Below are 208,154 nucleotides of genomic sequence, written 5' to 3'. Positions count from 1 at the left end.
TTTTTTTTTTTTTTTTTTTGAGGCGGAGTTTATTCTGTCACCCAAGCTGGAGTGCAGTGGCGCGATCTCAGCTCACTGCAACCTCTGCCTCCCGGGTTCAAGCGATTCTCCTTCCTCAGTCTCCCAAGCACCTAGGACTAGGGACTACAGGCCTGTGCCACCACACTCAGCTAATTTTTGTATTTTTAGTAGAGACGGGGTTTCACCATATTGGCCAGGCTGGTGTCGAACTCCTGACCTTGTGATCCACCCGCCTCGGTCTCCCAAAATGCTGGGATTAGGGGCGTCAGCCACCACGCCCTGCCTGAGACTCCCTATTATATGGTGTCACTGTATCAGCTATACCATAGAAATGTGCAACACGGAACACAGCATCTCAAAAATACAAACAACATTGTTACTACTTGCCAATTAAAAGAACAGACTTTCAATCAAGTTTCATGGTTGATAAGGCAATTGGATATTGGGTTGACATTAACTTTGACAATTTTAACATACTTGTTTTTTTTTAGATCTGCAAGAAATACATCTACCAGCTGGGTGCAGTTGAACAAAATCATTACAGGATTAGCAGTTTTCTGACCCACTTACTAAAAAGAAGCTGAATTGCTGAATCGAGACCCCAGGGAAATGCAGATTTATACCTTTGATGTATTTCTTGATTTTTCTTAAATTAAATTATATAATCAGTTTTTGAGTCTTTGCCATCTTTCTTTTAATTGGGTGATTTCATATGTCTTCTTGAATATAAGCCTTTTCAAAGTTTTGATTTTCTGTAAATGCAAATGCATAATAAAACATGCATATAGCTTTGTTCTATGCAATTATTTTCTAAACCCATCAGGAAGGCCTGCTTCTTTCCATAATCCCTTCCTTTATTAGATAGGGAGTAGGTGGGAGAAGTTGGCTGTCAGGAAGAGGAATCCCATGCACTTTGCTGTAGATGGGAGTTGAGGAAAATGGGGAAATGGTCACTTGACCCCTAGGCACAGAACCCTGTTTAGTTCCCTGTTCCACTGCCAGATCTACCCCAGTGGGTTTCCAAACACAGGGGACGATCTTCCTCCTCCTGTCAAGTATTCTCATTTCTTCTCCTGCATCAATTGTAGTTTTCTCTAGGATGCTTTCTGCTGGATGAGGAAGAAGTTTGCATTTTCAATCCCACTGATACATTTGTCATCAACTCACTCTTTTTTTGTTTGTTTTGTTTTGTTTTGTTGAGACAGGGTCTCATTCTGTCACCCAGGCAGGAGTGCAGTGCTTACTGCAGCCTCAACCTCCTGGGCTCAAATGATCTTCCCACCTCAGCTTCTCAAAGTACTGGGATTACAGGCATGAGCCACCGTGTCTGTCCAAACAACTCACTCTTATCATTGCTGTGTATATTGATTTCACGCTTGCTTTTTTTCCCTATATAGGTGAGAGGTCCTTGGCCATAGCCAAATCAAAGGGCCTAATTATCTAATTCTTGCTATTTTTCCGGTTTTCCTGTTTCTGGCAAGACACCATCATTCTGTTTGTTGTCCACATTGGTAACCTCAGAGGCATCTCTGAATCCTCCTTTTTCTTCACTTTCACTCTCTAATAGCTGATCAGACTCCAAATTTAGCAATTATTTCTCTTGTTTATAACATCTCTGACCTCTGTTTTCAATTTCCATCAGAACTTCCATATAGATTCTTCTAGCAGTGTTGTAATTGTTCTCCCCGACTCCTGACTCTCACCTTGAATCTATCTTTCACACCAGTGCCAGGTTAGTCTTCCTGAAGTACAGATTTATTCAGATTTCCTCACAGTTTCAACATGTCCAGTTGCTCCCCATTGTATCTAGCACTATCTCCCTTCTCTGAATTTATTATTATTTATTTATTAATTTATTTTGAGAAAGGGTCTCACTCTGTCTTCCAGGCTGGATTGCAGTGGCACAATCTCAGCCTGTATATATATATATACACACACACACACACATTACTTAATGGGAAAATTAACTATTAAGATAGTTGCATTACACCAACTATCTTCCCAGAACACTTAATATGCATATATATCCCACACCTACACATGTGCCCCCCACACAAACATAGCTACATTTTCTAGGACGTGATTAAATTTTGACCCTTTAGAAGATGACAATTCCTCTGATCATAGGCAGGCACCAAGAAACCCATAAAGCCTTTTTACATAAAGTGAGAAGTGTAGCAGTAGCAATGCTCACACAAACCATGGAAAACTGATTCACGGGACATTTTACCTACCCACCAGCAAAAGTTTTTAGTTATCCTGGAAACTGGATGATATACAATTTCCATAATCAGTATACTCTGAAATTGACAAAGAACACTAATGGGAGGAAATTCACTTAAGAAACAGTGTTAGTATGAGCAGTATCAATAGGTATAAATAACTTGCCTGCCAACAGATTACACCAGAATGTAATGCGGAAGGAACAAGATATAACAAATGTTTGGCAAATTCTTGAGATGAAATAAAACTAGGAAATGTTTTAAAATAGCTCAAGATGAATGATATATGTAGCAAAACACATCAACAATGTGTTTAGAGCCAAGCTCATTGAAAAGAAGCAGGAAAATATGAGCACATAGGAAATGAAACCACAAATCTTTCTAGATGTGGGCATTGGAAGAACCAAAAATAACCAACCAGAGCATAAAGCAGTCATTTTCTGATGAATTTGAGCAACATTGACAGCCAAATCATTATAAGAGGGTAGGGGAGAGTAGAAAGCAATTTAGTCAATGTTGGGAGCAATTGCCTCAAAGCAGAGGAGCTTTTTGGTTATTTATTTGCCTAAGTGGTATGGCTGTGTTACGGGCTGGTTTTCCAGAAGAGAATCCCTAAAAGAAGCCAAAGCACCCTTGGGCTCACATCACAGCCCATCATGCCTGTAACCCATTTATATCTTTCTCAGGCAACAAACCTCATGGTTAAGTTGTAGAAGCCTGTTACTATTCTATTTTATTTTATTTTATTTTTATTTTATTTATTTTATTTTATTTTGTTTGAGACAGGGTCTTGCTCTGTCATCCAGGCTAAAGTGCAGTAGCGTGATCACAGCTCACTTCAGCATCGACCTCCCCATACTCATGTGATCCTCCCACCTCAGCCTCCCTAGTAGCTAAGACTATAGGCGTGAGCCACTGTGCTTGACTAATTTTTGGATTTTCTGTAGAGGCGGGGTTTCGCCATGTTGCCCAGGCTGGTCTTGTACTCCTGGGCTTAAGTGATCCACCCACCTCGACCTCCCAAAGTGCTAGGATTACAGGTGTGAGCCACCGCGCCCGGCCAAAGCCTGTCATTCTGTCTTTTTTTTTTTTTTTTTTGAGACAGAGTCTTTGTCACCGAAGCTGGAGTGCGGTGGCCCAATCTCACTGCCAACTTCCGCCTACCGGGTTCAGATGATTCTCCTGCCTCAGCCACGTAGCTAAGACTGCAGGTGCATACCACCACGCCAGCTAATTTCTGTATTTTTAGTAGATATGGGGTTTCTTCATGTTGGCCAGGCTGGTCTCAAACTCCCGACCTTAAGTGATCTGCCCACCTCAGCCTCCCAAAGTGCTGGGATTACAAGCATAAGCCACTGCGCCTGTCCCAAAGCCTGTCATTTTAAACTAGGGTTTCTAAACTCAGCACTATTGACATTTGGGGCCAGATAGGCTGTCCTGGACATTAAAAGATGTTTGGCAGCATCTCTAGTCTCCATCCATTAGATGCCAACAACACTTCCTTCCTCCCAGTTATGACAACGCAAAATGTCTCCAGACATTGCCCAATATCCCTAGGGTACGAGGAGGAAGTCAGAATCACCCCCAGACCAACCACGGTGGCTCATGTATGTAATCCTAGCACTTTGGGAAGTCGAGGCAGGCGGATCATGTGAGGTCAGTGGTTTGAGACCAGCCTAGCCAACGTGGTGAAACCCCATCTCTAATAAAAATACAAAAATGAGCTGGGCATGGTGGCATGTACCTGTAATTCCAGCTACTCGAGAGGCTGAGGCAGGAGAATTGCTTGAACCCAGGAGCTGGAGGTTGCAGTGAGCCGAGATCATGCCACTGCACTCCAGCCTAGGTGACAGAGTGAGACACTGTCTTAAAAAAAAAATCACCCCCAGTTGAGAACTACTGGTTTAGAGCATAAAGGGGTGATTACCAGGCCAACTTCATAACATACAGATAAGGAAGCCAAAGGCTGGGCACATTAAATGCCTTGTTCAATTGTACATAGCTGCACAGCTGGTTAATGAGAGATCTAATTCAGAAAGCCCAGATTGTTTGTTTGTTGGTTGGTTTTTAGAGACAGGGTCTCGCTCTGTGACCCAGGCTGGAATGCAGTGACACGATCGCAGCTCACTGCCTCGCTGCATCCTCAAACTCCATGCCTCAGCCTCAGGAGTAGCTAAGACTATAGATGGGAGACAGAGGATGTCTCTCTGTTGCTCAGGATGGTCTCAAACTCCTGGCCTCAAGCGATCTTCCAGCCTCGGCCTCCCAAAGTGCTGAAATTACAGGAGTGAGCCACTGCACCTGGCCTGCCAGGCTCCATTTTAAAAGCTTTACATATCTGAAATATTCTTGTCTTAAGACTGACCTTATTAAGTAAGTATTACTTCTTCTTCTTATTATTATTATTGGAGACACGGTCTTGCTCTGTCACCCAGGCTGGAGTGCAGTGACGCACAGCTCACTAAAGCCTTGACCTCCTGGGCTCAGATGATCCTCCCACCTCAGCCTCTCCAGTAGCTGAGATGAAAGGCACACACCACCATGCCTGGCTAATTTATTTTTTATTTTTTTGTAGGGACAGGGTTTTGTTATGTTACCCAGGCTCTTCTTGAACTCCCGGGCTCAAGCAATTCGCTCACCTTGGCCTCTGAAAGTGTTGGGATTACAGGTGTGAGTCACCACACGTGGCCTGTCAGGCTTCATTTTTAAGAGCTGTACGTATCTGAAATCTTTCTGTCTTAAGACCAACCTTATCAGGTAAGTACTACCATTATCCCCATTTTATAAATGAAGAAACTGAGGCATAGAGGTCCCAAGTCATCCAACTCCTAAGTGGCAGAACTAGATGCAGCCCAAGAAGTCTGGTTCATGATCATTAAGGGGAAAGACTGAAGATGCCTAATCAGAAGGGAGGAAAAATGGGTAAGAAGCTGGAAATGACAGCGGTCAGAAAATAACTGGCAGAGGTAACAGGGCAGCTAGACCTGGGGTATTAGGCAAATCCCTGGGAGAGGGCAGTTCTCACCTGGAAGGGAAAAGTTGGGCAGGGATGTTGGGTAGGAAAGGATAGAAGCTGGAGGAGAGGAAGTTGGGAACTCACACTGTGTATCCATGTAGGGACAAGATGAAGCTTCTATTTACCTTCTGAGTAGCAGAGAAGGAACTTCCCGACATCAGGCAGGGCAGGGTCTCTGCTGAAGACTGACACCGGTGAGCACCAGCCACTGATGTTAATATTTTTCCCCTAAAAACCAACTTGAGAACCACCAGGGGTATACACACCACATTCTGCAAAATGTTGAGATCACTCCTCTCTAAAAAATATAAAGTGCTTTGGGTAACATTTGATGAATTTCCAAGACTTGTATGTTTCCACAACTATTTCATGGACAAAATATACAACTTAAAACATGCATGATCTGCTCGTGCACACACACACACACACACACGTCATAGCTAAATGAAAATATCAAGCATAGAACTGCTTTATCACACATTTTGCCAGTTCCTCATGTTTCTTCAACACTTGGCTTTTCAAAAACAAATTTTCGGGACATGTTTTGTCTTTTACACTTTCCAGTTTTCACGGACCAAGATGTTAATAAAAGTAAACAAGTTGGGGAAATCGGATGAGTGTTGTCATATTTGTAGATATCAGGATCTCTAAGAAGGAAAAATGTCATGTTTTGCCCTTAGTGATGTAATAGCACTTATGTGGAAATTCACCCATAGTATGTTAAGTATGTAAACTGTGGTCGTACTCAAGTTTACCAGACTGTCCAGGTACTAAAACTAACACTAATGCAAATATATTTTAAAGGAATACATAAGTGATAAAAAGTGAAGTATGGCAGAGTAACTAAGAGCAAGTCCGTTAGAGACAGACAGTCTAAAACACTAGCATCATAATATCATATACTAGTATATATTGGTGTAACACACTACCATTATAGGGTTATTGTGAGGATTAAATGAGATAGTGTTACATAAAGGATTTAAGGAGCACAGTGCTAAATGTATTTTAGCTGCTATTGTTCTAGCATGAAGAAGAATAAATTTAATAAGCTTCTTAGAAGTCTGATGGTTTTCATAACTTGGCTTTAATGAGTTTTAAATCCTGGCACTAATTTCCATGTAGGCAGGTATATATTCATTCTGCTACCTCAAGGCTGACCTAATGGACTTGAATCAGCAGTTCCCAGAGTGTGGTGCACCAGCTCCTAAAGGTCCTAGAGTCTTTCAGAGGGCTACCAAGAAAAGAACTATTTTCATAATAAGTGTAAGGATTATCATTCTAATGTTATTAACAATAGCAAACTAATTTCATAATAATGCTAATTGTCTAATACTATTTTTGTTTGTAATTATGTTGACATTTGCACTGATAGTGCAAAAGCAATGGTAGGTAACACCACTGATACCTTAGCATAAGTCAAGGCAGTGTTACCCAGCTGTGCTGGTACACATGGCAGTCTTCACTTTCATGTGCTCATAGAAAAAACAGAAGCTGGTTTCATTAACCAATGTCCCTGACGAAGCAGTACTTCTATTAAGTCCAGACCCTTGAGTGCACATCTTTTTAATATTTCATGTGATGAAATGGGAAATACCCATAAAGCACTTCTGCTGTGTACTGAAGTATGATGGTTATCTTGAGGTGAAGCACTTGTACCTCCGTTTGAGTTGGGAACTAACTAGCCACATTTTTCACAGAACACTGTTTTTACTTGAATGAATGACACAAACTGTGGTATTCAGATTTGGGTATTTGGCAGATATTTTCTCAAGAATTAATGAAGTAAGTCTGTTACTTCAAGGAAAACAACTGAAAATATTTGTTACTAATGATAAAACTCAAGCTTAATAGCTTCTCAATACTTAAAGACTTTTTTTTTTTTTTTGAGATGGAGTCTCGCTCTGTCACCCAGGCAGGAGTGCAGTGGCGCAATCTCGGCTCACTGCAAGCTCCGCCTCCCGGGTTCACGCCATTCTCCTGCCTCAGCCTCTCCCAGTAGCTGGGACTACAGGCGCCCGCCACCATGCCCGGCTAATTTTTTGTATTTTTGGTAGAGACGGGGTTTCACCGTGGTCTCGATCTCCTGACCTCGTGATCCGCCTGCCTCGGCCTCCCAAAGTGCTGGGATTACAAGCGTGAGCCACCGTGCCCGGCCCAGCCAAGACTTTTATGATGAGATCAATGGTGGTGATATTAATGAATGTGATTAGGCTGATATTGTGTAATGACATGTGACAATATTTGTAAGATCTGCATAACTCAGACATTTTCCAAATGAAAATACATGCTGTTATACAATCAATCACACATATGTAAAAAATCCATTCAAAGTGAAAAATAGCTCAATGGGATTTCCTTGACATGGTTTTAGATTTCACATTGCAACTAACCTTTAAGAAACTACAACTTGTCATCTGGGCACAGTGGCTCACGCCTGTAATCCCAGCACTTTGGGAGGCTGAGCTGGGCGGATCACCTGAGGCCAGGAGTTCGAGACCAGCCTGGCCAACATAGTGAAACCCCATCTCTACTAAAAATACAAAAATTAGCCAAGTGTGGAGGCACATGCCTGTAGTCCCAGCTACTTGGGAGGCTGAGACAGGAGAATCACTTGAACCTGGGAGGTGGAGGTTGCAGTGAGCCAAGATTGCGCCACTGCACTCACTCCAGCCTGGGCAACAGAGTGAGACTCCGTCTCAAGAAAGAAAGAAAGAGAGAGAGAGAGAGAGAAAGAAAGAAACTATAACTTGTCAAGTTTGGGTGTAATATCAAAGAAAAATATCCAAAATGAAAAGGCTACTAAAATATTCCTCCTTTTCCCAACCACATATCTTTGTGAGTCCAAATTTTCTTCATATATTTCAAAATATCATACATTATAGATATATCCAAATACAAGAATTCACTTTTCTACTGTTAAGCCATACATTACAGAGGTTTAAAAAATGAAAAATAATGCCATTCTTCTCACTAGTTTTTTTTTACATTTAGGACCATATAGTTACTGTTCATAAAAATTCATTATAGTTACATATAATAGGTTTATCATAAATATTTAAAATGAATTAATTACTTAAAAACATTTTTTTGGGAGATGGAGTCACTCTGTCACCCAGGCTGGAGTGCAGTGGTGTGATCTTGGCTCACTGCAACTTCCACCTCCCAGGTTCAAACGATTCTCCCGCCTCAGCCTCCTGAGTAGCTGGGACTACAGGCACATGCCACCATGCACAGCTAATTTTTGTATTTTTAGTAGAGACAGGGTTTTGCCATGTTGGCCAGGCTGGTCTTGAACTCCTGACCTCAAGTGATCTTCCTGCCTCGGCCTCCCAAAGTGCTGGGATTACAAGCACGAGCCACCGTACCCGGCCCAAGAGTGTAATGAGATTCTGAGACCAAAAAGTTTAAGAACCACTATTTTAAATAGTTCTGCAAAGTTGGGCTGGTTCTCCTAGGAAGACAGTGCTTAGAGCCAAACCTACTGTAAGAAGTGAACATTTCCTAGTAAGGTTCAGCAGTGGAACATTGTTAGGCAGGAAATTCAGAAGCTGGAGTTAGTATTCTAACAGTTCATTTTCACAGTAACAGATAAGTGGAACAGATTAGGACCATTGGGCTCAAGGAAGGCAAACAAAGTCATTTTTTGAAAGATAGGCTGCATAAGGCCGGGCGCGGTGGCTCACGCTTGTAATCCCAGCACTTTGGGAGGCCGAGGCGGGTGAAGACCACATGAAACCCCTTTACTATAAAAAAAAAAAAATTACCTGGCTGGTGGCGGCCGTATCCCACTATGGAGAGGCTGAGGCAAAAAAAAAAAAAAAAAAAATAGGCTGCATGTCTGCATTAAGGAAAAAGAGCTGAAACTCTTTTTTTTGTTTTTGACAAGTTCTTGCTCTGTCACCCAGGCTGGAGTGCAATAGTATGATCAGGGCTCACTGCAGCCCTGATCTTCCAGGCTCAACCGATCCTCCCATCTCAGCCTCCTGAGTAGCTGGGACTATAGGCATGCACCACCATGCCTGGCTAATTTTTTTATAGTTTTTGTAGAGATGGGGCTTTGGCCATGTTGTCCAGGCTAGTCTCAAACTCCTGAGCTTATAAGATCCTCCCACTTTGGCCTCCCAAAGTGCTGGGGTTATAGGCATGAGCCACCCAGCTGGTGGACAGACAGGATCATGCCATGTTGCCTATTATAAGTAAGATGTTTATTTAGAAATAGAATGCTTGTTCCTTGGTACCACAAGGAAAAATCAGCATTTAGACAAAAAGTTTTCCCAGCAAGGCAATTTTACTTTCTGCAGAAAGGGTGCTCCTCGCAGCTGGAACAATGGCGAGAGCACACCTGAATAAAGGAAAGAAGCAATTTTTATCCCTTACGCAGTTTGTCCCTGTTACTGTGTCTTGTCTCCATTGGCTGGAGCCAGACCTTACAATTTAAACTGAACCTGATAGGCTAACAACTTAAAACTTTTCTAAATAGGTAAAAGCAATGGAGAACAAAGGAAAAGAGGAAGTTATTTATGAAAAGACTTAGAAAAGTAGTAACATTCCCAGATAAGGAAGGGGCATAGGCTGCGAGCTGGGACATGCCAGTGAGCATGTCCAGCACAGATACCTTGGTTAAAGTACATGGACATAGAATGTACTCATTCCCTTAGATCTAACAGCTACATAGGAAAGGGCTTAACAGACAGTTATTAGCATAAAGTAAGGTGGTTTGAAGGAAGTTAGTCTTTAAAAGAAACCATTATTTCTAACACTTATTATTCATTCTTTAACAAGAAGGGAAGCTTTGAAGAGGAAACTTTTTACTTTCTACATTGCCCAAGCTGGTCTTGAACTCCTGGGCTCAAGCAATCCCCCTGCCTCAGCCTCCCAAAGTGCTGAGATTATAGGCAGGAGCCACAGAGCCTGGCCCTGTTTGTTCTTGATGTGTCTCCAGACAGATTAGGGAGAAATTTGTCCTTCTGTGATTCAAATAAAACAAAAGGGAGTGGCAATTGGATCTCACCTCTGGCCCACAATTCCAGCTCAAGGTGGGAGGTCATAATAAAAAGAACATTTCCTTGCTGGAATGGTAACAGGGTCAACTGCAGAAATTTAGCTCTAAGATTGATGTGGGAACCCCTCAAATGTCTGTCTCCTTTCCAGTCAACAAGTGAACAATGCCAGCCCTGAGGCCCAGGAGCTTTTCAGATTCTGGCCTTCAGTCTAAGGGTAACGATGTTAAAACTTGAATATTGTTTAGGCTCTGAATTTAATAGGCAATAAAAACCATGAGAAACTATTTGACCCATTTCAGCCTCTTGATGTTCTGAAATTTCCATCTCACTGGGACGAAAAGAAGAAAGACATGATCCAAGTAAAAAATGGGTTGTCTGTCCAAGAGGAAAAGGAAGCCATAGGGACAAATTCTAGCTTTAGATGGTATTGTTTCTGGAAATAGGAGACACGTAGCACCACCAACGAGGTCAACGCCAAGGAATGACTGGAAGTCACCCAGTAGGCTCTCCAAACCTTCCTTTAATCATTGAGGAAGTGTTCCTTCCATACCCACTCAATCCATCTTGGTCACAAAGGACCATTTATCTTCCTCAAGACTGCTTCTACGTGAAGAAAATAAAGAATAATGATTCACGTGATCCCTGGCATCGGCCTGGCTAGATCTCAATCCTGACTCTACCAGTTGTAATGAACTGGGCAGACGATGCCATCTCTCAGGCTTTAATTTCCTTCTCTGTTAAAATGACAAGCGGCAGTACTGATTTTATAAGGTTCTTGTGAGGATTATCTAAAATAATGACTATCAAGCACTTAATATAGGACATGGCACACACTGAGTCCCGAATAAACGGTAGTTATTATGAGGGAGGTTGCTTCGTATTCCCATCTGTGAGCAGTTTTTTTCCGTTATTTCTCCGCAGAAACCCTTTCTCTCCAGGCTGCTGATCTGCGAAGCATCTGGTCCTTCATATCCCTGAGTCATCAGCATGAAGATGTCTGGTTTCCGAAGTCCTCCCTCCTCCTACTGCTCTCTAGGGCTCCCTCTCCTGACTGCTTAGTTCTCCTGGGGGCCCAGACCTAAATTTCGTGATGGTATGTCTTTCTCCGGGCCGGGCCACCAGTCTTGAAGGAATGTCCTCAGTCCCCCTTGCCCCAGAGACCACCAGAGATGCGCCCATAGAACTCTGCGGCGCGCCCCGGCTTCCTAGTAGTTGGGGGCGGGGCCGCGCCCGGAGGTGAGCGGCAGGCGGTGGGCGGGGCCGCGCTCCGTCCGAGGTGAGAGCTAGGCCGGGTGCGAGGCCACACCCCGAGGTACGCGAGCTGGGGGCGTGGCCACACCCGAGCTGTGAGCGAGGCTGAGGGCGGAACCGCACCCTCAGCCTCAGTGGGTGCAAGGCTGGGGGCGTGGCCGCGCGGTGAGGCAGCCAGGACCGTTAGGGATGCGCCAGCGCGGCGCGCGCAGCCGCCCGCAGGGCGTGAGGCAGCGCAGAGGTTAAGGCCGCTGGCGCCACCTGGGCGTCGCTGAGGAGACCCGCGAGCCGGCGAATCCCGCGCGGGCGGGGCGAACAGGTGCCCGCGCGCGTCAGGCGCCGGCAAGGGGCGGGGCGAGGGGACGCGGCCGGAAGCCCGGGGCGGGGCGCTGCCGGCCCGGTGAGCCGGGAGGAGCCGGGGAAGGCAGGAAGGAGCTCGCCGGGTTGCGCGGCGCGCGATGTGGAGCCGCCGCCTCGGCCCCTGCAGCAGCAGCCGCCGTCGCCGCCGCTGCTGCTGGGGCTGCCGCCGAGCCGGGGGTCATGGAGTGCGGCTGCAGAGAGCGGCCGCCGGCAGCAGCAGCAGCAGCAGCAGCGAGCGTCGCGGCGACAGCGGAGCGCAGCCCGCCCCGTGAGGCGCTGCCCGGCCGGCGGCGGCAGCAGCAGCGGCAGCGGCAACAGGGCGGCTGAGAACCCGGCGGCGGCGTTCCTCCTCGCTTCCTCCCCTCCCGCTTCGCCGCCCCTCAGTCTCCGTTCCTGAGTCCTCCCTTCCACCTCTCCCGCCTACCCCACCCTCCCCCCGAGTGGCCGGGGGGCGGGGCGGGGGGCCCCGGCCGAGAGGGGCCGGGTGGCCCCCCCCAGGCTCCGGGGGAACGGGAGTGCCCCGGCCGAGGCAGGGAGGGGGGGGCGGGCGGCGGGGCCCCCCCCCGACCTGCCGGGGGCGGGGCCACCGCGGGGTCACCCCTGGGCTTGGCCGGCCGCGCTTCAGCACCCGCCGAGCCGGACAGCGCCTGCTGCATGGAGCTGCCCGCCGCGGCCGGGGAGGCAGTCCGGAGTCCCGCCGCCGCCGCCCTCATCTCCTTCCCCGGGGGCTCCGGGGAGCTAGAACTGGCGTTAGAGGAGGAGCTGGCGCTGCTGGCGGCCGGGGAGCGGCCGTCCGACCCCGGGGAACACCCTCAGGCGGAGCCTGGGTCTCTGGCCGAGGGGGCCGGACCGCAGCCGCCGCCCTCCCAGGACCCCGAGCTGCTGTCGGTGATCCGGCAGAAGGAGAAGGATCTGGTGTTGGCGGCCCGGCTGGGCAAGGCGCTGCTCGAGAGGAACCAGGACATGAGCCGGCAGTACGAGCAGATGCATAAGGAGCTGACAGACAAGCTCGAGGTGAGGACCTCCCGCCCGGGATGGGTGGGGAGCAGGGGCCGCCCAGGCACGCGCCCGGCCCTGGGCAGTTTGGGGAACCACTTACCCCCACTTCGTTGCTCACCCTACCTCGCAGAAAATCTGGAATGAAGGGAGGAGGTAGGATGGAGGATGCAGGATTATCAGATTTCGTTGAACCCATTTGACTTCCCCACCCCGCTCACAGCAAATGGGTCCATGCGTGGCTGCAGCCGCTGTGGGCCGTTCTATATACGTACTGTACCCAGCATCTAAAATAGAGCTTACAGTATGACTATACAGCACTGAGGTGATGTCTGCATACAGAGAAATGAGAAAGTCAGGAAGCATTTAAAATATGTCCCAGGTTTTCAGAGTAGTTAATCTCTAATCAGGGTGTTAGCCTAAAGCCTTCCAGTTTGGGCGTTAAGGCCTTTAGATGCCCTTGTCTTAACTTCCTGGCAGCTCAGAGTTGTGGGAAACAAGTGCCCCTAAAGGAGCTTTATATAGCCTTCAAATGCTCAGGGATTAGGAAATGTGGTTCCATTGCAGAAATCAGGCGAGCCAGGGCTCAACATGTGACCGCTGGTAGTGGATTTAATTTGGGCCTCAGTGTTTATATGTATTTAAACAGTACTTTTCTGTGTTCTGGGTCTCAGGCTTGCAATTGAATGACCAAATGCAACGTATGAGAACCATATTACTTTAACTTCTGTTATAAAATACCTCTTAAGCTATCTGTAATATTTCTGCCAATTCTCTAGGCAGTCTTTCAGAGTTGTTTGTTTTCTTGCCCTTAACTAGAAAAGGGCCTTGAATGCAGTACAGAATGCCAGCATTTCTAAAAATTAGATTGCAAAAAAAGGGGCAGGGGGGTGGGGAGAAGGAGTCACCTGTGACTTACCTTTCCTGCCCGTGCATTTACTATTATTGTTATCTAGTTTGGTTGCAACCAGCTCTTTTAATTCTTAGTTACAGCAAGAGAATAGCACAGATCTGAATGAGGTTTGAAATTGACCCTAATCAGGTTCCATATCACTGCTACTGGTTGAACAGTCAGAATGGAAATTCAGAAATATTCTGTAATAAGATTTAAGTATGCCTGTAGTCCAGCGACGTAAAAGTAAATCCGGGAGAAAAAAAGGAAACCTGTGAGTGCCCTGTAGTTCGGTTGGCCTATTAACTAGGTCTGCCAGTTGATGAACTCCTGAGATACCTCTCTGAAAAGTCGTTTGTGAAACCTATAGGTAGACTGCCAAAAAGCAGCCTAATGAATTGAATTGTTTAATTTTCACTTGAAGTAGAGGTCTAGAAATAAAAAGCCTTCTTTTTTTTTATATAAAGAGATTCAATTATACGACTTTGTAAAGAAGTACAACTACAGAGATTTATACTTGTGATTTGAAATTTCTTCAGTGAAGGACTTGATTGAAGAGACAGCTAACTTGAAAGGAGCACCGTATCAGTTTGATTAGTGCCAGATTTCATAGTAATCCTGAGTGTGCAATTACATACATTCTGGGTCCCATGTGGAGCCTTTATACATTTCTTCAACAAAGGGCAAAGATTTCAGAATTGTAACAAAAAAAGGTTGTATTGTAAAAGAATAAATCATCTTTGATATTTTGTTATTTTCTTAATGGACAACAATAGTTTAAAACTCTTTAAACTATTTTTTAAAATCTTCGTTCCTCTGCAGGTCAGCATATGAACTCTAGTTTTAAAAGTTCAATTTTAAGTTCTGCAGATAGTCGCACAACAATGTGAATATAACTTAACATATACTTAACATATACTTACAGGCTAAATATTGATCATTGTTGAAACTCGATGAGGGGAGTCAGTTACATTATTTCTTCTAGGTAGGTTTGAAAATTATAAAAAATTTTAAAGTTTTAAAAATGTACATTAAAGATACTAAGAGAGTACCATTAGTTGCTTGTTAATCCTTCTAGTGTTAATGCGAGAGTGACAAACCTGGTTTACAGAGTACTCTTTTATTTGACACCTCTTGTTTAGTTTTCCCCACAGTACATTTTTTGAACAACCTAGGTTTTAGAATGTCTGTTTAGGCAAAGTACTTTCTAACATTCGGTACAAACTACTGTACTTTGTACTTTTTTCTTTCTTCTCTTTTTTTTTTTTTTTCCAGACAAGATCTCACTCTATCCCCCAGGCTGCAGTGGAGTGGCTGATCATGGCTTACTGCACCCTCACGTGACCCTCCCACTCAGCCTCCTGAGTAGCTGGGACTACAGGCGCCTACTACACACCTGGCTAATTTTGTAAAAATGTTTTGTAGAGATGGGGTCTCACTATGTTGCCCAGGCTGGTCTCAAATTACGGGGCTCAAGCAGTCCTCCTGCCCTGGCCTTCCAAAATGGTGGGACTACAGGAGTGAACCATTGAGCCTGGCCTGTATTTTCAATTAAATCAAACACTTGGGAGTATAAAACCAATACTTTAAGACGCATTTATTCATGAGAGAACTTGACCAGAAAAAAAAATTTATAATCTTCCACAAACTGTCAGACATTTGGAGTCAAACACATTTTCTTACAGGGTGGTTTGAAAGAGAAACATATGAGTGGACTGAGGGAATGCCACTTTCACTATTGAATAATGAGACTGGTTTTATTTTAATCCCATCTTCTCTACTACTTCAAAATTGGCACCTTTCTTCCCCCCCCCCCCCCCCCCCCACCCCCCAGATGGAGTCTCGCTCCGTCGCCCAGGCTGGAGTGCAGTGGCACAGTCTCGGCTCACTGCAAGCTCCACCTCCCAGGTTCACGACATTCTCCTTCCTCAGCCTCCTGAGCAGCTGGGACTGCAGGCACCTGCCGCCACGCCTGGCTAATTTTTTTTGTGTGTGTGTTTTTAGTAGAGACGGGGTTTCACCGTGTTAGCCAAGATGGTCTCAATCTCCTGACCTCGTGATCCGCCTGCCTCGGCCTCCCAAAGTGCTGGGATTACAGGCATGAGCCACCGCGCCCGGCCTGCACCTTTCTGATTGCAGGACAAACAAGGCATTTTCAAGATCTTTTCTTTTCTTTTTTTTTTTTTGAGACGGAGTCTTGCTCTGTCACCTAGGCTGGAGTGCAGTGGCGTGACCTCGGCTCACTGCAAGCTCCGCCTCCCGGGTTGACGCCATTCTCCTGTCTCAGCCTCCTCTGTATCTGGGACTACAGGCACTCGCCACCACGCCCGGCTAATTTTTTTTGTATTTTTGGTAGAGACGAGGTTTCACTGTGTTAGCCAGGATGGTCTCGATCTCCTGACCTTGTGATTCGCCCATCTAGGCCTCCCAAAGTGCTGGGATTACAGGCGTGAGCCACCGCGCCTGGCCAAGATCTTTTCTACCTATTCATTAGTTAATACTAAATACCTCTCTGGTTCTGTGTGCCAAGCCCAAGATTTTGTTGTTTTCATTTCAAACATTAAAGTACTTGATGCTACACTATTGTGTCATTAAAGGCATACTATTAATATTTAAAGTCTTCAGTGGTTTAAAGGTTAACATAGAAGTTTTTTAGTTATATGTCTCTTGGGGTTAAAATGAAAATTCAGGTTAATTGGAAAAACTAAGGTTTGGGCCATTTTTTCCGCTCTTGAATTGACTGTATTTTATCACTCCTTCACTGAATCAGATGCTTAAAGTTCTTTTTTTTTTTTTTTTTTGAGGCAGAGTCTTGCTCTGTTGCCCAGGCTGGAGTGCAATGGTGTGATATCAGCTCACTGCAACCTCTGCCTCCTGGATTCAAGCCATTCTCCTGCCTCAGCCTTCCAAGTAGCTAGGATTACACACACCCACCATCATGCCTGGCTAATTTTTGTATTTTTTAGAGATAGGGTTTCACCATGGTGGCCAGGCTGGTCTTGAACTCCTGACCTCAGGTGATCCTCCCGCCTCAGCCTCCCAAAGTGCTGGGATTACAGGCGTGAGCCACTGCACCCAGCCCAGATGCTTAAAGTTCCGAAGGCATTTTTAAAAATTTCTTTTCATCTACAATTAGCCGTTTTGCTTTAAAACTTCTATCTAGTCATGTCCTTAGCTTTTTCCCCAGAATATGAAGTAAGACAGTAACTTGTATTTATACGCTTTTTTTCTTCAGGAATTAAATATTTGTTGTTAATGTACAAGATCTCCCTTTTTTCCATCATGGCTGAGTGGATTATCTCTTTACTGCAGAGATTGTTCTCTTCCCTCAGTTGTATTTTCCTCCTCCTTCCCCAGGCCAGGCCAATTCTCATTAGTCCGGTACTATTTTTTTAAGAGGAAGAACAAAAGATGAAAATGAATACATAATGGGAGTCACTAGTGGATTTAAGGAAGAAAACCCAGGGGTTCTGATTTGCATTTAGTTCTTGGACCTTTTAAAGAACAGTAGTTTTTCCAGAACCATGCACTGGACTTCTGAGCATATTGTCAGTTTTTTGGTCCTTTTTTTTTTTTTTTTTTTTGGCAGAAATCCATTTCTGTAAAGACCTGTTTTATGTAAGCTAATGATCTTAATTTTGGGTGGTGAGGTTTTTTTAGTTTTAAATAGATTTTTTTTTTTTATTATTTTTTGAGACGGAGTCTCACTCTGTTACCCAGGCTGGAGTGCAGTGGCGCCATCTTGGCTCACTGCAACCTCTGCCTCCTGGGTTCAAGCAATTCTCCTATCTCAGCCTCCTGAGTAGCTGGGACTACGGGTGTACACCACCATGCCCGGCTAATTTTTGTATTTTTAGTAGAGACGGGGTTTCACCATCTTGGTCAAGCTGGTCTTAAACTCCTGACCTCGTGATCCACCCACCTGGGCCTCCCAAAGTGCTGGGATTACAGGCATGAGCCACTGCGCCAAGCCACAGACTCTATTTTTTAAAATGGTTTTAGATTTCCAGAAGAGCTGGAAAGATAGTACAAGAGAGTTTGCATATACCCTGCACCCAGCTTCCTCTTATTAACATCTTACAATAGTGTGGTGCATCTGCCATAATTATTGAACCAGTACTTATATGTGATTACTAACTAAAGTCTTCAGTTTATTCAGATTATCTTAGCATTTATCTAATACCTTTTTCTGTTCCAGGATACCATATTACATTTAGTTTTTGTGTCACTTTAGGCTCCTCTTAGCTGTGACTGGCAGTTTCTTAACCTTATTTTTGATGACCTTGACAATTTTGACATTAACTTTCTGAAATACTATATAACCCTGAGAGTCGAAGGAGAGCATAAGCAGAACTTGACCTTCACGCTTCCTGACAGTCTCCCTAGAGTTTTCCGGTTAATTTAGCACTTAATTAAAAATATAATTCTAGGAGAAACTTTTCGCAGAGCAGATGCTAAATTCTGTACAAAATGGTAAATTCTGTATGTTTATTAATAGGAAAGCCTGGAATTTGTCAAAGGATTGGGCAACATGAAATAGAAAGTTTGTCTCATGTCCAAAGAAATACAAGGACTGAATAGACTGATCAGCACCACCTGTCCTCAGCCCTGCCCCCAAGTGGATTGGATTGTTTCAGTTGCTTGGTTGGGCTCTTCACTAACAGCTGTTTGCTGAATATTTTTAAGTCACTCTGTTCTTTTAGAACACAAGCCTAATTTATCTGGCCTCTCAGTAACACTGTGATTACTGAGTTCTTGCCATTGCCTTCTGCTCAATCTTTTTCATTTTGAAAAAATTGAATAAAAGCAAGTATCACAATTTTAGGATTGCAATTAGCATTTGTTTCTGCATTCCATCTTGCTGAAGTTTCTACAGTGACTAAAACATTCTCTGGCCGGGCACGGTGGCTCACGCTCCCAGCACTTTGGGAGGCCGAGGCGGGCGGATCACGAGGTCAGGAGATCGAGACCATCCTGGCTAACACAGTGAAACCCCGTCTCTACTAAAAATACAAAAAATTAGCCGGGCGTGGTGGTGGGCGCCTGTAGTCCCAGCTACTCGGGAGGCTGAGGCAGGAGAATGGCGTGAACCCGGGAGGCGGAGGTTGCAGTGAGCCGAGATCGTGCCACTGCACTCCAGCCTGGGCAACAGAGCAAGATTCCGTCTCAAAAAAAAAAAAATAATTCTCATTTTTGGAAGTTAAGCAATACAAGGGATACATAGAGCAAAAAATTCTCATACTGATGAGAAGGCCCTCCCTTGTCATTTTCCCACATTGCCCCAAACAGACTGTATAAAATATGTGTCTTTTTCAACAGAGACACTTGATTGGCTATCTCCAAATGAGTTGTCTCCTTAAAGTTGTCAACTTGAGAGTTTTCAGTGAAAACTGCCTTTGCCAGTGTGCTCAGAATGTTAATTTTCTATTGCTGTTTTTATCTTTTGGCACATTCTTTTCACTGCTCTCAGTCATGGTAAATTTTCATCTTTTTGGGGTTAATGACTTTCAGAAACATTCAAAAGTCACTCAACAAAGTAAGGAGAATAAGATGGCAGGATGAAGGAGGCTAATCTCATTTTTTAGACACACCCCAGATGTGAAGTAATGGAACTTATTTTCTTGCATGACTGTAAGCTGTCCCTTAAGGCTTTTCAAAAGAAGCATTCTGAAAGATATTTTGAATGGTGAGAACTTCAGGAGAGTAAGAATATAGCCTCTCAAGATAAGGAGATGACTGAGTAGTCTGAAAGAGAAGATTCATATGTGCATTTTAGCTCATTCAAACAATCTCAGTGCTTGATGTCAACCTTCAGTGTGTCAGAATTTCCTGTAGAACCCAGTATATATACATATACAGATATACACACACACAGACACGCATAGATGTCTTAGACTTCAGTCTATTCTTAACTGAATCACAATCTCAGGAATTGGGGTCCAGGGTGTATTTTGAATAGTTACAGCAGAATGTTTCTGAGAGCACCAAAAGTTCAGGACCATTACTTTCACTTAGATTTCCTAGAGTCCTTGAAGTATAGATTTGGCTGTTGTACGTACTGTGCTTGTTAAATAGGAGAACATACTCTTTTCAGAGGCATGCATATTTATCTCAGAAACAAAAAGATTTTTTTTTTGAGACGGAGTCTCGCTCTGTCGCCTGGGCTAGAGTGCAGTGGCGCGATCTCGGCTCACTGCAAGCTCCACCTCCCGGGTTCATGCCATTCTCCTGCCTCAGCCTCCTGGGTAGCTGGGACTACAGGCCCTTGCCACCTCGCCCAGCTAATTTTGTATTTTTAGTAGAGATGAGGTTTCACCATGTTAACCAGGATGGTCTCAATCTCCTGACCTCGTGATCTGCCCTCCTCAGCCTCCCAAAGTGCTGGGATTACAGGCATGAGCCACTGCGCCTGGCCACAAAAAGATGTTTTTATTTCCCTCAATCCAAAGGAATCTTGTTTTATTGAGCTGCTACGTTAAACCATATGTACTTTTCCTGCATACCATCTTTCATATGCAATTTGTTTTATCAGTCTCTCCCACTAGAATGAAAACTCCATACAGGCAAGGACCATGTCTGTTTTGTTCATTAGAATGTCCCTAGGACTGTGCTTGCCTCATAGTAGGTGCTCAAGAATGAATGAATGTATCAAATAAATATGCAAGGCTTAATGGGCCATGATTTAAAGTGGCCCTGAACCTGAACTTGCCCTAATGATGAATTACATTGCTATATATAGCAACAAATATTTATTGAGCTGTGACTTAGAGAACCAGAGTCAACTGACTTAGACAATCCACGCTTTGCCGTTTACTAGTAGTGACCTTGAGATTGTCACTTAACCTCTTCTGTTGCTTCATTTGTAAGAAGAGATGGTTAATTGAAAAGATCTCTGGAGTTCTTTTCACCTCTGAAAAATTCTGTGATAGTAAGAATCTGGTATTATGCCATGGATAATAGGTGACTCCAAAGGAAGCCTCCTTAAAAACAGTAAGGAGGGGGCGGGGCACGGTGGCTCACACCTGTAATCCCAGCAGTTTCGGAGGCCGAGCCGGGGGGATCACGAGGTCAAGAAATCGAGACCAATCTGGGCAACATCGTAAAACCCCATCTCTACTAAAAATACAAAAATTAGCCCGATGTCATGGCGCATTCCTGTAATTCCAGCTGCTTGAGAGGCTGAGGCATGAGAATTGCTTGAACCTGAGAGGCGGAGGTTGCAGTGAGCCGATACCGCACCACTGCACTCCAGCCTGGGCGACAGAGCAAGACTCCATCTCAAAAAAAAAAAAGGATTTCAGTTATGGGACTCATTTTTAGTTGTTTAAATGTACAGTTCACCAATTGATTAGATGATTGGCAAATTTCAAGTGAACTCCCTAGTCTAGAACCTCATGCCTAAGGATAAGAATAAACATAATAACTTTAAGTATTTTCAGTAAGAATGGCGTTCTCTTTGTGTAACCAACTTCTTCCCTGCTCTGGAAGAAGGAATATTTTTGTAGCTGTGAATTGGGCAACTTGTCGTACGTGGTAGGGTGTTTTATTGTGTCTACTGACTAGGGAAAAGAAAAGTTAGGAGAGCGCAGAGAGAAAAAATAAAAGGCTGTGGAATTTTTATCAGTGTTTAAATCCTCTTCACTTTTCACCCAGCACTTAGAGCAAGAGAAACATGAATTGAGAAGACGATTTGAGAACCGAGAAGGGGAGTGGGAAGGCCGAGTGTCAGAGCTGGAGAGTGATGTGAAGCAGCTACAGGATGAGTTGGAGAGGCAGCAGGTTCATCTGCGGGAAGCAGATCGAGAAAAAACACGGGCTGTCCAGGAACTGTCAGAACAGAACCAAAGGCTATTGGATCAGCTCAGCAGGGTGAGTCACAAATTAAGAATTTAAGATGTAAAATACTAGAAGTTGAAATAGGCTGGGCATGGAGGCTCATGCCTGTGACCCCAGCACTTTGGGAGGCCGAGGCGGGAGAAGCACTTCAGACCAATCTAAGCAACATAGGGAGACCTCATCTCTACAAAAGTTTTTTAAACATTAGCCAGGCATGGTGGCACCTGCCTGTGGTCCCAGCTACTTGGGAGGCTGAGGTGGGGGGATCGCTTGAGCCCAGGAGGTCAAGGCTGCAGTGAGCTGTCTGCACTCCAGCCTGGGCGACAGAGTGAGAGCCTGTCTCGAAAAAAAAAAAAAAAAGTTGAAATAGAGCTTCTGTGTAATGTCAGTCATATAGATGACAAGAGCAATTCTGATTTTGTATGCCTTCGTTTTTAACAAAGTTCAGTATTTCTATCTACAAGAACTTTGGTATTACTGAACTAGGGGTCAGGAGCCAAGATGCATGCTTGTGATTAACAAGCCACTGACTTTGACAATGACTTAACTTGGGCGTTTTCTCTTTTTTTTTTTTTTTTTTTTTTTTGAGTTGGAGTCTCGCTCTGTTGCCCAGGCTGGAGTGCAGTGGTGCAATCTGCGCTCACTGCAAGCTCCGCCTCCTGGGCTCATGCCATTCTCCTGCCTCAGGCTCTGGAGTAGCTGGGACTATAGGCACCCGCCACCACGCCCGGAGAATTTTTTTTTTTGCATTTTTAGTGGAGACGGGGTTTCACCGTGTTGGCCAGGATGGTCTCGATCTCCTGACCTCGTGATCCGCTCACCTCGGCCTCCCAAAGTGCTGGGATTACAGGCGTGAGCCACCGCGCCCGGCCGAGTTTTCTCATTTTTAAAATGAAGGGGTTGTGCTGAATGACATCTGACGTTTTTATAGCTCTAAAAGTACGTGATTACCTACAAAAAGTCTATCACTGGCAAAATTATGTTAATTCATTTAGTTCAAATATTAAAAGGTACTGTCTTTAAACTTTTTAAGCTTAGGGAAAATTTCTAGAGCAATTGATTTTTATTGATGTTGCATTTGTGAATGTACATTTTTTGTATTGTTTAAATATGAAAAGAAATGTGTATCTGTATTGAAAATTTGTTTTATTTCCACATTTAGTAAACATTCTTTATCTGTACCTTTCTAAGGTGGTGTCATGGAAGTATTAACCAAAGTCAAGGCTGTAAAATCATTTCAAGGAAGGAGGTTGAGGCTAAATAGATGGAAATCTAATTTAAATACAGAACATACCTTTTAAATAAATGCAGGAATGTTATTAATGCCCTGGTCTATACATCCACCTATTTTAGAAAATTAAGGCTTAGATTTACTGTTGTACCTCAGCGCTTTTTGTATATTGAAAATAAAACTACCAACTCTTCAGTTGCCGGAGGAAAAAGAACTTCTCTGATATCATCCCTCAGCACTGACGTTCTCACGGGAGCAGTGCCGTGTCTGCATGGTTAGTGTTTGGTGCTTTGGTCTTAGGGAAAAGTGTAAATAGGGCAATATTTCATAAATTCCTGGATCTTCCACTAATTTGATGGGTGATGCTATGTGAAGTTATTTCACTAGTTTGTGTTGTAGTTGCTTCCTGTGGTTATTCTGAGACCAATGAAAAAACGTGTTTCACAAGAATATGGGAAGTAAATGTCACCAGTGGGGAAGGGAGGAGAAGAAGGAAAGGTAGAGGAGAGGGAGGAAGAAAGAAGGAAAATGATGCTTAGTAACTTGGAAAATAGTTGCAGGAAATACCAGAATGTTTGTAAGAGGTGAAGATTCAGGCAATAGGTAGAGCTAAAGATCTTGCCTGCAGGTTTCCCATCTGGAGAATACAGTCGCCATTTGATTGTCTGGGAAGTAGAAGTTGGACAGTTCAGGAAGTCACTTCACAGAGCCAGCTCAGTAACAGGATTTCTGATTCAGTTCTAAAACCTTTTTTCAGCAACTGGGAATGGAATCTCTATCCTTGTATAAATTTTTATGTTTTTGACTATTTTCATTCATTATTCATGAAAGATTCAACCAGAGAGGCCTGGCTAGATTGATTTATTTGTTCAAAAACATTTAATACATACTTTGAGCAAGTGTTTCTTATGGAGACTTATAGAATGAATGCAACAAACCAGAAAAATTAAAGGGGAAATTAAGATTTCTTGGGGCTAAGTTCATGTTACAAAATAATATGAGCTAAAGCAGACTCTGCCCCGTGAAAGATAGGTGACCAAGGGAGATGAAGGGAAAAAGCAGATCTCAACATGACATAGCAAAAGCTCACAGAGCTTGGAATCTGACTCTGTTACTCATTAACTGGGGGACCTTGTTTGTGCCTCAGTTTCCTTTTCTTTAAAATGGGTGTAAAAATTATGCCTCATACAAGTAGTAGTAAAATTATAAATGAGATAATGTGTTTATGTTAAACAGTGTATGAAGGTAAGGATTTGTTTCAGTGTTGACGGTTATTTTACTAAACCAGTGTCTTTATAATTTGTTCACTTTGCCTAATTTCTTATAGAAAATCCTGATAAGCTGCTCCTAAAAGAATGTAGGAAGATAACATTTCTACTAGATCTAGATTTTTGTTATCTTCTCTGGCCTTGAATATAGGCCCTTGGTGAGTTTTATAGCTTTTCCCCTTTTTTCAAGCAGGACCAGCCCCTGGGGTTTCCATCAGCAGCAAGTTTAGATAGCGTTCTATTAACTGAGTATCCAGGAACTAGAGGAGTTAAATATTTTAAAGTGAAGTAAGATTCTCCTAGGACAAGATAATCAACAGAGGTAGTAGAAGGCCATACTTTTCTTTTTCTTTTTGTTTTTTGAGACGGAGTCTCGCTCTGTCGCCCAGGCTGGAGTGCAGTGGCGCAATCTCTGCTCACTGCAAGCTCCGCCTCCCGGGTTCACACCATTCTCCTGCCTCAGCCTCTCCGAGTAGCTGGGACTACAGGCACCCGCCACCACGCCCGGCTAATTTTTTGTATTTTTAGTAGAGACGGGGTTTCACCCTGGTCTCGATCTCCTGACCTCGTGATCTGCCCGCCTCGGCCTCCCAAAGTGCTGGTATTACAAAGCTCCGTCTCCCAGGTTCATGACATTCTCCTGCCTCAGCCTCCCGAGTAGCTGGGACTATAGGCGCCCACCACCACACCTGGCTAATTTTTTGTATTTTTAGTAGAGACAGGGTTTCACCGTGTTAGCCAGGATGGTCTTGATCTCCTGACCTTGTGATCCGCCCGCCTCGGCCTCCCAAAGTGCTGAGATTACAGGCATGAGCCACCACGCCCGGCCAAAGGCCATACTTTTCTTAGAGTGTTTATAATGTGTTTTTATAAGTATGAAATGTATAATATCTAAAATGTACAATATTTCTTTGATACCTTCGTCCAGAGTTTACATACATCTCATTGGCTTCCTTGGCCTCCAGGGCTGCTCTTCTCTTTATTAATAACAGCTTTATTGAGATATAATTCACATACCATAGAGTTTACCCTTTAAAAGGGTACAATTTGGGGCTTAGCACGGTGGCTCATATCTGTAATCCCAGCACTTTAGGAGGTTGAGGCAGGAGGATCACTTGAGGCCAGGAGCTTGAGACTAGCCTGAACTATACATTAAGACCCTGTCTTTACAAAAAAAATGTTTTTTAATTCTCCATGTGTAGTGGTGCATGCCTGTAGTCCTAGCTGATTGCTTGAGCCCAGGAATTTGAAGCTGCAATGAGCTATGATCACACCACTGCACTGCAGTCTGAGTGACAGAGTGAGACTTTGTCTCTTAAAAAAAAATTTTTTTAAGTGTATAATTGGGTAGTTTTTAGTTATTTACAGAGCTGTGCCACCATCACCATTATCTAATTAGAGAACATGTCACCCTCCCCAAAAGAAACTCTATACCCATAGCAATCACTCGTTTCTCCTAACCTTATAAGGACGCCAGCCATATTGGATTAGACCCACCCTAATGACCTCATTTTAATTTGATTACCTGTGTAAAGACCCTGTCTCTAAATAAGGTCACATTCTGAGGTACTGGGTTTTGAACTTCAATATATGGATAGGGGAAGGGGAACATAATTCAACCCATAAGAAACGTGTTAGGGTTTTCTTACCAACAGATACAACTCTTGGATCTTAATCAGTGCTGTCTGTGGGAGGTGTTCACAGTAGTGTCACTTTTCTTGGGGGTTCCATATACTTAATAACATATTTGCATACCAAAGATACATAAGCCTTTGGCCATATGACTAAGAGCTGCCATGGTTCATGAGAAGATACTTAGAACCCTTAATTTTATTCTTTGAAAAGGTCCCAGTCCACCTCTCTCATTACCCTCCTCTAATGACTAACCTGCATGCTATTCCTTGGAGTAAAGTATGAAAGCCTTTATTATTTTGTTAGATCTTCTTTAATTCAACATTCAGCAAATATTTATTGATCAAGGCACTGGGAATACAGTGGAGAACACAAGTCCTCTGTTTTATGAAGCTAGTAGGAGAAGATGTATAAATATTGAACAATCCACAAGATACAGATCGCAGTAGGTACTATGAAGGGTGATTTGATGGAGACTGACTAGAAAGCAGGGAGCTTTTCTACCTTAGAAAGACTCGGTAGGGGGCCGGGGCATGGTGGCTCATGCCTGTAATCCCAGCACTTTGAGAGGCCAAGGCGGGCAGATCACCTGAGGTCAGGTGTTCAAGACCAGCCTGGCCAACATGGTGAAACCCCGTCTCTACTAAAAATACATAAATTAGCTGGGCATGGTATCGTGAGCCTGTAACCCCTAGCTACCCGGGAGTCTGATGTAGGAGAATCGCTGGAACCTGGGAGGCAAAGGCTGCAGTGAGCCGAGATTGTGCCACTGCACTCCAGCCTGGGCAACAGAGCAAGACCCCATCTTTAAAAAAAAAAAAAAGTCAGTAGGGAAGGCTTCTGTGGGGAGACAATATCTGAGATGAGACCCCAAGGGTGAGGAGCCAGCTGTGGAAGAGCCAAGGGAACAGCATTCTTTGATGAATACTGTTAGACTGTAAACTCTATGAGAGCAGGGACTCCATCTGTCTTGTTTATTGTTGTAAACAGGTATCTAGCAGAGTGGGCATTCAATAAAAGATGGTTGGGTTTTGTTGTTGTTGTTAAATGATTATCTAAAATACCCAATAAGGAGATTATTAGAACTATAACTGTCAAGAATACACTACCCCTCCATGTACTCTGTAGTCAGTGTGCACTCCTGACTTTCACACTCACTCTTATGCTGCATGTGTGCTGTTTGAAAACCAGTTGTCAAAGGTGCCATGGATGTCAGTGCTTTGATAGGCAACCTATAGCTAATGGTGACTCAGTTGCCTAGACACCTAATATTATTATCATAGATACTCCTGGAATTGCATAAAAAGCCAGTCTTCAATGAATTGAGAAGAGTGACTACATATGAGAATGGACAGAGCTTTTGTGCATTGATTTAAAGTCTGCAGGTCCTTTTGCATCGCACTGTGCTTCTGCATGGTCTGCAGGTTGGTCAGTTACAGAGCGACTGGTTCTGTAGTTCTCTGACTCTGCTGATGGGTATGGAAATGAGCCTTTTAGCTTTTACAAAAAATTCTCGTCTCATGGGACAATTGGCCATTATTTGGGTTTAGGTATCATTATGGCTTTCCTGTCCTTCCTGGGCGTGTACACTGGACAAAAGGACTCCCTGTCTGCAACTGTGTGTCGTCTCATCTGTTCTCATGCTCCGAATGGTCTGTAGTATGGAGAAGGAGGCAGCCAGAGGTTCTCATTTGGAAAGCTGAATGGTGATTGCCTCTGAGCAGAGCCTCATGTAGGATATATAATTGCTCACTGTGCAGCCCTGATGGCTTCTTCAAAAGTAAAACTCTCGAGAATTCACCTTACAATAATTATTTTTTCTTTTGTTATTTACTTAGGTATTGTGCTATATTCTTTTTGCATTTGTTTTCCCAGAGCCCCCTCCATTTATCCCTTTCCCCCCATCACAGTGCTACAAGTGTCTCTAACAAACCTCTCCCCAATTTCTCACATCCAGAATTGGGGTCATGTGCCTTCTCACTGTGGCTTTGGGTATTACTCCCTAATACCCAAAGGGAGAAGCTGTATTGGGAACATTGTATAAAAAGGGCTGTTTCAAAGGCTAAATGAAGCGAAGATGGGTTTCTACTATAGAAACACTGAGATAGGGAGGGTGATAATAAAGAGCATTCAACAGGAAGTTAGGCCTAGGTCCAAGGCCAGGAGAATCCAAAGCCTGTACTTTAAACTAGAAAGGATTAGGCCAAGAGATACCTGGAGGAATGGTCTAAAGATTGGTGAAGGAGAGACTGAAATAAAGAAACAAAGATCCATTATAGTTCAGGTGAAGCCAGGAAGTTTGAAATCTATGTCTATGAAAGATTGGCTCCCAATGGGGTGTTCTTTTTATGAACTTTGATTTATCTGGCTAGGATAGGGTCGGCTTCTTAAGGGAGTTAGCTTTACTGAATATTCCTTAGTAGATATTCAGAAATTCTAGTTTTGCCTCTATCCTAAGTTTAAGTTTTATAGATTTGTTTGTTTGTTTGTTTTTGAGACAGAGTTTCGCTCTTGTTGCCCAGGCTGGAGTGCAATGACACGATCTCAGCTCACTGCAGCCTCCGCCTCCCGGGTTCAAGGGATTCTCCTGTCTCAGCCTCCTGAGTAGCTGGGATTACAGGCACCCGCCAGTATACCTGGCTAATTTTTGGTATTTTTAGTAGAAACGGGATTTCACCATGTTGGCCAGGCTAGTCTCAAACTCCTGACCTCGGGTGATCCACCCACCTCGGCCTCAAAAAGTGCTGGGATTACAGGCATGAGCCACCATACCTGGCCTACAGATTTTTAAATTTAAAAAATGTTTATTGTGTTTCCTGATGGCAAAAAGAATTCGTGTTCACTGTGAAATAATATTGAAACAGTAGAGAAATATTCAATGTAAACAGTGAAAATCTCCCATGATCCTCTTCCAAAGAAAATACTAGCCACGGTTTGGTGTTAATTTTTTTTGTATTTTTTCATATGTGATACACGCACACATGTTGTACATAACTTTTCTACTTATTTTGCTTTCTTTTTGTTTGTTTTTTGAGACAGAGTCTTGCTCTGTCTCCCAGAGTGCGGTGACTGGAGTGTAGTGGCACAATCTCGGCTCACTGCAACCTCCGCCTCCTAGGTTTAAATGATTCTTGTGTCTCAGCCTCCCAAGTGGCTGGGATTACAGGTGAGTGCCACCATGCCTGGCTAATTTCTGTATTTTTAATAGAGATGCGGTTTTGCCATGTTGGCAGGCTGGTCTCAAACTCCTGGCTTCAGGTGATCTGCCTTGGCCTCCCAAAGTACTGGAATTACAGGTGTGAGACACCACGCTGAGCCGTTTTTGCTTTCATTTTAAACAAAATTTTTTTAAAAATGTTTTTTCACTTACTATATCTCGGACTTTTTTTTAAAAGTATTTTAAATGGTTGTATATAGTATTCCATATAGCACATATGGAGGTACCATGGCTAATGTAACAGCTATGCCATTGAAGGGCATATGTGTTGGTTATAATGATTTAGTGTTACAAACACTGCTGCAGTGAACATCCTTGTTCATATATTTTTGCACTCAACATTTTTCTAGGATAGATTCCTACAAACAGGATAGCTAGGTCAAAAGGTATGTACATTTAAATTTTTAATACATACTATCATATTGCTCCGAGAATGTTTTAATAGTCTATCCTCTCCTCATATCTACCTTCATCAAGAGTGCAAAACCTATCATTCTGTGTGCATACATAGAACAACTATAAAGAAAACAGGTAATTATCATCACAAAAGTCAAGATAATGGTTACCTGGGGAATGTGTGTGGTTGGGGGGGAGGATGCCTGTCATCATGGAATGGTTCCTGGAGAGGAGGCTTCTGGAAAGCTGGCAGTGTTCTGTTTCTTGACCTTGGTGGGAATTATGTGGGTGTTTTCTCTGCAATTATTAAGCAAGACATATTTGTTTTATGTATTTATCTTTATGTATGTTATATTTCACAATTTGAAAAAATCATTCATTCAGATACTTATAATGTGCACCTACTATGTATGACGTCACTGTTCTGAGTAACAGTGATACTGCAGTGAACAAGGTGAATTCCCTGTCTGAAAATAATGCAGGAGGTTGACAGTAAAGAAGGAAATACATAAACAGACAAATCAGCTAGTGATAGTACTATGAATAAAATAAAACCAGGTAAGGAGGAGAAAGTGGTAGCTGTAGAGACAACTCAATTTTTGATAGGATTCTCAGGAAGGAGGCTTTGGGGAGGTGAAGTTTGAGCAGGATAAAAAGGAGCAAAAGAGTATTCCTGGCAAAGAAAACAACATGTAAAAGCCTAGGAACAGTGGAAAGAAGGCTGCTATGACTGGGGTGTGGTTAGCTTGGGAAGGGTTAGGAGATGAGATCAGAGAGGTAATCAGCAGCCAGATCTCACAGGGCCTTGCCAGCAACCAGGGGTTTTATTCAGTGTGCTGGGAAGCCAGTGGTATGTTTTTGGCAGGGGATCATCATGACCTGATTGATAAGAACTTTTAAAAGATTACTCTAGTTACTCTAGGAGGTTGGATTATCGGGCTGAGGGTGGAGGGATAGAGATGGATGAAGAAGCAACTCCCCAGGTAGAGTTGATGGTAGCTTTGATTATGGAAGTGTTGAAACGGGTTAGGTTGGATATATGTTTTGAAGGTGGAACTAACAAGACTTACTAATGGAATAAATGGTTGTGGGAAGGAAGGTTAAAGAAAAAAATAATCAAAAATGACTCCTAGGTTTTTGTCTTGAGCTACTAGAGGAATAGTGGCATCATTAACTTGAGAGACCAAAAGCTAGAGGAAGGAAAGAGGGATAGGTTGGAATATAAAGTCAAATAGTTCATCTTAGACTGTGTGGATAATTAAGGTTGAGATGTCCTTTACATATCCATGTTAGTTTCACATAAGTGGAACAAATGATAATTCTGTTGTATTGAGGTGAAATACTGAATTAAATTTCCGCAGCCATCTGAGCTCTCTCAGGACCTGAGACTCTATTCTAGTACCTTTTGTGAGGTTGTCACCAAGAATTTCCTCATTCACAGTGATGGAAGCTGAATTTAGACAAGAGTGTCCCCCACCCCCCACGTACACACTCTCAGCTCCTAGAAGAACCACCTTCTGAGTTCATGTCTGTGAGGTGAGATGTGTAGGAGGACGTTAATGCAAACAGGTGCTTTGTCTGTTTCCTGCCTGTTTGGAGCTGTTTTCCTCAGTCAGCCCCTAATGCCTTATCCACACACAAAGAATACACTTTGCATACTAGCTAAAACTAATCTTCTCTGAAAAGACTAATTTTCCTCTGAAGGGTAAACAGATCCTTGTTCTTTAAACAGCTCATTTTGGATTAGCAACTCTGCATCTGGTACACTTCTTGAAGCAAATTTCTCCTAGGTTGCTTTCTTGGAGTTAAAGACATTAATACAGTGTCCATAAGTGTCACCACCACTCTCTGCCTCTGTTGAGTGATGCAGAACCATTTTTGTTTCTAGAACACTTTACAGTGAGCAACAGCTGATCATCAGAAGTAGTTTTAATTGCTGAATGGGCTTTTGTTCCTTTTGAGGCGGGGGCTGTATTATTTGTTTTTTTCTTAAAAATCTGCTTCGTTTACAGAGGCTGGCAGTTTTTAGTCATCCTATTCTTGAAAGAAGTTATGAAAACCAGATAATTTCTCAACCAAATAACAGCAATTTAAATTTCCAAAGGACATTCTCATATGTGACCTCTTCTGATCCCATTCCTGCCTATGATGAAAGTCATGATAATTACTCTTACTTTTTTTTTTTTTTTTGAGACAGGATCTCACTCTGTTGCCCAGGCTGGAGTGCAGCAGCGCCATCATGGCTCACTATAGCCTTGACCTCCTGAGCTCAGGCGATCCTCCCACCTCAGCCTCCCATGTGGCTGGGACTACAGCTGTGCACCACCATGCTTGGCTAATTTTTTATACTTTTTATAGAGATGAGTTTCACCATGCTGCCTGGGCTGGTCTTGAACTCCTGGGTTCAAGCGATCTGCCTGCCTTGGCCTCCCAAAATGCTGGGATTACAGGTGTGAGCCACTGTGCCCGGCCAGTAATTACTCTTTATTTGGCAGATAAGGAAACTGAGGGTCAGACAGAAGTTTGGTGACACTTGCTCAAGGCCTTGCGAAGTTTACATGTTAACCACTGGCTTGAGGATTGGCTTTTTGTAAATTTTCCAGGATGGGTAGTCAATCGGAAATAAAAACCACTTCATATGTATTTCTATCTCATTGATTTGGTTGATTTTTTGGTTGATATTTGCTGGGTGGTATTGTTTTGGATGCCTTTTACATCACTAGGTAAAATGAATCCAAAAGTTTGGAATTCATTCTTAGCAATGTTTGTTATATTAAGGATGTACTAGAAGGATTAAAAATGGTATGTTGAGAGGACCACTTCAGCTAAAACAGAAAAGGGCCTTTTACATAGGAGCTCTCTTCTGTGAAGACAGATTTTCTAGCATTTCCAGATTGTACTGTTGCTAATTAGTAGGTTAAACACATTAGGGTGGTAATTGCTTATTCTTCCGGCATAGGGGTGTTTTTTTTTTTTTGGTAGATTCTTGTATTGATTAGTTGAGCCTGTTCTTTTTTTTTGAGATGGAGTCTTGCTCTGTCGCCAGGGTGGAGTGCAGTGGCGCAATCTTGGCTCACTGCAACCTCCGCCTCCTGGGTTCAAGTGATTCTCGTGCCTCAGCCTCCCGAGTAGCTGGGATTACAGGCACACACCACCACACCCAGGTAATTTTTGTATTTTTAGTAGAAATGGGGTTTCACTATGTTGGCCAGGATGGTCTCGATCTTCTAACTTCGTGATCCACCCACCTCGGCCTCCCAAAGTGCTGGGATTACAGGCATGAGCCACCGCGCCCGGCTGAGCCTATTCTTAATTATTTACCGAGAGAGCCATGCCTGATTCAAGAGTCTTCAGGTTGGTTGTGTGGGCTACAGGTATCTAGTTCTGGTTTCTTTTTCAAAAGAGGAACGCCTAAAGTTCTAGTATATTGGGCCTAAATTTTGGAGGTTTTAAGGCCCAAGATTCAGATTAATTACTGTAGGGGTAGATCTTTTTAATGCTTCTAGATTTGGCTTAATGTGGCAGTCAGTCTTCCATTTTACCTTGAAATCTGGATTCACTCAATCCCTGTAGACAGCTTGGTATATTGTGTAGGAGAGATAAAAATAGAGTTTAAATGAGCTGCCCTTGCAAGCTGATGTGAGGTGGGGCCCCCAAATTTTGTACTTGGCAAATGGTAGGAAGGTTGCAGATGGTAGGAAGGTTGGAGTTGACAGGCAGACAAAAAGTTGGCAGCATACTATATATTCTTTTGTTGCTTGTGCTGGTTAGCCCATAGTTCTGGTTCCTAAGTATTGTTGCTTTGAAAAACAAAATATCTGTATCCAGTGAATGAACCATCAACAGAAAAGCAAGTAATGTTTTGACACTGGTAGCATCTTCTCCATTTCTCTTCATTGGCATCTGGGCCAATAGTCCAGTGCTACTGTAAGTGTTTTAGAGCTAAAAGAATTTCTGGTCTATCTGGACCAGTGGTTTGTGAAATGTTTGCTCTTCAGGGATTCTGCAAACTTGAATGTGTTTTTAAAATTTGTAACACTCCAAAGAACCATTACCAAAATAGTCATGATGAACCCTCTTGAGATAGATGTCATATAGAACACAGGCAAGACCACTAGTGCCTCAGCCTGTGCTGCCAGCTTTGCCTGAATGTGTGGAGACACCAGCCTGCAGCCTCCATGCCACTTCTATTAACTAAAGAGTATTAGCAGTTGTAAGGTGGACTGAATAAAACTGGTTGCATTTGTAACTGCTTCACTGGGTGAATAAAACAATTTGTTTTCAATATTTAAAATCAACTAAATTCACAAATACATGAATACTGAGTAAGATTGCCACCATCATCCTTATCCTCCAATTTCAAATTATTTTGAAAAGGTCTAATTGTTCTTAATTGAGTTTATAAATTTTATACATTTACATTATAAAATACTTAATAAAAGATTACTTTATCTGTTCTGTTTATCTGTTCTGTTTATTGAGGCTTCACATAAGATTTCATATGGAAAAGGGCTGTGGGTGCCAACAAAAAAATCCCATATAATTTGGAAAACCATTGGTTTAAATCAGCGGTTCTCAAACTATGTTCTGAGGAGCCATAGATCTCTAAGAGGTGCCTCAGGGAATAGCTGTAAGGAAGAGCTGAAGGGATTGTTAATTTGGTGGATTCCTGTCCCCTTCCCCATTTTCACTTCAACCTGACCATTTTAATGTTTTATGTATTGAAGTTCTGTTTAATATTTTATTTGAGGGAAAAAGTGTTTTTTTTTTATCTGAGTTTAAAGAAAAATGATTTGCAGTCACTAATCTATGACTAGTTAAGGAAGCTGAGCCCCAAGGAAGTTAAGTGATTTGCCCAAGTCTGCAGTCCCAGTCCTCTGCTGCTTCCACTGGGGCTCTTACTGGCTCAACAAGTAAAACAAGCCATCTCTTTGGTAATAAATGATATTATACTGATTAAGAAAAAAAGGGGTGTTATTCATTATTTGTAGAAGAGTAACCCTAGTTACAGTTTTATTCATTAATACTGAAGTTGTTGTGATGGATCAGTCACCAAATTTTAGTAGCCTAACAGGAATTAAAAGCTGGTATTCCTGAGTGGTCAGTGACTCTCAATTCAGGCAGTGATTCAGTTCTCCTCCAGCCATCTTCCATCTTGTGACTTGGCTGTTTTCAACAGGTGACTTCAAAGGTCGCAGCAGAAGGAAAAGAACCTGAAAGATTTCTGTGGGCCATGCCTGGAAATGGTGCCTGTTGCTTCTGCTCATTTGCTGGTCAGAGCTCAGTCACATGGCCACATGCAGTTACAAGAAAACCTGAGAAATGTAGACCAGCTTTGTGCCCAGGGAGGAGAAGAAATGGGTTGGTGAACAACTAGCCAGTGTCAGCCATAACGGAGTCAGTAGAAAGAGTCCTGGACTCTCCTTTTCTGGGCTTCAATTTTCTGAAGAGATTAGAGTGGCTGATTGCTAAGATCCTTCCAATTCTAACTAGGTAGGATTCCAAGGGAGATATAGTTGTAATAGTATCACCTTTTTTGGTACACATTTACCATTCTATCCCAGATAGAGAAGCTGTTTGGTCTTTTTGTACTCAAGTAATATCTTCGATAATCACAGAGTTGGGTAAATTCCTTTGAAGTTATAACTTGATCCAGAATCCCCAAAATAAAAAAAAGTTGGTATCTTTTTCAGGGATTGCCTTAGGGTGGGATAGACCCTTTCATGGTTATATTTGGTAGAATAACATTAACTGAGGAAAAATAGCATTGTGCTTTAATGGAACGAATTGACCTGGAAAACAGAAGACATAGGTTCTAGCCCATGTTCTGTCACTAACTTTCTGACTTTGAATAAATCCTCACTCTGGGTTTCAATTTCTGTCAGTAAAACACGGAGATTGAACGAGATGATTCCTTCGCTCTCTAAATGTCCACATGTACATATGCGATCTCTGTTGGGAAAATAAATTATTAGAGAGATGTTCTCACATGATGTGGTATATCATGTCTGGTAACTTTGTAATGCTGCCTTCTTTGCATGCAGAACATATTCATCCTTCTCTGGGACCGGGGGCGGCTTCTCCTCTCACCCAAATTTACTCCTTTGTGTAATGAGAAATAGAGAGAGGTTGAGATGATTGGTGCCACAACAAAATTTATTTTCCATTCCAGTCATGACACATAAGGTACTTTCCCTGCACACGACTGACGGTGTGGGGAATGAGGAGGTGTTTATGTGCTTTTCCTGTTTAAAATTATGCATCATAGTACCAAGGTTTTATGAGGTTGACATTCTGTAATTCTCCACGAATAAGTCAGATTTTCCGCATTGCCTGGTATGATTAGTTGCATTCAATGCTGTATGTTTGTCATTTGCAGAACTGTAAGACTTCCCCCATACACACCTCTCGTCATCAGTTGCTAGGTTACAGCTTTTCACATTGTCCCAGTCTGGTGATGTTGCCATGGATACCAGTTATACCTCCTCCTGTGACACTGTCCTGGTCAGGCTCAGAGGGCGGGCAAGACGTAACTATGATGTCAGAGGTGTTTTAGCATATGTCTTTCCCTTTACATTAATGATAAGATCTAAGTAATAGATATTAATTCTATGTGTTCTCATATATGAATTAAGGAGGTATTAGCTGGATCCCTCAAACAGTCCACCACTTAGAACCTTTATTCCATTATGTATTTTTTTTTCTTTTTTAAAGGAAAGGGAAGGGAAAGGAAAGGAAGTGGAAAGCCTTTATTCCATTATAATTCTGCAGAAATGGAACTAACAGATAAAATATGAATATAAGACCTGCTACACTGTGTCCAGCTCATTCGCTACACAGACCAGTACCCCACCTCCTATAGGATGGGCTATACATGGAATATTATCCTTTACATTGTCTTCAATGGTAGGGACATTTGGGAATGCTTTTTGTCAAACTCTTAATTTATCTAAATTACAAAGCCTGTGGGCTGGTAACGGTGGCTCACGCCTGTAATCCCAGCACTTTGGGAGGCCAAGGCGGGTGGATCACCTAAGGTCAGGAGTTCAGAACCAGCCTGGCCAACATGGCGAAACCCCGTCTCTACTAAAAATACAAAAAAAATTAGCCGGGTCTGGTGGCACATGCCTGTAGTCCCAGCTACTCAGGAGGCTGAGGCAGGAGAATCGTTTGAACCAGGGAGGCGGAGGTTGCAGTGAGCCAAGATCACACCACTGCACTCCAGCCTGAGGGACAGAGCAAGACTCCATCTCAAAAAAAAAAAAAAAAAAAAAAAAAATTACAAAGCCTGTGGTCCAAATTTTATTGTCATTTAATGTCACATGATTATATTTCTTCTCCTGCTAGATTTTAGACACCATGAATTGCAGGAACTGTGCCTTTAACCTGTGTGTGTGTATGTGTGTGTGTGTGTGTGTGTGTTTGAGACAGAGTCTCACTCTATCACCCAGGCTGGAGTGCAGTGGCGTGATCTCGGCTCACTGCAACCACCACCTCCTGGGTTCAAGTGATTCTCCTGCCTCAGCCTCCTGAGTAGCTGGGATTACAGGCGCCTGCCATGTATGATGTGTGTGTGTGTGTGTGTGTGTGTGTGTGCGCGCGCGCGTGCGCGCATGCGTGTGTGTGAGACAGAGTCTCACTCTATCACCCAGGCTGGAGTGCAGTGGCGTGATCTCGGCTCACTGCAACCTCCACCTCCTGGGTTCAAGTGATTCTCCTGCCTCAGCCTCCTGAGTAGCTGGGATTACAGGTGCCCGCCACCACGCCCTGCTAATTTTTGTATTTTTAGTAGAGACAGGGTTTTTCCCATGTTGATTAGGCTGGTCTTGAAGTCCTGGCCTCAAGTGATCCGCCTGCCTCAGCCTCCCAAAGTGCTGGGATTACAGGCATGAGCCACTGTGTCCAGCCTTTAACCAGTTTTTATCTCCAACAACACTTAGTGCCATGCATATTATGGCAGAGATCCAGAAAAGTCTCATTGATTTGTTCTGAAGACTGAAATGTAGGTAATAACTAATTTGACTTTAGATTTCTAGCATAGTGTTTTAAGATGGTGCAAACCCCCGCATATTACAGTTGTTGAAGGGCAAGGTTAACCCATGTTATTTAGCTCTTGTCTAGTCTGACCCTTTGATCTCACAGTTGAAGAAAGCACTAAGGCCGTAGGAGGATGTGACTCATCTAAGGTCACAGCCAGTAAACCTGTGGTTTAGGTAAATGTGTGTTATAAAAAATCTTTGAAAAACAAGGTGTAAAAATCTTTGCAAAGTAATTCTGTTTACTTAAACGATCATGTTTTGTTTTATGCAGTCTGTTTACTTAAAAACCTAGCAGACAGAAAGCTATTATTAAAGAAGAACTTCAATATTCAAAAGGAGCCCTACATAGAACCTACCTACCAGTTACTTCAAGTCAACTCGAAGCCTTGCATTCTGCTTAGTATTTGAATTATTCCTCAAAAACCAAAAAAAAATTTCATGTAGCATTGGATTGAGGCATCTTTCAAAAGTAACATCTATTTTGAAAACAGCAGAATTTGAATTAAAAAAGCATTCTTGCACCAGCGCAGTGGCTCACACCTGTAATCCCAGCACTTTGGGAGGCTGAGCCGGGCAGATCACGAAGTCAAGAGATCGAGACCATCCTGGCGAACATGGTGAAACCCTGTCTCTACTAAAAATACAAAAATTAGCCAAGTGTGGTGGCCTGTGCCTTTCATCCCAGCTACTCGGGAGGCTGAGGCAAGAGAATCGCTTGAACCCAGGAGGCAGAGGTTGCAGTGAGCCGAGATCACGTCACTGCACTACAGCCTGCGACAGAGCGAGACTCCATCTCAAAAAACAAAAACAAAAAAAAACCATTCTTGGCTGGGTGTGGTGGCTTACACCTGTAATCTCAACACTTGGGAGGCCAAGGTGGGAGGATTGGTCCCAGAAGTTCGAGACCACCCTGGGCAACATGGTGAGACCCCCATCTCTAAAAAATAATTAAAAAATAAAAAAAATTCTTTGTATGTCATGTAACTTCCCTAAAATGAAAGGAATTTATTTACCAAATAGAATCCTTTGTTTGAAAAAAAAATGAGTGAAAACATGTCTTCTGAAAATACAGCCTGCTAAAGTTACAGGTTATGGACTTTTAACTGTCAGTGGGAGAGACAGACAAATCTCATGAGAGTCAGGGAAAGTGACAAAGTTGAAGCCCTCAAGAGAGGACACATAATTCAAGATGCATCTTCCCTCCCTTGCCCCAAGACCAGAGAATTGAAGAGTCTGCCCCTTCCCACTTGCAGTGGGAAGGGAAAGCTTGTTGAAGCTTTCTTAACTTTATGCAGTAACCTGAAACATCTCCTTGCCTTTAAGCCCTGCTCCTCCATTTTTTCCCATTGTCAGATACCTTCCTCCTTGGAAGCTCTAAACAACTCTTACTGCCTTTAGGGGACCCCCCTGGCATAACAAATAGTTAAGAAAGGGCATGGCATTCAAAGCCCTGTACCTTCTGGACCTAGCACACATTTCCAGCCCTGTCTCTCTTGCTTTCTACTTGTACCACCGTTGGAATTTCCCCCAGTCCTGAAGACCAGGCTCAGTTGCCACTTCCTTCGTGAGAACTTTGCTGTTCTTCTCCCACCAGCTTTGATCTCTCCTACTTACCAACTAGAGTGCTTTAGTACCTTTCTTTTGTCATTTACATTCTGTCATCTCTTACGGTTAATTCATGTATTTGACTCCGTTGAGTCAAGGACTGTGCACTCAGGACACCTCCCCCACAGGGCTGAGCACTTTATCTGGAAACTTCGTATGTGTTAGAACTAGATTCACAAGCCAGCTAAGCATATGTTACTTAGTTATGTGGTTCAAATGTATAGCAAACTTGACCATTTACTGAAAGGTTTAACCCACCCAGAGAATTATTTCACTTCTCTTAATATAGACTCACTCTTGCTGAATTCCTTTTCTGTTGTCCAGATCACTGGTTCCCAGTCTTTCAGTGTAAGGAACCCCCTTTTTAAAACCTAATCCAATGACCTACAATGTTTTGAAACAGCCTTATTGAAGTATAATTTACAGTTTATAAATTCACCCACTGTAAATGTATAATTCAGTTTTTAGCATATGTATAGAGTTGTGCAACCATCACCATAATCCAGTTTTAGAGCATTTCTGCTACCCCAAAAAGTTCCCTCGTATCTTTCTGCATTCAGTCTTCACTCCAGTCCCCACCCGCAGCCCCAGGAAAACACTGATCTGCTTTCTGTCTGTATTGATTTTCCTTTTCTAGATATTTCATATAAATGGAATCAGGCAATGTATAGTTTTTGTGTCTGGCTTCTTTCACTTAGCATCACATTTGTGAGGTTCACTCATGTTATAGCACATAATAGTCCCTTTTTTAGTATTCCATTGTGTGAATATTCTGCATTTTGTTTATCCATAACCAGTTAATGGAGATTTGGATTGTTTCCAATTTTCAACTATTAAGAATAGTGCTGTTAGGAACATTCATGTACAAGTCTTTGGACTTATACTTTCATTTCTTTTGGGTAGATATTTAGGAGTGGAATTGCTATATGGTATGTCTGTAACTTTTTTTTTTTTTTTTTGAGACAGGGTCTCACTGTCGCCCATGCTAGAGTACAGTGGCGTGATCATGGCTCACTGCTCTGGTGATTCTCCCACCTCAACCTCCCAAGTAGCTGGGACTACAGGCATGTGCCACCATGCCCAGCTAATTTTTGTATTTTTTGTAGAGACAGTTTTGCCATGTTTCCCAGGCTGGTCTTGAACTCTTGGGCTCAAGCAGTTTGTCCATCTTAGCCTCCCAAAGTGCTGGGATTACAGGTATGAACCACCACACCTGTCCTGTCTGTAACTTTTTAAGAAACTGCCAAACTGATTTTCAGAGAAGCTTGTACCAGTTTATATTCCTACCAACAATGCATGAGAGTTCCAGTTTCTCCATCTCCTTTATGGTATGTAAAAAAAAAAAAAAAAAAAAAAATCTGTAGACCTTCACATGATAATAGATTTATTTTATTTTTATTTTTATTTTTATTTTTATTTTTATTTTTTGAGATGGAGTCTCACTTTCTCTCCCAATCTGGAGTGCAGTGGCGTGATCTCGGCTCACTGCAAGCTCTGCCTCTCGGGTTCACGCCATGCTCCTGCCACAGCCTCCGGAGTAGCTGGGACTACAGGTGCCCGCCACCACGCCTGGCTAATTTTTTGTATTTTTAGTAGAGACGGGGTTTCACTGTGTTAGCCAGGATGGTCTAGATCTCCTGATCTTGTGATCCGCCTGCCCTGGCCTCTCAAAGTGCTGGGATTACAGGCGTGAGCCACTGCGCCCAGCCTAGATGTTGTTTTATATCAGCAGATTGATAAAACGATACAGGGATTGAGTAATACTTCTAGAAGGATTTATATTCTAGAATCACAACAGCATGTATTAACATGATGTGTTCAGTATATAGGCAGTGCTCTTAAAGCAACTCAGTGTCCCCAAAGGATTCATGGTTTATAAGTTGGGAGCCACTGGTCCAGATGACTTGTTTAGAAATAAATGTAAGTTATTTTGTGTCTTTTTATGCATCATCTGTAAAATGGAGACCTGCCTCATAAAGTTGTTTGAAGACTAAATGAAAATATATCCCAAGGCAGGAAGATTGCTTGAACCCAGGAGTTGGAGAACAGCCTGGGAAACATAGCAAGACCCGTCTCTACAAAAATTTTTTAAAAAATAAGCTGGGCATGGTGGCACAGGCCTATAGTTGTAGCTACTTGGGTGACTGAGGCAAGAGGATCACTTGAGCCCAGGAGTTTAAGGTTGCAGTAGGCTATGATTACACCATTGTACTCCAGCTTGGGTGACAGAGTGAGACCCTGCCTGAAAAAAAAAAAAGAAAATGTGTCAAGATTTGGCCCCAGAATAGTTGCTCAATTAGTGGCAGCTAGTATTAGTAGAAAGCAGTATGATTTAACAGAGTATAGGCTGTGGAGCCAACAGCTGAGAATTCTAACTTAACCTGAATTAGGTGAGATTAATAGTAGTCTGCTTTTCACAAACTTTTTTGAAATGGGGGCTGCGTGGATACTTGCAAACACCTGTTTCCGTGCTTGATTCTTGCTGACTTCAGATTGCTGTTTATATCTACCCGTTTCCTTCGGTTTCATCTTTTTGGATAGGAACCTTCTCCCCCCCACCAGCAATCTGTCAAAGTCATTTAGTAAATGCTATTCCTGTATTCTAAAGCTGTAATTCTCATCCCTGATTGCATATTAGAATCACCTGGGCAGCTTTTGCGCTGGATACTGATGTCTTGGTCCCACCCTCAGAGATTTGACTTAACTGCTCTGGGATGTGATCTGGGCATCTAGATTTTTAAAAGCAGGTGATTATAATGTGTAGGCAACGGTGAGAATTACCATTCTAATGTGAAACCAGGATTGGAGACAGCTGTTCTTGCCTAATTTAGTATCAGTAGCCAATGTTACAAGTTAATTCCTTCATCGGTAAGGAAATTGAACAAAATGGACTCTCTCAGATTCCCTGTTAGAATCTGAGAGTTCCAAGGCACTGGAGGAACCTTTCAAGTAAGCCTTCCTTCCACCTAAGTAGCACAGTCAGTGTATGAGAAAGAGATTGTGTGGAATGAAAGCAAAACTTTAAATCTTGAAGTCAGGGTATATTTCATCCATCACTCTTTATAGGAGGCTGTATGTTATAGTGAAATGAATGCGGGTTTTGGCACTAGATGAACTTGGGTTTATTTTGGCTCTGTTGATTACCGGTTGTGTTGGTTGAGGTTCAGAAAGTTTGCAGTTGCACATTTTCCTCATCTGGAAAATAGGAATTGTTAAAAAAAATCATACTATATACCTTACAGGGTTGTTAGGGTTGTAGACTACATATAAAGTCTTGTGTTGGCCAGGTGCGGTGGCTCACACATGTAATCCCAGCACTTTGGGAGGCTGAGGCGGGCGGATCACAAGGTCAGGAGATCAAGACCTTCTTGGCCAATGTGGTGAAACCCCGTCTCTACTAAAATACAAAAAATTAGCTGGGCGTGGTGGCACGTGCCTGTAATCCCAGCTACCTCGGAGGCTGAGGCAGGGGAATCGCTTGAACCCGGGAGGCAGAGGTTGCGGTGAGCTGAGATCGCACCACTGCACTCCAGCCTGGCGACCAGAGTAAGACTTCATCTCAAAAAAAAAAAAAGAGTCTTGTGTCTTGTGTCCATGGCCTTAATATGGTGACGTCTCGGGAATGGGGGACCGCCAGCTTGCTTAAAGTGAAGTGAACCAGCCCAGGTTAGAAACAGAGCAGGTCAAAACTTGCGTGCTGATTAGTAGTGTGATTGTGCCTGTGAAAAGCCACTGCACTCCAGCCTGGGCAACATAGTGAGACTCTGTCTCTTAAAAAAAAGTCTATCTGGCTTAGTGAATTGTAACTGCATTTGTACTGTTACTCATTTATTTATATTTCTTTTTATCCTCTGACTCTACTGTAACTCATATTGTGTCTCATCACCTGGGCATTAAAGCTGAAAGGACTATGAAGTTAGAGATTGTATTTTAGAGTCATTTATATCTCCAATGCCTATAATAGTGCCCTGTGTGCAGAAGGTTATAAAGTTTGATGATTCAGAAAACAGAAAACTTAATTTTTTTTAAAATTTTGCTGATTTCATAGGTAAATAACAGAGATGTGGCATTATATCATTAGTGCTCAGCAAGTAAATCTTGCTACACATCGTTTTTTGTTAGCTTTTTTTTTTTTTTTGAGACGGAGTCTGGGAGTCTCTCTGTGTTGCCCAGGCTGGCTTGGAACTCCTGGGCTCAACAGATCCCCCTGCCTCAGCCTCCCAAGTAGCTGGGACTACAGGTGTCCACCACTGCAACTGGCAGACACATTATTTTGATGGCGATATCCCTTCATTTTTGTCTACTGAGATTCATGGTCAAAGTCATGCAATATCATACAACCCAAGAACAAAAATAGTAGCACCTTAGTATTTAGCAAGAGAGGCTTCAGTAATTACAGCAAGTATGATGTAAGCAAGGGAATGGGTTTGAGGAGCAGCTGTGATGAAGAACCAGGCAAGCAATGAGAGGTCAAAAGAGGTTAGGATGTATAGGAAAACCAGAATCAGAATATAGAAGTGCTGTTCATATATCTTTTTTTTCTTAGTTCTGTCCTCAAAGGGCTTAGAAGCAATGAAATAGTAGTAGTAATGAGCACCCCCAGTGCCCATATTTTAATTTCTGAATAACAAGGGCTCTCTAGAGAAACGACTAATTCCAGGTCTGAAACAGGAACTTGATAGGGCGAGCCTGACACATTATCTTGTGCCAGAAATAAGAACACTATTAAAATCTAATGGAATAATTATACCGCAGTTTAAAACAGATGAACTAATGGAGTTGTGTCAAAAGGACAGAGAAGCCAGTTGGAAGGGACTCTTAATTGGCCAAAGGCGGGACAGCTGGAGAGTTGGCTGCAATTGATTTAAACACATGAATATATAAAACTCCAGTCTGTTATATTGTAATAATACTCAGAGAAAGCTTCCCCAACAGTTGTCAGAACTAAAAATTACTTAAACATTAACTCCTTACTCTAAATATTGATAAAAAGAAAAAATTAAGCATTTTTCTAGGAGCAACCTTTTTTTTAAGGTAACCAAATAACTCCAGGTGATGAGGGTATGATCTTTACATAAGAATGCCTGCTCATATTTATAGAAGTAATGATATAATTGGGGAGTAACCATTCCAACTCCTAATAAAATAACTGATTCAGGCAAAAATCATCTACAGATGATAAAACTATTAGGTGAACAGTAGATGGAGAACTGGACATATCATCCCACAGGTTATTTGATGATTACAAGGAGAAAGACACAGCTTTACAATGGGAGGGGTTTACCTTAACATAGCGCTCCATCTTGGCATCATGAATGGTGGGGACAACCAGGCAGTATGAAGTAAACAGCTCACCTATGCTATGTTCTTGTGAAAATTATTTCACCTGAATCTATTCAAGGCTTTAGATGGGCCTTGTGCTGGATTTGGCCATCTTTGTATGGCCCTTGAGCCAAGAATGGTTTTTACATTTCTAAAGGACTTTTACAAAAAAAACACTGGTCTCATGGTGTCTCACACCTGTAATCCCAACACTTTGGGAGGCCAAAGCAGGCAGATCACCTGAGGCCAGGAGTTTGAAACCAGCCAGGCCAACATGGCAAAACTCTGTCTCTACTAAAAACAAAAAATTAGCCAGATGTGGTGGCGTGCCTGTAGTCCCAGCTACTTGGGAGGGCGAAGCATAAGAATTGCTTGAACCCAGAAGGCAGAGGTTGCAGTGAGCAGAGATGGTACCAGAGCACTCCAGCCTGGGCGACAGAGTAAGACTCCATCTCAAAAAAAAAAAAAAAAGAATAGGCAGGGCACGGTGGCTAACATCTGTAATCCCAGCACTTTGGGAGGCCAAGGTGGGCGGATCACCTGAGGTCAGGAGTTGGAGACCAGCCTGGCTAACATGGTGAAACCCCATCTCTACTAAAAATACAAAAATCAGCTGGGCGTGGTGGCACGCTCCTGTAGTCCCAGCTGCTAGGGAGGCTGAGGCAGGAGAATCGCTTGAACCCAGAAGGCAGAGGTTGCGGTGAGCCAAGATTGCGCCACTGCACTCCAGCCTGGGCGACAGAATGAGACTCCGTCTCAAAAAAAAAAAAAAAAAAGGCCGGGCGCGGTGGCTCACGCTTGTAATCCCAGCACTTTGGGAGGCCGAGGCGGGCGGATCACGAGGTCAGGAGATCGAGACCACGGTGAAACCCCGTCTCTACTAAAAATACAAAAAATTAGCCAGGCGTGGTGGCAGGCGCCTGTAGTCCCAGCTACTTGGAGAGGCTGAGGCAGGAGAATGGCGTGAACCCAGGAGGCGGAGCTTGCAGTGAGCCGAGATCGCGCCACTGCACTCCAGCATGGGTGACAGAGTGAGACTCCGTCTCAAAAAAAAAAGAGAGAGAGAATCGGCCAGGTATGGTGGCTCATGCCTGTAAAGCACTTTGGGAGGCTGAATTGGGCAGATCACCTGAGGTCAGGTCTCCAGTTGGAGATCAACCTGGCTAACATGGTAAAACACTGTCCCCACTAAAAATACTAAAATTAGCTGGGCATGGTGGCGCATGCCTGTAATCCCAGCTACTCGGGAGGCTGAGGCAGGAGATTTGCTTGAACCCCGGAGGTGGATGTTGCAGTGAACCGAGATTGCACCACTGCACTCCAGCCTGGGTGACAGAGCGAGGCTCTGTCTCAAAAAAATAAATAAATAAAATAAAATAAAATAAAGGACTTTTACCAAAAAAAAACAAAAAGACAACCAAAAACCAAAGAAGAGTATATGACAGAGGTAGTATGTGGCTCACAAAAACCACAGTTTTGCTTTCTGGCTCTTTACAGAAAGTTTGTCAGCCTCTGGGTTGGAGAAACAAGTTAATTGACTTAATGAGGAAGCCATATCAGATAAATCCAGAAAGTGGACAACCTGTAGGAAAACTAGGTCTATTCAGCTTCACAGAAAAGCAGAAATATATGGGATGGAAATTTGTTAAAAATTAAAAGAGCCTGGGCACAGTGGCTCATGCCTGTAATCTCTGCACTTTGGGATGCTGAAGCAGGAGCATTGCTTGAGCTCAGGAGTTCGAGACCACCCTAGGCAACAGAATGAGACCCTGTCTCTTAAAAATATATATTTATATATATATATATATTTTATATAACATATATATGTATTTTATATATTATATATGTATTTTATATATTATATATTTTATATATTATATATAATAAATTTATATATTATATATAATATATTTATTTTATATATTTGTGTGTATATATATATATTAAAGGAGACTTAAGAGGCATGAAAAACAAATGCAATGTTTGGATCTTTGTTTGAACAAATTAGCTTTATAAGGCATATCGGGGACTTCTGCTTCCAGTGAAGCTGGCATAACAGAGACCAGGTTTACTTTCCCACTTATAAAAACATACACAAACTATATGAAACAATGTTTTCAAGACACTAGATATCAGGTAATGCAGGACAGTGATCCCTGAGAAATGGGGAAACAAAAGAGGTGAGGCCTACAATTGCCCCCAGACTGCCATGACTTTCAAAGCTGTAGCACCAGAAGCAGACAATGAAGCAGAGCCCAGTGAACTCTCTAAGTTGACATAGTACTGTGAATCCAGTGAGACCAGTGCAGCTACCATTCATAGGAGGGAGTAGCAGAAAGAAGAGAGATATACAGACAGAACCCCAGAGATCTGCAGGTCTCTTGAGTATTCATCAGAGACCAATCAGCATAAACATGTGAGCAAACTATTCAGGACTGGCGATTTGAAAGAATGGGTCCCATGCTCAGACAGTAGTTGCAACAGTGCTTGTTGCAACCGGCCAGTACTTGGGAAGGTGTTGCCTTAGTAGTAGTGAATAATTAGCTCAGGACCAGGGGTATCCAATCTTTTGACTTCCCTGGGCCACATCAAAAGAAGAATTATCTAGGACCACATATGAAATACACTAACGATAGCTAATGAGCTAAAAATAAAAAATAAAAAAAATTGCAAAAAAATCTCAATGTTTTAAGAAAGTTTATGAATTTGTGTTGGGCCACTTTCAAAGCCATCCTGGGCTGCACACAGCCTGTGGGCCACGGGTTGGACAAGCTTGCATCTAAACAGTATTTCTCTGGGCCTACCTAACAAATTTAAAAGCAAGATTCAAAAGGATCAAACTATATCCAAGTAATTTAACTCTATCCATAATAAAGATCAAAAAAGGCAATGGGAACAGAAAAATACTGAACACCTAATGAGGTAAAATTCACAATATCTGACAACCAATCAAAGATTCTCAAGTATGGGCCCAACACAGTGGCTCATGCCTGTAATCCCAGCACTTTGGGAGGCCGACCTGGGTGGATAACTTGAGGTCAGGAGTTCAAGACCAGCCTGGCCAACAGTGGTGAACCCTGTCTCTACTAAAAATACAAAAAATTAGCTGAGCGTGCTGGCAGGCACCTGTAATCCCAGCTACTCGGGAGGCTGAGGTAGGAGAATCGCTTGAGCCTGGGAGGCAGAGGTTGCAATGAGCTGAGATCGTACCACTGCACTCCAGCCTGGGTGACAGAGTATAATTCCATCTTGAAAAAAAAAAAAGGAAAAAAAAAAGATTCCCAGGTATGCAAAGAGGCAGGAAAATATGGTCTGTAATAAAGAGAATAATCAATCTGTTGAAATTGATGCAGAGCTGATACACATGTTATACTTAGGATAGAAGAACATCAGGAGAGTTCTTATAACTGTACTTTGTATGTTTAAAACTTAAGTAGAAACATGGAAGATATAAAACACAGACCTAAGGCCAGGCGCGATGGCTCACACCTGTAATCCCAGCACTTTGGGAGGCCAAGGCGGGCATATCACCTGAGGTCAGGTGTTCGAGACTAGCCTGGACAACATGGTGAAACCCTGTCTCTACTTAAAAATGCAAAAATTAGCTGGGCATGGTTGGTGCACACCTGTAATCACAGCTACTCAGAAGACTGAGACAGGAGAATCACTTGAACCTGGGATGGAGAGGTTGCAGTGAGCTGAGATCGCACCACTGCACTCCAGCCGGGGCAGCAGAGCAAGACTCCATCTCAAAACAAAACAAAAAACACAGACCTAAATTTCTAGAAATGAAAATGACAATGTCTGAGATGAAAAATGCACTAAATGTCATTAATAGCAGATTAGACATTACAAGAGAAAAGATTTCATGAATTTGAGGACATAGTGGTAGAAATTATCCACAATGAAACACAGAAAAGAAAAAACATCTAGCAGTGAGCTATGGAACAACTTTTGAACAAATAATGGCTGAAAATTATCCAAAGATAAATATAAACCCACAGATCCAAGAAGTTCATTGAATGCCAAACACAAGAAACATGAAGAAAACTACACTGTGTCATTTATCTAAGTTTATTGCTTCTCACCGTCCAGTGTACTCTTCAGTATGTACTCTCAAATATAATAATTTCTTTAAGTCCTGTTTCTTTCTTTCTTTTTTTTTTTTTTTTTAACAGAATCTCACTCCATTGGCCAGGGTGGAATGCAGTGGCACAATCACGGCTCACTGCAACCTCTGCCTCCCAGGTTCAAGCAATTGACAGGCATGTACCACCACACCTGGCTTTTATTTTTTTGTATTTTTAGTAAAGACGGGTTTTCACCATGTTGGCCAGACTGGTCTCGAACTCCTGACCTCAAATGATCTTCCCGCCTCGGCCTCCCAAAATACTGGGATTACAGGCATGAGCCACTGCACCCAGCCAAGTCCTTCTTCTTTAAAGTGTGTGTGATATTATACTTTCTTAGTATAGGGAACTGGAGGGACAGTGTAGGAGACAGAAGCTCTTGTTTCTGGTATAGACCAGGGGTCAAAGTTGTGGGTATGAGGACATGCCATGGAGCCTGCCCCAGAACATGGTCCCTATGTGGTGTTTGCATCTGTGTTCTCTCTTCAGCTCGCTCAACCTGTCCTGCGCGGCTTCCACATGGCCCTACACTCTGAAGGCTTCCTTTTCCCACTGGCACTCAGACTCCCTACTGCATAGCATTGGCTGCTGATCACCTTCACTCCATACTGTATGCTTTAAATATGTACCGGTTACCATATATCAATTATACATCAGTAAAGCCATTTTCAAAATAAGGTGTAGTATAGTTGGAATTTTAGTCTTCACTGGGTATCAGGTATTAAGGAATTATTTTTCATTTTTGTATGTGAAATATTAATAGTATTGTATATATTTCTATATATACCACATCCCTTTTACCACTTTTTTTTTTTTTTTTTTTTTTTTTGAGACAGAGTTTCGCTCTGTCACCTAGGCTGGAGTGCAGTGGCTCAGCCTCAGTTCACTGCAACCTCCACCTCCAGGGTTCAAGCAATTCTCCTGCCTCAGCCTCCTGAGTAGCTGGGGTTACAGGTGTGCACCAGTATGCCCAGCTAATTTTTGGATTTTTATTAGAGATGGAGTTTCGCCATGTTGACCAGGCTGGTCTCAAACTCCTGGCCTCAAGTAATCCACCCACCTCGGCCTCCCAAAGTGCTGGGATTACAGGCGTGAACCACTGTGCCCGGCCCACATTTATTTATTTAGAGTTTCATATTGAAGTATTTTTTGTAGAAATCAACAAATGCAGTTCATCAATTTGTTCTGAAATTTACATGGAAATGGATATAAATATGCATTTATAGAGAAGATTATCCCAATGTCTGTGATTTATTTTTAAATACTTTAGAAAAAATTTACAAAGCAAATGGAGGAAAATGTTAACATTAACACTTTTAGGTGAGGGACATATGGTCATTTTTATAGTATAATATTTACTTTCCTGTAGGCTTAAGTTTTCTTCCTAACAAACGTTTTTAAGTGAAGTTCTAAAAAAAAATAATATTGTCAAGTAGAGCAGTGGATGAGAAGCTAGGTAGATAAGAACATGGAAGATAAAATGGAACAGAAGGCTTTGCCAAGTCTAGACCAACAGGAGCTAATCACTCTTGAGGGAAAAGGACAAAAACTACGGAAGATTTATTTAAAGTACCTATAACAAGGAAATACACTAATAACGGAGGCAAAGGGCTGCTTCAGCTCAGAGGGTTCTATGGGTTTCTGTGGCAGGAAGAACCATTGCCTGATGCAGCTTCCCAGCACTTGTTGGCATGGATTGTGAGCAGGAGTTTTCTGCTGCAGTGTCATAGGCTTTAGCTTGTCAGCCATCTTTTTTGCTCTCTTTACTGCCTCTGTGGATGTGTTCCGCTAACCTCCCCAGCATTACTGTGAGGTCTCGGTGCTGTGGCATGACAAAGACTTGGCAGTATAGGAAGTTGGTTCACCCTACCACCACATCCAACTGAATTGGAGTTGGTATTAAACTGAGATGGGAATTCCATGGGAAAACTGGGATCATAGAAAGAATATGAATTATTGGCTATTCCAGTACCTGAAATGAGAACGAGAATAATGATGTAATTTCTTTTTTTTTTTTTTTGAGACGGGTTCTTGCACTGTCGCCTGGGCCGGAGTGCAATGGCACAATCTCGGCTCACTGCAACCTCTGCCTCCTGGGTTCATGTGATTCTCCTGCCTCAGCCTCCCGAGTAGCTGGGATTACAGGCGCATACCACCACACCTGGCTAATTTTTTGTATTTTTAGTTGAGGTGGCGTTTCACTATGTTGGCAAGGCTGGTCTCAAACTCCTGACCTCGTGATCCGCCTGCCTTGGCCTCCCAAAGTGCTGGGATTACAGGTGTGAGCCACCACACCCAGCCGGGGAATAATGGTGTAAATTTCACATCCTTTTGTGAAATAAAGTTGAATCTCACCCTGTTTCTCTTGAGGCACCACTTTACCTTGAAAATGCTTAGTAATAATAACATTTTTGTTTTCATATATTAAATCTCATTTGAGACTGAAAATGGTGGTATTAGATATTACCCTTTTCTACAGGTAAGGAGATTGAATTAGGTGCTGTTATCCCAGTTTTACAGGTTGGGAAACCGAGACCCAGAGAGGCTGTGATTTGCCCAAAGTTGATCATCCGGGTCCTGTGCAAACTCATACTGTTGTCACTTTCTTGTATTCTATCATGGCTGTTTTTCCTCAGATTTCTTTGAGATCTTTAAAAATCCAATTTGCACTCTACAGGTGATGATGAAAATATGACTTTTCTTGTAGAACAATTTATGTCCTAGAATTTTCTCTTGGGTATAGTGTAGTAAGCGTCCAAAATACGTTTGGTTCCCACAGAACTAGGTTAGCTATTTTCATCTTAAGACAGAGGCTAACATCACTTAACACCATCATTCCTAATTAACAGCTCTGTTTACTCTTAATTTGCAATTATAGTGTAGTACAAGATAGGCCAACAGCAAGAAGATTCAGTCCAGAGGCACCACAATGTTGATTGTCGTGTTCCTAAATGGGTGTTTTTAAGGCAGAGTTTTAATTGAGGTAATGGTGGGTATTAATGTCACTCTGCATTACCATACCCTTATGCTGTTAATGATTCAGAATTCATTGGGAAATTGGCTGTTTTGAAGGCTAGCTGTTAAATGGCTTTGTTTTTCTCTCAATGTCTGATCATCAGGGTCATGACTGTCGATTTAATCAAGGATCTAGAATTGGAATGTAGCTCTGTCATTATCTGGGACTACACGCTTTATTAGAAATACTAGTTTGGTAGATCTTCTCCAAGTTTCATTTTCACTCAAGTTTTAATTAATATATCTAATTTTGTTTTGTTCTCTACTTCTTAGGCTCTTCTGTTTCATTGGCCTTTACAAAGGCCCATTGTCAATCACATATCCAAGAACTGGTTTCCAAAAAAATAATACATATTGGCTGGGCGTGGTGGCTCACACCTGTAATCTCAGCACCTTGGGAGGCCGAGGCAGGCAGATCACTTGAGGTCAGGAGTGTGCGACCAGCCTGGCCAACATGCTGAAACCTTGTATCTACTGAAAATACAAAACATTAGCCGGGTGTGGTGGCAGGCGCCTGTAATCCTAGCCACTCTGGAAGCTGAGGCAGGAGAATCACTTGTACCCAGGAGGTGGAGGTTGCAGTGAGACGAGATCGCCCACTGCACACTCCAGCCTGGACAACAGAGTAAGACTCAGACTCAACAATAATAATAATAAAATAAAAAAGAGATATTGAAAATTAGCGAGAAAATAGCTGAGTGTGATGTTGTACACTTGTAGCCCAGCTACTTGGAAGGCTTAGGCTAGAGGAGCTTCTGGCTTGATTGAGCCCAGGAGTTCAAGTCTAGCCTGGACAACATAGTGAGACCCTGTCTCTAAACAAAAAGAAAAAACCAAGAAAATGTATTATTTTATGAAATAGGCCACAGAGAGTTAAGACTGGCCAGAAGCCTAGCTATTTAGGCAGAATCAACAGATCCCTTAAGTTATAGGTAAGCAAGGAGTCAAATGGGAGGGCAGCTAACTTAGGAAAAAGCAGGCAGGTAACAATGATCATTGAGGTGGTGGTGATCCGAGAAGTCAGTGAGGAGCCTCTAATGTTGCCTGCTGAGCAAAAGCAGGCCCTGAGCTGAGGGTGCAGGGCCTTTAGACCCATGGCTCCTAATGCATGTGGTTAGAGGCCCAAAGTGTACCCTGTTCTAAGTCATACAATGGAAGACATGTTGAGATCTCCACAGGTATGAACAGAATGTACTATGCAACCCCAGGGCAGTATTCTGCTCTGTGCCCTGAATTGTAGGGCTATAATTTTACCTAAAGGTTAGGACCATTTTTTCCCCCTCAATAGGACAAAGACCCTTCAGCTTCATTCTATAGAACACAGTCTATGACTTCTTGATTATTATAACTTAGTGTTCTTTTTTATTTTTAACTTGGTTGCCATTCATGGACCCTGAATTGAAATGTAGATCTATTTAGAATTTTCAAAAGTATTTACAGCAGCTTTCTTTAATAGCATCAATTTCAAGCAGTGTATCTCAGAATTAAAAATGTCTTATGGTCAAATAAATTGATCTCTTAAAGATTTGCAGTATATATTAGTACACTAAAAGCTTTTGTAAGTCTTAGTAGTAAAGAAATCTGTTTAATCCAGTGTTTCCCACATTTTTTTGACACCAGAATTATTATTATTATTATTTTTGAGACAGAGTCTTGCTTTGTTGCCCAGGCTGGAGTGCAGTGTCACGATCTCACTGCAGCCTCCACCTGCCGGTTCAAGTGATTATCCTGCCTCAGCCTCCCAAGTAGCTGGGATTGCAGGCACCCGTCACCTGTAATCTTTGTATTTTTAGTACAGATGGGGTTTCGCCACATTGGCCAGGCAGGCCTCAAACTCCTGACCTCAGGTGATCGCCTTCCTTGGCCTCCCAAAGTGCTGGGATTACAGGAGTGAGCTAGTATGCCCGGCCCAGAGTTTTGTTTTTTGTTGCTAATACCCATCAACCTTCTTTTAAAGTAATATTTTTTCTTCCAGTTTTATTGAAGGATAACTGGCAAAAATTGTATATATTCAGTGTACAACGTGATGAGTTGGTAGATGTATACATTGCAAAATGATTACCACAACCTAATTAACACATCTGTCACCACACTTAGTTACCATTTGTGTGAGTGAGTGGTGAGGACACTTAAAATTGTCTCTAAGAAAATTTCAAGTAAACAATACTGTATTAGTAACTATATTTAGTAAACAACTGTTGGGGCAGAACATACTCTGGAAATAATAGCTATATGACAAGTAGATTGATCTGGAAATGAGGTGAGATGTAGATTATTAATGTAGCCCCATGATTTAGAGGAAAGGTCAACCCTTCATTAAACCCAAGAAAGAGCCTAATAATGACTATCTGCGCTATTTTCCTGAAGAGATGGGTGTATTTTGGAAAATGAGACAGGCTTGGGTCACTTGGAGCTAACAGGTTGATGAAGATACCTCACATTTGTATTGTGCTTTAAGATTTACAAAAAATGTGCATTTCCGTGATCAGAACCCCAGGAGGTAGAAAGGCTTATATTGTCTCCTGGTTTACAAAAGAGGAACCTCAAACTAAATGACTTGCCCAAGGTCACATGACATGATTGATGAGTAGCAAGACTGATGTTGTCTGGAACCCTGGGCTTCAGGTTGCAAGTGCAGGATGACCCACATCACTAAAGTAGTTGCCTAGAACTATATGCTAGTAAGTGTTTCTTTTATAGAAATATACACATCTCGTATTCACTTTATTTTTCTTCCTTACAATACTTCAAGTTGCTTTTCTATCCCTGGGCTATTTTTTGTCTTTGCTACTTTCAGCGGTAACTGAGTAAAGAGCACAGCCTGGGCATGACAAATAACCAGTTTGCCTCAAGGCATGAGTTTTGGCCTCAGAGGATCAAAAACCTTGGACTTGACCAAATTTCAAATTTCTCTTATAGAACATGTTTCTAGATATGAGTTTAGAACCTACTGTGTTTAACCTGTTTTGGTTTTCATAAATTCAACCAACATTTATTGAGAACTGACCACCAGCTACAGGCAAGGCACCAAGGTATACGTATTTTTCTCCAACACTTTATTAAAAAAATTTTCAAGCATATGGAAAAGTTGAAGGAATCATTCAGTGAGCACTATATACCTATCACCTGTATTTTATAATTAACATGTTCCTTTTTTTTTTTTTTTTTGAGACAGAGTCCTGCTCTGTCGCCCAGGCTGGAGTGCAGTGGCGCAATCTGAGCTCACTGCAAGCTCCGCCTCCTGGGTTCACGCCATTCTCCTGCCTCAGCCTCCTCAGTAGCTGGGATGACAGGTGCCCACCACCATGCCCGGCTAATTTTTTTGTATTTTTTAGTAGAGATGGGGTTTCACCGTGTTAGCCAGGATGGTCTCTATCTCCTGACCTCGTGATCCGCTCACCTCAGCCTCCCAAAGTGCTGGGATTACAGGCTACTTTATTATTTTTTATCACACATCTATCCATTTGTATTCATCAATCACTTCATTTTATTTTTTTTTATCTATTTCAGAGTAAGTTGAAGATATCAGTATACTTTATTCCTGCATACTTCAGTTTCCTTTTTGTGTGTGTAGCTCTTTGTGCACCAAGCACTTGATGGGTACTTATCAAATGTCTGTTGAATGCATAAATGGCTTAATCAGATCAAAAAACAAAATCAAGACTACAGTCTGCACAGTCATGAAAGTGGTAGATCCCTGTGTAATTCGAAAAGGCCATTTTATGTCTGCTGTCTTGACAGTCTCAAAAGAAAATTACTGTCTGGGTGCATTGGCTCATACCTGTAAACCCAACCTTCAGAAGGTCGAGGCAGGAGGATCGCTTGAGCCCAGGAGTTTGAGACCAGCTTGGGCAATATAATGAGACTCTGTCTCTACAAATAAAAAAAATTAGCCGGGCATGGTGTTGTGCACCTGTAGTCCCAGCTACTTGGGAGGCTTAGGTGTGGGAGGATTGCTTGAGCCCAGGAGTTTGAGGCTGCAGTGAGCTATGATCACAATACTGCACTCCAGCCTGGGCAATAGAGTGAGACCCTATTTCAAAAAGAAAATACTTCCCACTGTGTCTTCCCTTCACCCCATTATGTGTATATAGGACCTCACACCTACCTGTGTTAGAACATTCCATTTTTAGAAGTCAGGGAGAAATCTTTTTGAGAAAATGAGTCCAGAATAAGTTGGTGCTCCTCTTCCTGGTGGTGATGAATTGGGTAGCTTTGGGGTCCTGAAGAATGTCAGAAACAAGGAGCAGCTAGCTAGGATTTAAAGGGAGATTTTTAAAAATTTTTCATTTTTTGGCCTAAGTATCTTATGGCCTAGCCAAGTTGTCACAGCCCTGTCACTTTTAGGCTGACTGGTGGGTTAAAGAATTGACAGTTTCTGCATGTCCCATTTTCTAAGACCAGATGATAAATTAATTCCATGAAGGCTTTCCTCACCATTGTAGCCCACAGTGATTCTTTCACTTTCTGAAGTCACTACCATTTATATGGCACTGCCTTGGGAATTTTGTTTTATTTAACTTATTTTTAACCTTTTATTACAAAAGCAGTACGTGTGCACTGAAGAAAAATTAAAAATAGAGGCAAGCCAAATAATTTAAAAACATCATATTTCCACCTTCCAGAGATCGCTACTGAAAACAGCTTAGTACAAATCTTTAGGGACCTTCTTCTAGGTATACCTAAATACATCTATAATTTTTTTTTTTTTTTTTTTTTTTGAGATGGAGTCTTGCTCTGTCGCCCAGGCTGGAGTCAGTGGCGCAATCTTGGCTCACTGCAACCTCTGCCTCCCGGGTTCAAGTGATTCTCCTGCCTCAGCCCCCCAAGTAGCTGGGACTATAGGAAGGCACCACTATGCTGGCTAATTTTTTGTATTTTTAGTAGAGATAGGGTTTCACCATGTTAGCCAGGATGGTCTCGATCTTCTGACCTTGTGATTCGCTGGCCTCAGCCTCCCAAAGTGCTGGGATTACAGGTGTGAGCCACCATGCCTGGCCTATAATTTTTTTAAGCCAAAATCATATAATATGCTGCATGTATTACTTTGTATCACTGCTTTTTAAGTCAGTGATTTCCACATTTCCGCTTCAGTAATTTTTCATTATTGTAATTCCAAGTCAAATTGAAATTTCCACAGTGGACCTCAAAAGATGTCCTTTACAGCTGGTTCACATATCAAGACCCAAACCAGAACTGTTCTATGTCTGGTGCATTATGCTTGGTCTTTTAAGTGTTATTTATTTTATTATAATCCTTTTCCTTTTTTATGCCAATGACATGTTGAAGAAACTGGGCCAGTTTTCCTGTGGAGAGTTCTTGCTTTTTTTTTTTTTTTTTTTTTTTTTTTGAGAGATGGAGTCTCACTCTGTCGCCCAGGCTGGAGTGCACTGGCACAATCTCGGCTCACTGCAAACTCCGCCTCCCGGGTTCACGCCATTCTCCCGCCTCAGCCTCCCTAGTAGCTGGGACTACAGGCACCTGCCTCCACACCCGGCTAATTTTGTTTTTTGTATTTTTAGTAGAGATGGGGTTTCACCGTGTTAGCCAGGATGGTCTCCATCTCCTGCTCCTGACCTTGTGATCCGCCCGCCTCGGCCTTCCAAAGTGCTGGGATTACAGGCACGAGCCACTGCGGCCGGCCAAGAGTTCTTGCTTTTAAATTTACCTGGTTGCTTCCTCATAATGACATTTAGTTCCTTCTTCTATTACCTGATATTTTGTATTAACTGGAGAGTGTATATATATATATGCTTGATAGATTTAGGTCAAACATTTTTGGCTAGAAGATGTGCACTTCTGATGTATTACATCAGATGACACATAGCTGGCATCCCTCTGTCACCAGTGCTGAGACCCCTGGACTCAGTGGTGGTGATGTGAGATCCTCCTTATTCAGTTTTTTCTCCCCATTGACAAGAAAAGTAATCTATGGAGTGTTCAGGCATTGGCTTTTGAAAGATACTTATTTCAACACAGCCAGATACAGGCATCCTTTCTCATCTTTTGTAGTCGAGCATTTTGATGAAAGTTTTCACAAGTAACTTTAATACATGGTTTTTGGTTCATAAACTTGCTGTTCTCATTTTGGAAAATGAATTAGTATTAGTTATAGACTAATAGAAATGATACTTTATCCCTATGAATGAAATTAGGAAGGCTGCAAATATGGATGAGATCTGCCATCTGTAGAAATAACAAACTAAGAATTGTCTTTTAATGAGTACAGATTTAGGAACATGCAAAATACAATCAAGGTTGCTTGAATGTAACTCAAGAAGGCGTGACTGGACTATTTTTATAACTAAAATTATGATACTAAAATTAACACAGAGGGGTTTGAGAGCGGCTGTCTAGCATGTGGGTCTCCTTCCTTGGAGTGGGGCACTGAGCTTGAACAGAGGCATCTGGTCTTGGGCAGTTAATCCCTGGAGAGAGCAGGACATGTGACTTTATGACCCAGTTTGGGATGTAAGATCATCCCAGAAATTCCCTTATTGGGATTTGGCTTCACAGACCAGTTTCTTTCGAGGGATGCAGGAGTCAGCTAACTATTATCTCACCATTGCCAAGAATCAGGAGTTAGCATGGCTTAACTGGGTTCTCTGCTCAGGGTCTCACAATTCTGCATTCAAGGTGTTGGCCAGGCCAGGTTCTCATCTGGAGCTCCATGTCCTCTTCTAAGCTCATTCAAGGTGTTGGCCAAATCCCATTTCTTGTTGCTATAGGACTGAGGCCTGTGGCTCCTAGACGTTGACCCTGTCCATAGGCAGTTCACAACACAGCTGATTGCCTCCTCAAGGCCAGCGGCAGTGCAGGCCTGCCACTTCCAGTCTCTGTTTTATGTAACCTTTAAATTTTTATTTTTTATGATTGTCTGTCTTAGCTCCACTTGCTGTGTGTTTTTCCCCCATAGCTCTTAGTATAATTGTGTTATGCACAAAGAAGATACTTAGAGTTAGGTTGTTTCTGTAATTGTTGCTCCAGAGTAAGAATAAAAGGAGAGGCTGGGCATGGTGGCTGAGGCCTCTAATCCCAGCACTTTGGGAGGCCAAGGTGGGTGGATCACTTGAGGTAAGGAGTTCAAGACCAGCCTGGCCAACATGGCAAAACCCCATCTCTACTAAAAATACAAAAATTAGCCAGGTGTGGTGGTGCGTGCCTGTAATTCCAGCTACTCGGGAGGCTGAGGCAGGAGAATTGCTGGAACCCAGGAGGTGGAGGTGGCAGTGAGCCAAGATCACACCACCGCATTCCAGCCTGGGTAACAGAGTGAGACTCCATCTCAATAAATAAATAAATAGAGAAAAAGTATTGACTGCTGATTGTGTACCAAGCATTATGTAAGATACCACTTTCTCTCATTTGATCCCATGTTAATTAACCCTATGTGATATGTAGCCTTGTCTTATTTCTTTGAAATGAGAAAAATGAAGCTCGGAGATGCTAAATTTATCACCTAAGGTCACCACATATAGTGAACAGTGGCTGAACTGGGATTCACATCAAAGGCAGCTGACTCTAAAACCCTGCTCTTAAACCCCCGCTAAACTACTTACTGTAAATAGAGCTCTGAGAAATGCCCTTGTGTCAAAATCTTTTTTTAAGAAATTTTTTTCGAAAAACCATGCTGTATACAGAGGAGTATAAAACATAAACATACATATTAATGAAATGTCATAATAAAAGAAAAACCTATGTAACCACCACACAGGTTAATAAATAGTGTTGCCAGCACAACTCTATTTCCCCTCCATAAGCATGACCTCTTCTTCCCCCAAGAGGAACCACTAACCTGACTTTTATAATAATCATTCCTTTCCTTTGCTTCATAGTGAGTTTTACCTGCTAAGTATATGTTCATAAATAATACCATTTTGTTTTGCCTTTCTGGAATTTTATATAAATGGAATCATACATTGTGAATTATTTTCTGTCTTCTTTCACTTAACATTTAGTTTTTACAATTTATGTTTATGTATGTAGCTTAGTAAATTCTTTTGCTTTGGTGTATTATATTTCATTGTATGAATATTAACAGATCTGTTTCAATGGTGATGGTTTATAGGTTTTATCTATTAACAAATAATGCTGCTATAAACAGTCTTGGACATACAGTCTGGTGCACATAAGCACACATTACTATGGGATATACACCTAGGGAATTACTGGGTACATATATCTTTGACAGCTTCTCCAATTATTTTCTAAGGATAGATTCCTAGCAGTAAAATTAATGGATCGGAAGGTGTAACCATGGAAGGTGATTTCAAGACTTTTATGAATTTACTCAGTTATCCATGGGATAGCCTTTATTCTAGTTTAATTCTTTCTGCTGCAGTGTAAACCAGCTATACTTTGTTCAGTCTGTGGAAACAAGCTATAGAATCAGTAAGCCATTTCCTTGTGCTGGGAGTGTTAGACTTGTTTAGACTTCTCTAAATTTTATCTGGAATTGTATTTCTTTCATCTGGTCTAAAGCCTGTTCTTTCGGGTTTAGATAGTGATTATGGCTGATTGGCTGGAAAGCTTAGAACTATTGGTGAATCTTAGGCCAGGCACAGTGGCTCATGCCTGTAATCCCAGCACTCTGGAAGGCTGAGGTGGGAGGATCACCTGAGGTCAGGAGTTCAAGACCAGCCTGGCCAACATGGTGAAACCCCATCTCTACTAAAAATACAAAAATTAGCCAGGCATGGTGGCGTGCGCCTGTAGTCCCAGCTACTCGGGAGGCTGAGACAGAAGAATCACTTGAACCCAGAAGGCAGAGGTTGCAGTGAGCCGAGATCATGCAGCCCGGGAGACAGAGCGAGACTTTGTCTCAAAAAACAAAACAAACAAACAACTATTGGTGAATCTTATTGCACAGACATATATGAAAGTTTACCAAAATCAAGTCTATAATGAAGGAATTAATTCAGTATGCTTTGAGGATTCACTTTCCAGAACTTAAGTTCTATCAGTTGAGTGTTTTAATATATGTGTTTCTGTGTTGTTGCTTTTACATTAGCAAGTGTGACGCCTAATTTGTTTCACTTGGGTTTCATGTCCTGCTTGAATGCAGTACTACAAGTTGCTCAGCGCCTAACATGTTGTCTTGCCTGTGGTAGGTGTTCAGTAATCGTATGTTGAATGAAATAGGTACAGCATTATTTGGAATTATTGCCTTTGTTGTATTTGTGCTCTTCTCTGGTATGTTAGTTTTATTAATAAATGTTCATTTTGATTTCTAAAGCACCTTCTCTCTCACCTAGAGATCTGAGGAGACAGGTTATTTGGAACTGGTTCTTTTTTGCTTGAAATAATTTTTCTAGCCTTTAAATAAGCCTTGGTCTGGAGGTTTCACATATTCATTTCTGTCTTTTTAAGCTTCCCTGCTCCCGAGAATTTTCAGGCTTGTAAGACCGTGTGCAGTTCATTAATATTCTCCATCCCAGCATCCCAGATAGACATAAGAAGTTGACTGACAGTAAGGAAGCAGAGAGGAGTTTAAATAGAATAGTGCTCAACAGTGAGAGAGAACTTTATACCTGAAAGCTTCCACAGACATTAATCAATTTCCAACACCTTGGAGAAGTAGGAAATTGATTTTTATTATGTATTTAATAGCTGAGCAAATGAGATATGCTTTTAATCTCCTAACTCTTCCTGAGACGGTGATGTTCACTTAGAAGCAACTATATTTGTTTAAAATCATAAAGGCATTCTTTGTAGCCTGGTCTACATAATACATTCCTACTTTTTTAAAATATGAGTTTGTTTTAACAGACTCATCCTTTGACCTTCCATCCTTCTCAGAAGTAGGCAACTGAGTTAATCAACTTCACAGTCTACTGGTTTCATTTCCACAAGCCAATTCACTTGGCAGGGAGCAAACTACTCTTGCTCCCTCACTATCCTAGAGAAACAAGAAAACAGATGCCTGCTCAGAACATTAAGCAGTGTCTAATTGCCCCGGAAGGTGACCTGAAAGTGGGTAGTTTGTCCCATGCTTTTGAAGCCCTGGGTAGACAGAAGCCAGATTCTTCATGCATTGCTCATATCCATCCAATGAGCCAGCAGCAGTTGGGAATGGAGTCCAAAAATAGCTGATCCCTGTCCCAATACTTATTCCTAAAGCAGTGGTTCCTAACCTGTTTTCCACCAAGACACATGCTCAAATGCTTCTGTTACCTTCAGTTTGCCCAAAGGGCTAGCCGTAACTACACCTTTTCCCTCCCACCTGAGAAAACATAGTGAGCATTTTGAATTTGCTCTTAGTGATATTTTTTGAAGTAAAGGATTTATTAATCAGTAATAAGAAATGACTTATAACACGTCTTACAGTTGATTATGACCAAACATCAATGCGTTCATAGTTAGAGCTTTATATAAGTGTTTGTATTTTTTTTTTTTCAAAATAGTATGTGGACATTGTTAGAAGTCTCTTGATAGATTTGATTTCTTTTTTAAAAAGTCTCTCCCATCCCACCTGCTCACATTAAATGTAGTGAATTTTTTTCATTGTTGGTTTTCTTTAAATCATTATGTTGATTTTTTTCTTTAAATCATGTTTTGATTGATTGACTGTTGTGAGCCAAGACTTTTCTGAATGCTGGAGAGGTTGCAGAAGTTGAGCAACCCTTTTCTTTGAGGAGTCTAATGCTAGCAATAAGGCCAATTTTAGGGAGATAACTTACTGTATTGGGAAAGTCATAACCTCTTTGAAGTTGTTTCCTCATCTAAAGAGTAGGTTAATAATACCTGTCTAACAGGGATTATTTTGAGGATTTAATGAAATAGTTCATGTGACACCAGTTGGCACTGGTGCCTGATTCAGGGTGGGTACTCAGTACAGTTGTTAATTCCACTTGCATCTAGAGAACCATGCAAGAGACTGTCATTAGATTCTTAAAATATATGAAGGCTACTTTTAAAAATATGAATTAGAAGACAAAAACAAGGCCGGGCGCGGTGACTAACACATGTAAACCCAGCACTTTGGGAGGCAGAGGCGGGCAGATCACCTGAGGTCAGGAGTTTGAGACCAGCCTGGCCAACACGGTGAAACCCCATCTGTACTAAAAATACAAAAATTAGCCAGGCATGGTGGCACACGCCTATAGTCCCAGCTACTCATGAGGCTAAGGCAGGGGAATCGCTTGAACCTGGGAGGTGGAGGTTGCAGTGAGCCAAGATAGTGCCACTGCACTTCAGCCTGGGCGACAGAGTGAGACTCTGTCTCCAAAAAAAAAAAAGAAAAGAAAACAAGAACTGACAGCTGGAGTTTATTAGAAAAGGCTTCATGGGCCAAGTGCGGTGGTTCATGCCTGTAATCCCAGCACTTTGGGAGGCCAAGGTGGGCAGATTATGAGGTCAGGAGTTCGAGTCCAGCCTAACCAACATGGTGAAACCCTATCTCTACTAAAAATACAAAAATTAGCTGAGCGTGGTGGTGCATGCCGGCAATCCCAGCTGCTCGGGAGGCTGAGGCAGAGGAATTGCTTGAACCCGGGAGGCGGAGGTTGCAGTAAGCTAAGATCATGCCACTGCACTCCAGCCTGGGTGACAGAGTGAGACTCCATCTCAAAAAACAAAAACAAAAAAACAAAAAAAAAAAAAAAAAAAAAGAAAAGGCTTCATGGAGGATGTAGGATTTAAAGAGGCTCTAGAACTTAGATTATCAAACTGTAGGTATTATAAGGATAAGGAATGGACAGATTCTGGCCTGGAGGAGGAGTTCGGGCTCTTCTACCCTCCCCCACTTTCAGGGAGTGTCACCAATTTCTTAGCCCCACATACCGTATTACCTTTTCAGTGACTTCACAGAAAATAATTCTGTAACCAGTGTGGTAAAACCCTATGGGGCTAATCCATATTAGCATTACTCCTCTTTCCATGGCAACCGTCAGTCAATCCAGAACCTTATAGTAAGGCAAAATGTAAGAAGCATTTTCATCAACAAATACCCAGTTTTACTGGTAGAATGTCCCACTGGGATGTTACCAGACTACCTAGCCGCTATATCCAAAATCAAAACTCTGTTATTCCATATTTCTTTTTCTTTTCTTTTCTTTTTTTTTCTTCTGAGAGTCTCGTTCTGTCACCCACGTTAGACTGCAGTGGTGCAATTTCTGCTCACTGCAGCTTCTGCCTCCTGGGTTCAAGCCATTCTCCTGCCTCAGCCTGTCGAGTAGCTAGGATCACAGGCACCACCACGCCTGGCTAATTTTTGTATTTTTAGTAGAGAATCGCTGTTGGTCAGGCTGGTCTTGAACTCCTGACCTCAGGTGATCCGCCCATCTTGGCTTCCCAAATAGCTGGGATTAACAAGCGTGAGCCACCGAGCCCAGCCTTCTTTTTCTTTTCTTTCTTTTTTTTTTTTTTTTTTGAGACAAGGTCTGGCTCTATCATCCAGGCTGCGCCATCTTGGCTCACTGCAACCTTCACCTCCCAGGCTCAAGCCATCCTCCTACCTCAGCCTCCTGAGTAGCTGAGACTACAGGCATACACTACCACACCCGGCTAATTTTTTTTTATTTCTCGTAGAGACAGAGTTTTACCATGTTGCCCAGGCTAGTCTTAAACTCCTGAGCTCAAGCCATCTGCATACCTGAGCCTCGCAAAGTGCTGGGATTACAGGTGTGAGCCACCGCACCTGGCCCTATATTTCCATGTTGGAACATTTAATAGGAAATACTTTTTTTTTTTTTTTTTTGGAGACAGTCTCACTCTGTTGGTCAGGCTGGAGTGCAATGGCATGATCCCAGCTCACTGCAACCTCTGTCTCCCAGTTTCAAGCAATTCTTGTGCCTCAGCCTCACGAGTAGCTTAGATTACTGGCATGTGCACCACACTTGGCTAATTTTTGTATTTTTAGTAGAGGAGGGGTTTCGCCATGTTGGCCAGGATGGTCTCAAACTCCTGACCTCAAGTCATCCACCTGTCTCACCCTCCCAAAGTGCTCAGATTACAGGTGTGAGCCACTGCTCCCAGCCAGCAGGAAATACTTTTAAGAACAAATCTTGCTATGAATTTTTTTCTGTAAGGAAATAGCATTGTGTTTGAATTCTTGTTGAATAGTTTGTATAAAGTGTATATAACAAATAAGGTAAAACTGAGAGGGAGAAGAAAGATTTTATATCTAATTATGTAGAATTTGTGACTATTGATAATAGTTAGGGGCAAGGGCCAAAAATCAACATGATTCCTCTTCTATCAGTTTTACTCTAAAGGGAAGATTGAAATATAAAATTCTTAATATTTAAATTTTACCGCTGAAACCTGAACTCGTTATGTAATATGGGGGTTTTACAGACTGTTTCGTTCCCCGTTACAGACAACCTTAAGCCAAAAATGAGTTAATATAGACATGTTTTCCCTGTACTCAAATTCGTCTGCTATGTGCCTGGCCCACTTCCGAGTGCTGGGGTTATGGCAACAAACAAAACAAAGGCCCAGACCTTTTGGAACTTACATCAAGGGCAGAGGGGGGGTGCAATAGCTCGATTAACAAAGAACTATCTGTCAGGTGTAATAAGCGCTACAGAGAAAAATTAAACAGAGGAGAGGAATGGAGGTCGGCACAGGTAGGGTTAGAGTGAACAAAGGAGGCCTCTCTGATAAGATGATATTTGAGAACAGACCCGAGTGGAGTGCAGGAACAGGCCTCGTGAATGTCTGAGGAAAGCATGTTCCAGGCAGAGGGGAATCATATGCACAGATTTTGAAATAAGAGTCTGCTCAGCAGGTCTGAGGGCAGCAAGTAGGCCAGTATGAGTGGAACAAAGAGAATGCAGCGGAGAAAAGAGGAGATCTGAGATAAGATTGGGATGCAGGGAGGAATCCTGTAGAATCTTAGAAGTCACATGGTAAGGACTTTATTATATTTTATTCTGAGTAAGAAAGCTTCTAGAAGGTTTTGAGCAGTGACATAGTCTGACCTGAGTTTCTGAGAATTGCTCTGCTGTAGAGAGTAGGCTGTAGGAGGGCAAGGGTAGGAGCAGGGAGACCAAGTAAGTGGCTCCGCAGTCAGTAGTCTTGGTGGGTGGCGATGCTGGCTGGGACTAGGATGGGAGAGTGGAGGCGGGGAGAAGTGATAGCATCCTGGATATTAATTTTACTCAATAAATCTCATATAGCACCTATTATATGCCAGGCACTGTTCCAATGGCTTTGTAAATATCAGCTCATCTCATACTCATAATAGTCCTCTGAGGTATATTTCAACAGTAGAGTCCACAGGATATGTGGATGGGTTGGATGTGGGGTGTGAGGGGAAAATCAGAGATGATTCCTGTTTGGGGCCCAAAACTCCTAAGAATGAAGTTGTCATCTCCTGAGAAGGGAAGAGTCAAGGAGGAGCATGTTTGGGTGGAGGCCCTCAAGTCAGGAGTTCAGGTTTGGACATGTTGAGTGTGACACACATTAGTGTTCCAAGTGGATGTGGTAAGTAGGCAGTTAGATATAAGAACCTAAGTCAGGCTGGGCGCGGTGGCTCATGTCTGTAATCCCAGGACTTTGGGAGGCCAAGGTGGGGTGGGTCACCTGAGGTCAGGAGTTTGAGACCAGCCTGGCCAACATGATGAAACCCTGTCTCTACTAAAAATACAAAAATTAGATGTGTTTGGTGGTGGGTGCCTGTAATCCCAGCTACTCAGGAGACTGAGGCAGGAGAATCGTTTGAACCCGGGAGGCGAAGGTTGCAGTGAGCCGAGATCATGCCACTGCACTCCAGTCTGGGCGACAGAGCGAGACTCCACCTCAAAAAAAAAAAAACAAAAAACCAAGAACCTAAGTCAGAGAAGAGGTCAGGGAGGTCAGGGCTGAGGGCTGGAGATAAATTACAAACGAGATCTCAAAGCATTCAGGAAGAAGTGCCAGTCTGGTGTCTATTTTTTTGCTAAACCTAACCAGAAGTGGACACAAGGGCTGTGTTTTCCCTTGGGTGTGGTGGTGTAGTAGCACTCTCATTGGCTTTGGGGTCAGACCTACATTTGAATCCTAGCTCCATCATTTACTAGCTAAGTGACCTCAATTATGTGACCTAATCTCGGCTAGCTTCAGTTTCTTTATCAATGAAATGGGGTTAACAATACTCATCCTGTAGCATTGTTAAAATAAAATGAAGTAGCCTAGGTATGTTACCTAGAGCAGTGCTTGCACCTAGAAAATACTAAATAATATTCATCTTCCTTTTCCTTGGATTTAGTTTGTTGAATTCAACCCAGACTAACAGAAGAAGAGCTTCTCTTCCAGGATGAAGGAAGTCTGAATTTACAGCCTATTCCCGTGTACACATATTTTGGGGCGTGCCTATTTAATGACAAGCTCCAAAAAAAAAGGATTTGAAATCCATCTCTTATCAAATGAGAATGACTTTATAAAAGAAAAGACTTTCGTGAGATTTATAAAGGGAACAGAGAAAATAGTCGTGAGTTCTGAGTATTAAAAGATTGCACATGCAAAAGCAGGGTGAGGGTATAGGTAGAAACACCGAGCAGCAAATCCATGGATCAGTCATGTGTAATTTACATCAAAGGCTAAGTAAATCTACTTGAGCCATGGAGATGACCTATAGGAGGAAATAGTGCCCTTTCCTGGGGTTGAGCTATGTAAATCAAAGGGAATTATCTCATTAATTCTCTGGTGATCCTGGTGGAACCTTGCGAAAGGGGCACTTGTGGGCTTAAAGTTAATCCCACTTCTGTTTTCTACAGTCATAGCTTGACTTTTGCAAGAAGCCTTCACTTCAGGTGTTCAGATTTTATCTCATACAGTACACATTTGAAGACTTGCCATGTGCCATATACTTTATTAGGGAAGCAAAGATAAATAGGAGATATAATTTCTGCCCTTAAGTCCTTTCCAGTCTAAGAGAAAACAGACATGTAAACAGTGTGTGCTAAGTTCTCTAATAAGAGTATTGCAGCACTGCAAATAATGTAGTCATTTTACCCGGGGATCTTACAATGGCGATATGGAAGTTATGTCTGAACTGGGCTGTTAAGGTTAAGAATTTATCAGGTGAAAATTTGAAGAAAGACATTCCAAAAGGGGCTATATCGTGAACAAAGTCAAAGAGGCATGTTCAGGGAAGAAAAAGCCATACTGTGATTAATAGTCTTGTTTTTATGGTGGTGGGAAGAAGAAATTGACCACCAGTTTGGAAAGCAGTTTTTCCCTAACCCTTCTCCAGTTCCAAACAAGAACATTTTAACTTTGTAACCTTCTTTTTGGGTCTAAGAAGTCTCCTGGTGAGCCATATGACCAAAACGGGTCACCACCCGCGGGGTTGGGGGGTGGGGGAAGTATTAAAAAGTATTAAAAACACTAGAGAGTTTTCTTTCTGTATTAGGATTAGACATGACTGCTCTTTCCTGAGAGAATCCTGAATGTGTCCCTGTGTCATCACTTGTCTCCAGTGAAAGGTTCCTCAGGGTACACCCCAGCCCGTTTCCATCCCTGTTCTAAGTTAAAGTTTGCTGGGTAGAATGTCATTTCAACTGCCTGTCTTTCCCTAGCCTTCCTGTTTATTACAAAAAGGTTCTCAATTTCTTTTCCAAGCATTTTCATGAAGTCTCCTTTTGAAAGATGTGAATAAACATTTCACATTCCAGGAAGCCCAGGACAGTCATAGTATTTCCACCCTTGAAGAAACAGAAGCCTGTTCCAAGGTGGACATGTTCTTAGGAACTATGCAGTGCCTCAGTTGAGCTGGGTGGCAATTATTTTAGCTTGGCTGCATTTTCATATCCACTCTCCCCCTTTAGCTGCAAGACCTTTCAAGTCCTCTCTGTTACTACTACCTACCATTCGTGGATGAAAGCAGGTGCCTAAACTCCCTACAACTCTGCCTCTGTTAGGGATGTCCTTCTCTCCATCCTCCATCAGTCCCTGTGCCAGATTTTCTTAAGCTGTGTCTTCAGGCTCTTTAAGGTCTGCTCTTATTTACATTTAATCTGTTAGACTTTTCTGTGCCAGTGACTTAAACATCAGCTCTAAAGTCAGAGTTGATCTTTCAGGTTATTAGAGCTGGCTTATAATAATGATGAAGGTGAATACAGTAATGGCAACAGCTAACACATGTACTGCCTACTGTGTACTAGACACTGTTCCAAACACTTTACATATATTTATTTCAGTCATACAACCTTATGAGATAGGTACTACTTTCTCCTAAATGTAAGGGAAGAACCTGAGACACAGAGAATTAAGCAGTTTGCCTGTGGTCACACAGTACAGTAACTGATAGAGAAGAGACTATATTATTTTTAGACCTTGAGTTTTCCACAAGAACTATGTCTTATTTATTTCTGTATCCCCAGTTCAAAGCATAGTAGTGTTCATCCATGTTGGAATTAGTGCAAAGTGCCAGGCCATCAGGTTAACATAGGAGATAGTGTCATTTTGGTTAAGAAAAAGAGACTGAATCAAAAGCTCCAATTACGAGTACAGTGTAGTGTATTGGGAGTATCTGGGACCTGTTTTATTATGAGTCCTCATAGAACATTTAAAAATAAAATTAAAAGATCTATTCTGACTTCTGAAATGTTTTATTAACCAGCAGTAGGGATCTGACATTGAATAATAGTCCTCTTCCAGAAACAAAAGCAGTATTAATATTTGTCCTTTTTTTCTTTTTCAATTAAAGCTGATGCTGCTGGAGTTGCTGGTCTTTGATGCTGCGGGATTACATTTCTGATAGTGAGCGAAAGGATAATAACAAAACTTTTATTGTGCTCTAATTTAGACATTAGTTCAAATGAAACAAAATTAAACATGCCCCTATCTAGTGGATGTATACCTTCTAAATGGCACGTAGTGGCTTTTATACATGCCTCCTATAAACAGTATGACCAGGAAAGCATTGACTTTATCAGGCATTCCCTCACAATTGTTAGGGGCATCAGACCATCCTCATTCCAGGGGATGAGTTTTTGTCATCCCTGGAAACCATCCAATATCTGACTATTTGTTTTTGACTTAAAAGGGGTAATGAAATGGAAAGAAACTGAAATGGGAGTCAGAAGCTAACAAGTTCTGTGATCTTGGGCAGGAACCTTCATGCAGATTGTATCTTTATGGGCCTAACTTTGTTGACCCGTGCCTCAGTTTCATCACCTGCAAAATTAGGGTTTTGAACCAGATTATCTCTGAAGTTTCAACTCTCAAGTTGCATGTTTTCCTTTGAGCTAAAGCCAATATTCTATTTGGAATTTTTGCTTTATCATAAATAATTATAGCTATAGTGTATTACATATAGCTACAGTGTATTACATATTTAACCTGTGCTAAACATTTCATATATATTATTGCATTTTAATGCTAGCATAATTTAATCACCATCTTTCAGATGAGGAAACTGAGGTATAGAGTGGTTAGATAATTTTTGAAGGTCATACAGCTATGTACTTTGTTTATTCTTCCCTTAAGATAATTACTATATTTTTGCCTTATTTGTGTACTTCTCAAATCACCTGCCAGTTTATACAAATATTTATTCTGTGTTTTATATTGGCTGCTTCATAAGGGCTCATCTCATCTTCAGCTACTTAAGAATGAAGATTGTGTCTTATACTTTATATCTCTCACAGGGACATGAAACTGTACATTTCCAAAATGGAAGGTCTTTTAAAAATAAAAAAAAAAAAAAAAGCAAATGACTCCTTTCCTCCCTCAATCTTTCTAAGCTTACACTTTCTGAAATTTGTTATGATTATTATATCACTCTCCCCAGCCTCATTATTACTGAAATTCCTGATCTTTGTTTGATGTTACCAACACAATTTTTTTTCTTTCACCTTTCTCCCTAGATGTTGATGTCTTACAAATTTACCTTTTTTTTTTTTTTTTTTTTTTTTTTTTTTTTTTTTTTTTTTTTTTTTGAGACGGAGTCTCGCTCTGTCGCCCAGGCTGGAGTACAGTGGCGCAATCTCGGCTCACTGCAAGCTCCGCCTCCTGGGTTCACGCCATTCTCCTGCCTCAGCCTCTCCTAGTAGCTGGGACTACAGGCGCCCAGCTAATTTTTTGTATTTTTAGTAGAGACGGGGTTTCACTGTGGTCTCGATCTCCTGACCTCGTGATCCGCCCGCCTCGGCCTCCCAAAGTGCTGGGATTACAAGCGTGAGCCACCGCGCCCGGCACCTTTTTTTTTTTTTTTAAAGAGGGAGAGGTCTCACTGTGTTACCCAGGCTGGAGTACAGTAGCTATTTGCAGGCACGATCATAGCTTGCCGTAGCCTTGAACTCTTAGGCTTTATTTCTCCTGATTATTAAGATAATACAACCTCCATATTTGCAAACATCTGGATTCTGCTAAGCCTAAGTTTTGTTTTAGTTTCTTCTCCTTTAGCCTTTCACTGTCAAGTGTGTTGTTGTTAAAATTACAGGTCCTTGATCTTTTCGTAGTTCATAAACATGATGATTGGGCTTTCACACTTGTTTGAGGTGTGTCGTCCTCAAACCTTATTATAATGTCAGCACATTACCTGTCTGATGTGGGAAAAAAAAATTACAGGTTCTTGTTTCCTGTGATTTGCTTTTCCATTTTTTCCCTATCGCATTTGGTTACCTATCCCTCACTCACTCTGTGACCAAGGCAGCTCCTCTGGGCCTCAGTTTCCTCATCTGTGTAATGAAGGAGTTCACATAACTGATTTTCTTTTATTTTGGTAAGGCCCAGCTCTGACATCCTTGAAATCTAAGATGGTACCAGATCTGTCTTTTCTGTTTCATACCCAGTACCTAGGATAAATCTAGCCACACAGAAAGGCTTATTAAACTTTTATTGACATTTATTTTAAATTTGGGGTCTGTGTGTCTACTCTAGTTTCTTGGAGATTTTTTTCTTATTTTCATTCTGTAGTTACCTACTGTATATTTAAACTTTTATTTCTCAAGGACAGTTTGTTTCAGCCTTGAAAGATGCTTCATTCAGTTCAGTTCAGGCATTTCTTGGCCAGGCACTGGACTAGCTACTGGGAATGCAAAAATGAATTAGACGCTGTCACTGTCCTTAAAAAGCTTCAGATGAGGTGAAGGACTCATAAGAAGATAACTCATAAAATGTAATATGTCCTTTGCTAGAGTTTGTGCCTGGGGTGCTATGAGAAGAACGCAAAGGAGGGTCCCTCTGGAATGCCAAGGAGCACAGAAAGCTTCTGGGAAGAGATGATGCTATAGCTAAGTCTAGAAGGACAGAGTTAGTCCTGTGAAAAATAGGGAAGAAGCATGCCTAGGGAAAGAACAAGGATAAAGGGGACAGAGTTACAGGAGATAGAAGGTTGGCAGGGGACTGGCCTTGGAAGGCTTTTTGTGCCTGTTTGTAATAGGGAACTACTAAAAGATTTCAGCAAGAAAATGTCTTTTCATATTACATTTTTATATGTGTCTTTATTTTAAAGAGATCTGCTAACATGGGCCCTATTCGTGGTCGATAGGGGAACCAAGTGTTTTCTCTGGAAAGGTCATCTTTTATCTTCTTTTTAAGATTATCTTACTTAGTCTTTGGCATTCTGCAGTTTCTTTATGATATATCTAGGTGTGGATTTCTTTTTGTTTCTTCTGCTTTGGTTTCATTGGGCATCTTGAGTTTGTGAATTGGTGTCTTTCATTGTTAGGAGATTATCAGCCATTATCTCATCAAGTATTGCCTCAGTCCTATTCACTCTGTCCTTTCTGGAACTGCAGTTTAAACTTATGGGGACTATACTAACATAGCGCTTCTATTTTCCATCTTTATCTCTGTATTGTAGTGTAGATAATTCCTTCTGACTAGTCTTCCAATTTGGTAATTTTCTCTTCAGTTGTCACATGTGTTCTTAAACTCTGTCCATTAGGTTAAGAAGAAACTGGAAAGCTTTTTATTCCTCCAAAGTAGGTTATGCCATTTTACACTCCCACCAACAGTGTGTGGGAATTCCAGTTGTTGACATTCCCAGTATTTTGTGTTGTTGTTCCTTTTAATTGTAGCCTTCTTATGAGTGTGTAGTGGTATCTCATTGTGGTTTTAATTTACATTTCCCTGGTCACTAATGATGTGGAGCACTTCTTCATGTGCCTATTGGCCATTCATTTATTTTTGTCTTTGAAGTATCTGTTCAAATGTTTTGCTCATTTAAAAAATTACATGTCTTTTTATTGAGTTAGAGGTTTTTATATATTCTGAATACAAGTCAGATATATGTGTTATGAACATTTTCTCCCTGTCTGAGCTTTATAGATCTATTCTATTTTTTTTTTTTTTTTTTGAGATGGAGTCTTGCTCTGTCGCCCAGGCTGGAGTGCAGTGGCGTGATCTCGGCTCACTGCAAGCTCCACCTCCCGGGTTCACACCATTCTCCTGCCTCAGCCTCCCAAGTAGTTGGGACTACAGGTGCCCGTCACCACGCCCGGCTAATTTTTTTGTGTTTTTAGTAGAGACAGGGTTTCACCGTGTTAGCCAGGATGGTCTTGATCTCCTGACCTCGTGATCCACCTGCCTCAGCCTCCCAAAGTGCTGAGATTACAGGCGTGAGCCACCGCAGCTGGCCTAGATCTATTTTCTTAATGATGTCTTCTAATGCTTAGAAGTCTTTAATTTTGATACTACCCATTGGGTTTTGTGACATTTTTTGTTTTTGTTTTTGCTTGAGACAGAGTCTTACTCTGTTGCCCAGGCTGGAATGCAGTAGCACGATCTTGGCTCACTGCAACCTCTGCCTCCCAGGTTCAAACAATTCTCATGCCTCAGCCTCCCAAGTAGCTGGGATTAACAGTTGTGTGCTACCACGCACAGCTAATTTTTATTAGAGACAGAGTTTTTCAATGTTGCCTAGGCTAGTCTTGAACTCCTGGCCTCAAGTGATCTTCCCACCTTGGCCTCCCAAAGTGCTGGGATTACAGGCGTGAGCCACTGCACCTGGCCTGGGTGTTTAATTTTAAGTTATTATTTTGTATTTCTAGATATCTTGGATCTTTTCCAAATCTGAGAAGGTTGTACTTTACATTTTCCTCTTCCCTGGAGATTTTTTTTCTTTTCCCCCGAGACAGAGTCTTGCTCTGTCGCCCAGAGCTGGAGTGCAATGGCGCGATCTCGGCTCACTGCAACCTTCACCACCCGGGTTCAAGCAATTCTCCTGCCTCAGCCTCCCAAGTAGTTGGGATTACAGGCATGCACCACCACACCTGGCTAATTTTTGTATTTTTAGTAGAGATGGGATTTCACCATGTTGGCCAGGCTGGTCTCAAAATCCTGACTTCGTGATCTGCCTGCCTCAGCCTCCCAAAGTGCTGGGATTACAGGCGTGAGCCACTGAGCCTAGCCCCCTGGAGATATTTTTAATCTTTTATTTCTCTAAACATAGTAGCATTGTCTTATAATCTATATCTGATAATATCAGGATGTGAAGTTTTTATGAATCTGTTTCTACCAGTACTTCCTAATGAGTCCTTGTTTCCACGGATACATGTTTGTTTTTAATTTTTTTACTATAATATTGTTTTTATTAGAAAACTATTTATGGAGATTATTTGATCTTTGGATTGAAGGTACCATCCTCCAAAGAGGATTTGCGTTTTCTTCTGTTAAGTGTCTTGGGGGCACAACTAGTCTAGGATTTTAAAAAGTTAGACTTAAAAAAGAAGCTACACCTCTGCCCGGCCGCCCATCGTCTGGGAAGTGAGGAGCGCCTCTCTCCGGCCGCCCCGTTTGGGAAGAAGTGAGGAGCGCCTCTGCCTGGCCGCCCCGTCTGGGAAGTGAGGAGCGCCTCTGCCCGGCCGCCCCGTCTGGGAAGTGAGGAACGCCTCTGCCTGGCCACCTATTGTCTGGGAAGTGAGGAGCGCCTCTGCCCGGCCGCCCCGTCTGGGAAGTGAGGAGCGCCTCTGCCTGGCCGCCCCGTCTGGGAAGAAGTGAGGAGCGCCTCTGCCTGGCCGCCCCGTCTGGGAAGAAGTGAGGAGCACCTCTGCCCAGCCGCCCATTGTCTGGGATGTGAGGAGCACCTCTGCCCAGCCTCCCCTTCTGGGAAGTGAGGAGCCCCTCTGCCCGGCCACCACCCCGTCTAGGAAGTGAGGAGCGTCTCTGCCCGGCCGCCCTGTCTGGGAGGTCTACCACGGAGGCCAGAAGCAATGTGGGGGCTGGACGTGGTGGCTCACACCTGTAGTCCCAGCACTCTGGGAGGCCGAGGCGGGTTGATCACTTAGGGCTAGGAGTTCGAGACCAGCCTGGCCAACATGGCGAAACATATGAAAAATACAACAGACAAACCAACCAACCAACCCAGCAACAACAAAACAGGTCTACCCTGGAGTCATACTCTAATTTTTTCTGTTTTCCTCCCTTTCTGATCCTTTATCCCACTTTCTTTTTCTCCCTCTTCCTTCTCCTTCTTCTTTGTCAAATAGAGGATTGAGTTATTATCATTGATGCATACAAAGTTCCTCTCTCATTTATTTTCTTTAATTCCCACTCCCCATTTCTATTCCCCATCTTCCCATGTGCAACCTTCCTAATATGTTTGATATGCATCTTTTTATTTGTATGTACTTTTAGAAAATGTTTATTGTTTTGTGTGCAAAAAAAATTAATAAAAAAATAAAAATAAGGCCGGGCGCGGTGGCTCACGCTTGTAATCCCAGCACTTTGGGAGGCCGAGGCGGGCGGATCACGAGGTCAGGAGATCGAGACCACGGTGAAACCCCGTCTCTACTAAAAATACAAAAAAAATTAGCCGGGCGTGGTGGCGGGCGCCTGTAGTCCCAGCTACTAGGAGAGGCTGAGGCAGGAGAATGGCGTGAACCCGGGAGGCGGAGCTTGCAGTGAGCCGAGATTGCGCCACTGCACTCCAGCCTGGGTGACAAAGCGAGACTCCGTCTCAAAAAAAAATAAAAAAATAAAAATAAAAATAAAAGAAGCTACAAAAGCAATATAGATTCTCAAATACTCTTCATCTAGCTCTCCCTAATGTTAACATCTTTTGTAATCATAGTGCAGTTATCAAAACCAGGAAATTAATATTGGACACTACTGGCCGGGCGCGGTGGCTCACGCCTGTAATCCCAGCACTTTGGGAGGCTGAGGCGGGTGGATCACGAGGTCAGGAGATCGAGACCATCCTGGCTAACACAGTGAAACCCCGTCTCTACTAAAAATACAAAAAATTAGCCAGGCGAGGTGGCGGGCGCCTGTAGTCCCAGCTACTCGGGAGGCTGAGGCAGGAGAATGACGTGAACCCCGGAGGGCGGAGCCTGCAGTGAGCCGAGATCACGCCACTGCACTCCAGCCTCAGTGACAGCGAGACTCTGTCTCAAAAAAAAAAAAAAAAATTGGACACTACTATTAACTAATCTACATATCTAATGGAATTTTGTCAGTTTTCCCAAAAATATTCTTTTTCTGCTCCAGAATCCAATTCAGGCTTCCATGTTGCACTTAGTTGTCATGTTTCTTTTCTCTTCTCCAATCTCTGCCAGTTTCTCAGTCTTTGTTATTGTTGTTGTTGTTGTTGTTGTTTTGAGACACAGTCTCACTGTGTTGCCCAGGCTGGAGTGCAGTGGCACGATCTCGGCTCACTGCAACCTCTACCTCCCGGGTTCATGTGATTCTCCTGCCTCAGCCTCCCAAGTAGCTGGGACTACAGTTGCCTGCCACCACACCCAGCTAATTTTTTGTGTGTTTTTAGTAGAGACGAGATTTCACTATGTTGGCCAGGCTGGTCTTGAACTCCTAACCTTGTGATCTGCCCACCTTGGCCTCCCAAAGTGCTGGGATTACAGGCATGCCTTGTTTTTCTATCCCCTCCCCTCCCCTTCTCTCTCTCTCTTTCTCACTTTTTCTTTCACCTTCCTTCCTTTCTCTCTTTCTCTCTTTTTCTTTCATTTTAATTGATGACAGTTCATTCTGAATAGTCTTTGTTTCTCTTGAACTTGATACTTTTGAAGACTATTGATCAATTATTTGGTACAAAGTCACTCATTTGGGTTTGTCTAATGTTTTGTCATAATTAGATTGAGGTTATTCAGTCTTGCCGAGAATAGCACAAAAGTACAGTTGGGCCGTTCTCAGTACGTCATATGGAGGACATGTGATGTTGACTGCTTGGTTAAGGTAGTGTTTGCCAGGCTCCCCACTATAAATGATTTTTCCCTTTGTAATTAATAAATCAGTAAATCTTATGAAGAGATACTTTGAGGATATGAAAATATCCTGTTTCTCATGAAACTTTTGCCACAAATTTTAGCATTCATTCTCTAGTCTTGCCTGCACAGTTACTGTGATGCTTGCCTAATGATGATTTTCTTTTTTCTTCCTTTTGAGACAGAGTCTCACTCTGTCACCCAGGCTGGAGTGCAGGGCACAATCTCGGCTCAGTGCAAACTCTGCCTCCTAGGTTCAAGCAATTCTCCTGCCTCAGCCTCCTGAGTAGCTGGGCACTACAGACTACAGGCACCTGCTACCACACCTGGCTAATTTTTGTATTTTTAGTAGAGGTAGGGTTTCACCATGTTGGCCAGGCTGGTCTCAAACTCCTGACCTCAAATGATCCACCTACCTTGGCCTCCCAAAGTGTTGGGATTACAGGCGTGAGCTACCGCAGCCAGCCTGATTTTCATTTCTTTTATTTGAGATGGAGTTTTGCTCTTGTTGCCCAGGCTAGAGTGCAATGGCGCAATCTCGGCTCACCACAACCTCTGCCTCCTGGGTTCAAGTGAAGCGATTCTCCTGCCTCAGCCTCCCGAGTAGCTGGGATTAGAGGCATGCGCCACCACGCCTGGCTAATCTTGTATTTTTAGTGGAGACAGGGTTTCTCCATATTGGTCAGGCTGGTCTCGAACTCCTGACCTCAGGTGATCCACCTGCCTCGGCCTCCCAAAGTGCTGGGATTAGAGCATGAGCTACTGCGCCTTCTATTTTCATCATTTCTTCTACATTTATTCTGTAAGGGAGAAGAGCCCTTTTCCCCCTGTTTGTTGATTGAATTGTTTATCAGTGTAGACTCATGAATATTTATCCTATGTGTTATAATCCATTACTGTCATTATTTGTTTATTGATTAAATGGTCCTTGCCTTAGCCATTAGGAGCTCCTTCAGGTTGACTCCTGTATCAACCATCATTTTTTCATGTGCCACCATCATTTTTTGAGCACTTTCTTACTTTCCAGTACCATGAGATATTCCAGGCTCATCCTGTATTTTTCCTGCCCCAACCCTGAAACTAGCCTTTTCTCCAAGGAGCCTTCATTCATTTATTAGAGAATGGTATTTGGAAAGCAAGATTTGAGCACTATGTGTGTATTGCTACTAGAGTGTCATTGTATGTAGGTCCTCTCAGAGGACAGAGCTAGGGAATAAGTATATGTATGCTCATAAACACATGTATGTTTATCAGACTCCTCATTTGTGTAATAAAAAAATTATAAGGCCAGGCGCGGTGGCTTGCCCCTGTAATCCCAGCACTTTGGGGGGCCAAGGTGGGCAGATCACCTGAGGTCAGGAGTTTGAAACCAGCCTGACCAACATGGTGAAACCCTGTCTCTACTAAAAATACAAAAAAAAATTAGCCAGGTGGGGTGGTGGGCGCCTATAATCCCAAAAAAATCGTAACTTTTTTTTTTTTTTTTTTTTTTTGAGACAGAGTCTCCCTCTGTCGCCCAGGCTGGAGTGCAGTTGTGTGATCTCAGTTCACTGCAACCTCCACCTCCCAGGTTCAAGCGATTCTCCTGCCTCAGCCTGCCGAGTAGCTGGGACCGCAGGTGTGCACCACCACCCCTGGCTAATTTTAGTGCATTTTTAGTAGAGATAGAGTTTCACCATGTTGGCCAGGGTGGTCTGGAACTCCTGACCTCAAGTGATCCGCCTGCCTCAGCCTCCCAAATTGGTGCTGGATTACAGGCATGAGCCACCTGGCCAGGTTTTCTTTTCTGAAGAGTATTACTCTACCTTGCTGATACAGTAAGCTTGTCCAGTCTACTTCTACTCAGGTAAGTTTTTCTACCACTATGCCAGTGACATGTCTTCATCAATGCATTATAATTGCAAAATATGGGGAAATCCCACGTGCCTAATAATAAGGGAATGGTAAAGGAAATACTTGATGGAATATTACAGTCCTATAAAATGAGAATTAATAATAATAGGCCGGGCGTGGTGGCTCACGCCTAGTCTCAACACTTTGGGAGGCTGAGGTGGGCGGATACTTAAGATAAGGAGTTTGAGACCAGCCTGGTCAACATGACGAAACTCCATCTCTACTAAAAATGCAAAAAAAAATTAGCTGGGCATGGTGGCACACACCTGTGGTCCCAGCTACTCGGAAGGCTGAGGCAGGAGAATCATTTGAACCCGGGAGGTGGAGGTTGTAGTGAGTCGAGATCGCATGACCGCACTCCAGTCTTGGCAGCAGAGCAAGACTTCATCTCAAATAATAATAATAATGTAGAAATGCTATTGATATAATGCTAAGTAAAAAATTATAACAGTAGGATTGTAAATCATTGTACACACACATATATGTAGAAAGATTGGGGAAAAAATAAAATGCTAGCAGCATTTTTAAAATACCCATATTCTGCAGTGGGATTTTGTTACATTTAAATTTTTTTTTTATCTTGTGTAAAATGTGATTGTGATATGATTATAGTAACTATAATTATCATCACTATAGTATTACCTATATCACAGGATTGAGAGAATAAAGTTACATAATACTTATCACTTGGGCATGATGTGTAACTCTTGGAAGAGATTAAGTGACTGTAAAATATTGATATTATTATTCCTGTACATATTCTTAAAGGAAAGCTACATCTAAAAATCTCATAACACATTTTTTGAAGATATAAAATACATTTTAATAATTATCTTACAGTTTTATTAATACTTCAAACACCACACCTTCACAGTTGCAGACATTTTCACACAAATGTATTAATTCATGTTATTCTTCCAAAAATGTCATGAGTCAAACCAGTTAGGTTTGAGTGACTTTCTTATGACCATTCAGTTTTTACAGATTCCACATTTCTGTTACTCCATGCTCTATCATCTAAGATTCTCAAGGTTTACATTTTTTTCTGAAATGGAAAAACAAGCTTTTAAAGAAATTCATCATAATTGCCCATGAATCCAATAAGATTGCATTATATAATAACATAAAGCCTCTCTTCTTCAATTTTTTATGATGTGTTATATGCAATATTAGAGTTTCCTTGTATATTTATGCTAGTCTTGCCAGATCTAACGTGAAAATATTTTTACCCCAATGTTATCCATACTACTTATGTGTAAGTGTTAGACTATGTTAACATTTATCTCTAACTTCTAAACTTCTTTTGGGAGACAGTTTGTAATGTCAATTTTCTTTTTTTTTTTTTTTTTTTTGAGACGGAGTCTCGCTCTGTTGCCCAGGCTGGAGTGCAGTGGCGCGATCTCGGCTCACTGCAAGCTCCGTCTCCCGGGTTCACGCCATTCTCCTGCCTCAGCCTCTCCGAGTAGCTGGGACTACAGGCGCCCGCCACCACGCCCGGCTAATTTTTTATATTTTTAGTAGAGACGGGGTTTCACCGTGGTCTCGATCTCCTGACCTCGTGATCCGCCCGCCTCGGCCTCCCAAAGTGCTGGGATTACAAGCGTGAGCCACCGCGCCCGGCCTGTAATGTCAATTTTCAGCAGGAAACCTCAACCTTTTAAAACAAAGTAGAACAACGAAATATTACTAAATAACTTTCTCTATGTGAATGAATTTATACATCTGTCCTAATCATATATCTCCTTTCAGTGACAGTTTCATTTAAATTTTAAAATAAATGTCATCATCCTCATTGTCACTGTCACTGCCACCCCAAAAGGTGCCTATTATCCATCATGCCCTGGCAAAAGAAAGTTTAAGAATTTTATCTCTTAAGGTAAAACTCAATTATTCAGGCAGAATATTAAAATAGTAGATCTTTCCTATGATAATTTCTAAGTTTATTAGTTCATTTGTTTTCTTTCAACAAATAAGTAAAATGGATGATACTCATGTGTAACTAATGCAATTTCCTTCCCTCCATTTAACAAGAAAGTGTGTAGTGAACAGTTCTGCTTTGGCAAGTTTAAACAAGCTTAATCTAAAGGTTTTAGTTTGGGGAAATGTTCGTATGTTATTAATCATGTCCATAAGCAAAGTAATGATGGAACAGCTTTGTTCAGTGGGGAGGAAGTAATCTGTCCTAGATGGTACTCTGACCAACAGGGAAAGGAACACACTGTTACTTTGTTTTGCCAACTTGAGGATTCATTAAATAATAGTAGCCCAAACAAATTATAAAAAGAGTTTATTTCAGATAGTTGGGAGTGTGCGTTAAAATTTTTAGCATTCTGTAACAGAACTAGAGATTTTTCAAATGTTTTTTGTTTCGTCATGCAATCTGTATTCAGTGAAAGTAAAAGAGACTTAAGTTTTGAAGATATTAGAAATAAGTATCTACAAACAAACAAAAAATAAGTATCTAAAGATTAAGGCCGGGCGCAGTAGCTCAAGCCTGTAATCCCAGCACTTTGGGAGGCCGAGGCGGGCGGATCACGAAGTCAGGAGATGGAGACCATCCTGGCTAATACAGTGAAACTCCTCCTCTACTAAAAATACAAAAATTTAGCCGGGCATAGTGGTGGGCGCCTGTAGTCCCAGCAACTCAGGAGGCTGAGGCAGGAGAATGGCGTGAACCCAGGAGGCGGACCTTGCAGTGAGCCGAGATTGCGCCACTGCATTCCAGCCTGGGTGACAGAGCAAGACTCCGTCTCGGAAAAAAAAAAAAAAAGATTAAAACATTTCATAATACCCAATGGTGGCAGAGTATTGAGAAACAGGCATCAGGTGTATTTGTACTGTTGATAGGGATATAAATTGATGCAACCTTTTTAGAGGACTGTTTTGCAATACCTTGTTCAGAGAATGTGCATATTCTTTTACCCAGTGATTCCACTTATGGAAAATTACCCACAAGCACAAAGATGGGTGAACAAAGATATTTTTGGGAGCAATGTTTATAATAGCAAAAAAAATTGGAACACTCGAAATGCTCATCAGTAGGGACTAGTTATGATATAAATACTAGATAACCATTAACAAGAATAAGGTAGATCTACATAGATATATATGAATAGAAAATTTCTTGAAGGACTCCCAAGAAAGATCTAATAGTGATTACCTGTGGTGGGTGGCACTAATACTAGGAGTAAGTAGAGATTTTAGCTTTCATTTTAATTCTTCAATTTTCTTTTTTTTTTTTTTTTACTCTGAACATTTGTAACTTTTATCATAGAAAAAAACCTGAGTTTAAAATGGAAAGAAAAATGCTTTAACTAAAGTCTTGCTATCTATTTTATATTCACCTATGATTTCAAATGTTTTTTGCCACAACTAATTACTGGCTGCTTAGTTAGGCATGGTAGCCAAAACTCATCATTTTGATAAGTAAACTGTAAGACTTGTGTCTGCCATTTTCTGCTATAAGAATGAATTGAGGCCGGGTGCAGTGGCTCATGCCTGTAATCCTAGCACTTTGGGAGGCCAAGGTGGGCAGATCATGAGGTCAGAAGTTCAAGACCAGCCTGACCAACATGGTGAAACCCCGTCTCTTCCAAAAATACAAAAATTAGCTGAGCGTGGTAGTGCGCCTGTAATCCCAGCTACTCAGGAGACTGAGGCAGGAAAATTGCTTGAACCTGGGAGGCGGAGGTTGCAGTTAGCCGAGATCGCGCTACTGCACTCCAGCCTGGGTGACAGAGCAAGCGAGACTCCGTCTCAAAAAAAAAAAAAAATGAAAGAGTGAAAGAGACATTTGGGCAGAGTGTCATAGATGGATGTGGAGACCTGGCAGGAGAGTGGCTGCAGCTGGGGAGCCTGAGGCCAGGCCTCGAGCATAAGCACTGACCCTGCTGGGCAGTGAATGAGCGGTCTGTGGCCTGGGCAGCAATGCCTCCTCCCAGCTGACCGCCTGCCCTTGATGCAGGTTAGGGCTCTACAGAGCAGAGGGGAGGCTGGGCCCTGCGCCAAGCCCTGGGTTGGATAGGAGCCCAGTGGTCCTCTTACTCGCGCAGGTGGGAACGGTTAACAGCAATGGATGCCTTAGAGGAAGAGAGCTGCAGGCTGTCCTCCTTCACCTCTAATGCAGAATTTGATGCTGTGGTTGTATATTTAGAGGACATTATCATGGATGACAGGTTCCCAATTATTACAGAGAAATTTCATGGACAAGTGTGGCCGGAATTGGTGGGTTCTTGGTCTCACTGACTTCAAGAATGAAGCCGCGGACCCTCGCGGTGAGTGTTACAGCTCTTAAGGTGGCGCGTCTGGAGTTTGTTCCTTCTGATGTTCAGATGTGTTCGGAGTTTCTTCCTTCTGGTGGGTTCGTGGTCTCGCTGGCTCAGGAGTGAAGCTGCAGACCTTCGCGGTGAGTGTTACAGCTCATAAAAGCAATGTGGACCCAAAGAGTGAGCAGTAGCAAGATTTATTGCAAAGAGCAAAAGAACAAAGCTTCCACAGTGTGGAAGGGGACTGGAGCGGGTTGCCATTGCTGGCTCGGGTAGCCTGCTTTTATTCTCTTATCTGGCTCCACCCACATCCTGCTGATTGGTAGAGCCGAGTGGTCTGTTTTGACAGGGCGTTGATTGGTGCGTTTACAATCCCTGAGCTAGACTAGACGCAAAGGTTCTCCACATCCCCACTAGATTAGCTAGATACAGAGTGTGGACACAGGTTCTCGAAGTCCCCACCAGAGTAGCTAGATACAGAGTGTCGATTGGTGCATTCACAAACCCTGAGCTAGACACAGGGTACTGATTGGTGTGTTTACAAACCTTGAGCTAGACATAAAGGTTCTCCATGTCCCCACCAGACTCAGGAGCCCAGCTGGCTTCACCCAGTGGATCCTGCACTGGGGCTGCAGGTGGAGCTGCCTGCCAGTCCTGCGCCGTGCACTGGCACTCCTCAGCCCTTGGGTGGTCAATGGGACTAGGTGCCGTGGAGCAGGGGACAGCGCTTATCAGGGAGGCTCAGGCAGCACAGGAGCCCACGGAGGGGGTGGGAGGCTCAGGCATGGCGGGCTGCAGGTCCCGAGCCCTGCGCCGCGGGAAGGCAGCTAAGGCCCGGCAAGAAATCGAGCGCAGCGCCAGTGGGCTGGCTCTGCTGGGGGACCCAGTACACCCTCCGCAGCCGCTGGTCCGGGTGCTAAGCCCCTCATTGCCCGGGGCCGGCAGGGCCGGCCGGCTGCTCTGAGTGCGGGGCCACCAAGCCCACAACCACCCGGAACTCCAGCTGGCCCGCAAGCGCGACACGCAGCCCCGGTTCCCGCTGGTGCCTCTCCCTCCACACCTCCCTGCAAGCTGAGGGAGCCGGCTCCCGCCTTGGCCAGCCTGGAAAGGGGCTCCCACAGTGCAGCGGTGGGCTGAAGGGCTCCTTAAGTGCCACCAAAGTGGGAGCCCAGGCAGAGTAGGCACGGAGAGCGTGCGAGGGCTGTGAGGACTACCAGCATGCTGTCACCTCTCACAAGTACTACTAGGAGTTTTAAGTTTGTAGAGACAGGGTTTCACCATATTGTCCAGGCTGGTCTCGAACTCCTGAGCTCAAGCGATCCTCCCACCTTGGCCTCCCAAAGTGCTGGGATTACACTGCACCTGTCCCATTTGACTCAATTTTTTGTCTTTCCACGATATCCCTCCTCTCAGGAGCACAATGTATCCCTTCAGAGAGACTGCTGTTACCCTGGCTAACTCTCCCACTTCTTCAAAGGTTCTTCAAAGAACCTCTGAAATTCATTTCAGAGCTAAGGCTTCCTTATTTAGCATTTAACTTCCAGAAAGCATTTAGAACATAAGAGTTATATGTAAACTCAAGAGGTTATTATTTAATTTATGTGCAGAAATAGCTAATATTCATTGTGTTAGTCAAGTCCAAGGTGTGAACCAGATTCTATCTCTGAAAAAGAAGGAAATAATTTACTTTGGAAGGTGCATTAGCTCCTTGCAAAGGGTAAGTTTATAACTCAGATTGATCTATCCCCTCCATCACCATCACAGGCAATTGATTGGCCCCCCCTGGCTGGAAGGTGGCTGTGGTGTGGTGGCCAAAGGCCAGTGCGGTACACACCCTTGGAGCCTCTATCTCCCTGCCTGCAAAAGGAGGCCAGTGATTCTTGCTTCTTAAGGCTATTGTAAATTCAGATGAGAAATGGCGGTTAAAAGCTTTTGCTGTGTGCATATCCCTGGGCATAGTTGAAGAGTCAGACATTTAAAGGGAGCATTATAGCTTAGTGCTTAACAGCTCAGGCTCTAGAGTTTAACTTTCTGGTAGGAAGAGACAAATTTCTATTTCTAAGAAGATCGCTTTGAGAGGAGGTAGTCTGCAGGAGCATTTCATACCAGCTAGACTAGATTTGCAGCCCTCAGTGCATCTCTGCGGCTTCGTTGTTGAGTGATTCATGTCAAAGTGGTGATGGCAGGAATAAGATCAGCTACCTGAATTACCCAGTGCTCTGCAAATCTAAGTATGTTTGAAATCTCAACAGTCAACTGAATTCAGTATATGCACTCAAACTACAGCATATGATTTCCTGATGGGCCCTACCTTCTGTTAGAAGATTTTTTTTTTTTTTTTTTTTTGAGACAGAGTCTTGCCCTGTGGCCCAGGCTGGAGTGCAGTGGCACGATCTCGGCTCACTGCAACCTCCCTCTCCTGGGTTTAAGTGATTCTCCTGCCTCAGCCTCCTGAGTAGCTGGGACTACAGGCACTCGCCACCACGCCCACCTAATTTTTGTATTTTTAGTAGAGACGGGGTTTCACCATGTTGGCCAGGCTGGTCTCAAACTCCTTACCTCAGGTGATCCACCCACCTCGGCCTCCCAAAGTGCTGGGATTAGAGGCGTGAGCCACTGCAGCTGGCCTTAGAAGAAATTTTAATAGTCTCAAATAAAATGCCTAGCATTAAAAAAAAGAAAGAAGAAAAGCCTTGCTAAATTGGACTCGTGTAAAGTTTGGTTTTAGTAGTGAGCAATAGAAATATGAAAAACTATTTCAAAATACAAGAAGATAGTATTACAGTACTAATTTGAGGGTAAGACAGCCAAAGTTGGTTTTTTATTTATTTTTTTTTTTTTTAATTTTTTCTTTTTGAGATGTAGTCTCGCTCTGTTGCCCAGGCTGGAGTGCAGTGGCATGATCTTGGCTCACTGCAACTTCTGCCTCCCAGGTTCAAGCGATTCTTCTGCCTCAGCCTCCCAATAGCTGGTACTATAGGCACGTACCACCATGCCCGGTTAATTTGTTTGTTGGTTTGGTTTTTGAGACCGAGTCTCGCTCTGTAGCCCAGGCTGGAGTGCAGTGGCGCAATCTCAACTCACTGCAACCTCCACCTCCCGTGTCCTGGTTCAAGCAATTCTCCTGCCTCAGCCTCCCGAGTAGCTGGGATTACAGGCACATGCCACCATGCCCAGCTAATTTTTGTATTTTTAGTAGACATGGGGTTTCACCATTGTGGCCAAGCTGGTCTTGAACTCCTGACCTTGTGATCCGCCCACCTCGGCCTCCCAAAGTGTTGGGATTACAGGTGTGAGCCACCATGCCTGGCCTAATTTTTGTATTTTTAGTAGAGATGGGGTTTCGCCATGTTGGCCAGGCTGGTCTCGAACTCCTGACCTCAGGTGATCCAGCCACCTCAGGCTCCCAAAGTGCTAGGAGTACAGACGTAAGCCACCCTGTCCAGCCTATTTATTTATTTTTGAGGCAGGCTTTCACACTCTGTTGCCCAGGCTGTAGTGCAGTGGCAGCACGATCATGGCTCACTGTAGCCTCGACCTCCCCAGGCTCAGGTGATCCTTCCACTTCAGCCTCCCGAGTAGCTGGGACTACAGGCACATACCACCATGCCTAGCTAATTTTTGTATTTTTTCTAGAGACTGGGTTTTACCATGTTGGCCAGGCTGGTCTCAAGCTCCTGGGCTCAAGCAGTCCACCCACCTCAGCCTCCCAAAGTGCTGGGATTACAGGCATGAGCCAGCGTACCCAACCCAGCCCAAAGTTTTTACCATCCTGATTCTGTCACTAAGATGTTGGGCAAGTTCCTTCACTTTCCTGAGCCAATTTCCTTGTTAATTGGGGGTAACAATCAAGATAATGCATTGAAAGCATTTAGCACAGTTCTTGACACATAGTATGTACTCAGGAAATATTACTAATATGATTCTTAGGCAAAAGTGAATAACTAATGTGTTTTTAAGTGATTGAGAAGTCTAAAACAGCCTAGTGGGTATCTGAAATTAAATTTAGAATACGAAGGAGAAATAATATAGGGGAAATATTCCCAGGAATGTTTATTGCCAGAATTGTTCACAGGTTTCAGGGTGTGTAGGGTGGGGTGAGGGAATTGGCAGCCTAATGCTGATTCCTTGCATCATAAAACCAAGCTATGAAATTGTTCATTTCAAATAAGTTACTTCATGTAGCTCTGAACTTCTAAGTTTTTTAAGGAGTCAGTTGTATATCAGAATCTTATTAGCTCATTACTTCACTGACTGAAACTTGGGAAGCAAAGATGATTCATAGGAAGGAAAATTTAAAGGTCAGAGGGTATTTAAATGAAAATCAACTAGAGTATGGTTTGATTTTATTTTGTTTTGTGTGTTGTAATTGTTTTTAAAATAGATTCTGTAGATTAAGAATCTTCTGTGGCTCTGTAGTCCAGTGAGGTAACATTTGTTGAATATGTGGAACCAAAAATAGAAAAGATGGACAATTGATTATATAGTACTTGAAGATAAGAAGAACTACTGAATATGTAACCATTACTGTGAGAGCCCCACTGAACAGCTAGCCTACCATTTCAGCATCATCACCAACCCACCTCCTCAGAAAGCCTTTCCTGGCCGTTCCAGCACACGGTGATCTCTCCCGAGAACCCATAAAGCTTACTGACCCCATTTGGCCTCAAAAAAGCATTGAGGCAGTTACTTAATTTGTCCCGTGGCTCTCCTTTCCACAGGACAGTGAGCAGGGCTCCCTCAGTAGGGTCTGGTCTGGGACCCTCAGGAGGAGGGCTGGAGTTTGTGTTACCAAGTGAGCCTCCTACAACACCAAATGGTATTTGGTGTTTGCTGTATTTTGGCATTAGATCATAAATGGATTGAGGTGGGAAACAGGCACCTCTGCTGGCACTCCCCAAAGAATTAAAAGTTGCAAAAATGCCCTATGTCCTTGAGGAATGAGTGGCAAAAATCTTAACAGGTATGACAAGAAATTTCAAATAGTGTTCATGTTAAGTAGAGGAGAGAAATGCAGGTGCACGTGATTTGACTGAGCCCACTTGAGGAAATTGATGGGAGAAATAAAGGAATTTCTAAGGCAGTAGGTATAACCATCTTATTCTTTTACGTAAAATATTCAGACTTTCAATTTATTAGATATTTGCTGAGTTTCTGCTATATGTAGAGTAATAATGATAACTAACATTTGAGAGCATACTATTTCCTAGGGCTGTTTCCTCTGATCAGTAAAGTGGTCTTGGACCTAGACAGAGTCATTAATGATAGAGATAGGGGTGGGAGTTTGTCCTGTTTTGGCACTAGAGAACAAATGGATGGTGCATGGGAAACCAGCATCTCATCTAGTGCTCCTTATAGAATAGAAAGTGCAAAGAGATGCTTGATAAATGAAAGGCAGAAATCTTAACAGACTTCCTTTGCATAACCTCTGAATCAGCTCTGCAGGTCTCCTCTGTTTCAGGCATCAGAAGTTGAGAGACAACTCTCCATGCAGGTCCACGCCCTCAGAGAAGACTTTCGGGAGAAAAACTCGTCAACCAACCAGCACATCATCCGGCTGGAGAGCCTTCAGGCCGAGGTGAGCCTCCCGACACAGCAGTGCTGGAAGGTGGAGTGCTTTTCTCATTGGGAGACAAAAAACTGCTCTATGTAAAAGGGCCTAAAATCTCTACAGAAAGACATTTCTGTGCGAAACTAAATGGGGAACATTTGATCTGTTTCTCTGGGTAGCCTGTTGTCTGGAAAAATGAAGTTGCTCAGAGTTACTGCCGGGTGTGTTGAAGTCACGAATGACCTACATTTTATTGAATATGTTGATCTCTCCAAAAATATCCTTGCCAATCCCAAATAGGAGGTGGGAAAGGGCATCTCGCCTTTCTCTATTCCATTTAGGCCCAGTTCAGTCCATCTTAGTAAGGTCTACTGTTATTCTCATCTGCAAAATGAGAGAAATAGAAGTTTCTACTTCATAGGTTTTTGCAAGGATATTATGGGTTAATGCATACAAGGCACTTTATGTGATACCTGGAACACAGTGATGTTATTGAAACCATAGGAGAGGCCAGAATGTGAAGGCCAGGATGAGGGGAAAAAGAAAGTATCGGCAGGGGAACAATACTGTGAGAATCTGGTTGTGGAAGGTGAAGAGAGGGTAAGGATCTTATCACCAGCCGAAACCAGGCCTCCCCCCAGGGGAGGCTTCCACCTGATCTGCTTTTGAGGACCCTTTAGCCAAGTATCTGGACAGCAGCCCCTTTGCTAAGTCCGAGTTTGGAGGACAGTCTAGAGCCAGGTTGAACAAGTAACCTTCCACTGCGACGAAGCGATCTGCCATCATGGTCAGGCCGGAGAAACCCAGATAGCCTGTTCCCCTGCTCGGTAAATGACCTGAGGATGTTTTTCTTAAAGTCTGTCAATATCTTCTCTTTTCTCCTGCCTCCTATTCCCTTCCTTCCCCCTTTCCCTTGGAATGCCTACTGGTATTGAGCAGCAGGTCCTTGAAGTAAGTAGAGTTTGTTCCAGTGGGGTTTGGCATGCCTGTGTGTGACCATTTGTGTGCATGACTTGCCATTCACCTGCCTCTGCCAGCCTCTGACTCCTTCAAGTTTCCTGTCTTCATCTTTCCTCACCCATTCACTTTTTCTAGACCCTCATGAACCGGGTCATCCCCAGGAATGTTTATTGCCAGATTTTTTCACAAGTTTCAGGGTGTATAGGGCTGGGTGAGGGAGTTGGCGGCCTAACACTGATTCCCTGCTTTGTCCATGAACACTGCTACCTTTAAAAGGCAAGCTATGAAATTGTTTGTTTCAAGTAAGTTACTTCATGTAGCTCTGAACTAAGTTTTTTTAGGGTCAGTTGTGTATCAGAATTTTATTACCCCATCACTTCACTGACTGAAACTTGGGAAACAAAGATGATTCATGGGAAGGAAAATTTAAAGGTCAGAGGGTATTTAAATGGAAATCAACTAGAGTAAGAATTCTCTTCACATGGGTAACTTTGCTTCAGTGTAGAAAATAGTGGACCCATTCACAAAAGGGGCTTGCTCCTTTTGGTCCCCTACCCAGGTGCACACTTGAGAGACAATATTTCATTGTTTGGCCAGATACCTGATCTCTCTGGACAAAGGCCACATACTTCGTTTCCCCAGGACAACATCCTATCTGATTGAATTGGTGGCCAGAGAAGATCTGTGCCCTGTGAGCAGAATTCTAGTTCAGAGAGTGAGAACAGCTAAAAAGTAAAGGGAAAAGTGTATCTCATAGGACTTGAAACAAGCTAGACATTCATTTCAGGATTTCTCCTGGAGAAGTTCTAAGGTTGGTCCCCAAAACTTGCCCAAGTAAAAGCCTTAAGGAATTGTTATCAAAGCTGGACTAAAGAGCCTGGAGAATATTTCAACCATGTCAAGAAAATATTTACAAGCAAGAAACTGGTTGAGAATCAGTACAGCAGGGCACTGTAAATAAATGGGAGGATCCACGAGGACCTCCAGGATTCCAGAAGGTCCCCTAAGAGTCAGATCCAATTGGCAAGGCTTTCTGGAGCCCCTGAGCCAGGGTGGTGATCTTTTGAGTGAAGCATCCCTGGCCTTGGGGAGCACTGGCTCAGCTTCTCACCCTGCAAACCTTGAGGCCAGAGGATACTTGGCATCTCTTTCCTCTTTGCCTCTGTTTTCTCACCGACACTGAAGAGATTAGACAGACCTTCCTAAAAGAAGATTTAGTTATGTAGAGACTGACTAGGTATTCAGTGTATACGAACATATATCAACCTGTTTCATAAAAAGAATTTGCGCCTCTTCACGAATGACTCGCTTAGGTAAAAGTTACTGTGAGTAAAGTCAGCATTCGCTTGTATCTGTGTCCTGCTCCGTCCCAGGACACAGGCTGATGCAGGCACTACTTTGCTTTCTATACCCTGGGAGCTCTTCCCTTAACTCAAGGCACTGGATCTGAGCTGTGACCTCTAGTGCCAGAGGGGCCAGGAGCGGGGAAAGGAAGACGGAGGGGAATCCTGGGGTGTGAAAACATGGCGCTCCAGAGGATTTCCCGGGCATTTTCTTTTGCTCATGACTTGAGGAGGAGTAGTAGTGCAGCAGGTTAGGTTCCACTCCTCCTGCCAATTGTAAGGATGGGGTAAAGTTGAGGGCAGGCAAGGTGGAGACTTTTTTTTATCTTATCTCTGGAATTTCCAGAGCACTAGCCTTCCCTTCCTCTGCCTGGCATTCCACATTCCAGCTTCCCCAGAGCTCAACTCCTACTCCTTCCCAGACAGGTTTCTAGAGGGGAGGGGTTTTCTCTTCAGCTTAGGGTTTCATAGCTATTCTCTCAGAGATGGGGGTACCGTGACATTGGGCAGAATACTGAAAGATACTTGCCTTCATGTTTTGGGGCTAGTCCCTAGTTCCTACTTGTCAGCCCGGCTGTAACTCCACACCACCCCTGTGGCTCTCCACCCTTTCAGATCAAGATGCTGTCAGATCGGAAACGGGAGCTGGAGCATCGTCTCAGCGCTACTTTAGAGGAAAATGACCTGCTCCAAGGGACCGTGGAGGAGCTACAGGACCGGGTGCTAATCCTGGAGAGGCAGGGCCATGACAAGGACCTACAGGTACTGGGGTAGAGAAGCTGTCCTGCAGGACTAGAGCCAGATAAAAGGAGCACTTAGCCAAAAAGAAAAGGCTGGGAGGCCAGCATCACTGCTGGGGTAAGCCGGGAGTGGATGATGCTGAGGTCTCACTGTGGGGCCTGGGGCATTCACTAACTTGGCTCTTCCGACTCTGCCTAAAGGAAGTGCACCGCTACCCACAGATCATTTCTCCATGTGTTCTGAGCCACTGGCCCATGGAGCAGTTTGACAGAGTTCTCTCTGGGTTCTTAACATGGCTGGAACACCAGGAGTGCTATTCTGGCCTCCTAGCATTTGCAAAATCTGCTAGAAGGTTTCAGAGGGAGCCTGTGACTCTAACTCAGCTCATAATGCTCTCTGCTGCTGTCTTCCCAAGCTCATGGATTTGGTTGGCTGGCATGGAGCAGAAACCTGAAGCTGCCCACTGAACACAGCAAGATTTATATGCTGCTTCTGCCAGTTGCCAGAAAAGGCATAGACTGACCCCTTTGTGAGCCTAATCAGTCTCTTTTTTTTCTTCCTGAAGGAAATTGCTTCATGGCCATATTTGTTCTTATTTGGGAACTGCTACCGGGCCTCAGCTTAATCCCCAAGCTCACACTTGACAGGAAACAACTCCCAAAACAAAAAGATATCATCACTCCAGTCTTCCCAGAAATAGAGTACAGCATCTGCTATCAAGATGCTTTGCTGGGCTGGCCTAGGAGGACCTGGGGTCAGAAACTAGGAGTGCATTGCTTCCCTTTGGCATTCTCTGTGCATGCCAGGGAGCGCACTAGATTGCAACAGTGATGTTTGTGCAGAGGTGGTCAGCCAGGTGTACTCAAGCACCAGGTGGGTCTCTGCCCAAAGGCTAGGCCACAGAAGGTCCCACTGGGCTCATAGGTAGGCTGTTTGAAAGCCTTGGGGTATGGGATAAGGAAATACAATGTCTTGGACTAAGTTTACTTGTCCCTGGCACCATCAGCTAAGCTGACACCTGAGTGATGAACCTCTTTGAGGGAAAATGAATGGCTTTTATCTCTCCATGTTTTTAGTACCTTCAGCTAGTAACTTTCCATATATTAATAGCAGTGCCTCAGTAAATGTTGAGTAGAAAATGGTGCTGGCTAAAGCCTTACAGCAGTTTTCAAGATGGAAAAGAATTTGCTCATTTTTCAAGGTTGATGATAATAATAGCAGTGAACATTTGTGTTGCTCTTTGGCATACGGGGTGCTTTTAGCATACATCATAAAGCTGAAATTGAGAAAAACTGAATTGTTTATCCACAGTCACATAGTGAGTCTTTGGTAGAATCGAGACTGGAACCCTCTCACCTGCTTTACCCATAGCTCAGTGATAACTTCTTGGTATCACTTGCCTCCGAAAGTCAGTTCCTGACCAGCATTTATTACCCTATCAAGCTGCTCTCCTGAGGGTTGCTGACATACAGTACGGGAGGGGAAGGAAAATAAGTATGGAGAAAGAGAAGAATGGCCCTTGCCTAAAAGAAACTTTCAGTTCAGCATGAATTTACAGTGAAAAGTCCTTATTTCAAATCAAGAATTGGGACCTGGGTTGGGGGAAAGAGGCAGGACTAGTAGGCCTTCAGGGGCCTGACCAGCACTGTGGGCTGTACATTCTTTAGCAGCGAGAATCCCGTCATGCCACATGCACTTGCTCACCGTGTGCACATCCACTGTCTTCCTGTTGAACTTCAAGACTGAGAAGGTGTCATTCACCTAAGGACCTGCAGTAAGTCAGGCAGTACTCAACTGATTTGGAAAATCTGCATTTATAGGCTGAATTCTCATCTTCCCTAACAATTTATCATTATAGGCCTTCAGTTCATGTGAAACTCTCAAGTTGCCACTAATTACCAGTGTCCTCCAGAAAGTCCTTTCTGTTGCTAAAATGGCCTGTACTGATACAGAAATAAAAAATCCAGCTTACTCAGCAGCTGAATGATCCTAAACCATACTTGTAAAATGTAAAGCTAGTGGCCTTGGAATGTACTTAATCCCTTGATGTTAAATCCTCAGACAAGGGTGAGGGATGGCTGAGCAGGCACGGCAACAGGCCTGTCACAGCCAGGGGAGCCCCCTTTTGATCTCTGTCACTATATAATTGGGGTCCTGCTGTCAAAAACAGATTTTCAAACAACTGATAAAATCCAACTCTGAATTTTTTCAGACCTGAGAATAAGCAAAAAAATTATTATTCATTGAGCACCCAGTATATATCAAGTATTTTGCCAAACTCTTAGTATCCAGTAAAGGAAATCTATTTGTCCCTCTAAGGGCCAGTTAACTGCCCTGTCTCATACTCAGTTGGGCATTTACAGATGTGTGCAGGGCCTAGTCCCAGCGACTGGGTGGATTCCATCAGCAGAGCACAGGCCCTGCTCACTGTGGGGCAACCCAGGAAGCAGGTGACCTGGAGCCTAGACCTTGCTCTAATGCTGATTGTGTACCATTAGGCAAACCACGTAACATCACACCATCCCAGTTCCCTCAGATGAGCGTAAATGTACTATACAAACACAAAGCACTTGGTGTCATTCTTACCCATACATATAAGTATACTTAGTGTCATCTTTGTCATATAAAGGATGATGTTTCTTATTTTAAAGGGCTCTTAAATGTAATAGACTCATCTTGTTTGGTTTGGTTTTTCTGCCTGTGTCTGTCCATTTGGTGAATCAATTGTTGACTGGAGAGTGCAGACCTCTCCTGGTCTTTTGTTCCCTTGCTGTTATCATTAATTAAGCACCTTTGAGTGTGCATGAGTAATTGAACTAATTTTGTCCAGTACATAAGAACTTGTACTTGTCTGTGCCGAACTTCCTCCTGCTGAGATGTGTGTGGAGTTGTCTAAAAAATAATTGTGAAGCATTTTGCCAGTTTAATATGCCATTTGTAATTGTGCCAAATGCTTCCTAGGAATGTCTCCTTTTTTCCTGTAACCCTGATGTTTTTCTTTCTGAGTCTCCTCAAAACTGGAGTTGGAGAAGTTCCCACTGGACCAGCAGGTATTGCTGATCCACCATAACTACGCAGAGCAGGCTTGCCAATCCTGTCTTCATTCTTTGGGCAGCCAGGCTCCAAACCTTTCCTCGTTAGGGCTATTCCAGATCACTGGTGCCGTTAGCCAATCATTTCCAAGTACTGACGGTGAAGGTGAGGCTCCCAGGGCACCTAAGTGATTGGCCAAAGGCTCTGCAAGGCAGCTTTCTCCCTTCATGAGAACTATAGAGCTCTAAGTGGCTGCCAGCCACCCCAGTCTGCACTTCTGCAGGAGCCACAAGCCAGCTCGGCCACAGGTCTGAAAAAGACCAGTGCAGTGTCTACTTTCTTTTTAATGGAACAGAGATGACCCCAGAAATGCTGTTTTATAAAAGAATAATGTAGCTTAGTTTAAATCCCAGGAAGTTCTCCCCACCACCACCACCACTTCCTGAAAGTCTTCTAAGGACCTGGAGTGGGACGTTGCAGTCCACAGATATGAAGAGTGGGAAACATTGCTTCTGGGCAGACGTGGCATGTGGCATGTGGTCATGTGTCTAGCTGCTAGCAAACTGATGACAATTCTGCAACTAGAGTCTGCTGTATTAAAAGCAAGTTAGTGATGGAGTGCACAGATAAGAAGATAGCATTTAGGCCAGGCGTGGTGGCTTACGCCTGTAATCCTAGCACTTTGGGAAGCTGAGATGGGCAGATAACTTGAGGTCAGGAGTTCAAGACCAGCCTGGCCAATATGGTGAAACCCCATCTCTACTAAAAATACAAAATTTAGCTGGACATGGTGGCGCATGCCTGTGGTCCCGGCTACTAAGGAGGCTGAGGCAGGAGAATTGCTTGAACCCAGGGGGCAGAGGTTGCAGTGAGCCAAGATCGTGCCACTGCACTCCAGCCTGGGTGACAGAGACTCAAAAAAAATAGCATTTAGCAGTTGTGGTTGGGTTGTCCCCTTATATTCAGCAGTAGTAACCTCCCCAGGGAGTTGTACCCTGTTGTGAGCTCCACACAGAAGGGGCCATGGAGAATGCAGTGGGGTGGAGGGGCTGAAGTAGCAGCATGGAGAGAGAAAGAAAGAGCACTGCCCACAATTCCTGACCCCTGCACTGCTGTCCCCTCTCTACCACTGGCGTCATTCCCCTTTTCTAAGCTTCAGTTTTATCTGGACATAGTTGGACTCGTTGATCTCTGTAGCTCTGCTAGCTCTAAAAACGTAGGCTTATGTGAAAATCTCTGAGATCACTTAAAAATCAAGAGAGAGGCTGGGAAAAGTCTAAAGGGCATATAATATATATATTTGGCTTGCAGAATAGAGCTATTTGGAAGGCTATTGAAAAGGAATGTCTCCAAGTAATTAGCTCTTTTCAGTCTTCAGAAAAGGACTGAGAGAGAACAAACAGGTGAACGTACAGGATGAAGGACTGATGTTAGACATGGCAAAACTGTGGACATTTCTGCCCATGAGAGTTAGAACTGAAGCTGTGGACTTCCTCCCTCAAAGATCTTCAAAATAAGTTACTATCTCATCTGTTAATATCTCTCTGGGACAAATGAGGTATGTGGAAACTGGAAAGAACCCTGGACTGGAGGTCATGAGCCCAGTTCTGCTTCACAAGGGTTTTAGGAAAGTCACTTTTCATCTGTGACTCAACTACCTGATGTGGAAGCGAGGGGCCAGCCTAGGGCCTTGCCTCTAATGGTTGGGTGGGGGTAGAAACTCTTGGTATTACTATCCAGATGCTACTGCCATTTCCACCTCTGGCTCCTTTCCAAGCTACTGTTTTTCCCCTTGATTTTTTTTTTTCATGAAAATGTATATATAGTAAAGCATACAAATCTTAAGGGGACAGCCCAATTAATTTTTACAAATACATACCTGTGTAACCACCATGGAGATCAAGATACAGACCACAATCAGCACCCTAAAAAGAATACTTGCCGCTTCCTCAAAAGCAAATCTCTACTCCAACGTTTTTCTACCTCAGTGAAGTTTGGGAACTTTTTATAGACTCATGTATACTTTTCATGTCTGGCTTTTGTTCAACATTGTGTCTATGAAATTTAACCATGTTGTGGCATATAGTAGCAGTATATTCTTTCATTGCTGTATAGTATTCCAACACGTGAACATACCACAATGTATTTATTTTATTTTTATTAGCATTTGGATTGTTTCCCATTTGTGGTTATTTGAACATCCTGTGTATGTCTGTTGTACACATTTCATTTTTGTTGGGTCTACAGCTAAAAGTGGAATTGCTGGATCATAGAATATAGATTATATTTAACTTTATTAGAAACGGCCAATTTTCCAAAGTATTTGTACATTTTCTACTCCCACCAGCATTGCCCCACATCTTCATCAACACTTGATATTATTTGTATTATTTATGTTAGCCATCTTGGTGAGACTTTAATGGTATCTCACTTTGTGTGCCTGTGTGTGTTTGATTTTTTATTGCAAAAGATTTCAAACATTCCACAGTGGCACAGTGTAATGAAGCCCAGCTGTGAAAACCACCAATCCCTGCCCAGTGCTGCCCCATCTTCATAACATCCATTTCCTTTTCTCTCATGTTATTGTGAAGCAAATCTCAGATTTTAATAAGTTCATCTGTAAATAAAAAGTACTAACTCTAAAAGATAAGAACTTTAAAAAATGTAACTAGAGTACTATTATACCAAAAAATTAGCATATTTTCTTAATATCATAGAATGCCCAGTGAGTGTTCAGATTTTCACTTATAAATGTCATAATTTTTTCACATTTTTGTTTGAATCAAGATACAGATTAAAATGGGCCTACATAGTGCGATTGGTTGATATAACTCTTTTTTTTTTTTTTTTTTTTTTTGAGACGGAGTTTCATTCTTGTTGCCCAGGCTGGAGTGCAATGGCGCAATCTCAGCTCACTGTAACCTCCGCCTCCTGGGTTCAAGCGATTCTCCTGCCTCAGCCTCCCGAGTAGCTGGGATTACAGGCACCCGCCACCATGGCCAGCTAATTTTTGTATTTTAGTAGAGACAGATTTCACCATGTTGGCCAAGCTGGTCTTGAACTCCTGATTTCAGATGATCCGCCCTCTTTGGCCTTCCAAAATGCTGGTGTTACAGGCGTGAGCCACCACGCCCAGCCTGGTTGGTATAACTCAAGTCTTTTTTTTATTTCTGTGTTCCTCCTTTATCTGTTTTTTCCCTTGCAATGTTTTTGTTAAGGAAATGGAGTTGTTTGTCCTATAGAATTTTCTTTTTTCTTTTTTTTTTTTTTTGAGATGGAGTCTCGCACTGTCACCCAGGCTGGAGTGCAATGGCGTGATCTCAGCTCATTGCAACCTCCGCCTCCTGGGTTCAAGCGATTCTCCTGCCTCATTCCCCAAGTAGCTGGGATTTCAGGTGCCCGCCACCACGCCCAGCTAATTTTTGTATTTTTAGTAGAGGTGGGGTTTCATCTTGTTGGCCAGGCTGGTCTCATACTCCTGACCTTAGGTGATCTGCCCGCCTCGGCCTCCCAAAGTGCTGGGATTACAGGCATGAGCCACTGCGCCCAGTCAGAATTTTCTAGATCTGGATTTTGCTGAGTGCATCTCCTGATGTAGTTTAACATGTTCCTCTCTCCTATTTATTTTTCTGTAAATTGGTGGTTGGATCCAGAAGCATGATCAGGTTGAGGGTCAATTTGTCTTGGTTTTTGTGTTTGGTAAACCTCAAACCATTTGCTTTTTCTTTGAAAGCTGCACCAAAGCCAGCTGGAGCTTCAGGAGGTGCGTCTCTCCTGCCGACAGCTGCAGGTGAAGGTGGAAGAACTCACTGAGGAGAGGAGTCTGCAGAGCTCTGCCGCCACCAGCACATCCCTCCTGTCAGAGATCGAGCAGAGCATGGAGGCTGAGGAGCTGGAACAAGAGCGAGAGCAGGTGCTGACCTGCCTGTCACCCCACAGGCGAGACTACCTGGGTTGCTTAGGGCTCATCCTCCTCCCTAGTGCTCAGCTGCCATCCTGGCAAGGCTGTGCCCCTGTGCCTATGTCAGCCCCTTGGCCTGCTGGCTAGAGTGTCGTGAAGCAGGCCCTGATGGAGCATGTCCCTGGCCCTCCATTTTCCACCCACCTTACCCATTAAGACATTGAGCAGAATTGCTAGAGGACAGAGTGTCATAGGCACAGCCAATTCCCACTCATTGTCACCCCAGTTCCTCTTAGGAAATGCTTGTGCCATCAGCTCCATGCCTGTTATACTGACAGAGTTCCAGAGCAGTCATGATCCGTCTTCTCCATCTAACTGGTTTCTCTTCACACTTTTCATAATACCCAGAACCATTCATTCCCCTGATTGGTTTCTGACTCCCACCAAAGTAACTGATTACATAAAGAAGTACTTTATATTGCAAATGGAAGAAGCTAGAGAACAGGGAGAATAAGAATTTGGAGTCTGTATAAATGTACTTGGTTCAGAATAAGTATTATTTCTTGGGACCAATGAGTTTTAAAAAAAAACAAAACACAGAACAAAAAACCCTTTCTTCTAGGACTGCTGTCTTGGGTATCAGTATTTTGGGTTCAGATGCTAGAAAAAGATGGCCAGGTAGCAGTCTTCTCTAGAGTCTGTAATGAATGGTAATTCTCTGTGGAACAGCTGAGACTGCAGCTCTGGGAAGCCTACTGCCAGGTTCGCTATCTGTGCTCACACCTTCGAGGCAATGACAGTGCTGACTCAGCCGTCTCCACGGACTCCTCCATGGACGAATCTTCAGAAACCTCGTCCGCCAAGGATGTGCCAGCCGGCAGCTTGCGCACTGCCCTCAATGAGCTCAAGAGACTGATACAGAGCATTGTGGATGGCATGGAGCCCACGGTAAGAGGCCAGTCTGAGATGGTCCTTACCCCACAGGAGCTGGCCGTTGGGAGGTTAGAACCCAGTGCATAGGGTGAGGTCAGCCCTGGAACTGGAACCCTATAAAATATCTGCAATAATTCTCCTGAGCCCTTATTGGTTGTTTTGGATTTTGTTTTTGAGACACTCTCGCTCTGTTACCCCGGCTGGAGTGAGGTGGCACAATCTTGGGCACTGCAACCTCTGCCTCTCAGGTTCAAGTGATTCTCATGCCTCAGCTTCCTGAGTAGCTGGGATTACAGGCGTGCACCACCAACCACACCCAGCTAGTTTTTGCATTTTTAGTAGAGACAGGGTTTTACCATGTTGGCCAGGCTAGTTTTGACTCGACCTCAAGTGATATACCCATCTCAACCTCCTAAAGTGCTGGGATTGCAGGCGTGAGCCACCACGCCCACCGTGAGCCCTGATTTGAGAACACCAACTACTGCTGTGATGAGGCAGAGGGGCCAAGTGCCAGGGCTCCAAAGGCAGCTTCCTGCACACACCAGGTACACATAGACCCTTTTTCTCCAGGTAGTGATGTACAGACAATGGCGGCTTCCAGTTTAAGGGCTTTCCTTGGAAACTTTGCATATAGAAGTTTGTATCCAAGTAAAAACTGCAAGTTGCTATTTTATAGCCCTTTGGTCCTAGTGGTAGAGTTAGCTGTGAATTGGCAAAAGTAAAAGATCTGAAGCTTCCGCCAAAAGAATGTAAGTGAGCACAGGAAGTTGGGAATATCAGCTCTAAGGGCCTTTTAGAATCCTAGATGTGGCCACCTGTGGAGGAGAGGACTGTTCCCATGGGCATCCTGGGCAGTCTGGCATTTCTTCCAGCTTCATGACACATTTCTCCCTGACTTACCCTCCACTCATGCGCCCAGCTTTTTGGCTATTATTTCTCCTCACGTTTCATCCTCCTACAGAAAACTTGTGTCTTTCTGCCTGTATTGGGTAAAGTAATATGAAGGGCAGCTGTTCTGTCTGACCACGCCGTACTGATTTGTGGGAGGTATTGTACTATGAGGCCAGGTCATTGTGGGAGAAGAGAGCTGTCAGAATGTCGTGTGCTATTCCCACCACACGGCTTCCTTTCTCCCAAGCCTGAAACAAAAGTGAACATCTGTTTGTAAGTTGAAATTGAGCAATCTTTTTTTTTTTTTTTTTTTTGAGACGGAGTCTTACTCTGTTGCCCAGGCTGGAGTGCAGTGGCGCCATCTTTGCTCACTGCAACCTCTGCCTCCCGGGTTCACGCCATTCTCCTGCCTCCCAAGTAGCTGGGACTACTGGCGCCCACCACCACGCCCGGCTAATTTTTTGTATTTTTAGTAGAGACAGGGTTTCACTGTGTTAGCCAGGATGGTCTTGATCTCCTGACCTTGTGATCCGCTGCCTCAGCCTCCCAAAGTGCTGGGATTACAGGCGTGAGCCACTGCCCCGGCCACAGTCTCTCTTCTTGACCCCTTCTTCCTTCCACCTTTTGTCTCTTCCCTCCTCCTTTTCTCCTTCCCTTCATCTTCCCTACTATCTTTCCCCACATCATTCCTCCACTCTCACCCATTTCTCCTCTCCTCTCCCCTGACTAACCATCTCTCTCCCCCTTCCCTATCTCTCCTGTACCCTTACCATATCTGTCTGGCTGTCTTTGTTTTGCTGTCAGAGCTCCCGGAGACTTGATGATGACTCCTTAGAAGAACAGATAAGGCAGACCAGCGAGGACTCGAGAGCCCTAAGGGAGCTCATGGAGGGAGAGAGGGGTAAACTGAGGCAAAGCCTAGAAGAGCTGCAGCGACTCCACAGTCAGGTGAGCACCCCGACCTTCAGTCCAGTGCAGGGCATGTGCACCTGCCCCTGGCTCTCTTGGGACCCTTTTGAGTTTCTCTCTCCCATTTCTGTGTGAGAAGTGGCTCTCCATCAAATCAACAGGGAATGGTGACCTGAAGTTGAGGTAAACTGAATGTCTTCAAGAGAAGGACCCAGTCCTTTAGCCCAAAGTAAAATTGGCAGGGATGAGAATAGCTGGTCCTCCATTTCCTCCAGTGACACTCTGCCTTATACAGAGCCAAAGTTAATCTGACTGGTAGATGCTGACAGCCCTCTGGCTACTTATGGGTGCTTTTCCAGCAGCTGCTGGGCAAGGAAGTTTGCAAACCAAGGGACAATTGATCTTTACAGCACAGTTCCCTTTTGTAAGTGCCATCACTTCTCTCAGCCTGTTCTTCTGCTTTAGAAGAACTTACTGCTACTCTTGCTGTTCCTTTCTCATTTGATCATGATTTCATCTCTCTAGAGAATGCTGAAGAAAGACATTTATATTCTGATCTGAGAAACTTTAAAGGACTTATAGGCAGCCCCACCCAAAAAGGAGCTTCTAAAACCTATCCTAGGAGATAGATAAAGGCTCTTCCTGTTGACTGTGGTCATGTGTAGAGGTTCTGTGCTGCTTAGGAGTAGGGGCTGGGGTGGCACCAAGCAAGTAGCATCTAAACCTTGCTCCTGCCTCTCTCCTTTCCTGGCTCAAAGCTGTTCATGCCTTGCTGCTGCATGAGGTTTCTTTGAGATGGAATTTAAGCCTGCCTTTCACTTCAGTCAGTATTTCCTCTTTTTTTTTTTTTTTTTTTTTTTCTTTTTGAGACAGGGTTTCACTCTGTTGCCCAGGCTGGAGTACAGTGGCGCAGTCACAGCTCATTGCAGCCTTGACTTCTAGGCTCAAGCAATCCTTCCACCTCAGCTGCCCAAGTAGCTGGGACTACAGGCGTATGCCACCATGCCCAAGTAATTTTTTGTAGAGATGAGGGTTCGCCATGTTGCCTAGGCTGGTCTCGAACTCCTGGGCTCAAGAGAACCACTCACCTCAGACTCTCAAAGTGCTGGGATTACAGGTGTGACCCACCACATGAGGCCCCAGTCAGTACTTCCTACATTTGAAGTATCTTTATAGAAAGAAACTCCCCTTTTTTGGGGGTCATCTCGTTAGTCTTCCTGATATTTTCTTGGAAAATATTGGGAGACCCACCTCCAGCCATCTACTGTCCTCTTCCTTCTGTGAGTGACCAGATAACAAGGACACAAAGATGCCATTTCAATCTGTGGCTTGGCCAGGCACGGTGGCTCACGCCTGTAATCCCAGCACTTTGAGAGTCTGAGGTGAGTGGTTCTCTTGAGCCCAGGAGGCCAAGGCAGGTGGATCACTTGAGATCGGCAGTTCGAGACCAGCCTGGCCAACATGGCGAAACCCCATCTCTACTAAAAATAGAAAAATTAGCCCAGTGTGATGGCACACGCCTATAATCCCATCTACTCGGGAGGCTGAGGCAGGAGAATTGCTTGAAACCAGGAGGCGGAGGTTGCAATGAGCCGAGATCATGCCACTACACTCGAGCCTGGATGACAGAGTGAGACTCTGTCTCAAAAAACTGTAGCTTGCTCACAGCCAAACGCTAGAGACTTGGGTTAGGCAGCCACAGGCATTCACCCGCCTGAAACCTAAGTTCTTCAGTGGGTAATTTGGCCAGAGAGTGATTCAGACTCAGAGGCAGATCTTCTAAAGTGGAAAATAAAAATGCAGGAGAAAGTTGAATCTGTAAGGTCTTTGGATTAATAAAAGTTTTGTTTATTTTAAAGCCTATTTAAATTTCCATAGAGTGCTTCTGTTTATGAGTTCTTTAATATTAACTGGTTTTGTTGTTTTGTTTCTCAGAATTATAAAACTAGAACTCCACAGTGGATGCAGGGGGCATTGTTTTATTCAGAAACATAAGCAAATTGTAGGTTGCCAAGATTCTATTGTGAATATTTAGGAACCCATTTCCATTTCCACCTGGAAATTTTTCTTAGAAGTTCAGCTGATAATGGTTTAGGCCAATTCCTGTAGATTCTCTTTCAAATGGTTCACCAAGTGGAAGGTTGTACTCATGTCCCACACCGGGTATAGAATTGGACTTCTGTAGGCCATCTCTTCCCAGATGCTCAGTCAAAGCAGAAAACGTCTCAGCCACACTGCACGTAGCAAAGCCACCTCATGGGGAGTAACACTGGCCTCCCAAGGCAGGGGTAGGGTGCAGATTGAGTCCCAGAATGACTGCAGAAATTGCTGTGTCTGCATGCAAGGTTGGTTCAGCATCCACTGACACCCACTGCGTGCCTAGTGCTGCACTAGGCCCTGAGAGGCACCAGATGGATGTGCAGGGCCCCTGCTCTCTAGGACCCCACAGTGCCAAGAGGACAGTCAGAGCCATCTCTGAGCCCTTTTGGGGGCAAGGCCCAGACATGGTTAGGTGGGACTGAGGTTCTAGCACACAGCACCTGGACTGGGCTCAAACCTCATCTGATGGCTGACCCAGCCTCTGAGCCTGTTACCTGAGAGTGTTCTTTTCTCTCTTGAAAACTAGGCCAGAGGTCAAAGGTGTGGGGGCTGGAAGCCTACCCAGACTTTTAAATAAAGGAAAGCGTAGGTTTAATTTGACTGGTAATTATTTTTTAGAAGCAAAATCCATAGCCAGACCTGAAGACTTGCCGGCACCTGTTACTGTGCTTAAGGAACAAAGTCCTTCATGTGGTGGTGTGCTGCCTCCTACCCCACTCCCATCAGTGGCAAGGAACTGCCTCCTCCTCTGTTCCCCAAGTGGCCCACCCCTCAGCTCTGGTGTGTGTGGAGCAGCTGCTAGGACGCAGGGGGGTATTCTGCGATTAGTCTGTAGAATATGAACACGTTATCAGTGAGGCCCTCAGCCAGTTCTCAGGCCTGTCACCCAGGTGGCAGGAGGCTCAGTTAGAAGCATCCCATTTCTGTTGTTTGGATCCTTCATGCTTGACTCAAGTGCACACTTGTTACTCCAGAAGGGGCATGAACATGCAGAGAGTGCTGGGATCCTCTGGGCTTCACTCGCCAAATCTGGGCGCCTCTCCTCTGAAATCTCAGCATGGCCCTGTCCTCCATCCTCCATCCTCCTAGTTCCTGCCCTATTTCAAGACCTGCATCCTTTCACACCCTGGCTATGGTCACCACTTCCCAATTTATCTGCCTTCCCCCAGCCCGCCCACCCTCACATGCTTTGGATTGATCTTCCTGAAGCGTGACTTGAAACTGGGACGCCCCTTACAAGTTCTGGGTGGGTTCCCATTATCAAATGGCAGGAAGCCTTGAGCCCTTGTGGCTGTGCAGTCTGGCTGCATTCCAGCCGCATAGGTCCCTCTGGTTTCCCTCTTGCCCCCTTTGCTTTAGCAGAACTGAACATAGGATATAAAGGGCAGTGGCACACGCACCCCATGCTACCCACATCTGGGCCTTCTCCCCAGCTTTCTCTGTGCCCAGAAGGCCTTGCCTCCCACCTGCTCATATCTCCATGCTAATCAGCCTTCAAGTTCCCAATCTAGCGTCACTTCCTCCTGAAACCCTCTTGATTCCCTTCCTCGTGGAGCACCCCTGGCTCTGTCTTGTCACAGTTACCCTGCTCACATCTCATCTTCTCAGTCAAACCCTAGACCCCATGAGGATGAGCTCAAGGTCTGATCTAGCTGTGTCCTCTCCTAAAGCATCTAGCACAGTACCTTGCTGAGAATAAGCATTCAAATGTTGTTGAACAAAAGAGCAAATTAAGCCTTCAATATGTTTTCTTTGCTATTTAATTGCGGGGACACCCACCATATTTTGGAAAAGTGGATTTGGGGGTGGATGTAACCTAAGTCTTTGTATAAACAAGCCAGATCGGTTATCATGACAGCAGTGATTAGGTCCCACCTTGCAGGAGGGAGGAGAGAGTAGAGCTTACAACCATATGCCAGGCACTGCATTGAGCCCTTGATATCATTTATCTCGTAATCCTCAACGACAACTTAGTGGTGAGAAATAGTTATTTTTATTCCTGCTTTTTATGAAAAGTATGTATAGCTCAAAGAGGGCAAGTGCCTTGTCACCTCTCCTAAGGCACATGTCTGGTAGGCTGTAACTGGACCAGGTTTTTTAGGCCAAAGTAAAAAGTTCTTCTGAAGTTTTATCTGGAGCATGTTAAATGTTGGCTTTTCCTGCCTAGCATGTAGTTTTACCTGTCCCTTACTCTGCTGGCAGAACGTCTAACTGGCCCACAGCTGGCCCAAGGCCACGGCAGGGCTCGTTTGGCCTAAGAGGAGGTCTGGCTGTCTCTTCCAGGCACTTTGTGGGTCTTGAGTCCTGGCCTACCAGGCTGCAGAGTCTGCTGCTAAATAGGGAGAGGCTGGGCTCTGCCCTGGTGCCTTGTCTGCCTCAGGGCTAGATGCATGTGTGTGCTGGGTAGCCGCAGGTGCTCCAGCCTGTTCCTCCCCGAGGCTTCCGCCCTCCTCACCCAGCTGTCCCTACCAGGAAAGCTGCTACCAGTACAGAGCACCTGGCCCTGATGTTTCCTGCCAGACTCTGCAGAGTATAAAACCCATTGCTTATGGTGGCAACAGATTGTCCTTCTGTCCCTCTTCACTGTTGGGTGTCCTCTGAATTCCTCCAGAGTGGCTGCTACCCCAGGGGCTGGCAGCTCTGCCGTCTCATTCTGGGGAATGTCTGAAGTGTATTGATTTTCAGACACTTCAAGATCAAGGGAAGCTTGATCTTCAGCCTTACACCTGGGGTCTTTGCTCAGTTTCATTCTAGCTGAAGAAGATTAGACCTGGGACTTGAAGAACAGAGGAGTATACTGAAAGGTGGCATCTGTCCCCTTGTGGGAGGGAGGCAGACCTGTATGGATGGATCCTCCCTTGGAAAAATGTCAAAGTATGTGTAATATTTAACATGAAGGCAGGGTTAGGCATCGTGACTCACGTCTGATCTTATCAACTGAGAAGAAGGGGCTCCCACCCTTTCATTATTCAATAAATATTTATTGAAAGCTCTACCAGGCAGGGTTTCTGGTTGCAAACAGCAAAACATGTACTCTGCTTAATGTAAGCAGAAAGAGAATGTATCAGACCTGAAAGCTTACAGAATCAACAGGAAAGTGGGAGAACTCAGCTCCAAAACTAGAAAGGGCCATGGGAAAAGGGACAACAGAAACAAACTGCTGCCCGTGTCACTAATTCCTCCCTTGCCTGAGGCTTTGCTGTGCTCAGAGCTGCAGTCCCTGGAAGGGGTTGTAACTGGCAAGTTTGGTCATAGGCCCATGCCCAGACTGCCTGGGAAAGGAAATGTCTATTCCTTGTTGGCTTCTTTAGTTGGAGGTCGAGCCTTGTGTCACACCAAGTCTCACACAACCAGGAGTGCCCCCAAAATGGGAAGAGATTTTGGATGATGACTAGCCAAAAAATGACAATTGTCTACTGCTTTGAGATTAAGCACCCTACACAGCCAGGCTCTGGGATGCACAGATGGATGTGACATGCTTCCTGCCATCACACAGATCATGGTGTACACAGGGTTACCGTACTGTGGGGCAGGGTAAGCTGTGGTCCCTGACGGAGCCCCTGGAGGGGTGCCTCACTGCCAAAGGTTGACTCCCAGCTGGGGCACAAGGACCTGAGAAGGCGGTGGTGCCCTTTGCTGAAGCCTGGGCCACAAAAAAGGTAACAGGTTTGAGGTGGAAGATGATAACGTCACTTAGGTGTCTAAGTTCCCTGTGGCTTTCACCTGGGGAGCTGAATGAGGAACGAAAGAGAGCTGGGCTGTGCCAAGGGCTGTCACTGGGGAGCAGGGTCTCCAGCTTTAGAACCATCCAGGGCTCTGTTGATAGCAGCATCCATGTTGAGTGGGAGATGGTGGGAAAGGAAACGGGATTCCCTACCCTAAAAACTGTGTGTCATGATGACTTATGGTCGTCATTCACTTGTTACCTGGAGTGCCTGGAGATGGAGGAGGTAATTATGCTGTGCTGAGTGCAAAGGGGATCTGGCCTACGGCTGCAGGTCCGGAGCTAAACTCCCTCCAGCTCCCTTGATGCCAAGCTCAAGCCTAGCATGTGATGTGGTACCCTTTCTTCAAGAGAGACAGGCCCTCCCTTGAAGCAGGATGGCAGTGGAATGCTACCAGCCTGCACCCCCACACACGTACCCTGGGCCTGCCTGGGGTCTCTGTTCCTTTTTCCCTCTTGGAGGGAAAACCACCCAGGACAGCAGCAGTGATACCATATTCATTCTCCTGTTAGGTGACATTGCTGAGTGTGGAGATGACTGCCCTAAAAGAGGAGAGAGACCGACTCAGAGTCACATCTGAGGACAAGGAGCCAAAGGAGCAGCTTCAGAAGGCCATCAGGGACCGCGATGAGGCCATTGCAAAGTGAGTAGGGATGGCTTCACTTTATTCTTAAGATAAAGTTGAGTATATAGAATTGAGCATATGCTCAATTTTTTAAATTAAATCATACAAAAGAATACAAAGGTAAAAGTTAGTTTCACTGCTACCCACCCCCATTCCCGTTCTCCTCCCCAGACACATGCTGATATTGAAAGTTAGCTGTGCGTTTTTTGCAGCTCTTTTTCTTACGCATATGTAGGTGTGTAGGCAATGTAGTTATTATGTGTTTTTAGACATCAATAGGATGATACTCTACATGTCTTGCCCTTTTGCACTTGTATCTTAAAGAGCTTTCCTTTTTTTTTTTTTTTTTTTTTGAGACTGAGTTTCACTCTTGTTGCCCAGACTGGAGTGCAATGGCGTGATCTTGGCTCCCTGCAACCTCTGCCTCCAGGTTCAAGCGATTCTCCTGTCAGCCTCCCAAGTAGCTGGGATTACAGGTGCCTGCCACCATGCCCAGCTAATTTTTGTATTTTTAGTAGAGACAGGGTTTCACCATATTGGCCAGGCTGGTCTCCAACTCCTGACCTCAGGTGATCCGCCCGCCTTGGCCTCCCAAAGTGCTGGGATTACAGGCGTAAGCCACCACTCCCAGCCTCCAATTTTATCATATGTATATCATATGTATATATCTACCTTTTTTTTTTAGTTTTTTTGTTTTTTGTTTCTATTTTTTATTATGGACATTTTCAAGCAAACACAAAAATAGAAGATATAAGATGACTTCATTTCTCAGCCTCAATACTAATCAGCATATGGTCAGTGTTATTTCATCTATATCCTCACCCACTTCCTCCACCTGCCTGTTGGATTATGTTAAAACAAATCTCAAGACATAGTGTCATCTCCTCCATAAACACTTCAGTATACATCTCTACCAGAAAGAATTAAAAGAAAAAAAAAACACAATACAATGTTCACACTTGAAAAAAGTAATAATTTCTTAATAATATCAGAATCCAGTTGATGTTAGAATTTCCCCAATTGGCCCATAAATATCTTTTTATAACTGATTTAGAATCAGACTCCAAAGCCTACATATTCCATTTAACTGATGTGTCCCAAAAGTCTGTAACATCTCCTCTTTCTTCTTTTTCATATTATATTTATTTGTTGAAGAAAGTGGATCATTTGTCTCAGAGATTTGCTGCATTCTGGGTTTGATTGCATCCCATAGCGCCACTTAGCATTTTCCTATGTCCCATATATTTCCAATAAACTAGGTCTTTTTTTTTGGAGACAGAGTCTCACTCTGTCACCCAGGCTGGAGTGCAGTGGCATGATCTTGGCTCACTGCAACCTCCCCATCCTGGTCTCGAGCGATCCTCCCACCTCAGCCTCCCGAGTAGCTGGGACCTCAGGTACACACTACCACGCCTGGCTAATTTTTTGTATTTTTGTTAGAGACCAGGTCTTGCCATGTTGCTAGGGCTGGTCTTAAACCCCTGGGCTCAAGCGATCCTCCTACTTCAGCCTCCGAAAGTCCTGGGATTACAGGCATGAGCCACTGTGCCCAGCAAACTAGGTCTTTTTAAAAATGTTTTGTGTTTTTTTGTTTGTTTGTTTGAGACAGGGTCTCTCTTTGTCACCCAGGCTGGAGTGCAGTGACACAATCATAGCTCACTGCAGCTTCCACCTCCTGGGCTCAAGTGATCTTCCCTCCTCAGCCTCCCAAGTAGCTGTGCCACCATGCTGGGCAGATTTTTGTATTTTTCGTAGATACGAGTTTTCACCATGTTACCCAGGCTGGTCTTGAACTCCTGGGCTCAAGTGATCCACCCACCTTAGCCTCCCAAAGTGCTGAGATTATAGGCGTGAGCTACTGCACCCAGCCGTGTTTCTTTTATTTTACTTTTTTTTTTTTTTGAGAGAAAGTCTCACTCTGTCACCCATGCTCACAGCTCACTGCAACCTCCACCTCTTAGGTTCAAGCTGTTCTCATGCCTCAGTCTCCTGAATAGCTGGGATTACAGGCACACGCCACCACGCCTGGCTAATTTTTGTATTTTTAGTAGAGATGGGGTTTCACCATGTTGGCCAGGCTACTCTCGAACTCCTGGCCTCAAGTGATCTGCCCACCTCGGCCTCCCAAAGTGTTAGGATTACAGGCATGAGCCACCACGTCCAGCCTGGCCACATTTTCTTCATAAACACATTCTCTTACATTCAGAGACTTTGGAAACAAACATATTTACATATCCCTATTCCTCTGTGAATTACTTTTTATGTATTTATTTTTTTGAGACAGGGTCTTACTCTGCCACCCAGGCTGGAGTATAGTGGCCCAGTCACAGCTAACTGCATCTTTGACCTCCTGGGCTGGAGCAATCCTCTCACCTCTCAGCCTCCCAAGTAGCTGGGACTACAGGTGCACGCCACCACACCTGGCTAGTTTTTGTTTTTGTTTTTTGTAGAGACGAGGTTTTGCTCTGTTGCTCAGGCTGGTCTTGAACTCCTGGGCTCCAGGGATCTGCCCAAAGTGCTGAGATTATAAGCATGAGCCACCGTGCCCCGCCCCACCCTGTTCAAGGAGTGTGAGGAGATAGTTACCAAAAATGTGTCTACTTTGGGGTCATTTACAAAATATTAATAGTAATATTTATTTATTTATTTATTGAGATGGAGTCTTGCTCTGTCACCTAGGCTGGAGAGCAATGGCACGACCTCGGCTCACTGCAACCTCCACCTCCCAGGTTCTAGCGATTCTCCTGCCTCAGCCAAGTAGCTGGAATTACAGGCATGTGCCCCCATGCTTGGCTAATTTTTGTATTAGTAGAGACGGGGTTTCACCGTGTTGGTCAGGCTGGTCTCGAACTCCTGACCTCAAGTGATCCACGTGCCTCAGCCTCCCAAAGTGCTGGGATTACAGGCGTGAGCCACTGTGCCCAGCCAATAGTAATATTTATACATCACTTTATAGTTTACAAAGCACTTTTATTCTTTTTTTTTTTCTTTTCATTGAGACGGAGTCTCACTCAGTTGCCCAGGTGGAATACAGTGGCGTGATCTTGGCTCACTGCAAACTCCGCCTCCCAGGTTCAAGCGATTCTCGTGCCTCAGCCTCCCAAGTAGCTGGGACTACAGGCATGTGCCACCATGCCCTGCTAATTTTTTGTATTTTTAGTAGAGATGGGGTTTCACCGTGTTAGTCAGGATGGGCTCGATCTCCTGACCTTGTGAACCACCCGCCCTGGCCTCCCAAAGTGCTGGGATTACAGGTGTGAGCCACCGCACCTGGCCAACACTTTTATTCTTTAATCCTCCCAGCCACAGTAAGAAGTAAAAATTTTTAATCCCAATTTTACAGATGAGGAAACTAAGAAATACTTTGCCAGGGCCACAGCCAGCAGTGACTCATGAGCCTCCACCTCGTCTTCTGATTCCCGTCTTTCTGACACCCTTTTCCCTCTGCTACACTGCTACTTGTTGGGAAGCTAAAATGAGCTACCTGGAAACAATTTGTAAATAAGATACTGTATGCCTTTGTAAAAAAAATAATATGACACACATTTTAACTTCTGACTTTAAAATTCCTCATACTCAGGCCAGTTGCGGTGGCTCACACCTGTAATCCCAGCACTATGAGAGGCCGAGGCAGGCAGATCACCTAAGGTCAGGAGTTTGAGGCCAGCCTGGCCAACATGGTGAAACCCCATCTCTACTAAAAATACAACAATTAGCCGAACATGGTGGTAGGCGCCTGTAATCCCAGCTACTCGGGAGGCTGAGGCAGGAGAATCACTTGAACCCGGGAGGCAGAGGCTGTAGTGAGCTGAGATCGTGCCATTGCACTCCAGCCTGGGCAACAGAACGGGGACTCTGTCTCAAAAAAAAAAAAAATTACTCATACTCTAACTTCACTTCCACGCACACTTTCCCCCTCCCTTCTGTTCTCTTTCATCATTTTCATTACCTCCATTTCCGTTTTAACTTTGGGTCCCCTTTTCTTTCTGGTCAGAACCTCATGTCATGGTGTCTGTCAGTTTCTAGTTCATTTTAGAAATTATTCCTGGTGAATCCCACATAACGATGTATCTTTGCTGCTTGGATTTCCACTATATTTAGTTCATGGATACCTATGTAACAGTGTGATAAGGCTGGGGTGCGGCGGCTCAGGCCTGCAATCCCAGCACTTTGGGAGGTTGAGGCAGGTGGATCACTTGAGGTCAGGTGTTCGAGACCAACCTGGCCAACATGGTGAAACCCCATCTCTACCCAGAAAAAAAAAAAAAAAAAAGTAGCCAGGTTGGAGGATCACAAATTCAGGAGGTGGAGGTTGCAGTGAGCCAAGATTGCACCACTGCCCTCCAGCTTGGGTGACAGAGTGAGGCCCTGTCTCAAAAAAAAGTAAGTGTGATAGAGGAGGCAGCATACCTTTATGAATAACAGTGAAATTGTGTGATGGAATAAAATGGTAAAATGAAGATGCTTATCGTGGAAGTCCATTAGAAATCAAAAGCAGGAGGAGGCCAGGCAAGGGCGTCTGTAATCCTAGCACTTTGGGAGGCCAAGATGGGAGGATTGCTTGAGCCTAGGGGTTCAAGACCAGCCTGGGCAACATAGTGAGACCCTGTCTCTACCAAAAATACAAATAAAAAATTAGCTGAGTGTGGTGGTACACTCTTGGAGTCGCAGAGGTGGGAGGATCACTTGAGCCCAGAAGGTTGAGGCTGCAGTGAGCTGTGATCATGCCACTGCACTCCAGCCTGGATGACAGAGCAAGATCCTGCCTCAAAAAAAAAAAAAGGCGAATGAAGATAGAAGTACACATGGGTTGGTTACCTTCTCTCAGACAAGAAGCTGAACATTAAGATCATATTCTGTCATCATATGGAAGGTGGGATGGAAGGTGGGGGATACAAACAGAGAAAGTGTCAGGGTGCAGGAGAGAAGAAGCAAGTTGTCCAGTCTTTCTCCCTTAAAAAAAAAAAAAAAAAAAATTAAAACCTAGCTCTGCCACCTGGGTGAGCAAATCTACATGAAACCTTGTAATGCATGCTCTTGCCTGCTTTCAAAGGAGGCCCAGTTACTATCCAGGAGTCTGATTAGACTTGCAAATTCTCCCCTCTGGAAGGATGCCCCCAGTAGGGAGAACTCTGGAGCAAGGGTCCTGTCCTTCCTGGACTCCTATGGAACAGGGCTGGCTGGGCAGTTAGGTTACTCTGGGAGGATAGTTCTTTTCCCATACCTTAGAAATGAATTTTTGTTATACAAGAATTGAGACGACAAGCCTAAGGAATCATTTAAAGAGGAAACCACCCCCCCCCCCCCCCCCATTTGTATAGGAACTTAGTTTTACCATATGCTTCTTCCATATCCGTTCTCTCTGGTTCTCCATCCTGGCCGCACATTACAATCATCTGGGGAGCTCTCAGACACCAGGAAGCTCACCAGAACAATACAGTTGAAATCACTGGGTGGGGTCAGTTGGGGCCCACTTCTTTCCCCCTTGATTTTAATGTGTAGTCAGGGGTGAGAATCCTTAAGAATCCCACCACTTCCTTCTCGTCACTGGGCTGCAGAAACCTTAAGGTGCACCTTCTCCTATACAATAAATGAGTTTCAGGAAAATTAAGTAGCAATTTTTTATCTCCTTGCAGGTGAAAGGCCTTCACTAAAACCAAAAATAAATCTTGGGCTAGCAATCTGCCTTACAAAAACAAGTCAGTTACTAGTGGTTTCATTTGGAAAAAGGAATTATTCGAGCCCTTGGAATATTCTTATTTTTAAAATGTGATTAATGTGTTGATCCTGGTCTGGGGTTTCCCATGAATGACGAGCACTTATTCCTTGGTGAGCAAATGTCCCAAGGGTGCAGCGCGTAGCCAGGATTGGAGGTCGTCCAGGCAGCCCCTGCCTCAGGGCGTTTTTGGGAAGGAAGGGAACCCCACTATGCCCGGCGCTGCGCCGCCGCTGTAGCCCTGGGCCCATCTGCCCCTCGGCGGCAACGTTAGTCAGCACATTCCTGGGGCTCCCGCTGCTCTCGGCGCCACCTGCCGGGGGACGCCGGAAGCTCAGGAGGCTGTGGCTGTCGTGGGGCACCACGGGTTCTGACGCTACTGGAGGGGTGTCCATGGCAACCGATGCCGCGTGAGGATTTCCGCTGTTTGCTGCCAGCCAATAGCAGTGGGTGTGACGGAGGCAGCCTTCTGCATCTGAGCCCTCAGCATCCATTGGACGGGCTCGGGTCCTGTCGCTGCCGCAGTGGGCGGGGCTGACGCGGTGGCTGAGCTGTCTGGAGCGGTTTCTCTAGGGAAGGCAGGTGGGCCGGCGGGCGGGGCACACTTGCCGTGTCGGCACAGGTGACTAATTGTTCGGTAGACCTGAAGCCAAAGAAGTGCTGGTCGCAGCAGTGGCCTGAGCAGTTTGCAAGTGGGATCAATCAACCTGTTCCTTTTTCCGGCCGCACTTCGGTTAGTGCAGTCGGTGTTGTGAAGCTCGAGCTAGGCAGCCTCTGCAGGCGGATCCTCTAGCTGCCCTTGAGCCCTGCACATTAGTCGCTGGCCCTGTACAAGGAGCACGCTTTTGTTAGCTTTGCTGTTTCGAGTGCTTAAGGGAGCGATTAGTGAAGGCAAGGACTAAATAATACAGGTTTCTGCAGTTGGGCAACCAGGGCTGCCTCTGCAGAGGTCCTTCCACCTTTATTCCCGTTCCCCTGCCCTCGAAAAAAATTAATTTTCTTTTGCATTGAACAGCCGTGATTTAGGAATGTTGGGAAAGGTGAACAAAGTAATACGTGAAACACAAATGTGAAAATAAAAAATGCAAAATTATGTCGGAGGAGTTACCCATCAGTAATCATCACCCAGAGATAACCACCTAGACATTTTTGTGCATCTCCTTGAACACACAGGCAGTTTTTTGTTTTGTTTTGTTTTGTTTTGAGACAGGGTTTTGCTCTTGTTGCCCAGGCTGGAGTGCAGTGGCGCGATCTCGGCTCACTGCAACCTCCGCCTCCCGGATTCAAGTGATTCTCCTGCCTCAGCCTCCCGAGTAGCTGGGATTACAGGCATGCGCCACCACGCCCGACAAATTTTTGTATCTTTAGTAGAGGCGGGGTTTCTCCATGTTGGTCAGGCTGGTCTCGAACTCCCAACCTCAGGTGATCCGCCCACCTTGGCCTCCCAGAGTGCTGGGGATTAGAGGCGTGAGCCACCGCACCCTGCGGACACAGGCAGTTTTTGTTTTACAAAACTAGTATTATACTAGACCTTGTTTTCTGGTGCTTTTTCCACTCAGCAATATGTTATGAACCGTCAATAAACATTCTACCTCATGGTTTTTTGTGGGGTTTTGTTGTTTTTATATCTTTGAGACGGAGTCTTGCTCTATTGCCCAGGCTGAAGTGCAGTGACACAATCTGGGCTCACTGCAAGCTCCGCCTCCCGGGTTCACGCCATTCTCCTGCCTCAGCCTCCCCAGTAGCTGGGACTACAGGCACCTGCCACCACACCCAGCTAATTTTTGTATTTTTAGCAGAGATGGGGTTTTGCCATGTTGGCCAGGCTGGTCTCGAACTCCTGACCTCAGGTGATCCTTCCACCTTGGCCTCCCAAAGTGCTGGGATTACAGGCACGAGCCACTGTGCCTGGCCACACTTTATGGTTTTTGGGGTTTTTTTTGTTTTGTTTTTTTGAGACGGAGTCTTGTTCTGTTGCCCAGGCTGGAGTGCAGTGGCGCAATCTGGGCTCACTGCAAGCTCTGCCTCCCGGGTTCACGCCATTCTCCTGCCTCAGCCTCCCCAGTAGCTGGGACTACAGGCGCCTGCCACCATGACTGGCTAATTTTTTGTATTTTTAGTAGAGACAGGGTTTCACCGTGTTAGCCAGGATGGTCTCGATCTCCTGACCTCGTGATCCGCCCGCCTCGGCCTCCCAAAGTGCTGGAATTACAGGCGTGAGCCACCGCACCCAGCCTATTTTATGGTTTTTACTGGTGACTGTATTCCATCCTATCATTCATGACCATTTGGCTACTCTGATTAGCTAAGCTGTAATGATCACCACTGTGTGGCTACCTTCGCACACCTCTATATCTTCAGAACAGTTCCCCTAAGGGGGGTTGCTAACTACAAGGAATCCCTTCTATACCAGCAGGACAAGGTCCCTGCCTTCCAGTGGGGAATGGGCCATTTTGGGGAAGGATGAGTAGCTCCTTTATGCTGTGTGAAGCTTTTGATCCCCTCTGGGTTCCAGTCCTTATTTTAGTATTGTCCTTTTTCAACTTGTGTGTGTGTGTGTGTGTGTGTGTGTGTGTGTGTGTGTGTGTGTGTTGTGTGTGTGTGTGTGTGTGTGTGTGTGTGTGTGTGTGTGTGTGTGTGTGGTGTGTGTGTGTGTGACGGAGTTTTGCTCTTTTTGCCCAGGCTAGAGTGCAATGGCGCGATCTCGGCTCACTGCAACCTCCTCCTCCCGGGTTCAAGCGATTCTCCTGCCTCAGCCCGAGTAGCTGGGATTACAGGCATGTGCCACCACGCCTGGCTAATTTTGTATTTTTAGTAGAGATGGGGTTTCTCCATGTTGGTCAGGCTGGTGTCGAACGCTGGACCTCAGGTGATCCACCCGCCTCAGCCTCCCAAAGTGCTGGGATTACAGGCATGAGCCACCATGCCCGGCCTCAACTTCTGTTCCTTTATCCGTGAGGTGGGGATGACTGAGAGAATATATGTGAAAACATGTTGCAAACTAACCCTCTGCAGGCAACATCATAGTTATTGTTACAGCTGCTATTGTGAGTTCAGGGTCAGAGCCTGTTTCCTCATCCTGGGACTCCAGGTGCCCCAAGTAAAGACCAAGATGCCTCCGGCACAAGGTGTCCATGTTCACCCCGGCTTGTCTGTTCCAGGAAGAACGCTGTGGAGCTGGAACTTGCCAAGTGCAGGATGGATATGATGTCTCTCAACAGCCAGTTGCTGGATGCCATTCAGCAGAAACTGAACCTCTCACAGCAGCTGGAAGCTTGGCAGGTAAACCGGAGCCTGAGATCCAGGGCGAGAGGAGACTCCAGGAGGAATCTCTGAACCCAGGCAGAGTGTAAGGAGAGTTTGCCACTGGAGGGTCCCATGTGACTGGGTGAACAGCACATCCCAGTCTTCACCTGGCAAGATCCAGAGCTCATGTCCCCTAGTCCTTGGGGAAGAATGCTTAAGGATGCTTTTGAGCAACAGTGCCCAGGCTGCTGCTGCCTGGAGATATAGTGATCTCCAGACTTGGCATGGGGCCCCCTTTCAGCTGGTTGTCTGGGCTTTAAGCTGGAAAGAAACAACTGGTTAACATGGAGGCCCAGGAAGCTCAGTATAATTGCATGAAAATTCACAGCTGGATGCGGCTCAGCAACCCTCCTGCAGCCAGCAGCTGCTGCCCTTCCCCTTCTCAAGGGCCAGCCTCCTTTTTCCAAAGAGCACTGTGCTGGCGCAGGCCCTGGGGAAGAGGAGTCAGTGGGTCCCTCTCTAGGCCCACTGTTTTCAGGGTCCAGCATGGCTCCCCACTGGACTGGGCTGTGGCTGGCTGGGTTTTGTTGGTGAGGTTGAGGTAGCACAGTTTTAGGATATGGGTATGAACATTAATATTTCTCCCCAAGAATTCTCATCCAGACAGATGAAAAGCCGTCTGTGGCTTTACAAGGTAAGCCCCCTGTGGAGGGCAGGTTGTTGGTGACCATTACTCCCAGGGCCCCATGGGGCTGGCAGCCAGAGCACTGGCCCCACCGCAGGGTGCCCGTCCCTGGCTCCTCGGCTCCTGCATGGCAGCCAGCTGGCCGCGCCCTGGCTGACCGCTGCTCTCTCTCTTCTCTCCCGGCTACAGTTTGCTTCCTCAGGGCTTTTTACTATCTGGCTCCTTTGGTTTCTGATCTAGTGGCCTTTCTCAGTTCCCGTATCAACAGCTTTAGTTGTACACCCCTCCTGCCTTTGAGGTGAGACTGAGCCCTACATCCCATCCACCCTCTCGCCCTGCCATTGCTGTGCTGCCCCGCTGCCTCCCCTCATGGCCCACTGTGTTCTGTGTGCTGGAGCCTGGCGTCATCTCTGTGCAGTGTGACATGCCCTCGAGTCCCAGCTCCCTCCTCCATCACAGTCGCGTCCAGTGAGCTCTTCGGCAGCGTGTGGCCCAGTGCTAACAGCTGGTGCCGTCTTCTCATAGATGGCTGTTCCGTCCACTGAGGGACCAGCAGGCCTGGAATGATGAGCAGCATGTGTCTGGGAAACTCTAAAGGGCAACCTGGACAGACCTGATTGCTTAAAGTTAAAAAATGCAGTTTTCAGTGTGCCAAACAAAACATTGGCAGCTTTGAAAGGTTGGTTTTTGAAAGGCCCTTTAGCATTCCTACACTGGATTTAGCGTAGATTTTACTGAGCACATCGTAAGTGCAGGGCACTGTGTCAAGGATCATATACTGGAACCTTATAAGGAGGGACCGTGTGTTGGCAAATAACCTGGCACAGTGTCAGCTCTGAGGGTCAAGCAGAAAAGGGGATGGAAGAGAAGGGAAGAAGACAAGGGCAAGGAGAAGACCAGGAATGAGCTGAGTCTGAAAGACAGGGTTGAGAGGATGGGGAAGCTGGAGAGCAGGCCCTGAGTCAGAGCACATGAGGGGTCCACACTCACTGCGACCCCACGATGACTCAGGAAGGCCCCTTTGTTTCATGCTGAAACCTGCAGAGATTAGAACGACACCCATGGGTATGAGGGAGGAGGAGTAGACAAGCTGCTCAGGTGGAGGGGCCCGACCAGCCCAACTTCGTGCCGTCATCTCGTCAGTGGCTGCTCGGAACCAAAGAGGTCATCTGCCCTGGCCACAGGGAGCCTGCCCTGGACACAGGCCTCACCTGTCCTGTGCTTGGACACCACAGGCTGACTCACTCAGGGGTTTAGCCGGAAAAGCTTGCGGTCTTACCAGGATGCCGCAGAGCCTGCCAGGTTCAAGTAGTGAAGGAATCGAGCAGACGCATGTTACATTTACTGATGATGCTAATTACACAGGCTGCTCATACTTCTAAAGCAGGAGTTTTCAAACTTTGCTAGTGGCAGAACTTTTGTCAAATGGAGTCTTACCCAGAGTCAGAATCTAGCCACCAGAATGGGAAGGGAGTGGAGCTGCCCTGTCCGCAGGCTTCTCTATGGGAGAGGCTGCTGTTCTGTAAAACATGGTGGGGCGGGGAGTGGGGAGGAAGGCATTTTCTGGACCACATGAACGAATTCGAGTTGGGGGATGGTCCTACCCCAGTGAGGAAGCTGAAAGAAATGGGCCTGATTTGGTGCAGGACAGCCCCTAAAGACCGTGAGGCCCCTGGCCTCTGCCGCAGATGGGAGCCTTAGCAGCGGGGTCTAGGGCAGCACCCAGGGCATCCTTGCCACGTGAGGCTGCTGTTGGCGCCTGGGCATCAGCAGCTCAGGCTGGAATAATTGGAAAGGAAAAAAGGGCAGGAGGGGCCCCCGAGGCCAGGCCATTGGGCTGGGGAGCTGTTAAGCTGAGGTGGCCCTAGGGCCTGCCGGGGCTGGGGGTGGCAAGCCAAACTGGAGGCACCAGCCAGGCCCACAGGACACAGGAGGCAGAGCCGTGAGGCCTGGTCAGAGCAGGTGGAGTGCTAGTGTGGAGACTGTAGGGACAGACCACCCGAGCCATCAGCTGAGGACCGTGGCAGTCCAGCAGGGGTAACACTGTTGAGGAGAACCCAGCCCAAGCCTGAGGAGGCTGGAGGTGCCATATGGCTCCTGCGTGCGCCTGGCATCTTGCCCACGCTCACCGCTTTCTTGGTCAGGGCAGTCCCGGCTGCAGCCTCTCACTCATCACATCCTCATCCCTCATCTGTCTGACGTTGCCACTTCCCTGTCCACCCCCAGGGCTAGGTGAGAGCAGCTACTCAGTCCTGGCCACTGTCCCCTCCCCTCTGCAGGATGACATGCACAGGGTCATTGACCGGCAGCTGATGGACACGCACCTGAAAGAACGGAGCCAGCCGGCTGCCGCCCTCTGCAGGGGCCACAGCACTGGGCGGGGGGATGAGCCCAGCACCACTGAAAGCAAACGACTCTTCTCATTCTTCAGGAAAATTTAAGTTGGGAGGAGTCAGGCCACCAAAGATGGGTGGACTGGAGGCAGCTGGAAAGGCGGTGCAGGCGAGGCCTCCCCTGCAGCTTGCACTCAGCAGCTGCCCTGCCCCTCATGCTAGGGCCCCATGGGTCCAGGAGGGCCTGCTCCCTTTCGTCAGTGGGGATGGAGACCTAGAGGTGGGGGCCTGTCTTGGCCACTGAAGACTTCCCTCGGCCCACTGCCTGGCCAAGCCCACGCCTGGGCTTCTCCAGGACCCCGTGCTTGAGCAGGGTTAGGCCACCTCCCAGAGGGGCCCCTTGGTGTTGGGCTTTGCAGCTCACGCCCAACAGATCGCAGCCCACCCCCAGGCACTGCTGCCTCCTCGACTTTAGCAAATGGGGAACAGAAGGAATGGAGGCCCTTCTCTGCATGCCTCAGGAGGCCTGAGCCCCAGGGGCCTAGACCTGTGGGGGCAGCGGGCCAGGCCTAAGCCTCCATTCCTTCCCCAGCCCCTGGCCCAGGGTAGAAGGGGAGATGGCAGCCCCTCCCCCGCGTGCATGCACCTTGGCTGGCAGGAGGCCAAGCCTCTGGCCACAGGGTTTAAGAGACGGGGCTTACCCAAGCTCAGCTGAGGCCACCCGAGCCCCAGGGAGGAAGAAGGCCCTGTCCCCCGGTCGCCACTGCTCTCCCTCCCAGCCTTCAGTCTCTGCCCCTTAGCAGAGCTGGGCCAGGCAGAGTGTTGTCACCAGTCATCTGCAGGCTTTAGCCATCCAGCCCTTTCCCCTGCTCAAGGCTGGGGCTGGACGGGGTCTCCTCCTCCCACAGCTCCCTCCTCTACCCCTCACATACGTAATTTCTTGGCCCAGCCAAACAAGTCCAGGCCACAGAATGGCACCAGAGGGATCTGTGGTCAGCCACCCCACCTTGAGGGTAGCACAGGCACCACGGGGTGGAGGGGAGGGGGAGGCTGCCGGGAGCCTCTAGATGCTGCCTGCCTGCCTGCAGAAGGCTGCAGCGGCTGCTGCTCCTGCCTCTGCAGCCGCCCCACCTCCTCCACCTAGGCCCCAACTCAGAGGCTCCATGGCCCGGCCAGCCCTCAGCTGCTCACAACTGATTCAGTCTCCCTCCCTCACGTGGGGAAAGCACAGCAGGGATGCGCGGCAAGAATGTACCTGTAGATGTGTACATACCACAGTGCTGTAATTTTGTATGTAGCAATCATGTAAATACATGTATGGATTTTATAATATACATATATAAAAATCTATAAAGGCATATTTTTAGAAAAACAGCACACCACTGCTTCTTTTGAAAATAGTCTGAATAAGAATAAAATGAATTTCTACAGAGCTTCCTGCCTCAATCTCTGGGTATTTGCGGGGGTGGGTTTGGTCTGAATGCAGCTGACATGTCAGACTCACCACTGGCTGCTGCTGGAGAGGTAGCAATAGTGGTTCCCCTGCACTTGGGCCACCGCAGATGCTGGTACTTAACCAAGGGATTTGGCCAGGAAGGGCATCCTGCCCTGCCCCTCCCGCCTGGCACTGCCCCCTGCCAGTGCTGCAGCGTGCTATCCGCAAGGCAGACCTGCCAACACTGCTTCCCAGGCCAGCAGGGCCCTAAAGCTTGGCAGAAACTTCAAGCCAGAAAGAAACCATGCCAGGCAAAGGCTTCCACTGCATCCTTCCAGGCATGTGGAGGATAAACACGGAGCTTCCCCTGGCATCTTACCACATGTGCTCCCAGTCCAACTAGGGGGAAACTCAACCCTGGACCACCAGTTCATGGAGAAAATGGACCTGGCTTCTGGAAGTGTCGCAGGGCCTCGACAGGCTCCTGTGCAAGACTTAGGCCAAGAACAGGAAGAGCAGGACACGGTGGGTGGGAAGAAGCCACGCCCACTCTGCACATCTCTGGAGGGAGAGCAAACAGACCCTGGAAGAAAATTTGGCAGCTTGAACCTTTATTTTTAGTATTTTTTTAAAAAGCATAATTAGAAACTTTCAATACAGAAATACTCCTAGCAAACCATTTAAAAGTGGTGTTTGTTTGACAGGAATTTCACATCAGGTCCACTAGGATGTCGGTCCAGCCCTGAGTCCCCACCCCCACCCCATAACCCCCATTCATGCGTGTTAACAGTGGGACAGGCACACTGTCATGACCAAAATCACCCCAATACCTGGGCTGATGTCCAGCTGCCAGAAGCCATGGGGACTTCTAGCCTGGGCTGGAAGCTCCCAGGAACCCCCCCCCCTTATTGCTTGAATTTGCAAGCACACCCTCGCTGGCCTCACCTGATCGCTCAGAGGCCAGCATGCCCCCCACCCACCGGCACAGGAGCCCCAAGCACCGTGCATCCTCACAGGGCCCATGGCCAACCAGGACAGTCCCAAGTACGGAGACCCCGCTTCTGCTCCTGCCGCCCCCACCCCCGACCAGATGAGGCTGCCTGCTAGTCAGCCCTGCAGCCCCCCTCCACAGCACCCTCCTTACCAGGCCCATGGAGGAGCTCCCCGACCCCATCCTGTGGCTCCAAAGTGAAGGCCTGTCCCAGAACCACCGGCTTCTGGCAGTTTGGGCAAGTGGAGAATCGGTGAGAAGAAACTCTCAGTTTTTATTGATTAAAAACCCATCCACAGTGCTAACATGGAAACTGCAGTGTGATCTGTGACGTGATTGTCCAATCAGGGCTCTCCCTGGAAATCGCCTAGGAAAGGAAATCTAAGGAAACACATCCTGGTGTTGAACTCAGTTCTTCCCAGGTCACTTGATCCCTGTAGGGGGAGGGGAATGAGGTGTCCGGGCTGGGGGTGGGGGAGCAGTCATCAAGTGCAGATGACCCTGGTTTTTCTCCAGGGCACTGGAGCGTGTTAAAACTGGCCACCCCAGCCATTCCTTCCCACCCGCCAGGAAATCCTCTTGCTACCTTTGTCCTGACAAAGGTTAGGACAGTGACCAGGGCCTGTCCACGGTCCCAACCCAGAGGCCCCAGGCATGCACTCCCCACGGTGCCTGAGGCTGCAGCGTAGACTCCTGACCTCCAGTGCGAGGCAACTCAGACAAGGGTGGGAGGCCCCTTCTCCGCTCCCACCAAGAAAAGCCCAAGAGCCCAGCCCCACAATGGCAGGAAGCCATTCATTTTTTTCTAAAAACAGTGGACACAAAGTGGGGTGGCCTCAACTTTTGCTGCTGTGCCAATCAAACCTCAGGGAAAGAAAATAATTGTGAGGAATTTAATTCACTTGATTTGGCTTCATTTTCTTGATCTGTTAAAATAATGCTCCCATAGCCCCCCTGCCAGCCCCATCTCTGCACGAACCTACCCCGACCTTTCTGTTAGAACTGAAACCTGTTGGTGTAAATGAGAAGCCATGGCTCCCCTGGGTTTGGAGCTCAGAGGCATCTAGAAGGCAGGACAAGAAATCTGTTGGCCAAAGGGCAAGACTGGCCACCTCTGTGGAACTGCAGGGCCTGCCTCGAGACCGGGTTCCCCAGCTCCCAGAATGGCTGTGGTGACAGGAGAACAGGGAGGGAAGGGAGCTGGCACAGGCCCTGGAGAAGGGGCAAGACCCTGTGCGCCGGGGACAGAGGCTGACAGCCTGTCGGAGAGAATGAGCAACGTGGAGCCCACTCCACTGGCACGGGCTGGCCGAAGACGCAGCTAGAACGTGCCGCTGTCTCCTCAGGACGCTGCTTGCAGTAAGATGGGCTGGGGAGGGACGCAGGGAGGGTCCGTTGCAGCAGGCTGGCATCAAGAAGGCAAAAGCCAGAACAGGACGTGGTATGCGGCCGGGTAGAGCAATATACACTATGTACAGACTCTGCGAATCAGTCCGCTCGGTGGGCAGCGTCCTCGCCAGGTCCAGGCGCCTTGGCCGGGGAGGAGGGGGCACCAGTAGGGAAGGGCGGGCTGGTCCAACACCTTCTTGGCACTCGAGGAGGGCAGGGGAGGAAGTGCTGATGGCACCTCCCGATACAAAAACATGGAGAGAATTCTTTAAATAACGGCACGAAACTGAGACTGTCCCCCGAGGAACCTCCGCGGGCCGGGCCTCGGGCTGGGGGAGGGACCGCAGTGCAGTCTCTGCAGTGGACTGGGCGCCATTAGCAGCAGCGTTTCTTTCGTTTACTGTTCTTCGTGAGCTTCACCACATCGTTCTGTTGTTGCTGCTGCTGTTTTGCCAGGTTGTCTTTCTTTGCTCGGAGGACCAGCTCCGTGATGCAGTTGAACATCTGTGGAGAGGAAAGAGGAAGGGCCCGCCTCAGACCTGGCCAGGAGGCCCCTGCTGGCCTGCACGGCTGCCTCCCCGCCTTCCGGGGCCCAGCTCTTTCTACCTGTGCATTTTTGGTATGTATATCTTCAAAGCCTATTCTAGAAGGAGGTGGTGAATTATTTTATTTAAAGGTCAAAAAGGAACAACATTGCTAAAACCCCACCTCTACAAAACACAAAAATTAGCCGGGAGTGGTGGTGCACATCTGCAGTCCCAGCTGCTTGAGAAGCTAAGGTGGGAGGATCACTTGAGCCCAGGAGATCGAGACTACAGTGGGCTGTGAACACACCACTGCACCGCAGCCTGGGTGACAGACTTAGACCCTGACTCAACAAATAAGTAAGTTTGAAAAAAGGAACACCATCAGAGGCCCATGGGCTGTGTGGACTTGGGGAAGTCAATCCCACAGGGGTTTTCCAGTCCTTCTTTTAGAGAGACCAACCCCTTTCCTTCAACTGGAATCTTTTTTTTTTTTTTTTTTTTTTTTTTTGTGAGATAGAGTCTCGTTCTGTCGCCCAGGCTGGAGTGCAGTGGCACGATCTCGGCTCACTGCAAACTCCGCCTCCCGGGTTCACGCCATTCTCCTGCCTCAGCCTCCCGAGTAGCTGGGACTACAGGCGCCCGCCACCTCGCCCGGCTAATTTTTTGTATTTTTAGTAGAGACGGGGTTTCACCGTGTTAGCCAGGATGGTCTCGATCTCCTGACCTCGTGATCCACCTGCCTTGGCCTCTCAAAATGCTGGGATTACAGGCATGAGCCACGGCGCCCGGCCCAGCTGGAATCTTATGACATGACAGATGAAAGTGCCCCGGCTGTTCACAGACATAGGTGACCCGGGGTCTGCCTGCTCCACACCACCTCATGGCATGTGGGGCCCAGAGAGGTGAAGTCACCGCCCAAGGTCATACCAGCCTTGCCCACAGGCCCAGGTGGATAGGCCAGCATCAAGACACCAGCCTGACTTACAAAGGAGCCTGTGCTCCCTGCCGCCGTGTGGCCCATGTGCCCTGAAGCAGTGGGATCCTCGACTTCCACAGGCCTCTGGGCTCCACACACCACAAGGCGGCCAATGAGGCAGAGGACTGGAGTGGAAACTGTGCTTGGCTTTGGTGTGGGACAGAGGTTTACTCAGTCTCTTACTAGCCGGGTGGTGGTCCTTGAGTTACTTCAACACTTGGAGCCTCAGTTTCCCTATTTGAAATGTGGGAATAATTGTACCTACCTCAGAGGACTGTTGAACTATGAACCAAGATCGTTAAAGGGCCCGGCACATAGTAGGCACTCAATAAATGGCAGTTACTATGACATTTTCTGTCGGTCATTTAGATGCCTCAAGCAGGCCAGCAGCAGGGAGAAGGCGGCCACGGGTGTGTGGCAGAGCCAGCGGCCCAGGGCCTCACCTCTTCCACGTTGACGTTCTCCTTGGCGCTGGTCTCGAACAACTGGATGCCCATCTGCCCGGCGAATTTGTAGGCATCTTCTGTCTCCACCACCTTCCGCTCAGGGTCGTCATTCTTATTACCCACTTCAAACGAAGGCAGAGTCAGCGCAGCCCTGAGGGGCGCAGCCGGCTGCCTCTCTCTCCCACCCCACCCCCACCCGGCCCTGAGTGCAGCCTCACCTAATATTCGGCACACATCATCACAGTTCTGGTTGATTTCGTGAAGCCACCGCTTGACGTTGACAAAGGACTCGGCACTGGTGACGTCGTAAACTACAATGACCCCATGGGTCCCCCGATAATACCTGCAGGGCCAGAGTGTGCGGCAGCAAGTCAATCCCGACAGGAGTCACCCCCTTGCCAGGACCCGCCTGCCCACGTCAGGACAGTGACCCAGAAAAGGTGAGGGTGGCCCTGGAGCCTGGGCTCTCACCCAGCCTCGGCAGACGACCCCAATCCACGCCAGGCCAGCAGGAGAGGCTACTACGGCAGCACTGGCTCCCCCTGCCTACCCTGGGCGCCAGCAGGGCAGGAGGACCAGCCCCCAGCAGCAGAGCAGGTCTGAGGAGCCACCTCGTGCTGTTCAGAGTCTGCTGCAGGCTTGAAACATCTCTGAAGTTCTTGCTTTATTTTGGGAAATCAGGCAGTTTTTGTATTTGACATCATGTTATCACTGTCTTTGAACATTCAAAAAAATATTTTCTCCTCAAACCTGTTTTAGAGAATCTTTCCACGAAGCCACACCATCATGACACCCTGGCAAAGTCTGTGCCCCTCCCCTGGGGCAGGTAGGCACCTCCCTTCCTGCTACTCTTGGCTCATCTGTGCAGGTGGCAGGAAAAGCATGGAAGCCACACAAGCATCCAGGGACGGCTGGGGAGAGGGCGCCCAGCAAAGCCATCACCCAAACATGCAGAGCCCAGGGCCAGCCAGGAGGGCCGGAAGGAAGGGGAGGCCCAACTCTCCTCTCCAGACCCCATGTCCCCATTCATCCCAGTGGCGCAGGAGGACATCAATCCCCGGAGGAGGAGGGGGACCACAGCCTCCGCTTCCCCGAGAGCTGTCGAAGAGCCGGAGGCCAGGCAGCAGCCCCGCCCCACACTGTGCAATCAGCCAGAGCTGTCCCTCTGTCCCCTCTCCCCAAAGTTGCAGGGACCTCCACCCCAGGGCTCCTCAGGACACCACACAGACAAACCATGAGTGGATAGGCTGCTTCCTCCTGGCTTTCTGGCTGCCACCTGCCCCAGCCCTAATTACCTCCACCCCCGTGAGGTTCATGGGGACAGCCCAAGCCCCAGTTCAGGAACAGCCCAAGTCAGCGCAGGCTGAGCAAGAATGGGGCAGCCAGGCTGGTGGCTGCAGCTCCATTCCTGTCCACCTGCCCATCAGCTCTCTGGCCAATGCTTCACATCTGAGGCCCGATCTAAGGACAAAGACCAACCTGGCTCCATCTCTGAAAGGCTGGCCTTTGGGAGGGTGCCTGCATTCACCCTGCCATGCCTTGCAGCTTCAACAACTATAGCACACAGGTGGCTAGTCCTTAACTGGGCTGGTCATGAGGAAGAAAGGAGCTAAGCATTATCCCAAGGGCGGGGAGCAGTAAACAGTCGGTATCAGTTCTTCAGCAACATCAATGTGCCTTCAAAGACAATCTGTGGTCCCAGACAGAGGTGGTGGAAGGAAACCAACAGGCAGCTTAGGGGCAGCCCTGAGCATCTTCCCTGATGCTGTGGAGCCACAGGAGCTCCTGCCCAGCCCTGGGACAAAGCCCAACCTGCCCCTGCCACTGCCCCTGCCCCATCCTTGCTCCATCCTCAACCCGACTGCTGGGATCTCTTCCCAGGGCTTCATTCTGCCCACAGCTTTGCTTCCAGGGCAGCATCGCTCCTTGGCTTCAGGGTAGCTGCGACAATCAAGCTGTCTCGGCACTGGGCCCAAGAACTAGCTCTGGCCTTGGCAGCTGCTGCTGAGAGCGCTGGGTCAGCACATGGCGCGGCGTGTCAGACGCCTTCCACAGCAAGGGCGCGCCAGAGCCACAGGAACAGGCGACTGTCCCCTGCCAGCAGAGGAAGCCCAAGGAGTGGATGGCTCTGCAGACTCTCCTTTGCTGAAGATGATCAGAGATGCCAAGAAACGCCTAAGCCATGGCCCCGGCGCAGAGCCCCCGTGGCTCCCTGGGCACCTCCGCCTTATCTGGGGCCCCGGAAAGGGGCTTTATCTGAGAGCAGAGAATTTGTCTGGGGATGAAGTCAGGGCTCAGAGCTCTGGCTAGGAGGAACCAGAGCACCGAGGCTTCCCATGGCCACCAGGAATCACCTTCACTCACAGGGACTCTGCTCTAGGCCAGGCACAGAGCTGGGGGCTTGGTATCCATTACCTTATTAATTTCTGCAGCCACCTGATCCAGCAGACCTCAGGATGGCCATGTGACCAGCGAGGACGTGAGGCTGAGTGCAGTGGCCAGCTGGATGTCCTGGCGCCCAGGGCTGACTCCCAGGCCCAACGCCAGGGCCTTGCCTTCCTTGTCACTTCTCCCCTCACTTCCACCCCACCCGCACCTCTCAGGGCCGGCAAACCTCAGCTTCTGAGAGCAAGAACCCGAGAGGGGGTGACCACAGGGCTCTTTCTCGCCAGGCTAACAGGATGCGGTTTCAGTTTCTCTTTGAATGCCCTGCATCGGAAAAAGTCACGCTACTGCATCCTGACTGCCCCATTCCCGAAAACTCCTCACCTCCCCAAAACTCCTTCCTTCTTTGCCAGTGACCATCAAAGGGCGTCGAGACTTCCAGTGGCCCCTCAGGGTGCCCTGCTGGGCCTCCTGCCTCATGAGGGCCAGAGCGGGACTCTAAGATGGAGCTACCTGTCTGCTTCCCCAGACAGGTGGGACGGCAGCAAGGGCCCAGCCGCTGCCCACAGGCCGCCCCTTCCCAAGCCCCCCAGGGAAAAACCCATGTTGCTCCCAGGAAGCCGAGTGACTCCTCCCCGCCTCCCCACGGAATGGAGGAACCAGTTCACCCTCTTCCCGCCCTGCCCAGTCCAGAAAGCAGCTGACTGCATGGTGGCAGGGAGGGGCTGTGGCTCCTCCTGCTGAAAGAACCTCAGACCCCCCAGGCCCCACTGCCCTGCCCATGGGTTCATTCCTCATGGCCACGGGCCTCTGAACCTCTGCCGCCCTAAACCTCCGCCTGGCTTTAAGGCACAGGATGGGGCAGGAAAGCAGGGGCGCCACCTGCCCAGCCGGTGCAGGGCCTCGGCAGACTCAGGGCCAACCCTGAGTGCCCCCAACCTCCGCCCCGCCGAGTTAGGAGGCTTCATCCTCCCTGGGCCTGTTTTCCTGTCCATAAAACGGAGATAGTCACAGGTCTCTCTACCGGGATTAACCAAAATAAAGCAGCTGAAATCCTAGTGACAGGCCCAACCCAGAGCAAGGATTCGTGAGGTCAGCGCCCAGACTAGCCAACGGCATGAGGGCTTGTCTCGCCTGGGCCTGCAGCCCCAGGCTGCCCAAAGCACTGATGCCAGCCCTGCCCCAGCGTCCTCCGCAGGTTCTCGCTGGCAGCTGCCAAGACATGCAGGCCACAGAGCCCTCGCTCACAGGGCTCATCAACAGTTACCACACAGCACCACACCCGGGCGACCCCGGGACTGGGAGCTCCCAGGGATTCGGGGCATCACGGGCCGCAGCACAAATGTGCTCAGCATAGGGTGAACCCAGTGACAAGCCCTCCGCCTCAGCTCCAGCCCCAGGAGCTGCTCGCCCAGTGCACCTGTCCCTCCTCCAGCAGCCCTGCTCTCCTCCATACTCCCAGCCACCCACAGGGGCACTGCACCCCACACTTCCCACCCTCGGGAGATGCCGAGGGGCCCTGGGTGGGAAGCCAACCTGGGGAGTGCCCGGCTTTCATGCTGTGGGGAGTAAGGGGCCGCTGGCTGGGACTTCCTCATTTGCCTTCCTGAGGTCACTTCCAGAGGAGCTGCTCGAGAAAGCCGAGGAGGTGCCTGTGGAGCCAGACAGCCGCCCCTCACCCTGCACAGGCCACTGTGTGGAGCACCGGCTCGGCCACCGGGAGGGACGCCTCCAGGGCGCCCTCTGTCAAATGGGATGACAGCAGCACCAAGGACACGGAGCTGCCAGACACCACACCCCGGCACGCACGTTGGCGCCTGCAGCAGAGCACCCGGCACCCTCCACATGGAAGCCAATCCCACAGGCAGGCCCTCCAGGAAACGAGCGCAGAGAGCTTCGGCAACTTGCCTAAGGACACAGCCCAACAGCTCCAAATCAGTCCCTTCAGACGCTCTTTCCTAAAACCTGCTCCATTAACAACCCAATAACCAGGAGCCGCTCCGAAGGACACTGCCCATCTGCGCAGGAGCCCAGCTTCCCCCGGGCCTGCAGCTCAGCTACAAAGGCGGGCAACCGGTGGGCGGCCGGATTTCCCAGGAACAGCTTTAAGGGTAGGGAAGGGCCTGCTGACATGCACCAGTGTTTGTCTCTAGACAGCGTCACCTCCAAGGCATCAGTGCAGGTGACGGGAGCCTGCAAAGGCCAACTCCAGCTGCCATAACTGACACCTACCAAGAGGAATTGTCAGTAACTAAGTCCTGGGTGGGCAAGGCACTTCGCAACCCTCTAGCGAGGCAAATGCTATTCTGCTCTCTCTGTAAGGTGATGGCGCAGTGGGCCGGAGGGTCGGCTGACTCTCCAAGGAGACAGAACATGGCCACTGTCCGGCCAGACTCCAGCCAGGGTGCTCAGCGACTCCCCCACAGCACTTCCCTCACATCTTCAGGACCAGGAAGGGTGCAGCCAAACGCCACCTACTACAGCCAACGACAGGCTCACTTCCCGACAGCCTCAGGGACCCACCAGTGACATTTCCACCATGACCAGGCACCAGTCGCTCAACCGTGTCCACAGGTCAGTGGCGCGGGTTGGGTGGGAGTGGGCGGGTGGACTCACGTGGAGGTGATGGTGCGGAAGCGCTCCTGCCCCGCCGTGTCCCAGATCTGCAGCTTCACCTTCTCCCCGTTGATCTCCACGGTCCGGATCTTGAAATCCACTCCGATCGTGGTGATGTAGCTGCCTGCACACACAGGGCAGTTAACGAGGCCCAGCGCGGTATCCTCCCAGGCCCCGAGCCCCATACTGCACACAACACACCCCCAGGCTGCCCCACCCTCCCCACTCATTACATGTGCCTGGTACATTCTAGGTCCCAGGGACACAGCCCTGAACATCCTTGTTCACAAGGCCCCTCCACACACAAGTGAAGGAGGGAGACAGGATGCAAACAAACAAAGGGGACAATTTCCGAGAGTGAAAAGTGACACAAAGGAAATAACACGGAATGGGACCGGCGGGAGCAGGCTCCTTTAGAGTGGCTAGGTAGGGACACGCCAGCTGCGTCTGAGAATGGTAGACCTACAGGCACTCTGGGTTTTTCTTTTCTATTCAATTCAAAGAAAATTTAGGGCCCTCAATTCACTTCCAAACACACAAATAGGTCATGAGCCGTAGTCTGAAAGCCACTGCTCCAGGCAGGGGAGACAGTAGCAAAAACAGCTGTGGGCAGGAGCGGTCACGTGAGGTCAAGTCCGCGGCCCAAGGCAGGCAGAACGTGGTGAGGCCAGATCTTGGACCTGTGTGCCACTTCCAAGAACGTGGACTTTCTCTCGTGTGTGCTGGGGAGGCACCAAAGGGTTTAATCAGGGGCATGAGCTGCTGCATTTTAAATAGCTCTCTTGCAGCATCTGTGGGAAAAATGGATTTTTCTGAGGCGGGGGGACAGTGTCTCATTCTGTCACCCAGGCTGGAGTGAAGTGGGATTGCACCTTTGACCCTCCCCAGGGTCTGATAATCCTCATCCTCCCACCTCAGCCTCCTGAGTAGCTGGGACTACAGGCACGGGCCACCACACCCGGCTAATTTTTGTATTTTTAGTAGAGACGGGGTTTCATCATGTTGCCCAGGCTGGTCTCGAACTCCTGACCTCAAGTGATCCACCTGCCTCAGCCTCCCAAAGTCCTGGGATTACAGGCACAAGCCACCGTGCCTGGCCTGAAAGATGGATTTGAGGAGAATTTCTAGCTGGTCTAATTGTCCAGTCCAGCTTTCCAAAGCCTGACACTAGGAAGGGCACAGCTTCTCACTCCATTTGGGGCTTATGTTATAACAGTGCAGGAGACACCACACACACACACAATTATGTGAAATGTGGCAAGGGCGTAAGAAAGGTCAAATTCCAAGGTGGGGTGGGGAACAAGGCAGGCTTCAGGGAGGACGTCACATCTGGGCCTAGCTTGAAAGAACAGGTAAGACTTCAAAGGTTGAGATTAGGTAGGGGAACGACATCCCACTCAAAAGCAAATAGCTGAGGACGACACGCAACCAGAACACATTCAGAAAAGCGGCCAGCACCCAGGCTCTTCCAGCCAGGGGAATGCCAAGGAGTGCGGCTCACCACCTAGCATAGTTAGGCTCCCCAGAAACAGCTGGTGGCTAACGAACCAGCAAGCCAAAGAACAAAAGAATGACCAGGGGGTAGGAGGAAGCCAGAAAGGCGAACTGAAAACAGTCTATGAGCGCAGTGGTTCTCAGCGGGGATGACCGTCCCTCCAAAGGACACTCAGCAATGTCTGGAGGCATTTTTGGTTGTCACAGCAGCGGGAGGGGACGTGTTGCTGGCATTTAGTGGGTGGAGGCCAGGGATGCTGCTCAACATCCGTCAACACGCTGGACAGCCCCACAACAAAAATCACAGGGCCCAGACCCGGCACGCTGACTCACGCCTGTAATCCCAGCACTTTGGGAGGCCGAGGTGGGCGGATCACGAGGTCAGGAGATCGAGACCATCCTGGCTCACATGGTGAAACCCCGTCTCTACTAAAAATACAAAAAATTAGCCGGGCGTGGTGGCGGGCGCCTGTAGTCCCAGCTGCTTGGGAGGCAGGAGAATGGCATGAACCCGGGAGGCGGAGCTTGCAGTGAGCCAAGATCACACCACTGCACTCTAGCCTGAGCGACAGAGCGAGAGTCTGTCTCAAAAAAAAAAAAAAAAAAAAAAAAAAAAAAAAAAAATCACAGGGACCAAAGAGTCAACAGTGTCCAAGTGAAGAAATCTTACTGTAAACTCTGCGTGGGTGAGAGGGGGCCACTGAGGTTTTTAAACAGAGAAAAGACCCTGCCAGACACACACGAGTGGTTCAGGATGGGTAGGGGTTGCCAGGCTTCCAGGTAGAACCAACAGTAAACTGAGATGCTGGTAGTAGAAGTAGAAAGGTGGGAAGAGATTGCAACAACGAGCCCTCCAAGCACTGAACACTGATTGGGATGGGGAGGGAGGAGGCCATTAAGGAGGAAGAGGAGCATTTTTCAGCGTAATTAGAGGCCGTTAATCAGCTATCATTCTTGAACAGAAGGTTAACAGCCAGTCACAACAAATAGCTGGTATTTATTGAGCAACTACTTAGTCCCAGGCACTGCAACCTGCTCTATCTCAGGTCATCCTATAACGATCCCATGGGGAAAGGACCATTATGATTTCTACTTTACACGTGAACTGAGGCTTCTACTTTACACATGAACTGGCTCAAGGTCACACAGAGAAGCCATCTCTTTCCAACACCACACCACCAGTGAGATTGCAGGGCCATGTCAAGGAAAGAAAGGGGGCAAAACCCACTTCTCCATCAAGAGAGGCATCAGCTATGGAATCACTTTCTTTTTCTTTTTTTCTTTTTTTTTTTTTGAGCGGAGTCTCACTCTGTCGCCAGGCTGGAGTGCTGTGGCAAGATCTTGGCTCACTGCAACCGACTCCCTGGTTCAAGCGATTCTCCTGCCTCAGCCTCCTGAGTAGCTGGGATTACAGGCACACGCCACCACACCCAGCTAATTTTTTTTTTTTTTTTTAGTAGAGACAGTTTCACCATATTGGCCAGGATGGTCTCAATCTCCTGACCTCATGATCCACACGCCTGGGCCTCCCAAAGTGCTGGGATTACAGGCGTGAGCCACCGTGCCCAGCAAATGGAATCACTTTCTAAAGGCAGCCCAGCCATGTCAGAGGGAATTCTCCACAAGATAATCAGAGATGTCAACCCCACCCAAAGCATCTGTAATGAACCTGATTTTTTTCTTTGTTTGTTTTTTGAGATGGAGTCTCACTCTGTCGCTCAGGCTGGAGTGCAGTGGCGCAATCTCAGCTCACTGAAACCTCCCCCTCCCGGGTTCAAGCAACTCTCCTGCCTCAGCCTCCCAAGTCGCTAGGATTATAGGTGCGCAACACCACGCTCAGCTAATTTTTGTATTTTTAGTAGAGATGGGGTTTCACCATGTTGGTCAGGCTGGTCTCGAACTCCTGACCTCATGATCCACCTGCCTCAGCCTCCCAAAGTGCTGGGATTACAGGCGTGAGCCACCGCGCCCGGCAGAACCTGATGTGTTTGACAAACAAAAATGTGTTCAATCTTACCAGTGATTAGGGAAATACAAATGTGAACAAGTTAGCCCTTTTTGCCTATCAGCTCAGCAAGAATGAAGACAGCTACTAAGATCCAGCACTGACCAGGGTTGACAAGGGGCACTTTCCACCCTTCAGTGGGACTGTGGATTAAATGACTCCAGCTTCTTTGAAAAGCAGGTTGGCAGTGCATACACCCTGTAAGCCAGTAACCCCACCTCTACAGAAACACGTGCACGAGAATAAGTATCAGCTGGGCACGGTGGCTCACGCCTGTAATCCCAGCACTTTGGGAGGCCGAGGCGGGTGGATCACCTGAGGTCAGGCGTTCGAGACCAGCCTGACCAACATGGTGAAACCCTATCTCTATTAAAAATACAAAAATTAGTCGAGCATGGTGGCAGGCGCCTGTAGTCCCAACTACTCGGGAGGCTGAGACAGGAGAATTGCTTGAACCCAGGAGGCAGAGGTTGCAATAAGCCGAAATCGCACCACTGCACAGCACTCCATGACAGAGCATGACTCCATCTCAAAAAAAAAAGAATAAATATCGCCTATATCCTAAGTAGCTAAGCATCGCTGAAAACACAACCAGAAGTCAGGCACGAGGTAACAGCAGCGCCAGTGCACCATATGGTGTCTCCAAGCACAGAAAGCCCCACCGCACTCAGATGAACCACAAAGGCCTGCATGTGGAGCGCAGAAAGAAATCGGAAAGACACACGCTGACCACAGGCTGCCAGGGAGGCACAGGGGGCAGGAGCAGGGACCGTGTCCCAGGTGGCACCATAGACGCTGTTATGGGAATCTTCCTGTTTGGACCCTGGGTGGGAAAATGATGGGCCAGCCAAAGGGTTTTGGTGAGCAGGTGCATTAGACAGACCACAGAGGCTTCTGACAGAAGTGCCACAAGGTCCTAAGCCCCACTCCATCTTCTTCCCTCCTCTGGCAACCAGAATGAGACAGTTCCCAACATTAGGCAGAGGCAACTGTGTTCCGGTGCCAGGGAGGGGATGTCAACAAACAAACAAAAATGACACCCCTGCAGCACTGCAGGGGAGGACTCACCTGAGAAAGTGTTGTCTGCAAAACGCAACAGTAAACTGCTCTTGCCCACACCTGCAAGAGAGAAAGCACTGCGATCAGGGGGGCAGGTGGGTCCCCTCCCCACAGCCCCGGCCCTTCTTCCGGGAGAGGATGCCTCAGTCCCAACTCTTAAGAAGCTCAGTGGGACCCAGCTCACTTCTCAATGCTCTTTCCACCTCCCTGAGCGGCCACACACCAAGAACATCTCTTCCACTCGATCCCTGACCTTTTTCTTCGTCCTTGTGTAACACAAGCTGCTCCCAAATCCCCTGGGGGAGAGATGAGAAAGGGACTGGTGCCCAGGCCCTGGGCTGAGGGCTGGCCCAAAGGGAGACGCCAGACGACAAAGCAGAATGAAGGTCAACCACATGAAATGGCCCCCAAGTGCGTCTGCAACACAGTCCCTAGAAAAGTGCACAGCACGTTACAGCACATCAGTTAGGCAGCCGCCCAAAATGAAAAGCTGTAGAGCGGGAAAGGACCCTTGAGATCATTAGGGCTATTTTGCAGGTGAGGAAACCGAGGCCCACATAGCTAGAACTCAATGGCTACCATCTTTCTGGCTGATGTCCCTGTCGGGTGGGCTGGTGGAGTGCAGGGTCTGCCTTATACCCATCAGGGCAGCAGCCCACATGTGCTCAGACCACGCACAGCCACAGCAGCTCCTAGCTGCTTAGAGCACAAACAGGTACACATCTGGCCTCCCCCACTTTTTTTGTAAAGAAATGGGGTTTCAGGCCGGGCGCGGTGGCTCATGCCTGTAATCTCAGCACTTTGGGAGGCCGAGGCGGGCGGATCACCTGAGGTCGGGAGTTCAAGACCAGCCTGACCAATATGGAGAAACCCCGTCTCTACTAAAAATACAAAATTAGCTGGGCGTGGTGGCACATGCCTGTAATCCCAGCTACTCGGGAGGCTGAGGCAGGACAATCACTTGAACTCGGGAGGCGGAGGTTGCAGTGAGCCGAGATCATGCCATTGCACTCCAGCCTGGGCAACAAGAGCGAAACTCGGTCTCAAAAAAAAAAAAAGAAATGGGGTTTCATTCAGTCACTCAGGCTGGAGTACAATGGTGCAATCATGTCTCACTGCAGCCTCCAACTCCTAGGCTCAAGTGATCCTCCAGCCTCAGCCTCCCAAGTAGCTGGGACCACACGTGCACACCATCATGCCCTGCTAATTTTTTTATTTTTAGTAGGGACAGAGCCTTGCTACATTGCCCAGGCTTATTTTTTTTATCTTTTGTAGAGACGAGGTCTTGCTATGTTGCCCAAGTTGGTCTCAAACTTCTGGCCTCAAGCAACCCTCCCGCCTGGGCCTCCCAAAGTGCTGGGATTACAGGCATGAGCCACTGAGCCCAGACCTCTCCCCTTGACTTCAACTCACAGTGCTTTCAGCCTGCCTAGTGCACCTGTTTCATATCCTCCTATCCTGTCCCCAATCTCCAACACCCCTGAGGCCAGCCAGGTTAATTGACCACAAAGAATTCACATGCATGGGGCTGTGTGTGTGGTGAGCCCTTGGATGCCTCTTTGATTATAATTCTGGCCACATCTCTTGAGATGAGGAAGCTCAGACTCAGAGTGGCTGGCCTAAGTGCCTCTGAGAGCAGCAGCAAAGCTGAGATCCGCATCCAGGCCGGACTCCTCCAGAGTGCTAACACTCCTCCCAATACACATTGCTGGGAGTCTTGCATCTGGTTCAGGAAGTTTGGAAAAAATGACCTGTGGGGGCTCCGACATCTCACTCCTGTTAGATTTTTAATGAAAATGCCACGAAAGCTATGAAACCCCCTGAAACAAAGTGCAGATTTGAGCCTAGGTGTCTGTTCATGGGAGAAGCCCATAGCATTTTTTTTTTTTTTTTTTTGGAGAGACAGGGCCTTACTCTCTCTCTCAGGCTGGAGTGCAGTGGTGCGATCATAGCTCACTCTAATCTTGAAATCCCCAAGTACTACAGGTGTGCGCCACCACACCCAGCAAACTTTTAAAAAATTTTTTGTAGAGATGGCCTCTCACTATGTTGCCCAGGCTGGTCTCAAACTCCTGGCCTCAAGCAATCTGCCTGCTTCCGCCTCCCAAGGTGCTGGGCTAACAGGCCTGAGCCACTGCCTTCGGCCCCACAACTTTTATTAGATTCTCAAGAAGGGCACTGCCTCCACCTGCACTCTACCAAGTAACCAAAGTGGCAAGCCACCGTTGCAGTTGTATTTCCCTAAGCCTAACCCCAGCATCCTCTCTGGGCAATCCTCTAAAGATCTCTTCTGGGAGCTTCTCTTGGTGAGCGAGCTGCCCCGGGATGCCCAGAAGAACTTGTTTCACTGAGTAAGCCTGGGTCCTACTTTCCTAAAGACAGGCCAGGGTGAGGCTCTCCTGGGCAGGCAGATGCTGCTCAGCCCGGGCCTGCAAGGCTCATGCTCAGGGCCACTTCCTCCTTGCTCCGCTGTGAGGCTTCCTGCTGAGCTCAAGGAGAGCCCGAGTCCCGGGTTGGGCCCTTCACGGCGCTGTGCCCAACACCAGCACCCCACTGGCCTCGCCGCCTCCTCTGCTTCCTCCTGGAGCCTTCTGGGTCCAGCTTACTCAGCTAAAAGCTTGAGTCTGGGAGTTCCTCTAGGACAGAGCCCTCGCCTCACCCGCCCTGTGCATTCACAGGGCTGTAAGCCAGGCCCAGCACTTAGTAGGTGCCAACCAAACACTGCTTAATGAATTTCTGCCTAAACAAACGCCCGCCACACCGACAGCTCTGCTATCCAGCGCTCCCACTGCAGCACAGCAGGCGCCTCAGCAGGGGTTTCCAAACTTCTGCAGGGCAGCAGAATCCTTTTCTTCATCCAAGCTCTACCCAAATCCCATGTCTAAAACAGCTCTCTCTGCAATGACACAGCAGTATCCCCTCCAGCTTGGCCTCTCCAGGTCCCCATACTGTCCCCAGGCGTCTCAGCAGAGCAGTTAAAAGCCACTAGGCTGGCCAGGCGCAGTGGCTCACGCCTGTAATCCCAGCACTTTGGGAGGCCAAGGTGGGCAGATCACGAGGTCAAGAGATCGAGACCATCCTGGCCAACATGGTGAACACCCCATCTCTACTAAAAATACAAAAATTAGCCGGGCGTGGTGGCGTGTGCCTGTAATCCCAGCTATTCGGGAGGCTGAGGCAGGAGAATCGCCTGAACCCAGGAGGCAGAGGTTGCAGTGAACTGAGATCGTGCCACTGCACCCCAGCCTGGGTGACAGAGGGAGACTCCATCTCAAAAAAAAAAAAAAAAAAAGCCACTAGGCTGCAGAAAGACCACAACCATCACCACATTATCTGCTGCTTTGGACCTGACACCAACCTCTGACACTGCTCTCCCTTTGAGAGGAACAGAAACCCACCCCAAGAAACGCTACCTCCTAAATATCCCTGGAAGAGGCTTCCTCGGAAACACAAGCTGCAGCCATTACCCCACACCACCAGTGTCAGGGCAGGAGCAGAGGGCACCCGCCAACCTTCACCACAGCCACCGCCGAGGCTGCCCAAGGGCCACATCAGCGTGACCCCAACCAGTCCAGCCTGTCATTCTTTTTTTTTTTTTTTTTTTTTTAAATGGAGTCTCACTCTGTTGCCCAGGCTGGAGTACAGTGGCGCGATCTTGGCTGCAACCTCCACCTCCCAGATTCAAGCGATTCTTTTGCCTCAGCCTCCTGAGTAGCTGGGATTACAGGCGCCTGCCATCATGCCCAGCTAATTTTTTGTATAGTTAGTAGGGACAGGGTTTCACCACGTTGACCAAGCTAGTCTCGAGCTCCTGACCTCAAGTGATCCGCCTGCCTCACGCCTATAGTCCCAAAGTGCTGAGATTATAGGAGTGAGCTACTGCTCCCGGACTTTTACCCCTGGCTGCTGTATCTGGTCCTCACCACGCCAGCCGCACACACGTCTTCCCTTCCCCCAGCTCCTGCCTGGGCTCTGGCCCCCTCACTCCTCTCTGCTTCAGTTCCACCTCTTGAAGAGCCCTAGACCTTTCAGTGAAGTGTTCTCGATATATTTTTTTTTGGAACAGGGTCTTGCTCTGTTGCTCAGGCTAAAGTGCAGCAGCATGATCATAGCTCATTGCAGTCTCAACCTCCCAGACTCAAGAGATCCTCCCACCTCAGCCTCCCAAGTAGCTGAGACCACAGGCGTGCACCACCATGCCCTGCTAATTTTCTTATTTTTTGTTGAGACAGGGTCTCCCTATGTTGCCCAGGCGGGTCTCAAACTCCTGAGCTCAAGCGATCCTCCACCTCGGCCTCCCAAAGTGCTGGGATTACAGGTGTGAGCTACCATGCCTGGACCTTTTTGTTTTTTTTTTGAGACAGTGTCTCATTCTGTCACCCAGGCTGGAGTGCAGTTGTGTGATCCTAACTCCCTGTAACTTTGAACTTCTGTGTTAAAACAATCTTCCTGTCTCAGCCTCCCACATAGCTGGGACTACAGATGTGCACCACCACGCCCAACTGAAATTTTTTTTTTTTTGAGATGAAGTCTTGCTCTTGTCCCCCAGGCTGGAGTGCAGTGGCACGATCTCGGCTCACTGCAACATCCGCCTCCCGGGTCCAAGTGATTCTCCTGCCTCAGCCTCCCAAGTAGCTGGGATTACAGGTGCGTACCACCACACCCAACTAATTTTTTGTGTTTTAAATAGAGACGGGGTTTCACCATGTTGGCCAGGCTGGTCTCGAATTCCTGACCTCAGGTGATCTGCCCACCTCAGCCTCCCAAAGTGCTGGGATTACAGGCGTGAGCCACTGTGCCCAGCCTTTTTTTTTTTTTTTTTTTTAGAGATGGGGTCTCACTATCACTATCACTATGTTGCTCTCACTATGGTCTCAAGTTCAAGTGTTCCTCCCGCCTCATCCTCCCAAAGCACTAGGATGAACTACTGTCCCCAGCCATGTTCTCAATTTTAATCCTGCTTCAGCCACCACCTCACTGTATAACCTCACACAAGTAACGCCCCCTCTCTGAGCCTCAGTTTACTCATCTGTCAAGTGAAGGGCTAACTCCATCTCCGAATGAGGATGGCTGGCCTGAGGGATGCAGACGAAATGCTGTTATAAATCAAAGCCAGTGTCAAGAGAGTGTAAGAGAAAGTATAGAAAATACAGAACTGGCCGGGCGTGGTGGCTTACGCCTGTAATCCCAGCACTTTGGGAGGCCGAGGCGGGCGGATCACGAGGTCAGGAGATAGATGCCATACTGGCTAAAATGGTGAAACCCCATCTCTACTAAAAATACAAAAGATTAGCCGGGCATGGTGGCGGGCGCCTGTAGTCCCAGCTACTTGGGAGGCTGACGCAGCAGAATGGCGTGAACCAGGGAGGCGGAGCCGGCAGTGAGCCGAGATCGCGCCACTGCACTCCAGCCTGGGCGACAGAGCGAGACTCCATCTCAAAAAAAAAAAAGAAAAGAAAATATAGAACCTCCGGCACAATGAAGGGATGCAGAGGTCGAGGGAATCCATTGCAGAAGCATCCACAATGTGCAGAGTGGGCAGAACTCTAGATTTATGAAGAAAGAAACCAGCATTCATGGAGGGCCTATTGTTTGCCAGCCCTGACATGAGCTGCTCGCACACGTATTAGCACTGAGGTGCAGTAGCTCCCGGCTTTGCCCCTGCTGAGCTGTGTGATTTGGGGCAAGTAAGTCACCTCCTCTGAGCCTCAGTTTCCTTTTTTTTAAGACGGAGTTTCATTCTTGTTGCCCAGGCTGGAGTGCAATGGTGCAATCTTGGTTCACTGCAACTTCCACCTACCAGGTTCAAGCGATTCTCCTGCCTCAGTCTCCCAAATAGCTGGAATTACAGGCACATTTCACCATGCCCGGCTACTTTTGTATTTTTAGTAGAGACGAGGTTTCATCATGTTGCCCAAGTTGGTCTCAAACTCCTGACTTCAGGTGATCCGCCCGCCTCGGCCTCCCAAAGTGCTGAGATTATAGGCGTGAGCCACTGCGCCCGGCCTTAAGCCTTAGTTTCCTTATTTGACAAGTCACACAGGCCGCGGGTGAGAATAAGCATCTGTGAAATTGTTCGATATATCTTAAGGAGGCATTCACACAAGGAGCCCAGTTCAGGGGAGTGTGTGATGTCAGTCTCTGGGCTCAGCTGCCAAAGCTTAGTCTGGACTTCCATGGCTACCATCTCCCAGCTTTGAGTATCTCAATGCCGGGAGAAATCAAAAAGCACAGCATCTATCTCCTCTGCACAACCTACGCCTACATGGCTGACCTAGGAGCTAGACCACATAAATCTCGACCCAATGAGTCTTCTCCCACACCTGACTTCGGAGAGAAAAATCAATCCATGACACAAAATGTACTGTGAGAAAGCGGGCCAAACCCATCTCCTGGGCTTTACAGAGGAGAAGAGCCAACAAGCTGCATCTTCCTGCTGAGTTTAGGCTTTTCACTGTTGGGTATCATAGCAGAGGTCCAAGATGTCTTGCAGAGGGATAAAGGCTCCTGACCACGGCAGGCTGTCACTCCAAAAAGAGAGAAATGGCCCCAGTGCCAGTCCCTCAGAACCCAGGCCAGGGCTGCAAGGAAATCATGTAAAGGAAGAAGCCTCAAGACCCTGAAGAATACCAAAAGCCATCTCCAAGAGAACACTCCACAGCTTGCCTGGTTTCCCTTCATTCAAACCATAACCAGTCAGTCCTCCATTTTTCTACCTCCTTCCCCAACTTCAGTTACTCTTCCATCTCCCTGGTTAGCCCCCAGCTTTCCCCCTTACCTCTCCCCTCCTCCAGCAACCACGGAAACCTCAGCCATCCTTCACCTGATCCAAACCACCAACCACATCTCCATCCAGCTTTACAAGGGAGGCCAAAACCACCCACTTTCCTGACCTAGCTCTGCCATCGCTACCCAACACTCCTACATCCCAAGTCTCACCGCTCACTTGATTTGATCCCCTTTCCTTAACAGTCCATGGGCTCTACCACCAGCCTGGCCTCTGCCTCCAATCACAAGACATCCCTTCCCACACTCAGCTCAGGTCTGGTCTACAAACTGAGCATGCTCCCAAGACTCTTTCATGAACATCGTATAACCCCAGCATCTCAGTTTCGCTCCCATAAACCTTCTGGGGCCTGCCTCCCCTGACCTCTTGGTCACTCCATAAACCTGCTCACCTGCCACACTCCAAACAGCTCTAAAACCCTCCACCTTTTCCCAGAAACCAGTCTACCTTTTCGAAGGACACTTAATATTCATTCATTCATTCTGCAAATATGTCTTAAGCACTTACTGGGTGCCAGGCACTGTTCTAGGCACTGGAGCTAGAGCAGTGATCAGAGCTAGGAGCCCTCAAGCAGTGTGTGTGTGTGTGTGTGTGTGTGTGTGTGTGTGTGTGTGGCCAAAGCACTTTTATAATTTTGGCTGTCCCATCCCCAGGACCCCTCTGTATATAGTAGTGTAACAGCAAACAGTGACAACTCACTATGTGCCAGGAGCTGTGAGCAACACTGCAGAATCTCACTTAATACTCACATCAACCCCATAAGGCAGATCCAACTATCATTCCATTTTACAGATGAGGAAACTGAACCACGCAGAGATACAATAATCCAGTGGGAATGTGCCAGACCCTGTGCAAAGCCTTTTATCCGACTTACCTCATTTAAACCTCACGGCAATCCCATGAGGCAGGTTCTGAGAACGTCCTCATTTTAGAGGGGAAGAAACTGACGCTTACAAAGGATACTGATGATAATGACAATAGTGAATATTTACTTCGAGCTTACTTAACCGGGTAGGGCGCTAAGCACTTTTCCTACTTTATCCCATCGAAGCCTCACACCGCCCAGGGAGGCACATCCCCACTTCTCAGATGAGGGAACTGAGGCTCAGGACGGCGAAGCAGCTTGCCCAAGGTCAGCGTGAGGCAGGTGGTAGTCCTGAGACTCGAACCCAGGTCTCTCCAATTCCAGAGATCGCGCGACTTGACCAAGGTCACACGTGAGGCAGGAACAGGCGCGATGACTAGACCCGGCACGCTCGGCCCCTCCGCCCGGCGCCCCAACCTCCCCTCGGCGCGGCCCGGAGCCCCTCGGCGCACCCCTGGGGCCCAGACCGCCGGGCTGCCCCGCCCGCCCGCCCCGCACGGGCCGGCACCTCCCCGCCCTCCTGCCGCCCCGAGGCCCCCGCGGGCCGCGCCCGGCAGGGCCCGCGCCGCCTCCGGCCGCTGCGGCCCTCACCGCTGTCGCCGATGATGAGCAGCTTGAAGAGGTGGTCGTAGTCCCGGGCCATGGCGGGCGGGGGCGGTGCGCGCGGGCGGGCGGGGTCGGTACTGGCCTCGCGATCCGCAGCTCCCTCCGGGCTGCTCCGGCAGCGGCGGATCCACTTCCCGAACAAACAGCCGGAACTGACAGAAACACCTCCCTCCGCTCCCCCTCCTCCTCCTCCTCAGCAGCCGCCGCAGCTACCACCGCCTCCCTCCTTCCCGCCCCGCCCCACCACTGCGCAGGCGCAGCGTCTGGCACCGCCTTGCGCAGCCGCAGCCCGAGCCGGCCGCGCCCGAGCCGCGCACGCGCCCTGACAGAGTCCCAGCGAGCGCGGGCGCGTCTTTCTCGCGTCTACTCGGGGAGCGTCGCCGCCGCTGCCCTGGCCGCTGAGAGCTTGTGGAGCCGAGCCGCTGTCGAGTCCCAGCGGAAAGAAGCCCAAGGTGCCGGAGAAGCCTGGTCGTGGACGTCCTCGCTCCCTCATCTTCGAGACCCGCACGCCCTGCGGAGAGGAAATCACAGGCACGCCGCGACCGTGGGGCGGGGCTCGCGCGAGCTCCGGGTTTCCAGAGTCCGGGGCCGGGGCCAGGGCCATAGAAGGCAGAGTCGCGCGGGGAAGGCCCGGTACCCCGCCCCTTCCGCACCGACCCCGGCCCAGCGCCTGTGGACTGGACGCAGAGGGCGGCGGGCGGCTGCCGAGTTGGACAGAACGGGAGCTGCCGGCGGGAGCAGAGCTGCGAGGAGGTCGCCTTTGAGGGCAGCGCGGGGTCGAAATCCCATCCCAGTGCTGTGACCTCTTGGAGCCCACATTGCCTCTTTGGTGGAGGGGAGGGAGTGGTCCAGTTCGGAGCCGAGCCTGGGAGCTGAATGACCCAGTGTGCAAGGCACACCTCGGAGACCGAAAGCAACCGCTCCCCCGGCTTCAATTTCACACCACCTGCAGATAGACATCTCAGAATCTGCGGCTAGGAAGATCTGGGCCGCCAGAAGCTAAACGTGTGCATTTTATCATCAGCCCCCGGTTTCTCGTTTTAGAGTGAGTTCCCACCTGCCCTACCTAAACTGACCTGAAACGGAAGGTTGTATGTCCCACGGCCATCCTCACTGCAGAACTGCAGAGGGTTTTAAGCTCCTTATTACCTGTTTCTTATAACCCTGTCCCTTTCCAGGCGAGTATTTATTGGATATTTCTACTTGTTTTATCAAACTTCCTTTTCTTTTGACTTTATAAAAAAGCAATGCCGGGAGGCTGAGGCAGGAGAATCGCTTGAACCCCGTAGGCGGAGGTTGCAGTGAGCTGAGACCTCGCCATTGCACTCCAGTCTAGGCAACAAGAGCGAAACTCCGTCTCAAAACAACAACAAAAAAACAATGCTCGTCCTTAAAATTATGTGCAGAAGTTTACTGAAAAGTACAAGTTACTATTTTTCCTTCTGAAGCACTCCTCACAGGTAACCCCTGATAGTTTCACAGGTAACCTTAAAATGCTTAACACATTTGTTGAATGAATAAGTGCCCCCCAGTGAATTTCCTTTGCCTGTACAAACATATATGTACATACCTTGCTTTTTCTCTTTAACAGTACACTTTTATCATTTAACATCTGCGTGGTATGGTACTCCATCCGATGGTTGTACTATTATTTAACCACTCCGCTATTAATAGACATTCATGTTGTTTATATTTTTTGGTTATAATAAACATTGTTGCAGGCGGGATCATTGAACAACACATGGCGTGTCTGACTCAAGCCTTGAGTTGTTTTTCCGGGAGCTGAGAATCAGTGTGGTGATGTCGAAAGAACATGAGCTTGGAATCTGAAGGTACTAGCTAGGGAGAAGAGCTGCTCATGTGCTCCCGATAGAAAGTCCCCGTTGGTCGGGAAGGTTAGGGCCATCCTCTGACTCAGCAGTTTTAGGAAATAGAGGGGAAGAAGGAAGCCTCAGTGGAGCCACCAGGGAGGCAGGCCGAGCCCTAACCAGCCGGCTAGGCTGTAGGTCCTCCCAGTTCATTTTCACAACCTGGGCTGGTGTCGGGAAGACTTTCGTTCCAATGCTAGCTTTGGAATCCTGGCCTCCATCCCTTAAAAGCTTTGTGATGTGGGTAAGTCACATCACACTATCTCAAAGCCCCCGTTTCCTCACAGAATGGTTGTTTTAGAGTTATGTTTGTAAATTACCTGGCACATGTAGGCATGTGACAGACTGTAACCAATGTTACTCAAGGTCATTTTGCACTGATTCATACTTTGAGCCATTTCCTACTGTAGACTCTAGCACACATTTTCAAGGCAGCTTCTTGATAATAAGGCTGTAAGATATTTTTGGGAAATAAATCCAAACTGGCCATTAAAACCAGATTCCTGACTTTGCCTGGATGTGTCATCTGGAAAGCAATTGGCATGAATTCCTTCATTTCTTTGGTAACTATTTAATGAGTGTTTATGTGCCACGGATTGCAGAGGATATAAGAACAGAGCCATAGGCCGGGCGCTGTGGCTCACACCCGTAATCCCAGCAGTTTGGGAGGCCGAGGCGGGAGGATCACGAGGTCAGGAGTTCAAGACCAGCCTGGCCAAGATGGTGAAACCCCGTCTCTACTAAAAATACAAAAATTAGCCGGGCACGGTGGCAGGCACCGGTAATCCCAGCTACTCGGGAGGCTAAGGCAGGAGAATCGTTTAAACCTGGGTGGCAGAGGTTGCCGAGATCGCACCACTGCACTCCAGCCTGGGTGACAGAGCAAGACTCCGTCTTAAAAAAAGAAAAAAAAAAAAAAAAAAGAGGAACAGGGCCTTTTCTCACCAGTTTACAGCCTCATCAGACTTAAGACATACTCATGAGGAAATCGAAAGTATAAGACAATACAGTAGATAGAAAAGCTGTCAAATATGCAGTCTAGACCAGAGGAGGATAGCTATAGCTTTTAGTTAGAATGATGGGGAGGAGATTTTATCATAAAGATGTCATAATGGCACTGGAATAGGAGAGCTCTGAGTGTCTATTTAGACACTCCCTGTCACAGCCTATGAGAATCATCATTTGGCTTGGAGGGGAATTCCCTGCAGGCCAGGGTATGTCCCTGGCATCTCAAAATGAATCTCTGAGGACATTTTCTTCTGGAAACATTGTTAGACATTTATTTAAACTACAGTTCAATGATGACTTATGTTAAGCTGTCTTTCTCCTTCTCACTGTATACATATGTAAACTTGTGTGACCTAAAGGATCAGTGTGTCCCATAATGGGAAACTTTGTTCCACTGCTCTGAACAGCTAACTTAAGGGATGAACTTTTGCAACACCACCTGTTTGCACATTAGAAACTATTTATATGATGAGGAGGCATTGAAAGTTTTTGAGCAAAGAAGCAATCTCAAACTATTTTAGTGAAGTAATCTGGCAGGAGTATGCAGGATGGATTTCAGCTGCAGAGCTTTAAAGGTTATTGCTGGCCGGGCGCAATGGCTCACGCTTGTAATCCCAGCACTTTGGGAGGCCGAGGTGGGCGGATCACGAGGTCGGGAGATCGAGACCACAGTGAAACCCCGTCTGTATTAAAAATACAAAAAAAAATTAGCCGGGCGTGGTGGCGGGCGCCTGTAGTCCCAGCTACTCGGAGAGGCTGAGGCAGGAGAATGGCGTGAACCTGGGAGGCGGAGCTTGCAGTGAGCCGAGATCGCGCCACTGCACTCCAATCTGGGTGACAGAGCGAGACTCCGTCTCAAAAAAAAAAGAAAAAAAAAAGATAAAGGTCATTGCTGAAGCCTGGGTGTAAGGTAACAGCAGGGACAGATGCAAAAGACAATAAGCAAACTTATAAACTAGACAAAGCATCTTCCAAAAAAAAAATCACGTAATTTACCTGGTAACTGGATTCATTCCTTAATTCAGTAAATATTAAGTGGCCGGGTGCAGTGGCTCACGCCTGTAATCCCAGCACTTTGGGAGGCCAAGGCAGCTGGATCATGAGGTCAGAAGATCAAGACCATCCTGGCTAACATGGTGAAACCCCATCTCTACTAAAAATACAAAAGAATTAGCTGGGCGTGGCGGCACACGCCTATAGTCCCAGCTACTCGGGAGGCTGAGGCAGGAGTATCACTTGAACCTGGGAGGCGGAGGTTGCAGTGAGCCAAGATCACATTGTTGCACTCCAGCCTGGGTGACAGAGCGAGACTCCGTCTCAGAAAAAAAAAAAATTTTTGCATAGTTACTAGGTGTTAGGCACTGTACCGGGCACAGAGGCTAGAACATGAACAAAACAAAGCTCCTGTCCTCACGGAGTTTACAGTTTAGTGGGTGGGGAACAAGTCATTCACTCATTCGACAAATACTTGAGGGCCTACTATGCCAGACATTGATCTAGGAGCGGAGGGTTCAGCAGTAAGTACAATTTTAAAATCCCAGCTTTCAGAGAGCTTATATTCCAATAGAGAATATAGGCACCAAGTATATCCAAGGGGAAAAGTAAAGCAAGGAGCACACTGAGGTTTACAGAAGCAGGCAGTGGAGCCACAGAGGTGGCAGGAAGTTTGGCAGTGGATGAAAAGAGAAACAATGCTTGGTGGCGAGAGCAGTGGGGCTCATGAAGTATTTTTCAGGATAGTGGAAGCAGAGGATTAGCAGCCAGGGAATAAGGAGTGAATATTTGGAGGGAAGATGAGCTAAGGGCACTTCAAAGAGCTTTGGGAAATAAGGTGTCACCAACCAGAAGGCTAAGTGGGTAAAGGAGAGGGGGACCTCAGGCCCTCAAGGGTAGCAGTATCAGGGATGAAGGTCAGTGCAGTGGAGGTTGGAGGAACCTGTGAAATCCATTATTTCAGACAGCAACATGGACTTCAAAGCTGCTAAGTGCTAGGTAGCAAGGGAGGGAAAGTGTGCTGTGATCATCCAGGAAGGAAGCAGTGGGTGGTGAATCAGAATTCAGAGAAGGCAGGCAAACTGACCGACAGGGACTTTAAATTAGGAGCAAGATGGGGACCACTCAGCATACTGGTCCAAGAAGGAAGGAAGAGGATATGATATGATGCCTGGTCTCTCCCTCTGATGGAAGTGGAAACGGGCCCTTTCTCCCACACCTGCAAGCCTGATGCCACACCAAGAGACTTGGCAGTGGGCCTTGCCCTGCCCTTGTGTAGCCCCCAGAAATCAAATGAATGTAAGTTCCATGATTGCAGGGACCATCTCTTTATCTTTGTATCCTCTGGAGACCCAGTGCCTGCTAGGTGCTTGATACCTGTTGAATTAAAGTGAAGCCCCACACCCAACGTGAGAGTTGGAAAGAATGTCAGACACAATTAGTTGAACCCTCTCTTGAGTTCACTTTTTGGGGTGTGGGCCAAACTTGGGGTCTCAGGGTCAGCTTCTTCCACTGACTCCAAACCATTTAGCAGGAATTTTCTCTCAACTTTTATATTATTAAATCAGTGGTTTTGCAAGTGTAGTCTGAGGACCGCAGGGCTCCCTAAGACCCTTTCGAAGGATCTTCAGAGTCAAAACATGTTCACAATACTAACATGTGATTTGTCTTTTTCACTTCAATTTGCTTACGAGTGTACAGTGTTTGCCAGAGCCTACATGACGTGTGATACCACAACAGACCAAATGCAGAGCTGACATGCGAATCCAGACATTAGAAACCTGGAAAAATGTGGAACAATGCCACTTGAACAGTTTTGATTTGTTGTTGTTGTTTGTTTTTGTTGTTTGTTTTTGAGATTGGGTCTCACTCTTGCCCAAGCTGGGAGTGCAGTGGTACGATCATGGCTCACTGCAGCCTTGACCTCCTGGACTGAAGTGAACTTCCCACCTCAGCTTCCTGAGTAGCTGGGACTGCAGGTGCACGCACCATTATGCCTGGTTTTTTTTGTTTGTTTTTTTGTTTGAGACAGAGTCTTGCTCTGTCGCTCAGGTGGGAGCTGGAGTGCAGTGGCATGATCTCGGCTCACTGCATCCTCCGCCTCCTGGGTTCAAGTAATTCTCCTGCCTCGGCCTCCCGAGTAGCTGGGATTACAGGTATACGCCACCATGCCCAGCTAATTTTTATGTTTTTAGTAGAGATGGGGTTTCGCTATGTTGGTCAGGCTGGTCTCAAACTCCTGACCTCAGGTGATCTGCCCATCTCAGCCTCTGAAAGTGCTGTGATTACAGGTGTGAGGCACTGTGTCTGGCTGCTATTTTTTTTTTTTTTAATTTTTAAATTCTTTGTAGAGACAACAGTCTCACTATGTTGCCCAGGCTGGTCTTGAACTCCTGGCCTCAAGCCATCCTCCCACCTCAGCCTCCCAACGTGTTGGGATTATAGGCGTGAGCCACCGTGCCTAGCCTGGTTTTGACTCCTAAGATGCTAAATATCAATAGGTAAGATAGGTATACACAAGAACTCTTTGGTGTCCTCAAAAAAATTTTAAAATATAAAAGGATCCCAGCTGGGCACAGTGACAAACACCCGTAATCCCAGCACTTCGGAAGGCTGAGGAGGGAGGATGGCTCAAGGCCAGGAGTTCAAGACCAGCCTGGGCAACATAGTGAAACCCTCATCTCTACAAAAAATTTAAAAAATTAGCCAGGCTGGGCACGGTGGCTCACACCTGTAATCCCAGCACTTTGGGAGGCCAAGGCGGGTGGATTACCTGAGGTCAGGGGTTCAAGACCAGCCTGACCGATACGGTGAAACCCCATCTCTACTGAAAATACAAAAAAAATTTAGCTGGGCAGGGTGGCGGGCACCTGTAATCTCAGCTACTCTGGAGGCTGAGGCACAAGAATCACCTGAACCTGGGAGGCAGAGGCTGCGGTGAGCCAAGATCATGCCACTGCACTCCAGCCTGGGCGACAGAGTGAGATTCCATCTCAAAAACAAACAACATTAGGCAGGTGTGGTGGTGCATGGCTGTAGTCCTAGCTGCTCAGGAGGCTGAGGCAGGAGGATCACTTGAGCTCAAGAGTTCAAGGCTGCAGTGAGCCGTGATCACACCATTGCACTCCAGCCTGGGCGACAGAGCAGTACCCTGCATGTAAATAAATAGTCTTGAGGGCAAAATATTTGCAAAATGCTAGATTGAATCCTGCACCCCAGCTTCCTAGCCCCCTTTTTTGTGGGAACCTAAGTGGTTAGAAGGATCTACTGTAAATACATTCAAAACCCACAGCTTTCTCTTGTGGGACTGCGGGGCACAGCCCTGAGGAATTATCATGCACTAATTGTCCCTGTGACCAGGCCGCCATCTCACTAGAGAAATAGCTCACAGGAGGGAACCTGACAGGGACTGGGGTATCCAGGCACAATCAGGAAGGTCTCACCTAGAAACCCCACTGAGGCAATCATCCCTCGGACCAGTTTTTCCAGTTTCTTGAGCTGTGTTGACATCAACACTCCCCTTCCCCTGGGGCAGGCAGAAGGGACTCTTCCTAACAGAACCTGGGGGCAACTCAGAGCACCCCGTGAAATAACTGGGCTCCATCTCTAAAAAGTGAAACCTAGTCACAGGCCAAGAACGTGGGTTTCACTTTTGTTACATTCACCTTCCAAATTATTTTTGTAGAATGCCCCTGGGGCTTGGTGAGCAGAGAATCAAGAAATATGGGTTTTTCCCAGTTCTGCCAACATGACCTCAGAGATGCTCCTTTCCACCTGTACCTCAACTTTACTCTTCATAAAATAAAGACCGCGTCCTGCCGGCCTCTCTCACGACGGTGGGAAGCACCGATCTAACAGTGGTGGTAATGTGCCTTCCTGCCCATGCACAGTGGAGACCGTCTGTGTGCTGGTGTATGTACACTCAGCATTTTGGAGAATCAAACATAGTCATCATAATTTCTCAAAAGAAATCTCATTCCCCATCATCCTTGTTTCACTGTCACCATCCATGTATCCGGAACCTCCTATGTGTGCCTGGCTCTGTGCAAAGTGCATTATGTCATTCAACGCAGATGACAACACAGTAAGACTGCGCTGTCCAGGTGAGGGGATGCGCTCAGAGAGGTTAAGGAACATGGTCTAGGTCACACAGCTTAGTATTAAGCAGTAAAATTAAGGTTCCAACCTGTCCTGGAAGTCCCTGTGGCTCCACTATCCTGCACTAGAACTTTAAAGCGATATCTACATTTCCTTCACAATATTTTAGAACTTAGACCTTTTAAGTTAGATTGGTTCCTCTTTTTCCTCATTGAAGCAATCTGAGACACATCCACAGAGCCATACATTGAGGAAAAACATTCCTAACTGCCAATTGTGTTTCAAAATCTGTCAGATAATGTCTCCAATCCCTGCACCCAAAACTGTCAACTCTGCAGCCTCCCTGCCACTCTCTCAAGTCCTCCAGCATCACAGTGTTGGACAAAGAGAATGTACCTGAAGGTCTGGTTCCTTGAAGGGTTTTGTGAACCATGTTTTAACAATACCCGCCCCCCCTTTTTTTTTTTGAGACGGAGTCTCGCTCTGTCGCCAGGCTGGAGTGCAGTAGCACAATCTCGGCTCACTGCAACCTCCGCCTCCTGCCTCAGCCTCCTGAGTAGCTGGGACTACAGGCGCCCATCACCAAGCCCGGCTAATTTTTGTATTTTTAGTAGAGACGGGGTTTCACCATGTTGGCCAGGCTGGTCTTGCTCCTGACCTGAGGTGATCCACCCGCCTCAGCCTAATACCCCTTCTTTTAAAAAATCATCTTGCTGCCCATGATTCCTGAGGCTCCCAGAGTTAGGTGAAGGTTTGGGAATGCTCAGTTTAGAACTTTTTCAGTTTTCTCTGGATAAGGGAATATGACTTTGTCACTGACTTTCAGACACAAGAAGAGAAAGAGGGACAGTTTCCTCTGGAGGATCACTGCGAGTCTTTGAGAATAATCTGCTTTCTCTAAAGACTTTCCCAGCCAGTGTCCCGTTAAGTGGAGTGAGGTCCTCCTCCCCACAGCCTGCAGAGCCGCTGGTTACGGCCTGGAAGGGGTGGCACCCCTGGGCAAGGCGGCTGGAGCCGTTCACTTAAGTGTGTTATACACGTACTAATTTCCTGTATTTACCTGGATGGAAAAGTTCTGGAGGCTCTACTCTGAAGAATGAAAAATGCTGATGGCTAACTAGCCAGCATGGGAGAAGTTAACAGAACGGCTAAAAATAGAGGTCTGGGGAGAGAGTGCCATTTACTAGCCATATGACCCTGGGCGAGTGGCCTCTCTGTGCCTCAGTTTCCTCCTCTAGAAAAGAGTATTGAGAACCCGCTTCATAGAAATGTTGAGAGGATTAAATGATAGCAAATGTCATCTGTTGTAAGTACCATTAACCTAGAGAGTACCACCACCTAGAGAATAACTTTGAGAATAAATTTTTAGAGCTTCTCTTCCAAATTCCTCATTGTACATAAGAGGAAACCGGCCCAGGGAGGTCAGACGACTTGCCCAAGGCGAAACAGCTCTACCAGCCTCCAGGACAAATAGCTTTTACTTCTCTGCTGCTAACCTCAATGTCCCCAGGGTGCTTGGTCTGGGCTGCTGTTCTCAGGATTGCTAGGACTTTGGGGTGACAAGGTCCTTTCTGCGGGCTCCCGTGGCATGTCCATAACAGCCCTTCATGGCTCACTTCCTGGGAGCTCACACCCTCCTTCCAGACTCAGAGAATGCAACTCAATATGCTCTGTGAGCCTTTGAGTCATCCCCGTCTGTCAGTCAAGCTCCATCCATTCCGAACAGAGAGCTCATCCTCCTCCGGTTTCTGGAACTGGAATCTGGTGTTTTTCCTTTGGATTTTGCTTAATGAGTGTCTGATACCTCTAAGTATGTCAGGTTCCCCTCCCAGTTGCAGAAGGGGGGCTAAAAGCCACAGGTGGATATCAGCATCTGATCCAAGACCCTGGAGGAAACAGTGAAGATGGTCTCACAGCTTAACAGGTTTCCCAGCCCATGCCCCTCAACAGAAACTTTTCCCGTATCTCCCCACAGCTGACTGGTGGAGGAGAACACATTTGCAGACAGCCTGATGGACACATGCCCTTGGCAGCTGGGAGGATGCTGATGACCATCTGAATCCCAGAGGCAGAGAACAGTTACCATGGCTACCAAAAGTTGTAGCCACTGGCTGTTTTGGCTGCAAGGACTCAGCTGACCTCTCAAGGTCCCTTCCAGCCCTGGGATTCTAGTTACCTTGAGCCAGCTGACACCATGTCTGCTGCAAGAAAACAGGGCTGAGAAGTGCCTTAGAGGTCACCTTGCCTTATTCATCAGAAGTGTTGAGTCACAGGCCTACTTTCTACCTTGGCTGCATTATTAATAACCAAAGTCTTACTTTTTTTGGCATAGCATTTTTATACCTTTTATAAAGTGAGTTTGCCACTACCACTTTTTATTTCTCTTCCTTTTACAGCTCAGGCCAGTAATTTTGACAGAGGTTTGTTCTGTATTGTGGCCAGGCAACAGCCCAGAAAAACTTGCGTCACTAGGCCCAGTAGGGCGTGCTCCATCAGACAGAATGTATGTGTCACGAGCCTTCTAAGAATCAGGAGGAAGGAAGTCATTCATAAAGGAGGCAGATGCTGAAATGCAACTTTGGCTTCCTCTTGCAAGTCCTTCAACGATAGGAATGTGGCCCTTTCTTATTCACAGAGGGGCTGGATTTCTTTTTACAACCTGAGTACCAGAAGCTCCCTACCTTTCCAAGTCAGAACAGAACAGGAAAGTGGCTAATTGGACCTTTGCATTCTCCACAATGGGGGAGATCACAGGCCGGGCTGCACATCTCTCAAAACCCAACCTCAGGACAGAAGTCTACAGGGATTGCTAAGACTTTCGAAAGCAGGGGAGAGATATGTCCAGAAATCAGAGAACTGTGAATACTTACAAAACAGTTGCAAACCTTTCCTTATTCCTGATGCAGGAAGCTTCATGTTTAATGGGTGGAGATTTTTAAAAATCTGTTTATATCAAGATTAAATCAAAGCCTTTATTAAACATTCCTCTTTCAAACAGCCTTTCAAACCTATACCCCTCCCCAGACTTGGGAACTGCCAGAGCTGTGGATCATTTTCAACTGACAGGGGTCAGATCCAATCAGACCTCACAATATTGAAAAGCCAAGCCAGACACACCACACTGGGCAGAGGTCCGTCTGTGCCCCACTTGGGATCTAGGCAAAAGGTTGGTAGCGCCAGCTCTCAAACCAGAGCGCAAACACAGGAGAAGAGGAACCCACAGTCTGACCCTGCTATTATAGTTCCAGACCTAGCCATGCTAAACTGGACAAACAGCTCCTGGGCTGCCATTTACTGAGGCGCATGCGTGCGCTTTTCCTTCTCTTCTCCACAGGAAAAGGTGAGAGATGGAGGAGGCAATTTTCAGTTGTGTGTGGGTTTAAGGCTTTGGCTGTGGTCTATTGATATATTAAAATACTTTCTGGGAACGCCATCTTCCAAGCTCCCCATCGGAACAAATGTATTTTCAAAAATGAAAACATTGAGCAAAGATGTGGAGCGGCCATGCTGCTGCAGGCCCAGGCCTCTCATGTCAGGATGGTGTCGTCCACCTGCTCCGTGGAGTCGGCCTGGCTGGCCAGCTTCTTCAGGGACCTTCGGTTAACCTCATTCAGCACCTCCAAACTGGCCACATCCAGGATCTTGGAGAGGGACTGTGGGGAAGGATGAGCGGGAGGAAACATAGTCAGAACATACGGCTGCCACGTTCTCCAATCAGAGAAAGACAAAAATGAATGTCAACCCCAGAACTAGAGACACTGAGGTGGAATGTGGCAAAATAAGGGAATCAGATGGATCCAGGGAAAGCCAATGAAAACACTCATCATGCTTTTCTATTTTCCCCTTTTTCATAGAAACAGAGTCTCACTATGTTGCCCGGCTGATCTTGAATTCCTGGGCTCCAGTGATCTTCCCACCTCGGCTTCCCAAAGTATTGGGATTACAGGCATGAGCCACCGCACCTGGCCCCATCATGCTTTTCATGAGACGAGGCAGTGGGAGTTGCAGCTTTTGGGCTTTTTTTTTTTTTTTTTTTGGAGATGGAGTTTCATTCTTGTCGCCCATGCTGGAGTGCAATGGCATGATCTCAGCTCAACACAACCTCCGCCTCCCAGGTTCAAGCGTTTCTCCTGCCTTATCCTCCCGAGTAGCTGGGATTACAGACATACGCCACCACACCTGGCTAATTTTGTATTTTTAGTAGAGATGGGATTTCTCTATGTTGGTCAGGCTGGTCTCAACTCCTGACCTCAGGTGATCCGCCTGCCTTGGCCTCCCAAAGTGCTGAGATTACAGGTGTGAGCCACCACGGCCGGCCAGCTTTTGGGCTTTCAAGGCTGCTGGGGGCTGGGGACTGAGTGAACACAACTCTGGGTTTCCACTGGGCAGCTCTCCTGGGATCTGCTATGTCTGTTTGGGTGTCATATGAGATTATCTGAAGAAAGGGCCCTGCTCGGAAATAAGTCTGAAAACCATGGGAATGTGTGTTTTCGGGTACTGGGCCAGTCACCCAAATCTTTTTTTTTTTTTTTTTTTTTTTGAGACGGAGTCTCGCTCTGTCGCCCAGGCTGGAGTGCAGTGGCATGATCTCAGCTCACCACAACCTCCGTCTCCCGGGTTCATGCCATTCTCCTGCTTCAGCCTCCCGAGTAGCTGGGACTACAGGCGCCCACCACCATGCCTGGCTAATTTTTTTGTATTTTTAGTAGAGACGGGGTTTCACCGTGTTAGCCTCGATCTCCTGACTTGGTGATCTGCCTGCCTTAGCCTCCCAAAGTGCTGGGATTACAGGCATGAGCCACCGCGCCCAGCCCCAGTCACCCAAATCTTAATCTGCTCCTGAAAGCTAGCACATCCATGATGGCAGAGAAGAGCCTGTGGTTTAAATATTTCCATGCTGAAGAAGAGCTGAAAGACAAATGCTCACAGCACGCCCCAGTGAGGCCCCCAGGCTCCCACCTGAAACACCTCTTCGCCCTGCCGCATCTTGAGGAGGTTGACAATTGCCTGGTCGCTGTAGGCCCTGACCACGGTGTTCTTATCCTTGGTGTTGTCAAGAAGAGCCTTCAGGATGGGCTTGATGGCCTGGGGGTCCAGGGGAGGCAGCGGGTCCTTATTTGCCCACCAGATCATCTTCTCAGCCACCAGCCTGATGTCGCTGGATGGGTTCTGCAGACACTGAAAAGAACCACCAACAGGCTTCTGGATAGGCACATCATCTGTTCCTTGAAGCAGCCCAAATGCCCAGCCTCGACACTCTCCCTACAGCGTGGACACTGACCCCCCTGCTCCTGTGGGAGGGTCCCAGCATGACTCAGCCCTGGCTCCCTGCACCCTCATCTCATGCCACTCTCCCCTTGCTCACTACTCTCAGCCCGCATGCGTTTTTACTTTCTCGAACATCCCAGGGCCTAGGGCCTCGGGCCTCTGCCCTGGCTGGTCCCACCACTTGGGCCGTGCTTGCCCCAGATCCTCTCTAGGTTAGTTCCTTCCCATCCTGCAGGTCCCAGCTCCCATGTCATCCTTTAGAGGTGCCCCCTACCAATCTTATCTATATCAGGGTCTTCCCCATGGGCTCCAGGGATCCTGTCTGCCTTTTTCATCTCTACACCTTCAGGATAATGCCAAGTGAACAAGCAGGTGCAGGCTGATGTCATCACAGACGAGGCTCAATCGAATCAGGCCCCTCAGAAACTCCGTGGGTTCCCGGTGCTGCGGGGGGAGGCAGTCACCCTTGGGAACCTCATTACTCAAGGCAAGGTCCACGCACAGCACCACTGACACTGGTGCTGAGAGCTGGTTAGAGTACCAGGCATGGCCCCATCTCACTAAAGTGCACTCTGGCTCTGATTTCTGTGCACAGTAACGCTTCAGAAGCACGCCATATCACACGGGCCACGGGAGCCCTGCTGGCACATTCCTTGGCTTTCCTAACTAGGGCCCGGCACACAGCATAGTAACCACACCAAGAAGTGCTGGGCCAGCTAGAAGAGGAAGGAGGGAAAAGAGGTATTAAGATGGGAACCCAGGTCTGTATCTAATTTTACAAAACTAGGGTGCCTAGAAAGAATGCCTAAAATAGCGATTGCTAACTTGATTCAGAGTCACAGGTCAATTTGAGAATCTGACAAAAAGTTAGGCTCTATTGCAGTGTAAAGCACACACAGAAACCCCCTACATTCCATCCCTAAGAGTTCGGCGATCTCCTGGAGGCCGTCCACGGAGAACTAGCACACAACTAGTTGAGGGTGCACTGCTGGTGGTCTCTGATCCTAGGACCTCCTCACAAACCAGGTGTTAGGGATTAAACACGTGCTTGGCCCCCACTCACCTTAACAAACAGGCTGGAAAGTTTGGCCGGCAACTGCCCTCCACCTGTCTCGATGTGGTATCTCATGAGAAAGCCCATGCCCCGGACCCCGCTCACCGCGATGGGGATCTGTGGAGAACAGACAGCGCTAGACAGGAGGCCCCCCGCCCCTTCCCCAGAGCCAGGAAAACCCCAGTTCCTAGTAATCTCTGGGACCCTCCACCATGTCACCCCTTACCAGGGACACCATGACAGCTCTCACTCAGGCAGGCTGCCCCGGCTGAGGCAGATGAGCACAGTCACTGGTTCCCAGGAACAGGGATCCAAGACCTGGCCCAGAAGGGGCATCTAGATTCTTCAACCCAAATTCCTTGTTTAGATGATGAAACTGGGGCCCAAAGGGATCAAGTGCTGGTCCAAGGCACAGCAAGTTACTGACAAAGGTAAAATTAGAACCAAGCTTCTTAAGCCCCAGTCTGGGGTCCACCCGTGCTGTGTCCACAAGGTGCTGCCTATGGGATATGCTCTATGAGATATGGTCTATGCCTATGGGATACGGCCCAAATGCCTTACCCTGTCCGCCGTGGCACTGCTCAGGATCATTTCCTGAACATCACTGCTGTATCTGCCATCACAAAGCCTGCCAGGAGCCACATTCACAGCCACGGAAAGTGCCAGGCTCCGCCCGTGCCGAACCATCCAGTCAATGCCGGACACATCCGCTGGGTGGAAGGACACGACTGGGATCAACTGGCATTTTACGGCATGTCCCCAGCACCCATGAGGCCCATGGGTCCACCCCGCTGGGGACCAGTGTGCTGACTTGGAGCACAAGGAAAGCTCCAGGCCACATTCACATGGACCTCCCTGCTATCTTGGCAGAAGCTCCCCAAAGCGGCACATTAAGGAAAGTAAGGAAAGCCTGCTCATGAACCACTCCAGGCTTACAGCTGTGTTCTTTGAGCAGAGACATTCAGGGCTACGGGACCACTGCAAATTCAGTATTGTTTGTTTGTTTTAGAGACAGGGCCTCGCTCTGTCACCCAGGCTGGAGTGCAGGGGTGTGATCAAGGCTCACTGCAACCTTGAACTCTTGGGCTCAATTGATCCTCCCATCTCTGCCTCCTGAGTAGCTGGGACTACAGGTGAGTGCCACCACCCCTGGCCTGGATTTTGCTTAACTGCTGGATTCCCAAGGAATGGACAGTCCAGTTGCTAAAAGATCCTCTGAGGGAGGGAGGGAGATGCCCGTCGACTCTTCACTAGGGCTGAGAGGCCCAGGTCCCTGAAGGGGAACTCTCCAGTGTACTTACCCAGCAAGCAGTGCTGTAGAACAGCACTAAGCTCCTCTTCAGTCAAAAAGGCACACAGTTCCCCTAGGCACCCAGCTGACGAGATGCGAGTGTTGTCCTGACAGGGAAGAGAAGGGAGTGAGGGGGTGCAGGGAACAGCACCAGCTGTGCGGGAACCAGGGCAGGCAGCTCTAGAGCCCAGGATGGACAGCAACAAAGAAGGTGGAACAAGCCAACTCAGAGACTCAAGATCCAGTCCTTCCTGTAGGCACTCGTGCTCTCCTGCCAGATTGGGCTGCCACTGGTATGCAGTTAAACATTGCACACCCAGCACTTCACTTAATTATAGAAAACCCCAGTGTGTATGCATATGGTAATCATCCTTGTAATAGCAGTAATAACTGTATTTACATAGCACCTTTCTTCTTAGGAAGGCTGAATGTTTCATATTTATTATCTCAATTACTATCAACAGCCCCGTGAGGCAGGGAGGGGCGGGAGGGGCAGGAGGGGAGGCACCTGCCTCCAGCCACCAGGGAAGCCAGCTAGAGACGGCCACTCTGAGCTCCTTTCTCCCACAGAGCTTGTGTCATCTTGTGGCCAGAATGACTCCTGCTATCTCCCTACTGCATGAGTGCCCCACTGCCACCAAAATTACTTGGGTTCATCCTAGGAAGTCAAACTAAAGCCACTAATCAAGCCAAGGAAGATAAGGAAAGGCAAGTACTTCCTGTTCAAATCAGAGCCAGGTACGCGAGCGGCTCCATGCTCCTCCCTGGCCAGCTAACTATGGAATACCAAGAGAGGATCTTAAGTTATGTTCCTTATTATATAGGTGCCAACTCAACATGTCCCCAAAACAAACCACCAACCAGGGACTCAATAACCCAAAAAGCTAATGCCAGGCTGGCACCCTGAACTGCCACTTTCGATCTGAGTGGAGGTTCAGAGGGTAAGAGAATGGGCTGCCAGCAGTTTGGGCCTCTGAGCTTGAAGCGGAAGCCCAGGTGCCAAGCTAAAGCTGGCTCTGACACCCACTCTCTTCAACTTCATCTATTTTAAGCTGCACTGTGGTAAAATGCAAATATGTTTCAATACTAATTTTTGCTTGCACTGTACACATGACTCTGTAGAAGCCCTGACAGACTGTGACCAAGACAGCAGACTTTCCCATCTGTCCCACAGAGAAGGCTGGGGCTGGAGTCCGACAGCTGTCACTTGGGGACCAGAACTAGGCCTTTGGAGTCATGGGAAGTGCAGCAGCAAGTGTGTGTGTTGGGGGTGTGGGCAGGAGGAGTGTGTGTGGGTGTGTGTGTCAATGAAGTGTAAAACCATGTGAGCCCAAAGGCCCTCTCCTCCTAGATTGGCCCTACAAAGTAAATTAGGCCACAACAGAGGGCTGTCTGAAAAGGGAATAGAAAACTCTTCTCCATAGACTCAACTCCCTACTGGCCCCACAGTGCTGGCAGCCAAATATTTGACAGATGCTTCCAGACTAGGTGAGGCTGATGGAACTGGGACAGAACCAGGAGTCCAGGGCTTCTGGTTTGGACTCTATTACTTGCTGGGTATGGCCAAGACAAGTCTCACCCTCGAAAATAGACCTCTAAGACTTCCCACCAGGACACACCCTGGAGACCATTTATCCCACTACACACTAAGTTTCTTGAGGTCTGTGACCACGAGGTCTATGCACCTCTGGAATAGGCCCTTTAGCTCGGCAAATGTTTCACAAAACAATAAATAAACCTCTTCATTTTACAAAAGTGGAAAGGAGAGGCAGACAGAGAAAGTGACTTCTTTAAGATCAGAGAGCAAATTGGTGAGAGGTCTGGGTCTCTACAAAGCTTACGTGCCTCATCTATAAAACAGAAATAACTGGCTGGGTGCAGTGGCTCATGCCTGTAATCCCAGCACTTTGGGAGGCCGAGGCGGGTGGATCACCTGAGGTCAGGAGTTTGAGACCAGACTGACCAACATGGTGAAACCCTATCTCTACTAAAAGTACAAGTATTAGCTGGGTATGGTGGCGGACACCTGTAATCCCAGCTACTCGGGAGGCTGAGGCAGGAGAATCGCTTGATAGGAGGCGGAGGTTGCAGTGAGCCGAGATTGTGCCACTGCACTCCGGCCTCGGTGACACAGCAAGACTCAGCCAAAAAAAAAAAAAAACAAAAAAAAAAAAACAGAAATAACCAATATATCCACAATACCTGCCCCATTTCCCTTGAAACCTGAGGAAATATTGGTGAAGCATACAGAGTGACAGCAATGTCAGGAATGCTTATTACTACTGAGCTATACTGGTTCTAACACAAAGTGAAGAACTCAACCTAAGGAGGAGGGGGGAATCAGTGGTGCCACTAGTCTTGCCTGCAGCCGTACCTCATCGTGTCCCAGCATGCTCAGCAGGAGTGAGACGATGTTTTTCCGGATGACGGCATCCACTTTGGCCCCTGCTCCCTGAATCACAAACCTCAGGGCCTGCAGCATGGTGTCCCTGCAGAAGTGATGCACCGCCTTAAGCCCTGGGTGCCTCCACCACCACCCCTCCTGCCAGCGCAGGTTCGGCCCACAGCAACCCCTGGCCTCCTGGAGGGCCACAGTGCTCCCTTGCCAGTGCCGTACCTGACACCTGGGTCCTCCATGGCGCGGATGCCGTTGAGCAGCTCTGTGAAGAGGGGATCCACCTTAATGTGGATGGAAATGAGCTTCCCCAGAGCATCTGCGGCCTTCAGGCGCACCCCCCGGTTGGAGTCCTGCAGGGCTTTGGTGAAAGTGGTCTGCAGCTGGGGCAGGAAGGGCTTCAGGGCAATCCCAACCTGTGGGAGGAACCCACATCCATGAAAGACAGTTGTGGTGGACCCAAAGCCACAGTGTACCACAGGCACGAGAACAAATGACAATCCCAAGCCACCACAGCGAGTCCAGCTCTCACACAGGGCTGGGGACAGACAGCCCGTCAGAGAGGCCAAGCACAGACAGGTTTCGCTTGGCCTCCTGGTCATATCCAGCATGCTTTGATACACTGGAGGAGTAGGAGGCCGAGGAGGCGGCGGTCGCTATCTGAGGGAGCTGTCTCACAGCCTTGGCTGCGTTAGGGTTTGGCTTACTGGAGACCCGTCCATATCGATAAGTGACTCAAAACCTCCTATGAATACATTAATGAGCAGGGCAGACTGTCGGCAGTGTTGAAGCACAGTTCTAATGCCAATACAGGGACAGGGACTCGATGTATAATAGCAGAGCCCATCTACTGAGCAACTGACAGTGGGATACGCACTCCACATTCAGCCCTCAGAACAAGCCTGTGAAACAAATGACCTTGGAGAATCCTCCCTGCACAAATGTGTACCCACCTAACTAAAAATCCAGTTCAGCCTGACTATACAGAAACACAGGCACACTTTTGATAAAATACAGGTGGGTCCAAGAGTAAAGATTTACTTACTGTTTTTTTTGTTTGTTTGTTTTTTTGTTTTTTTTTTGAGACGGAGTTTTGCTCTTGTTACCCAGACTGGAGTGCAAGGCACAATCTCAGCTCACTGCAACCTCCGCCTCCCGGGTTTAAGCAATTCTCCTGCCTCAGCCACCTGAGTAGCTGGGATTACAGGCACCCGTCACCATGCCTGGCTAATTTTGTATTTTTAGTAGAGACAGAGTTTCTCCATGTTGGTCAGGCTGGTCTCGAACTCCCGACCTCAGGTGATCCGCCCACCTCGGCCTCCCAAAGTGCTGGGATTACAGGCGTGAGCCACCACGCCTGGCTTACTTATTGTTAATTAGGAAAACCAGAATGACTGTTCGGAGGTTCAGTGCCAATGAAGGTCTGGAAATGCTGGAGTTGGGTGGGTGCGCAGGCTGTGGCAGGCACCCAAAGGGGATGGGGGAGCTGGTAAATCTGAGCTGGGCGAGGTCAGGAGTTCGAGACCAGCCTGATGAAACCCTGTCTCTACTAAAAATACAAAAAAATTAGCCAGGTGTGGTGGCAGATGCCTGTAATCCCAGCTACTTGGGAGACTGAGGCAGAAGAATTGCTTGAACCCAGGAGGCGGAGGTTGCAGTGAGCCGAGATCACGCCACTGCACTCCAGCTCTGGGCGACAGAGCTAGACTCCGTCTCAAAAAAAAAAAAAAAAAAGAACTGCAATAGCTTTAAACAATGTTTTCCTTGTATTTATGTGATCCTGAATTTTTTCCTTTGAAAAAGTAGTTTTTCAAAATAATAGCATTTCACATGTACTGAGTGCTTAGTATGTAGCAGGCATCATGCTGGACATAACCTCATCTAATCCCCACATCTAGCAGCCCTTCATGAGGCAGCTGGTTTTATTAGTCTCACATTGTAGGTGAGGAAACAGGCTTGGGTTATACGGCTTTCCCAAGGTCATCCTGGTCACAGAGCTAGTAAGGACGACTTGGAATTGACCCCATGGTATAGCATGTCTGAAGTCCAAGGTCTTACCTCCCTCTGCTATGTTGCTTTCCACAATAAACCTGTTGCCCTGCTGCTACATGACACCTTATATCAGGCTCCTGCAGACAGACCTGTTCTCTAAGATCTGAACAAACTCATCAGCCACTCACCTTAGCCAACAAGAGGCTGAGTGTCTCGAGCAGAGCCGCCTTCACATTCCAGCTGAACCTGTCCCCCAGGATGCGGATCAGAGGGCCAGTGATGCTGACCACGGAGGGCCTCAGGGCGTCAGCCGAGGTCAGGCGGATCACCAAGCCTAAGGCTTTGGCTGCCTCCTCTTTCTGCTCAGGGCTGCCTGTCAGGACTCCTTCCCGCAACACTGGAAGGATGGAGGTCACTCCCTGACAAAAGAACCACAACTGAGAGTCAAAGCTCAAACACTCTGGGCCCCAGTGTCTCCCATGCAAGCAAAGTGGTCCTGACAGCTGTCCTCCCCTCAACTCCATGGGAGATATTGATTCAGGCTGAATCTCAGGATCACAGCCTGAAAGGGCTGGCTATGGAACGGTCTTGGCAGAGAAAAGAAGACAAGGGCCCCAACAGGCCTATCACACAGAGGGAACATGCACTGCTGTTACCCTGTGGCCCGCTCCCTCTGGCCAAGGTGACCTGCAGAGCTTAAACCAAAGGCAGCGTGAACCCTGTCCCCATCTGACTGCCATGGAAGAAAACATGCTGTCTGTGAAGGTGCTAAACACCAACCACCACAGCTGCTGCTCCAGCAGCCCTACCACAGACCTGGGACAGGGGTAAGGGCCAGAAAGGCACAGCAGACTGCATGCCCACAGTCCCCTGCACGAGGCTCTGGCTTACCTTCTTCGGGAGGCAGAATCCTGGCACATGCTCGCCTTTGCTCTCGTTCCCTATGAGCCGGATTTCCTTGTGCAGCTCTTCAATGAGTGCCAACTGGTTGCCAGCATCCAGCTTCTACAGGAATCCAGGAAAAAGCGAGAGGATGTACAGCCCTCTCAAGACTGCTTCCAAAGAATGTATGGGGAAAGCGTGGGCGGGAGTATAAACAAGACTCGCCACGAGTGGGTAAACGCCAAAGCTGAGTGACAGGTACGTGGGGGATTCTTATAAGTCTATTCCTGTAAATGTCTGGAATTTTCTAAAAGCAAAAGTTGGCTGTGGGGTCAGCAGTCCCCTCACCTTAGTGATGGCATTTAGGGCATCCCAGCTCTCCTCCAGAACCACAGGGCTGGAGTCATTGAAGAGGCGGATCAGGCCCGAGACCAGGCTCCGCAGGTGGCTGGTGTAGTCAGCCTTCGAGCGGGAACAGTAGATGTTGAGGATGATGGCAGCAGCTTGCCTCATGCCCACCTCAGGGCTGCGGGTGGCCTCAAGCAGATCCTCGATGATGATCCGGTGCCCTGTGTCATCCTCTACGGAGAGGATCACAGCCTGACAATTGGCCATCTCCTGCAAACCACAAGGGACATGTGTGCTGAGCAGGGATCCAGGCAGACGGGACATGAGAAAGCAGGAGCAGGCTCGCCCCTTACCAGCTGCTCATCTGGGGTCCCAAGCTTTTCCTTCAGGGCTAGCATGACTGCTGGGAGGATCACGCCAAGATGACGGGTGAGGGCATCACCAGCCACTGACGAAAGGAAAGCCAGCACCCGGGTGTTGACAGGTGGCGTTGTCAGCTGGTGGAATGACAAACATTAACTCAGTGAATACTGTGCCAGGTGCTGCGCTAGGCTCTGGGAACAGACGGGTGGGCAAGAGAGCCCAAGCCCACTGCTCAGAGCCAAGCATCTACTCTAGCATATCTTAGAAGACAACAGGGGAAGGATGTAGTGCATGCACTGCACCCTCCTCTCCCAGCCCCCCAACATCTACGTTCAGAACTGGTCTTCATTGCAGGCCCTGGAATGTCAATGCCCTGGAGCCAGAGGGTGTTGACCACATGTTGGGATTTACCTTGGGCACAAGGTAGGGCAGCACCACACGACTCTTAATAGCCATGACTTGCTTCAGACCATCCAAGGCAAACTCTGACACCTCCTCGTCATCCTGCAGAGGGTGTTGGGGACAACCCTGAGGAATCTGCATCTCTGCTGTCTCAACCAGCCACCGCCAACTTCCTTCTCCACTTGCTTCCCTCCCTCCTGTTGCACCCACATTTCCTCACTGTCAAAGGCGAAGCACTAAGCCAAGTCTGATCTTGCTATACACACTCCCTCTGGAGGGCCCACATTGCAACTGCCTTGGCAGAATAATCGCCCTGCATTTTGCATCTACAAAGACAGCAAAAGCCAAACTGGTAGGTAAGTGTGTGGTAGATCCACTCACCAGCTGCTTTAGTAAAAATGGGAGAATGTCCTCCAGAGCCTGGTGGCCGATGGTGGAATGCAGCTGCTCGAAAGTCTTGGCTGCCGCCTCTCTGACCTCCTCCAGTGGGTCACACAAAGCCTTCCTTGCCGTGGGCACAAGGGATTCAGAGAAATACAGCACCTGCAATGGCAAGCTACAACTGTACCAGATGCAGGAAAGGCAAAGAAGGAGCACAAGCAGACAAGAAGCACAGGCAGGGGACTCTGACCCAGCTAGGCCACCCTAACTCTCTTTGCCTGACTTGTCTTTTAACTTAACTCTTTACTGTGAAATAAAAAAAAAAGGAGAGAAAGGGCCGGGCACGGTGGCTCACGCCTGTAATCCCAGCACTTTGGGAGGCCAAGGTGGGCGGATGACTTGAGGCCAGGAGTTTGAGACCAGCCGGTTTCAACATGGCAAAACCCTATCTCTACTAAAAATACAAAAATTAGCTGGGTGTGGTGGTGCACACCTGTAATCCCAGCTACTCAGGAGGCTGAGGCACGAGAATCGCTTGAACCCAGGAAGCAGAGCCTGTAGCCAACAGAGATGGTGCTCCTGTACTCCTGCCTGGGCGGCAGAGTGAGACTGTCTTAAACTAAAAATACTAAAAAAATTAAAAAGTAGAGAGGGGCCATGCACAGTGGCTCACGCCTGTAGTCCCAACACTTTGGGAGGTGGAGGCAAGAGAATCACTTGAGGCCAGGAGTTTGAGACCAGCCTGGGCAACATAGTGAGACCTCATCTCTACTAAAAATGCAAAAATTAGCCAGGTGTGGTGGTGCACCCCTATAGTCCCCAGCTACTCAGGAGGCCATAGCGAGGGGATCACTTGAGCCCAGAAGGTCAAGGTTACAATGAGCTATGATCGCACCACTGCACTCCAGCCTGCGTGACAGAGTAAGACCCTGTCTCAATAATAATAATAAAAAAAAAAAAAGCAGAGAGGATGTGATGCACCCCCATGTATCCTTCACTGAGACTTAATAATCAATAGCTTGAATCTTTTAGGTGAATTCTCAATATACCTCCCATCTTCTCTAAGAACTGCAAACTCCTTCCCATGGCATCTGGCCCCCTCTCTCCCTGGACTCTTTCTTTTGCTTATTCTCTTGGAAAACTCCAAGTCCTTCTTCAAGTCTCAATCCAGACTTTGTGCTCTATGAAGGCTTTGGGTCTACACTGGAGCCAATAATGGCTCTGCTCCCTCAGTAACGATCCCAGCACAGCAAAGCCCACTCTGCATTCTAATGACTGGTTGGCATGTGGGCCTCGCCATTGGACTGTGGGGACTTTGCAGACAAGAACTCAGCCTCTGTGGAACTCTGTCTCTCCAATGAATCACAACTCTTTTTGATGACAGAATTTCTTTTGATTCCTTGCCAAATGTAAATTTTAAAAACCAAACGTAAGAAAACATCAATATAGGAGAAGAGGGATCCGTTATCCTAGGGATTCAGACAAGGATGCCTAAGCCAAGCAACTGGCTACTTGCTTACATTTCTAGCAGGCCATCCGATTAATTGCTTTGGCGTTTTCATCCAAACACGAAGGCAGTGCCTATAAGCATTCCTAACCTACTCCCCAGGGGGGTCTCCAAGGATCACTTACCTCGGGAACCAAGTAAGAGTAATGGACTTCACACCCCTTGAATGTTGCTGCTATGGAAACAGTATTGTTGCCAGACACAATACGCTTCCTCCCACGGGGCACCACAACTCTTACCTGCTCCCCTCCTGCTAAGGGTGAGTGCACGCCCCCTCCCGCTCCCTCCTGCCCTACCCACTCACACAGCCGTCCACCCCCTTTCCCAGAAGGAGGTGCACACATTTTAACTGGACTTATACAGCATCACAAAAGGGACTGATCCTGAGCAACCTCCACAGTTGTAAGAGAGCGATCATCTCCAGTTTCCAAAGGCCACTCAAGGAGGCATCCAAATCACTTAGCTCTTAGCCTGCAAAACTGATAGGAAAGCTGAGAAGATGGAGCCTCAAGTCCATGTGGCCCAGCCAGCACCTCCCCAGAGTGAGATTGGCTCATCCCTGAGGGCAGCGCAAACCCCCTAGAGGTGAACCTCCTTCAGTAACCCTCCCCCGCCCTCTGGGTCAGGTCGCCTGCAGTGCACAGCTGGCGGGATCCCTGGAAGATACTCACGGCGTCCCGGCTGGTGGACTTCATGATCTCACTTAGGCCAATGCACACACCCTGTCTCTCGTCGCTCTTCTGAGACCTCAGGCCTTCCTCAAGGATGGGGATGATCTCAGGGAGGATTTTCTCCCCTAACTTCCGCACAAGATCTCCCAATGTTCTAGCTGCAATCTGTCAACAGAGACCAGGCCAGGAAGTAAAGTCCCTGCAAAGCCCAGGGCACCCACAGGAGGACTCCAGAATGAGCGCCCTGAAACCTCCCAGGCTTTATCTGAATCACTGACTTAACTTCCCCAAATGCTCTTACCCCTAAAGAGCCCCCAAATACTCTCTGTAGTGCTTGCAAAACACTACCAAAAAATTATCTGTTTCACACATATCTACACAACCTAACATTAAGAGCCAGCACCTTACATATGAACAAAAAATTCATCATCTGCTGCACAGTCAAGGGCCAATTTCCCTGGATGACTGAAGCCTTAACACTGTGCTATGGCTGAGCGGGAGCTGAATCTGGAACAAAGCTTTAAGGAAAAAAAAAAACATCTACTTTCTGAGACCTCATGCAAACCCTTCTTTAGAGCCAAATACACAATTTGCTTGCCAAGGATGGGGGTTGGAAGTAGACCAAAGGAGACGGGCAGAAATGATCACCAGCCCATCTGGGCACCTCCTCCGGGACCACTGACCTGTCTGCCCCTGCCAGCGTGCCAGCCTGATCTCATGCCGCACTGCTCCTCCCTGCCTCCTCACTCCAGCCACACTGGCCTTGCTCAGCCCCTACTGGTGCTATGTTCCTGCCCACCACGGGACCTCTACATATACTGTCTTTGTATCTAAAACATTATTTATTCCCTCTGTCTGGAATGGTCTTTCACCACCTCCTCACCTGGTTAGCGCTTACTTACCTTTCATCTTCCAGCATCATTTCTTCTGAGAAGCGTTCACTAACACAGGCCCATCCCTCCCCAGCAGGTCAAATGCAGCTATTATAAGCATTTGCAGTGCCACGCAGCACTGGCCACAGTCGCATTTTACATCTCTTTGTGTGGTTATTTGATTAACATCCATCTCCTCGACCAGACTACCTCTCACGAGGATAAGGAATGAAGCTGCCTTTCTTCTCCATTATGTCCCCGGGTGCTAGTCCCCTGCTTAGTGCACAGGAGATGCTAATAAATATTTGCAAAGGCCGGGCGTGGTGGCTCACGCCTGTAATCCCAGCACTCTGGGAGGCTGAGGTGGTCAGATCACGAGGTCAACAGATCGAGACCATCCTGGCTAACATGGTGAAACCCGGTCTCTACTAAAAATTCAAAAAAATAGCCGGGTGTGGTGGTGGATACCTGTAGTCCCAGCTACTCGGGAGGCTGAGGCAGGAGAATGGCGTGAACCCAGGAGGCAGAGCTTGCAGTGAGCTGAGATTGCGCCACTGCACTCCAGCCTGGGCGACAGAGCAAGATTCCGTCTCAAAAAAATAAATAAAATAAAATAAAAATAATTTTTAAAATGTGCAGAATGACTAAGTAAAGAGCACGATGTTCCTCTGTTAGGCAGGCTGGATGGGTACTTGCCCAGGCTCTGCAGACCCAGCTTTCTAGGCTCTGAAAGGAGGCACTGGGGCTGCTGGTCCAAAATAAGGCCCAGGAAACTCACCGTTCTCTTATCTGCGCACGTGCTGGCCAGGAAACCCAGCAGAAGTCCAAAGAGAGTGGGCAGGATCTCACGCAAGGTGCGGGGGGTATTGGAGACAACAATCTTCCAGACATGCAGGGACGCCTGCCGCACCACCAGCTGGGTGTCTGAGCGGCCCATGTACAGCCCTGCCAACACCCGGTTCCGCCGCTCTACCCCCAGGGCAGTGATGATCGCCTGCAGCCAGTAGAAGGGGACAGAGGACAAAGAGTGGTGAAGCCTCTATGGCATGGGCATCAGGGCACACCCTACCATCAGCAGGGGCGGGAAAGCCATTGCGGGGCAGGCACCTTGTTGGACTGGGCAGTTCCAAAGTTATCATCCTCAGAGGCAGTTTCTGTGGTCATCTTCCCAGTGACTCCTGAGATGTGAAACAGGAGATCCCCAAGGAGCTGAACAGAGCTGAACCTGAGAAGGAGGCCAACAGCACAGTCACACAGCTGCAAGGAGTGGGCTCGGCACAAATGAGCACTGCACAGAAGATGGAAAGAAGTGCACCCAAAATACTCATGACGGTCATCTTGGAATGGGAAGAGTCAGGTGGTTTACATTTCTTTACACTCGCCCACATATTTTCCAAGTCTTCTACTAATGAACATACATTAATGTTGAGGGAAAAAAAAACCTTTTTTAAAAACACGTAAAAATTTCTATAACAAAAGTTATAAAAAATAAAGTGAATAAAAAAGGGGAAGCATTAACAGGCAAGTAGGAAAGACTAATCATCAGAAGTAGAGGAACCAGGAGAGGCCTTAGAAGGATAAACTATTTCAGGCCGGGTGGGGTGGCTCACGCCTGTAATCCCAGCACTTTGGGAGGCCAAGGCAGGCGGATCACCTGAGGTCAGGGGTTCGAGACCAGCCTGACCAACATGGAGAAACCACGCCTCTACTAAAAATACAAAATTAGCCAAACGTGGTGGCGGGTGCCTGTAATCCCAGCTACTCAGAAGGCTGAGGCAGGAGAATCACTTGAATCCGGGAGGCAGCGGTTGCGGTGAGCCGAGATCATGCCACTGCACTCCAGCCTGGGTGACAGAGCGAGACTCTGTCTCAAAAAGAAAAAAAAAAAAAAAGACCACTGTATGAATGTGCTATATTTTTAAATCAACCTCCAATTTTTCAAATGGTAAGCAATACTGCAACAAACATCCTTATGTCTAACAGCTTTAAGCACTCGACCATTCCATACATCCTTGAAATATATTCACATAAGTAAAATTTTTAGATTAAAGAGTACTTGACACTTAAAATTTGAATACAAATTGGAAGCCTGTATAGAGAGGACTTTTTAAAAAAGAATCAGAATAAAGACATTGCTACAGGAAACTGGAAAAGTTACAAAATGGTTAAAAGCAAGGGTCTGGAAAAAGTTGAGAGAGTTCTTGGCAACATTCTGCTCTTCGTTTCTCAACTGGAGTTACCAAAATGCAAAGTTCAGCCCTTTGGATCTTTTTTTTTTCCTTTTTAAGACAGCGTCTTGCTCTGTTGCCCAGGTTGGAGTGCAGTGGCACAATCTTGGCTCACTGCAACCTCTACCTCTGGGGCTCAAGTGATCCTTCCGCCTCAGCCTCCTGTGTAGCTGGGATTACAGGTGTGCACCACCATTTCCAGCTAATTTTTTATTTTTTATAGAGACAGGGTCTCACTATGTTGCCAGGGCTCATCGCAAACTCCTGGGTTTAAGCAATCCTCCTGCCTCGGCTTTCCAGAGCGCTCGGATTATAGGCATGAGCCACCACGAGTCATCCCCAGTGTGTCTTTCTGCCCAAGTTCTCACCTGATTCTCCAAAGGTCATCAAAGAGGCCTTGCTCTAGCTGGGGCAGCAGCAGGGCGATGGCTGTCTCAGCGTACATGGAGATAACCCGCTGGCCCGCACGCAGGGCAGTGTCACGCACAAACTCATTCTCATCAGCAAGAGCCTGGGCACACAGAGGGTGGGTTGGCCAGAGCTGCCACCCCCAGGCCCCCAGCCCAAAAAACATGGGGCTCACTGAAGGCTGAGGGCTGTGCCCACCAACCCCACCCAGCAGGGAACTCTAGCTCTCTAGGAGGGCACTTGCCTCCTGCCCTCCTCATGGACTCTACCCTAGCCAAGGTCATGGTACCTACTTTGAGGATACAGGGGATGATGGGCCCCACGTAAGGAGTAAACTTGTCTCCAAAGGTGATGGGCAGGTAGTTAAACATCATAATGTAGCCATCTCGGACATGGGGTGCAATGTCCACTTTGCTGGCTGTAGCCACGATTTCTGGCATCAACTTCTCCAACTTCTCCACCCCCAAACCAGCCATGACCTCAGCCAACCCTGCAACAAAGGACAGAATGAGTCCACTGGATCTGAGGGCCCCTTAGAGCACTCCCAGGCTGGCCCACTGGACCTGCTCTGGCCTTACCCTGTGCAGCGCCTGAGCGATCCACAGAGCTCTGCTCATAAGTCAGTGTCTCCATCAGCCACGGCAGCAAGTCCTCAAAGCACGACTCCCCCATGCCCTTCACCATGGCCCCGAGGGCCTTTGCAGATACAGTCCGCACCTGTCAGGTAACCAAGAGCAGAGATGGTGTGAGAAGATGAGGCTCAAAACAAGGTAGCCACATGGGAGCAGGGAGGGGCACCGAGGGCCTCTTTCCCTTTAGCAGCTTTGGGGAATTCTCAGGAATGCATTTACGGGGACTGGATGAGGGGCCTGGCCCATCCCCCAGCCTACCTCGGACTCACCTCAGGCACAGGGTCCAAAAGCGATGCTTTCAGGCCAGGCGTCACACTGGGCAGGTACGGAGCCAAGTCCTGCAACAACACAGGAGGTGGCTCAGGTGAGGCCCGACTCCTGCTTTCTCCAGGCCTGTTCCACTGTGGACCCTGACTTCCCCATTCTGCTGGCAAGGAGTGCTCGGCAGGGGCACCTAGCATGCAAACCTCACTGCCCACGGAACAGGGAGGGCAAGTAAGTCCCCTCTCCGACTGGTTCCTTGAAGGCCCTCTGCGATTGCTCGGGGACTCCTACAAGGGACCCCAGGCCCATCCTCAACAAACAGGAGTTCAATGCTCTTGCACCTCCCGCCCTTCTCTTAGGACCAAGGCCTGTCCAGACTCTGGAATCTTTAGCAAATTACTTCTGGTAATTTCCTTTCAGAATTTTATTAACATCTTTCCTTTCTTCATCTCAAAATGTTTGTCTTTTGATAGAGCATTCAGCTTTAGGGAATAATTTTAAATACAGAAAATGCCTTATGTTCACTGCAGCATCACTTAAAATAGCCAAAAACCTTGGACACTATATGACCAATGATAGAATTATGTAAGTTATGGTATATAAACTTGTTGAGATATTGTATAACTATTAAAAATCAGTTTTGTGAATAACTTGTTATAACTTGGGAATAAGTTTTAAGTTTAGGAATGCCATTTTTAAATGTAATTTTAAAAATTAACAGTAATTGGCCAGGCACGGTGGCTCAAGCCTATAATTCCAGCACTTTGGGAGGTTGAGGCGGGTGGATCACCTGAGGTCACGAGTTCGAGACCAGCCTGGCCAACATGGTTTCACCCTGTCTCTACTAAAAATACAAAAATTAGCCAGGCGTGGTGGTAGGCGCCTGTAATCCCAGCTACTCGGGAGGCTGAGGCAGGAGAATCGCTTGAACCCAGGCGGCAGAGGTTGCAGTGAGCTGAGATTGTGCCAGTGCACTCCAGCCTGGCAAAAGAGCGAGACTCCATCTCAAAAAAAAAAAATTAAAAAATAACTAATTATTTTCGTGGTGGAGAACTGTAGATAAAATATTTTGGTTTTCTAATTTTTTTAATTAATTAATTTACTTTTTAAGACAGGGTCTTGCTCTGTCGCCCCCAGATGGAGTGCGGTGGTATTATCACGGCTCGCTGTATCCTCAACCTCCTGGGCTCAAGCAATCCTCCCATTTCAGCCTCCCAAAGTCCTGGGATTACAAGCATTAGCCACCAAGCCTGGTCTGTTTTTGTTTTTTTTTAATTTCCCAAATTTTCTAGGATTAATATAACTTTTATATATATTTTTGCCCATAGCCTCAGTAAGCAAAGCAGAGCTATGGCAGACAGTGAGACCACACATGCGAGCTCCTATGGCAGACGGTGAGACCACACATGGGAGCTCCTATGGCAGAAGCTCCTGTGGCAGACGGTGAGACCACCCATGCGAGCTCCTATGGCAGTGAGATCACACATGCGAGCTCTTGGGAGCAAACAAACAAACAAAATCTCCCAAACCAGGCTCTCCTGACAAGAATACAGGAGTATTCTTGTCAAGAGCAAGTAGTCAAAGTGACAAGCACTTCAACACTCTTGAGAGGTCAAAAGAGAAGACAGGCCTTTCTGGGCCTCAGCTGAGAACTAAGGACTTCAACCACTGCGCTAAGATGCCCAGAGAGCCCAGATTTCCACCCCAAAACGGCTCATTTCTCCCCATAAAAATAATTAGGGACTAACGCCCTTAACTTTCCATGTCTAATGTGGCGACTCTGCACCTCTGACTCTGCACTCAGCCATCTTCTGGTCTATCCCACACTAGCCTCAGCTGGGCTGCTACCTTCTGGTCTGTCAGGGAGTACATGTTGCCAATAATCTGGGCTGCCATCTTCCGCGTGTCCGTGGAACGGTCCTGGAAGGCTCTCTGGACAATGGGCATGATGAGGGCCAGGGATGGGGCATCAATGAAGTGGACAAACTTGGTGTCCAGCAGGGTCTGCAAGCACTTCTGGGTCTTCCTGGAGGGATCCGTCAGGGCATCCAGGAGGACTGGAGCAATGGCTGCACATCCAAAGAGAAGAGAGCCTGGATGATATACATCTATGCAGCTGCAAGGCCCCTGGGCCCCCAGAACTAGCATGGATCAGAAGAGAAGGGAGTCTGGCACACCTCCTCCCTGAAGCCCCACAAGTCACCAGCTGGGGAAGACAGGCAACCCACAAAGAGCAATCCTTGTTTCACTCCAACTCCTGACCTCAGGTGATCTGCCCGCCTCGGCCTCCCAAAGCGCTGGATTACAGGCATGAGCCACAGAAATGAAATTTTTGAAAAGCATGTATCCTTAGTAAATTTCTGGTTTGCCCTATCGGTAATGGAGAAGTGTGTTGAAATCTCCCACTATGATATAATGTATTTGTTAACTTTTCCCTGTAGCTTTATAAATTTTGTTTTAGGTATTTTGAGGTTATTCCACCTTCCAGACTGAAGTACTGACTGGGCACTGGCAGCTGAAGCTTAGAATTTAACAAGTGACATGCTGGTCAAGGTGGCTGGCTGGGTTTTATTCCTAGCGATCGACCTCTTCCCAGTACTTGAGAAACGACCACATCCAGAGTAGTTAGGTTAATCCTAACCCTTCCTTAACCCTCTCCTCTATCAAAGGCCTCCTGGAATGAGACGGAATAGAAAGTTTTCACAGGTCCTAACATTTTGAATGGTGCTGATGTGGTCCAGAGAATGTCATTCAGTTCTGTTGACCTCATGCTCAACTTAGTGCACAGGGATCTCTTGGAGTCAAACTGCTCCTGAGCCAATGACTCAGTGTCCCTATTTCACTGTGAACATATTTGTCCTTGGAGGCAAAGATCTTAGCTGAATGGGTACAAGCTCCCTGCAGTGTCCAAAGGCTGCGAGGTTGGCGGGAGGTCAGGGCAAGCACCCTCACGGGAAAGGCCTACCCAGGATCTCCGGGTTCCTGATGACGGAGCCGATCTGCCTGAGCGCCTGCTGTCCAGCCTTCTGGACTTTGACATGGGAGTCGGTCAGCACCTCCGTAAGCTTGGGCACAATGTTGGGTAGACAGGATGACAGCTGCTTAGGAGCACAGTACGCCATTGCCCCAAGAAGCTCCACTGACCCTGTGGATAGCAGACATAAGCCCAGTACTGAATCACTGAGCACAGGCCAGCAACTCACCTGTGCTGGCTACATGAGCAAGGGACATCTACCCTGGCCCCTGCAGACTGTGCTCAAGCAGTCACTGGGAGGAGGGGAGAGGGGGCTGGCTCTAGCAGAGGAGTCAAAAAAGCTCTTGCGGCCTGCTGAACAGTGGGATCCCAGGTGAGAGGCAGGGCAGTATGGGAGAAAGAGACCAGGATAGGTAAGACCTGGTTTAATCCTTACAGTGAGATACAAGGCCAATTCACTGAATTTCTCTGAACTGTTTCTTCATCCACAAATGAGGAAACTGATTTAGATTTGTGTTGTTTCAAACTACAGGGTGAAGCCTGAAGGACTGAGAAGGAGGTTGAGTGGGAGGGCCTTAGATGGTGATCCTCCCCCAACTAGAGCAGCTCTACTTTTATCTGTTTGCTTATTAGGGTGCCAGACATTTTATTTATTTATTTTTGAGACAGGGTCTCACGCTGCTGCCCAGGTTGGAGTGTGGTGGCATGATCATAGCTCGCTGCAGCCTCAAACTCCAGGGCTCAAGTGATCCTCCCACTTCAGCCTCCTGAGTAGCTGGGACTACAGGCACGCACCACCACACTTGGCTTTTTTTTTTTTTTTTTGTAGAGGTAGGGTCTTGCTATATTGCCCAGCCTGGTCTAAACTCCTGCCCTCAAGAGATTCTCCTGCCTAAGGTTATTTTTAAAAAGAGCTTTCCTGGGGGGGAAAACTTTAAAGCCACAGAAGAGCTTTACAGCTCTAGGATTTCCTGACTTAGGGTTGTGGCTCTTGTCAGAGACCTGTTTCTTGGCATGAAAGCACACAAACTATAGAAAGATCCAACTGCCAGAGGGAGGGTTGGCCAGGCTCCCTGAGTTGTGAGTTGTGGTGACTCACACCTGCAATCCCAGCGCTTTGGGAGGCCAAGGCAGGAAGATCACTTGAACCTAGGAATTCAAGGCCAGTCTGGGCAACATAGCGAGACTCCAACATTACAAAAAAAAAAAAATACAAAAATTAGCCAGGTGTAGTGGCATGCTCCTGCGAGAATGGTTTCAGCCCCAAAGCTAAAGACCAGCCTGGATGACAGAGCAAGACTCCATCTCAAATTTTAAAAAGGCAGAGTCTTAACCCTATCCCTGGTCTAGGGAGCTCACAGGACAAGAGCTGTGGCTACCCAGGATCCTTGCTGAGGCTAGTTTTCACAACAGGAAGCTGGGAGAAAGACAGAGAGAGTGGTCTTACCAGCTTTGGTCCGCCACGATTCCTCCTCCAGGGCAGCCAGTAAAGAGGGGAGCACTAGCTTCACTCCGTGAGCACTCAAGTTGCTCATCACAGCCTTGGCACAGTCATCTGCAGCCTCAAGGGAGGAGAAAAGACATTCAGGGGCCTCCTCGCCCAAGCAAGGGGCAAGACCTGACACCAGTCCTAGTGTTCCTCCTGTGACCGATGCTTACTGGGGTTCTATTATGTCAGACCCTGTGCCAAGGCCTGTAGACACAGCTGGGAACACATCTCATAAAGTTTCGATGCTGTTCTCCCGAGCAGTCTGGGCACTTACCTCACGCACATACTGGTTTCCATCCCCAAAGCACAGGAGCAGATGCGGCAGCACGTGAACCACATATGGCTCAAAGAGCTTCCCCAGCATGGTGCAGAGCATCTCAAAGGCAAAGAGGGCTCCTAGGGGAAAAGAAGGTGGGACGGCTGGGAAGAGAATGTCCCCTGGGGGTAGCCACAGAGAACAGAAGGGACAGCAACCTCCCTGCCACCTCCCACCCCTCTGGAAACACTCAGAACAGCTGTGGAACTAGTGGCTGCCCCATGAGGAAGCAGCACCCTCTGCCTCAGCTCAAGAAGCCCCAGGGAAGAAATGTGGCGGAGCGGAAGGGAGGACAGCGCAGGGGAGCCACCTTCACTTCTTGGCACTAACAGTTAGAAAAGCCAAACCTTGGCCGGGTGCGGTGGCTCACACCCGTGATTCCAACACTTTGGGAGGCTGAGGTGGGCAGATCACGAGGTCAGGAAATAGAGACCATCCTGGCCAACGTGGTGAAACCCCGTCTCTATTAAAAATACAAAAATTAGCTGGGTATGGTGGTGGGCACCTGTAATCCCAGCTACTAGGGAGGCTGAGGTAGGAGAATCGCTTGAACCCAGGAGGTGAAGATTGCAGTGAGCTGAGATCGCGCCTGGAGACAGAGTGGGACTCCATCTCAAAAAAAAAAGAAAGAAAGAAAAGCCAAACCTCTCTCAGCCAAGGGTGTTGCTGAGTTAGAAATTTAAGGCCGGGCACGGTGGTTCATGCCTGTAATCCCAGCACTTTGGGAGGCCGAGGCGACAGATCACGAGGCCAGGAGATCGAGACCATCCTGGCTAACATGGTGAAACCCTGTCTCTACTAAAAATACAAAAAATTATCCGGGCAAGGTGGCAGGCGCCTGTAGTCCCAGCTACTTGGGAGGCTAAGGCAGGAGAATGGCATGAACCCAGGAGGCTGAGCTTGCAGTGAGCCGAGATTGCGCCATTGCACTCCAGCCTGGGCAACAGAGCAAGACTCTGTCTCAAAAAAAAAAAAAAAAACAGAAAAGGGGAAAAAAAAATTGCAAGTCCAAGGAAAGCAGCAAGGACGTGGCTGGACTGGGTCGCACACAGCGGGGTCCTCTGTAGTACGCGTACAAGCAGCGGCCTCCACCTGGGGCGCCAGGGTCGGATTCCTTCCTCCGGCAACCTGGGGACCGACTTCCCAGGCTGGGCAGCCCCAAGCTCAGAGATGCTCACCCTCTCGCCGGCGGAAGTTCTTCTTATCCTGGATGGCATCAGTCAGTGCTGCCATCATCTCCTGTTGCTTCAGCGAGAGGATGCCCAGGCCCTTCACCAGGCCCGCCAGGCCATACGCAGCCCCTTTGCGCTCTGCATACTTGTCTGACTCCAGCAGCTGCTGCATAAGCCTCTGGATCATCCCTCCAGCGTCCTCCTTGATGGCTGGCACGAGGGGTGGCAAGCAGCTGGCTACGGACTCCTGGACCTGGGGAAGGGCCCACCTGTCAATGCTGTGGCTCCACTGAAGCCGTTTCATGGTTGGTGGGGGGTCTGACCATCCCACACAGCACCCACCACTAGATGTCCCAAGCCCCATCTCAGCCACTGCCTGCGGGTGTCACAGGGCACCAGAGAAGCAAACAGGTATACACAGTGTTGTATACCTCTCAGGGTGTACACTACACTCTGCTGAAGACAAAAGCTTTGGCCCATATGGTGCCATTTCTGGTCTAAATGGAAAACCTAGGCCTGGGCAGTGGGGCAGGGGGCCAAGGAAGGGACTCTAAAGACTAAATCCACTCAGAAAGCTTCCAGAGAAGTGTGCTGCTTTGCCTCCATAAAAACAGCCCATGTCTCTGTTTCCAAACTTGTCAAAATCACAGAGAAATTGGGCAGGGCCTTATAGGACCAGGCACAAATTGAGTGGAACCAAAAGACATTCGATCCTGCCTCCCAGCCGCAGCTCACTAAGCCCAGCTTGGGAGCAGCAGCCCCGAGGCCGTGCTGACAGGTGCCCAGGTGCGACTCGTTCGCTGTTGGGGCTTTCTGACACCAGATTTGACCACGATTTTGGAAACTGGTTTTCAACTGTGCATTTTTTTGGTAAAGTTTTTTGTTGTTTTTTGTTTTGTTTTGTTTTTAGAAATAGGGTCTTACTCTGTCACCCAGGCTAGAGTGCAGTGGCACAATCATAATTCACTATAACTTTGAATTCCTGGACTCAAGCAATCCTATTGCCTCGGTCTCCTGAGTAGCTAGGAACACAGGCATGGCCTCCACCTCTGGCTAATTTTTAAAGTTTTTGTACAGACAGGATCTCACTATGTTGCCCAGGCTGGTCTCGAACTACTGGCCTCAAGCAATCCTCCCACCTCACCCTCCTAAAGCACTGGGATTACAGGCATGAGCCACCACACCCAGCCCAACTGTCCATTTTATGAAGACACTCTAAGTGGTCCAAAATGCAAACCACACACACACACAAAATATATAGATATAAATATACATAAATAGATATAAATATATATGTAAATATATATATAAATTTATATATACATACATATAAATTTATATAAAAATATACAAATTTATATATATATATGCATGTTTTTCAAAACAAAGAAAAAGAAATTTCTTTGCACTGTAGCTTAGAGGCTACATTAAAATGCACCTGTAACACATAACCAACACATGTAGAGGGCCAGGAAAAGGCTTGACATAAGAGAAGGCCTGACCTTTTATTTTTTTTCCCTTTGGATTCCCAGTGCACCTTAGTGAATAGAAAAAATGGAACTGTCTAGGAGGTCTATTAGAACAAAGTAACAAAGAAACTCCCTCTCCAGGGGCATTCTTCACTATAAACCAGGTGAGTAGAAAAAAATGAAACTATCTGGGAGGTCTACTAGAACAAAGTAACAAAGAAACTCCCTCTCCAGGAGTGTTCCTGACTATAAACCAGGCTCTCCCCTGGGAGAGGGGGTAAATCCTTACCAAGAACTGGGCTTTCCGGGTCCTGATTGTCCAACTCCGCCCCTAGTATCCCACTGCCTAACCACAGCCGGGTCCCAATTCTCTAACTGGCATGTGGGTCCCAGGCCAGATGGCAGGTACCTGCTGGGAGGGGGTGGAGAGGGCAGCGATGAGCTTGGCAACAATGGGCTTCACTTTGGGGTCACTCTTGTCCAGGTGCTTGGCCAGAGAGCCCATCAGGACCACCACACTCTGTCGCACAGCATCGTAGCTGGCATCATTGGGCGCGTTCTTCAGGAACTCCTCGAATACTGGCAACAGCGAGTTGACGTTCTCCTGGAAAGCCAAACCCCTCAGAGCCTCAGGTCAACTCCATAGGCTGCATCTGGGGACAACAGTCCCCGCCCTGAGGACCAAGACCAAGTCTAGCTCTGGACAGGCATCCTGACATGCCAGCCAGTGGCTCTTCCAGTTTTCTGGCAGGACTGCTACAGACTTAAAAGAATTTAACATACTATCGTGGTCTTTTTGGCTCAAAGTGCTCTGCCAGGACTCCTGGCACTCAGCATCTCTGGCCCCTGCTCAGCCCTAGCGCCTGCCTCCCATGTGCCTCCTTAGCGGGCTGGGACCCCCTTACCTTCCCGTGGGTGTTCCCAGGCTGGGACCCCCTTACCTTCCCGTGAGTGTTGAGCGTTGCGAGGGCTGCATCCAACATACACTTCCGTACATCTGGGTGTCGGTCGTTGAGGGCATCAGGGACAAAAAATTGAAAGAGTGGCTTCACCTGAGAGCTGTCCAAATACTGGGAGAGCTTGTTGAGGGCCAAGGCCAAGCCACACCTGGGAAAGAAGTGGGAGCACATCAGGAGGGGCAGCCAGGGGGCCTCCTCTGCCAGTGGAACCTCTGCTGGTGCACAGCAAGGAGAGGGAGCTTGCCTGAGGCAAACACTGTTTTGGGGGCAGAGAACAGCATGAAGCCCACCACCCAGTGCTCACCCAATGTTCTGGAACAAACCACTTGTCATATGGAGACTTGCCATCTGCCCTGATTTTACCTCCTATTGGGTGACCAGCCCTGCATTGGTTTCCCCAGAGAGGAATGTGAGTGCAATGCTCACCCCTCTACCTGCAAAGCAGGTTGTAAGAGAAGACAGAGGTAAAGGAACCAGAGGTAGAGGCCTGTGGAAGTGAACACATTCTTCAAGGGCAAAGTGGTATTATTCTTTCCAGTCATGGAGCAAAGAATCTGTGTCCTATCCCTGGCTGATGGTCTGGAATGAAAAATAAGCCAGGATGGGCCCGTACACCACCCTACACTGACTGACACACAAGGCCTCACAGGAGTGGACATGGCCAGGATGAGCCATTCAGAAAACTAACACCCTTGCATGTTTTGCGCCTGCTCTGTGGGAGGCAAGCGTCTTTCAAGGTCCCAGTTGCTCCCAGACATCTGTCTAATCCTCCAACTGCTACTCGTGGGCTCTGTGGAGAAAGGCTGGTAGCTTCTGTTATTGTGCCCTGCATACAGATGAGGAAACAGAGGCCTGGGGAAAAGGAGAAACACGCTCACGGTCACGCAGCTAGCGCAGGAGGGGACACTCTAAGGAAACACTCTAAAGAACTTACTTAGAGTTAATTTTAATTGATTTAACTTTAGCCACATGCGGTTAGTGGCTACATCTTGGACAGTACGGCCTAGAGAGAGGTGAGGAGGCAGGTCAGAGGCTCTTCTGAAAGATGGTGCCTCACACGGTCCAATCCCACCCATTCCAGGGGCTGATGGAACTCAGGCCTCCCCGACTCTGAGGGAGGTCCTGCTCTTTCATTATCCCATGCTGCCTCCTCACAGCACCCACCCAGAAAACCTGCCACATCTCAGAAAGCTTAGAGTAGAACGAGGCTGAACAATTGTTATACCTGGCTTCCCACTGATCTGGAGGAGATTCTGAAATAACTCGTCCCAAAGCATCCAGCACTGGGGGCGGCCGCTGCAACAGATAAGTTGGTAAATGCTTTGCAACGGGCAGATCGATGACCTGGGCACCAGGATTGTGAGGTGGGAAACTAGCCGCAGCTACCCTGAGCCACCATGAGCCCTGAGATTCCTGTCTGGAGCAGTAGGGGGCTGAGCAGAGACCCACCCAACTGCACACACCCAGACTGCATCAGGGCTGCACAGGTCACTCACGTAGAGCTTCTCCTGGTAAATCTCCATGAGCCTGCCCATAACCTCCGCCGCCTGCCGCTGGTAACGTGCCACTGCTTGGGAAAGGGCTTCGGCCCCCGCCTGCCTTACAGCCGCCTCATGATAGATCACGTCGTCGATCAGCAAGGAGCAGAGGTCTGGCTGCAGGTCTAGGCCCATCATTGACCAGAGCCTGTGGGAGATCCAAGGCGGGGGCTGCTTACACAAAGATCTGCAGCACCTGCTCTGCCAGCCCAGGCCTTCTTCCCAGGGGAGGCTAAGCACACTGGGTTCAGTTATTTCCTAAAGAGAGGATGGAGCAGGAGAAAGTGACATGCTGGCTCTCTCACCTCTCAGCCAGCTTCCGGATCTCCTCCTCCTTGTCAAACTTGACCACCCAGAGTCTCCGCAGAAGGTTCAGGCCATTCTTCTCATCGGTATCAGGTGCTGGCAATACCATGTGGAGTTCCATCAGCCCCTGGAAGGGGTGGATTGGACCATGTGAGGCACCATCTTTCAGAAGAGCCTCTGACCTGCCTCCTCACCTCTCTCTAGGCTGTACTGTCCAAGATGTAGCCACTAACTGCATGTGGCTAAAGTTAAATCAATTAAAATTAACTCTAAGTAAGTTCCTTAGAGTGTGAGGTGGTAAAATGTTTTTTTAATGTGAAAATTAAAACGTTAAATAAACCAGAGAGATAAAACCTCAGAAAAAGCGTATTCCTTTTGTTTAAATAATTTTTAAGGAAAATTTTACTATATTGTCATCATTTTTCACATTTTACCAAAAGCTACTGAAAACTCTGTCACATATCAATAGCAGGAGGCTGTGGATCAGCAGGTAGGAACCACTGTCTTACCACTACAAGGGAATGCTTTAGTTTTTGGTCCAAAAGCCATGAAGAAAAGCCAAGTACATGGCAGTGGGCTAAAGAAATGAACTCCTCCTGCAAGTTAGCTCTGTCTGTGGAAGTATCAAGGTCCACATTCCAGTTTAAAAATTAAGTGAAGTGTTCCAAGGTAAAGGAAAAAATACAGTGATACATCATGACTGCTTAGTGTTCTGATTCTCAGAGAGACCCCAACCATGTGACTTCTCTTTGCCTCTAGGCCTCCCACCAGGGTGAGGGACATTCTCTCAAATGCCCATCATGCAATTTGCACTTGCATAGAGTGACAAGGGACACTGCAGTGGCTCTGTGAGAGACTAAGCACACACCCGGAGCACGGTTTCCCGCACGCTGGCACACGGGGACTGCAAGGCACAGAGCAGCACGTCCACCTCCTCCTGCTCCGCAAAGGCACAGCCATCATCACCACTGCTGCTGGCACACAGGGTGGTCAGGGTGTCTGAAGCCAGAACCTAAGGAGAATATCAATCCACTGGTTCAGTCAGCAAATCATTTACTACTAGGGGGCCAGAGAGGGATATGCACTGAGAACGCCCACCCCTACAGCACTGCAAGGGCTAAGACCCCAGCTCCAGTGGCAGGACCCAAGCAAAACCCCTCACTAGCTAACAACAGTCAGGCTGGCTCTCTAAAGCAGTCTTTCTACCAAAGTCCAAAAGTAAGGGCTGAAAGGAAACTAGGACTCCACCCTTTATACTTGGGACCTGAGGTCTGGGTCACAAACTGAGTCACAGCAACAGCCAACTGAAAACCACATCACCTGTAAGCGAGGCGAGCCTGTCCCGATCACCCAAGTCAGAAGACGCAGCATGGCTACACGAGGCAGCAACTCCGGGCCATTCTAGGAAAGAATGGCAGGTAAGTCGAGATGAGGCTGTGGGGAGGTCTGTAACCCAGGCAGCTAATGACAGGGCATCCTCTCACCCACAGGGAAACATTCTGGATCATACAACCGGCCCCACCATAGAAACCTCATTAGGTTTACAATTAGGTCCACAGGTGCTAACCCCAGTCAACCATGATCCTCAGGAACTAAAAACTAAATTCTGAAACTTGCTTGAAATTCACACTATGAAATCCAGAAAGACCATAAATATATGAAGAGACACTCAACTTTACATGAAATGCAAAGTAAAATGAGATTATCATTCTTTCACTCATCACTGACGATATTAATACTATCTGCGGTTGCATTAGGCTTTGAGAAAAGAAAACTCTTGGTGAGAGTATAGCTCAGAATATGCCATATAATCTAGTAATTCCATGTCCAATGAACCTGTCCTAAAGAAATGCTCACACTGGGGAAGTAAGGGGCATATACATACAAGAGAGCACATCACAGTGCTGCTCAAAACAGGGAAAACTTAGAAACAACCTTAAGAACTCAACAACAGGTAAAGAGTTAAGTAAAACATGGTACATCCATAGCCCAGAATCTCATGCAGCCAACAAAGTCAATCAGGTGAACTGATATGCACTGGCACGGCAGGAGAGCCAGCGTCTACAATCACGTGAAAGACGCAGTCTGACCCGTTTTTGCCTTAAAAAACCCACAACACTTTGTGAGGCTGTTGTTGGTATAAACATATACTCTCTATTTCCCCACCAGAACTGTTCATGAGACAGAATGTGTCCACAGGCCCCGCCTCCCTGATCCCCTTTAAACCAAGGGGAGAGCAGAGCTTCCCTGCCAACCTCGTCCACCCGCCCGGGTGGGGTGCTGGGGGAGGCCCTCAGCTGGGCTTGGACAGTGAGGATCTGAAGAATCTGGGCCATCCGCTCCTCCTCCTCCTCACTGTGGTGGGGCATCTCGGTCAGCACCATCTTCAGAAACGGGAAGACTAAGGAGAAGGCTGGCGCGGACAAGGGCGCAGCACCTGTGAGAGCGAGAAGCAGGTAAGATCCTGCAGGCAGGGCAGGGACCCGGGCCACTGCTGCCTATTTCTATCCTCAGGGAAAGTAGGGAAGGGATGGACCAGAGGCCCGTTCTGACACCTGGAAGCACATGGCATGAGGACAGAGACAGCAGCTGGTAGTCCAGTTCTAAAACCAATTCTGCTTCTACCGCCAAACACTGCCCAGTTCCAGGATGTGAGTTGAAACAGAGAAGGGGACACCAGTAACAAAAAGTAAACCCTCAACTGGGCTCACTGCAATTCACAGACTACCAAGGTTCAACTCAGAAATCCCATCTGGTCCAATCCCCCAGGCTCAGGAGGCCCTGGGTGACGCTGTGCCTCGAGCAGCATTCCTGGCACCAGCTCACACTGCCTGGTGCCCCTGATCCCGTCCCAGCCCTTACCTGGCTCCCCCTTGCCCACCCTGCTGGTGATGGTGTGGGTGTGCAGCAGCATCACCGCCCTCTTCACAGCCACCGATAGCTCTTCCTGGCACCAGGACTTATCCAGGGCACACTCTGGCTTCAGCAGGCGCAGGGTCACGTGGCTCACCAAAGTGCCTGTGTTGAAGAAGAGAGACCCGGCAAGGGATGACATACAGAGATGCAGAATCCAGCCCAGGCTGAAACAGGAGACCCAGTGCCTCATCCTTCTGACTTAAAAAAATCTTTCTGCGGCTGGGCGCGGTGGCTGACGCTTGTAATCCCAGCACTTTGGGAGGCCGAGGTGGGTGGATCACGAGGTCTGGAGATTGAGATCATCCTGGCTAACAGGGTGAAACCCCGTCTCTACTAAAAATACAAAAAATTAGCTGGGCGTGGTGGCGGGCACCTGTAGTCCCAGCTACTCAGGAGGCTCAGGCAGGAGAATGGCATGAACCCGGGAAGCAGAGCTGGCAGTGAGCCAAGATGGCGCCACTGCACTCCAGCCTGGGCGAGAGTGAGACTCCCTCTCAAAAAAAAAAAAAAAATCTTTCTGCTTCGCCAAAATGTCCACAACCTAATTTCTCACTTGATCTTTGTGACAGCCTCAGAGGGCAGGTAGGCAAGGAGTTGCCCTTTGGACATTCAAGAAATGAGTATGCTGACAGGAGACAAGGGCCACCAAAGAGTCATTCAGCCAAGAGTACAGCTCTATCTGTGCAGCATCTCCACCTCTATACAACAAGCCCAGACAGCCAGGTGACACTTCTGGTAGGTTCCATATGCACCAGCTGACTTTTCCACTCAGAAGAGTTCCCAGATTCTAGCCTCACCCATGGGAACATCACCGTTAGGCCAGGATAGAAGTCTGCTGAAGGCCACTAAACAACCCACAAAAGCAAGGCCACCAAAACTGCCAGCCACCCTATCTGGTGTTTGTTTCCCCAGAGCTAACAGGAAGCTAAAGGTCACAGGGGCCTCTGCTCACTGCTGTCATGTGGCTGTTGAGGAGACCTGGGCTGGGCTGAGCCACCACACTGCACCAAACCATCCTCACTGCCACTGAACTTCTGACTTCTTAGTTTTAAAACTGGTACACAAAGATCGAACACTGACTAGTATCTAAAACCTACTCCTCAGACGGAGGGCACGGATGTGAAGTGGGAGAGAAGAGGAGGCACTACGTCTCTCCTAAGCACATCCAGCTTGAGTCTCCAAGGCTGCTTCCACAACAAAACAAAACTCAGCAGCTGAGGTCACCACCCACCTCCCAAGCACTCAGGGGCACACCCTGTCCAAACACTCAGGGGCACCCCTGGGCCATGCCTGCAGCCAGCAAACAAGGACTAACCCAAAGCCTTGAGCCTAGAGGGCATGACACAGGCAGCCAAGGACAAGAAGGGGTTCTTGATCCTGGGAGCAGCCAGGGGAGACTTCAGCAAGGGCAGGAAAGAGTCGACCAAAACAGGGATGTACTGGGTCAGGCCGGACGGGTTCTTGGCCAGGATGATGTCCAGCAGTCCAAGCGCCGCCTCCAGCTCCCCATCCAGCTGCAAGCAGAGTTGCCCAGAAGGCAGGTCAGCAGGGCCCTGCTTGTGACAGCAAGGAGCGGGACCAAGCTGCCCAGCACTCTTCCGACTTGAGCGTGTGGCAGAGGTGGCCACTCACCTCCTGCAGCCGCCTCCGGACCTGCGCCTCCCTGTCTAGCTGGGCCTGCAGCATCTCCTTCTGCTTGCTGGTCAGCTGCACCTCCTCTTTGATGCCTTTCTTCTTCTTTATCTCCTAAAGAGGATAGGCAAACCAACCAATCCCATCTCCAAGGAACAGACCTCTCTCCCCGACAGAGGAAGGTGAGCTTGCTTCCACACAAACAGCACCATACCAGCTCTAAGTCTGTGAGTTGGGCCCCTGAACCCACCATGTGCACCTCCAACCTCCCACAAAGTCCACAGCCACCTGGTTTCTATAGAATGGAGACAGCAATAGAGAAGTAGTTGTTTTACTGGATTCTCTACTGACAAAGGCTAAGAGGGCTTTTTATGTTAGAGAAATAAAGGTTCCTCAATGTACTCAAAAGGGTATTCTGACAGCCAAATGGATTCAGAATCAAAACTTTAGCCTCCTCCTGTCCAACCCCTTCCTACAAAAGCTCTCCCACAGGATAAGCTGAAGCTTAGAAAAGGCCTGCTACAGTGGCCTGAGACAACAAGCCACAGAACTCACTCACTCACTCAGCAAACATTTAGTGAGCACCTGCACTGTGCCAGGCACTGTTCCAGATGGCAGGAATATCGTAGGAACAAGATAAAGTCCCTGCCCTCACGGAGCTCACAATCTAGCAGGCGAAGATAGATAATAAACAAGTCAACAAGCACATAAACAAGATGCTTTTGGGTTACGACAAATGTTAGTAAAGAAACGAATATGACGCTTAGTAACAGGGAGGAAAGGTGGGGTCTACTTTGGATAGGGCGGACAGGCTGGCCACCTCGCTGAGAAGCGCACATGTGGACTGAGATGTGAAAGACAAGAAGAATCCTGCCTTGTAAGGACAGAGAGAAGGCCAGGCGCGGTGGCTCACGCTTGTAATCCCAGCACTTTGGGAGGCCGAGGCGGGCGGATCATGAGGTCAGGAGATCGAGACCACAGTGAAACCCCGTCTCTACTAAAAATACAAAAAATTAGCTGGGCATGGTGGCGGGCGCCTGTAGTCCCAGCTACTCAGAGAGGCTGAGGAAGGAGAATGGCGTGAACCCGGGAGGCGGAGCTAGCAGTGAGGCGAGATCGCGCCACTGCACTCCAGCCTGGGTGACAGAGCGAGACTCTGTCTCAAAAAAAAAGACAGAGAGAAGAGCAAACACTGAGACAGGAAAGAGTCCTGTGTGCTCTGCTCCTGTCAGAACCCGCTCTGCCCAAAGCTGAATTCAGCAATCAAGTCATGATTCCCCAGAAGTCCCACTGCACCAGGCGCTGTGCCTGCTATCAGGAGTCTAGATGGGTCCCAGCCTTCAAGGAAGTGGAGGGACAGACATGGAATCCAGCAACACCACTTAGCAGAGGAGACATGTGCAGTGCCGCCAGCACCCAGCAGAGAAAGAAACCGGTTTTGAGTTGTGGGTGGAAGAAGCTATGAAGCAAGGGTGAAGGGGAAGTGTGCCAGTACACCAGACACCGGTCAGGGGCATTGGAGGAGCGTGCCATGGGCCTCAGGATGATCCAAGTGAACAGCGTATGTGCAGTGGGAAAAGCCACCAGCCTGAGGCCACCAAGCTCAGCAGCCACCTTCCGTGAGTGCCTCTGTGTACTCACCTCCTTCAGCTCCAGCTCGATGATCTGCTCTTTGAAGGAATAAGCTTTGTTCTCTCGCTTCATGTTGGCCTTTTTTACGCTGTCCTGCTGGGCACTGAAACACCAGAGTGGGTCATCAGCCAGCTTGAAAAGCACCACAAGTCCTGTCAGCCTCCCGCCAGCCATGAAATTCCAACTAGCTGTTAAGCACTGTGCACCAGCAAAGTGCCAGATACTGGACACACTTAAGTACCCAGGACCTAAGCACCATGCCGGGGACACAACAGGCGCTTAGCCAACGAATGGATAGGCTGTTGCACTCGACTCACAGGAGGCACTGGCTCCATTCTACACGCAAGAAAACTATGCCTTGGGGAGCAAAGGAAACTGAGCCCACAAGTGAGGTCTCACCTCTGGATGATGGATTTGTCATACAGCTCCCCAGCCGGGGTCTGCATAATGGCAAACTCCTCCCGTGTCACCAGGCGCAGTGCAGGGTTCTGCACGGAGGCGGTGATGGTGCTGATGAGCTGTGGGAGGACCCGGTCCGGTGACAGGATGGAAAGGGAGCCCATGGCATTCATGGAGGACTGCCAGACAAACGCAGACATGGTCAGTGTGTGCCAAGGCCGGCACTGGCAAGAGGTCCACCACACCTGAATGCCCCTGGCATTGGCTCCCCTTCTTTATGCCACTGCCTTGTTACTCCTGAGCACTGCCCATCACAGTAGCCGGCTGGAGTCTGTGTCTGCTTTCCTCACCAAGCAGTGCTCCTCTGTCTGACACAGCACCTGACGTGAGGTGATACACTCCTTCCCAATTCTCAATCTCCGTGGTTCAGGTGGAGCTGCCCTTTTTCCAGAGGTAGGCATGTGACCCAGAACAGAAGGATGGGCGCAGAGATGAGCATGGCACCCAGGTCAGATTAATCAGGGTCAAAGCGACCCCAAGCCAGTAGACATTATTGAAATATGCAAGCTATTCCCCTAGGAGCTGATGGGGACACAAAGCCTGGAACTCTAGCAGCTCTTGTGCTACCAGAAAGGGAAAGCCTGAGAATGGAGCCCACATCGTGGAAAACAGGGACAAGAGACAAAGATGGATGGGACAGAGTAAGAGAGACATCACCTACAACATTCCAAGGGCAACATCTGAACCCCTGTAGCCAGTCATATCCTTGGACTTTGCAGGTAAATGAGGCAGTAAGTTCCCTTTTGTGCTTAAACCAGTTTACATTTCTGTCACGTGCAACCAAGGGTCCAAGCCTACATTTCATCCACCTTCACCTGATTCTTTGAATCCTCTCTTCCTGTACCCTGTGATGAGAGGGCCCCCTCCCCGACCTGAGGCCAGACCAGCTCATGTGCCCATCACCTGGTTTAGGGGACTCTGTGTGGTGATCCTGGGAATGATCTGATCCAGGTGCCTGGTGATAAAGGCTTCAGGATCGATCTTCATCCTGGCAAGAAGTGCTGGCCAAAGTCCAGACTGCACGGCAACTGAAGGGGAAGGGAGCTCCTTGAGGCCTTCTGCCTGGCCTGCTTTTACCCCATCCCCTAAAGCCCTGGGCTCTCCCACACCCACCGCAGCCACAGACCTAAGGATGGGTGGTGGGAGATGATCAGCATTTCCTGGGCCAGTTGTTCGGTGTCGGTGACATCACCCTTGAGCCCTGGCACACCGGAGATGACACACAGAGCCTCCTGCAGGACCCGTGGAGGCACGTAGGCCTTGCCTGCCTCAGTCACCTCTCCAGCATCAGTCACCAAAGCCTCTAAGGGCAGCACCTGTGTGGAGACACGTGAGATAATACTGCTAAGAGCCCTGTGCAGGCTTGGAACACAGGAACCAAATATGCTACGGACACAGCCGCCCCTCACTCAGTTCTTCCCTGGGGTCCTTGCTGGAGTAGAAATGGATGCCCAGCTTCCTGCAATGGGACCCCACAGGCTGTGAGATGTGCCTGGAAGAAGGAAGCACCTGTGACTTTGCATCTAAAAAGCCTACGGGGATAAAGAAGGCAACAGGAACTGGTCCAGGAGACCCAGCCTGTGATGGCAAGTCTGTCACTGGCCCACATTCCTCAACAGGCTTAGGGAGGGAGGGAAGGAGCGGAACACAGCACAAACAGCACAGAAATAAGAGCCAGGTCTTTGAGGGTCTCCCTCCGTCGGGGGAGACCCTGTGCAAGTCATCTGAGCTCCTAGAACCCTGGTCAATTCACATGACACAAGAATAACAAGCCCTATTTGCCTTTGAAAGGCATAGTTAAAAAAAAAAAAAAAATCAAAGGGAAAAAATGGGTAGAAAATGCTTTAAAAAGTACAAAGTGCTTTAAAAACATAAAGTGTTATTCAATTAATCAAGGATAAAGGGGGAGAGCATGGTGGCTCGTGCCTGTAATCCCAACACTTTGGGAAGCCGAGGTAGGAGGATCACTTCAGCCTAGAAGTTCGAGATCAGCCTGGGCAATGTGGCGAGACCCCATCTCTACAAAAAAATCAAAAATCAAAAAATTAGCAGCCACTGTAGGTGGTGTGCACCTATAGTCCCAGCAACTTGGGAGGCTGAGGTGGAAGGATCGCTCGAGCTTGGGAGGTAGAGGTTGCAGCGAGCAAAACAAAACAAAACAAAAACCCAAAAAACCCTGGAAAAAAGGTTAAGCTACATGTGAAAAAAAGTCTCTGAAAAGGAAAAGGAATCCTATGCAAGATGTCACTGGAGCTCGACGGCAGAGCAGAAGATGCTGGCATCACACAGATTAAGAAAGAACACCCAGAGAGTGGCCCAGCCAAAACCCCACAGCATAAGCAGGGGCAGCTAAGTGGATCCAAGAGCCCCAGTTCTAGAGCCCAGAAGCCCTCACCTTGTGAGAACTGAGGACAGTCTTCAGCTCCTCCAGGAGTCCGTGCGCCAGCTTAAAGCCCCCAAGAGAGGACAGCAGCTTCCGAACTGTCTGCTGAGCCTGCCTGCGGACGTGCCAGGTGCGGCTCAGGAGCACCGCCACCAGAGCCCGGTGGTACTGCCTGCAAGCACAGGGACAGACAGGTCTGGGGGAAGGCCGGGAGCAGGGATTTCCACAGCCAACCCTTCCACCTGCCACACACCCTTTCTCAGGTTCCTGCCAGCCTTCGCCTCATTTGGCCCAAAAGAAAAGGTAAGCCAGCCTCACGTACTGAACTTTGTTGCCAGTGAGTCTATGCGGGTGGTCAAGGAAAAGTCTCTCTGTCAGATGCAACACAGTACACAGGGCTGGGAGGGAAGAAAAGGAGTGGAAGTGTTTTTAAAATAGTTAAGTGTACACATACATACCAATACCCAGAAATAACTGGAATGAACTGAAAATTAACACCAAAATATAAATGTGATTATCACTCGAAGTGAAATTACAGCTTGTTTTTTTCTTTTTTGCTTATTATGCACACATGTATTTTGGAATCAGAAAAGTATATACTATTTTTATTTTATATATATATACTTTTGAAACAGAGTCTCGCTCTGTTGCCCAGGCTGGAGTGCAGTGGTGCGATCTCAGGGCTCACTGCAAGCTCCGCCTCCCAGGTTCACGCCATTCTCCTGCCTCAGCCTCCCGAGTAACTGGGACTACAGGTGCCCGCTAATTTTTTCTATTTTTTAGGAGAGACGGGGTTTCACCATGTTAGCCAGAATGGCCTCGATCTCCTGACCTCGTGATCCCCCCGCCTCGGCCTCCCAAAGTGCTGGGATTACAGGCGTGAGCCACTGCGCCCGGCCAAGTTTTGTATTTTTAGTAGAGACGGGGTTTCACCAGGTCTACCTGGTGAAGGTAGAGGTTCAAGGCCAGGTTGGTCTTGAACTCCTGACCACAGGTGATCCACCTGCCTCGGTCTCTCAAAGTGCTAGGATTACAGGCGTGAGCCACCGCGCCTAGCCTATTTTTACTTTTTTTGAGACAGAGTCTCGCTCTGTTGCCCAGGCTAGAGTGCAGTGGTGCAATCTCGGCTCACTGCAACCTCCGCCTCCTGGGTTCAAGAGATTCTCCTGCCTCAGCCTCCGCAACCTCCGCCTCCTGGGTTCAAGAGATTCTCCTGCCTCAGCCTCCCAAGTAGCTGGGATTACAGGCACCTGCCACCATGTCCAGCTTATTTTTGTATTTTTAGGAGAGACAGGGTCTCACCATGTTGGCCAGGATAGTCTCGATCTCAACCTCATTATCTGCCTGCCTCGGCCTCCCAAAGTGCTGGGATTACAGGTGTGAGCCACCGTGTCTGGCCCCAGCCTATTTTTTTTTAATAATTAAAAATTACTGGCCAGGCACAGTGGCTCATGGCCTGTAATCCCAGCACTCTGGGAGGCCAAAGCAGGCAGGTCACCTGAGGTCAGGAGTTCGAGACCAGCCTGGCCAACATAGTAAAACCCCGTCTCTACTAAAAATACAAAAATTAGCCAGGCGTGGTGGTGTGCACCTGTAGTCCCAGCTACTCAAGGAGGCTGAGGCAGGAGAATCGCTTGAACCCGGGAGGTGGAGGTTGCAGTGAGCCGAGATTGCGCCATTGCACTCTAGCCTGGGCAACAGGGCGAGACTGTCTCAAAAAAAAAAAAAAAAAAAAAAAAAAAAAAAAAAAAAAAAAAAAAAAAAAAAAAAAGCAAGCCTGACCGGGTGGCTCACGCCTGTAATCCCAGCACTTTGGGAGGCCGAGGCAGGCAGATCACGAGGTCAGGAGATCGAGACCAGCCTGGCTAACACTGTGAAACCCCATCTCTTCTAAAAATACAAAAAATTAGCCAGGCGTGGCGGCATGGGCCTGTAGTCCCAGCTACTCGGGAGGCTGAGGCAGGAGAATGGCGTGAACCTGGGAGGCAGAGCTTGCAGTGAGCCGAGATCGCGCCACTGCACTCCAGCCTGGGTGACAGAGCGAGACTCTGTCTCAAAAAAAAAAAAAATTACTACGGCCAGGCACAATGGCTTATGTCTGTAATACCAACACTTTGGGAGGCTGAGGCAGGAGAATTGCTTAAGCCCAGGAGTTCAAGGTCAGCCTGGGCAACATGGTGAAACCCCCGTCTCTTAAAAAAAAAAATATATACAAAAATTAGCCGGATGTGGTGGTGTGCACCTGTAGTCCCAGCTACCCAGGAAGCTGAGGTGGGAGGACGACCTGAGACCAGGGAGGTCGAGGCTGCAGTGAGCCATGACTGTGCCGCTGCACTCCAGCCTGGGCAAGGGTGAGATCCTGCCTCAACAACAACAACAACAACAAATTACTATGAAGTTCTAAAAAGAGGCCAGGCATGGTGGCTCATGCCTGTAATCCCAGCACTTTGGGAGGCCGAGGCAGGTGGATCACCTGAGGTCGGGAGTTCAAGACCAGCCTGAACAACATGGAGAAACCCCATCTCTACCAAGAAAAAAAAAATACAAAATTAACCTGGTGGTAGTGGCACATGCCTGTAATCCCAGCTACTCGGGAGGCTGAGGCAAGAGAACTGCTGGAACCCAGGGGGAGACGTTGCGGTGGGCTGAGATCGCGCCACTGCACTCCAGCCTGAGCAACAAGAGCGAAACTCCATCAAAAAAAAAAAAAAAAAAAGAATGATGAAGTCCATTATATACTGATAGGACTCATTTCCAGGTCTAGAAAGCACAGTACATACAGCAGGCACACTACCATTTGTGTAAAAAAGGTAGAGAACAAACATATACAGGTATTTACTTGCATATATATAAAATATCAAGGCTACAGAAGAAGCTAATAAAATTGGTTATCTATAGCCGAGGAACTGGGTAGCCAGAGATCAAAGCAGGGGTATAATTTTCAATGTAGACCCTCTTGTATCTATTTTTGAATTACACTAGTCTATTTCCTTTTCAAAATTTAACTAAAAATTTTTCTAAAACCAGGAAATGACTAACAGTTGTAGCTCATTAATGGGATGTTGCGATTTATGAGTCAAAAGACTCTTCAAATCACCAATTAGTGGCAGACACCCCTAAGGCAATGTAGAATATTAAACACACATTTAAAATTCAACTGTTCCTTTTCTGCCAGGATAGAAACCAGTAGTTTTTGTGTCTCTTGGTGGGGGAGTAGAGCCTGCCAGACTCCACAAGAGCTTCTCAGCTGCCTTAACACAAGAAAACCTCCGAGACAGCACCAATTACCCAATCAGCTATAATTACAGCTCATATCGTAGCTCCACAGCCATTACTGCTCTGTCTCCACACATCTCCCAAGTCCCTACAGGAATGAATTTATTCCCACAACAGCTAAGCTGTTGGCCCGATCACGCTGGCCCAGGTTTTTGCAGACCTGACTGGCTGGTCAAGAAAGGGTCCTCTCTGAAGATTTTCCAAAGAGACTTTGCTTCAATCCCGAGTTCAACTAAGCATAGAGTAACTTACCATCCTCTGAAGCCATGAGCAGGAATTTTTCAGAAGTGAAAACTTGCTTTTTCTCATCCACAATCAGCTGCCAGAAACTGCTCAGTTTGGCCTCTGCAAGAAACAAAAGGTTACCCCACGACGCAGCTCATCATGTCCCCCAGAGCTGATCCACTCCATCCTGAAGCTGCTGGGGTGGGCTTTGCTGACAAACTCCCCTCTGCAGCAGGAGGCTCAGTGCTCTTCCATTTGGGGAACTGACCTCAGTCCTTCTGGTATCACCTCCTGTATGAAACTCTTCAGTGGTTCTCTGCTGCCTACAGCAGCCTAGGTGAACTGCTTCTCATCCGGAATTCCCATCCACCCCAGGCACCAAGCTGGAATACCTGAGGTTTACAGACTCTGGCTTTCCCTGCCCTTCCCTGACTGGGGCTGTTTGGACTCATACTGGGCCATTCCCTTCAGGATAATGAAATCCTTCCCAGGCTTCAGGGTACCAGTTCAAATGTTTCCTCCATGAAGCCTTTCCCAATACCCATCCCCCCAACTAAAAGCAATCTCTCTTTCAAAACTGCTCTAATGCCATATTTTGTCTTAAGCTACGGATATATTTCTGTATTTCCTCGCTTCTACTACGAAGTAAGCACCCTGAAATTTGCTGAAGGTCATGTTCATTTTAGCATTCCCCCAGGTAGCCCAGTGCCTTGCATGGCCACAGTGCACACACGATATTACATGAGGAGAGCTGAGCTCCATTCCTAACCAAAGGAGTAAGTTCAGGTGTGTCCCAGTGCAGAGATTGGGAGATGAAATAAAGCAAGCCTGGCCGGGCGTGGTGGCTCACGCCTGTAATCCCAGCACGATGGGAGGCTGACGTGGGCAGATCACAAGGTCAGGAGATGGAGACCATCCTGGCTAACACGGTGAAACCCTGTCTCTACTAAAAATACAAAAAATTAGCCGCGCGTGGCGGCATAGCGCCTGTAGTCCCAGCTACTCGGGAGGCTGAGGCAGGAGGCGGAGCTTGCAGTGAGACGAGATCGTGCCACTGCACTCCAACCTGGGCAACAGAGCGAGACTCTGTCTCAGGAAAAAAAAAAAAAAGAAAAGAAAGCCTGAAATACGATGTAGCCACAAAAAATAATGAGAAAGCTCTTTTTGATGTACTGATTTGGAATCATTTCGAAGATATATTATATATAGTATATATATCGTATATAATATGGTATATAGAGTATGTTCCCCAGCATGTTCAATTACATAACACACTATCTCTGGACATAAAATTGGTAATACTGTTTTTTCTTTCTTAAGACAAAGTCTCGCTGTGCCACCCAGGCTGGAGTGCAGTGGCGCAATCCCAGCTCACTGCAACCTATGCCTCCTGGGTTCAAGCGATTCTCCTGCCTCAGCCTCCCGAGTAGGTGAGATTACAGGCGTGTGCCACCACACCCAGCTAATTTTTGTATTTTTAGTAAAGACGGGGTTTCACCATGTTGGCCAGGATGGTCTCGAAATCCTGACTTCGTGATCCGCCCGCCTTGGCCTCCCAAAGCACAAAATTGGTAACACCGTTTACAGAGGGAAACTTAATGGCTACGGGAAAAGACAGGGCTAAGGGGAAGCTTCTCATGTTATATCCTTTTGAATTTTGAACTGTATGAATGTATAATCAACTGAAACAAACAGTCCCAATACTAAACCCTGGTCCATCTAGGTATCATCTACAAGCCTGTGTAGCACTGGAGCAACAGAATGAAGGAGGACAGTGACACAGTCCCCTGACTGTATTCCCACTGCCCATGCAACCCTGAGGTTCATCCTGCAGATGACAAGCAAACCTGTGGCTGATCCAGTGTGGTCAGGACCAAGCTAACCCTGAACATCAAGACACACCTCCCAAGGACTCTTGCCAGAGGCCCCTGTCTCTACCATCCTGGACACCTCTGGACTCATACCAGCCTGTGAGTCAGCCACTGACAGCTTCAAGAGCAACAAGGCTGCGGCAACCCCTTCAGTGACAATGGGAACCTGAGTGCTTTGGGAGGCTGCCTTCTCCACTGTTTGGATGAGCAAGGGCAGTAAGTCCAGGGCCTGCAGCAGTGTGTCACCTGCGGAGAGAGGACAAGCACCTTAAAGGACATCCTGATCCTTGGAAATGACAGGACTGAGAAAGGATTTATCTAACCAGCTGTGAACCAGACGACTAAAACCCTTCAGTTAATTTTTCAAATATCTCAAAAAGAAGTGAAGTGAAATCAAAACTTAAATCAAACTCTACAGCCACAAAATTAGAGGCAGAAAGATAATCCTTACGGCCAGGTGCGGTAGCTCAAGTCTGTAATGTCAGCACTTTGGGAGGCCGAGGCGGGTGGATCACCTGAGGTTGGGAGTTCAAGACCAGCCTGACCAACATGGAGAAACCCCATCTCTATTAAAAATACAAAATTAGCTGGGCGTGGTCCAGTTATTCAATTGATGGATAAGCAGAGACATTAGGTGCGTTGCTCAAGGTCACAGGCTAGTTGAGGCAAGTCAGAGCCACCCTCAATCCTATCAATTCTCATCTGGTACTCTTCCCCCATACAGATGACCTTTGGACCCAAATTCTAAAACCAAAACCAATCTGCCTGTAATCCCAGCACTTTGGGAGGCTGAGGCGGGGGGATCATGAGGTCAGGAAATCCAGACCAGCCTGACCAATATGGTGAAACCCTGTCTTAGCCAGGTGGGGTGGCGCGTGCCTGTAATTCCAGCTACTCAGGAGGCTGCAGCAGGACAATCGCTTGAACCCAGGAGGCGGAGGTTGCAGTGAGCCGATTGTGCCATTGCACTCCAGCCTGGGCGACAGAACGAGACCCCATCTCCAAAAAAAAAAAAGAAACCAGTTAAAACTATAGTTTGGCTGGGCGCAGTGGCTCATGCCTATAATCCCAACACTTTGGGAGGCCGAGGCAAGCAGATGACCCAAGGTCAGGAGTTCAAGACCAGCCTGGCCAACATGGCAAAACCTTGTCTCTATTAAAAAATACAAAAATTAGCCAGGCATGGTGGTGGGCATCTGTAATCCCAGCTACTCAGGAGGCTGAGGTTGGAGAATCACTTAAACCCGGGAGATGGAGGTTTCAGTGAGCTGAGATCATGCCACTGCACTCCAGCCTGGGTGACAGAGAGAAACTCCATCTCAAAAAAAAACTATAGCTCAAGCACGTTTTCTCTCCCCCCACCCCCACACCTGGGTTTGTTGTTCCATGTTTCCATAGCTACTAAATGGGTACATCAGAACATTTCACAATGAAAGCAGTTTTCCAGATAATGTTTTAGACTTGAATCCAAGAAATCTTTATTACAAAGGTTTATTTTTGTTTTGTTTTTAAAAGGTTCATTTTATATTATGTTTATTTTAAAAACAATGAGCATTGAGTTCTGGCACTCTGCATTCCTTTTTTAAAAAATAAATTAAAAATAAATGCAACGAGCAGAACTAGCTCAAGCTGAAGAGAGTAGGTAAAACCAAGTTTTTGCCATCTACAATTCAAGGTCTCACCTACAACTGATGGTCATTCAATGCAGCAATAATGCAAACTGATATATATAGTACATAGACTTTTTATATAATCTTTGGTAGAGACAGAGTCTTGCTATGTTTCCCTGGCTGATCTTGAACTCCTGGGCTCAAGCAATCCCGCTGCCTCAGCTTCCTGTGTAGCTGGGACCACAGGCATGTACCACCATGCCCAGCTATTTTTTAAATTTTTTTGTAGAGATGGGGATCTCACTTTATTGCCCAGGCTGGTCTCAAACTCCTGGACTCAAGCAATCCTCCCACCTCAGGCTCCCAAAGTGCTGGGGTTACAGGCATGAGCCACCTCGCCTGGCCTCATTGACTGTTTTTAAGTCATGGATGTCAGTTCACTATATCCCTAAGGCAGCTGAAAATGTATTGAGCGTACCTTTCTATCCATGGAAAATCTATGACTTCAATCAGCACTACCTGTGGTTTGAATAAAACTCACAAACCACTGCACAAAGATAATCTATGATTCTGAGCTGGGAGACATATTTCAGAAAAAGATTTATTGCTTTCAACTCAGTGCAAAAATCTCTTATGGTCAGATTCTTCTTCCCTTATCATTAAAAGAAATATGTGAGTACAAAGTTCATCAGACAAGACATTTCACACAGAAGGGGGTCCCCTCTCAAGAGGAGGCCCTGGAATCTCCCAGATGTTTCTTTTTCTTTTTTGAGACAGAGTATCACTCTGTCACCAGGCAGGAGTGCAATGGCTTGATCTCGGCTCACTGCAACCTCTGCCTCCCGGACTCAAGTGATTCTCCTGCCTCAGCCTCCCAAGTAGCTGGGATTACAAGCACCTGTCATCATGCCTGGCTAATTTTTGTAGAGACAAGGTTACACCATGTTGGCCAGGCTGGTCTCAAACTCCTGACCTCAGATGATCCACCCGCCTTGGCCTCCCAAAGTGCTGGTAGGCGTGAGCCACTGCACCCAGCCTCTCCTAGATGTTTCTTTAAATACAGCTCATAAGTTTAAATCTTTTTAAAAAGAAATACAAGTATATCTCTGAGATGGAAATCAGTATTAGAGGTTTATAGCTTGGAGACCAAGCTCCTATACAGATTTGAAAGTATCCCCCAGCTCTGCTTGCCCAAATGACAGTAGGTTCCTCAACACTGAAGGAAGGGTGGTGGTCATTTTTAGTAAGTCCAGAGTAAAGTTTACATGAAGTTGGATTTTTTAAACCAGTCTTTTTTTTTTTTTTTTTTTTCAAGACAGAGTCTTGCTCTGTTGCCCAGGCTGGAGTACAATGGCACAATCTCAGCTCGCTGCAACCTTTGTCTACCGGGTTCAATTCTCCCTGCCTCAGCCTCCCATGTAGCTGAGATTACAGGCGCTCGCCACCATGCCCAGCTAATTTTTGTATTTTTAGTAGAGACGGGGTTTCGCCATGTTGGTCTTGAACTCCTGCCCTCAGGTGATCTGCCTGCCTCGGCCTCCCAAAGTGCTGGGATTACAAGTGTGAGCCACCGCACCCAGCCCTTAAACCAGTCTTATCTGAGTCATTTCTCCATGATTTCAGATACTGTAGTGACAAGTTCTGGTTCTGGTCCTCTCTGAATAAAGCTTTGTACTTTGAAAGTCTGACAAGGGGGAGAAGCCAGAATTTGTTGTGAAGACTGAATTCAGATTTTGGGCTAAGCCCAATGCTCTCATTTATTTCAGGAAGAAATAAATAATACCCTAAAGACTCGGTAACCTCTGCAGGGAGGCCTGGACACTAGCCCTGGGAGTTGTCTTACCCCGGTAAGAGGCCAACATGCACTGCAGGTAGGCGTGCCTCACCGCAGATGTGGAGGTTTTAAGGCTGAAAGCTTTTTTGAACCATTCAGTGAGCTTCTTGGGCACTTCCGTAGTGAATCGGTTACACCAGAGAGCCAGGACTGAGACAGCGTGTACCAAGGTCCCTTCATGAACTAAGGCAAAAAGCAGAAGTCCAGTCAGTCCAATGTCTTATAACCATGTCAAATCATTGCAAGCAGTGCAAAAAACAAGCCAGAGTATAAGCAGGAGGAAGCAGTGATATTTCAGACAGCTCTGAGCCTTGCTCTCTGAGGGAGGTGTGTCTTCAGGAGAGGTTTATGGAAGGAAAGCTCCAACTGTGAAAAACCACGGTCAAGGATGAGTACAGAACGCATGCTCACCATGCTGCACAGAATTACCTTCCTGCTGAAGGAACGGGATGAACAGCTCAGCCACGATCCCATTCAGGACCTGACTGGAAGGTCCAGACACCACGTGATGACTGATGCTCCCAATCCCTAAAAGGCAGATTCCCTGTTCAGTCCCTTATCAGCACAGAACCACAAAGAGGCAAGTCTTCCTACTGCTGCCACCTCCGCACTGTGGGTCACAGACCTCTTCTGTGTCTCCAGCAGGCATACCTCTCCTTTGGCCATTGTTGATCTTCCCTCAATGCCCCCTCTACACCTCCTGCCTTCTGTAGAAGCCAAGCCTCCTGCTAGACCTGAACAAGTACCTCTCGTCAAGCACGCAAGCAGCAGGGTCCTGGGAGGCAGGCTGGACCCAAGATGGTCACAGGAGTCAAGATGCAAAGAAGGCTTCACCTTACCTAAGAGTTATGTTAAAGCTTATCTACTACTAGGCCAGGCGCGGTGGCTCACACCTGTAATCCCAGCACTTTGGGAGGCTGAGGCAGGCGGATCATGAGGTCGAGATCAAGACCATCCTGGCCAATGTGGTGAAACCCCGTCTCTACTAAAAATACAAAAAAATTAGCTGGATGTGGTGGTGCACGCCTGTAGTCCCAGCTACTCAAGAGGCTGAGGCAGGAGGATTGCTTGAACCCGGGAGGCGGAGGTTGCAGTGAGCCAAGATTGTGCCACTGTACTCCAGCCTGGCGACAGAGCGAGACTCCATCTCAAAAAAAAAAAAAAAAAGCTTATTTACTACTAGATCACAGCTCTACTCCTGGCAGAGAAATCCTGTACCTGCCTGTAATCCCACCACTTTGGGAGGCTGAGGCGGGCAGATCACTTGACGCCAGGAGTTCAAGACCAGCCTGGCCAATATGGTGAAAACCCATTTCTACTAAAAATACAAAAAAATTAGCAGGCGTGGTGGTGTGCACCAGTAATCCCAGCTACTAAGGAGGCTGAGGCATGAGGATCACTTGAACCCGGGAGGCAGAGGTTGCAGTGAGCTGAGAGGGCGCCACTGCACTCTATCCTAGATGACACAGCAAGACTTTCTCTCAAAAAAGAAATCCTATACCTGAGAGGACGCTCATCTTCTGGGCTACAACAGTTAGTTTTCCTTCCGAGCCTGAGAGGAGAGACAGCAAAGATTCACATTCACATATGCCACATTTCCCAAGAGAGTGAACAATGCAGTCACGTGTGTGATGCCACGATATGGTTTCTGATTCCGGAAGTAGCCTTTGTGTTGTGAAGCTGGGTTTAAAACAACTTTTACTAGCCTTTTGCTTTCTGACTCAGAAAGGAATGTTCCTACAAAAAACTTGAGAAACAGAAAAAATATAAAGAAAAACATTTAAAAGACAATCATGTTTCCACTACTCAAAGACATTTCTTGTCTGGCGTATTTCCTTTAGTTTTTTCTGCTATGCCTACAAAAATGTGTATCTTAAAAACGAGATCACTTAAAAACTGAGATCACCCCATCCACACCACCCCGTGCAGGGTTTTGTTCATTCACACACATTCACATTCCACTGTGATGTCCTCCTGGCCACACAGCCTTGCCACACGCAGATATGGAGCATCAAGTCCCCTTCAGATCCCAGTTGAGGGAAATACCAGGGGCCACGCCTCAACCACCCGCATGGCCAAGAAGGCTTGCTCACCTCCGAGGATAGCAAATAGGTGCTTGGTCAGGGATTCCATGGCCGAAGAGTCACTGCACTGGCGTGCCAGGTTCCGCAGTGCCAGCACAGCTTCATCCATCAGGCGGGGACTGTTGGATTTCAGGTGACCTGGACACACAAAGCCACTGCTCAGAAGCAGCCAACAACTGAGCATCCAGACTTTCGTCTTTGTCTTTTCCATGCCCCCATCTCTTCAGTACTAGCTGTTTGCTCTCATTCAAATAATCTCAAGAAAGAAACTGCCAAAGCCAATGTAGTTTAGGTTAGGGCCTTATTACTACCCTGAGCTGTCCCCTACCCCTGCTACAACAATTAGGACAAGTACAACCAAACCCAAGGTGACACTTATGGGCTGGAGAGGGGCTGGGATACTCACCAGCCAGTCCTTTCACGATGTCCATGGCATACTGGCTGAGGTCAAGCGTCACTGATGCCAGCAGACTAGAAATAGCTAAGGGGGACAGAAACCACTGTCCATGTCAGTCTAAGCAATAAATTCGACAGTTTTGTTCTCCTACTCCCCAGTAAATGCCACTAGGCCTGCTGTCTGGCCCTTCATCTCTACAGGCTACATGAGTAGTCCCAAAGCTCTGCTGAAAAGCTGTATACCTCCCCATCCCGATCAGCAAAAATTGCCTTTCCAACATCCCACCAACACATTTTACTAAGATACACAGGGACAGAGACTCAACCTTCAGATCCCATGATTTCAAGTGCCACCTCCATACTAAGTCCAGAATGACTAGAGAGGAGGTTCTTAACCTGAATGGTCTCCAGAAAGTTCTTTCGGGGAGGTGGAGAGGTAACAGGATATTTTGTTTTCTTCCACTCAACTCTGAAAGTGAATACTTGATATTTTCTGGGAATCAGAACAATGGCTAGCACCTACACAAAGCTATGAACTGATCCAGTGGGTTCTTGAACCCCTAAAATTATATGCAGTATTCTTAGTGGCTATACTTTTGTGCATTCTTCTAACAAGAGAGCCCATGACTTTTTCTCTTTTTTTTTTTTTGGACAGGGTCTGGCTCTTTTGCCCAGGCTGGAGTGTAATGGCGTGATCTTGCCTCACTGCAACCTCCACCTCCCAGTTTCAAGTGATTTTCCTGCCCCAGTCTCCCGAGTAGCTAGGACTACAGGCATGTGCCACCACGGCTAACTTTTTTTGTATTTTTATTAGAGACGGGGTTTAACCATGTTGGTCAGGCTGGTTTCAAACTCTTGACCCCAGGTGATCCACCTGCCTCAGCCTCCCAAACTGCTGGGATTACAGGCATGAGCCACCGCGCCTGGCCTCTTGCTTTTTGAGATGGGGTCTCACTCTGTCACCCAGGCTGGATGGAGTGCAGTGTCGCCATCTTGGCTCACTGCAACTTCCGCTTCCTGGGCTCAAGCTATCCTCCCACATCAGCCTCCCGAGTTGAGCTCCTGTGCTCAAGTGATCTGCTCACCGCCGCCTCCCAAAGTGCTGGGATTACAGGTGTGAGCCAATGCGTCTGGCTTTCAACATAATCTCAAAAGGTCCCCAATCTCTCTCCCAAGGTCCCAACAAGGTAAACAGTGAATACATCCCCCTTCCCTCTCCCCCCCACCACACACACTTCTTATTGCCAAATATCGGGAACAGAGATATAGGCAACTCATCTCCCTCCCACTATCCTGGTTGACAGCAACCTACTTTCAATAACATTCTCTGGACTCCTCAGTAAAGACTTCTGTATGGTGGGCAGTATCAGATCCTTAAATTCTGAGTGGGACAGGTATCGGAGCAGAGGGGCACAGCTATCCTACAAAGAAAAAGGAATAAGGCACCTAGCCCTCATGGGAACAGACCAAGAAGCAAAAAAGAGTTCAGCATCCCAGAATTGAAAATGGGATCAGTTGTCCAGGTGAGTAACGTCCACCTCTCGCTCACCAACAGGTACTTCGGAGGCTTGACTTTGCTCATCAGGATGTTCCTCATGTAAAAGTCCAGTAGGGCGCTCTAGAGAACACAAAGCTCTGGTTAGACCCTGACATTCTCAAGTATCTCATCACCGGCCTAAGGGGTCCCTCTTGTAAGAGTGCCTCCAAAAAATACAAATCAATGCCCCAAATCTCAGTGTTAAGCATAGAGGTCTCACTGATCATGCAATCCCACTTAAAACCCTTCCACAACTTTCCATGGTCCCCTGGGATAAAGTCCAAAGTCCTTCGTATGGCTTATAAGGCCCTGCCCACCACTCAGCTGGCTGCGTCTCACTCTAACCCATTCCTGCCACTCCCACCCCGCTCACCTCCTCTCTGTTCCTGCCCACAGGCTGCTTCCTCTGCCCAAAATGCTCTGCCTCACCTCTTGACCTTGCTAATTCCTCTTCACTCTCAAAGTTCCTTTAGAGAGATGTGTTCTTTGACCCACAGTCTAAATCAGGTCCTTCTGTTGTGGAGTCTCACGGCTTCTCACACTTTCCCTTTGTAGCACATACTAGTTATAATTAGCTAGACTATCTGTTTAATGTCAGTTTCTCAGACTCAGTTCCATGGGGGCAGGGGTCATAGCTCCCTTACTCGCTGGTGTACCCCCAACACAGGGCACAGTGCCTAGAACATGGCAGCCGCTCAATTGGGATAAGTGACTGCATGAACAAGCAAACTATCACCCACGCCAGAAACAGAATGGAAACTTTCCAACTCCTAGAAGTTCATGTATCATGGCAAAAGGCCAGAGTCTCACATGAGAAAACCAACAAGTTTCAGATGAGGTCAACAGCTAGGGTCACCAGGGCAAAGCAGGTTCCCATTCCTTCCCTCCAGCGAGCTCCCAACATCCCCAACGTAGCAAACCCACAGTCACTCCGCCTTGGCACTTGCCTTGTGCTGACTGACCACGTCCATCTCCTTGTGGCTCGTGCAGAACTGCACCAGCAGCCCCAGCATGCCAGCATAGTTCTGGTTGGGCTCTAGGCTGAGAATGGCTGACAAGTACTGTTCCACCAGCCCGGGGTTCTGAAGAGGAAAGTGCCAGGCAGGTGTATAAGATGGCAGTGCGGGAGTGGCATGGAAGAAGCAATGCCCACCAGCCCCTGCAGTCCTGTCACCTCTTTCCACAGCTTCGTGAGTTTCTTCACAGCACCATCCACGGCATGCTTGTGGGAGCCACCCAGCACCTCCAGCAAGAGCAGGCACTGCACTTCCACCTGCCAGGACCAGGAAAGACTCAGGTCAAGATGGGACACGAGATGAAGGGCCCCATGGCCCTCACAACCTGCAAAGACCTCCATCAGCCCCTCCAAATCCTGGCTTCATCTCCACTCAGCTTCTCCCACTCAACTCCAGCCAGATCCTCTTCCCTCCACCCCACACATTTAGTTCTGTCCTTTAACGACACTGTTCCCTCTAGTGCTCATTTAATAAATATTTGGTGATCACCTATTATGAGTCAGACAATGAAGGCACAAGGGGAGGAAGACAGACATGGTCCCTGCTTTTTTTTTTTTTTAAGACGAAGTCTCGCTCTGTTGCCAGGCTGGAGTGCAGTGGCACAATCTCGGCTCACTGCAACCTCCACCTCCCAGGTTCAAGTGATTCTCCCGCCTCAGCCTCCCAAGTAGCTGGGACTACAGGTGCGTGCCACCATGCCCAGCTAATTTTTATTTTTATTTTTTATTTTTTTTTGAGACAGAGTCTTGCTTTGTCGCCCAGGATGGAGTGCAGTGGTGCGATCTCAGCTCACTGCAAGCTCTGCCTCGTGGGTTGACGCCGTTCTCCTGACTCAGCCTCCCAAGTAGCTGGGACTACAGGTTTCCGCCACCACGCCCACCTAATTTTTTGTATTTTTAGTAGAGACGAGGTTTCACCGTGTTAGCCAGGATGGTCTCGATATCCTGACCTCGTGATCCACCCGCCTCGGCCTCCCAAAGTGCTGGGATTACAGGCGTGAGCCACTGCGCCCAGCCAGTCCCTGCTTTCGTGTACCTTAGAATTCAGAGGAAAAAAGAGATATTAAACAAATAAATACACAAATGAATATACAATTTCAGTGAGGTTTAAGTGCCATGCAGGAAAAGAATAAGGGTCCTGTTTCATTTACTTCTTATCTGCCTTGACCTGTCCTTCATTAATTCCACAAATACTTACTGACCACTGACTGCATGGCAGGCTCTATGCTGAGCACTGTGAATACAGAAGTGCATCTTGATATGGGGATTCGAACTGCATGGAGCTCACACCGTCCAACCCAGATTAACATACATAATAGGTCCTCGACTAAAAAAATCTCAGAGGCTGCCAGGCCTAGTGGCTCACACCTGTAATCCCAGCACTTTGGGAGGCCGAGGCAGGCAGATCACCTGAGGTCGGGAGTTCGAGACCAGCCTGACCAACATGGAGAAACCTCATCTCTACTAAAAATACAAAATTACCTGGGCATGGTGGCGCATGCCTGTAATCCAAGCTACTCGGGAGGCTGAGGCAGGAGAATCGCTTGAACCCAGGAGGCAGAGGTTGCGGTGAGCCGAGATCACGCCTTTGCACTCCAGCCTGGGCAACAAGAACGAAACTCCATCTCAAAAAAAAAAAGGCCAGGTGCGATGGTTCACGCCTGTAATCCCAACACTTTGGGAGGCTGAGGCAGGCAGATCACAATGTCAAGAGATCGAGACCATCCTGGCCAACGTGGTGAAACCCTGTCACTACTAAAAATACAAAAATTAGCCGGACGTGGTGGCAGGCGCCTGTAGTCCCACCTACTCAGGAGGAAAATCACTTGAACCCGGGAGGTGGAGTTTGCAGTGAGCCGAGATAGTGCCACTGCACTCCAGCCTGATGACAGAGAAAGACTCTGTCTCAAAAAAAAAAAAAAGAAAAAAAAATCTCAGAGGCTTTACGTGCCATAAATGCCCAAGGTCACTAGTGAGTCACGTGAACTGTCACCCTCAGAAAACAGATACACTTGTGGCCAGGCACGGTGGCTCACGCCTGTAATCCCAGCACTTTGGGAGGCCGAGGCGGGCAGATCACGAGGTCAGGAGATTGAGACCATCCTGGCTAACATGGTGAAACCCTGTCTCTACTAAAAATACAAAAAAAATTAGCTGGGCATGGTGGCAGGCGCCTGTAGTCTCAGCTACTCGGGAGGCTTAGGCAGGAGAATGGCATGAACCCGGGAGGCGGAGCTTGCACTGAGCTGAGACTGTGCCTCACTGCACTCCAGCCTGGGCGACAGAGCGAGACTCCGTCTCAAAAAAAAAAAAAAAAAAAAGAAAGAAAGCAAGCAGATACACTTATGGAAAGCAATACTGATAAATTCCATTTGCATGTATACAAAATGGCATATGTACAAGGTTATTCTCTGCAGCACTGTTAGTAACAATAAAAAACTGTAAACAGCAGAGGACTCCCTATATATACTGTGATACAGAAAGGATTACTGGCTGGGCGTGGTGACTCACACCTATAAACCCAGCACTTCGGAAGACCGAAGCAGGTGGTTCCCTTGAGCTCAGGAGTTCGAGACCAACCTAGGCAACGAAAGAAAACCGCATCTCTAAAAAAATACAAAAATTAGCCAGGCATACACCAGCATGCCTGTAGTCCCAGCTACTCAGGAGGCTGCGACAGAAGGATCGCTTGAGCCCAGGAGGTCACGGCTGCAGTGAGCTGAGATCATGCCACTGTGCTCCAGCGTGGGTGACAGAGCAAGATCTTTGTCTCAAAAAAAAAAGAAGTCTGCAGAATCATGATGTGTTAAAAAAAAAAAAAAAAATTTAAATATATTTTTTTAAAAGTAGGCTGGGCACCACAGGCGCGGAGACTCATGCCTGTAATCCCAGCACTTTGGGAGGCCAAGGCGGGCGGATCACCTGAGGTCGGGAGTTCGAGACTAGCCTGACCAACATGGAGAAACCCCATCTCTACTAAAAATACAAAACTAGCCGGGCATGGTGGCACATGCCTGTAATCCCAGCCACTTGGGAGGCTGAGGCAGGAGAATAGCTTGAATCCAGGAGGTGGAGGTTGTGGTGAGCTGAGATCACACCATTGCACTTCAGCCTACGCAACAAGAGTAAAACTCCGTCTCAAAAAAAAAAAAAAAAAAAAAA

The 208,154-nt window shown here is 47.2% G+C and overlaps 3 protein-coding genes, 1 long non-coding RNA gene, 1 other non-coding gene and 1 pseudogene across 9 annotated transcripts in view; 3 read left to right on the top strand and 3 right to left on the bottom strand.

Annotated features, from left to right (window-relative positions):
• LOC131380896 (uncharacterized) overlaps nt 1–692 on the top strand; it is a 34,452-nt gene extending 33,760 nt beyond the window's left edge. Inside the window, exon 5 of the long non-coding RNA XR_009209172.1 lies at nt 513–692. This is a non-coding gene — a long non-coding RNA (uncharacterized LOC131380896). The remainder of the gene's footprint in view (nt 1–512) is intronic.
• Nucleotides 693–12,478: 11,786 nt separating this feature from the next.
• On the top strand, nt 12,479–120,821 carry BICDL1 (BICD family like cargo adaptor 1). 3 transcript variants are annotated; one of them, XR_009208938.1, is made up of 11 exons: nt 12,479–12,887; nt 21,415–21,630; nt 88,163–88,279; nt 91,171–91,317; nt 98,063–98,242; nt 98,960–99,178; nt 100,859–101,002; nt 107,301–107,431; nt 116,291–116,411; nt 117,250–117,358; nt 119,340–119,465. XR_009208938.1 is itself a non-coding variant. In XM_058425134.1 (10 exons), exons 1-10 carry the CDS (start codon nt 12,528–12,530, stop codon nt 119,499–119,501), a joined length of 1,746 nt encoding a protein of 581 aa, XP_058281117.1. In that variant the 5' UTR covers nt 12,479–12,527; the 3' UTR covers nt 119,502–120,821. The 3 variants fall into 3 exon arrangements, 2 of the variants coding, with proteins under 2 accessions (XP_058281117.1, XP_032024430.1); XM_058425134.1 differs by lacking the exon at nt 117,250–117,358 and having other exon boundaries at nt 98,114–98,242; nt 119,340–120,821; XM_032168539.2 differs by lacking the exon at nt 117,250–117,358 and having other exon boundaries at nt 119,340–120,820.
• On the top strand, nt 70,829–70,930 carry LOC116479815 (small nucleolar RNA U13). The gene has a single exon (XR_004251119.1). It is a non-coding gene; the product is annotated as a small nucleolar RNA U13 (small nucleolar RNA).
• Nucleotides 120,822–122,748: 1,927 nt separating the features above from the next.
• LOC131380814 (uncharacterized) lies at nt 122,749–123,584 on the bottom strand (annotated as a pseudogene).
• RAB35 (RAB35, member RAS oncogene family) lies at nt 123,574–143,161 on the bottom strand. Of its 2 annotated transcripts, XM_032168536.2 has the most exons (6): nt 142,960–143,160; nt 134,726–134,776; nt 130,159–130,282; nt 125,376–125,500; nt 125,155–125,279; nt 123,574–123,712 (listed from the first exon to the last, which is right to left on the bottom strand). In XM_032168536.2, exons 1-6 carry the CDS (start codon nt 143,009–143,011, stop codon nt 123,584–123,586), a joined length of 606 nt encoding a protein of 201 aa, XP_032024427.1. In that variant the 5' UTR covers nt 143,012–143,160; the 3' UTR covers nt 123,574–123,583. The 2 variants fall into 2 exon arrangements, with proteins under 2 accessions (XP_032024427.1, XP_032024428.1); XM_032168537.2 differs by lacking the exon at nt 125,155–125,279 and having other exon boundaries at nt 123,606–123,712; nt 142,960–143,161.
• Nucleotides 143,162–153,899: 10,738 nt separating this feature from the next.
• Nucleotides 153,900–208,154, bottom strand: part of GCN1 (GCN1 activator of EIF2AK4) — a 69,329-nt gene continuing 15,074 nt past the window's right edge. The window contains exons 6-58 of one of the 2 annotated variants that reach the window (XM_032168535.2): nt 205,152–205,250; nt 204,925–205,059; nt 203,990–204,058; nt 203,753–203,861; nt 202,451–202,525; nt 202,054–202,182; nt 201,462–201,512; nt 200,390–200,488; nt 199,970–200,143; nt 196,610–196,762; nt 194,673–194,765; nt 191,467–191,542; nt 191,157–191,316; nt 189,888–190,077; nt 189,665–189,789; nt 188,702–188,880; nt 188,312–188,405; nt 186,671–186,784; nt 186,354–186,552; nt 184,985–185,140; nt 184,378–184,559; nt 183,443–183,523; nt 182,991–183,134; nt 182,122–182,249; nt 181,775–181,964; nt 181,504–181,574; nt 180,261–180,426; nt 179,729–179,923; nt 177,857–178,103; nt 176,637–176,758; nt 176,321–176,435; nt 174,865–175,044; nt 173,748–173,968; nt 171,905–171,973; nt 171,582–171,720; nt 171,297–171,493; nt 170,964–171,106; nt 169,475–169,592; nt 169,146–169,361; nt 167,496–167,660; nt 165,318–165,479; nt 164,946–165,038; nt 164,525–164,668; nt 164,172–164,441; nt 163,833–163,946; nt 163,130–163,360; nt 161,172–161,365; nt 160,929–161,043; nt 158,565–158,661; nt 157,825–157,973; nt 157,273–157,380; nt 155,901–156,119; nt 153,900–154,594 (exon numbers count right to left, since the gene is read on the bottom strand). In XM_032168535.2, coding sequence (XP_032024426.1) covers nt 154,469–154,594; nt 155,901–156,119; nt 157,273–157,380; nt 157,825–157,973; nt 158,565–158,661; nt 160,929–161,043; nt 161,172–161,365; nt 163,130–163,360; nt 163,833–163,946; nt 164,172–164,441; nt 164,525–164,668; nt 164,946–165,038; nt 165,318–165,479; nt 167,496–167,660; nt 169,146–169,361; nt 169,475–169,592; nt 170,964–171,106; nt 171,297–171,493; nt 171,582–171,720; nt 171,905–171,973; nt 173,748–173,968; nt 174,865–175,044; nt 176,321–176,435; nt 176,637–176,758; nt 177,857–178,103; nt 179,729–179,923; nt 180,261–180,426; nt 181,504–181,574; nt 181,775–181,964; nt 182,122–182,249; nt 182,991–183,134; nt 183,443–183,523; nt 184,378–184,559; nt 184,985–185,140; nt 186,354–186,552; nt 186,671–186,784; nt 188,312–188,405; nt 188,702–188,880; nt 189,665–189,789; nt 189,888–190,077; nt 191,157–191,316; nt 191,467–191,542; nt 194,673–194,765; nt 196,610–196,762; nt 199,970–200,143; nt 200,390–200,488; nt 201,462–201,512; nt 202,054–202,182; nt 202,451–202,525; nt 203,753–203,861; nt 203,990–204,058; nt 204,925–205,059; nt 205,152–205,250 — 7,590 coding nt within the window. In that variant the 3' untranslated portion in view covers nt 153,900–154,468. Of the gene's footprint in view, nt 154,595–155,900; nt 156,120–157,272; nt 157,381–157,824; nt 157,974–158,564; nt 158,662–160,928; nt 161,044–161,171; nt 161,366–163,129; nt 163,361–163,832; nt 163,947–164,171; nt 164,442–164,524; nt 164,669–164,945; nt 165,039–165,317; nt 165,480–167,495; nt 167,661–169,145; nt 169,362–169,474; nt 169,593–170,963; nt 171,107–171,296; nt 171,494–171,581; nt 171,721–171,904; nt 171,974–173,747; nt 173,969–174,864; nt 175,045–176,320; nt 176,436–176,636; nt 176,759–177,856; nt 178,104–179,728; nt 179,924–180,260; nt 180,427–181,503; nt 181,575–181,774; nt 181,965–182,121; nt 182,250–182,990; nt 183,135–183,442; nt 183,524–184,377; nt 184,560–184,984; nt 185,141–186,353; nt 186,553–186,670; nt 186,785–188,311; nt 188,406–188,701; nt 188,881–189,664; nt 189,790–189,887; nt 190,078–191,156; nt 191,317–191,466; nt 191,543–194,672; nt 194,766–196,609; nt 196,763–199,969; nt 200,144–200,389; nt 200,489–201,461; nt 201,513–202,053; nt 202,183–202,450; nt 202,526–203,752; nt 203,862–203,989; nt 204,059–204,924; nt 205,060–205,151; nt 205,251–208,154 lie in introns of those variants that run through there. The other variant, XM_058425083.1, reaches the window with a different exon arrangement.

The sequence above is a fragment of the Hylobates moloch genome, unplaced genomic scaffold (assembly GCF_009828535.3).
Source record: "Hylobates moloch isolate HMO894 unplaced genomic scaffold, HMol_V3 SCAFFOLD_12, whole genome shotgun sequence".
In the NCBI taxonomy this organism is placed as follows: Eukaryota; Metazoa; Chordata; class Mammalia; order Primates; family Hylobatidae; genus Hylobates; species Hylobates moloch.
Note: the sequence above shows the minus strand (reverse complement) of the source record. Positions and strands in the feature narration are given on the sequence as shown.

Excerpts from the sequence above, each read along its gene's own strand:
- BICDL1 (XM_032168539.2), top strand. The coding sequence starts at position 12,528 with ATGGAGCTGCCCGCCGCGGCCGGGGAGGCAGTCCGGAGTCCCGCCGCC. Across the intron at positions 12,888-21,414 it reads AGCTGACAGACAAGCTCGAG|CACTTAGAGCAAGAGAAACA; the intron begins GTGAGGACCTCC and ends CTTTTCACCCAG. Across the intron at positions 116,412-119,339 it reads AGCAGCTGGAAGCTTGGCAG|GATGACATGCACAGGGTCAT; the intron begins GTAAACCGGAGC and ends TCCCCTCTGCAG.
- RAB35 (XM_032168536.2), bottom strand. The coding sequence starts at position 143,011 with ATGGCCCGGGACTACGACCACCTCTTCAAGCTGCTCATCATCGGCGAC. Across the intron at positions 130,283-134,725 it reads TGCAGACAACACTTTCTCAG|GCAGCTACATCACCACGATC; the intron begins GTGAGTCCTCCC and ends CTGTGTGTGCAG. Across the intron at positions 123,713-125,154 it reads AGAACGTCAACGTGGAAGAG|ATGTTCAACTGCATCACGGA; the intron begins GTGAGGCCCTGG and ends TCCTCTCCACAG.